The sequence below is a fragment of the Dysidea avara genome, chromosome 2, assembly GCF_963678975.1.
Source record: "Dysidea avara chromosome 2, odDysAvar1.4, whole genome shotgun sequence".
Taxonomy (NCBI): Eukaryota; Metazoa; Porifera; class Demospongiae; order Dictyoceratida; family Dysideidae; genus Dysidea; species Dysidea avara.
Window position 1 is genome coordinate 9789761 of NC_089273.1, and position 288358 is coordinate 10078118.

At 37.4% G+C, this 288358-nt stretch overlaps 6 protein-coding genes, 1 long non-coding RNA gene and 7 other non-coding genes across 18 annotated transcripts; 5 read left to right on the forward strand and 9 right to left on the reverse strand.

Annotated features, from left to right (window-relative positions):
* Window positions 1–13546: 13546 nt before the first annotated feature.
* LOC136247784 (mucin-22-like) lies at window positions 13547–33250 on the forward strand. Its single transcript, XM_066039609.1, has 18 exons — window positions 13547–13609; window positions 15755–15904; window positions 15955–16158; window positions 24785–24934; window positions 24987–25190; window positions 25242–25376; window positions 28036–28236; window positions 28290–28427; window positions 28484–28687; window positions 28736–28873; window positions 28923–29129; window positions 30949–31098; window positions 31149–31352; window positions 31436–31585; window positions 31638–31841; window positions 31905–32039; window positions 32111–32118; window positions 32918–33250. The coding sequence occupies exons 2-18, from the start codon at window positions 15811–15813 to the stop codon at window positions 33248–33250; spliced, it is 2859 nt and encodes a 952-aa protein (XP_065895681.1). The 5' UTR covers window positions 13547–13609; window positions 15755–15810.
* Window positions 33251–39251: 6001 nt separating this feature from the next.
* Window positions 39252–40658, forward strand: LOC136247785 (sodium/calcium exchanger 1-like). Its single transcript, XM_066039610.1, has 5 exons — window positions 39252–39291; window positions 39751–39951; window positions 40012–40149; window positions 40206–40409; window positions 40459–40658. The coding sequence occupies exons 1-5, from the start codon at window positions 39252–39254 to the stop codon at window positions 40656–40658; spliced, it is 783 nt and encodes a 260-aa protein (XP_065895682.1).
* Window positions 40659–40767: 109 nt separating this feature from the next.
* Window positions 40768–43095, forward strand: LOC136246576 (uncharacterized). The gene is made up of 3 exons (XR_010696653.1): window positions 40768–40852; window positions 42783–42932; window positions 42983–43095. It is a non-coding gene; the product is annotated as an uncharacterized lncRNA (long non-coding RNA).
* Window positions 43096–43126: 31 nt separating this feature from the next.
* LOC136247786 (mucin-22-like) lies at window positions 43127–87204 on the forward strand. Its single transcript, XM_066039611.1, has 47 exons — window positions 43127–43199; window positions 43277–43426; window positions 43479–43682; window positions 43747–43881; window positions 43956–43960; window positions 44909–45168; window positions 45763–45857; window positions 46871–47071; window positions 47131–47268; window positions 47325–47528; window positions 47578–47715; window positions 47765–47971; window positions 49889–50038; window positions 50089–50292; window positions 50385–50534; window positions 50587–50790; window positions 50855–50989; window positions 52987–53187; window positions 53247–53384; window positions 53441–53644; window positions 53694–53831; window positions 53881–54087; window positions 55098–55247; window positions 55298–55501; window positions 55556–55705; window positions 55758–55961; window positions 56025–56159; window positions 63996–64196; window positions 64253–64390; window positions 64447–64650; window positions 64700–64837; window positions 64887–65093; window positions 68267–68416; window positions 68467–68670; window positions 68970–69119; window positions 69172–69375; window positions 69439–69573; window positions 72087–72287; window positions 72347–72484; window positions 72541–72744; window positions 72794–72931; window positions 72981–73187; window positions 77795–77986; window positions 78048–78434; window positions 83368–83503; window positions 86770–86891; window positions 86946–87204. The coding sequence occupies exons 1-47, from the start codon at window positions 43127–43129 to the stop codon at window positions 86993–86995; spliced, it is 7890 nt and encodes a 2629-aa protein (XP_065895683.1). The 3' UTR covers window positions 86996–87204.
* A 9443-nt stretch (window positions 87205–96647) lies between these two features.
* On the reverse strand, window positions 96648–164175 carry LOC136246577 (uncharacterized). 2 transcript variants are annotated; one of them, XM_066038064.1, is made up of 15 exons: window positions 163998–164175; window positions 154264–154359; window positions 151151–151198; window positions 150831–151100; window positions 149662–149700; window positions 148753–148938; window positions 142609–142827; window positions 117285–117350; window positions 116946–117218; window positions 111518–111604; window positions 111405–111467; window positions 108085–108366; window positions 105316–105507; window positions 103946–104011; window positions 96648–98778 (listed from the first exon to the last, which is right to left on the reverse strand). In XM_066038064.1, the coding sequence occupies exons 2-15, from the start codon at window positions 154340–154342 to the stop codon at window positions 96896–96898; spliced, it is 3753 nt and encodes a 1250-aa protein (XP_065894136.1). In that variant the 5' UTR covers window positions 154343–154359; window positions 163998–164175; the 3' UTR covers window positions 96648–96895. The 2 variants fall into 2 exon arrangements, with proteins under 2 accessions (XP_065894136.1, XP_065894137.1); XM_066038065.1 differs by lacking the exons at window positions 142609–142827; window positions 148753–148938; window positions 149662–149700; ... (2 more) ...; window positions 154264–154359; window positions 163998–164175 and adding an exon at window positions 128277–128829.
* LOC136248252 (5S ribosomal RNA) lies at window positions 143152–143270 on the reverse strand. Its single transcript, XR_010697735.1, has one exon. It is a non-coding gene; the product is annotated as a 5S ribosomal RNA (ribosomal RNA).
* On the reverse strand, window positions 143391–143509 carry LOC136248257 (5S ribosomal RNA). Its single transcript, XR_010697740.1, has one exon. It is a non-coding gene; the product is annotated as a 5S ribosomal RNA (ribosomal RNA).
* LOC136248254 (5S ribosomal RNA) lies at window positions 143631–143749 on the reverse strand. Its single transcript, XR_010697737.1, has one exon. It is a non-coding gene; the product is annotated as a 5S ribosomal RNA (ribosomal RNA).
* LOC136248255 (5S ribosomal RNA) lies at window positions 143873–143991 on the reverse strand. The gene has a single exon (XR_010697738.1). It is a non-coding gene; the product is annotated as a 5S ribosomal RNA (ribosomal RNA).
* LOC136248259 (5S ribosomal RNA) lies at window positions 144112–144230 on the reverse strand. The gene has a single exon (XR_010697741.1). It is a non-coding gene; the product is annotated as a 5S ribosomal RNA (ribosomal RNA).
* On the reverse strand, window positions 144352–144470 carry LOC136248253 (5S ribosomal RNA). Its single transcript, XR_010697736.1, has one exon. It is a non-coding gene; the product is annotated as a 5S ribosomal RNA (ribosomal RNA).
* Window positions 144592–144710, reverse strand: LOC136248256 (5S ribosomal RNA). The gene has a single exon (XR_010697739.1). It is a non-coding gene; the product is annotated as a 5S ribosomal RNA (ribosomal RNA).
* On the forward strand, window positions 155840–156918 carry LOC136247787 (uncharacterized). The gene is made up of 2 exons (XM_066039612.1): window positions 155840–156335; window positions 156521–156918. The coding sequence occupies exons 1-2, from the start codon at window positions 155840–155842 to the stop codon at window positions 156916–156918; spliced, it is 894 nt and encodes a 297-aa protein (XP_065895684.1).
* A 25599-nt stretch (window positions 164176–189774) lies between the features above and the next one.
* On the reverse strand, window positions 189775–259873 carry LOC136246578 (uncharacterized). 4 transcript variants are annotated; one of them, XM_066038067.1, is made up of 15 exons: window positions 259717–259873; window positions 258582–258888; window positions 250845–250940; window positions 249335–249397; window positions 249002–249271; window positions 248849–248926; window positions 247663–247857; window positions 225793–225858; window positions 225460–225732; window positions 212898–212993; window positions 212782–212844; window positions 206584–206865; window positions 203075–203266; window positions 192698–192763; window positions 189775–191879 (listed from the first exon to the last, which is right to left on the reverse strand). In XM_066038067.1, the coding sequence occupies exons 3-15, from the start codon at window positions 250921–250923 to the stop codon at window positions 190024–190026; spliced, it is 3579 nt and encodes a 1192-aa protein (XP_065894139.1). In that variant the 5' UTR covers window positions 250924–250940; window positions 258582–258888; window positions 259717–259873; the 3' UTR covers window positions 189775–190023. The 4 variants fall into 4 exon arrangements, with proteins under 4 accessions (XP_065894139.1, XP_065894138.1, XP_065894140.1 ...); XM_066038066.1 differs by having other exon boundaries at window positions 258582–259082; XM_066038068.1 differs by lacking the exon at window positions 247663–247857 and having other exon boundaries at window positions 258582–259082.
* Window positions 259874–288358: the final 28485 nt, after the last annotated feature.

Below are 288358 nucleotides of genomic sequence, written 5' to 3' on the forward strand. Positions count from 1 at the left end.
TAATAATCTAGCACTGATACCTGATTCTTTTAGCAATTCAATGTCCAGCAAGATCATCATACCAACAATGTGGTCAACTGCGTCCCCAAACATGTGACAGCACAAATGATACTTCATTTGGAGGATGTGCTGAAGGTTGTTTCTGTCCTGATGGTCAAGTGGTTAATGATCTTCAAGAGTGTGTTACCACTACATATTGTCTTGGTATGTAAAGTGTGATAAGGCTTTATTGTTCTATGTTAAAACTTTTGATTTCTTGTTAAAAAAAGTTTATTTGTATTACTAATCAACAGAGCATCATAATATAATTCATGTTTTGGTGTTAGCCCCCGAAACCATGAAATAAGTGGAAAATGTTCCTCCTTGAAATACGTTTTGTAGCCATATTTGGAATAATGTGTCTTGTAGCCTTTCTGAATATCCACTAATCATAACTCCTGCTGTTTTTAACATATCACCATAAAATGTGACATACCTAGCAATACAATAGTTCTATGTAGTACATAACTTTACAATGATACCATATTCACAACTGAAGTTATAGGATGCCAAGTACATGCAATTGGAAAGACTATATGAACAGATCCAGTCATTTTTAACTTTTCAGTGTGTGTTGTATGTATGTTGTACTACGTACTTTTTCATTTATACAGTAAGTTATCTCAGCTGTTTACAGACACTAAATCATCGTAGGTTTATCTGTAAGATTTACTCAGAGTACTTACAATGGATCTGAAGCAGATGGATATGTATCAGTATCAGTTGAACTAGTAGGAGGCATAGCTGATGTTCCTTTTGATGTCATGATCACTTCATCAGAACAATCACCAGTGTCTGCTGAAGGTATACAATACATGTGACCAAATCTTGGAGATCACCCATATGGGTGCATTTGACACCTAATTGTTTAATGATTAAATGATAAGCTTTATGGTGAAAATCCATTTGTTAATATTTTTTAACAATTCCTTGAATTACAAAAAAGGTTTTGAAATGTTCTTGTAAAACTGGACCCTGCACTCATCCTAAACAATAATATTCTAATTACTTTACGTGCGACTATGTGGGTTATTTTTCAAAGTTCGGTCACACATGTAGCACAGTGAAAACTACTCTACTATGAATTGTTTTCTGGAATTCATTTCAATCAATATTCCTAGCTCTTCCATTACAGAGTAGTTTTAAATCCCTTATTAATTAAGGTGGTTAATTGGGTACATGAAATTGTGACATGTGATTTTTCTGCACAGATTGTAGAAGTTTAGATAGTAAAAATACCCGTAGATACACAAAGGTTAAAGTTCCACTGTGTATACATTGTGACATGTTTATTTCACATCCACAACAGGTGGAATTGATTTTAGCATTTCTCTACTGACTGCAACATTCAACATCAACGTCACCATGATCACTATTAATGTTCCTGTAATTGTTGACACAACTTTTGAACAAGATGAGGAGTTCTTATTAACATTAAGTGTACCAGCATCTATAGGTATATCAGTAGATGGTACTGGAACAGCTACAGCAAATATCATTAATACTATTGGTTAGTAAATTGTGTTTGTCTGTTTACATATTTGTCAGTACACAATAGCTATGATCTTATATAATAATGTTTAGTGTGTTTTATAATGTTTATTAATGTTTGCATAATTCAGACTAATCCTCAACAATGCTAGCGGCTATTACTAGTTCCTCTCTACATAATAAAATTCTTGTAATTTAACCTCCACAGTCAGGTGAATTAGTGATACTTAATACCACCACCTTATAGTAAATAATTAAGTAGTAGTATTTGTAAAGCAGTTCTAAAGCCGTGGTACTGAAATGCTACTAGTATTAGTGCTAATGTAAGGAGAAATATTAGATCTATGTTTAATTGTAATCTCTTAGATTCTATTTTATAGTTATCTAAACTTTATCCAATGGTAGTTAGGAATTAACAGTACAAGTATGTACAAAACCGTCTTTATTTCTCTAATTCAGCTCCAAATGTCACCTTCAACCAGTCAACATACACTATCAATGAAGATGATGGATTAGTTACAATTGTACTAATTCTCAGTAACTCATCAACAACTGATATCACTGTACAAGTGTTAACTACTGATGAATCAGCTACTGGTGAGTATGGGATAGGTGAAGTTTATGATAAATTACAATACTATAACAGGAGGAGGTGTTGATTATGATACTGGACCATACAGTGTTACATTTCCAGCTGGAAATACTAATGTTTCATTTGATATTAACATTACTATTGATAACTTAGTGGAGGATGATGAAGAGTTTCATATCACCATTGATCCATCCTCTACTAGTGTTATCATTGGTTCACCTCATCAAGCTACCATCACCTTTGTGGATACTGACCGTAAGTTGCCACACTGTTAAAGCAATATGAATGAATTTTAATGTTGAACTAAAATAGTAGGTCAAAAGCATTGTATACTGACTGTTGGTACAAATTTATGAGGTAAAGCATAAAAGAAAATAATGTTCTAGTTACTGACTAACTGACAAAGTTTTGTATCATACATTATGCTGTATTCGGATCATGGCCTTTCCTGTAAAAAAATATTGCCCTACAACCAACCTCATCTTTACTTTGTGCCAGCTTGGAAGTACTGGTTAGGCATAAGTGAACCCAGTGATTCCTAGGAAGCAACCCCTAGCAATTCTAATAAGTTTCTATGAAATCAAAAATAAGTCATTCTGTTATTGATTAACTAACTAACTTACTGACCGACTGATACCATCTATGCTACACTGTTTTCTTAACATTTTGTCTATCAGCTGCAGTAGGGGTGATATAGAGTGGAGTACTAAAGGTTATTTTACAAAATGAAAGAAGTGTCAGTGAGTATAGTCATCCAAGGCCATAACTGACTGAAAGGAATATTACAGAACAGGACAACAGGTCTATATCCAACACCACAAAACTTTTCAGCCTTATACAGCCAACTCCTGATTGGTCCAAGTATGTATGCAGGAAGATCGGCCTAAACTGTATTATGGCCTCCAACTGCTTGTATGGCTCAGTGCTGGGCTTGAAAAAAGCAACCAGCAAAAACAGACTGTTTAACAGTGGTTAATTTAATTGTTTCATTTGTATCATACAGGTGTCAGTGTCAAGTTTACACAGGACAGGTTCTTTGGTTCTGAAACTGAAGGATCCATGTTAGTATCATTAGAACTAGTGGGAGGCACAGTCAGTATTCCATTTAATGTTACTATTACACCATCAGAACAATCACCAGTGTCTGCTGAAGGTATTAGTGTAATATCATGACATGTTGATTATGTAGTGTTAAACTAACAGGTGGTGTTGACTTTAACACTACCAGACTTGTTGCTACATTTGATGTTGGAGTGAATATGAGTAGTGTTAATGTATCACTGATCAATGATGATGTTGTTGAGGGAGATGAAGAGTTTTTGTTAACATTAAATGTGTCATTGTTTGATGGAAGAATAACACCTGGTGATCGTAATACTACCACAGGAATTATCACTGATACAACCAGTATGTGTTATCTGTAGAATAGTTTAGCATAGCCAACTCCTCCTTAAATTTGCATGTAACTTTTAGTAACAATGCATGAAAAATGCATATGCTGACATATTGTCTTTTGCGCATGATCTCAAATAAATCACTGTAACTGTCAGACCAATAACTCCATGATTATGCAATTTATGTTATTGTGTTTGTGATATGCTGCAAAATAAAACAGTACAGTACCTATGGATTTACCCTTAGAAAAGAAAGTTTGGGCTAAAACTTGCCGCGCAACAACGTGTATGCAATTAAAACAATCATGACTTACCTTCATAAACTGATTCATAACTCGCTACCCAGTTCATTGTATTAAGCTGAAATAAACGCCAGTAGCTCCACCATTCATTGGAGAATCATGGCATATAAAACTCAAGCTAGTCAGACATTTATAAAAATAGCTGCCAGGCCATGAGCTTATGAGGTAGGGAAAACCAGACGTTGATCTTCAGCGCATCATAGCAAGTGAGTAAATGTTGTTACAATGATGAGCCTAAGTAGACCAATGAATATAATTTCCAGTAATAGGTGGCTTTGGACTGATGTAGTTAGACAAGCTTCATACACTGCCTGTTTAGAATGTCATTGCTAATCATCCATTAGTAATAATAATTGTGTGTATTTCTAGCTTTATAAAAATGTCTATAATTTAATTATATCAGCGTATGCTTTAAGGGATAATGATAACTTTGAAATCACTTATTGCAAATATATCATTGTTTTATAGTGTTGGTGATGAGTTTGACATCAGAACAATTCAGTGGAACTGAATCATCAGGATTAGTAGAAGTGATGGTGATGATGGAGGGAGGAACATCTACCAGTCCTATTAGTGTAATAGTTACTCCTTCTGAGCAATCACTAGTATCAGCAACTGGTACGGCATTAAGACTGAAGGCTCAAAAATTTACCCTTCCAGAATTTCCCAAAAATTTCTTTCATTAGTCTGTTTTATTCTTTCATTAGTCCTCATAAATTATACTTTCAGTAGCTAGTTACTGAGTTTTCAGGATGCTAATATAAGTACATAGCTTTGCCATAATTTATTATTAATAACCATAAATGAAGCATTCCATCTTACACATCATTTTTTCTAGCCATAAGTAGTTACAACAGATTTAGAATAGCTATCTGCAGTTAAAATTCAAGAGCTTTCAAATATTAGTGTATTAAAACTGTAGCTATAGCTACATGTTAAGCTTGTTTGATAGTGATATCAAATTATGTTCAAAAAAATATGAAGAAGTTACACTGGTATAATTATACAAGTATCAGAACTGCAGATAATTATGCAGTTAAATCTCTGGTGCTGGCTGCAGATTGTTAACACAAAATGATCTGACCGCTCAATATTATAGTATATGACCATTATCATAGTATATTGATCTTTACAAGGCTTTTCAGCCAGCAATCATATAGTATAAGTAATAGTTAGACTGCAAACCACAGGGGTCTAAGTAATTTAGTAACCAGATGGCACTGTGTCGTGGCGCCTGAGCAAAGCGAAGGCGCTACTACAGGGCCTGAGGGTTACTAAATTACTTAGACCCCTGTGGTCTGAAGTCTAAGTTAATTAGACCCTTTATGTAGTTATTGTACCTTAACATTGTTGACAGCTGCTTGTAACAGAGAAATATAACGTTCATTAGTAGAAACAAGCCATTACTCCACCCGTAACAACAGTTACGGGTTTAAAATTAATTTTCAGGTGGCGATGCGTTGCCAACGCTACCAGTCTGGGTGCACGTACTAAACATGAAAAGGGTCTAAGTAAACATGAAAGGGTCTAATAAGTAACTTAGACACCTCCAAAATCCACCAATTCCACCACAAAAAGGGTCTAATTTTATATAATATCATTCTTAGTAGCTTAACCCATTTTTCTAGCTATTCAAGAACAGACACGCCACTTAATTTCACCCCATGGATATTTTATTATACCTGCAACCATCCTATAATTCTGGAATTATTCTCACAAAATTGGTGACCTATTCTCGTTATTCCAGCATAATAAGTGCAGGCCATAAGAATACATTGGTAGATATGATGTTTAGTGACTATAATATACTATATTCCAATAGGATCAGGTGTTGACTTTGACTCTAATCCAATTACTATAATAATTGAAGCTGGTTCAACAGAGGGTAGAGGTAACATATCAGTGAGATGTGACAATGTGGTAGAAGGAGTGGAGACTTTTGATATGAATTTAACACTTGCTAGTGATAATCCTCTAGTGAGAGTAGGTAGGAACACTTCGGTTGGAAGAATCACTGATAGTACAGGTATGATAGTAGTATAATACATCTATGTTGATCAGTGTGCGATATATATTATTGTGTATAGTTGTGGTGAACATTGAACAATCCAGTTATGAGACAAGAGAAAACAGTAGTGAAGTGATATTAACACTAACACTCAGTCAAGTATCATCTGAACTATTTGAAGTTATATTGACTACAATAAACATCACTGCTACAGGTAAGGGAATGAATTATTATCAGCAATTATTAAGCACCCAACAACTTAGTAGTCTGTGGTTGGTTACTCACTAGATAATGATTTATCGAAATACCTGCATGCTCACTTGCTGTGTACACACATCGTTATATAGTGCATAAGATCAAATGAACACTATGGATTGTATGGTACATGCATTTCAATCAATGCAATTGAATTTGTCATTAGGCAAATGAATTAGACATTTTTGAAATTGAATTCATCGCTTTAGCAATTGAATTCATCACTTTGACACATGAATTCGTCATAATTAAATCGTCTTCAAAAAGGCAACTTTTCATCGTGAAGTGAATCATTTTCACCATGGAGAGTTATGCTTGAGACACTAGAAGGTGATTGAAGCTGATTGTGCATGAAGATGATAGCTGTCCGGCAAGTCATCTTGCATGGCCAGACCACTTTTTCTTAGCACGGTACTGATCAATTGCATTATAAGCGTCTGCTCGAAAAAGGGTCTGGGAACAACTGAATCAATAACTCATTCTTGTTACCTACATGTTTCTGTAGATAACGATTTGTGAACAACAGCTGTATGGTGCACCCACACCCAAAGTTCTAACTACTGTGTGGCTGACAGGTGACGTTGATGCCGATTTACATAAGCCCAGGTGGCACTGACAAATTAGGCCAAAATGAGTTGTCAATTTGGTTGTTCCCAGACCCTTTTTTGAGCAGGCATTATAATGCAATCAGTAAGTGTCATGTCGAGAAAAGTGGTCTGGCCACATGAGATTAGTCTGGAAAGTTAATTAGCTTGTTTGTGAGTGACCACGCCCATCGCTAATGGTGAAGTACAGTTGCGAATGTTGCTGAAGAAGCTATAGCGTAAGAATTATCACCTTATAAAGTGGCAATTGGAAACAGTGGAGATGGAAACCGGAAATAGAAAATGGAAATAAAAAATGGACATAGTCAAATTATCATATGAATATATCCTAGAGTAAAACTCTCATTTAGTATCCACCTCTTAAGACCACCTTCTTGCAAAGACCACTTTGTAATTAGGCTCCAAAAATAGTTAAAGTATACTTAATGACCTTATTAAAAAGACCCCTTTATGGTCACCTTTCATAAAGACCACCTCTGTACAAAGACCATGTGCACCTCTTCACATTGTAATAATAGCTACGTAAGTTCCAAACATCACTTTACTAAAATAGCTAAGTTAACTAAAAAGTCTCTTGAGGTCATCTCCGTATGAGACCTTTGATCAGTATGTTATAGTGTACTACACATTACTTGAATAGAGTATTTTTGTATGACACATTCTGGTTCAAACTGAGTGATAATGGTACAGATAGCTAGAGGACTTAAGTAAAGTTTGGATCAAAATAATTATTTTGTTGAGTCATGAAATACATGTTTGGTACATATCAAATATTTCACTGTACAGTGGTGGTCTTTATAAAGAAATGGTCTTTATAAAATAGTGACCATTAAGTGGTCTTATTAGTGAAGTCATTTAGTATGCCTTAGTTATCATTGAGACCTAATTACAACATGGTCTTTGTACAAAGGTGGTCTTTATAACAAGGTGATCTTTAAGGGGTGGCCACTAAATGAGAGTTTTACTGTAGGATACAAAATCACAACATGGTCTTTGTACAGAGGTGGTCTTTATAACAAGGTAGTCTTTAAGAGATGGCCACTAAATGAGAGATTTACTGTAGGATACATTTACGTATATGACAATTTGACCGTTTCCATTTTCCATTTCCATTTCTGTTTTTCACTTCCACTGTTTCCATTTCCCCTTTATAAAAGGTTGTTTGCTACAGTTGTACCTGAACAAAGTCTTGTAGCAGCTGCTACATCTTGTTGTCATGTTTTCTCCAGCTGCCAATCTTGTTACAGACAAATTCTAATGCCAAAGTGATGAATTCAATTGCCAAGGGGATGGATTTATTTGCCAATGTGATGGATTTAATTGCCAAAGCAACAAATTCAATTGCCAAAACCTGTAAGATACATATATGCACAGATATAATATACTTCAGCGAAAGGAGGTTATTGATATACTGTACATAGCTCTGTGCAAAAAAGTACAAGTTTTTTGGATTGTAGAAATAAAAAGTAGTAAAGCAAAGGAGGTTACCTACAGTATACCTGAAGATACATTAGATGTAATTTATTGCAACGCAATAAATTGAAGTTAACAAGCCTTGGTGTGGGTGTAGAATGGATACAATACAAATCTACATACCATACCATAGTAAATGAAGCCAGCATCCTTTAGTGATAAACTAGCATTTCGAGTAAAGTAATTAAATTCACCAACACAGAATCCTTGAGTTGACTGTAAGGTCCATTAGAGAGGCATTGTATATTAACAGTGCTAGCACCACAAACTGAAATCAACACTTGTTTCAGGTAAAAGTTGAACCAATCTTGTAGGATACACAAGACGTAATGATGTCACAATGATTCATTGTAATAAACTGGTTTGACAGGTTTGAGAATTGAGATCATGAGATCATGCCATAGTGCATGGCATGTTCGTGGACAGAAAAACTTTTCCCTCCCTCCTACCCAAAACCATGCATCAAGTATATGTGCCAGTATGTATGTTGTATGCGCTTTTTACGGTTGTATGTATCGCCTAGTTACATTATTTGCTTGGTTATTGTGCATCCAATTACTGATATTGAGCTTAGATACCCATATATAGTTAAATGGCAACTGAGGACCAAGGGCAGGTGGATGAAGTGCTAATTATCTGTGCATGGCCAAACCAAACCAATTACACTAAAATTTAACTTATATGATTATTCATTGGTTGCTGCTATCATGTTGTGTTGCTATGCATATATGGGGTGTTGCTGCAATCTTGTACTATTTGGAAAATATATTTGCTTCGTGGTCAACTGTAAATCCAGTTATGCCATATCCACAATGCTTGTCTGCGTGGCATGCGCAAAAGTTATTACACCCTGCTCCAACAATTTTCTCAGTTGCCCTTTCCCCAAAGTACTTGTGTATAGATATCTGTATGAATGTTATTTGTGTTTTGTGCTGTTATGTATATTTATGGCAATGGTACAATGTTATTTGGTAGATATTTGCATGAGTGTTTGTTTGTTTTGTGTTGTTGCATACACTTCATGGCTTTGTGGAAAAATGTTATTGTGGTTAGAACTAGGAAAAGTAGGCAATAGAGCTAGGTGCGGTGGAAGGGTGGTGTGTATAGCTAGGAAAACATTATAGTCGTGTCTATTTTGTATGCACACATACTAAATACATGGTAAGTGGTGATTGCACCCTGGGGGTGTGCACTGCTTGGATATGCCGAGTGCACACTGCCCTGGGGTGTTTCCACACCAATCAGCACGTTAATGGACATTTAATCCTTACTGTAGTGTATACCAGGATTTAAATATCCACTGGTCAAGACACATGATAGTGTGTCATATGGCCAAGTACAGCCTATGCAGGTGTGACAAGCAAGTATATTTATAGCTATTTTACAGGAACCAAGGAAGTACTGTATTCACGCATTTGTAGCTTGATAGTGCTTGACCCGAAGTTAACCATGTTTGCTGTGGACCTCGTGGTTGGGAACCTCCTGGATCAAATTTGAGCTGAATCAGTCTTTTCATCACTGAGATAATTACGTGTTTTCAAAATTTATCTTAGTTTCTTCATATAACTATTTCCTCATCTTCTTTTTGCTCCGCTGATAGTTACTCCATGTACAGACCAATTTTCAAATTACAGTGTCACTCCACGGCAAAAATCACTTTTGCATTTTTTAAAAATTGCTCATAATTCTCTTGTTCTTCATAAGATGTGTATGAAGCTTTGGCTGTAATATATTGCATTATTCTCTAACTGAATGTAATTTTGAAGTAAATCAACCACAGCATATCGATTTTTCTATGTTCATCCTGTTAGAGATAGTGTTATGAATAGGAAACACTCTGAGAAGCACCTCTGATATCTATCCAGAAATTACAGAAGTTACAGACTATACTAAGGGAGCCATTATGCACTACTGTGAATTGACACCTTGCTCTGTCAGCTATAGAGAAATGGGACACAAAGAAGGAAGCCACAATGTATGCATTGTATGTACTGTTTATTCCAAAAGGCACCTTTCAGGCTGAAACAGTGTCTAATAGTTAAAATGAAGCCATGCATGTTAACTGTTATTGAGTTTTGCTTGTATGAAGGGATCACTTAGTCAATCAATAGAAAATTTCAATATTGTAGCAACGTGCAGTGCACACATCATTGTAACGTTTCAGTTAATAATGATTAATAAATACTACATTACTTTAGGCTTAGTTATACCAAGAGTTAATAATAGTGGAGAGGAGAGCATCCAACACAGTGTAGGGTTTCCAAAAATTAGCCTAAGTAATTCGAAGTGATTGTCTCTGCAAAGCTCTGCAATTTGTAGTATTCTCTATAGGTGAAGACTGTTTCAATCATCACATTTCTTTGTTCTCTCAGTGTCACACACTCATTGCATTTCCTTGTCATCCCAGTGTGCACATTTCCATGTTTGATATAATCCCTTTGAATTACTCAGACTCATTTTTAAAGAACTTATACAGTTGGTGCTAAAAGCTGGAATAGAATTGAATGGAGTGGAACCAATTAGGGTGCGAGCCAAGTGGAAAAATCTTTTTTTTTTTAAACAGATCATGCACCATTTCTGACTGTCACATAGTAATTAGATTGTGCTAGAGTCTACGTATAGGCATGCTACAATTGCTCTCTCAAAGTTTCTATATAATGCCCGTCACATGGCATATTGAGTTCTTAACAATCCATTGAATTCTGTTTAATCATGTAGAATTACTTCCTTATCACTCTAAACAGTAAACTACCATAGTATATTTTCATGTTATAATTGTGTCCAAGCTATTAGTAACAGTGAGGATGGTTTTCTGAAGGGACTATAATTCTGCCAGCATTCACAATGATTTACGAGAGCCGACCACGGTGTATGTTAGTAGCTATGAATTGTATGTTTACAATGCTTAAAAATAATCATTTAGCAGTTTAAATGATTGTTTTTCAGAGTGGGTAGCTGTAAAACGCATTCGTGAAGTTGGCATTAATAGAAACTTCTAATGAGTGATTTCTAGCATGCCTGTAGGTCCAGTACTACTCAAAAGCAATGTCATCTGGCAAGAGTGCAAAGAAAACTCACTAACCAAAAGGTGAGGCACCGGTTTTGCTCAAGATTATTCATCCTATTTCATTTGAGATGAATACTAGCAAGCACAAGAGGTGCCACACCCTTTAAAATTGGCTTTTTAATCAGTTGCACTCGCAAGACAATGTTGCATTTGAGTGGTACTGTAGAAGTAAACTATAATTCTAGTTACTATCTGACAATTGTAAATGGTGCGCAATCTGCAAAAAATAATTTTCAACTTGGCATGCACCACAATTGCCAGTTCCATTCCATTACGGTTTTTAGCACTACCCACCTTATTCTGTGTTGGGCACTCTTTAGGCTTGTGCCAAATATGCTGGCATTATTTCGAGCATAATAGGCTAGCTAAAGCATCAAGCATTATGCCAGCATAATAGGACAATTTTCAAGAATTTTAATTAAAACATGCAATGTGTGTGTAAAAAATTCTGCACAACATGAACACACTGCACATTATTACTGCATTTCATATCAAAAAACCTTGCAGTGTTGTTATTTTTACTATTTCTTGACTGATTATTAACACTTTATGGAAATAAGATCAAGATGCTGTAATAGAGCAGTCACTTACTCTAATACAGCAGTCAGGAAATGCAGATATACTCTAATACAGCAGTCAGGAAATGCAGATATACTCTAATCAGCTCTCGAGCATAATCTTGATTTTGAGAGCATAATTTTGAGCAAAATAGGCTGAATTTTGAGCACTGCTCAAAAGCATAATAGGCAATTTTCAAAGCATAATTGACTCAAGCCCAGCACTCTTCTTCACTACCATTAACTCTTACTGTAGCTACATGTACACCTAAACAATACTGTCAATGTGCCATGAAAGTATTGTAAAAGTGCTTTCTAGTCAATATTATTTTGTGAGAAACCTACATATACAATACTATTCTACTGTATGACATTTATGGGAAACTACACAGTATATCTAGCCTATTTGATCATGTGCGTGACATTTCAATTGAAGCTAACCAAACTATATAATCCTGCTTGTTCTATAATTGTATAGAAACTGATTGTATGAAAACATACAGGTGTAGCACTGGTTTGATAGGTTGATGAATGTTCAAGCCAAAGCTATGAAAAGAAAATACATATGTATGCATTGTTTACTTCATGGTATGATACTCTTCTTGGGACTAATAGATACAACCAATACTGTTTTAGTCGCACAATTGTATTTACATTCCTCCTGAAATTATTAAAGACAATATATTATGAAAAAATCAGTTTACATACTTATTTTATTGGTACGTAGGTATGCAGGACTACGATGGAACAATGATCACAGTTGATGTTCCTGCTGGAGTATTAGTACAATCATTTACAATAAACATTATTGATAATGATGTTGTAGAGTGTGATGAAGTGTTCAGTGTCACTATAGAGTCTGTTACCACATGTGGAGTTACTACTGGAGATGTTATCAGTAGTAATGTGACTATAATGGATGATGATGGTGAGTGGAGTGATTGCCAAGTCATAATCTTTCTATGCAAAATTATTCCACCTACAGAAGCAGTATTATCACTGAACCAAACAGAATATTCAGTATCAGAAGTTGATGGTCTATTACTAGTGGGTGTTACACTTAGTAGAGTAACATCACAAGATGTAACTGTACTAGTCACTATCACTGATGGGACAACTACTGGTAATATTGTTAACCCAATGACTACATGATACTATTAATGTACATATCTTTCACAGGTGGAGAAGATTATAATGTAATACAACAATCACTACTTGTCATACCAGCTGGGTTGACATCGTCATTATATAGTGTAGTTATTATTAATGATATGATACATGAAGATGATGAGACATTTGATATTACTATAACATTGATGACAACTTGTTTATCAATAAGTGTTGATCGTAATATTGCTACTGTGACCATCCTTGATGATGAAGGTATGTGAATTGTACAGTGTGAATATGAGACTGTTACCATTTTATGTAGTTCCTATCATCACTTTTAATCAGTCAACATATACTATCAATGAAGATGATGGATTAGTTACAATTGTACTAATTCTCAGTAACCCATCAACAACTGATATCACTGTACAAGTGTTAACTACTGATGGATCAGCTACTGGTGAGTATGGGATAGGTGAAGTTTATGATAAATTACAATACTATAACAGGAGGAGGTGTTGATTATGATACTGGACCATACAGTGTTACATTTCCAGCTGGAAATACTAATGTTTCATTTAATATTAACATTACTATTGATAACTTAGTGGAGGATGATGAAGAGTTTCATCTCACCATTGATCCATCCTCACTACCCACTGGTATTAACATCAGTTCACCTCATCAAACTACTGTGAATATTGTTGACAATGACAGTAAGTTGATATGTTTGTTGGATAAAGCAAGTAAAGTGCAGCAGTGGAAATTCTGCCTTTCTTTTTAGTGGCTTAAATTCTACGAATATGTACTAAGAATATTTCATGCATTACATTTTATTCTGCATATTGTTAGAGCCTGTGAAGTTGAATGATAAGTAGAATTCTGCAACTTTATGAATGTTTCACATGCAACTTTATCTTAGCTGAAATAAAAGTTTAAATCTGTGAACAATATTGCTGTTTTACTATCAGTTTAGACCACAGCAAGGTGAAATACACAAATTTCATTGGCTACTTACAGGTATCTAAATCCTTTAAATCCTTTGTTTATGTCTCAATAGATCCCTGTCTCTGGAGTAATACAAAACACCTCAAATTACGCACCTGTAACAATGGTAATGCATGGACATTTAATTGGATAACATTTTCTGTTACAAGTTTCAGGGAAGTATATTGGCTTTTTTCTACAAATGAAAGCTACATTTCTCGTGTTACAAGCAGCTGTGAAAGTAAAACGAGCAGCAACAACGAGCTTTGGTTTAAATTAGTTAGACATCGAAACACAGTTTCCATGGAAATTAGATACACTCAGGGCTGTAGTAACGGCCTCACTTAGCTTGTATACGGGGCCTTTTGGGTTACTAAATTCCTTGAAACCCTGTGTTTCAATGTCTAACGATTACTTAAGATTGCTTTTACAAGTTGGTAAGTGTTTAAGAACGAGTCTATTTTGCTTTTCTCTGCCTATTTTTTCTTTCATGCAGTTCTTTAAGTTTCACCTATTAAATCCATAATATTCTTACTCAAGAATTATATATTTCGCTCAGCATCATAAATCTTTATTAATTTACCATTCTAAGTGCAAAGCTAAATGTGACCGGATTTGCGAAAAGGTACCTTTTCCACACATTTGACATATCAGCAAACAAAGTCATGTAACAATTGACTCCTTATACTGATTAACTTGCTCTTAGTATCAAAATGTAGCCAGATACTGTAGCTACATTCATTGAAAGTTTCAAGCAATTATATACCATGATCAAAAGGTTATGAAGCCTTAAAGTTCAAAAATGGGTCAAATTTTGTGTGTGAAAAAGGTACCTTTTCGCAAATCCGGTCACAAATTGTGACTGGATCTTGGAAAAGCTACCTTTTGGGCACAAGCAAACTTTTTGGGAAAACTCAAATAAAAATTTCAACACTTTAAAAATTCAATTATTTTTGCACATATGGATAAAGCAACTATTAAACCTTCTTGTTGGGAAGTTTCACACCCATAACTTCTTTTTCCTAGGAGATATGGATGGTTATATCAGACCATGTAGTAATTTTACATGCGTGGGATAACAATTAATTTACAAATTGGGTGATTTGTTCAGCTGCTGGAATGGCTAAAACTTAGTCTTAGATAATGGTACATGACAGAAAAGTACCAAGAATACTTCATTAATCTATCAGAAATGTCTTTTACAGTATTTTAGATGGTAAGAATGGAGTTATTGGTGATTTTTCACCATTTGTCACCCTTAATCACTCACAGAACTCAATACATTACCATAAAAGTTAGTTTGTAATGTATAGGACAGAAAATTGGCCATATCTCAGGAATGCTTAAAGATGTATTAAGCTGAAATTTTAACACAAGGTAGATGAGAACCCAGTACCTCATTTAAGCTATAAAACAGAAAATTGACAAGTGTGCCAAAAATGTAGGTTTTCCAAGATCAGGTCACAATTTTCACCTTAAAAATTTTATGACTATTCAATTAGAGTATCTTGATCTTACCATATATAGCAAGAAGCTAGCTAATTTTTCTTATCTTATGTGACTGTTCTATTAGAGTATTTCGATTGTGACTTGCACTTCCCATAATAATTAACTATGTACTGTTGATATTTTATCACTTGTGACTGTTCTATTAGAGTATCTGATCCAAAGTCCACTTCACAAAAATTTCACCTAATATTCCAGCATTTTTCCCACTGCTTTTACCTACCCATTAAGCTAAAAATTTTCCAACAAAATGTCCCAATAGGTTGTCTATTTATGAAATGATCTTGTGGGACGTATGTAACTTTCAATAATATTCAAAAAAAATACTTATTGGTTTACCTATGTATTTTTGTATGATTTTGATACAGGTGTTAATGTCAGATTTACACAAGATAGCTTCTTTGGGTCTGAAACTGAAGGATCCATGTTACTATCATTAGAACTAGTAGGAGGCACAGTCAGTATTCCATTTAATGTTACTATTACACCATCAGAACAATCACCAGTGTCTGCTGAAGGTAATAGTGTAATATCATTACATGTTGATTATGTAGTGTTTGACTAACAGATGGTGTTGACTTTAACACTACCAGACTAGTTGCTACATTTGATGTTGGAATGACTATGAGTAGTGTTAATGTATCACTGATCAATGATGATGTTGTTGAGGGAGATGAAGAGTTTGTGTTAACTTTAAATGTGTCATTGTTTGATGGAAGAATATCACCTGGTGATCGTAATGCTACCACAGGAATTATCACTGATACAACTAGTAAGTGTTATCTGTACAATAGTTTAGCATAACTGAAAGGTTAACCCTTAATTAAATCTGTATATGTGACCAGAGTTGCGAAAAGGGGTCTTCCACACACATCCAATTTCCTAACTTTGACAATTCATAACTTCAGAGTGGAAACGACTATTGACTTAACATTTGGTCAGCAGTACGTACCAACATAGCTTAGTATATGGAGAAAATTTCAGGGCTTTGTGCATTTTGATCACAGAGTTATGATCTTCCAAGTTCATAGAATTGGATGTGTGTCGAAGAACCCTTTTTGCAAATCCGGTCACATATAAGTTTTAGTAGGCCTGCGCTTAATGTGCCGGCATAATTTTGAGAATAATAGGTCACCAATTTCGTGAGAATAATTCTGGAATAATAGGATGGTTACAGGAATAATTTTGGTACTATTGGACGTCCACGGGAATAATTAATGGAATTAAGGGGCGTGTCTCTTCTTGAGTAGCTAGAAGGAAAGTTAAGTTACTAAGAATGATGTATAGCGGACATTATTATAGAAGTTCTGCAAAGTGTTGGCTAAAAAGAGGCTGAAAAGCTTCTAAAAAAATCGATATACTCTAATAGAATGCTCAAACACTCTAATAGAGCATTCAGATCAATTTAAGTTAACAATTTGCAGTCAGTATCAGGGATTTAACTGCATGATTATCTACAATTCTGAAGCTTGTAAATAGTGTATCTTTTCAAGTCTTTGTGTATATTGATTGATGTCATTATCTTAGTATGTAGCTATAGCTACAGTTTAAATACAATAGCTGCCAATAAGTGACAGCACTTGAATTATTACTACAAGTAATGAACTCTTGTTACTGCACATAGCTTTTCTAAGTTTGCTGTAACTACTTATATGGTTACAAAAATGGTGTGTGAGATGGAATGCTTCATATAATGGCTATTAATTCTTGGTAAAACTTCTTATGAGCATCTTGAAAACTAAGCAACAGATTGAGGAATGTTGTAGGAATCAAGTTTTAGTAACAATGTAATTAAAATGCATAATTATGCCGATATATCATCTTTCATGCACGGCTTCAAACCATATGTACTGTTTTATTGCTTAGTACCATAGAGTTATTGGTCCAACAGTTACAGTGTTTGCCCTTCGAAAAAAGCTTGGGGCCAAAACTTGTCGAGAAACAATGTGAATGCAATTAAAACATGCATGCCAATACATACCTTCATAAACTGATTCATACCTCACTCCCAGTTCATTGTATCAAGCTGAAATAAACACTAGTATTTTCGCCATTGATTGGAGAAACACAGCATATAAAACTCATGTGAGTCAAATATTTATAAAAATGGCTGCTAGGCCTGTGCTTATGAGGTAGGGGAAACGAGATGTTGATCTTCAGCGCATCATAACAAGTGATACAATTATGATTCATTGTTATCTAAGTAGTCCAATGAATATACTTTCCAGTGATAGGTGGTTGTTGAACTAATCATACAGTATGATAGTACTGTATAGTAGGGACCAAAAAGGACCAGACGTGGCCCACGAAATAATATCAACCAAAACAACAGCCTCAATTTCCCCTGACGATGATGAGGCAGCATTGGTTAGGTAAAACCATAGATAATAGAGTACATAAAGGAGTAGGAAATGCAAGCAATTTCCGGTTTGACTCCGTTACGTGTTACTTGAAATGACAAGACAGTTTTGTGTTCGAGCATGGGAATTAGTGTTTTAAGTAGTGTAAATAGTAATCCAACAGACTACAGCAAGTATTTAGGCAGGCCTTTGTGAGAGATTTTGGTGAGATAATTCAGACCGTATGTTTTGTAACAAAGCATATCGCATAAACCATGATTGTTACACGCCATCATACTTTCGATCATATTACCTTAATGCCTCATCCATACTGCTTCTTGTATAGCCGGTTCCACTTTTGAATCTTGTGGTAAGCTAGGCATGTCACCAACACAGTCTTTTACCGTTATGTTGTGCTGCTAGCTGTTTTAAATTTTTGGTTAAAAATGGAAGATACTTATGGTTCTTCAAACAACTGTTCCTGTTTTGTTCTGATATTCCCTCTGCTTCTCTCTGTTAAATGATAAGGAATAGGTTTATCACAGTTAAAAGGATAGAAAATATTTACAAAGAAAGTTAAGTGGTTTAAAGTAAATTTTGGTCCACTTTTTCACTTTCAATCTCCTTTAATTTTGCGTACAACTTCCTTGAGGGTTGGTACCATCCTAGTTCCCTCAATTACTTACTTGAGTTCACTGTAGCAAAGTTTCACAGTCATTGGTTACAAAATTCTGTCATTACAACAATTTGTTTCTGTTTGATACAAGCGCAGCAAGCATAACGAGTATGTTCGTGACGTACTACACGGAATTCCAATAGAAATGTATGTATTTTGTGATGTCACGTTATTGCGTTTCCTATCCCTTTTATGTACTCTATTATCTATGGTAAAACTAGGCCTAAACAAGCTTTCAGATCGACCCGAAACGCTTTAAACAAGTTGCTATGGAATTTAGAAAATTATTTATTTAGCGGAATTTTCTACTGATTGACTGAGTAAGTAAACAACTAACTGATGCCTTCAGACAAGCGTAATTCAATAATGGCTAAGGCTACAGGCTTGTTTTTTTCACTGTTCGACATTGCTTCGGCCCAGCAGGTGCCTTTTGGCATACTGCAATATGTACAATGCATTCTTCATGGACTTACCAGCGTCCTCCTTTGTCTCCCATTAATCTCTGCTGACAGAAAAAAGTGTCGATTTGGCAATAGCACGTGATGGCTTCCCTTCGTAATAGAAATTGTCTGCATTTTTCATAGTGGCTATCTTGATAGCAGAGTTGATTTTCAAACAGTTCTTGATTCATACTGCTGTGTAACATAGCCGACAACGAAGAGTAATAGAAGCTTCACTTTTCAGACGATAATTGATATAACTGGGACGCACGGCACCATTTCTTTTGGTATGCGTGGATTGCAGAGATGCTTTTCGAACAGTTCTTGATTCAAAATGCTGTGTAACAGGTTGAACATAGCTGACAATGAAGCATAATTGATACTTCACTTTTCAGATGATAATTGGGGTGCGCGGTGCCATTTCAGATGCGGTATGCATGGGTTTACAAGTCATAATCAAGACTCACGGTAGTGAGTCGCGCGGCCAAGAAACTACAAAGCGCACGCCCAATTAAAAGACGCGCGGCCACTACTGTGAGTTATTTACGTGTAGGGCCTATTTCACAATATTAGTCCTAGATTATGCAACATCTCTCAATAGATTTGTATTGCGTTACATGCTAAAAAAATCTTTAGGAGTCGTCATCATCATCATAGTTTTGTTGCGACCTCGCTAAAATAAAAAAGTAACCATCGCAAAATAAAAAATAGGCTTATTTCACTTTATTTCTCTACCTTATGTTACAACTACTGTCACGTTATACCAGTCAACATAGTCGTGTTTGTATAGTCCATCTAGCACTGACATTATCCAATCCTGGTTTGCCTATACGCGTATTTTCTTCAATCAAACCTCTAATCCCTACAATAACTTTTAAAGGCACGACGTGGACACAAACTCTAATGCCTGATAAACAAGTTGTGACAACGTGCTGAACGGTAAGTTCCCTAGGGATGGCATTTTAAGCAGAAATCTTTTAAATTCCATTTAGTGCCACACCCCAATGCGAGCGTTTATAACTCGCCAGTTGTCTTATGGTGTGAAGAGCAAAATCACTAGCGAAGGTGCTTTAAGCATACTCTTCAATTCTCTATTTACATGTAATTTTTAATAGATTAACCACAAAGGCCGATAAGGTGCATGAATACAAAAGGTAACAAGCCTTTAGGGGTTACCACCTCTATGTAGTGTTTACCATGTACCTTGTGTTGTGGCTTTCATTAAGTATTATGCACACACAAATGGTGCAACAAAATTTTGTAATGGATTGCTTGAATGTGGTTCGTGGTGTTGTGGCTCGAATGTGGTTCGTGGTTTGCCAGTGACCATGTATGAGTTGGGGTTGTTCCACACAACTTACACAATATTCAAATTTCATGATGGCCATGAAAATTTCTTGCCATATGGTAAACATACAACAATGTGTAACAACGTTAATCAACATCACATCAAGACTTGACTAAAAATAGTTCCAACAATAGTGATGATTTCTTGTATGTCAGCATGACGATACTGAGACCTGTAAAAGAATAAGCAGGCACTGAAGTTAACCTTAAATTAAACACTCATGCAACTGACCTGGAACATTGGTTGCAACACCAAAAACACTTGTTTCGATATCTGATGACACAATCCAGCAGGCACTGAATTAAAAGAGAATGTACAAAAAATCAATATGCCGGGCTGTATCAATAATAGCATGGATAATCAAAATGAACAAAAATTATATCCCAGGCTAAGTGAATGAATAACATAACTGTTGGGTAAGCATGTCAAACCTGAACATTAGGACATTAGTCAAACAAAAGTACGCTATCACAACTTGGTCATAATACAATGTTTGTACCACTGGACTTCACACTGGTTGCCCAAAAATTGTGCCATTCCAGGACAACAGTATAATTATGAAACAAATAGTTACTACAACACAGAAGGCTTACTGTTGTACTGTCTACACTGATATACCATAATTTAAAAACATAACAGGTAGGCATTAAATACAATACACTTAACATCTGGGTACTAGGAAAAAATCACTAACATCACAACATGTAAACTGACCTAGAAATTAACACCTTTGATGCCACTACAGTCTACACTGGGTATTTGTTTGAACCCATCAACACTATACCTGATACATCTGAGTAGACTGACCTGCAAATTCACATCACTAGTATACAGTGATAATTGATAACTACAAAAACAACAATTGCAATAATACAATTCTTCTGTACGTCAACTGACCTGAAATTCATGATACTCGATACCGAGACCTGTAAAAGAATAAGCAGGCACTGAAGTCAACCTTAAATTAAACACACATGCAAACTGACCTGGAACATCGGTCGCAACACCAAGACACCAGTTTCGATATCTGATGAAACAATCCAGCAGGCACTGAATTAAAAAGAGAATGTGCAAAAAATCAATATGCCAGGCTGTACCAATAAAGGATGGATAATCAAAATGAATTAAAAATATGTATATATCCCATATGCAGTTTAAGTGAGTAACATAACTGTTGGGTAAGCATGTAAACCAGAACATTAGGTCATTGGTCAAACAAAAGTACGCTATCACAAACTGGTCACTGATAATTGATAACTACAAAAACAACAATTGCAATAATACAATTCCTCTGAACATTAACTGACCTGAAATTCATGACACCTGTATCTTTGTTCTTGCGTGGTCTCAACTTACATATGTACCATGATCACATTCAACTGCTAGTGGATAAACCAGTATGACCAGATGGCCTGCAAAAACCAACAAGCAGGTGTTAAATACAATACACCTAAAGCCTGGAATATAAAAAATATTATATAAGCATTATTCCACACTGATATAGTAATAGATTATAGGACGTTGTGGAACTTGCCTAAACGTGTAAACTTGAACATGAGGACAACTGCATAATCTGGACACTTGGAATTGTCCAATACTTGATGAACAAGTTAGTACTAATGACATTCACTTCAACATTTTATCCCAGCTGGGTGAATCTCTTGTAACTGAGTAAAAAGGTGTTTATTTTCCACCTGCAACCAAAGTTCTACATTTCGATCTGTGGTTGAGTGTACATAAACTGACCAGGAAAATCAGTATGCCATAGCCGGGGTATGGAAATGGTTCCTTTCCTTCTGTTGTGACATTACTTACAGCTGACTGGTAAATGATCATCGATGTCCCCGTGGACCCCAACAATGAGTATATCAATAACTTCACAAGTTGGAATGAATTTCCTTTCAACATGTGGTGGAATGAATTTCCTTCAGCATCTGGTGGACAGGTCCATAAACCCTATCGCACAAACACGGTTAATCAGTGTGTGGCGATGTGACACGTTACACAAACTTCACTCCTCGTTTCGTTAGCATTCAAGACCGGCATATATCATAGAGTACCTCGATCAGTATTCTTGACTCTTACTTCTTCAAGCGTTGCTCAAGCGATGTAGTTTCTCACGAGGGGCTCGAGTTTCTCATTAAAGTCGAGCGGATTAAAGTACGCCTCACCATCTAGTTACATTCTTAAACGATTCAATTTAAAACCACGTATCACGAGTGTCTGCTTAAGGTAATTTGGGACTTTCCAAGAGATTTCCCCTAAATAGATCACGTGTTAGTTGTCAATCCGGTGGATTCTGGTGGTATACATGGTTCAACAATGCGGTAAGTGTACATATGCTGTCAATAATTGTTTGTGCACTGCTAAACTAAGTTATTTTTGTGTGATAAGCATGCTTGAGGAAGGGTCTGGGGGACGACACTAATGTTTTGACAGCAGTTGATGATGGCCAGGCAAAGAACTGCGAGAAGAACTACTGTGATAGTGTGATAGTAGGGAAAAATTCCCACCCCTATAGCTCTGGGGCATGCTCCCTCAGGAAAGTATAAGTACTACAACTTTTTTGTTTTGATTGCTTCATCAAGTATAAAAATTTCAGTCAAAAGGTGATGATCGAGGCTCTGGTCTTATGCACTGGTTGGAGTGGTTGTATCGATACTGCACTGTGGCAACCTTGAGGGGTTAGTGCTGGCATTATCCTTGGCAATACTATTCCATCTCCCCGAGTCTTGATGATTGAGTCCACCATTCCTTTCTCTGCTGCTCCAATCCTGAAGTTGTGACCACAGTCAAAAGGTGACGATTGAGGCTCTGGTCTTGCATCTATACTGTACTGCAACACCCTTGAGGGGTTAGTACCGGCATTGTCCATCGCAATACTGTTCCATCTCCCATATACAAGTCTTGATGGTTGAGTCTTCTATTCCTTTCTCTGCTGTTCTAATCCTGAAGTTGTGACCAAAATAATAAAAAATGGTTATAACATGATAAATGATTATGGTGATAACAATTACAAATGTATTTATAGCTGTGTAGCAACTGTGAACTAGTTAGTCACTTGCAAGTTTAATTAGGTGTCTGAAGCATTTAACATGCACAGATATGAGATATATTCGTCACATGCAGGCAGTAAAGATAGATTTACTCTAATAGAACAGTCATACTACACCGTAAATTCATACTTCCGAATTTACGGAACAATCATTATTATGTATGGATTTTACTGACTCTCCAAGATAATATTCTGCATTAATGTTAATTGCTCATTTCCAAAAAAATTACCTTTTAAACCAAAATTAATGTAGAGTCTATCACTGACAAAAATGAGTGATATCCACCCCAAAAACACCTTCGCTGTAAAAAAGGCGCGCCCAAGAAACTACAAGTACCTGGAATCCAATGTAAAATAACAAAAAGAAAACAGCTCAGATGAAGTGAAAAGTAACTGGTAACTTAAAGAGCTGATATCTGAAGCGGCCAAGAATACAATTACTAAAGTTTAATCCATGCAAGAACACCTTGGCTATAAAACAGGTGTGTACATGAAAGTAACTGGCAACTGAAATGGCTGATATCTGAAGCGGCCAAGAATGAATGGTCATATACAACTAATTCAAAAATTTAACACTGAACCTTTATAATTCAGCTGTGTTCTATATTCACTCTTGCTGCATCGTAAAGTAATTTCTTTTAACTCTAATTGGTTGGTAATTTGGCCGCCTTTTTTGCTCTATTATACTGACTATTTAAAAAGGCGGCCAAATTACCGGCCAATTAGAGTTAAAAGAAATTACTTTACGATGCAGCAAGAGTGAATATAGAACACAGCTGAATTATAAAGGTTCAGTGTTAAATTTTTGAATTAGTTGTATATGACCATTCATTCTTGGCCGCTTCAGATATCAGCCATTTCAGTTGCCAGTTACTTTCATGTACACACCTGTTTTATAGCCAAGGTGTTCTTGCATGGATTAAACTTTAGTAATTGTATTCTTGGCCGCTTCAGATATCAGCTCTTTAAGTTACCAGTTACTTTTCACTTCAGCTGAGCTGTTTTCTTTTTGTTATTTTACATTGGATTCCAGGTACTTGTAGTTTCTTGGGCGCGCCTTTTTTACAGCGAAGGTGTTTTTAGGGTGGATAATTATTTACAGAAAAAGCTAACAAACAAGTACACAGAAAAATGTGGAATTTTCAAGGGACCATAACACATAGATAAACAGTATTGAAACAAGCTGGATTAAATCACAGTAAAACATTAAGAGGTGTTCTATCCCTACTGTGCTCAAGATAGCATAATGGAAATGCACAGTTGGGATATAGCACTTCTTATTGTTTTACTGTGATTTAATATCATGCAGCTTGTTTCAATAGTTTTTATCGATGTGTTATGGTCCCTACTCTAGTTGAAAGTTCCAATTTTTTCTGTGTACTTGTGTAGTTATACAAGCTTCATACACAGCCTGTTTAGAAGCATCACTAGTCATCATTAGTAATAAGCGTTGTGCGTATTTCAGACTTTATAAATGCCTATATTTCTTAACAATAACTTAGAAAGCACTTATTGCAAATATTCATTGTTTTATATATAGTGTTGGTGATAAGTTTGACATCAGAACAATTCATTGGAACTGAATCATCAGGATTAGTAGAAGTGATGGTGATAATGGAGGGAGGAATATCTACCAGTCCTATTAATGTTATATTTACTCCTTCTGAAAAATCACTGGTATCAGCAACTGGTAAGGAATACATTGATAGATATGATGTTTAGTGACTACTATACTCGATTAGGATCAGGTGTTGACTTTGACTCTAATCCAATTACAATAACAATTGAAGCTGGATCAACAGAGGGTAGAGGTAACATATCAGTGAGCTGTGACAATGTGGTAGAAGGAGTGGAGACTTTTGATTTGAATTTAACACTTGCTAGCAATAATCCTCTAGTGAGAGTAGGTAGGGACACTTCAGTTGGAAGAATCACTGATAGTACAGGTATGATAGTAGTATAATATATCAGTGTGTGACATATAATATCCTGTATAGTTGTGGTGAACATTGAACAGTTCAGTTATGAGATAAGAGAGAACAGTAGTGTAGTGACATTAACACTTACACTCAGTCAAGTATCATCTGAACTATTTGAAGTTGTACTGACTACAATGAACATCACTGCTACAGGTAAGGAAAAATATTAACTGTATCTAGATCAATTGTGCATAAGGACAGAACTGCCTATCACTAGTAGGGAGTTGACAGTTTTCAGTGCATATATGTGTAGTCACCTATACTACCAAAGGTGATGTTTATAGCTTACATTATGTGCAGTAATTGACTAATTGTGTTCACACACATCTTTATTATTAGGAATATTGCATAACATGAATTGGCTGTTAGTTTAAGTCTTTTCTGGTGAACAAGTTTTGTATTATAGCAACAAACAGCAAGAAGAGCATAACAATCTGTTATGCATAGATGTGTTACTTTGTCCAGTGGTGTAACCAGACACTGGTTACTATAACCGGGAAAACTGTTGTATAACCGGACATTCTGATTAAAAACGTTGGCTCATTTGTCTGGTAATGTAACCACACACAAGTTATCTACCAGTACATCAACATCTGTACCTTTACTGTAGCTATATGTAGTACAATGTTGAAGCATATGGTGGCCAAGACAGATCCGCTATTGTGTGCCAACTGGTCTAATCCTTTTTTTGCTACTGTATTGCTATACCACCTTTTGCTTGCTACTCAATAATGCTGTTGTTAAATACCACTGTTACCTACTATTGCTGGGCTGTAGAGACTTGTTTCTGATATTTATCAACATGACTGGCACTGTTGCTGTTAATTACCGCTTCCTATTACAAAGAGTTCATAACAATAGAGAGGGAGGGTTCCCTCTTTATATTCTGAACTCTTGCTATTACCACATGTTGTTGTTGTAGATTGTTGTTGCTCCTTTTAATATTGCTGTTTGCTACTGCTTATCTGGTTGTATTTTTTTGTGTTACTGCCACTGTTGCTATTTAGATTGCAGCTGTCTACTGCTACTGTAAGCAGTTGGTTTCCATTACTACTTGTAATGTACTACTGCGGTCACTGTAGATACCTTACAGCCTTTATTTACTACTGCTTATGGCTCAGCTTGCAGAAATTGTTTGCTGGTTGCCCTATGCTGCATTGCTGCTTTTTTGTTGCAATTAGCTTCTATTTGAATCTTGCTGTATAAAGCTGCTTGTAGCTTGCTGTTTCTTGCAGCTGGCTACTGCTTAATGCTGACAACACCACCATCACCATCACAACCACCACTGCTATCATCACCACCATTGCCACCCAAAGTTGTACCAGCAAGTTACAAGAAACACAGCAGCAGCCAGCTTGCACGCAGTAGTGAAAACAAGCTACAAAAATCACTAACATTTACAGCTACAACAGCCATGGCAGCAGTTGCTTACAGGCACTAGCAGAAACGGCCAGGAGCAATCACAAGCAAAAGAGCAAGCTACAATAGTTATAGCAGCTGCTGCAATAAAATTCTAGTAGCAAGCTGTAGCAGCAAGCTATACACAGAAGCAACAACTAGCAAGCTTCAAGATGTAGAAGCATACGGAGCACTAACATGCATAAACAGCCACAGTATACTGTACGTCAGATGTTAGTTGCAAACATCAGCGAAGTAGCAAGCTGCAAGCACCAGCAAAATTTACAAGCACCAGCAAATCACAAACAGCTGTAGCTTGCTGCAAGAAACAGCAACCTCAAGCTGCTTCTGCAGCAGTTTTCATGCAGCTGATACCTTTAAAAGAGCTACAAGCATTTCTTGAGGGTGGTGGTGGAAAAGAGCAAAACTCGTGCAGTGGATATGCATGCAGAATAGCTTAAGTTTTATGTAGCTACTCATGACACATGGCCATCCCTAGCATCACTAGATCTATAGCTACTTTATTCACTTTAGCTTATTTCAATAACAGTATTCCTATTCAATGCACCCACTATTTTTTTAAGGTATCAAAATTCTGTTTTAGAGCTTAAGCTACTTGCAACAATTGCATCATGTGAGCAGGATAGCCAACAAAGCCAATTAAATTATTATACTAAAGCTAAACATGACATTCATTCTACCAAACATGTGTTGTCGTCACATCAAATCTAGCTTGATATGCATGTGGTTGTGCAACCTTGGAAAGGTTCCATATCTGTATGTAAAGATAACTGTACTTTTCCCAGTTACATAACCAGTTGGCTACTATAGTTATCTGGACGTCATGTTGTTCAACCGGGCAAAATTTGCATTTCCGTGAGTAACAAATCAATTTGCACAGTAGCTATACAAAAAAATACAGCTGCTCATTTAATCAGTTGTAAGCCACGGGTGCAACAGGCTAAAAAGTTAGGAGTTGTGTCATTGCATTCACAGTGGACTGATACATTCATCAAAGTACAATTTTGGACCTATATCTACTCATGCTTTCAAGCAAGAAGGCTGTTCAAGCTTAGAAACACCAATGATGAAGTTACAATTCACTGCAACATAAACAAACAGACATAACTCACATTTGGTACAGAAATGAAATAAGGATTTTTTACTGTTGGAAAAATCCTGTGGCTTTTGAATATTCCAATTTTAAATCCTTCTACTATGTAATGAAGACATGCATAATAGTATAATTGTATTAGCCAATGTATTTCGGTGGCCTTTATCTACTCAGCAACTTGCATATATAACTCGTTCTGTATTAATCCCTTGGTAAAAACCATCTATATTATGTGCTTTATTTCCTTGTGAAAAACGTTTTTGCGAGTAATTAAAATCAGTTTACATAATTTGTTTCTAGGTATGGAGGACTACAATGGAACAAGGATCACAGTTGATGTTCCTGCTGGAGTATTAACACAATCATTTACAATAAACATTATTGATAATGATGTTGTAGAATGTGATGAAGTGTTCAGTGTCACTATAGAGTCCGTTACCACATGTGGAGTTACTACTGGAGATGTTATCAGTAGTAATGTGACTATAATGGATGATGATGGTGAGTGGAGCATTACAATGTAGTTTAAAACTCATGTCTTTCTTCACCCACAGAAGCAGTATTATCACTAAACCAATCAGAATATTCAGTATCAGAAACTGATGGTCAATTACTAGTGGGTGTTACACTTAGTAGGGTAACATCACAAGATGTAACTGTACTAGTCACTATCACTGATGGGACAACTACTGGTAATATTGTTAACCCAATGACTACATGATACTATTAATGTACATATCTTTCACAGGTGGAGAAGATTATAATGTAACACAACAATCACTACTCATCATACCAGCTGGGTTGACATCATCATTATATAGTGTAGATATTATTAATGATATGATACATGAAGATGATGAGACGTTAGATATTACTATAACATTGATGACAACTTGTTTATCAATAAGTGTTGATAGTAATGTTGCTACTGTGACCATCCTTGATGATGAAGGTATGTGAATTGTACAGTGTAATATGAGATTGTTACCATTTTATGTAGTTCCTATCATCACTTTCAACCAGTCAACATACACTATCAATGAAGATGATGGATTAGTTACAATTGTACTAATTCTCAGTAACCCATCAACAACTGATATCACTGTACAAGTGTTATCTACTGATGGATCAACTACTGGTGAGTATGGGATAGGTGAAGTTTATGATAAATTACAATACTATAACAGGAGGAGGTGTTGATTATGATACTGGACCATACAGTGTTACATTTCCAGCTGGAAATACTAATGTTTCATTTGATGTTAACATTACTATTGATAACTTAGTGGAGGATGATGAAGAGTTTCATCTCACCATTGATCCATCCTCACTACCCACTGGTGTTAACATCAGTTCACCTCATCAAACTACTCTGAATATTGTTGACAATGACAGTAAGTTGATATGATTGTTGGATAAAGCAAGTTTAGTGCAGCAGTGGAAATTCAACCTTTATTTTTAGTGCCTTAAATTCCAAGAATATGTACTAAGAATATTTCATGATTTACATTTTGTGCTGCCTATTGTTTAGAGTCTGTAAAGTTGAATGATAAGTGGAATTCTGCAACTTTAAAAATTCATGAATGTTTCACATGCAATTTTATCTTAGCCGAAACAAAAGGTTAAAACTGTGAACAATATTGCCGTTTTACTATCAGTTTAGACCACAGCAAGGTAAAATACACAAATTTCATTAGCTACTTACAGGTATCTAAACCCTTGTTTATGCCTCAATGGATCCCTGTCTCTGGGGCAATGAAAAACATCTCAATTTGCGCACCTGTAACAATAGTAATGCATGGACATTTAATTGGATAACAAGTTCTGTTACAAGTTTCAGGGAAGTGTATTCGCTTTTTTCTACAAATGAAAGCTACATTTCTCGTGTTACAAGCAGCTGTGAAAGTACAACGAGCAGCAACAACGAGCTTTGGTCTAAATTAGTTAGACATAGAAACACAGGTTTCATGGAAATTAGAAACACTCAGGCCTGTAGTAGCGGCCTCACTTAGCTTGTATATGGGGCCTTTTGGGTTACTAATTTCCGTAAAACCCTGTGTTTCAATGTCTAATGATTACTTAAGATTGCTTTTACAAGTTAGTAAGTGTTTTAGGAAGGAATGAGTATACTTTGCTTTTCTCCACCTGTTTTTCTTTCACACAGTTCTTTAAGTTTCACCTATTAAATCCATATTATTTTTACTCAAGAATAATATATTTTGCTCAGCATCATAAATCTTTATTAATTTACCATTCTAAGTGTAAAGCTAAATTGTGACCAGATCTTGGAAAACCTACCTTTTGGGCACAAGCAAACTCTTTGGGAAAACTCAAATGAAAAGTTCAACACTTTTTTAAAAAAAATCATTTTTTTGCACATATGGATAAAGCAACTATTAAACCTTCTTGTTGTGAAGTTTCACACCCATAGCTTCGTTTTCCTAGGAGATATGGATGATTATATCAGACCATGTAGTAATTTCACATGCGTGGGATAACAATTAACTTACAAATTGGGTGATTTGTTCAGCTGCTGGAATGGCTAAAACTTAGTCTTAGACAATGATACATGACAGAAAAGTACCAAGAAAACTTCATTAATCATAGAACTCAATACATTACCATAAAAGTTAGTTTGTAATGTACAGGACAGAAAATTGGCCATATCTCAGGAATGCTTAAAGATATATTAAGCTGAAATTTTAACACAAGGTAGGTGAGAACCTAGTACCTCATTTAAGCTATAAAACAGAAAATTGACCAATGTGCCAAAAATGTAGGTTTTCCAAGATCAGGTCACAATTTTCACCTTAAAATGACTATTCAATTAGAGTATCTCGATCTGTACTTGCTATTACCGTATATAGCAAGAAGCTAGCTAATTTTTCTTATCTTATGTGACTATTCTATTAGAGTATTTCGATTGTGACTTGCACTTCCCATAATAATTAACTATGTACTGTTGATATTTTATCACTTGTGACTGTTCTATTAGAGTATATGATCCAAAGTCCACTTCACAAAAATTTCACCTAATATTCCAGCATTTTCCCCACTGCTTTTACCTACCCATTAAGCTAAAAATTTTCCAACAAAATGTCCCAGTAGGTTGTCTATTTATGAAATGATCTTGTGGGATGTATGTAACTTTCAATAATATTCAACAAAATACTTATTGGTTTACCTATGTATTTTTGTATGATATTGATACAGGTGTTAATGTCAGGTTTACACAAGATAGCTTCTTTGGATCTGAAACTGAAGGATCCATGTTACTATCATTAGAACTAGTAGGAGGCACAGTCAGTATTCCATTTGATGTTACTATTACACCATCAGAACAATCACCAATGTCTGCTGAAGGTAATAGTGTAATATCATTACATGTTGATTATGTAGTGTTTGACTAACAGGTGGTGTTGACTTTAACACTACCAGACTAGTTGCTACATTTGATGTTGGAATGACTATGAGCAGTGTTAATGTATCACTGATCAATGATGATGTTGTTGAGGGAGATGAAGAGTTTTTGTTAACTTTAAATGTGTCTTTGTTTGATGGAAGAATAACACCTGGTGATCGTAATACTACCACAGGAATTATCACTGATACAACCAGTAAGTGTTGATTGTACAATAGTTTAGTACTGCTGATGATTATAGTTTGAAAATGTTTATCGCAAATGTTCATTGTCTTATAGTGTTGGTGATAAGTTTGACATCTGAACAATTCACTGGAATTGAATCATCAGGATTAGTAGAAGTGATGGTGATGATGGAGAGAGGAACATCTACCAGTCCTATTAGTGTAATAGTTACTCCTTCTGAACAATCACCAGTATCAGCAACTGGTAAGGAATACATTGGTAGATATGATGTTTAGTGACTGCTATACTCAAATAGGATCAGGTGTTGACTTTGACTCTAATCCAATTACTATAACAATTGAAGCTGGATCAACAGAGGGTAGAGGTAACATATCAGTGAGCTGTGACAATGTGGTAGAAGGAGTGGAGACTTTTGATATGAATTTAACACTTGCTAGTGATAATCCTCTAGTGAGAGTAGGTAGGGACACTTCAGTTGGAAGAATCACTGATAGTACAGGTATGATAGTAGTATAATATATCTATGTTGATCAGTGTGTGACATATATAATATCCTGTATAGTTGTGGTGAACATTGAACAATCCAAATATGAAGCAAGAGAGAACAGTAGTGAAGTGACATTAAAACTAGCACTCAGTCAAGTGTCATCTGAAGCATTTGAAGTTGTACTGACTACAATGGACATCACTGCTACAGGTAATTGAATGCATTAATACATACCTGTATCTAGATCATTTATGTATAACAATAGAACTGCCTATCATTAGTATGTACAGTACGTACCACTCAAATACAATGTCAGCTCGAGAAAGTGCGAGTGATTAAAAAATTCGATAATTAAAGGATGTGGCACCTGTTTCACTTGCAAGTATTCATCCCAAATAAAACAGGAAGAATATTTAGAGCGAAATGGGTTCCATACCCTTAGATTAGCAAGTCTTTTACTCACTTGCACTCTCTTTAGATGACGTTGCATTTGAGCAGTTCCACAGTTGATAGTTTTCAGTGCAAATATGTGTAGTCACCAATACTACTGAAGATGATGTTTATAGCTTCCAGCATGTGTAGTAATGGTTTGCGCACACATCTTTTCAAATGAATATTGCATAGCATGAATGGGCTACTAAAGTTTAAGCATTTTCTGGTGAATAATTTTGGTATTACAGCGATAGAATCTCTTATACAGAGATACAGTACTTTGCCCAGTTGCATAACTGGACCCAACTTCACCTATACTGGGGCTGTATGCAGTGCATACAGTAGCTATAATTTTAAGGCACATGGTGGCCAAGGTGGATGACACCTTTGCATGCCATCTAGTCTAATACTTCTCATTGCTATTGCTATATCATTACCTGCTTGCTACTCAGTATTGTTTAATATCACTGCTACCTACTATTGCTGTGTTGTTCTGATGCTTATCAAAGTGGCTTACACTGTTGATTACTTCAGCTAACTGCGTCCTATTACTGCTGTTGTTGTATTTTACTGTCGCTCCTTTTAATACTTCTTCTTGCTCTGGTTGTATTCTTTTCTTTTATGCTACTGCTACAATTGCTTGCCTACTTGTATAGTTTGCTGCTACTACTCGTGCTGCTGTTGTTGCTGCTGCCACTGCTGCTGCCACTGCCACTGCTATTTCTGGCACCACTGCTGCTACCACCACCATTTCTGCTGCTGCTGCCTCCACTGCCACTGCTGCTGCCTCCACTGCCACTGCTGCTGCCTCCACTGCCACTGCTGCTGCCTCCACTGCCACTGCTGCTGCCTCCACTGCCACTGCTGCTGCCTCCACTGCCACTGCTGCTGCCTCCACTGCCACTACTGCTGCTGCTACTGCCACTGCTGCTGTTGCCACAGACGCTGCTGCCACCGCTGCTACTGCTGCTTCTGATTGTCAACAGTAGCAGCTTGTTGCTCACTACCATCACCACTACTAGCCAATGTCACCACCAAAATAGCACTAATAATAACAACTAGAACTGTAGCAATGAGAAGCTGCAAGAAGCACTAACATTTACAACTAAGCAGCCAAGGCAGCAGTTGGTTACAGGAACAAGCAAAAGCAGCAAGCCAAAAGGAGGAGCAATCACAAGTGGTAGTAGCCTGTTGCGAGAAACAGCGAGTTGCTGCTGCTATAGTATGTTCACGTTGAGCGGAATCCTGAAAAACAGTTAAAATTAGAAGTGGTATTTTTCTCAACAGAGTTAACATTTCAGCCAACTGGATTATTATTGGCAACAGAAAAGGTGTCAACAAGAGACATGTACGGTTTGGCTCCATTAAAAGTTCGGGAAAGGGCTGTAATGGACACTGTACTTATATGGCTTTCCTATAGGAAATGTATTGTGAAAATTTGATTGGCCGTAAATAGTATTTCAAACATTTGAACAAAAAGATTTTGAAATATGTTTAGGGGGTCAAACAGTACTACAAATGAGCCAAATTTCAAGATCGTGTATAATTGTTTCCATGAGTTATTTAATGTTTTTGAGGATTCAACTCAACGTGAACATACCAGGGGTGGATCCAGGAGCTGGCAAGGGGAAGGGCACAATCAGATTAAGTTGTTGGGGAGCCAAATTCTCTTGTTAGCTGCTGTATTTTTGAAGCAGCAAATAATCACCTCTTTTAGCAGTGTCTCACTGTTTATTTGCCATTTTGGTCTTTGCAGATGGCTGAGAAGTCTTGAAAGCTGTTTAAAAGGCTCTGAATGTCTTCAACATCAGCAGCAGCAGCAGCAGCAGCAGCAGCAGCAGCAGCAGCAGCAGCAGCAGCAGCAGCAGCAGCAGCAGCAGCAGCAGCAGCAGCAGCAGCAGCAGCAGCAGCACAATAATTATTTTTAGAGGCGTTTAGTACAAAGAAGGTGCTGGATGACAATTTCACAGTTAGTTTGAATTTGGTTTGCTTTGGATTCAAGTGAATTTATAATAAATGGTGCAAATTTTTATGAGTTCTATGAATTGATGTTGCCCAGACAAAGTTTAGTATTTTACTCAGCTGGTTCCATCCACATGGTTGGGGGGGGGGGGGGGGGGGATTTGCCCCCCAAATGTCCCATCCTGGATCCGCCATTGCATACTATACAAGGTTCAAGTAGCAGATAGCTTCAGTAAGTTGCAAACTGTAGTATATAGAAGCTACAAGAAGAAGCAGCAGTGAGCAAACTTCAAGAAGTAGAAGCATACAAAACAATCAAGACTCACGGTAGTGAGTCGCGCGGCAAGTAAAGCAGAAACGCGCGCCGCAGACAATAAATGACGCGACCACTACGTGAGGATTTTACAAGAACGAACGTTGTCAAATTCGGCCTTCCTGTAATCCACCCGTCACTTACACTATCCCTCTGAAACTCTGGAGTTGAACTCATCGTGTCACTAGTAACTACCACACAAGCAGTGAAGCAAATCCATGCCGATAGTTTCGTGATCGAGGTTGCCGACATCAAAGGGGAAGTTTCATTTCTTATTTTTTTATTTATTTTTTATCGCATGCGGTTAGACGCAACCGCAGGTGTATGCCTTGCGTTCCCTTATGCATTCCGAACATTGATCGCCTTGTTATCGCTTCAGTATTCACTCAATCACCTCAAGATTCACATCATCGATTTCACCATACATGATTACCCTACAGTCGTGATTTCAGCACCAAACGAAGTTTCAGTCGTCCTCAGTCGACCTAGAGGCCAAATACAAATCCCAGATTGTTGTTTTCCGCAATACTCGCTTGGCATGTAGGGCAATGTGTCTTTAAGCTGTTCTGAAAGTTTCATTCAGATTGAAACATTTGTTTTCGAGAATGGCTAGTTTGAAATTTGAATTTAGTAGCCCCCACGTCATTTGCTCTCTAAGAATTTTACTCGGAATTTAAAGAATGACGCAGAGCACAACTGCGGTCACTGGGTATTGATGAACTGGCGCTCTATGTAGTTAATCAGTACATATAGCCACCAAGAAGTGTGCTGCCATAGATTATAGTCCATAGATATAATTGATGGTGCTGCATACCATCCTTCGTTTTGAAATTAGTCTCCCCCACATAATTTGTCCTCTAAGGGCGCGGCTTAAAGAATGACACAAGAGTACAACTGCGGTTACCAGTTGTTGACACAAGCTGTGAGTAATTAGCACATGTAGCTAGCTTAAAAGGAAGTGTGCAAAATCGCCTAATACAATTGTCACCATGCATTATTGCATTTTATAGCACCCCCACACAAAATTACACATGTAATTACAACATACAGAGGAGACACATGAATACCAAACACTTTTCACAACAATAAATGAAGTTTAAAATATTTAAAACGAGTTAATGTTGGAATCTAACAGATATAGTATACTCACCGTGTCATTGGTTGTTTGGAGAAGAGCATTAATAAGAGTTAGTGCTATATTTAGAACATCAGCGTATGCGCATGCAGTAACACGTGCAACCGTGAAGAATGGGTAGACAAACTGCTTCTAACGAGTAAGTATGATGACAACAAGTTGGTATGACTCCATTTGTAGAATCCAGACGAGTGGGTGTGGCTTCAGTATGTCTAAACAGTTAACAAACATTCCTGTTATAAATACGTGCTAGAGTTGCAATATAATAGTATAGTATTTAAATGCAATAATACATAGTCTCCATTGCATCATTATCAAACGACACTAAGTGGAGGATATTGCTGCATCTCTAGTATGTACACTCTATCAGTACAACCTATCTTAATGGCCACTAGTATAGAAAGACAACCACTCTTGAAAAGCCAATTCCAATTGAGAATTTATACACTGTTACCTGCTGAATGAGTGAAGGTGGCAATAAACAAGTTCCCACGGTAATTTATACACGTGATCTGATCCTGTATATTCTGTCAGTGGATGAGATCCACTTGGCCAGGACAAAATGTGACTCAAGTACCCTGGATGATCCATACTCAACCAACTTATGACCCAGTGGCACAATGGAACTGACTATTTATAGAGAATACATACAATTATATTTATTTCTAAGATTTGTGGATGTGTGGACACATTACAACACATTACATGTACATACAAGACATGCTACGTACTGTTTTAGCATTTCAAGTCACCACATTATACACGTACCAGTCAACAATGCTTCATAGTGCCCATCAGTAAACCTGAAGAAAAGTTATGAAAAATAAAAATTCACATAAGTACAATGAAACCTCATTAATATGGCAGGCTGTGGGACCAAAAAATTTGGCCTGAATAACAAGGTGGCCTTATTAATGAGGTCATAAGTAATGCTTAGCTATATTTGGGACCTACTAGAGGTGGCCAATATAATGAGGTGGTCTTATTAAAGAGGTGACCACTAAGTGAGGTTTCACTGTACATATAGTTCACAATATTGTGAACAATATTAATGGTTAACAATATACACTGAAACCTGCAGGTCACTTCTTGTGGAAGATTGCTCTCTACACAAAATGACACATTCAGAGATTGTATTTAGATGGATGATACAGTAACGCATTGTGACTTCAATACTCGTGATGTGTCACTGTTAGGCAGCAACCATATACACGGCACTGCCACATCACACTTGCTCGCACACACAATTTTGCTAAAGATTTTACAAATTGATAATTGTGTGTGGCAACTAGCTGTTTCGCTTGCAAGACTGTGTGGCAGCTGTTTCCCTTCTGTACAAGTGGCCACCAAGACAGGTCCACTGTGGATGAAAGCCAAGCATTAGATATTTGGTATTTCATGTGTTGAAGACATTCCAGGGCTTCTGGTAGTCTCAAATCTCACCACAGTTTAACTCAGGCAGTGTTGTGGTCACCACTAAACTACTGGAATGCTGTGTTATGATCATCTTATGCTTGGCTACTATATTGTAGAACTGAAATGGATAATCTGAAAAATATATCCTATGGATAATGACTTCATCACTTTCTTCATCAGGAGCTTATAAGGACCAATAGTGAAACTTTTTACACTTTGGGCTGACAGTCAACTGCCTATGTCTGAAGCAGTGCTTTTGGTGCTCTAACAGATTGGCTGCCCCCTTGCTGCCAGCACTCACTGTCTCATACACTGTCATACACTAAATCCATCTCTATAGCCAGTTAGAACAGCATGCTTCTTACCTTTTTTTAAGGCCGCATAATGCAGCCACCTCTTTAAAAGGCAAGGTTAGAAAATTTTGTCCCTACGGCCTGAATAATGACCAGTTTTCACTGTACTATTAGTGATTAGTGATCATGGGGGATTATTTATTAAGATACTAAGATATACAAACGCTACAACCTCTAAATATAGCAGTAAATTTTTTACCCTGGTCCAATGTCTCGTAATAATCGTGACTTCGTGAGAGACTCTACTGTGACAAATATATACATGTTTATCATGATATGTGCTAATCGCCTTTTTACAATTAAGTTTTACAACACAAATACATGTATAGTTAAACTCACCAATTGCGACTAAATCCCTTCAACACGAAAAGACAAGTAATGAGACAACCTTGGAGACAACAGCCACACAAGCCTATTCTGGTGCGTTTATTTAGTGGTAATATAAATTTTAAAGGCGTTTATTTACAACAGGACATAATTATGCGCCCCTCTATTGTCTCTGTACATACTTGCCTTTTCTTTACTATTCTCATTTCATTTCACAAGATCTCTTGGCAGGGGTGTAGCTTCTTCACTTGAATTAGTCAATGCTTGAAGTAGATCGAGATACTCTAATAGAACAGTCACATTTCTACAAGTGCCATATTTTTATATTGTAAAGTCTGTAAGTAGCTAGTAATTTAAACTATACAATCCGATGCTAAGCAGAAGTTGTAACTATGCTAAATATTGATTGCTGTGTTACAGCTGTTTTGTGACTGCTCTAATAGAGTATCTTGATCGTTTCAATGCAGTACAAGATGAAAGGCAAAGTGTTGTTAAGGGTTTACTAGTTAAAATGGGTGTTAGTTGACTGCAGTTGCATGCCACTAACAGGGCCATCCAGAGAAATTAGAGGACCCAGGGAAAAGAGTTAAAGAGGGGCCTAGGGGCAAGGAAGGGTCTAGATCCTGACTGCTCTATTAAAGTATACCGATCTTTCTTTAAACAGGTATTCAAGTGGCCCCTTTCGGGCTGTGGCAGGGGGCAAAATACCCCAGTTACCCCCAATGTGGGCGGCCCTGGCCACTAAAATTACAGTTATATTTTAACATTCTGTCACTGTAATCTGGAGTTTCTGTCAAAACCATGGAAACTCACCTACTGTTATCAACAGTGCATCGCTTATTCTAACAAAAAGTATTGAAATCCCATCCAAAAACAGCTTATAGCTGTAAAAAAAGTACGTGTCCAAGTAAAGCAGAGTTAACTGTGACGAAAAGTAATGATATCATAATGCGGCCATGTGCGAGGTGTGCAAGTTGTAAAATTAATATTAGCTAATCAGATAATACAATGTTATTGTTAAAGTGTTAATGAGAACTATGTGATGCTGCTAGTTTTTAAGTGTGTGAGCATCTTCATAAATGCCACATAAATTTAATTCTCAATAAAGCAATGTGTATAGATTCTCTGATAGTAATAAATAGTTTGAGTTTGGCCACCTTTCCTGTATACAGCAATGCTACGAACAAAGGAAAGGTGGCCAAACTCAAACTATTTATTACCATCAGAGAATCTATACACATTGCTTTATTGAGAATTAAATTTATGTGGCATTTATGAAGATGCTCACACACTTAAAAACTAGCAGCATCACATAGTTCTCATTAACACTTTAACAATAACATTGTATTATCTGATTAGCTAATATTAATTTTACAACTTGCACACCTCGCACATGGCCGCATTATGATATCATTACTTTTTGTCACAGTTAACTCTGCTTTACTTGGACGCACACTTTTTTTACAGCTATAAGCTGTTTTTGGATGGGATATCATTTACAGCTGCAGCACATCCAATGCAGAAGTTAGTTGCAAATACCAGCAAAGCAGAAAACTACAATCTCCAACAAAATTTACAAGCACCAGCAAGTCACAAACAGATGTAGCTTGCTGCTGCTGCAACAAAAAAATGACATCGATCAACTTCTGCAGCAAATTTAATGCATCTAGTACTTTTGGAACAGCTATAAACAGTGTTGATGGAAACAGAAACACAAATGTTATGTAGAATATGTAGCTGTATGGGCAGCTACGTATAGATTTATAAGTAATTAAACATGCATTGTAATATGCATTTTGTACCCAATGTATTTCAATAGCATTTATCTCAAAATATAAATTTGGTTAGGTTTTCAATCAGCTGCTTACATATACAACTCATTTTGTAATAGCCTCTTGGCTCTGCTGTATTTTTTTATGGTTAAATTCCTTGTGAATAATGTTTTATGAGCATGTAAAAACAGTTTACATAATGTCTTTGTAGGTACAGAAGATTACAATGGAACAAGGATCACAGTTGATGTTCCTGCTGGAGTATTAACACGATCATTTGCAATAAACATTATTGATAATGATGTTGTAGAATGTGATGAAGTGTTCAGTGTCACTATAGAGTCTGTTATCACATGTGGAGTTACTACTGGAGATGTTATCAGTAGTAATGTGACTATAATGGATAATGATGGTGAGTGGAGTGACTACAGTGTTATAATTATGTTGTTATGTAAAATTATTCCACCCACAGAAGCAGCATTATCACTAAATCAAACAGAATATTCAGTATCAGAAGTTGATGGTCAATTACCAGTGGGTGTTACACTTAGTAGAGTAACATCACAAGATGTAACTGTACTAATCACTATCACTGATGGGACAACTACTGGTAATATTGTTAACCCAATGACTACATGATACTATTAATGTACATATCTTTCACAGGTGGAGAAGATTATAATGTAACACAACAATCACTACTCATCATACCAGCTGGGTTGACATCATCATTATATAGTGTAGATATTATTAATGATATGATACATGAAGATGATGAGACATTTGATATTACTATAACATTAATGACAACTTGTTTATCAATAAGTGGTGATCATAATGTTGCTACTGTGACCATCCTTGATGATGAAGGTATGTGAATTGTACAGTGTGAATATGAAACTGTTACCATTTTATGTAGCTCCAACTATTACTTTCAACCAGTCAACATACACTATCAATGAAGATGATGGATTAGTTACAATTGTACTAATTCTCAGTAACCCATCAACAACTGATATCACTGTACAAGTGTTAACTACTGATGGATCAGCTACTGGTGAGTATGGGATAGGTGAAGTTTATGATAAATTACAATACTATAACAGGAGGAGGTGTTGATTATGTTTCTGGACCATACAGTGTTACATTTCCAGCTGGAAATACTAATGTTTCATTTGATATTAACATTACTATTGATAACTTAGTGGAGGATGATGAAGAGTTTCATCTCACCATTGATCCATCCTCACTACCCACTGGTGTTAACATCAGTTCACCTCATCAATCTACTGTGAATATTGTTGACAATGACAGTGAGTTGATATGTTTGTTGGATAAAGCAAGTTTAGTGCAACAGTGGTAATTCAGCTTTTCTTTTTAGTGGCTTAAATTTTAGGAATATGTACTAAGAATATTTCATGCTTTACATTTTATTCTGCCTATTGTTAGAGCCTGTGAAATTGAATGATAAGTAGAATTCTGCAACTTTAAAAATTCATAAATGTTTCACATGCAACTTTATCTTAGCAAAAACAAAAGTTTAAAACTGTGAACAATTTTGCTGTTTTACTATCAGTTTAGACCACAGCAAGGTGAAATACACAAATTTCATTAGCTACTTACAGGTATCTAAATCCTTTAAATCTCTTGTTTATGTCTCAATAGATCCCTGTCTCTGGAGTAATACAAAGCACCTCAAATTACACACCTGTAACAATGTATGGATATTTAATTGGATAACAATTTCTGTTACAAGTTTCAGGGAAGTGTATTGGCTTTTTTCTACAAATGAAAGCTACATTTCTCGTGTTACAAGCAGCTGTGAAAGTACAAAGAGCAGCAACAACAAGCTGTGGTCTAAATTATTTATACATCGAAACACAGGTTCCTTGGAAATTAGATACACTCAAGGCTGTAGTAACGGCCTCACTTAGCTTATATACAGGGCCTTTTGGGTTACTAAATTCCTTGAAACTCTGTGTTTCAATGTCTAACCATTACTTAAGATTGCTATAACAAGTTGGTAAGTGTTTAGGAACGAGTCTGTTTTGCTTTTCTCAACCTATTTTACTTTCATGCAATTCTTTAAGTTTCACCTATTAAATCCATAATATTCTTACTCAAGAATTATATATTTTGCTCAGCATCATAAATCTTTATTAATTTACCATTCTAAGTGCAAAGCTAAATTGTGACTGGATGTTGGAAAACCTACCTTTTTGGGCACAAGCAAACTTTTTGGGAAAACTCAAATAAAAATTTCAACACTTTTAATAAATTCAATTGTTTTTGCACATATGGATAAAGCAACTATTAAACCTTCTTGTTGTGAAGTTTCACACCTGTAGCTCCTTTTTCCTATTAGATATGGATGATCACATCAGATCATTAGTAATTTCACATGTGTGGGATAACAATTAACTTACAAATTGGGTGATTTGTTCAACTGCTGGAATGGCTAAAACTTAGTCTTAGACAAAGATACATGACAGAAAAGTACCAAGAATACTTCATTAATCTATCAGAAATGTCTTTTACAGTATTTTAGATGGTATTAATGGAATTATTGGCAAACAAAGTGATTTGTCACCATTTGTCACCCTTAATCTCTCACAGAACTCAATACATTACCATAAAAGTTAGTTTGTAATGTACAGGACAGAAAATTAGCCATATCTCAGGAATGCTTAAAGATATATTAAGCTGAAATTTTAACACAAGATAGATGAGAACCTAGTACCTCATTTAAGCAATAAAACAGAAAATTGACCATGTGCCAAAAAGGTAGGTTTTCCAAGATCAGATCACAATTTTCACTTAAAATGACTATTCAATTAGAGTATCTCGATCTGTACTTGCTATTACCGTATATAGCAAGAAGCTAGCTAATTTTTCTTATCTTATGTGACTGTTCTATTAGAGTATTTCGATTGTGACTTGCACTTCCCATAATAATTAACTATGTGCTGTTGATATTTTATCACTTGTGACTGTTCTATTAGAGTATCTGATCCAAAGTCCACTTCACAAAAATTTCACCTACTGTAATATTCCAGCAGTTTTCCCACTGCTTTTACCTACTCATTAAGCTAAAACTTTTCCAACAAAATGTCCCAATATATATATACTTTTACTAAGGTTGTCTATTTATGAATTGATTTTGTGGAACGTATGTAACTTTCAATAATATTCAACAAAATACTTATTGGTTTACCTATGTATTTTTGTATGATATTGATACAGGTGTTGACGTCAGGTTTACACAAGATAGCTTCTTTGGATCTGAAACTGAAGGATCCATGTTACTATCATTAGAACTAGTAGGAGGCACAGTCAGTATTCCATTTGATGTTACTATTACACCATCAGAACAATCACCAGTGTCTGCTGAAGGTAATAGTGTAATATCATTACATGTTGATTATGTAGTGTTTGACTAACAGGTGGTGTTGACTTTAACACTACCAGACTAGTTGCTACATTTGATGTTGGAATGACTATGAGTAGTGTTAATGTATCACTGATCAATGATGATGTTGTTGAGGGAGATGAAGAGTTTTTGTTAACTTTAAATGTGTCTTTGTTTGATGGAAGAATATCACCTGGTGATCATAATACTACCACAGGAATTATCACTGATACAACCAGTAAGTGTTGATTGTACAATAGTTTAGTACTGCTGATGATTATACACTGTAGCTTGAAAATGTTTATCGCAAATTTTCATTGTTGTGTAGTGTTGGTGATAAATTTCACATCTGAACAATTCACTGTAACTGAATCATCAGGATTGGTAGAAGTGATGGTGATGATGGAGGGAGGAACATCTACCAGTCCTATTAGTGTAATAGTTACTCCTTCTGAACAATCACCAGTATCAGCAACTGGTAAGGAATGCATTGGTAGATATGATGTTTAGTGACTGCTATACTCCAATAGGATCAGGTGTTGACTTTGACTCTAATCCAATTACTATAACAATTGAAGCTGGATCAACAGAGGGTAGAGGTAACATATCAGTGAGCTGTGACAATGTGGTAGAAGGAGTGGAGACTTTTGATATGAATTTAACACTTGCTAGTGATAATCCTCTAGTGAGAGTAGGTAGGGACACTTCAGTTGGAAGAATCACTGATAGTACAGGTATGATAGTAGTATAATATATCTATGTTGATCAGTGTGTGACATATAATAATATCCTGTATAGTTGTGGTGAACATTGAACAATCCAAATATGAAGCAAGAGAGAACAGTAGTGAAGTGACATTAACACTAGCACTCAGTCAAGTGTCAACTGAAGCATTTGAAGTTGTACTGACTACAATGGACATCACTGATAGGGGTAATTGAATGTATTAATGCATACCTGTATCTAGATCATTTATGTATAACAATAGAACTGCCTATCATTAATAGGTACGGTACGTACCACTCAAATACAACGTCAGCTAGATAAAGTGCGAGTGATTAAAAAATTTGATAATTAAAGGATGTGGCACCTGTTTCGCTTGCAAGTATTCATCCCAAATAAAACAGGAAGAATATTTAGAGCGAAATGGATTCCATACCCTTTGATTAGCAAGTCTTTTACTCACTTGCACTCTCTTTAGATGACGTTGCATTTGAGCAGTTGTACAGTTGATAGTTTTCAGTGCAAATATGTGTAGTCACCAATACTACTGAAGATGATGTTTATAGCTTCCAGCATGTGTAGTAATGGTTTGCACACACATCTCTTCAAATGAATATTGCATAGCATGAATGGGCTACTAAAGTTTAAGCATTTTCTGGTGAATAATTTTGGTATTACAGCGATAGAAAGCAAGGATATCAAAACAATCTTTTATACTGAGATACAGTGCTTTGCCCAGTTGCATAACTGGACTCCTGTTACTAGCCATACATCTTGTTGCATATCCAATCATTCTGATGTGAAACCCCAGCTCATTTTGTCCTGTAATGTAACCGTACACAAGTTCGCTGTCAGTACAGTACACTGTACATCAAACTTGTACGCAACTTCACCTATACTGGGGCTGTATGCAGTGCATACTGTAGCTATAATTTTTAGGCATATGGTGGCCAAGGTGGATGACACCTTTGCATGCCGTCTAGTCTAATACTTCTCATTGCCATTGCTATATCATTACCTGCTTGCTACTCAGTACTGTTTAATATCACTGCTACCTACTATTGCTGTGTTGTTCTGATGCTTATCAAAGTGGCTTACACTGTTGATTACTTCAGATAACTGCTTCCTATTACTGCTGTTGTTGTAGGTTACTGTCGCTCCTTTTAATATTTCTTCTTGCTATGGTTGTATTATTTTCTTTTATGCTACTGCTACAATTGCTTGCCTACTTGTATAGTTCGCTGCTACTACTTGTGCTGCTGTTGCTGCTGCCACTGCCACTGCTATTGCTGGCACCACTGCTGCTACCACCGCCATTTCTGCTGCTGCTGCCTCCACTGCCACTGCTGCTGCCACCACTACTGCTGCCACCGCCGCTGCTGCTGCTACTGCCACTGTTGCTGCTACTGCCACTGCTGCTGCTACTGCCACTGCTGCTGCTGCCGCTGACGCTGCTGCCGCAGACGCTGCTGCCACCGCTGCTACTGATTGTCAACAGTAGTAGCTTGTTGCTCGCTACCATCACCACCACTAGCCAATGCCACAACCAAAATAGCACTAATAATAGCAACTAGAAGTGTAGCTACGAGAAGCTGCAAGAAGCACTAATATTTACAACTAAGCATCCAAGGCAGCAGTTGGTTACAGGAACAAGCAAAATCAGCAAGCCAAAAGTAGGTGCAATCGCAAGTAGTAGTAGCCTGCTGTGAGAAACAGAGAGTTGCTGCTGCTGTAGTATGTTCACGTTGAGTCAAATTCTGAAAAACAGTTAAAAATTAGAAGTGGTATTTTTCTCAACCGAGTTAACATTTCAGCCAACTGGATTATTATTGGTAACAGAAAAGGTGTCAACAAGAGACACGTACGGTTTGGCTCCATTACAAGTTCGGGGAAAGGGCTGTAATGGACACTGTACTTAAATGGCTTTCCTATAGGAAATGTATTGTGAAAATTTGATTGGCCGTAAATAGTATTTCAAAAATTTGCACAAAAAGATTTTGAAATATTTTTAGGGGGTCAAACAGTACTACAAATGAGCCAAATTTCAAGATTGTGTATAATTGTTTCCATGAGTTATTTAATGTTTTTGAGGATTCAACTCAACGTGAACATACCAGGGGTGGATCCAGGAGCTGGCAAGGGGAAGGGCACAAACAGATTAAGTTGTTGGGGAGCCAAATTCTCTTGTTAGCTGCTGTATTTTTGAAGCAGCAAATAATCACCTCTTTTAGCAGTGTCTCACTGTTTATTTGCCATTTTGGTCTTTGCAGATGGCTGAGAAGTCTTGAAAGCTGTTTAAAAGGCTCTGAATGTCTTCAACAACAGCAGCACAATAATTATTTTAGAGGCATTTAGTACAAAGAAGGTGCTGGATGACAATTTCACAGTTAGTTTGAATTTGGTTTGCTTTGAATTCAAGTGAAGTTATAATAAATGGTGCAAATTTTTATGAGTTCTATAAACTGATGTTGCCCAGACAAATTTTAGTATTTTACTCAGCTCGCTCCATCCACATGGTTGGGGGGGGGGGGGGGGGGGGGTGCGGGGGGGAGGTGGATTTGCCCCAAATGTCCCATCCTGGATTCGCCATTGCATACTATACAAGGTTCAAGTAGCAGATAGCTTCAGTAAGTTGCAAGCTGTAGTAGAAAGCTACAAGAAGAAGCAGCAGTGAGCAAGCTTCAAGAAGTAGAAGCATACAAAGCATTATCATTTACAGCTGCAGCACATCCAATGCAGAAGTTAGTTGCAAATACCAGCAAAACAGAAAGCTACAATCTCCAACAAAAATTACAAGCACCAGCAAGTCACAAACAGATGTAGCTTGCTGCTGCTGCAACAAAAAAAATGACATTGATCAACTTCTGCAGCAAATTTAATGCACCTAGTACTTTTGGAACAGCTATAAACAGTGTTGATGGAAACAGAAACACAAATGTTATGTAGAATATGTAGCTGTATGGGCAGCTATGTATAGTTTTATAAGTAATTAAATATGCATTGTATTAAGCATTTTTTACCCAATGTATTTCAAGGGCATTTATCTCAAAAACAAATTTGGTCAGATTTTCAATCAGCTGCTTACATATACAACTCATTTTGTAATAGCCTCTTCGCTCTGCTGTATTTTATATGGTTAAATTCCTTGTGAATAATGTTTTATGAGCATGTAAAAACGGTTTACATAATGTCTTTGTAGGTACAGAAGATTACAATGGAACAAGGATCACAGTTGATGTTCCTGCTGGAGTATTAACACGATCATTTGCAATAAACATTATTGATAATGATGTTGTAGAATGTGATGAAGTGTTCGGTGTCACTATAGAGTCTGTTACCACATGTGGAGTTACTACTGGAGATTTTATTAGTAGTAATGTGACTATAATGGATAATGATGGTGAGTGGAGTGACTACAGTGTTATATTATGTTGCTATGTAAAATTATTCCACCCACAGAAGCAGCATTATCACTAAATCAAACAGAATATTCAGTATCAGAAGTTGATGGTCAATTACTAGTGGGTGTTACACTTAGTAGAGTAACATCACAAGATGTAACTGTACTAGTCACTATCACTGATGGGACAACTACTGGTAATATTGTTAACCCAATGACTACATGATACTATTAATGTACATATCTTTCACAGGTGGAGAAGATTATAATGTAACTCAACAATCACTACTCATCATACCAGCTGGGTCGACATCATCACTATATAGTGTAGATATTATTAATGATATGATACATGAAGATGATGAGACATTTGATATTACTATAACATTGATGGCAACTTGTTTATCAATAAGTGTTGATCGTAATGTTGCTACTGTGACCATCCTTGATGATGAAGGTATGTGAATTGTACAGTGTGAATATGAGACTTTTACCATTTTATGTAGCTCCAACCATTACTTTCAACCAGTCAACATACACTATCAATGAAGATGATGGATTAGTTACAATTGTACTAATTCTCAGTAACCCATCAACAACTGATATCACTGTACAAGTGTTAACTACTGATGGATCAGCTACTGGTGAGTATGGGATAGGTGAAGTTTATGATAAATTACAATACTATAACAGGAGGAGGTGTTGATTATGATACTGGATCATACAGTGTTACATTTCCAGCTGGAAATACTAATGTTTCATTTGATATTAACATTACTATTGATAACTTAGTGGAGGATGATGAAGAGTTTCATATCACCATTGATCCATCCTCACTACCCACTGGTGTTAACATCAGTTCACCTCATCAATCTACTGTGAACATTGTTGACAATGACAGTGAGTTGATATGTTTGTTTGATAAAGCAAGTAAAGTACAGCAGTGGAAATTCTGCCTTTCTTTAAAGTACCTTAAATTCTAGGAATATGTACTAAGAATATTTCATGCTCTACGTTTTGTGCTGCCTATTGTTTTGAGTCTGTGTAGTTGAATAAGTAGAATTCAACAACTTTAAATTCATGAATGTTACATATGCAACTTTATCTTAGCCAAAACAAAAGATTAAAACTGTGAACAATATTGCTGTTTTACTATCAGTTTAGACCACAGCAAGGTGAAATACACAAATTTCATTGGCTACTTACAGGTATCTAAATCCCTTGTTTATGTCTCAATAGATCCCTGTCTCTGGGGCAATACAATGCACTACAATTACGCACCTGTAACAATAGGAATGCATGGGCATTTAACTAGATAGCAAGTTCTGTTACAAGTTACAGGGAGGTGTATTGGCCTTTTTTTCTACAAATGAACACTACATTTCTCATGTTACAAGCAGCTGTGAAGGTACAACAAACAACAACAACAAGCTGTGGTCTAAATTAGTTAGACATCGAAACACAGGTTTCACGGAATTTAGAAACCCTCAGACCTGTAGTAGCACCCTCACTTCACTTGTGCACAGGGCCTTTCGGATTACTAAATTCCGTAGAACTTGCGTTTCGATGTTTAACTATTATTTAAATACTGATTTCTTTTACAAGTTGGTATGTGTTTAGTAATGAGTCTATTTTGCTTTTTTCCACCTATTTTTTCTTTCAAACAATTCTTTAATTTTCACCTATTATCCATATTTTGCTCAAGAATTATATATTTTGCTCAGCATCATTAATCTTTGTTAATTTACCATTCTAAGTGCAAAGCTAAATTTTCACCTTAAATTGACTGTTCAATTAGAGTATCTCCATCTGCACTTGCTATTACTGTTTATAGCAAGAAGCTAGCTTATCATATGTGACTGTTCTATTAGCATATCTCAATTGTGACTTGCACTTCCCACAATAATTGTGACCTAAGTTTAGAAAATTGTCGATATAAGCACAATAGTACTTTTGTAATAAAACACATTTACAAATAATGGGTAAAAAAACCCAATCTCCAGAAAAATTATGCAAGTTTTTATCGCTTTGGTGGGTGATGAATTGACACTCCAGTGGATAAATCTTGGGTATCACCATGTTCCCCTATTCATAGGGAGTTCAAAATTCCTTGTTTCAGCTTCATACACAGGTGGGTTTCTGAGTTACAGACGTTTGCTTACGTTGTGGTGACTAAAGAATTTACCACGATCTTCCTCCAATGAATTCGCCTTCCTTCCGGATCACAGAAGAATACCTTTGACAAAAACTATACCTTGCAAAGATTCAACTCTGTATGCCATTGTATCAATAAGTTATGATGGTTTATGTAAGCACCTGTGGATTATTTTCTTGATGTCTTCTGTACATATCAATTTATTCGCTCGTACAGCTGTCTACTGCTGTATTTCCCACACTGCTTAACTATGAAGCTGAAACTTAGCCAGTTCATTCCTCTGTCCCTGTAGACAACAAAGAACCTATAAAAAATGTTTTTAATAAATATGCATATATCGACAGTTTTTTTTTTAAATTAGGCCACAATTAGCTACACTGTATGCATTGTGGATATTTTATCACATATGACTGTTCTATTGGAGTATCTTGATCCAATTTTATGTCCACTTCACAAAAGTTTCACCTATTATTCCAGCATTTTGCTCATTGCTTTTACCTACCCATTAAGCTAAGAAATTCCAACAAAACATCCCATATATATATATTTTACAAAGGTATATCTATTTATGAATTGATTTTGTGGGACGTATGTAACTTTCAATAATATTCAACAAAATACTTGTTGGTTTATCTATCTATTTTTGTATGATATTGATACAGGTGTTAACGTCAGATTTACACAAGATAGCTTCTTTGGGTCTGAAACGGAAGGATCCATGTTACTATCATTAGAACTAGTAGGAGGCACAGTCAGTATTCCATTTAATGTTACTATTACACCATCAGAACAATCACCAGTGTCTGCTGAAGGTAATAGTGTAATATCATTACATGTTGATTATGTAGTGTTTGACTAACAGGTGGTGTTGACTTTAACACTACCAGACTAGTTGCTACATTTGATGTTGGAATGACTATGAGTAGTGTTAATGTATCACTGATCAATGATGATGTTGTTGAGGGAGATGAAGAGTTTTTGTTAACTTTAAATGTGTCATTGTTTGATGGAAGAATATCACCTGGTGATCGTAATACTACCACAGGAATTATCACTGATACAACCAGTATGTGTTATCTGTACAACACTTTAGTATTGCTGAATGATCTAATGATTATAGTTTGAAAATGTTTTTTGTAAATGTTCATTGTTTTATAGTGTTGGTGATAAGTTTGACATCAGAACAATTCACTGGAATTGAATCATCAGGATTAGTAGAAGTGATGGTGATGAAGGAGAGAGGAACATCTACCAGTCCTATTAGTGTAATAGTTACTCCTTCTGAACAATCACCAGTATCAGCAACTGGTAAGGAATACATTGGTAGATATGATGTTTAGTGACTACTATACTCAAATAGGATCAGGTGTTGACTTTGACTCTAATCCAATTACTATAACAATTGAAGCTGGATCAACAGAGGGTAGAGGTAACATATCAGTGAGCTGTGACAATGTGGTAGAAGGAGTGGAGACTTTTGATATGAATTTAACACTTGCTAGTGATAATCCTCTAGTGAGAGTAGGTAGGGACACTTCAGTTGGAAGAATCACTGATAGTACAGGTATGATAGTAGTATAATATATCTATGTTGATCAGTGTGTGACATATAATAATATCCTGTATAGTTGTGGTGAACATTGAACAATCCAAATATGAAGCAAGAGAGAACAGTAGTGAAGTGACATTAACACTAGCACTCAGTCAAGTGTCATCTGAAGCAATTGAAGTTGTACTGACTACAATGGACATCACTGATAGGGGTAATTGAATGCATTAATGCATGCCTGTATCTAGATCATTTATGTATAACAATAGAACTGCCTATCATTAATAGGTACAATACATACCACTCAAATACCACGTCAGCTAGATAAAGTGCAAGCGATTAAAAGTTTGATAATTAAAGAGTGTGGCACCTGTTTCGCTTGCAAGTATTCATCCCAAACAAAATAGAATGAACATTCATGACCTAATTGGTTCCACACCTAGTGAGTTTTTTACTCGCTTCCACTCTCTATAGATGACGTTGTATTTGAGCAGTTCCAGAGTTTATAGTTTTCAGTGCAAATATGTGTAGTCACCAATACTACTGAAGGTGATGTTTATAGCTTCCAGCATGTGCAGTAATTGTTTGCACACACATTCTTTCAAATGAATACTGCATAGCATGAATGGGCTACTAAAGTTTAAACATTTTCCGGAGAATAATTTTGGTATTACATACAGCAATAGAAAGCAAGGAGATCAAAACAATCTAATATACAAAGATACATTACTGTGACCAGTTGCATAACTGGACTCCTGTTACTAGCCATACATATTGTTGCATATCCTCCAAACATTCTGATGTGAAACCCCAGCTCATTTTGTCCTGTAATGTATCCGTACAAAAGGTCACTGTCAGTACACTATACATCAAACTTGTACACAACTTCACCTATACTGGAACTGTATGCAGTGCATAGCTATAATTTTTTGTCATATGGTGGCCAAGATGGATCACACCTTTGCATGCTGCCTAGTATAATACTTCTCATTGCCATTGCTATACCATTACCTGCTTGCTACTCAGTGCTGTTAAATACCACTGCTACCTACTATTGTTGTGTTGTTCTGATGCTTATCAAAGTGGCCTACGCTGTTGCTGTTGAATACTTCAGCTAACTGCGTCCTATTACTGCTGTTGCTGTAGGTTACTGTTGATCCTTTTAATACTTCTTCTTACTCTGGTTGCATTCTTTTCTTTTATGCTACTGCTACAATTGCTTGCCTACTTGTATAGTTCGTTACTACTATTTGTGCTGCTGCTGCCATTTCTGCTGTGGCTGCTGCTGCCACTGCCGCTACTGCTGCCACTGCCGCTGCTGCTGCTGCTGCTTCTGATTGTTGACAGTGGCAACTTTTTGCTCACCTTCACCACCATCACCACTACTACCCCCGCCACCGCCAATGTCACCACCAAAATAGCACTAATAATAGCAACTAAAAGTATAGCAATGAGAAGCTGCAAGTAGCACTAACATTTACAACTAAGCAGCCAAGGCTGCAGTTGGTTACAGGAACAAGCAAAAGCAGCAAGCCGAAAGTATGAGCAACACAAATGGCAGTAACCTGCTGCAAGAAACAGCAAACTACAAGCAGCTACTGCTACAAAGTTTAAGTAGCAGGTAGCTGCAGTAAGTTGCAAGCTGGAGCAGAAAGCTACAAGAAGTAGCAGCAGTGAGCAAGCTTCAAGAGATATAAGCATACAAAGAACTATCATTTACAGCTGCAGCACATCCAATGCAGATGATATTTGCAAACACCAGCAATTTGAAAGCAGAAAGCTACAATCGCCAACAAAAATTACAAGCACCAGCAAGTCACAATCGGTTGTACGTAGCTTGCTGCAAAAAAAAAAACAATAACACCAATCAGCTACTGCAGCAGGTCTCATACGTTTAGAAGAGCTATCTATGAGTATCGCTTGAGGGTGCTGGTGAAAACAGTAACACGAATTTCATGTAGAATATGTAGCTATACGGTTAGCTATAGTTATATAAGTAATTAAACATGCATTGTGTTAAGCATTTTTTACCCAATCTATTTCAAGGGCATTTATCTCAAAAACAAATTTAGTCAGGTTTTCAATCAGCTGCTTACATATACAACTCATTTTGTAATAGCCTCTTCGCTCTGCTGTATTTTTTTATAGTTAAATTCCTTGCGAATAATGTTTTGTGAGCATGTAAAAACGGTTTACACAATGTCTTTGTAGGTATAGAAAATTACAATGGAACAAGGATCACAGTTGATGTTCCTCATGGAGTATTAACACAATCATTTACAATAAACATTATTGATAATGATGTTGTAGAATGTGATGAAGTGTTCGGTGTCACTATAGAGTCTGTTACCACATGTGGAGTTACTACTGGAGACGTTATCAGTAGTAATGTGACTATAATGGATAATGATGGTGAGTGGAGTGACTACAGTGATATATTATGTTGCTATGTAAAATTATTCCACCTACAGAAGCAGCATTATCACTAAATCAAACAGAATATTCAGTATCAGAAGTTGATGGTCAATTACTAGTGGGTGTTACACTTAGTAGAGTAACATCACAAGATGTAACTGTACTAGTCACTATCACTGATGGGACAACTACTGGTAATATTGTTAACCCAATGACTACATGATACTATTAATGTACATATCTTTCACAGGTGGAGAAGATTATAATGTAACACAACAATCACTACTCCTCATACCAGCTGGGTTGACATCATCATTATATAGTGTAGATATTATTAATGATATGATACATGAAGATGATGAGACATTTCATATTACTATAACATTGATGACAACTTGTTTATCAATAAGTGTTGATCGTAATGTTGCTACTGTGACCATCCATGATGATGAAGGTATGTGAATTGTACAGTGTGTATATGTGACTGTTACCATTTTATGTAGTTCCTATCATCACTTTTAACCAGTCAACATACACTATCAATGAAGATGATGGATTAGTTACAATTTTACTCATTCTCAGTAACCCATCAACAACTGATATCACTGTACAAGTGTTAACTACTGATGGATCAGCTACTGGTGAGTATGGGATAGGTGAAGTTTATGATAAATTACAATACTATAACAGGAGGAGGTGTTGATTATGATTCTGGACCATACAGTGTTTCATTTCCAGCTGGAAATACTAACGTTTCATTTGATATTAACATTACTATTGATAACTTAGTGGAGGATGATGAAGAGTTTCATCTCACCATTGATCCATCCTCACCACCCACTGGTGTTAACATCAGTTCACCTCATCAAACTAATGTGAATATTGTTGACAATGATAGTAAGTTGATATAGCATATAAACATATTAGATGCAGTAGAAGTAATACAGCCTTTACTGTATCTTTGTGAGTGTCGTAAATTCAAGGAATATGAACTGCATAAAAAATATATACAGTTGCAAATTATAATTGTGACAATTCTTTGAGAAGGCTTTTTGTGACCTTTCACTAAGAATTTGTGAAGCATAATGATTAGTGAACGTCTACAACATTTAAAAATGGTTTAAATGTTTGCAATTATAATGTTACATAAATTTAGTTCAGTATCAGTTCTAAATTTGAATACAACTGTAGGCTTTTTCACACTACACTTGAATGTGCATTGAATCCAGATCAAGCCATATCACACGTGAGCCGGATCGATCGCAGTATGCATTCAATCCAGCTTCATTTCAATCCACCTCGAACAGTGAATTGGCAGGACTCAATGTGCATTAGCTCAATTAAAAACGGGATGCCATATAATCACTAGATATCTTGTGCAAATCATGGCTATTGCACCATGTGTAAAGGGACAGCATACCTAGTTAAACTTGGCTTGTGGAAGCAATACAGTGACCGTGAGTGAGTGTCGAAGGAATGGTGTACACACCTTTCTGAAATCATTGTGCCTGGTACAGGTTTCCTCATAAGAACTAACCAGCTTTGTGACACCAACGTTTTATAAGCATGTTAACATATTACAGTAATTGCTGTGAATAATTTTCTGACTCCAAAGACGGTAGTACAATGACTGTTGCCATCTACATTTTTGTTATGTAATCACTTAATTACTATGTGTGCTATAAAAGCAAGTTGATTTCAGTTGCTACACACATATTGTGAAATGGATTTATGTGCATTCAATCCATTCTGAGTCTGACCACAGCTGGATTCACATTCAATATGTATTAAATGTGGAAAGCCGTAAAACTTGATATTTGATAATTATTTATCTATCTTTTGGTCTTGTGTAGATTTCAACATAATCAATAGTTTTAACAAAGATTTACTGTACTAATATTACACAGGTGTCAGAATCAAGTTTACACAGGATAGATTCTTTGGTTCTGAAACTGAAGGATCCATGTTAGTATCACTAGAACTAGTAGGAGGCACAGTCAGTATTCCAATTGATGTTACTATTACACCATCAGAACAATCACCAGTGTCTGCTGAAGGTAATAGTGTAATATCATTACAAGTTGATTATGTAGTATTTGACTAACAGGTGGTGTTGACTTTAATACTACCAGACTAGTTGCTACATTTGATGTTGGAATGACTATGAGTAGTGTTAATGTATCACTGATCAATGGTGATGTTGTTGAGGGAGATGAAGAGTTTTTGTTAACTTTAAATGTGTCATTGTTTGATGGAAGAATAACACCTGGTGATCGTAATACTACCACAGGAATTATCACTGATACAACTAGTAAGTGTTGACTGTGGAATTATATTTTGGTGAACTTATTTTGTTGTTTTCAAGTGTTGGTGATAAGTTTGACATCAGAACAATTCGCTGGAACTGAATCATCAGGATTAGTAGAAGTGATGGTGATGATGGAGGGAGGAACATCTATCAGTCCCATTAGCATAATAGTTACTCCTTCTGAACAATCACCAGTATCAGCAACTGGTAAGGAATACATTGGTAGATATAATGTTTAGTGATTACTATACTCCAATAGGATCAGGTATTGACTTTGACTCTAATCCAATTACTATAACAATTGAAGCTGGATCAACAGAGGGTAGAGGTAACATATCAGTGAGCTGTGACAATGTGGTAGAAGGAGTGGAGACTTTTGATATGAATTTAACACTTGCTAGTGATAATCCTCTAGTGAGAGTAGGTAGGGACACTTCAGTTGGAAGAATCACTGATAGTACAGGTATGATAGTAGTATAATATATCTATGTTGATCAGTGTGTGACATATATAATATCCTGTATAGTTGTGGTGAACATTGAACAGTCCAGTTATGAGACAAGAGAGAACAGTAGTGTAGTGACATTGACACTAACACTCAGTCACGTATCATCTGAACAATTTGAAGTTATTGTGACTACAATGGACATCACGGCTCTAGGTAATTGAATGCATTAATATGTAAACCTGTGTCTAGATCATTATCTATAAGTAGTTACATACTGTACAGTTTTCAGTGCAAATATGTGTAATCACCTATACTACTGAAAGTGATGTTTATAGCTTTCAGTATGTGCAGTAATTGTGACCTAGTCTGAGAATACCGGTCTTATCGCCCATGTCAGCAGATTCAATTTTTCACCCAGTACACAAAGCTACATGAATAAACTATCTAATTTCACAATCAAAATCAGCTAGACTTGAGTGGTCTGGTATTGCTGGCTGCTTTTCCCAAGCCCAATGGCGATCCGTACGTGTGGTCTGCGGCCTTAATGGAGCTCTGCGGCCTTAATGGAGCTCTGGTCAGCCTGGAGATGACTGTATGTGGCTGTACAGCTCTGTGGTGTTGAATGAGTACCTCTGCTGTGAATTTCCTTTCATATTAGCCAGTTTTGAGACCTCAATGGCCCAAAACTTGGCCTAATTCATCCCTTGGCCTTCCTTTTCAATTTTTAAACACCATCTTGCCTGCCTTCCAGGACCCCGCCTCCCACCCAATTTGCAGCTTGCCTGATACAGTTTTAAAACTATCTAAAATGGCATGAAACTTAGTTGTTGGCTACTTGCACAGTGAATGCTCTGGAAGGTAAGGAATTGGTGTAAAACGTGTGAAAATTTGGTACACATAGCTTCAACCATTGGCGAGCTACAACACACTAAATACTTAAAACCAGCAATTCTCGATACTTTTAAATAGGCGATAAGCCTGGTTTTCCCAGACTGGGTCACAATTGTGTTCACACACATCTTTAAATGAATCAAGACACACGGTAGTGTGTCGTGCGGCCCAAGAAGCCGGCGCGTAACACCCGTGAGTATATTGACAGGAAGAGAGAAAACGCAATTTTCGCACCTCCGTAGCTCTGTGCTTCCTTGATGAAACAAGACGATTTTTGCTGTGGACATGCCCTCCAACTGCAGCACTCTACATTCAAAATTTGAGCGAAATCGTTTCGCGCGTTCCCGAGATATGCGACTTCAAAAATTGGCTCAGTTTCTTCGTTTTTTTTCTTCTTATTTTTCTTTTTCTTGTCGCACACTTACAAAATCTGCTATAAAACGCGAACGCCATATCCGATTGCCTTGAAATTTGGCACACAGAAGGGGGATATAAAGGCGCATCTCGGTACCACATTTGGCTGGAATACGATAAACAGGCAAAGAGTTATGTTATGAGCGATTATTCACGAAAAATAACACCAATATGTTGTCACGCCTACAGGGTAAACCGCGTATGGGAAGAAGCTGAAACTCGGTGGGTGAATAGGTTAACTATTAAACCTCAAACCTTTTGTGGTTTGAAAGAAATCGATCTAAAAACCAGGAAGATACAACGAAAAAACCAACAGTGTGTAACAATTACGCAATCAAGATCAGCTAATAAAAAAAACGACTGCTTGCCACGACTACCAGATAAACCGCTTGGGGCAATGCTTTGAAAATCGTTGTACAGATGGAGCAATCATCTTAGAAAGGCTCATCAATGGTGTAGAAGAATCAGACTTAAAGCCACCGAGTTATAACACGAAATCCAACTTGATGCAGCAAGTGCGAGATCGAGATACTCTAATAGAGCAGTCATCCTAATAGAGCAGTTACCCTGAAGAGAATTCAAGAGATCAGCTAGAAATAAGAAACCTGTATAGAGATCAGTTACACACAAGCCACCCTGTAGAGAGATCAGCTAGAAGAAGTTACCTTGTAGGGAGTTCATGCAACTATGGAAAGAGATAGTTCAGCTAGAAAAAATCACCTTGTAGAGTTCAGCTACAAAGAAACCACCATGTAGAGAGTTCAGCTACAAACAAATCGCCCTGTGGAGAGATCAATAGAAGAAGTTACCTTGCAGAGAGTTCAGCTACAAAGAAACCATCATGTAGAGAGTTCAGCTACAAACAAATCTACCTGTAGAGAGATCAGCTAGAAGAAGTTACCTTGTAGAGAGTTCAGCTTCAAACAAATCACCCTGTAGAATGATCAGCTAGAAGAGGTCACCTTGTAGAGAGTTCAGTTACAAAAAAACCACCATGTAGAGAGCTCAGCTACAAACTAGTGACCTTGTAGAGACATCAGCTAGAAGAAGTTACCTTGTAGAGAGTTCAGCTACAAAGAAACCATTCTTTAAAGAGCTCAGCTGCAAACAAACCACCTGTACAGAATTCAGCTACACATAAATCACCCTGTAGAAAGATGAGCTAGAAAAAGTTACCTTGTAGAGAGTTCAGTTACAAAGAAACCACCATGTAGAGAATTCAGCTACAAACTAGTGACCCTGTAAAGACATCAGCTAGAAGAAGTTACCTTGAGAGAGTTCAACTACAAATAAACCATCATGTAGAGAGTTCAGCTACAAACAAATCTACCTGTAGAGAGATCAGCTAGAAGAAGTTACCTTGTAGAGAGTTCAGCTTCAAACAAATCACCCTGTAGAAAGATCAGCTAGAAGAGGTCACCTTGTAGAGAGTTCAGTTACAAAAAAACCACCATGTAGAGAGCTCAGCTACAAACTAGTGACCTTGTAGAGACATCAGCTAGAAGAAGTTACCTTGTAGAGAGTTCAGCTACAAAGAAACCATTCTTTAAAGAGCTCAGCTGCAAACAAACCACCTGTACAGAATTCAGCTACACATAAATCACCCTGTAGAAAGATGAGCTAGAAAAAGTTACCTTGTAGAGAGTTCAGTTACAAAGAAACCACCATGTAGAGAATTCAGCTACAAACTAGTGACCCTGTAAAGACATCAGCTAGAAGAAGTTACCTTGAGAGAGTTCAACTACAAATAAACCATCATGTAGAGAGTTCAGCTACAAACAAATCTACCTGTAGAGAGATCAGCTAGAAGAAGTTACCTTGTAGAGAGTTCAGCTTCAAACAAATCACCCTGTAGAAAGATCAGCTAGAAGAGGTCACCTTGTAGAGAGTTCAGTTACAAAAAAACCACCATGTAGAGAGCTCAGCTACAAACTAGTGACATTGTAGAGGCATCAGCTAGAAGAAGTTACCTTGTAGAGAGTTCAGCTACAAAGAAACCATTCTTTAAAGAGCTCAGTTGCAAACAAACCACCTGTACAGAATTCAGCTACAAATAAATCACCCTGTAGAAAGATGAGCTAGAAAAAGTTACCTTGTAGAGAGTTCAGTTACAAAGAAACCACCATGTAGAGAATTTAGCTACAAACTAGTGACCCTGTAAAGACATCAGCTAGAAGAAGTTACCTTGAGAGAGTTCAGCTACAAAGAAACCATTATCTAAAGAGCTCAGCTGCAAACAAATCACCTATACAGAATTCAGCTACAAACAAATCACCATGTAGAGAGATCAGCTAGAAGAAGTTAACTTGTAGAGAGTTCAGCTACAAAGAAACCATCATTTGTGACCGGATTTGCGAAAAGGTACCTTTTTCACACACAAAATTTGACCCATGTTTTGAACTTTGATGCTTCATAATGTCTTTATCATTGCATATAATTGCCTGAACTTTTCCATGAGTGTAGCTAAAGTATTTGGCTACATTCTGAAAGTTAAAGCAAGTTGGTCAGCGTAAGGAGTCAAGCGTTACATCATTTTGTTTGCTTACATGTAAAATGTGTGAAAATGGTACCTTTTTGCAAATCCGGTCACATTTAGAGAGTTCAGCTTCAAACAAATCACCTGTAGAGAGTTCAGCTACAAACAAATCTCCCTGTAGAGAGATCAGCTAGAAGAAGTTACCTTGTAGATCGTTCAGCTACAAACAAATCACCCTGTAGAGAGATCAGCTAGAAGAAGTTACCTTGTAGAGAGTTCAGCAACAAAGAAACCACCATGTAGAGAGTTCAGCTGCAAAGAAATCACCCTGTATAAAATTCTGCCACGAACAAATTGCCCTGTAGAAAGATCAGTTACCTTGTAGAGAGTTCAGCTACAAAGAAACCATTTTGTAAAGAGCTCAGCTGCAAACAAATCACCTGTACAGAATTCAGCTACGAACAAATCACCCTGTAGAGAGATCAGCTAGAAGAAATTACCTTGTAGATAGTTCAGCTACAAACAAATATCCCTGTAGAGAGATCAGCTAGAAGAAATTACCTTGTAGAGAGTTCAGCTACAAACAAATCACCCTGTAGAGAGATCAGTTAGAAAAAATTACCTTGTAGAGAGTTCAGCTACAAAGAAACCATCATGTAGAGAGTTCAGCTGCAAAGAAATCACCCTGTAGAAAATTCTGCCAGAAACAAATTGCCCTGTAGAAAGATCAGTTAGAAGAAGTTACCTTTTAGAGAGTTCAGCTACAAAGAAACCACCTGTACAGAATTCAGCTACAAACAAATCACCTGTACAGAATTCAGCTACAAACAAATCACCTGTAGAGAGTTCAGCTACAAACAAATCTCCTTGTAGAGAGATCAGCTAGAAGAAGTTACTTTGTAGATGGTTCAGCTACAATCAAATCACCCTGTAGAAAGATCAGTTAGAAGAAGTTACTTTGTAGAGAGTTCAGCTACAAAGAAACCATTCTTTAAAGAGCTCAGTTGCAAACAAACCACCTGTACAGAATTCAGCTACAAATAAATCACCCTGTAGAAAGATGAGCTAGAAAAAGTTACCTTGTAGAGAGTTCAGTTACAAAGAAACCACCATGTAGAGAATTTAGCTACAAACTAGTGACCCTGTAAAGACATCAGCTAGAAGAAGTTACCTTGAGAGAGTTCAGCTACAAAGAAACCATTATCTAAAGAGCTCAGCTGCAAACAAATCACCTATACAGAATTCAGCTACAAACAAATCACCATGTAGAGAGATCAGCTAGAAGAAGTTAACTTGTAGAGAGTTCAGCTACAAAGAAACCATCATTTGTGACCGGATTTGCGAAAAGGTACCTTTTTCACACACAAAATTTGACCCATGTTTTGAACTTTGATGCTTCATAATGTCTTTATCATTGCATATAATTGCCTGAACTTTTCCATGAGTGTAGCTAAAGTATTTGGCTACATTCTGAAAGTTAAAGCAAGTTGGTCAGCGTAAGGAGTCAAGCGTTACATCATTTTGTTTGCTTACATGTAAAATGTGTGAAAATGGTACCTTTTCGCAAATCCGGTCACATTTAGAGAGTTCAGCTTCAAACAAATCACCTGTAGAGAGTTCAGCTACAAACAAATCTCCCTGTAGAGAGATCAGCTAGAAGAAGTTACCTTGTAGATCGTTCAGCTACAAACAAATCACCCTGTAGAGAGATCAGTTAGAAAAAATTACCTTGTAGAGAGTTCAGCTACAAAGAAACCATCATGTAGAGAGTTCAGCTGCAAAGAAATCACCCTGTAGAAAATTCTGCCAGAAACAAATTGCCCTGTAGAAAGATCAGTTAGAAGAAGTTACCTTTTAGAGAGTTCAGCTACAAAGAAACCACCTGTACAGAATTCAGCTACAAACAAATCACCTGTACAGAATTCAGCTACAAACAAATCACCTGTAGAGAGTTCAGCTACAAACAAATCTCCTTGTAGAGAGATCAGCTAGAAGAAGTTACTTTGTAGATGGTTCAGCTACAAACAAATCACCCTGTAGAAAGATCAGTTAGAAGAAGTTACTTTGTAGAGAGTTCAGCTACAAAGAAACCATTCTGTAAAGAGCTCAGCTGCAAACAAATCACCCGTAAAGAATTCAGCTACAAACAAATCACCCTGTAGAGAGATCAGCTAGAAGAAGTTAACTTGTAGATAGTTCAGCTACAAAAAATCTCCCTGTAGAGAGATCAGCTAGAAGAAATTACCTTGTAGAGAGTTCAGCTACAAAGAAACTATCATGTAGAGAGTTCAGCTGCAAAGAAATCACCACTGCCCAAATTTCAAGGCAATAGCTCTTTCCAATCTGAAGTTATCAATTGTCAAAGTTGGCAAATTGGATGTGTGTGGAAGACCCCTTTTCGCAAATCCGATCACATATGTATTATATATATAATTTGTACATTTACTGATAAAATATTTAAAGTACATCTACTTCATCTTTTCGTCTTCCTGTAGTAAAGAAAAAAAACATAGGTTAAAAAAGTCCCAAAGCTGGCCATAGGCCGGCTTTGGGGTATACAAATACAAAAAGAAATGAAATCTAATCCAAAACAGCCAAGCTGTAAAAAAAGTGTGCGGCCCTCAGAAAGGCTATGGTGAAAAAAGATGTGAAATCCAAGGTGGCAGCCAAGAAATGGCTGTGATGGTAGGTTAATGGTAAAAATTTTAATAACGACAATTCAGGTGAATTTTTGTGCCGCTTCACAAAATTTACCTGAATTGTCATTATTAAAATTTTTACCATTAACCTACCATCACAGCCATTTCTTGGCCGCCACCTTGGATTTCACATCTTTTTTCACCATAGCCTTTCTGAGGGCCGCACACTTTTTTTACAGCTTGGCTGTTTTGGATTAGATATTATATAACATGAATATGTTGCTAAAGCTTGAGCATTTTCTGGTGAATAATAGCAATACACAGCAGGAAGACCAAAACAATCTTTTACCTACAAATGTGTTACTTTGTCCAGTTGTATAACCAGACTTCTGTTGCTAACCATACATCTTGTTGCATAACTGGACATTCTGTTGTGACGGCCCAGCTCATTTCATCAGTACTGTAACAGTTGTGTCATGTGAGCAGGATAGCCAACAATGCCAATACTACAGCTAAACATGATATCCATTCTACCATACATGCGCATCAAATCTAGCCTGATACCTATCTGGTTGTATATACAACTAGGCATAAAGATAACAGTGTTTTTCCCAGTTACATAACCAGTTGACCACTATAGAATCTGAATATTGAGTTGTACAACCGAGCAAAGGCGTGTGTAGTAAACTGATTTGTACAGTGCCTATACTACAGTAGATATATGTGCAAAAAAATAAATCATAAGTGCTCATTTAATTAATCATAAGTACTGGGTACAACAGTCTACGTAGTAGATGCTTATTTCATTATATTCACTATGAAATGGGGCAATCATCAAAGTTGGCCTCTATTATACCCATACAGTACTATCAAGTAGAAAGCTTAGAAACAGCAATTATCAATTTACAAATCACTGCAATGTAAACATGCAGAAATAATTCACATTGTTACACAAATGAATATAATTATTATATTGGACTATCCATGAAAACAGAAATCCAGTGGTGTTTTGGATATTCCAATTCAATAATTTTCCACTGTTTAATGAAGTAATTAAATGTGCATAATAATATCATTGTATTATGCAATTATTACCCAATTTATTTCAATGGCATTTATCTCAAAAAATGAAGTTGGTCAGGTTTTCAATCAGCAGCTTACATATGCGTACAACTTGCTCTATAATAGCCTCTTAGCCCTGTGTGCTTTATTTGCTATTGTTAATTTCCACTGTGAAAAAGATGGGATATAAGATGGTATTTCCAGTGGCTTATTGAATACAAATAAGCCTTAATATAAATCCTGTATTATACTCATCTTATACTTTAGTATAATGCATACTATACTATTGCATGTATGGTTTCAGTTTAATTACCACAATACTTGAAGTAGCTTATATCTGATATAATGCCCACACTATACCATCACATATATGGTTTCAGTATGTTTAACACATTAACTAAAGCCTTATGTGGGATTGTTAGTATAATACAGGTTATACCAAGCTTTTTTGTATTCAATAAGCCACTGGAAATACCATCTTATATCCCTCTTTTTTCACAGTGTTCCTTGTGAAAAACTGTTTTATTTTGTGAGCGTGTAAAACAATTTACATATTTTTGTTAGTAGGTATGGAAGATTACAATGGAACAAGGATCACAGTTGATGTTCCTGCTGGAGGATTAACACAATCATTTATAATAAACATTATTGATAACGATGTTGTAGAATGTGATGAAGTATTCAGTGTCGCTATAGAGTCTGTTACCACATGTGGAGTTACTACTGGAGATGTTATCAGTAGTAATGTGACTATAATGGATGATGATGGTGAGTGGAGTGACTACAGTGTTGTATCTTGCTATGTAAAATTATTCCACCTACAGAAGCAGTATTATCACTAAATCAAACAGAATATTCAGTATCAGAAGTTGATGGTCAATTACTAGTGGGTGTTACACTTAGTAGAGTAACATCACAAGATGTAACTGTACTAGTTACTATCACTGATGGGACAACTACTGGTAATATTGTTAACCCAATGATTACATGATACTATTAATGTACATATCTTTCACAGGTGGAGAAGATTATAATGTAATACAACAATCACTACTTGTCATACCAGCTGGGTTGACATCATCATTATATAGTGTAGTTATTATTAATGATATGATACATGAAGATAATGAGACATTTGATATTACTATAACATTGATGACAACTTGTTTATCAATAAGTGTTGATCGTAATATTGCTACTGTGACCATCCTTGATGATGAAGGTATGTGAATTGTACAGTGTGAATATGAGACTGTTACCATTTTATGTAGTTCCTATCATCACTTTTAATCAGTCAACATATACTATCAATGAAGATGATGGATTAGTTACAATTGTACTAATTCTCAGTAACTCATCAACAACTGATATCACTGTACAAGTGTTAACTACTGATGGATCAGCTACTGGTGAGTATGGGATAGGTGAAGTTTATGATAAATTACAATACTATAACAGGAGGATGTGTTGATTATGATTCTGGACCATACAGTGTTACATTTCCAGCTGGAAATACTAATGTTTCATTTGATATTAACATTACTATTGATAACTTAGTGGAGGATGATGAAGAGTTTCATATCAACATTGATCCATCCTCACTACCCACTCGTGTTAACATCAGTTCACCTCATCAAACTACTGTGAATATTGTTGACAATGACAGTAAGTTGATATAATGTATATTATAGAACTTTGCTCGGGCAAGATCAAAGGGAAAAGTGTACTTTAAATTTTATAAAGTACACTCTCAGCTGGACAACAGTGCTTCATCGACCACCAAGAGTGCTTTATTGCATTGCAAAGAGTGCTTTATTGAACAGATAAAGCACTCTTTGTGGGCAATAAAGAACAGTTGCCCACATGCATTAGTGCAGGTTAATAGCCTGCGGGGTTCGCCCCAATACAACTAATCACCCAAGCCAGTGAAGGCTGATAGCTTCGCCGCGCTGAGTGATCAATCATCCCAGCTAATACGAACAATACTACTGGATTGCTTTTATAGATATACCTAAATGCTTCAATGATGGGTGGGAGAAGGTGACGTTGCTGTTACGCTTGTTAATGTAAATGGACAAGTCCTGGAGATACAGTATCACGGAAATACTGCACCATGTGACTCACAATAGAATCGATTGTGGGTTGCGAGCAAAACCTGCCAAAATACACGATGAGCGTCTACCATGCCAACTATGGTAACTACACGTGAGTTACTTTGTTAAACTAGTTTGTGTGTGTTCAGGCTGCTAATAATTCATGCAACACATGTTAATTACGAGTCCTAGAGTATGGTGAAGCTACACAACTAGAAAGTTCCATAAATCATTTAAAGCATAGCCTTGCTCATGCTATTGAAAAATAAAGCATTTAGCACTTGGTCTCGATGCTAATAAAGCACTTGGCTTAGCCTCGTGCTTTATTAGCATCTCGGCCGTGTGCTTCATGCTTTATTTTTCATATAGTACTCGCGGCTATGCTTTAACATATATGACCAGATTTTACAAAACTGATCCAAATTGCACATCAAGCAAAATCAAACTAACACCACCAGTGGATAGCTACACTATCGTACTAGTAGTTTTGACACTCAAACTGGTTTCAACAGACGTTTTTTCTGGTGGGTGTGTAGAGCTCGAATGGTGGTTTCAGGCCTTGTTAAGGACCTGGCTTGGCAAGAATCAGTGGTTTACTGGTGGACAGCCTGACAATGTTGGCCAGTGTTTTTCTGTGGATTTTGCTACATATCAACCACTAAGGAGCCAGCACAGCCTTGTAATCTCATCTCTGGACTCCAATCATGGCCTGCCTCCATTTGAGGTCTAATACTTGCCCATCCCACCACCCCCCACCCCTTTGTGAGCGCTCGTGATACTACTTTGCTCTTCCAACAACTCAGATTTTCTATCTTGTTTGGTGGGAAACTCTACAGGCAGCTACAAGTACTGGAAGTGATCTGAAAGGTAACAGATTGATGCATCTTTAGTTTAAATTTCATATGCATGCTTGCTATCCTTGGAGAGTTATGCTGGCTTGAATTCTTTAGAACTGTTTATCTCGAAACTTCTATTGTGCGATTTGGATCGTTTTTCCAAAATCCAGTCACATATACATATGTTACCGGATTTTTGAAAAGGGGTCTTCCGCACACATCCAATTCTGTGAACTTGGAAGACCATAATCTACTGTTCAAGTAACATAATTTATTACCCCACAATTTTCACCATCTATTCAGCTATGTCGGTGCTCACTTCTGACCAAATTTCAAGTCAATAGTGTTTTCCAATCTGAAGTTATAAATTGTCAAAAATGGCAAATTGGATGTGTGTGGAAGACCCTTTTTCACAAATCCAGTCACATAATTATATTGTTGACTGATGGTAATTTAATATACAGTATATGTGAATTACTTAACTTGTAAAAAAGCGATAAGACTGATTCACCCAGACTAGGTCACACAATTTTATTATTAAAGCAAACAAGCTGCATAGAGGAAATAATTATATCCTTTCCACTACCAATTATTTCCGTAATTATTCTGGCATAATAGACGTGTCTAGATGCATCCCATCCCACTGCATCCATTTAAGTGTCCCAAATGCATACAGAAAAAGTACAGTAACAGCAATTTGTGCTTCTGATAGCTGTTGGTTTTGTGAAGGCTTTACTTTTGTGTGGTCTTTTCCCTAGAATTGGTGAAGTAGGATGACACATTAAAGTGCACAGCAGTAAATGTGACGGGGCCTGAGAAAATAGGGCATGTGGGCACTTGGTGTTTAGCCTATTTTTCAAACTTCCTTGATTCATAACTTTTCATACCAATAAGTTATGGCAATGAAATAAATGAGCATTTCATCAATTCTATGATTCAAATTACAGAATGCAAATGTGACTGGATCTATGAAAACCGTTCTTATCGCCCAAGACAGGAAGTTTGATTTTTTCACACAAACACAAAGCTTAATGAATGCACTATCAAGTTTCACTGCCACAGTCGACCAGAGTAAAGTGGTCTGCTTTTGCTGGCTGCTTTTCTAGAGCACAGTGGCGAGCCGTACAAGTGGTCTGGGGTCTTGATGGAGCCCTGGACAACCAGGAGATGGCTGTGTGTGGCTGTACAGCTCTGTGGTGTTGGACAATGACCTGTGCTGTAAATTTCCTTTCATTTTAGCCAGTTCTGAGCCCTGAATGGCCTATAACTTGGCCTAATTCATCCCAGGACGTCTCTTTTCAATTTTTGAACACCATCTTTCCCGCCTTCCAGGGCCCCTGCCTCCCACCCTTCTGGAGCTCGCCTGATACAGACAACCTCGGTTTAAAAACTATCTAAAATGGCGGGAAACTTAGCTGTTGACTACTTCTTCAGTGGATGATCAGGAAGGTAAGAAATTTTTGTGAAACGTGTGAAAATTTGGTATGCGTAGCTACCACCATTGGCCAGCTACAACACACAGAATATTTAAAACCGACGTTTCTCGATACTTTCAAATGGGCGATAAGACCGGTTTTCCCAGAGACAGTCACAAATGTTCTGTTCCAGTACTGAGATATGACCTTTAGTGTGACGATGTGTAGTTTGTGCCAACATGCCCTGTTTTCACAGGCCAAGTCATAAATTTGATATTTGTTGTTGACAATACAATTGTTATGGCTGTCAAAATATAATGTTTAAACTGTGATAAAAATGGTTGCTTAATATTTGTTTAAAATCTGAACGCATTTTAACTTGACCCTTGATAAATAATTGAATCTATTTACAAGACGTGGCTTTATGTCCTGTGTAGTTTGTAACAAATACTGTATTCAACAGCTTAAAGAAATGCTTATTTTATATCATACAGGTGGCAGTGTCAGGTTTACACAGGACAGGTTCTTTGGGTCTGAAACTGAAGGATCCATGTTACCATCATTAGAACTAGTAGGAGGCACAGTCAGTATTCCATTTGATGTTACTATTACACCATCAGAACAATCACCAGTGTCTGCTGAAGGTAATAGTGTAATATCATTACATGTTGATTATGTAGTGTTTGACTAACAGGTGGTGTTGACTTTAACACTACCAGACTAGTTGCTACATTTGATGTTGGAATGACTATGAGTAGTGTTAATGTATCACTGATCAATGATGATGTTGTTGAGGGAGATGAAGAGTTTTTTTTAACTTTAAATGTGTCATTGTTTAATGGAAAAATAACACCTGGTGATCGTAATACTACCACAGGAGTTATCACTGATACAACTAGTAAGTGTTGACTCTGGAATTTTTTTTGGTGAACTTATTTGTTGTTTTATCACAGCACAATCTATGCACAAATATTGACTGTATTTATTCCATCTGTGTTTTGGTGTTGGGACAAATAATCCAAATTTTTATCTTTACTCAAACAAAAACAGACCACAAGCTCCAATAGTGAACAACATTGGAGTCATTGAAGTTTGTTTTGTTTTATTATGGGTATTTTTTTAAAATGGTCATTTCAATACTGACCAAAGACAGGATTAGTATAGATAGTATTGGAACACTATTTTTGCTCTGTATAGTGTTGGTGATAAGTTTGACATCAGAACAATTCACTGGAACTGAATCATCAGGATTAGTAGAAGTGATGGCAATGATGGAGGGAGGAACTTCTACCAGTCCTATTAGTGTAATAGTTACTCCTTCTGAACGATCACCAATATCAGCAACTGGTAAGGAATACATTGGTAGATATGATGTTTAGTGACTGCTATACTCCAATAGGATCAGGTGTTGACTTTGACTCTAATCCAATTACTATAATAGTTGAAGCTGGATCAACAGAGGGTAGAGGTAACATATCAGTGAGCTGTGACAATGTGGTAGAAGGAGTGGAGACTTTTGATATGAATTTAACACTTGCTAGCGATAATCCTCTAGTGAGAGTAGTTAGGGACACTTCAGTTGGAAGAATCACTGATAGTACAGGTATGATAGTAGTATAATATATCTATGTTGATCAGTGTGTGACATATATAATATCCTGTATAGTTGTGGTGAACATTGAACAGTCCAGTTATGAGACAAGAGAGAACAGCAGTGTAGTGACATTAACACTAACACTCAATGAAGTATCATCTGAATCATTTGAAGTTGTACTGACTGCAATGAACATCACTGCTATAGGTAATTGAATGCATTAATATGCAAACCTATGTATAGGCCATTATATTATGTACTGTATAAGGACAGAACTGCGTAGACCTGTGCCTATTATGCCAGCATAATTTTGGGAATAGTAGTTCAACAATTTCATGAGAATAATTCTGGAATAATAGGATGGTTACAGGCACAAGTTTAGAATTATCAGATGTCAACAGTGGAATTAAGGGGCATGTCTATTCTGGGATTAGTTAGAAAAAAGAGTTAAGCTATTAAGAGTGATTTATAGCTGACATTATTATATGGGTGCTGGCTGAAAGGACTGAAAGCCTCTAAAACATTGATAAAATGTAATAGAACGTTCAATACTCTAATAAAGCAGTCAGATCATTTCATGTTAATAATCTGTAGTCAGGATCAAGGATTAAACTGCATGATTATCTGCAATTCAGAAACTTGTACATCTACTACCAGTGTATCTTCTTTAAGTCTTTGATCATTACCTATCAAACTTAGTATGTAGCTATAACCATCACTTTGATACACCAATAATTTAAGATCACTTGAATTAATACTGCAGTCTGCAGATAGCTATTCTAAGTCTGTTGTAATTATTTATGGCTAGAAAAACTAATGATGTGTAAGTTGGAGCACTTCATTTATGGCCGTTAATTAATTCTGGCAAAACTACTTAGATCAGCATCTTCAAACTAAGTGACTAGCTACAGAAACTAAATGAGGATTAGTTTGGAACAAATAGGCTAGACACAAGAATAAAAAAGAATGTGTGAAAAATTTGGGATATTCTAGAAGGAATAATAGGTAAAATTTTAAGCATAATAGGCTCAGGCCTAGACAGAACTGCCTATCATTAGTAGTTACGTAGTGTACAGTTTTCAGTGCAAATAATATGTGTAATCACCTATACTACTGAAAGTGATGTTTATAGCTTTCAGTATGTGCAGTAATTGTGTTTACAGACAACTTTAAATGAATGTTATATAACATGAATATGTTGCTAAAGTTTAAGCATTTTCTGGTGAATAATTAACATTATAGCAATAGACAGCAGGGAGAGTAAAACAATCTTTTTATCTACAAATACATTATTTTGTCCAGTTGTATAACCAGACTTCAGTTACTAACTATACATCTTGTTACATAACTGGACATTCTGATGGGAGGGCCCAGCTCATTTTATCAGTACTGTAACTGTTGTGTCATGTGAGCAGGATAGCCAACAAAGCCAATACTACAGCTAAACATGACATCCATTCTACCATACATGTGTTGTTATATAGCCTGATACCTATCTGGTTGTATATACAACTAGGCATAAAGATAACAGTGTTTTGCCCAGTTACATAACCAGTTGACCACTATAGATATCTGAATGTTGAGTTGCACAACCAAGTGAAGGCATGTGTAGCAAACTAACTTGTACAGTGCATATACTACAGTAGATATACGTACAAAAATAAAAATATTAAAGGTGTTCATTTAATCAATCGTAAGTCACATGTAGAACAGGCTACAAATAGATACTTGTGTCATTATATTCACTATGAAATAGGGCAATCATCAAAGTAGGCCTGTATATACCCATACTATCAAGCAAGAAGCCTATAAATAGTGATTATAACTTTACTAATCACATAGTGGTTTAATTTGCCATACGTTAGTCCCAATAGTAGGAGTGCAATTAATCCCAAATCACACGGCCTTGTTTCTGTAATTGCACTGTAAAGTAGCCAATAAAATAGCAGAATAACAGAATCCTTTTAAGTGCAACAAGAAAGTGATATAATGAATAGCCAATCAAATAAGCTGACAATAGAAGCCTTTTAAGTGCAACATATGTAGACATTTGAGTAGCCAATCAGAATTGCTGACACGTGAAGCCTTTTAAGTGCAACAACAAATGATGTAATACAAAGAAGGATGATGCAATCACCTGGTAGAAGTTAATGGCCACATAGAACTGGATAGATGTGTACTACAAACCACGAAGGGTGGTCACTATGTGATTAGTAGGCAATCACACGCATTTTCGTGCAATTATGGAATAATTGTACTCGTAACAGCCAAAATTGCACTCGGCTTCGCCTCGTGCAATTTTGACTGTTACTCGTACAATTATTCCCTCAAATGTGTGTGATTACCTATACTAATCATTGCAACATAAACAGACATAATTCACATTGTTACACAAATGAATATAATTATATTGTACTATCCATGAAAGACAAATCCAGTGGCGTTTGGGATATTCCAATTCAATAATTCTTCCAGTGTTTAATGAAGTAATTAAATGTCCATAATATTATCATTGTATTATGCACGTTTTACCCAATGTATTTTGATGGCGTTATCTCAAAAATGAAGTTGATCAGGTTTTCAATCAGCAGCTTACATATACGTACAACTCATTCTATAGTAGCCTCCTATCCCTGTGTGCTTATTTAGTATTTTCAAATTCCTTGTGAATACTGTTTGTTTGTGATCATGTAAAACAGTTTGCATATTTTTGTTAGTAGGTATGGAAGATTACAATGGAACAAGGATTACAATTGATGTTCCTGCTGGAGTATTAACACAGTCATTTGCAATAGACATTATTGATAATGATGTTGTAGAATGTGATGAACTGTTTAGTGTCACTATAGAATCTGTTACCACATGTGGAGTTACTACTGGAGATGTTATCAGTAGTAATGTGACTATAATGGATAACGATGGTGAGTCGAGCAGTATAATAATTATGTAGCTTAAAACTCATTTCTTTCTTATCCCACAGAAGCAGTAATATCACTGAACCAAACAGAATATTCAGTGTCAGAAGTTGATGGTCAATTACTAGTGGGTGTTACACTTAGTAGAGTAACATCACAAGATGTAACTGTACTAGTCACTATCACTGATGGGACAACTACTGGTAATATTGTTAACCCAATGACTACATGATACTATTAATGTACATATCTTTCACAGGTGGAGAAGATTATAATGTAACTCAACAATCACTACTCCTCATACCAGCTGGGTTGACATCATCATTATATAATGTAGATATTATTAATGATATGATACATGAAGATGATGAGACATTTAATATTACTATAACATTGATTACAACTTGTTTATCAATAAGTGTTGATCGTAATGTTGCTACTGTGACCATCCTTGATGATGAAGGTATGTGAATTGTGCAGTGTGAATATGAAATTGCTACCATTTTATGTAGTTCCTATCATCACCTTCAACCAGTCAGCATACACTATCAATGAAGATGATGGATTAGTTACAATTGTACTAACTCTCAGTAATCCATCAACAGCTGATATCACTGTACAAGTGTTAACTACTGATGGATCAGCTACTGGTGAGTATGGGATAGGTGAAGTTTATGATAAATTACAATACTATAACAGGAGGAGGTGTTGATTATGATTCTGGACCATACAGTGTTTCATTTTCAGCTGGAAATACTAATGTTTCATTTGATATTAACATTACTATTGATAACTTAGTGGAGGATGATGAAGAGTTTCATCTCACCATTGATCCATCCTCACTACCCACTGGTGTTAACCTTAGTTCACCTCATCTAACTACTGTAAATATTATAGATACAAAACGTAAGTTCTTCATATTAATATACCTCTTCTTGATTCATCATACTGCAGAGTCTGGTTGTTATGGGTATCTGCTTAGTGTTTTTCTAGTATACTAGAACTAGAACTAAAAGTAGTTTTAGTATAGCCTTTTCTTTTTAGTTCTAGGAACTAGAACTAAACTACAATTCCATTATAATCTATTTTAAAAACTGGAACTATACTAGAAAAGTGTTGTTTTTAAGTTTTTGAACAAGAACTAAACTAAAATTAATAGATTTGTAGTAGAAATACTAGAACTTTTAGTACTGCAACTACTATACTGCAACTGTTGTTTGAGACTTAGCAGGAATCTGATTAATGAGCAGACTACCTGGCACATTAAAGCCTCACTTTGTAGTACATATTGATGACAATTACAACCTTTGTAACAACAAAGGCAACTTTTTCAAGTGGCTTGCAACATTTAGCAACCACTGCTCCATTGAAAAGAATATTTTCTTCTGGTGGAGAGGTGACAATGGGGAAACAAAGCCACACAACAGACAAAACTTAGAGAAGTCTTACATAGAAACAAGAAGTATGCTGTTTAGGTACATGTAGGATGTTTTTTTTTTTTTGTTTTTAAAAAAAATCTATTATTAGGGTCTATTTCTCAAAATGGTATAGGATGATAATTCTAATACACATATTATAGTTAGTGATCAAGTTTTGTAGAAGCAACGAATAAGTATGACAAAGTACGCCTACAGGCTTGTCCTTTTGTACAACCCGGTCTTTTGACAAAATTGATAATAACATAACATCAGTACTCTACTATAACTAATACTTACTAAATTGTAGGTACTATAGTACTAACTAAAATTGTTTCAGCCGTGGATACTAAAACTAATACAAACTATTATTGTTTCTAACAAGGAATACTAGAACTAATACTAACTAAAGTTGTTTTTAAACAATGAATACTAGAACTAATACTAACTTAAAAATTTTCTGACAACTGAACTAGAACTAGAACTGTACTAGAATAATATACCTGTTCACTATATCTGCTTAACAAATCTTCCCAAGTAATATCAAGACACATGGTATGTAATGCGTCCAAGAAAGGTAGCTCACTACATCATGAATATATTAACAGGATGAAAGAAAACAGCTTTTTCTCGCATGCATAGCTCCATGGCCCCTTCTCCAAAGAACACCATTTTTGTATTATACTGTCACTATCCACCAGGTAGGGCACGCCACATAGCAAATTTGAGTAAATTTGCAACTGCCATTTGTGAGATATGAGCATTCAAAGTTTCACTTTATTTTCTTTGTTTTTTCTTTTTGTGACATATGGGGGCTACAGGGGGTTCGATTTCTTTTCACACACTGTGCAAAATTTGCTGTAAAATGCTAATGTGTAAATCGATTGCCTCGATCTTTTGAACAAATGAAGAGCGTGCAACGGTGTATCCACATGCCAAGTTTGCTGTGAATCTGAGGAATATCCAAGGAGCTATGAGTGCTTATTCATATAAAAAAGATCAAACTTCTGTCACAGCTACAAGGTAAACCGAGTATAAGAATAACTTGAAAAATTGGTGTGTATATAGGCTGATCATCGTAGCAGCGCCTTTTGATAGTTTGAATAGCAGTAGAGTTACAGCAACAAAGTTATAAAGTAAAAACCAAACAAATGTAAAATCTTAGGATCAAAATATTCTAATAGAGCATTCACCATGGGGTAAAAAGCTGTACAAAATCCTTACCAGAGTTTCAACCAGGGATCTCCATACCTAACACCTGCATCCTTAACCACTGAACCACTGCTACCTCAAGTGGCTGATTGCCTCACTTACAGTAATTTCTGTTTTATATAAATGACATTTCTAGTTGAAATCTGCTTATAAGCAAACGTTTGTAATTTCAAAAATCTACCAATAGTAGTACTAGATTGTTCTAGAACATTCTATGTATGTTCTATTAGAAATCCTCAAAAATGTACACTCTATTTGAGTATTACAAAAATATTATCAATTATTGAATTAAATCATGCAATGAATACATTTATAAGTCTGTCTTCAATAATCACTATTGTATCTGCATAGTAAAGAAGAAATGTGAGTAAAAAAGAAACTTCAAAGTCAGATATAGGCTGGTTTTAGGGCCTCATAAGGTACAAGAAAGTGAAATCCACATAATAACAGCTATGCTGTGAAAAAATGGTGTGGCCTTAAAAACCTGGGTGAAAAAAGTAGTGAAATCAAATATGATGGCCAAAGAATTGCTGCAACGATGTTAATGTAATAAAATTATAATGGCTATGTGCATTGTTAAAATTTATTAGTATTAGCATCATTGCAGCCATTTGTTGGCTGCCAACTTTGGTTTCACAACTTTTTCACCCAGGCGTTTTTAAGGCCACACCATTTTGTCATAGCTTGGCTGTTTTTTGTGTGGTTAATATTATGGAGATGTATTTGTACAGTGTGTGCGCCTAATGAAAAACCATGTCATGGTTATTCATGCATTAACTCTCTACAGGAGGTGTGATTTCCAGTCACCATGTAAGTGTACCAATATTGATCTTGTGAAAATCTTTCATATTCAGCATGAATTCCATCCTACAGAAAACTCTTCCATTTAGTAATTCCATATTATTATTTTGGCCATGTACCACATGAAATTATGAAGCTCACACAGTGGACAAACTTCTAGTATTTATTTTCCTGCATAGTGTTGGAGCTTCGTGTTTGTCCGCATACACTCATCAAGTGTATGATCATTAGTACAAGAAAAAAGTACATATTTATTTCACCCACCTTTATACATACAAACCATCCACTCTTCTTGATTCATCACTACACCGTGTCTGATTCTCCACCACCGTCGACTGATTGTGGTTAGAGTTGTTAGGTGTGCAAGGACTCCTGGAAGTAGCCAAATTTGCAACTTTCTGTAGATCATTAACCATACCAACATGAAACTTGATAGTCACACTGTTTATGCAGGATTGCTGAAATGGTATGAGAGTAACTGTACAAAGATGCTTGGGTGCTATACCACCACAAAAAAAGCATCTCAAGGCTGTAGTTACACCCGGGCCTGCATGGACACAGGCCCGGGCAATAATTGCTGGTGCCTGGGTAGCAAGCCTGGTAATAGCGATACCTGCCCAGACACTCTTGTAATTAATGTAGACTAAATATGCACTTATTATCTTTTCAAGGCATCTTGTAATACTTTCCAACAATTGGTATCATCAAAAATCATGTATACTTGAGTTTGCCAAGATTCCTCTGTCAATTTAGTACACTTCTATGTAATTCCCAGCATCATGTGATAACATTTAACATTTCAGCGTGGGTTGTGAGTCAAACATGTGCTGCAATTTGGTGAAACCATTCAGTGGACAACAGTACTGGGTACAGTATAAAGTAATAGATTGATAAAAGATGGAAAAAGGCCAATTCCCAGTCAATTCTGGTGCCCGTCTTACTGGAAGCAGGATCAGCATTGTTTATTCAAACTTCGATTGTGAAATACATGTATGCTAAAGCGCTCAGTACGTGCAAGTGGTAAAGATAAAAGATATAGAACCTACAACCGAGGAAAACACTAAACAATGATGAACTAACTTAGCCTCCAGCCTCAATGTCAGATTTCTTTTTCACTAACAGCGCTTTAGGCATAATATCTCATAACAATTCCAGCCCCAGCATTGACTCCTTTTTCACTCTAATAAGCTGCACAAACAGCAGTGTATAGTAGCTAGTTAGGTACCATATGCACTTTTAAACTGTTTTTCAAAAGCAAATGTGTAATAAAGAGTCCACAGAGGTGGGCTTGCATTTCTTGCTAAATAGTTTGCATGGGGACAGCCGAACCTTAATCTTGTGCCTGCGCAATCCAGAAAGCTAGCTATGCCCCTGAGGCATCTTTTTACTCAAGATTGCTTCCACCCAAACAACACTGTATTTCTTTTTATGTGCAGAAACTTTAGCAACAAGCTTTGGGATAAAGCAGCGGATATTGTCGTTCCTGCTACAGTAGGTCACTGTTAGTGAGGCGTTTCGTATTTGCAAGTTAATGATGTTCATTTCCAGCCCTATCTGAGCATGATTTTCGAGTTGTTGGAGGTAGTTTACCATCAAGTAGATGCTTCATCAGGGGTAAAATGTCTGAGTAGCAGATAGAATGCACTTCTTTGTCACAACCTAGAAGAAATCAATGGACAGGAACCAGCTTAAGGTTTGAGTAGTATGAGTATCATGTTGAGGTGACAGATAATGATCACATACCTACTTTGCATATGTGTCTATCCTATAGTCATAGCTGTTTGTGTTTACCACAATTACATCATCTATTTCGTAAATTAACCTCATTATAAATAATAATTATACACTTACAGTGTGCTTAACAACCAGACTCTATTTATGGTATGTGACTTTATAAACTGAAGTATATTAATTTTGGAATGTTGTGCAGATTACCACAATTAATAATTACAATGACTATAGTTTATTGCAATGGCAGCCATATACCAACATTAGATTAAATTTCTTAATTGTAGCTTTCTTACATACCACAGAATTTTGGTATTATGTATTGATTGTCATAAATGCACTGTCATTTCTTTAAAGGTCCAGGATTTGTACTGTTCATTATCACAATCACATCTAATACTGAAGTAACAGTGACCTGGGGTCCACCTTCACAATTCATTGGTGTTATCATAGGATACCAAGTGATCTATTCCATTTATGAGAATGACACTAATACAATGAGTGATATGTTGAGTGGAGTTGTTAGGAGCTACTTGATTAGAAGTCTAGGTAAGCATATTATGTAAACACACAAATACACATTTTATTTTAATCATGTTATCTACCATAGTACCAGGCATTCCTTATCAAGTCATTGTAGTAGCATTCAGCAGAGCTGGTAGGGGAGCAGCTAGTGATTTTAAGCCATTTTTTAGCCAAGAGCTCACTGCAACCAAGTCACCACAGAATTTGAAATTCACACGTTTGTCTATTACATCGATCAACATCACTTGGACTCCGCTGACACTTTTTGAAGCTAGAGGTTTTCCTGGCTATAGAGTAACCTTAACACTGTCATCTACTAGTGTTCGTAATAAGAGACAGTCTATACCTTCAGTGAACACTACAAATAGTTTTGCTGTATTTGATGACTTGGATAGTGATGGAGTGTATGTGGTTGTGGTTGGTGTGAGGACTGGAGCATCAAATGACTATATGAATACTGATCCTATTACAGGTAATAGCAATTCACATGAATGTATATATAATAAGAATAAAATTGTATAATAATTATTATAATGTAGCTTCAATAATAGCTTGCACTTCTTGATGTGCCATGCATAATCCATAGCAGAAATGCTGCGTATTAACAATGTATGCAAAAGTTACCTAACGATGTTTAATCAGTAACAATTGTGACTGGTTCTACGACAACCATTCTTATCACCCAAGACAGAAAGTTTGATTTTTTTCTCACAAACTCAAAACTTGATGAATTCACTATCAAGTTTCACTGCCAAAGTAAAGTAAAGTGGTCTGCTTTTGCTGGCTGCTTTTTAAAAGCACAGTAGTGAGCTGTACAAGTGGCCTGTAGTCTTGATGGAACCCTGGCCAACCAGGAGATGGCTGTGTGTAGTTGTACAGCTCCGTGATGCTGGACAATGACCTATGCTGTAAATTTCCTTTCATTTTAGCCAGTTCTGAGGTCTGAATAGCCCATACCTTGGCCTAATTCATCCCAACACGTTTCTTTTCAATTTTTGAACACCATCTTGCCCGCCTCCCAGAGCCCCCACCTCCCACCCTTCTGGAGCTCGCCTGATACAGACAACCTCGGTTTAAAAACTATCTAAAATGGCAGGAAACTTAGCCGTTGGCCGGCTACTTCTTCAGCGGATGATCAGGAAGGTAAGAAATTGCTGTGAAATGTGTGAAAAATTGATATGCGTAGCTACCACCATTGGCCAGCTGCAACACTTTGAATATTTAAAACCGACGTTTCTCGATCCTTTTAAATGGGCGATAAGACCGGTTTTCCCAGAGACAGTCACGTACAACTATAGATTTATAGCTAGGTACACCAGAACAGCCAGCTTACCATTTTCAGCAATGAAACACACCAAGAAGCACTGATAGCTACTTAAAACAGCCAGAGGAGAGAGTTCACAGCGTTGTATTATTGGTGTGATCACATGATCTCACGTGACAAAGTTGTATGTGACTGCATCTATGAAAACCGTTCTTATCACCCAAGACAGGAAGTTAGATTTTTTCTCACAAACGCTAAGCTTAATGAATGCACTATCAAGTTTCACTGCCGCAGTCAACCAGATTAAAGTGGTCTGCTTTTGCTGGCTGCTTTTTAAAATCATAGTGGCGAGCTGTACGAGTGGTCTGTGGTCTTGATGGAACCCTGGCCAACCAGGAGATGGCTGTGTATGGTTGTACAGCTCCGTGGTGCTGGACAGTGACCTGTGATGTAAATTTCCTTTCATTTTAGCCAGTTCTGAGGTCTGAATGGCCCATAACTTGGCCTAATTCATCCCAACACGTATCTTTTCAATTTTTGAACATCGTCTTGCCCGCCTTCCAGGACCCCTGCCTCCCACCCTTCTGGAGCCCGCCTGATACAGACAACCTCGGTTTATAAACTATCTAAAATGGCGGGAAACTTAGCTGTTGGCTACTTCTTCAGTGGATGATCAGGAAGGTAAGAAATTGCTGTTAAACGTGTGAATATTTGGTATGCGTAGCTACCACCATTGGCCAGCTACAACACTCTAAATATTTAAAACTGACGTTTTTCGATACTTTTAAATGGGTGATAAGACCGGTTTTCCCAGGGACAGTCACAATTATGTATATGCAACTTGCATACCTGAAGCATAAATCACTTGTAGCTGAAACACATAAAGAAATATTGTCACTATTAGTGCCCAGAACTGAATTTTTATGTTGTGTGCCCCTTGGTGGCTATGTACATATTATCATGCATTTAAAAGGTGTATGTTAAATTACTAACTGTAACAGAGTGTGCCGCAATTTACTATTTGTAGCTATATACAGTACATGTATGTATGAGCTGAAGAAATTCAACATAGATTAGATTTTTTTTATAGATAAGCCTATCTAATCCAAAACAGCCAAGCTGTAAAAAAGTGTGTGGCCCTCAAAAAGGCTAAGATGAAAAAAGATGTGAAATCCAAGGTGGCGGCCAAGAAATGGCTGTGATATAGGTTAATGATAAAAATTTTAATAACAACAGTTCAGGTGAATTTTGGTGCGGCTTGGTCAATTGGCACAAACTTCACCTAAATTGTCGTTATTAAAATTTTTACCATTAACCTACCATCACAGCCATTTCTTGGCCGCCACCTTGGATTTCACATCTTTTTTCATCTTAGCCTTTTTGAGGGCCGCACACTTTTTTTACAGCTTGGCTGTTTTGGATTAGATTTCACTTCTTTTTGTATTTGTATACCCCAAAGCCGGCCTATGGCCTGCTTTGGGACTTTTTTAACCTATCTTTTTTTCTTAACCACAGGAAGAAGAAAAGATGAAGCAGATGTACCTTAAATATTTCTGATTTAATCAGTAAATGTACAAATTATATATGTAATACATATATATATTACAGAATTGTCCATGGTGGTTTCTGTGTAACTGAACGCTCTTCAAGGCAACTTCTTCTAGCTGATTTTTCTACAGGGTGATTTGTTTGTAGCTGAACTCTCTTCATGATGGTTTCTTTGCAGCTGAACTCTCTACAAGGTAACTTCTTCTAACTGAACTCTCTACAGGGAGATTTGTTTGCAGCTGAACTCTCTTCATGATGGTTTCTTTGTAGCTGAACTCTCTACAAGGTAACTTCTTCTAGCTGAACTCCCTACATGGTGGTTTCTTTGTAGCTGAACTCTCTACAAGGTGACTTCTTCTAGCTGATCTTTCTACAGAGTGATTTGTTTGTAGCTGAATTCTATACAGGTGATTTGTTTGCAGCTGAACTCTCTTCATGATGGTTTCTTTGTAGCTGAACTCTCTACAAGGTAACTTCTTCTAACTGAACTCTCTACAGGGAGATTTGTTTGCAGCTGAACTCTCTTCATGATGGTTTCTTTGTAGCTGAACTCTCTACAAGGTAACTTCTTCTAGCTGAACTCCCTACATGGTGGTTTCTTGTAGCTGAACTCTCTACAGGTGATTTGTTTGCAGCTGAACTCTCCGCATGATGGTTTCTTTAAATTTGTAGCTGAACTCTCTACAAGGCAACTTCTTCTAGCTGATCTCTCTACAGGGTGATTTGTTTGTAGCTGAATTCTGTACAGGTGATTTGTTTGCAGCTGAGCTCTTTACAGAATGGTTTCTTTGTAGCTGAGCTCTCTACAAGGTAGCTTCTTCTAGCTGATGTCTCCACAAGGTCACTAGTTTGTAGCTGAACTTTCTACATGGTAGTTTCTTTGTAACTGAACTCTCTACTAGGTAACTTCTTCTAGCTGATCTCTCTACAGGGAGATTGGTTTGTAGCTGAACTCTCTACAGGTGATTTGTTTGCAGCTGAACTCTCCACATGATGGGTTCTTTGTAGCTGAACTCTCTACAAGGTAACTTCTTCTAGCTGATCTCTCTACAGGGTGATTTGTTTGTAGCTGAACTATCAACAAGGTAACTTCTTCTTGCTGATTTCTCTACAGGGTGATTTGTTTGTAGCTGAATTCTGTACAGGTAATTTGTGTGCAGCTGAGCTCTTTACAGAATGGTTTCTATGTAGCTGAACTCTTTACAAGGTAACTTCTTCTAGCTGATGTCTCTACAGAGTCACTAGTTTGTAAATGAATTCTCTACATGGTGGTTTCTTTGTAACTGAACTCTCTACGAGGTAACTTCTTCTAGCTGATCTTTCTATAGGGTGATTTGTTTGTAGTGGAATTCTGTAAAGGTGATTTTTTTGCAGCTGAGCTCTCTACAGAATGGTTTCTTTGTAGCTGAACTCTCTACAAGGTAACTTCTTCTAGCTGATGTCTCTACAAGGTCACTAGTTCGTAAACGAATTCTCTACACGGTGGTTTCTTTGTAACTGAACTCTCTACAAGGAAACTTCTCCGAGCTGATCTCTCTACAGGGAGATTTGTTTGTAGATGAACTCTCTACAGGTGATTTGTTTGCAGCTGAACTCTCCACATGATGGTTTCTTTGTAGCTGAACTCTCTACAAGGTAACTTCTTCTAGCTGATCTCTCTACAGGGTGATTTGTTTGTAGCTGAACTATCAACAAGGTAACTTCTTCTAGCTGATCTCTCTACAGGGTGATTTGTTTGTAGCTGAATTCTGTACAGGTGATTTGTTTGCAGCTGAGCTCTTTACAGAATGGTTTCTATGTAGCTGAACTCTTTACAAGGTAACTTCTTCTAGCTGATATCTCTACAGGGTCACTAGTTTGTAAATGAATTCTCTACATGGTGGTTTCTTTGTAACTGAACTCTCTACAAGGAAACTTCTCCTAGATGATTTCTCTACAGGGAAATTTGTTTGCAGCTGAACTCTCTACAGGTGATTTGTTTGCAGCTGAACTCTTTGCCTGTTTATCGTATTCCAGCCAATGTTGGTACAGAGATGCGCCTTTATACCCCCCCCCCCCCCCCCCTCTGTGTGCCAAATTTCAAGGCGATCGGATATGGCATTCGCGTTTTATAGCAGTTTTTGTAAGTGTGCGAAAAGAGGAAGAAAAATAAGAAAAAAAAACAACGAAAAAACTAAGCCAATTTTTGAAGTCGCATATCTCGGGAACGCTTGAAGCGATTTCGCTCAAATTTGGAATGTGGAGTACTGAAGGTGGAGGGAGTGTCCACAGCAAAAATCGTCTTGTTTCATCAAGGCAGCACAGAGCTACGACGGTGCGAAAATTGCGTTTTCTTTCTTCCTGTCAATATACTCACGGGTGTTACGCGCCGGCTTCTTGGGCCGCACGACACACTACCGTGTGTCTAGATCCACTTTATTTATTAAAAATTTTGGATACTGTAATAATTTCCAATCATTTTCTGTTTGTATGAAGTTCACGTAAACTTCACAAGTCAATTTGGATGTACGTTGCTGCAGTACATAATGGTACCTGTTTGTTATTCATTCATAATTATACACAATGACCATTACTGATAATTGTTTAATGATAGTTCAAGTCAGTGATGACGAAGATGGTAACAATGATAGTAGTGATGGTATAACAGTTATCATTGGAGTTGGTGCAGGAATATTGACAATTGTTGTGATAGTTTTGTTGACTGTCATTATTGCTATATTGTGTGTAAGGTAAGTAAGTTGTAGTACTAGAAGTAAACAAACGTATTTAATAATAAATGGATCCACAGTGGTTCCTCCATTATCTGAACTCATTAGGCTCTAGATGTGTTTGGATGATGAAAAAGTTTGGGTAAGTGAAGCCCATACATTTTCAGAGTTAAAATACTCTAATAGAACAGTCACTTCCACAGTTCGGATAATATAAAGTTTGGATAATAGATGGCCGGATAATGGAGGGACCACTGTACAGTAGCTAGTTAAATAAAAGGGCACTTCAGATTCAAAAAATTAATAATAAATTTCATGTAAAAGGATCTCAACTAAAACAAAATAGCTGGAAATATTGAACACACCAAATAAAGTTTTAGTTATATGTTTGACTTGTCAAGTGACTAGACTTAGAATAATCAAACCACAATGCATATTAGGAATTTTGAAAAAGACCGGTTTAAGAGATTTCAAATATTGGTAGTGAGCGTGCATAATAATTTGAATTTCCACCTACAGTTTATATTCTTTGCATAATATTACTAGCTGGTTGTTAAGTTTTGTGTTATATAAAATAAATGACCAAATTTTGGAAAATCACCCACATGGCTGCAGATGAAGCAATTAAAACTTCATATTCAACATGCTGCTGATAATTGCATCTCAAAATGTTTAAGGTATTTAGCTATGTGGTTTATTCTACCCACAAATTGGTAGAAAACCAAAATTAGATGCTCTAATTAGGAAGTAAAAATATTTAATGTGCCAAATGTGTCCATGTGGTCAAAAATTATTTGGTCCTATATCAGGATTATACAGTAGTATCGAAAGTGTTTGCATTGTGGTGGAGGGTGGCAGTGTGGACACCATTTAGGCCAATGATTAACTTCTTTATTGCTTAAATGTTACCGGATTTTGGAAAAATGTTCCTAGCCGCACATTGAAAGTTTCAAGATAAGCGATTTTAAATAATCCAAGTCAGCATAAGTTGCCAATGATTGCAAGGACACATATGAAATTTACACAAAAGATGCATCAATCTATCAACTTTCAGACCACTTCCAGTACTTTCAGCTGCTTGTAGAGTTTCCCACCAAATAAGATAGAAAGTTTAAGCAGTGGAATGAGTGAAGTAGTATCACAAGTGCTCACAAAGGTGGGGGTGGTGGGGTGGGAAAGAGATAGACTTCAAAATGGAGGCAGACCATGATTGAAGTCCAGGCAGGCAGGATGTGCTGGCTTTTTAGAAGCTGAAATGCAGCAAAATCAACAGAAAAAAAAGTTGGCCAATAATATCAGGTGATCCGCCACGCCAGGCCCTCCAAAAAGCCAAAAACCATCATGCGAGCTCACCAAAACACCCAGAAAAGATTTCTGTTAAAACCAGTCTCAAGTAGTAGAAGTAATGCTGAGGGTCAAAACTTTTAGTATGATAGTGTAGTCGTGCACTGGTGGTGTTAGTTTGATTTTGCCTGATATGAGATTTAATTTGGGTTTGTAAAATGTGGTCACTATTGGATATAAAATTAAAAGAAAAATACTGGCCAGCAATTCATCTAGGCACTGGTCACATTCTTATCAAGTCAAATATCACAAATCAGTGACTGAAAGGAGCTCAAACTAAATCCTTGCATGGTTTGAGTAATCCTGAAGCTTAAAAACAATATTATAGTCTGGTTTTATAGCTACTCAATCATTGTGTTATTTGTGTTTTCCCATCGTGTAACTTTTATTGTAAAATTTGGCTTGATTTAAATTGGTCACACATGATAGTGCATTTATTTATTGTCTGTAAAGCTTGAAAGCTGTGGCCTTTTGCTGAAGCATAACGGGCATGTCTTCTATCACCATTGGAATCACTTTACATTAGAATATCTATTTGTTGCTGTATTATCAATTACAGTAGTTAGTTTGTGTGGCAATTTTTTTAATCAGAATAATTACTACTCTATACCATTTGACAATGTGCTCAGCTACTATCATACACTATGATAGTAGTGTATAGTAGGGACCACAAAGGAGTAGGCGTGGCCCACGGGATAAGATCACCCAAAAACCAGCCTAAATTTTCCCTGACGACGATGAGGCAGTATCAGTTAGGTAAAACTAAGCCCAAACAAGTTTTCAGATTGACCAAAAAAGCTTTCAACAAGTTGCTACGGAATTTTAGAAATAATATATTTAACAGAATTTTCTACTGACTGACTGAGTAACTGAGTAACTGACTGATTCCTTCAGACAAGCATAACTCAATAACGGATAAGGCTACGGGCTTGATTTTTTCACTGTTCGACGTCTCTTTGGCCTGACATGTGCCTTTTGGCATACCACAGTATGTACAATGCATTCTTCATGGACTTACTACTGTCCTCCTTTGTGTCCCATTCATCTGTGCTGACAGCAAAAAGTGTTCATTTGGCGTTAGGACATGATGGCTTCCCTTCATAACAGAAACAAGAACGTAAATTGTCTGTATTTGTCATAGTAGCTATATTGATAGCATAGGTGCATTTCAAACAGTTCTTGATTTGTACTGCTGTGTAACAGGTTGAACATAGCCGATAATGAAGTGTAATTGATACTTCACTTTTCAGACGATAATTGATATAACCGGGGCACGCGTGACACCACTTTTTTCGGTATGCGTGGATTGCAGAGGTGCTTTTCGAACAGTTCTTGATTCAAAATGCTGCGTAATGGGTTGAACAAATCTGACAACGAATTAAGTGTAATAGATATATACTTCACTTTTCAAACGATAATTGGGCGCACGGTGCCATTTCATATGCAGAACGCGTGGGTTCACCAGTCATAATAAAAAAGTTAACAAACAAGTACACATAAAATTTGGAATTTTCAAATAGAGTAGGGACCATAGCACATCAATAAAAAGTACTGAAACAAGCTGGAGTAGTGCACGATATTAAATCACAGTAAAACAATGAGAAATGTTATATCCCTACTGTGCATTTCCATTATGGTATCTTGAGCACAGTAGGGATATAACACTTCTTATTGTTTTACTGTGATTTAATATCGTGCACTACTCCAGCTTGTTTCAGTACTTTTTATTGATGTGCTATGGTCCCTACTCTATTTAATTTTTCTGTGTACTTGTTATAATATAGTAGACTATGTGAATTATGCATATGAAATTCATTGCACTTTGCCCATCTATACTGGACGTTTTCTGCTTACTGTTCTCCACCCTATATTATGTGTTCTTCTCAACACATGCAACTCTAAGTTTAATATTCTATAGTCATAACATGTTGTTACGTACCTAGGTCACAGAAAAAGAAAGCATCATATGTCCCTGAGGTCTTTGTTAACAAGCCATTTGCTCCACAAGTTGAAGTAGATAATTCATTTATTTTTCAAAATACTGCAACATTGCAGAATGGCGAAGGTGAGTACATACATCGATTTATGTACATAAATCAATTAGTTACTTTATCAATAGTGGAGCAAGAACTGAACTCAGTAGATGTGAAAGGTTCACAGAGCTCATAAAAGCAATGCTACAGTACTGCTACAACTTTTCTATATTTATTATATTGGATACACTTGGATTGCTCCAAATCCATTTGCATCTTGCTGTGTGTGCACATGCCTTTATTTATCTTGCAATGTGTGTGAATCATTTTATTTATTTCATTCATTAATTCTGTTTATTTATGTTGTAATTTTGTGTGTGAATAATTTGTTATTTAACATTGACAACCTGCCATGCTATTGGTAATAAGTATTATTGAGTTAATAGTTTATGTACATTTAGTTTGGTGTATATAGGATAAAATTTTCAAACTATGGAGTGAAATTAGATTGATACAGTACTTCTTAATAGAGCATTTAGTGGAAACTGCAAATCACAATAATGCACTGAACTCTTTAATAGAACAGTCACTTTGTAGTGAAATACCCTAATAGAGCATTCACTGATAAGATATAATTGTAAGCAATGTTGCTAGCCTAGGAAGCATAATAGGAACACTGCATGAAGAGCATAATAGGTTAAAATTTTTGGGAAATTCCTGAAAGCAATTTTGGCTAAATTCTGAGCATATTTGACTCGGGCCTAGGGCCGCCGATTATGCTCATACTTTTACCTATTGTGCTATGCTGCACTGCTCAGATATTTATCTATTATGCTCAAATTATGCCCAATTATTTATGCCTCAGTTCTCATGCTCTGCTAATAACTTCCAGTTTATGGATAAATAGCAAGTGGTTGAAGCACAAACTTACTTGTCAAAATGCATATCACAGAAAAGATCGATATACTCTAATAGAACAGTCAGCTATGTGATTGTTCTATTAGAGTTACTGACTGTTCTATTAGAGTATATCGATCTTTCTGTGATGGCTATTTAGATAAGAAAGAATTCATACTATTACACAAATATTCTACTTATTATGCTAGCATTATTCTCAATGTTTTCAGGTACCTATTATGCTCATAATTATGCCAGCATAATTGGCGGGTCCCTACTCAGAACTCAGGCCTACTCATACACCTTGACATTAGCTTGGACATTAGGACTAGTTATTCTTATGTAGACTTGCAAGGCATACCTACAGTTTTCAACATTAAGCACTTTTGCAGATGAGTCATCCAAATGGAACATACAGCTGAACCTCAGTTATCCAGGCCCCACTTATCCAGATCTCAGTTAACTGAACTACAGTAATGACTGCTCTATTTGAGTAGTGACTGTTCTATTATAGTAGTGTAGTTGATAACACAGAATTGACTGAAATTTTAAAAACATTTTAAAGTTATTTATAACCACTTTCAGAGATATGGACTTTTCAGACTTATGGGATTTACCTGATATTATGATTATAATTATGTGACTGAATTTGACAAAACTGGGCTTCCACACACACATCCAGTTTTATGACTTTGAGAGATCATAACTCAAAGTAGGCAGCTTCAAATTTTGACCTGTGATTTTGAAATGTTATAAAAACGTAACATTGTGTGAGAACGTCAAGTCAATAGCATGCTGGTAGGTTACATTGCAAATAAGGGTTATGTGTAGAAGCCTGGTTTACGTAATTCTATTATGCGCTCATACTAGTACTCCTTGTGCTTGTGCATGTATTATGTATAATATCCACTGGCATATTGCTTGTGCCCATGTTACAACTATCATTATACTATAGATGCTTATAGAACTTTTATAATTAGCACTATGCTTGGGTCACAAACAGTAATATGTCCCATGCAAATATATAAAACATCATCACCCTTACTGATCATGCCATCATCATGGTATGGATATTTCCGATGAAATACAAGCGATACATTATCGCAGTGTAAAAGTTTATGATCTGTTTTCTTGATAAGAAGATACACATAGACCTTACTACTATAGCAGTGCAAATACTAGCTACCTCAGACACATATAAAAAAATCTGAAAATAATGGGAAACATCAATGGCGCAATGGTTATAATTATTATTTTGCTTACACAGCTAGGAAACAGTCAATATCCTATTGGTCCAATACAGTGTAGCTGGACCTACCAGTACAAAATTAAGCCTGCAACTGCAACATGACTAAAACAAAATTATTTTCTAAGCCTGGGAGTAAACATAATGACTGAAATTTTGTATAATAATAATTAGGATTTTAATAAAATTTAATGCAATCTCTAACCGGATGGCTGCAGGTTCGAGGCTACCTAGGTTCAGTCATGGATTTTTTCTCCTTCCTCCAACTTTTCAAACACACCTTATGTAGCTAAAGTCTTTGAGCAGGCTGTAGGACCAGGTGTCCTACAGACCTTCAGCACTTGTGCTGTAAAGCATTAATAAATAAATTCTGGAGCATCATTAAGGACCATCCTGATGTGTATCACTTCCTTATTGATGGTGCATAACAAAAGTTATTCTGAGGTTTTAATTGGTTATGGGTACATGAACATAAACTGTGACTGGATTTGACAAAACCAGGCTTCCATACACATCCAAATTTGTGATTAAAGGGCCATAACTCAATGAAGAAGTATGTTATCACTTTCAAATTTTGACCTGTTATTGCATAATGCAATGAGAGAAATATGTGAAAAGGTTAGGTCAATAGCATACTGACTGGTCAAGTTACAAGCAGTTAAATTCAAAGAATTGATGTGTGTGGAAGCCTGGTTTTGTCAAATCCAGTCACAAATGATAAATCCCTGTATATATAAATCAAGCAATTATCCTTGCAATGTTGATAAAATTAACAGCATTGCAGAGAAAACTTATTGTTCAGTGCACAGACACTAGTATAACAGTAATTTTATCAGGAGTGGATCCACGGAGGTTTCTGAGGTTTCCAGAAACTGGTGAAGTATATTCAGGCAAGTAAAATTGATTTTGCATTCAGGCAACTGAGCAGTCACAATTTGTATTTTTAAAAGTTACCTAGTTTACCTGTACCAACTAGGGCATGAACGAATGTTAAATTCTAACATTCGAACATTCTTTAATTTTTCTTAACGAATGTTTGAATGTTGTTACACCCACTCAATTAGTACAATAATAATAATTTTGCATTAGGAACATGTACCAAAGATAGGTTTGTATACATTTCTGAAACCTTTTACCTCAAATTAATGTTAGAAAACAACCATATACGTATATGTGACCGGGCCTGCGAAAACAGGGCATGTGGGCACAAACTACACCCCATCACTCTACAGGTAATATCTCAGTATTGGAATAGTGTTTTTGTATTCTGTAACTTACATTAAGATGCCAATTAAATGCTTACTAAGAGCTGAAAATTTCAATACCATAGCAAAATGGTACAAAACGTTATGAGTGATGAAAGTGTGCAAAAGTAGACAAAAATCATGTGCCCACATGCCCTATTATCGCAGCCCAGGTAACATATAAAAGTAAAAACCTACTCTTACAATGATAATAATTGAGTGTGGGCAAGATAACGAATGTTGAAATTACATTCGAATGTTAAGCTTATCAATGACATTTGTTCATGCCCTAGTACCAACACAGTAAAATAGTCTAAAATTATATTTACTAACTGAGATTTTTTCTGTGGAATGGCACCCATTCTGTTGTAAGCTTCATACTTTACATAGTTCCACCTCTTATCTCATTTGCCTGCTTCTGATGCCAGCAGAAGCAAGCTTAAGCAACCTATATCAGTACACATTTTTAAATTGTCAGCTTTAGAGATATTTTGGTGAAATTTGTTACCAGATTCAATCTTGAGCTCAGAACATAAAAGTTTCAAAAACTTCCTTATGGAAGCATGCCACCAGACCACCTGGACTTGAGTGCACAGGCAACAGAAAATTTTCAAAACCTACAGCTGTCACTGATATTTCTGAAGCCGCACTTGTTTTATGCCCACCTGTAACCAATTAAAATTTAACCATACAAGATATTAAGTAACACAATATACCCATTTGGCCCTCTTGTGAAAGATGACAGATCACTAACTGAAGGCTCTAAGGAATGTGCTGAAGATCTTGGTAACCTTTCTTAGTATTATAATTAACCTTTTGGTTTCCAAAAGGTTACGGTTATGCTATGGTAAACCTTTAACTATTTTATATCAACAGTCAATATCTAGCGGAAAGCTACCAACGGACTGGAAGGAAGTACTGTAAATATCACTCCTATTTTTAAATTGGAAACCAGTAACTACAGGGCTATTAGTCTCACTTAACATGCTTGTATATAAGCTCCTTGAGTTCATCTTGCGAGATAAAATAATAAAACATCTAACTGAAAATAATGCTATAACATGGATTTGTAAATGGAAAATCATGTTTAACCAATTTTGCAACTTGTTACAATCATTTGAAGACGGACGTCTTCACTTGACCAAGGGTGTGGGACAGATATCATTTTTAGACTTTCAAAAGGCTTTTGAAATTGTTCTGCACTGTCGCCTTATACACAAATTATCAGCCTGTGGCATTAATACACAGCTGCTAAGATGGCTAAGCGATTTCTTGTACAGTTGAACTCAGAGAGTAGTAGTGAATGGAGAAGCTCCAAACTGGTATAAAGTTAGTAATGGAGTCCCACAAGAGTCCGTTTTAAGACCATTGCTGTTTATGTAAATGATATTCCAGACTTAATGAGCTGCACTACTCAAGTGTTTGCTGATGACACAAAGATTTATTCTACTATACCAACTTTAAACGACTCATTTTTATTACTTCAAAATAATGCTGACATTTCGGCATTATGGTCAAAAGATTGGTTGCTTATATTCAATGTAGCTAAATGTAAAGTTTTGAGTATTGGCAGAATTTTATCAACCTCTTATCATGTAGGCAAAAGTGATGATTTGTCATTTATTCCAACAGAAAAAAAGATTTAGGTGTGTGGATCAATCAGAACCTTGATGTATCATTACAGTGTACAAAAGCAGCAAATAAGGCTATGTTTTCCTTCCTAGTCTATTGGGTCGAACTGTCCCTGGTGATGTTGAGAGAAAGCTATTTGCCTTGCCTGTGCGGCTAGGAGGCCTTGGTGTGTTTGATCCTTCGATTGTTGTGTCACAGCAGCGTTCCTGCTCTGTAGAAGTAAATGCTGGTCTCGTTGGCTTGATTATCTCTCAGGTACATCAACTAGGTGACTGTCTTGATGCACAGGTTCAGTTGCGATCCAAGTTTCACTCTAGGAGCCATCAAGAGCAACTTCAATCTGCCAATCATTTGTTCGATGAACTTCCTCCTAGCATGCGTTCCTCAGTCATGTTGGCTCAGGAGAAGGGTGCATCGAATTGGCTCTCTTGTCTTCCATTGAAGTCGCATAATTTTGTGCTTCATAAAACTGCTTTTCGTGATGCAATTGCGCTTCGCTATCATTGGCTACCATCTGCCTGCCCTACTTCCTGTGCCTGTGGTCACTCTTTTACCATAGAACATGCTCTGTCTTGCCCAAAGGGTGGGTTTCCTTCTCTGAGACATAATGAAGTGCGTGATCTAACTGCCAATTTACTTTCCGAGGTCTGTAACAATGTTGTCACTGAACCCCACCTTCAGCCTCTTTCTGGTGAGACCCTTCAATACAAAACAGCTAATCGTGATGATAACGCAAGGCTTGACATTGCAGCTAATGGTTTTTGGGGAGGACGGTTTGAGAGGTCATACTTTGATGTCAGAATTTTTAACCCTAGTGCACCCTCAAATCAACCCCTACACTCTGCATACCGACGTCATGACAAGGAAAAGAGACATGAATACCAACAACGGGTTCATGAAGTAGAGAATGCCTCATTTACTCCCTTAATTTTTACCACTACTGGTGGAATGGGTGATGCTGCTACTCAGTTTTATAAGAGATTGGCCAACCTTTTGAGTGCAAAGCACAGTCTTTCCTACGGAATAGTGATGGGATGGCTGAGATGCAAATTGAGCTTCTCTTTGTTGAGGTCTGCAATTATGTGCATTCGCGGTGCCAGGTCCAGTTTGCGCTGTCCCATTGCTGAGGCACCGATTGCAGTGCAGGTCGCTGAGGCCCATATGTAAGATAATTTGTTTTTGTTTATTATGTACTGTTTTATTTTATGTCATTATTAGTGATTAAAAAAAATAAATAAGGCTATGCAGGTAATTGGTCTGATAAAATGAACCTTTAAGTATATTAATGCAACATCATTTCTAAAGGTATATAAAAGTTACGTAACACCTCACTTGGAGTACTGTACTCAAGTATGGAGCCCTATAACAGACATTAATAGTTTAGAGAAAGTGAAGTGCTGTGCCACTAAATTAGTTCCAGAACTTGCAAATCTTCTATATGAATCTAGACTACAGCAGCTTGGCTCTGTACTGTAGAAGATTGTGAGGAGATTTAATTGCCACATGCAAATTACTGAATAATGTGAGTCAGGGGCGGTGGAGCAGGCCAAAGAGGGCCCAAGCCAGCTGTAAGTTGAAGACCAAAAAAAAAGTCACAGCCTGCTGACAATTAGGCCTGCGCCTATTATGCCGGCATAATCTTGAGAATAATAGGTCACCAATTTCGTGAGAATAATTCCGGAATTATAGGATGGTTACAGGCATAATTTTAGAATAATCGGACGACCACGGGAATAATCGGTGGATTTGGAGGGCGTGTCTCTTCTTGATTACCTAGAAGAAAGAGTTAAGCTACTACAAATGATATAAAGCTGACAGGAGTGCTGGCTGAAAGGAGCTGAAAGGCCTCTAAAAGATCGATATACTCTAATAGAATGCTCAAATACTCTAATAGAGCAGTCAGATCGTTTCATGTTAACAATCTGCAGCCAGCATCAGGGATTTAACTGCATGATTATCTGCAATTCTGAAACTTGTACATCTTATACCAGTGTATCTTCTTCAAGTCTTTGAGCATTATTATCTACCTAACTTAGCTATACAGTAGTTACAGCATATTATTATAATACACTAATAATAAAGTACACTTGAATTATTACTGTAGATACGTAGCTATTCTAAGTCTGCTGTAACTATTATGGATAGAAACATTATGTGAAAGGTGGAATGCTTCATATATAGCTATTAATAATTCGGACAAAACTACTTATAGCAGCATCTTGAAAACTAAGCGACTAGCCACAGACATATACTGAATGAGAATAATTATGGAATAATAGGTTGGATACAAGAATAACAAAAAGAATAATAGGAGAGTTTTTTTGGGAAATTCTTGAAAGAATAATAGGTAAAATTTTGAGCATAATAGGCTCAGGCCTACTGACAATAGCTGCTCTCCACCAATTGTATCTCCTTATTTACAACTGCATGCACATACATAGCTAAGTAACTTGCTACACTGCTTCTCTGAATACGATGATCGAATGGAATGCAGAGCCCTCAACTCTCACTCATTCTGCGTGAGTCTCACGCATTGAAGCAAAATCTCACTCTCTCACTCACACCTCTAAACTCACGCATTAATCTCTCTGACTCACAGCATGAATCTTGAACCAAAACAGCCGTTTCTTAGCATCACGTGATCACTCGTAAGGATCTTGCATGCTTGTATGCATGAGAGTGATTATATTCACATATGTTAGGGTTGTTCAGCCACTAACCATCAACAGAAGCCATGTAAACAGAAAGTTTCCCATTGCTCATTGGACACACCATAATATAGCTAGCTAGCTATATAATTAACTGACTTCACATTATTTTTAACATGCACTTATTAGCTATACTTAGTCATTTTCATGCTGTATAGCTATTGTAGGTATTTTGGTCATTATCTGTTATAATCCAAACAGAGCCTTGTTATAAATCAGAATGTAACAGGGCACACAGCAGCAAACAATAAATTATATAATAGCTACGTATACATTATGCAATATAATCCCTCTCTGTATGTGATTAAAGTCTGTATGATTTTTGTCCAAAATCATGAATTTTGATCAAAATTGCATCTGAGAATGTCTTGAGTTGCAAACTTTTCTCATACTCCAGACCCCCTAGAGGCAAAATCCTTTGTATTTAGGAGTATGATTGACACACTGCAGGTGAGTCTCCTATCCTCTACATAATCTCACTCATTTTCATACCAATCTCACTCATTTTCACTTATGTTCTCACTCAAAGTGATTTCCACCAGTTGAGAGCTCTGGGAATGGTTGAATATCATCGCCAATAAACTCCCGCCATCAGCATACTATTTAAAAATCTTCTCACGTGATTTGATTTAAACCCACAATCATATTAATTGTGTCTCACGTGATGCCAATTCAGATCCTGATTGTGTAAGTGAAAGCATTAGCGATTTCTGGCTGGAAATTATTTTTATGCGCGTGAGCGGGTGAAAAGCCTTAAATGAGGGTGTCACCCGCGCAATGCGGGTGAGGTGGAAGGTCTGTCACTTGTATTATAGTTTTTAAATTGTAATCCATGTGTAGTAAGGAAGGGTAAGTAAAAACAGTGGACCCGGGGACTAGGTACCTTTGCAAGTAGTCTTCCCCGAGTGGCGTCTCGCACGACATTTACACCAATTAGAAATTATAAGCGCCTCTGAAAAATAAAATAAAAACTAAAAGTGTCTGAAGCTGCCTGCGTTAATTACAGGTCACTCACTATTTTCCGTATTTGTTTGCACAATGTTAACTTTAGTAGCTAGGTGACATATTAGACTAGCACACCACACATGATGCTCATTGTGCACCAGGCGAACGATTACCAGCTAGGTCAAGCTAAGCAAGTTCCAGTAGCTCTTCATACGTCATGGTGCATTTGCACAATGTTCCTAAACTACTCTAGTAGCTAGACGGCGTAATAGACTAGTATGCTTACTGTGCAGCAGACAGTGGCCTATAAATTCAGTCAGCTTCAGTCACTTTTTCAGAGGCGCTTATGATTTCTAATTGGTGTAAGCATCGTGCGAGACGCCACGAGGGAAGAAAAAGTGGATTGGCCATGCAAGACTACTTGCAAAGGTACCTAGTAGTATAGAATACTGTGAGGTGTATAAAATTCCAAGCAGAGTTGGATTTCCGTGGGTCCCCGGGTCCACTGTTTTTACCTACCCAGTAAGGAAGTCTTACAGTTGGTAACAAGGAATTCAAAGTGTTCAGGATTTGCCTGATATGTACACCATTGGCACCAGGTGTACATATAGGCATTGGGCAAACTCATCACTGCTGTTTTACAGCTATAGCATTATAATACAGGCTTTGGAAACAAACTCCTGGGTAGTACAGTATAATAATTACTATATGTCAACTTAGGCTTAGCTTATACTTGAAGGAAATTAAACGGGTGGTATAATGGATTATAATGTTAAATAGTCCAGTTTGAAAAGTGCATCCAAGACACAGTAAAGAAATTATGTAGTTCCTATAATCCAGAGCATCTTTGGCATGAATAGGGAGTCAGTCGTAGTACATAAATCAGTCAAACTTTAATGAGTAAATTATCTGCTTACTTTCAGCCTTCTTGGTGGAAGTTAAAGACAGTGTCAAAGAGCTTCCCAAATTTTGCTTTTGTTGTTATTTTATTCATAACAATTATCCAGGATCTGCATATCAGTTTAATAATAACAATTATTTTAAGTATGTACGTATACTATTATTATTAAATTTAGACATAACATAACATCACATAACAATTAATATTTTGGTTTCGCACTAGTTTATTTATTTATTTATTTATTTATTTATTTATTTATTATTAATACTGTGCAGACCTCCATTAGGGAGTATAAAGCACAGATACATGCAAGAAAACAAAATGTACAACATTTTAGACTATATAGCTGGGTTAAAATAGTTTACAATCCTTTTCTGAAAGTCATCTACATTGGTTGCTTCAATTGCAGTAGCTGGGAGGCTGTTCCATATTTTGATAGTGGCAGGGAAAAAAGAGTGCAAATAAATGTTTAAGTGGGCTGATACCTGTCTGAATCTGTAAGAGTGCCCTCTTGTACATGTGGTTAGGTCTTGCTGGATTGTATTATGTGCAAATTTGTAATTTCAGAATGAATCTTTTTCAGTTCGTTGAGGTAATTTTTATCCACTGAATCTATTTCTTTAATATGTTGTCTTGATTTAAAGTAATGTTGAGTGGATTCCATATCAAGTGACCCTGGCTGTATTGAGGCATAAAGACGTTGGAGATGTTCAGTACGCAACTCAAGATATGGTAATGTCATTAGAGTAATATAATGATAATCAGGTGTCATTGTTTGCAAATATTTATACCCCCACATGATATTTTCTAGTAGTTCTCCATCACAGTATGGGATGATCTTGTTTACCATAAAAACTGCTTGCTGTGCTAACATGGGTATAGGATATTGTTTGACATACATTTTTATTGTTTGGATTAAATTGTGATAGTTCCTTTGGGTAAGGCATCGTTGAACATTTTGATTTAATGGTCTACTCATTTTGTGAGCATCATGTAATATTTTATGACTTTCACTGATCAGTGATTCGATTTCATCAGTTAATGAAGGGAAAAACGCAGTAATGTTTGGTGAGTTCATTAAGGCATATTGTAATTTCTGTAATATTACTATAACATTATGTGGTTCAACTATTGTAAACATGTTGATCCTCTTGAGGGAATAAGGTAAAAAATGATTTTCAATCTCACTTACTTTATATTTCAAGTAATCTCTACCACATAATAGTGACACATCATATATACCAGAACTAATCTGAAACAGTTCAAGTGATTTTAAACGAACTGATTCATGAGTACCCAGTCTACCATATGGTGAAAGCATCCTCACTTCATTACTGTACATACACTCAATGATGTATTGACTGATGACAACATGAATTTCCACACAATGTTGTGTGTTATTATGTGGAGGTATTATGCTATTAGTAAACTGGACTAACCCATAGGCCCATAGTACATCAACATCATTTCTTGCTTCATATTCAGCAATCTTCCACAGACTGTGTAATACTGCTGTTTGCACGGAAGTACCAATACCAGTCCATAATAGTAATGATTTCAGTCTATTTGATAATGATTCAGTTAGTAATTGCAATGTCACTTCAATACAAAGTTTTGCAGCATATTTACGGCTTCTACCAATGTTGTTCTTGTCAAAAGCTGTTAAACCTTTGTCACGTAAATTAGCTTGTACAAGTTGAATAACTTCATGATAACATAATTTATGGTGTTTCAGATTATGAGACAATTGTCCTCTTATAAGGGAGAGAAGCAATGGCCACAGGTTGACATCTTGAGCTAGTTCATCAAGTAATCTCACATCCTCTTGTGAAAGTTGACTGATATCAATCACTCCACAGGTCAATAGAGAGATAGCTTCACTTTGCTCCATTGGACCTACACTAACTACCTGTTTGGTAGGTATGTATTGTTCAATGTCATTCATCCTAGTAGTGAGGACTATTTTACAGTTACTAAATGCCTTCACTATTGGCTCAGCATCTTCAAAATGCCACACATCATCTATGATGACTAGAAGGTTGCGACAATAAAGACTTGTAAGTTGATTGATTTCTTGTTCAGCATGATTGACGTCACCTTGTTGTAAATATTGATCAGTGAGCAAATGATATATTTGGCTCAGTTTCATACTGGGATCAGTAGCTTGTGGTCCAAGTTCTATAAACACAATACCATCTCTAAATTGTTCCTTTATCACAGGGTGATGGCATAAAGCAGTAATGATGGAAGTCTTGCCAAATCCTCCAGCTCCAGTAACTGTTAAACTTGTTCCACAATTGTTCGGGTCAATGGTGGATTGACATAATTTACTGACCATTTCTTCTAACAGATGTTGACGAGGTACATAGTTGGGTGGTAGTGTTGGGGGTGGTGGACATTTTATACCTGTAGTGGATCATGATGGAATGAATGATCGATAGTTATTAGAACAGAAAAGTTTAATTAATTATTTAATTAATCAACCCTTTCGTGGCTGAATTTTCTAGCACACTTTACAAGAAATGTCAAATCATGTCGTATAAGCCTCGGTGATCACTAAACCACTTAGTTTACTATAATTCTAAGTGAATGCTATGGGCTAACAATTTTGACTATGTTTCAACCACAAAGCAACACTAAATTATGGTAAACAAACCATTACAGTATCATATGCACTAGTGTAACCGAATCAGGTACAACGTGCTTTATGGCGCCAAAAAGACTGATCTTAATAATTTCACACACATACATAAATACAATTATATAGTAATTACAATCAATCATAAAATTATAATAAATAATAAATAAATAAGTTCAGTTCGATTACATTCGCCCTTCCTAGACTAAGCTCGCCCTCGAGCTAAGGTGGTCTAAACCAGTCTGGTGGTCTACGATCACAAGTCGGGTAACAAGATCCTGCTGGTGGTTCTTCTGTGTCCATAATTATGTGTTCGACAGATGGGGGTGACCATTGGCTAACTTTTTCTGGCCTTAGCTCGGTGGCAGCTCTTAGAGCAGGTTGAATGTGAGGTCGCAGTCTATTGACATGAACAGTTTTTGTCCGTTTCCCGTCAGAGATAGTGTATGTTGTTGATATGATGATGGAATAAGAGGAACTGTAATAAGTTCACAGACTGGCCCAGGTTTATACTGTCGGCACACTAACTCATCCTTCAGGAGTAGCTGGGCCATAACTGGCGATATTGACGTAGGGGAGGGTGACTCCAGGACTGCCCTCTAGGGGGAACTTGAGACTTTAACAATGCATCACGCAGTTGGCAAAGGACAGGGTCCTGGAGTTGCTGATGTTTAAGTTCACCGACATTCTGGACTACATGACCAATAGCAGCATTATGGTCAGAATGTTGTCGAGATAAAGCGTCAGCATTACCATGTTCAACACCCTTGGGATATTTAATTGTGAAATCAAATTCTTGGGTGGCTAAAGCCCACCAAGCTAGTAAGCCTTCCATTTTCTGGCTGGAAAGCCACTGTAGGGGGGCATGGTCAGTCACTAGTTGAAGCTTACATCCAAGCAGGTAGTGTCTAAACTGTTTTAGAGCGTACACAATAGCCAAGCATTCTCTTTGAATCACACTATAATTTCTTTCTGAATTTGACAGCGTTCTACTGGCGTATGCTACAACGTGTTCGCCTTGCTCCAAAACAGCCCCAATACCAGTGGCACTGGCATCTGTCAGAAGTATAAATTGGTCAGCTGATGGGCCAAAGTGTGGATAAGTGAGGACAGGGGATTCTGTTAATCTTTGCTTTAACTGATTAAAAGCTGATTGACATGCCTCGTCCCAGGTAAACACCACACCCTTGTTAGTAAGTTGGTACAGTGGTCCTGCTATATCAGCAAATTGATGAATATATCGCCGGTAATATGAAGCAAGACCTAAAAAGCTGCGTAACTCAGTGGGATTTGTGGGGATAGGCCACTCACAAACAGCTATTATTTTGGTGGAGTCTGGTTCCATACCCTTTCCAGAAAATACAAGTCCCAGATATCTTACTTGACATACACCAATGTTACACTTACCACCGCGGAGTGTTAACCCTGCAGATTGAAGTCTATCAAAAACTGTTGTAAGATGGCGGTGATGTTCTTCAGTGCTAGAGGAGTATATAAGTACATCATCCAAATAAGTGGTAACAAATGAAGGGTCACGTAGAATAGTATCCATTAGACGCTGAAATGAAGCAGTGGCTCCAGACAATCCAAAGGGCATTTTGCAAAACTGATATAACCCTAGTCCTGGACCTGGGCAGAATGCAGTTTTGGCTCGGTCATTTACATGCACTGGCAATTGCCAATATCCACTCTGCAGATCCAGGGTTGAAAAAATAACAGATCCTGTAAGGTTATCTTGTACTTCATCAGGGAGTGGTAGTGGGTATGCATCCTTAACTGTCCTTTTGTTAAGCTCCCGATAGTCGACGCATATTCTGATGTCATCTGTTTTCTTGCGGACAAACACTGCGGGTGCTAGCCATGGGCTGGAACTTTCTTCGATTATTCCATCCTTCAGCATGGTCTGAATCTGCCTTTCTTCATCCTGACAGTAGTTGGCAGGTATCCTACGGGGTGGCACTTTTACTGGAGTACCAGTTGTAGGAATAAAATGTTCAGCTAGAGTAGTACCGCCAGGCGACTTCTGAAATAAACACTTATACTGTTCAAGTAGTGATGATAATATTGGAACAGAACATGGAGGCACGTCATATTCATTACAAAGTGACTCTACACATAAAGGAACAGCACACTCATCAATAGATTCTTCAGTTGGTTCCTTCAGGGCTTCTACTGCACATATCTTGGCATTGTTCTTCTTAGTAACGTCAAATAGTGGTATCAAGTCCTGCAGATTTTCATCGCTTGCTTGTGGAAAAGTTAGATTAACAGGATTTGATGAAAAGTCAATAGTCAATTTGTGTTTGCAGAGAAAATCCAACGCGAGTATAACTGGAGAGATTAATGAGTGCACTATCACCAGGGAGTGATTGGTGTTTAGAGGTACCAAATGTACTGATAAGGTAATGGACCCTAATGTGGGGATGTTGTCGCCTGCTGCTGACGCCAATCTAATTGATGATTCAGTCACATTTGCTTCTGTGGAGAAGCCTGCTGCAACACTTTGTTCAATCAATGAAATTGAAGAACACGAGTCCACCATCATGTCCACCTCTTTGTTACCTAACACTCCCTGTATGACAGCTGTAGTGGGTTGGACAGCTGCCACCACAGCACCAGCTAACTTAGTGGGGCATAAGGCCTGGGATATCCCCGCCCCCTCTGAGACATCCCTCGGTCGTTTCCTGAATAGCAGTCTCTAGCAACATGTCCAATCTGCCCACACAAATAGCACCGTTTGGCAAGAGGACAGTTCTTTTGGATGTGTTCTGATTGCTGACATCCATAGCACACAACACTTGCAGGTTGTTTTGTGCGCCTAACAGACAATGCTGCCACTTGTTCGGTTAGGCTTGAAATCTGGTCCCTTAGCTCTTGCATTTCATTTGATTGTACAGTGGCTGTTGTCTGGGGCTCTTCAATTGTCATCAGTAACTTTGCCCGCTCCAGGACCTTGTCTAAGTCGCTCACTTCCCCTGTGGCACGCAATTGTTTCCCAATTCAGCTTGGCAGTCCGCTTACAAATTGGTGAAGAACCAGTTCATTACGGGTCGTCGTGTTCACATCTGGCATAGCTTTCTTGGACAGCACTTTCAGCTCGTGTAGGAACACTGGTAGAGACTCCCTCAGATTTAATTTCCTAGCTCGAAAATCATCAAGAGACACGAATCGTACAGGTGCCATTCAAGCAATTATCTTGGCCTTACTGGTTGTGTAACTGCTCCTCTCTTCTGTACTCAGCTCTAACCAAATCGCGAGCGCTTCACCTTCCAGTAGCGTGGGGAGCTTCTTAGCCTTTGTGACGTTATCCCAATCGTTGGCATCGCAACATATTTTGTATTTCTGGAACCACTCCGTCGGCTCACCCTCCGAAAATTGTCTTGGCAGGCTGATATGCTTACTAGTAGTAGACATTTCTTCACAAACTGTCCTCTGCTACCAGTGTAACCGAACTAGGTACAACGTGCTTCATGGCGCCAAAAAAGACTGATCTTAATAATTTCACACACATTGATAAATACTATTATATAGTAATTACAATCAATCATAAAATTATAATAAATAAATAAGTTCAGTTCGATTACACTAGCAATGATTTTCGATGGCTGTTGTGACTGGAGTCCAGCAAAGCACATGACTTACATGACAAAAACTTTTGTCACGGATATTTAACCAGTTTAGATACCTACATACAGATATCTATTGGATTTTAAATACCTCATTAATGACTAAACTTCAAAAGCATATACTATGCATGCCATAGTCTAATAGTTGCTATCATGTGTAAAATTACTTATAATTCACCTAAGCATGCCACAGTAGTTTCTCTCCGTACCACAATCAAAAGTGTATGCTCATTGCCATAGTTAGTGTTTTAATAAACTGGCACATTGTGATGCAAATGACTGTTTACTGAGTACAGTAATCAAAAAGTATATATAGAAGATTGTGCAGTAAGTCCTGAACTTTTAACAGATGATGATGATCCTGTCTGCTACAAATGTGTTGCTATAACATGGGGTATTTGGTATTTTGCCCGATATGTACTCCTTCAGGCCCGTTATTATTATTATTTTTTACTAAAGCTTTATAGTGACCAGCATGAAAGTGTTAGGCATACAGATCAGGCAAAACTCTCATGCCCTTGTTACAACTATTGCTAGTACACCATGCACCAGGTGATTCAGTAGTTTAGAAAAAAATGACCAGATTTTACAGAACCAATCCAAATAGCACATCAAGCAAAATCAAACTATCACCACCAGTGGATAGCTACACTATCATAATAGTAGTTTTGACACTCAGTATTACTCAAACTACTTGAGGCTGGTTTCAACAGACATCTTTTCTTGGGTGTGTTCAGAGCTCAAATTGCGGTTTTAGACCTTGTGAAGGACCTGGCTTGGCAAGAATCAGTGGTTTACTGGTGGACAGCCTGATAATGTTGGCCAGACATTTGTTCTGTAGATTTTGCTACATATCAACCACTAAGGAGCCAGCACAGCCCTGTAATCTCGTATCTGGATTCCAATCGTGGTTTGCATCCATTTTGAGGTCTAACCCTTGCCCACCTCACCACCCCCTACCCTTTACCCCGTTGTGAGCACTCGTGATACTACTTCGGTCATCGAACAGCTCAGATTTTCTATCTTATTTGGTGGGAAATTCTATGAGCAGCTACAAGTACTGGAAGTGGTCTGAAAGGTAACAGATTGATGCATCTTTAGTGTAAATTTCATCCGCGTGCTTGCTATATGTGGAGAATTATGCTGGCTTGAATTTTTTAAAACTGTTTATCTCAAAACTTCTAATGTGCGATTTGGATCATTTTTCCAAAATCCAGTCACAAATAATGATTTGCTTGCTTTTGAATTTTATTATTTTTCTTTATACACCGACTTATACGTTTCAAGTGCAATACATCAATAAACCAACCTCTTTCTAAACGTTGATGCTGATAGTTTAGTTGTTCCTGAAGTGCAGCTCTTGATGAATCAAAACCTGTAGAAATATATATATTAGTTCTTACAACATTTTATCAATCCTTGCAACAATTATATTTGATCAAAATTTAAGTATTGTGATTTGTTTGTAATATGAAACTGTTATTAGCACTTTACAGTGACCAGCACTGAAGGTCTGACAGCAACATGTGCTGCAGCCTTAGGATTACCTAACCTAATTTCAAGGACTTAGACTGTGCCATAAATACTGTGTGATACCCCACCTTTAGTTTGAATATATAGTCAGGGTATTATGTTACATTAGTCTAAAGATACCACTTGGAATTTGACTCCCATATTTCCTGGGTATATCATGGGAATGCAGTTTGCTCATGCCTTCAATGCCCAACCATGTAATATGACTTGACTCATTATATTGAGTGACATAGAGCATTATTTAGGGGTTTGGCTTATAGGTTATACCATAGGCTTAATGTAGTTGCCAAGTTTTGACTAGTTGAGAGTTACTAATCTACATATTAATCTGTAAAATAATTGTTCTGGACAATGCATGCATGGATGCATATTTCTACTCATGACAGGGTAGCCATTGAGCATACAACAGAACAACAAAAAGAGGACATCTAAATGTAAATAGGTGAGTAAATTATAGTCCTAATTACTTAACTGGTATAATGTACATATTTTACGTGTTGATACTTCACATAATAATGTGCATGTAAAATTTGGTTATTTAGTCTTTCAATAATATTATAACTTTATAGACGACTAATTTAATTTAAACAAATCAAAAATGAGACCCAAAATCATCAGCTATCTGATACTGTATACCATAATTTTCTTTATTTTCGTGCTTGAATATTTGTGACCAGATTTGCAAAAAGGAGTCTTCCACACACATCAAATTTACCAACTTTAATGATCCATAATGTCAGACTGGAGGAAGCCAATGACTTGAAATTAGCCAATAGTGTGCATTAACATAGCTGAATGGATGGAGAAAATTTCATAGTTGTATGCTTCTTAAACATCACGTTATGGCCATTCAAGTGCATAGAATTGGATTTGTATGGAAGACCTCTTTTCACAACTCCAGTCACATTATAATTTTCATGATAAAAATTCTCATGTAAAAATATTTTGAATGATTTAGCTACATGAAAGTGTGCTCTAGCTACTACAGTATTTCGATTTTCAGCAAATTTTTGTGTGAGAAATTTATGTATAACAACAACAAAAAAGATTTATGGTATTATGTATTTTACATAAAAGTAGAATATTTTACCCAAAAGTTGTAAATGTGTTTTGCACCAACTATGATTACTGACACAGCAGGCATACTTTGGTTGGGTTGTGATGGTGTTGAAGTACTGACTACTGGGGTTGGTTCAACCCTCAGTGAAGAATTATTTGATGTCTGGTGTAGTGTAATAGGATGATGTGATCCAGAAGATGAGTTGACACCATTATTAGGTAGTAATGTATTAGTAGTAGTTGTAGTGGGTGGTGGCGAACAGAGAGCTTCCAAAAATTCTGTAACAGGAGAAAACAATAAGTAGAAGTAGTAGTAGTATTTGTACACTTCAAAAACAATTTTCTTTTTAATAATTAATTCATCTTACCGTCTAACTTACACATTCCAGTGATACATACTGTAGGCCAAAATAGGGGTTTTCACATGTTTCAACACTGAGGTAGTATTATAGTGTTCAGCACAAAACTGGTGTTTGGTTGTAAATACAACACTGTGTTTACCAAATAATGGAGAGCAAGTATTCAGTACTATACTGGTCTAAAGTATTTATCATAAGATAGAATGCATACTAGGCAAGATAGAATGCATACTAGGCAAGTTTATTCCTTGTTTTCAAGACATGTTTGCATGCGAATAGTCAATTTGTGTAATTTAAAAAATATTTTTTCTACTTTTTACTAATGACAGAGTACAGCAATGGAGGTTTGCTGGAGTTTGGAAACTGAATTTATTTAATTGCATTATACTGCACACAAATTTTGTTTTCATTGGTTATTACACATAAACTATGATCTGTGAAATGACTTTGGAAAGAACATTTTAAAAATGCTGGAGAGAGGATTTGAATGAAATAAAAGACATAAAACTCAAGCTTCCACTAATCCAAGGATGGAACGGAATGAAATGAACTATTAAACAAAACGGAACAATTCTTCAATAATCAATATTGTATGACATACAGCTTGTTTAGTCCTGGATTCTTTGTGAGTGTTAAACAATATTGTTGGGAGGTGTAGCAATCCTAGTTGTGTAGAGTTGTAGACTGAGTATCACTGGACAGGAATGCCACTGCAGCTTTAGATTCAATAATACGTGTTTTCAGCCAAGGCTTGCATGTCTGCTCCATTTGAGGCCTTTTACAATACTCGTGTGTCTACTCTGCTTGAGGCTACAGTATGCTTTAGCTCTAAGGGATGCAATGTGTAGATAAATAGCTAGTTTACTATTTAGCACTTAAACTTAGTTTTCAATGGACACTCCATGTGCTCTCAGAACATTCCAATTTATTACTTTGAGCATGTGTGGCCATACTTCAGTCCCTTAAAAGCTTTTAGCTAGATAGCTTCAGTCTAGTCCAACCAGGCATTCCAACCATAGGCGGATCTGAGGGGGGGCCAAGGGGTGCTGTGCCCCCCCTGGCCCTTCTCTTGCCCCCCTTGGACTTATAGCACCATATTGATACCAGAAACTGGAATCATGCATTCACACTGTATTCAGAAGCATAGAAAGCCAATGTAATAGACAAATAAAAGGAAACAGTTATAAAAGTACTTTGCAGTTATACTGTACACTGTAACGAAAGTGAGGCAGAATTTTTGTGCTATACAAGATCGAGATACTCTAATAGAGCAGTCATTACCCTAATAGAACAGTCGCAATTCTAGTGTCATCAATTTATAATTTTTACAAATTATAACAATACTAGCTACACCTTATTTTGATTTAGCACACTTTACCATCAAACAGGTTTATCTCAGCTGGGCTAACTATAGCTAAATGCTCCCAAATTCAAACCTAGGAGGTCTAATTTTTAAAATTTTTCTTCAACTACAGTCTTTACAACTGTATGTCCATCATTCATCCATCTATACCAAACAAAGTTATGCTAATAAATATATAACTTGTGTACTAGAGTCCTTTTAGTGGAATAAACGCTGTTGTACACTAAAGCTTCTTGCCCCCCCTTGGCCCCCCTTGATAGTGTCTCCTAGATCCGCCTATGATTCCAACAATGCTGTGTAGCACTAGCAAATAATCGTGGATTAAAGATTAAACAAGTTGCATGTCATATAATATTGATGATTAAAAGTATGCTATTGAAAAATCCTTCCATTTTGTGTTTAGTGGTTCACTCCATTCCGTTCCATTCCACTCCATCCCATGGATTAGTGGAGGCTTAAAAGTCATACTCCAAAGCAATGTGGTTAGCAAATTTCTACAACCACATTGGCGCTTCAGTTACCACAAAAGTATTCCTATATACAGTGTATAATGAGCAGTTCTTTATTATGTAGACACAGAAATTATTATAAAGAATAGACAAATGTTAAAAAAAAAACAATATTCTGGTAGTCTAATACTTTACATATAACAAAGGTATTTTGCATAAAACTGCCGTGTTAATTTATAAATCATAAGCAAAGTTAGGGACACACAGATTATATGATTTTCAATTTTACCTATCTTTGTTTTGAGCAATGATCTAAAATTTTGCCTCTTATATGCTCAGCATTAATTTATGTCTCAATTTCCATGTTTTGCTAATAAATTTACACTTTGTGGGTAAATAATAAGTGGCTAAAGTAAAGTCTACAAATCTGTACTTGTAAAAATGCATTTCAGAGATATATTCTAATAAAACAGTCAGCTGCCTGATTATTCTATTAGATTATATCAACCTTATTTTCTGTGATTTGTATTTTGACAAGCAAGAGTTTATAGTATGGCACAAGTATTCTGCCAATCATGCTAGTATTATACTCAATGCTTTCAGGCTCAATATTATTCCAGCATAACTGGTGGGTGCCTAGGTACAGCATATAAGTTTAGCTCTCTTATATAACTTGTCAATTTACCATTTCTTAAAGCTCCAATAAGATTTCTTGAAGTAACTTCATCACACAAGTTTTCTATAACATCACAAAATTCGAACACCCCATAATCTGCTCTTATTGCACACATAACATTGCCTATGATGGCTTCATTAATAAGGTCAGTAGATGGTAGTGTTCTCAACCAAGCTAGATAATCAGCAGACACTTCAGGTATCAGTTGTTTTAGTTTATGAACAGTTTTCACATAGTCTTGTGGTAGACAATGACACAATCTCGCATAATTCTTCTTGAGCACTGGCAGTACTAGTGTATGTAAAATGGACATAAATATAAATTCTAATGTATATAAACCATGGTTACAAGGTGTATTGCACTTTATTCGACTGAGGAAAAGAGGTGTTTACAAGTGCAATACACCGAACCATGGTTCATAGAATATATCTGACCTAATTTTAGAAAAAAACTGTCGACGTATACACATTTATCGAAATTCGTTTTATTGGTTCCTTGTTGTCTACAGGTACAGAGGAATGGATTGGCTAAGTTTCAGCTTCATAAGATAAGTAGTGTGGGAATACAGCAGTAGACACCCTGAGGAGCGACTAAATCAATTTGTACAGAAGACATTGAGAAAATAATCTACAGGTGCTTACATAAACCATCATAACTTATTGATACAATGGTGTACGGAGTTGAATCTTCGCTCATTGTATTAGCCATGAATTTGTGAACCCACCAAGGTATAGTTTTTACCGAAGGTATTCTTCTGTGATCCGGAAGGTAGGCAAATTCATTGAAGAAAAATCATAAATTCTTTCATCACTGCAACATAAACAAACGTCCGTAACTCAGAAACCCATCTGTGTTTGAAGATGAAACAAGGATTTTTAAACTCCCTATGAATAGGGAACACGATGATGCTTAGGATTTATCCACTGGAGTGTCACTTTACTGACCAGCAAGGAGATATAAACTTGCACAAATTATTTTCTGAAGCTTGCATTTTTTACCTATTGTTTTTGAATGCATTTTTTTACAAAAGTACTACTGTGTGTAGATCAACGGTTTTCTAAACTTAGGTCACATATTATGATAACATCGTTAAATAGAATGCATTATTGGCCTGAAAAATTCTTGATCATATAATCTACAAAACTAAATATAGTAGCTTGAAATGCTACAGTGTAGCAAGGTTTTGAAATCCTATAGAGATCTTGAAATCTTGTAGGATCTACCTGTATCGCTGACTCCTCACCTACAAATCTCTCAACCTGGAAGCAGACCTGGTTGTGAGAAAGCCAGTCAGAAGCCTATCTCCTTTGTGTTGCAGGATTAATGCACTTACATTTGTTTTAACAAAGTGTTGTTAAATGTTAGTAATAAAATCACTGGCAGAAATTTACTTTACCACCTCACAATTCTTCACCTTTAGGCCACTTCAACTAAATCTTATGTTTCTCAGGTGAATTCAGCCAAATAAAGGTTGGTAGGTCGGTAAAATAAAAATTAAAATATTCAATATTGTTAGCTGAAGAGTGATTTTGTGAATCAAATGGTGGCTAAGCTACATTACGGTTGCTGTGTCACTTGTGAGTAGGCAGCTATATGGTGAGATATTAAGTGTTACTTACTTTTTGAGAGCTTAAAGGTAAACTTGCAACTTCTTCATGGCATTATTGCTCTTTGCAAGGTGATCATGTGATTAACATAATTATTTTATGCTGCAAAATATAGGGTTGGTCGGGCCCAAGAAACAAAAGATCTAGTTGAAGTGGTCTTAATATGAGCTGAATTTACCAAAAGAGTTGATCATCAAATAATGCTCAGTTCAAAATGTTCAACAACGTACTCACTTGAGAAACAGTCAAAAATATATGGAAAAAAATTCCAGTTAAAAATACAAAGGCAGTTCAATGATCTAAGTAAATGACCATATGATGGTACAAGACATTTGGGGTTTAAAGTAGGATGATTTAGTGTGTCTTAGAAATTTTATTAAAAATCATGAGAAATTGTGATATCAGCAAGAGGTCATAATATAAAGGCTGAAATACAGTAATGCTCATGAACAAATCGTAAGAGTTAAGACTGTAGTGATTTACATTGCATAATTGTTTTTGCATTCTTCTTTATGTTTTTATCCAATCTATTATACAAAATTGAAATGTAAATTTTCTGCATAATACTTCCACTGTCCTCACAATTTGAAGCAATCAACTAAAACACACATGAGTTATGTAATGGTTGTAACATGGGCGTGAGGGCTTTGCCTGATATGTATGCCCAACTGCCCAAAGGCAGATAGCACACATATCAGGCAAAGCCCGAATGCCCTGTGTTACAGCTAATATGTAACACTACTTAAGCTGATAGCCTGTACAGGGCAATCAATCACCCAATTTAATACAAGTACAGCCACTGGTTGTATTATATATGCATACTTAAAATTTTCGATTATGGATGAACAGCTAGTATGTTCGGGTTAGGTTTGGTTACGATGAGCGGACATATCCTAGAGATATCACGGAGAATTCGGTTACACCAGTTTAATGTTTTAATCAGTGCCTATTGAATTGTTTATGGACAAAGTATGGAGTTCACTAAAGGCCTAGATAGGTACGATTGCTTGTAGAGTGGTTACTCTGAGCAGAGTGGTAGCTTTGTGATGGGGGCATGTGCACATCCGAAAACATGCGAAAATGATCGTTGAATAAGCTATAGCACTAGTTCTCACCTCAGCCCAACATTTTTCAACTTGTAGGATGACGAGAATAATAATACGTTCTCTGTCTACGTGGTTTTCATGGCACAATCTGAGTTGTGCATTATAATCATGTGAGTATTAATCGATCCCCACAATTGATTTTGGTCTCAATGTCTATATAATCACTGTCCAGTTGTAGCCCGGCTACATTTTGTATGTAACTCGGCTAGCTGGGCTACATACATATGAAATGTAGCCCGGGAAGTTCCTTTGATCTGAGGTGTGAAAGTGCTACATATAAATTTATAAAAAGAAGAAATCCTGTATAATTGAAGCAATTGTAGAAAAATATGGATAAATTGGATAAATTCAAAAGTGCACATCTCAGTAATTGGCTGGGTGGATTCAGTACAAATTTGGAATAGAAATTGCTAAAGTTTCCACAACAAAATTAGATAAGGAACTACAGATATTATATGGATGTGTGTGAAATCACTTTATCTTGGTTCCTGTAAAACACACAGTCTGTCATGTATCCAAACCGGCTGTATACTTACACAGTATTGTGTGTCTTGATACGTACCTTGATGTAAGAATTATAAATGTGCTTGTTATTTACAAAAAACTTAGTTCTTACTTTTTGAAGAGGAGTCCAATTTCATATCAGAAAATGTCATTTGATACAAGGGACTGTTCAAACCTAAATGAGTCCATATAAACAGTGCAATGTATGGTTTGTGATTCACTTACCAGGTGATGTTGAGTAATGTTGTTGATTACTTGATAATGACTGAATATTAGTAGTGAATGTCGGAAACTGACTACTTTTTTGAGCATCTGTAACACAAATTATTTTATAATATTGATGTTAAATTACACTATTACGACAGAATATGTGACCGGACCGGTAAAATATAGGGGCATGTGGGTACAAACTACTAGAGGTGTACCGATATACCGTTACCTATTGTATTGGTGGCCGATATAGACATTTCTATTATATCGGTGGGAGTCGATATCAGGGGCGGATACAGGGGGGGTCAAAGGGGGCTCTTGACCCCCCTCCAAAATTTTTTAGTATACCAAGATCGAGATACTCTAATAGAGCAGTCACTCTAATAAAGCAATCACAGTATTAGAACAGCGTGTAGTGAGCTATTTAATGATTTTTATGTACTTTATCAGCTATAAATGCGTGGTTGGTGAGGTGGGCAGCTATTGTCAGCTGGCTGTGACCTTTTTTTTTTTTTTTTGGTCTCACTTTATCAAACCAGAGACAATGTAGTGCCTCAGTTCATTTTTGACCCCCCCTTTCCATAAGTCTGGATCCGCCCCTGGCCAATATTGCTGTTAAAAACCGATACGATATACCGATATACAACTGAACTATCTTGAGAACACTGTCCAATGATCAAGCCACATTATAAACCCTATTATTTAGCTAACAAGGGCGGGAAACAGCAGTTATCTTCTTTGCCTAAAAACAGTACTCTATGCGAAGCCATCTAAGTGCGTGGATAATTACTTTTTGTTGCCACAAAGCATACCAATCATACACTCATTGTGGTGGGCCTGGGGAAACAGCAAAAAGATGAACCAAGAGACAAGAGTACAGCATAAAACAACCGGCCATCTCTACAATCCATTAAAATGCGGAGTAATCCAGACTAATCTTGGCAGGGGCATGTATTAAAATAAATTATTTGTGAGTGCCTTATAGTCTGAGCTGTCAATAGAAGCCACACCACCGTGGGTAACCATGCATAGTCAATAATCTTAAGACTGTTTTCAGTATATATAGTTTCTTCAGTAGCTAAAATTAAGTTAAATATGGCATATGTGGTTCCTCAAATATAAATAGTTACACTTAGTTATATCGGTATATCGTATCGGTATCATATCGGTTTCAAAATGATTAATCCACATCGTATCGGTATCGGATCGGTTTAGTTTTCTTATATCGGTACACCTCTATAAACTACACTCCACCACATAACAGGTGATATTGCAGTACAGGAATGGAATTACGGCATTTTGTAACTTGTATTTTAAAGGACATTAAATGATTAGTAAGTGATGAAAATTGCATGGCCATAGCATAATCTCTTATTGGTTTAGCTGTATAATAACAAACATATGGAAAAAATAAGAAATTTAAATAACGATTAGAGATCATAGAAAAGGTAGGAAAACAAGGGAGGTTGCCTACACCTGCAAAATACCAGTGGACACTACTTCAATCTATACCCATGACGAATTTAGAGATTAAATATCCACTAGTATATCTGGAGATGTATAGGTGACCTCCCTTGTTTCAGATACTTTTTCTATGATCCCTAACCAAACTAAAACAAGTTGATGTTGTACTACTTCTAAAAACCAGGCGTCATGCAGCTAGCTAACTCATCTGAAATTAAGTTATTAACCAACTATATGTATTACATACTGTCGTTTTTTTGTTGTGCAATAATACACAATTAATTATTGTAATTCTCGTATTTTGTAATTCACATTTTTTTTTGTAATTCTTCAATTATGTTGCTATGCACTGCTAAGGAAGTGCTTGTTAAACAAACTGCTTTTATCAACACATTATGTACAGAGGTATCTTCTAAACTGTTTTATAGTTTGACTATCATGTTATTTTCCACAAATTCTGTTGACAAAGCCTCAAATCTGTTCTTCATTTTCATTTCACGTACGTAGGGGATACGCCCCCTTTCAAACTCGAAGGGATAGGCTATTCCTGGTAGTCTACGAGGCCTGCACAGTTGTTTTTCAGTTGTTACACACCTGTAAAACCCGAAGGGAAGGTAATTCACAAAGTCAGAGGAGAGTCGCCACACCTGTATTTCAGACCACCAAAAAGAAACCACCTTAGAGCAAAGTTTACCTGTGCAGAAGTTTAATACAGACTTCATTCAACTTTTACTTCTTATGTAAAAGCTGCTTTTCCATTTAACAATTTTGCTCAAGTGAGTGCGTATGGACAAACATAGGTAGATAGGTAGGTACACACACACTTTTATGAAAACAATTTCGGTAAACCAGGCATGCGCTCACAGCCAGCAAAGACCCACTGTGGGCATGCGCCAGGTTTAAAAAGCCTAAATTTTCCTTATACTTATTTATCAACATTATTTTGACTGGTGAACACATTTGCAAGATATAAGTGTTCAAAGTTTTGTTTTAATTTCTTCTTATGCCATACAGGGGATATGGAGGCTTCGGTTTCTTTTTGCACGCTTTGCAAAAATTTCTATAAATGCAAATGTGTAACTTGATTGCTTCAATCTTTGGCACAAATGAAGATCGTATAATGGTGGATTCACGTACCATGTTTGCTGTGAATCTGAGGAATATCCAAGGAGTTATGAGCACTTATTCAAATAAAAAAGATCAAACTTCTGTCACAACTACAGGGTAAACCAAGTATAGGATAACTTGAAAATTAGTGTGTAGATAGGCTGATCATCGTAGCAGTGCCTTTTGATAGTTAGAATAGCAATAGAGTTACAGTGACAAAGTTATAAAGCAAAAACCAAACAAATGTAGAATCACGGCATCAAGCACAGCACAATTAATTCATATTCAAATACTGCCTCTATTTATTCCGTCTACAGTATGTTTTGGTGTTGGAACTGATTTTACCTATGTTCAGAAAAAATCAGACCACAAGCCCCTATACCGAATAGCATTGGAGTGATTTACAGATTTTTGTCAGTTATATCTCGTTATAGGGACTTTTTTGAATTAGTTGTTCCAATACTGACTAAAGATGGAGTTCATATAGGTAGTATTGGAACACTATTTTTGCAGTGAAGATACTCTAATAGAGCAGTCACTACGGGGTAAAAAAGGTGTGCAAAAAATGTTGAAAGAACCTTACCACAGGGACTTCTATACCTAACAACTGCATCCTTAACCACTGAACCATTGTTATCTTGGCTGATCACCTCACTTAATTTCTGCTTTATAAATAAAATTTCTAGTTGAAATCTGCTTATAATCAAACATTTGTAATTTCATATATCTAGCAATAGAAGTATTAGATTGTTCTAGAATATTCTATGTGTGTTCTATTAGAAGTCTTCAAAAAATGTGAAATATTGAATATTTACCTGTATTAAAATTTTATGATGATATTATATTGAAGCATTCCGGCTAATTTACTGTCTAATACTGTACATAACAAACTAACTTAGTTTATACTACTGTATAGTGATCAGATGTGACAAATTGATTACAAATTACTTTGTAGACAAAGATATCCATTCTTACAATCTAAAATGAATATAAGAGATCCTTGAGAGTTTACTCATGTATTCTTTGTGCTTTTCCTCAATTAAACCACATGTATTATTGTCTAAAGACAGGAGAATATTTGATTTTAGAAATGAACAAATCACCTAAATTGTAAGTAAATCGGTGTTCCTCGCATTGTGAAACTGTTACATGGTCTGATATAATTCAGTATATTTCCTAGAAAAAAAGAAGCTATGGTTGTGAAATTTCACAACAAGAAGGCTTAAACTGCTTTATCAAAATGTACAAAAAAATCTTAATGAAATCTCTGAAATTTTCAATTGAGTATTCCCACATATTTAATGTATGGTTTTCCAAAACATGGTCACAAATGTGACTGAATTTTGGAAAAACGTTCCAAATCGCACATTAGAAGTTTTGAAAATAATGGTTTTAAAGAATTCAAGTCTTGCCAAGGATAACTGGCACACGTATGAAGTTTACAAAAGAGGTACATCAATCTATTACCTTTCAGACCACTTCCAGTACTTGTAGCTGCTTGTAGAGTTTCCCACTAAATTACATAGAAAATCTGAGCAGTCGGACGAGCAAAGTAGTATCACGAGTGCTCACAAAGGGGATGGGGTGGAGGGTGGTAGGGTGGACAAGAGATAGACTTCAAAATGGAGGCAGACCACGATTGAAGTCCACGCACGAGATTACAAGGCTGTGCTGGCTTCTTAGTGTGGCTGATATACAGTAAAATCAACTGAAAAATTATTTGGCCAACATTATCAGGCCATCCACCAGTAAACCACTGATTGTTGCCAAGTCAGGCCCTTCACAAAGTCTGAGACTGCCATTCAAGCTCTCCATACCACCCAGAAAAGATGTCTGTTAAAACCAGCTTCTAATAGTTTGAGTAGTACTGAGGGTCAAAACTAGTAGTACAATAGTGTAGCTACATTGTATCCACTAGTTTCATTTGCTTGATTTGAGATGTGGTATAGTTTTGTAAAATCTGGTCACAAATTGTTATGACTGGTGAACCCCACACATACTGCATCAAAAGTAGGAAATGACACCGCAAGCCCCAACTATCAATTGTAATCTGAAAAGTGAATAATCCATTATGCTTCATTGTCAGCCATGTTCAACCTGTTACACAGCATTATGAATCAAGAAATGTTTGAAAACTATCATGCAACCAAAGTAGCCACTATGAAAAATACAGACTATTTCCATTAGGAAGGGAAGCCGTCATGTGCTACTACCAAATCAAACCTATCGCTGTCAGCAATGATGAATGGGACATAAGGAGGACACTGATAAGTCCATGAAGAATGCACTGTACGTACTGCGGTATTCCAAAAGTCACCTCTCCAGCCTAAGCAATGTCGAACAGTGAAAAATCAAGCCCATAGTGTTAGCCATTATTGAGTTACGCTTGTCTGAAGGCATCAGTTACCCAGTTATTTAGTCAGTGAGTCACTGGAAAATTCAGTTTAATATTATCTTAAAATTTCATAGCAACTTGTTAAAAGCATTTCGGCTTGATCTGATGGCTTTTTAGGCTTAACCAATACTACATCATTGTCAGGAAAAAGTGAGGCTGGTTTTTAAGTGATGTTTTTCATGGGTCATGTCCATGCCATTGTGGTCCCTACTATACTGTACAATCGTATTGTATGATCCGAAAAAACTTAAAAGATTAAATGAAGTAGGGATCCAAGTGATAAAAAGCAGTGAAACAAGAGATAAAGATGGTATTACATCCTTACTTTGGCATTTAGAAAAATAACTGCTACAACATGCAAATTTTCTTGCAGAGCTACGCTGCAATACCATCATTCATCTCTTGTCTCACTGCTTTTTATCACTTGAATCCCTGCTTCATTTTAAATGCAAATCCAACCTCCGCAGCATCACTTACCTGATCTTATTTCATTGATCATCATCTTCAACTGCTGTGATGCAGTAATAGTCTCCAGTTGATCACACAGATCAAGTAATTCTTCTCTACAGCTCATCCTCTCAATCAAACAATCCAATATTATCTTGTTAGCAGTAGTGGAGTTACTACTACTCAATATCATACAAATCTGATCATCACTGATATAATTCAGTAACATCCCAACACTCTGTTCATAGTTATCAGGCATCAATTGTAGTATAGAATGATAACGTGTCTTGAGTTGGGTGAAATCTACAAACATACAGTAGTTCATTTTTAAGGTTTGTGATTTTGATGTATGTTTATTTTGATGCGTACCTTTATTCAGAACAATATTTCTTGGTGGTTCTATCTCTTCAACTGCAGATTCATGATGTGAAAAGGCTGTTTGTAAACAAAAATACAGGAAAGTTATAAGAACTTAGAATTGCATTTAGCTTCACTTGATAAACAAAGTGATGAAATGGTTGTACAGTGGAACCTGTGTTACGGTCACCTGGATTAAGCGGTCACCTCTGCATAACGGCCATGGACACGAGGTCCCAAATATTTTCCCATGCAAATGTATGCATTGTTGTCTGCATTAAGCGGTCACCTGTCTAACGCGTATAACGGCCAACCAAGAATTCACCTATGAATCACTGTATACATAACTTTCTCCTTTATATAGCGGTCGCTACCTTTTATGGTGGCTTGTTAAGCCAACTGTCTGGCACTACGGCACCGTTTCAATTAATGCACAATTATCACACTTCCTGCCTTTCAATGAATACTATATAATCTATCAGGCTTCATTGCTTAAACGTATTCAATAGCTATAACCAACATTCATAACAAGCTCACCTTGTCCTTTCTGTACTAAAGTATTACTGCATTGCGGTTGGCGCGAGCCTCTTAATAATAATCACTCATTTATAACGGCCATAGCCACTAAAATGCTGCTGACCACCTTATACAGGTTTTCTCTATAACAGCCACCTGTATATAAAGGCCAGATATATCTGGTCCCAAGGTGACCATTATAGACAGGTTCCACTGTATATAAATGTGTAATACATACATATGTACATTAAACACTATGTGGAACAGCTACAACAAGTTTGATACCGAAATTTACATGGACTCTAAATCCTGTAGTGCCACGTTCATGTCCTATAGAGACCATGCTCTGACACGATACAAAACATAGCAATCATGCACTTGTAACATTAGTAATGCATGGTGTTTAAATTGATAGTAACACCCATACTGAATAAGAGGGAGGTACAATAGGCTTGTTTGTACTAATCAACACTACATTTCTTGTTTACAAGCAGCTATCAGGCACAAAAATGAGTTGTAGTTATACTTTAAAACATAACATGGCAAGCACGCACCTGTAACATTGGCAATTGATAGATAGGCATTTAAAAGGATAGCAACAGGCATGCATGCTGAACTGGAAGGAGACACTTGTTTTTACAAATTGACAATATGTGACCGGGCCTGCGAAAACCGGGCATGTGGGCACAAATTACACCCCTTCACACTACAGGTCATATCTCAGTACTGGAACAGAATATTTACATACTGTAAATGGAATCATAAAGCCAATTAAATGGTGATAAAGAGCTGAAAATTGTATTGCTATAGCGTAGTTTTATAAAAAGTTATGAGTGATGAAAGTGCGAAAAAGTAGGCAAAAATCATGTGCCCACATGCCCTGTTTTCGCAGGCCTTGTCACATATATTTCTCGTTTACAAGCAGCTGTCAATTAAGTTACAATAATGAGTTGTAGTCTAGATAAGTTGGACACGTCAAGAACCAATGGGTTCTACATGATTTAGAAAAGCCTCAGGTTCTTAGTACCGACCTCACTGTGCTCAGGCGCTACAGCCAAGGGTCATTGGTTTTCTAATTCCAGTAGAACCTTGGTTCTTGACTTTTACGTAACTATTATAGAGACCAGTATCAATTGATTATTTCTGGAAATCTTTACTAATCCTCAATAATTACAATTCTTCAAATTCTTCTGAAATTAAATTTGATAGCACTTTTGATGGGATTTTAGTACAAATGCACCTGAATGCTTTACAATATGGTGGTACTGGATCATGGAGATTTAGGCTTTCATGCCAAACAATATCACCCAATAACTAACTTCACTTTTACTTCATAACAACTTGGCAGGATAGACTGGGCATAACCAAACCCCACCTTAAAAACCTTCCAACAAATCTTTTTGAAATTTTATTATATATTATTTACAGTAATTGAGTTTCTCCAAACTGATGGACTACTGCTTGACTAAACTTCCTGATTGATGCCTCCCAGCCAAGCATAATTCGACTATGGATAAAGGTAGAGGCTTGCTTTCATCACTAATAGACATCACTTTGGTTGAGGTATATTTTATTGCTGAACCGCAGCAGCTACAATACACATACCATTCACCTTCCTGTGCCCTCACATTAATCTTATGTCCAATCTTCACTACCACATAGGTTTTGTTTGACAATAACCTGCAGCATGGCTTCAGCATCGTATATGGAATGACTAGATTTACTGCAGAGGTTTTTACTATACTGTTCTTTATTTATAGTAGGGCTTGTGTTCAATCTGACCAGCGATGCTTCTTGTGTTATTTTTCATTTTTAATACTGTATAAAGGGTGGAACATAACTGAAAAGAAGCAGAATGGCGACTGCATTTCAGTCATCTATACTTGGAGCAAGCATTCAGTAGAACAAATAATAATTGTCTGGTGCTATTCTTTTCTTTGATGCAGTATACGATGGCAATAAATAATAAGGTAAAGGTTCCCATTATGAGTCAGGGGGTATTATGGGTCACTTTTGCAAAATCTAATAAAATGCTAGCTGCGGAAGAGAAAGACTACGAACTATCTACCTACGCATTAAGGCAAGTAAGCAAAGCACTGTTATGCACTTCATCACTATTACGCTTGTGGAAATATTGTTTAATGGTGCACTTTAATTTGCTTTAATAAATCAAACAAGTAAACACGTGGTGGAGAGTGTCCTTAACGGAAAGAGGTCTTAAAGGAAAAGGTGTGAGGATGTAACTTATAAGTAAATGTAGGCATAAACAACTTATGATAATTGTTACCCACACTTGTCAGCTTTGCTCTCACTTATGTGACTATAGACTGATCCTCAACAGGTCACAATTAACTGGTTTAGTGATACAGGCCATTGTGAAAGGCTTATAATTCACATTTAAATGAAGTTTAAAGCATTTAAAACGAGTTAATGTTGGAAACTAACAGATGTAATACTCACCGTGATGCAGGTAAAAAAAATACTAGTATCCAATGGCTATCAGAGTAGGGCATCAATAAGAGTATCAGTGCTATAATTAGAATACTGCCACATGCGCAGTAACACGTGCAACTAATCGAACGAGTCGGCAATTGCTCTTCGTAATTCCATGCCGAGGAAGAAAGTTACAGCTTCTCGCCAATCCCCTTCGAGCACCCGAACTTCTGGAGAGAGCCAGGACACACTGGAGCTGCCTCTGAAGCAAAGCCGACGTTCCACGACTACGCCTCACCCCTTAACAACGAATGACATTCCCGCAATCATAGCAGCGATTCGGGCATCACCCTCTGGATTGACATCGGAAGGATTAACCACTATTACCACCGTGGCGTCTACGTCGGGTGGATCACCACCGCCGCGTCCCCCTACCATTGCTGCCACCACCCCAACAACGACCACAGCTGTCACTGCCATAACCTCTTGTAAGACTCAAGGCCAGATGGGGAGTGCTATTCACGAAAGTCGCGGAGACGCTGTAAAATTAGAGGTACAAGAGACATGGACTCGCTGACACAGCCTCCAGAGCAAGAGAGTGACTCAATTGCGACCTGGCAACTAGGTGCCTCAGTGAAATTAGTACCGACACGCTGATGGCGATAGTGATTCATGAAGAATCAACAGGCCGCGTGCTTTACTGAAATCGATAGCAGCGACTTCAGGATGACATTGCTACCAGAACACTGGAGACGCGTCGACAGGTGGCTGACAGTTAAGGCCTCCACCAGAAGGATAGTAGAGCAAGAGTGACTAAATGGAACGGCAATGAATTGATTTGTTAACAATGAACAACATCCCACCAGACAGACAAATATACTCAGAGTGACAGCCAAAGGAAGAGTTGACTTCCATTCATTAATGAAAGATAACAACGAGCGTCTCCATACATACGTAAGTTAGTGTTAAAGTAATACCTACTTTCACCATGATGCAATGTGTTTATTTTCGTAAAAGGGTATTAATTGTTATGGCTACCCTAGCATATTTTCTAGCAAATTCCTAATGTAGATAGCTTGAGTCACTTGCTAGAATGGTAACCCCAGGATACAGGCAAATAAGTACACACACTTACCTGTGTAAACTTAGAATTGCCATCCCTAGAGATACAGCATTGCCACATGGTGGCATAAAATAATCGATTGTGGGTTTAAATAATCAGTCATGCTTATTGTACTAATTGTGGGTTTTAGTAATTGTCTATTGGAGCTACATGATCACAGAAACCTAATTGAATGATTAGATGTAAACCCCCAGGTATACTGTTAATGTGCTTAGTCCCAGTATTCACCGTCTGCAGATCACATGCTAACTTTATGCAAAAAAAAAATGATTGTCATTCTGTGTAGACAATTAGAACCAATTTAAACTATAAGTAGTGCTGGGTGGAAGTCAATGCAGCTTGCTTACCAAACATTTTATTACAAGATCTAAACTGATTACACATCTTGATAGTAAACTATTGATATCACTCGGCCTCTAACCAGCCTAAACTAAAGTTTCTCGTGATAATTATCTTGGATCTTGCTTGCCAAACATTATCGGCTGCAGAGTTGCTAACCTAGAATTCATGTAGTCATTCTTTACTACTGTAGTAGTTACTTCAGTAGTGTATTCCCTGAATAACAATGCAATGATGCACAGCTGAAGTTTTTCCGCCTATTTCCCATTTCAAGGTCATGCTATTATCATCCTTTGCCACACAGTAGTGACTGTAAGTAATAGCAAAGACATATGTGACCGAATTTTCCCTTACGGGTGCATTCGGCACATTAAAATTAAGCTATGAACACAGCATTATAGGTAAAAATTCCCACCCATTAAGGGGTGCGATAAACCTTGAATTACAAGGAAATTTTTAGAAATATTTGTAAACTGTTTTCTGCGATTAACAGTACCATGCTAGTTTCAAAATTCTAATTGTGTAAATAAAATTAATTCAAAAATAAAATAAAAGAATTCTGATAATAGCGTTACACCAGCTATACCATTCAGCATTAAATTACACATGCTCACAAAGTCTACACAGTAACAGCATAGCCACGGTACGGTATTATGTTGTGTTACAGTCTATTTGTATTATTACACAGATAACCAAAAATGATGCAGATACACATACATACTGTGGTAAACATATTAACATTTCACCATTGTAATATTTACTTGCTAAATACTTAGTTAGCTGAGAATAGTTCAAACCCTCATGGTTGTCAAGCATATATATATATATATATATATATATATATATATATATATATATATCAAGACACACGATAGTGTGTCGTGCGACCCAAGAAGCCGGCGCACCACACTGTGAGTATATTAACAGGAAGAAAGAAAACGTAATTTTCACACCTATGTAGCTCTGTGATCTCTTATCCGATTGGAACCAAATTTGCTTGAGACGTGCCGCCCAGTTAGGGTAGTCTACATACCAAATTTGAAGAAAATCGCTCCAGCCATTTCCGAGATACGAGCGAACAAAATTTCGTTTTAATTTCTTCGTTTTTTTCTTCTTCATTTCGTACACTTCGCAAAATTCGCCATAAAACACGAATGCGTGCTCGGATTGGGCTGAAATTTGGCACACTTAAAGGTCTCATTAAGGCGGATCTCCGTACCAACTTTGGTAGGAATCCGATGAACATTCACGGAGTTATGACCGATTATTTTCGTAAAATAAGGTCGAAGGTCTGTCACGCCTACAGGGTAAACGCCTTGGAGGAATCAGTTGAAAATTGATATGTAGATGGAGCAACCATCGTAGGAGTGCCTTTTTGTAGTTTGAAAGGAATCGCGATAAAGACCATGGAGATATGACACGAAACCCAACCTGTGTCAAAATTACGCGATCGATTTTTATGAATAAAAAAACTATTAGTTTTCGTATCTACCAGGCAAACCGCTTAGAGCAACGAGCTGAAAATGAGTATGTAGCTGGAATAATCATCATAGAAAGTCCTTGCAGTAGTACAGAAGAATCGCAGTACAAATCACTGCGTTATGATTCGAAAGGCAACTAGGTGCAGCAAATGCGAGATCGAGATACTCTAATAGAACAGTCACCCTAATAAAGCATTCAGCTGCATTTATAATTTACTCAGTTATATTACATTGTAAGTTATTCTGTAGGGAATTCAGCTACAAACAAGTCACCCTGTAGTCAGATCAGCTAGAAGAAGGTACCTAATAGAGAGTTCAGCTACAAATAAGCCATCATGTAGAGACTTCAGCTCAAATAAATCACCCTGTAGAGAATTCAGCTACAAACAAATTGCCCTGTAGAGAGATCAGCTAGAAGAAGTTACCTTGTAGAGAGTTCAGTTACAAAGAAACAATCATGCAAAGAGTTTAGCTACAAACAAATCACCCAGTAAAAAGTTCCGCTATGAACAGATCACACTGTAGAGAGTTCAGTTAGAAACAAGTCATCCTGTAGAGAGATCAGCTAGAAGAAGTCACCTTGTAGAGAGTTCAGTTACAAAGAAACAATCATGCAAAGAGTTTAGCTGCAAACAAATCACCCAGTAGAAAGTTCCGCTATTAACAGATCACACTGTAGAGAGTTCAGTTAGAAACAAGTCATCCTGTAGATAGATCAGCTAGAAGAAGTCACTTTGTAGAGAGTTCAGCTACAAAGAAACCACCATGTAAAAGAGTTCAGCTGCAAACAAATCACCTGTAGAGAATTCAACTACAAACAAATCACCCTATAGAAAGATCAGCTAGAAGAAGTTACCTTGTAGAGAGTTCAGCTACAAACAAGTCACCCTGTAGAGAGATCAGCTAGAAACAAGTCATCCTGTAGAGAGCTCAGCTAGAAGAAGTTACGTTGTACAGAATTCAGCTACAAAGAAACTACCATGTAGAGAGTTCAGCTGCAAACAAATCGCCTATAGAGAATTCAGCTACAAACAAATCACCCTTTAGAAAGATCAGCTAGAAGAAGTTACCTTGTAGAGAGTTCAGCTACAAACAAATCACCCTGTAGAGAGTTCAGCTACAAAGAAACTACCATATAGAGAGTTCAGCTGCAAACAAATCACCCTGTAGAAAAGTAGATCAGCTAGAAGAAGTTACCTTGTAGAGAGTTCAGCTACAAACAAATCACCCTGTAGAGAGTTCAGCTACAAACAAGTCACCATGTAGAGAGTTCAGCTAGAAGAAGTTACATTGTAGAGAGTTCAGCTACAAAGAAACTACCATGTAAAGAGTTCAGCTGCAAACAAATTGCCTGTAGAGAATTCAGCTACAAACAAATCACCCTGTAGAAAGATCAGATAGAAGAAGTTACCTTGTAGAGAGTTCAGCTACAAACAAATCACCCTGTAGAGAGTTCAGCTACAAACAAGTCACCCTGTAGAGAGATCAGCTAGAAACAAGCCATCCTGTAGAGAGTTCAGCTAGAAGAAGTTACATTGTAGAGAGTTCAGCTACAAAGAAACTACCATGTAGAGAGTTCAGCTGCAAGCAAATCGCCCTGTAGAGAATTCAGCTACAAACAAATCACCCTGTAGAAAGATCAGCTAGAAGAAGTTACCTTGTAGAGAGTTCAGCTACAAACAAGTCACCCTGTAGAGAGATCAGCTAGAAACAAGTCATCCTGTAGAGAGTTCAGCTAGAAGAAGTTACATTGTAGAGAGTTCAGCTACAAAGAAGCTACCATGTAGAGAGTTCAGCTGCAAACAAATCGCCCTGTAGAGAATTCAGCTACAAACAAATCACCCTGTAGAAAGATCAGCTAGAAGACGTTATCTTGTAGAGAGTTCAGCTACAAACAAATCACCCTGTAGAGAGTTCAGCTACAAAGAAACTATCATATAGAGAGTTCAGCTGCAAACAAATCGCCCTGTAGAGAATTCAGCTACAAACAAATCACCCTGTAGAGAGTTCAGCTACAAACAAGTCACCCTGTAGAGAGATCAGCTAGAAACAAGCCACCCGTCGAGAGTTCAGCTAGAAGATATTACATTGTAGAGAGTTCAGCTACAAAGAAGCTACCATGTAAAGAGTTCAGCTGCAAACAAATTGCCCTGTAGAGAATTCAGCTACAAACAAATCACCCTGTAGAAAGGTCAGCTAGAAGAAGTTACCTTGTAGAGAGTTCAGCTACAAACAAATCACCCTGTAGAGAGTTCAGCTACAAACAAGTCACCCTGTAGAGAGATCAGCTAGAAACAAGTCATCCTGTAGAGAGTTCAGCTAGAAGAAGTTACCTTGTAGATAGTTCAGCTACAAACAAATCAACCTGTAGAGAGTTCAGCTACAAACAAGTCACCCTGTAGAGAGATCAGCTAGAAACAAGTCATCCTGTAGAGAGTTCAGCTAGAAGAAGTTACATTGTAGAGAGTTCAGCTACAAAGAAACTACCATGTAGAGAATTCAGCTACAAACAAATCACCCTGTAGAAAGGTCAGCTAGAAGAAGTTACCTTGTAGAGAGTTCAGCTGCAAACAAATCACCCTGTAGAGAGTTCAGCTAGAAACAAGTCACCCTGTAGAGAGATCAGCTAGAAACAAGCCACGCGTAGAGAGTTCAGCTAGAAGAAGTTACATTGTAGAAAGTTCAGCTACAAACAAGTCACCATGTAGAGAGTTCAGCTAGAAGAAGTTACCTTGTAGAGAGTTCAGCTACAAACAAATCACCCTGTAGACAGTTCAGCTACAAACAAGTCACCCTGTAGAGAGATCAGCTAGAAACAAGTCATCCTGTAGAGAGTTCAGCTAGAAGAAGTGACATTGTAGAGAGTTCAGCTACAAAGAAGCTACCATGTAGAGAGTTCAGCTGCAAACAAATCGCCCTGTAGAGAATTCAGCTACAAACAAATCACCCTGTAGAAAGGTCAGCTAGAAGAAGTTACCTTGTAGAGAGTTCAGCTACAAACAAATCACCCTGTAGAGAGTTCAGCTACAAACAAGTCACCATGTAGAGAGTTCAGCTAGAAGAAGTTACATTGTAGAGAGTTCAGCTACAAAGAAACTACCATATAGAGAGTTTAGCTGCAAACAAATTGCCCTGTAGAGAATTCAGCTACAAACAAATCACCCTGTAGAAAAATCAGCTAGAAGAAGTTACCTTGTAGAGAGTTCAGCTACAAACAAATCACCTTGTAGAGAGTTCAGCTACAAAATAGTCACCCTGTAGAGAGATCAGCTAGAAACAAGCCACCCGTAGAGAGTTTAGCTAGAAGAAGTTACATTGTAGAGAGTTAAGCAGTTTAGCTGCAAAAAAATCGCCCTGTAGAGAATTCAGCTACAAACAAATCACCCTGTAGAAAGATCAGCTAGAAGAAGTTACCTTGTAGAGAGTTCAGCTACAAACAAATCACCATGTAGAGAGTTCAGCTATAAACAAGTCAACCGGCAGTGGGATCAGCTAGAAGGATCACCTTGCAGAGAGGTCAGCTACAAAGAAATCACCCTGCTTCATCTTTTCTTCTTCCTGTAGTAAAGAAAAAAATGACAGGTTAAAAAGCCCTAAAGCCGGCCATAGGCCGGCTTTGGGGTATACAAATGCAAAAAGAAGTAAAATCTAATCCAAAACAGCCAAGCGGTAAAAAAAAGAGTGCGGCCCTGAGAAAAGCTATGGTGAAAAAAAAAGTGAAATCCAAGGTGGCGGCCAAGAAATGGCTGTGATGGTACGTTAATGGTAAAAATTTTAATAACAACAATTCAGTGAATTTAGTGCCGCTTGGTCTTGGCACAAAATTCACTTGAATTGTCGTTATTAAAATTTTTACCATTAACCTACCATCACAGCCATTTCTTGGCCGCCACCTTGGATTTCACATCTTTTTTCACCATAGCTTTTCTCAGGGCCGCACTCTTTTTTTACAGCTTGGCTGTTTTGGATTAGATATATATATGTTGTTAGCACCTCACATCTGTCATCATCACCAATCAACAGTTACTATTTACCAGTGGAGCTCCAAATCAGCAGCTCTCCCCATTACATTAATAAAGGCATAGGCATAACAACATATGAGGGCTAGAGATCATGAGGTAGTTTTCTGCAGTTCGGTTGCAAGTGCACATTAACTACAGCAGAGTTTGCCATTAACACTTGCTTTAAAAATAATAAATAAGGTAAAGTAGTCGTCTCACCGGATCAGACTTACCACTGAGTTCAAATCTGACTTACGCTGTTCATTACATCCCGAAATGGCATCAGTTTTCTGTACCACTCTCAGGAAACTTTGTTGGATTACCAGATATGGACAGATGCCTCTGGCACATGGGGCTGTGGTGCACAATTTGGAGATCAATGCTTCCAGTTCCCCCTGGCCCCCCTGAGTGAAGCCAATTACCATAATGGCCAAGGAACTTGTTGCTTTCGTCTTCAGCTGTTCAATATGGGGCAGATTCCTGAGTAGAAAGAGGGTACAGCTCTTTTGTGACCACCTTGGCCTTGTAGAGCCCATTCGGAAAGGTGCATCTAAAGACAACATAATGATGCACTTTCTCAGATGTCTCAGGTTTTGTTTTTTTCATAGCCCACTATGACATTCACATCACAGTTTCACACCTTCCGGGAGTCCAAAACACAGCAGCAGACCTGCTGTCAAGAAACAAGCTTCAACAATTCCTCGTCTCACAGCCAACAGCCACTTGCTTACCAACTGCCAATTCCACTTTGCCTTGCTCGAATTGTGTCACTAAGACAGCTCAACTAGATGTCGTCTCAGTTCCTCCGACACTCCCAAGTCATCCAGATGCCCCAGTAACCTCTGCTACTAGTCACAACTGCATTACACCGCACTGAATACACTACATTTTTTTCAAACAGGACCTATGTCGCCAGTGCACTTGATATCCATGTACTATTTTATTTCTATATATAGCTGTATATGTAATCATGATGTATGTACAAATAACGTGTGTGTGGGCACGCATGAGCCTATTCATAATATTTATGGGATATATGTCATGCACATTGCATATGTGACAGGGCCCTATATAATTCACTGGCCTAGTTGCTTATATGTATATTTCTCACCAGTAACATGCATGCCTGGCATGTTGACCAAGAATCTCATACTGGCGTAGTTGCTCCAAGCTGTATATATTGCAACTGCCCACCTTTCCACAAGCACTGTAATCATGTTGTAATCCTTATCGTTTACCACCATCATCTCCTTCTGTAGATGTGTACCACTACCCTGGATGTCGTACATTTAGCCGATCTCTGCAGCAAGTCTGATCACTTCCTTGCAAAAAAAAACTAACCCCATCATCTATAACTACGTACTCTGCAGGAAAGAAAAAGTACATTCATTTCTGCAAACGTCTAGGACCTCCCGAATGCCATCATCAGAATCAACAGTAATTCTATTTGTCACAAATCCTAGCTGAGGTCAACATCTCTCGCACCACTATCAAAGTGTATCTTTCAGTGAGCAGCTCACACCTCGACTTCTGCTAGTTGTACGTGGCATCAAATAATTCTCAAGCATTGGACTCCCCACAGAGAGTCAGACTGCCAATCACTCTCCAAATAATGCCAAGTATCAAGCAGACACTATCGAATCAACCCTACTCATATAGAAATATCCTCGAGTCCTAACAAAAAAAAAAAATCTTTAAAAATCACAATCAAACAATCAAATACTAACCTGTTCGACAGGGTGTACAAATTTACTTGGGAGCAACCGACACCCCTGTATGCCATATACTAGGGATGCTTCCATATCTGGCCCAAAGAGGAACACAAACTGGCCTTCTATTCCTCACAGAGCATGGCCAAGGACTCACCTGGTGATAATACACAAGTACGTAACACCTTCCTCCACTTCAGTGACATCATCTACACAGCACCCAGCTTATAGAAAGTAACTCAAATTTGCCCTGTTCAATTGTAAACATTGTATTATGCATTCATGTATAACAATAAGCATCATCGAGTTCAAGCGCCAGAATCCTTGGGGTGAAAGATTCCCATGTGCACATGGTCTCCTTTCTATGGATTCTGCAACAAGAATTTGGACAGTCAATTTTGCTGGCCCTGCTCCAACATTCTTGCCTGCCCAAGTATTTGTCGCCTAATTTGTAATGTTACTCTTGGCCTTTAATCAAAAGTAAAAAGTCTTGACCCAAAGCAGTCGAGGCCTTGCACACCTACCAACTCACCACAATCAACTACAGATCGTGGTTGAGCTAGATGATTTCGGAAGACAAGTGAGGCTACGGATTGTGGCAGAGAATCGCAGAATACAGTTGTCCCAGGCAAGGTTAGTGACAACATTAAGAAGTGATTTATGTTATAATAGATTCATCAGCCACTTCCTCAGGTGGGTGACCATCAATAAAAATGATAATCCAGGATAAGGCAGGTTAAGTCTTACTAATGGCCTAAATATTTGCCCTTTTTATTAGAATGAAGAGCACGATTAAGCATAACTATGCATGAGTTGAGCATACTTGTGTGCATAGTACACAGTAACTTTAATGTAAATTGAACGGGTTTCATATCATACAGTATTATAGTACTGTATAGTAGGGACCACAAAGGAGTAGGTATGGCCCACAAATAACATTACTCATAAACCAACCTCAATTTTCCCTGAAAATGATGAGGCAGCATTGGTTGGGTAAAACCAAGTCCAAACAAGCCTTCAGATTGACTCAAAATGCTTTCAACAAGTTGCTACGGAATTCAAAAATATAATATTTTCTACATTCAAAAAAACTATTTAATGAAATTTTCTACAGACTGACCGAGTTACTGACTGACTGATGCCTTCAGATAAGCGTAACTCGATAATGGCTAAGGCTACAGGCTTGATTTTTTCACTGTTTGATGTTACTTTGGCCCGAGAGGTGCCTTTTGGCATACCACAGTACATACAATGCATTCTTCATGGACTTACCTACATCCTAATTTGTGTCCCATTCATCTTTGCTGACAGCAAAAAGTGTCGATTTGGTGGTAGCATGTTTTTTTTTCCCACTGTGAAACAACTAACTGACTTTATACTACAAAATTTACACGTACAGTTTCAAAACAAAGGAAGTCAGTCCATCTTCTGCCTGAACCAACCCAACTGAGTTCGTCAAGACGGTGGACAAAAGCTTTCAGCAGAAGAGCGGGAGCCTCTTACCTATCTAACAGCAGAACGTAACAATGAGAATGACAGGAAGAAACGAAGCCACCCCATTACAGTGGCATATGTGTCAGACCACTTCTCACACACTGTAGCAAGGATGCCAAGCATTTGTAGAATGCACAAGATTCATCAAACATCCCTCCTGTGGCAGAAAAAAAAATCTAAAGGTATGGATGTGGCATGTTTTATCTCTCATATCCTTGCTTCATAGGTTCATTTCTTCATGTTTTCATGTCATCTGTAAATCCCCTTAGCAGTTACAGAACGAATATACTGGGGGCATAGGGGTTGAAAACTTTGACATCAAGAAATGTTCCCTCACAACTTCCTCCTCAAAAGCCATTAACAGAGAAGTCTAAATGTGCACCATCTTCCACATTGGATGAAGCCAGAAGAAATTACTCTCTAGTGATAGGCTGGAGGTGAGGTTCTACTTGTACCTCATGGCCCACCTCAGTCAGAAGATTAGCAGTGAGGTCATGGATCTCATTGTGTCTTATTTAAGTGGCACTTTCTAAGCCTCCACAGCATACACTTTGGGGCAATGAAAGTATGATCGCTGCCCTAACTGTTTAAATGCACCATTACTTTTAAATGTACCAGGGAATTGCACCTTCTATCACATTAAAGGTAACTCACGTGTACTAAAGTTTCTTTGTCTGACACATTATGATGTAATATAATTGACAAACCACTATACACTAAAATGTGTTTTATCTACTAAACAAAACAAAATCTGACTAAATCACATGCTCCAAACAATCCCACTAGTAGCAAGGATTGATAATAGCCAAAGTGCATTTTACCATTTCAGCGGACCTTCAAGCCAAAAAATCGATGCACTTGTATGGTTTCTTGAACTGCTAGAAGTTGGCTTATAACTGAATTTTAAAACATGCCTTAGGCAATGGGTTTAACGTGGCATTGTATCTCAAATGATTTAGTATATGTACCTTACTCAACTTCCATAGAAAATTTGGTGATTTTATCACAAAGTGAATGATTTCATAATTTGGTGCTTAGCTGCTCTACTATTTTATGATATATCTATGACAGACAATTTGAAGCTTGGTGTTGTACCAGGAACTGCTTTCCATTGCAGTGATAGTGGCTGGGTGAATAGTGAATTGTTTTGCAAGTGGCTGGATTTCTTCATCAAACTAATTCCACCATCTCGACATGTTCTCATTCTACTTGATGGACTTGCTTACCACATATCCATTGAGGCAATTGAAGTGGCTATGAGTAATGAAGTTCACATGCTGTGTATATCGGTTCACACTACCCACATACTACAACCTTTAGATGCAGGGGTCTTCAAGTCCTGTAAGAGAAACTATTATAAAATATGCAGGAAATATATTTTGGATCATTCGGGAAGAGTAATCACTACAGATGTGATTGCTTTACTTGTTGCTGTTGCATGGTAAAACTCAGTGACCCCTATAAATACGTATTATTATAATATCTGGATTCAAGAAGTGTGGAGCACATCCACTGAATCCTGGGGAAATCACTGATAGACAAATTGCTCAATTGAACACTATATTTGGTTCAAAGAAAGACAGACTTTTACAGATGGACAATGAATTTGAGCTTGATGTATCATCACAGCAACAGCCCAATAATGAAAAGGAATCTCTTTACAGAAAAAGGTATGATGAAGGCTATGTGTATTTTGATGGCGAATATGTGGATTGGCTTAAGCACAACCATCCAGAGCCTATTCCCAAATCCTTAGCCACCAGTAGTACCACTGTATGTTGTCTGTCTAGTGATACCCATTTACCAGAGTGCAGTGCCAGCATCACAAGTATAGTCTCTACTCACTGTGGTAGTAGCAGCAGCAGAAGCATGACCATCAGTATGACTTTAAGTGACACCCTCTCACTTTCAAGACCAAAAACACCACAAACTAAGAGGGAGAGGGGTCTTAATAAAAAGCACTTTGTATAGCATAAAACACCAATTATCGAACAGGTTTTATACCTGTAATCATAAGTCTTGCAACAAACGTCACAGCAATACCAAATTTTCACCATGCGATAGCGCCATATTTGTCTCTGAAAATTTGTGCAACAGATTCTGGTCCGCATCTGTGTGATGAATAAAAGCCCAAAAGCAGTAAATGATCGATTATCAAATACCAGTATGTATTATCAACCATGCATACATTTTCCATATACTAATAATCAAACAGCACCACTACTTTCAGTCAGGGTCTCCTTTAGCAGCCTGAAATAATGCTCCATTGTCTCCAAGTTTACAGCATTCATCCTACTGTGGGCAGTATTATTGTCTCCTTTCCTCAGTGTCAGGTCATCCTGTCCTTCCAAAAATTTTCTCCACCAACCCAATGGCAGATCCAGGATGGGGCATTTGGGGCAAATGCCCCCCCTCCCTCCTCTCCACCTTGTGGAGGAGCCAGCCATGCTTCTGATTAAAATAGCTCCTAAACTGTATGTCAGGCCAAGATTAGTTTATCAACTCATTAAAATATGCACATTTTACTAGCATTTATTACAAATTTACTTGAAACCAAAGCGAACCAAAGTCAAACTACCCTGTAGCTGTAAAATAGTCACCCAGCACCTTCGTGCATACTAAGCGCCTCTAACATTAATTGTCATGTTGCTGTTGTTTAAGACATTCAGAGCCTTTTAAACAGCTTTTACGACTTCACAACTAACTGAAAAGGCCAAAAGGCAAAAATCAACAGTGAGACACTATTAAGAGGTCATTATTTGCTGCTTCAAAAATGCAGAGAATCTGGCTCTCCCCAATCAACTACAACTTACCCTTTTTGTGCCCCTCCCCTTGCCAGCTCCTGGATCTGCCCCTGCAACCTGTGCTAATCTTATCTTTCCTTAACACTTCCTTATCGTGAGCAACTTCCTCAGCAATGGCCAATACCTGCTTCATCCTCATCTTCCTATAGCCCACTGAAGCGCACTCCTTAAAAATATTCCAAGAGTCTTCTCTTCAACTGTATTCATGTATGGTACTGGCCCTGGCTTCATGCCATGAGTAACACGGCCACTAACTCTGTTATGAAGTGTGGTAACAGGGACTCTATGTATCCATGCTGTGTCACAGATGGTGCTCTGCCAAGATGCCATACTCTCCAGTACCTTCTCCATCTGCTCAGGCGTATATTGCTTCCTCTTCTTCCTTGGTGAGCGGTGAATCACCACAGGAGATACATTACTTTTACATTTTGCTTAGGCTTTCCTTTGATGGTGAGCTAACCTTTAAAAAACAAAACTAATGTAATAACACATCCTCAGCAACAATTTCGAGTTTGTGTATATGCACTAGTTAAAGCACCACTGCAAGTGTAATATGGAAAAAAATAGTACGAGGGCATGGTAGAGAGACTAATATAGTACGATGTGAAGTCGAGTGCCATGTTAGGCTCGAGACCATGCCAGAATGCTATTGTTTCATAGTGCACAAGTGTACAGTATGTAGTGCTTTACCTGATTTATTGTACTGGATAAACTGGATGGATTGGTGTAGCTATTCACTTGTTTACAGTGTTAACGAAAGGAAATGGCAACAAACTGTAGTGATCTACCTGTTGTTAGCCCTTCTCTTGTCAAAAGGAAGCCCATGTTTATTGAACAGTTTGATCTAGGAATTGGCAAAGAGTGGCTTCCGTGTTTGGGGTCAGTAAATGAGGGAACTAATAACGAACTGAGTGATATGACTAGTGATGTGAAGAGTGGTTATCAAGTTTACCAGACATGCGATTTGTTGTGAATTTCAATGACTATGCAGTGTTGGGAGTAACATGTAATATTATTACTTTTGTGGTAACTAAGTAATATAACGAAATACGCTACAAAAACGGGTAATATAACTCAAGTTACTTTACTTACAAATGTAACATGTTACCTAAGTAATAGATTTACTGTAACGAGTCTAGTATTACGTAATATTATTACTACAAGTAAAGAAGTTACTAATCTCATTAGTTATCCTCTGAGTAATGCCTAGCCACAACAAAGTAACGTAGCCCACTGAATGAAGCTTATTCACCAGCTTCTTACTTATAACCAAGATTTGCACATTGTCTAACAACGCAATCATGTCACGTGATAAAGTGGTAGTTTCACACGTGACAGCTTAATGCTGTGGACACAAAGTAATATAATATGTAATATTATTATAGTTACTTTATTTTATGGGTAATATGTAACTGTAACTAAATAGTTCAGTTGCAAGTAATATGTAACTAGTTACTTTTACAAAGTAACTTTCCCAACACTGGTGTTAGGACACATGCTAAACATTATTTACATGGTCTAAACGCCACAGCCTAATTTATGCAAGTGAAATTTAAAGGGTGTGGTAATTTGTGCCTCGATCAAATCGACCAATGGTCCACTATTGCTCACTAAGAGATACTCTAGAGTATCTATAGACCTAAGACCAGTAAGTCTTCTTCGCTGTTTTTCGAATTTTTGATACATCGCCCTTGGTCCGTTGACTTTTAACAAGTAACTTGCTAACACTGTGAGTATGGTAGCACCTCTCAAGCTATGTTGAGTGGTGAGAGTAATGCCAAGCACAGTAATGATAGTTCAGTAACCAAGAAAGTAGAGTTATCACTTCAAACAAAGAAGAAGGCTAAGTGGAAAGAAAGCAGCTACAGCACCTGTGAAAGACTGTACTAATAACCTTAATTGTAGTCACTTCATTACTCTAGTGAGTTCTCCTGAACATGAAAAGGCTGCTAAAAGAGTAATTCCTGTAAATACTCGGGCGAATTTAAGCTGGGCTATTAAAAATTTTAAGGATTAGGTGTCAAATTGATCAGCGACTATACCTGATGATCCTGTACCACCAGAATTACTAGAAAGTCAAGATCCTGAACTACTGTGCAAGTGGTTATGCCAATGTGTGATAGAGACATGGAGTACTGACAGATCACACTATCCTCCTTCAACTTTGAGGTTATTGTTGAGTGGAGTGAGTGAATCATGTACTCCAGGGGAATAAAGCTTTATTGTCAATTCTAGGTAAAGGTGGTCATACAGTAGTTAAGGATTTGTTACATACATTGGATACAATGTGCAGCAACCTGCACAGGCAAGGAATTGGAGCAATTAAGAATAGTGCAAAGGTAATTGAACTTGATCACGAGGATATATAGGCAAAAGGTTCTCCTTGGGTTTTCTTCACCTAGAATATTACAGTACACTGTGTTTTTCTATGTGGGGCTCAATTTTGTATTAAGAGGAGTGCAGTTGCAGCATGACTGATTTCATCACAGTTTATCTGTGTGCCTCATGAGAAGACTGTGTACAATAGTCAGCACCGGTTTAAAGATATTAATGTACAGAACAAGTTTACTCATGCATATGCTTTACCAGGAAATCAGAAGTGTGTTGTCAATATATTAGATGAGCACTTGTCATTCCTTCCATGTAATGCTCCATATTTTTACATGAGTAGTTTTGCAAAAGTGAAGGAGATACTGCATTCACTAGACAGAGAGTTGATATCAATACATTAAAATACATTTTATACCATGTTTATAAAAAGAGTCAGGCATTGAAGTGAGGTACCCTAACTACTCATTGTGTGCTACAGCTATTACCTGCATGCTCACTAGTGAAGTAGAAGAAAAGATCATTGCAGAAACCTTTCGGAATAAAAGTACTAAAACTCTGGAGTATACGAACGTACAGCTGTACATCAGAACAGCAAAGGAAGCATGTGACAAGTGCCATCAACCAGATTAAAATGTCTGTTGTACAGCCTGAGTGTAACCTTGGTACTTCTGATGTAATGTCTACAGTTCAATCAAATTCTACTAATACTAAGATCTCTTTAGTACAGTCTTATTGCTCTTGTGGTCAGAATCCTGTTTAAGAGAAGCCTGCTGTTATGATGTTTACAGCTCATTCTAGCTCTTGGCTACTCAGTCTAGCAGTGTTACTACTCAGCCAATCATCTCCAGAACATTTAGCAATTGTACTATCAATTTTTGTTTTAAATAGACAGCTAGTGATTGTACCTTCATGATTTTTACAGGTATTGTACTGTACACTGTTGTTTTGTATATTGTCTTTTTGTAATCTTGGTTTAGAAAAAGGAATGGTATTATAGCTTAATACATATTGTGGGTACATTGTTTACTGCTTGGGGCTGTGGTGTAGACTGTGCTATATTAGATCAAAGGGAAAATACAGCACTCTTAGAAAATAAAGCACTGTTAGAAAATACAGCACACCTGTGGCCTTTGAAAGGTGTACAATAATATGAAAATAAAAGTACAGTTTTCACTTTCATATTTTCACCCAAAGTACAATAAAATACCTTACAAGGTGATAATAGTGACAAAACTTTAACCCACCATTAGCACCGCCATTTTCATTAGTGGATGACTTCGTATAGTTTTGTTTTCGTTACAGATTTCTTTTATACACTGATGTTCGATGATTGGTACTAATTGGCCATTTACACCAACAGATACCCAATTTTAAAGGAATTAAAGGAAAGGAAGAAGCAAAGAAAGCATGTCAGCTTAAGAAAGAACACAGGAAACATCAAAAAGAGGAATAAAGAAAGTACGTAAAAAGCCTGTACCATAAAAAAAAACTAGTTAACCACAAACAAAACCCACCAAAGATAAAACAGACAACCTTAATGACAAACCACCACTTCTTTCTATTGATGATACTGGAAGTGAAGAGAGTGAAGCCGAGTGTCCTGCATGTAGGCTTTTGTATGGATTTCCTGATGATAATGAAGTATGGATTTGTTGTGATAGCTATGGATAGTGGTGGAACATTGGATGCACAGAAATTAGTGATGAAGAAAATATTCCAGATACATTTGTATGTTCTGACTATGACTAATGCAGTAGTGAGTGTTTGTAGTAACCATTAACAGTCTAACTTGTTTAGTCATCCAGTTAATAAAAATTGGCCACACAGTTTGTAACTTGGCAAGCAAATGTTATTTTGTATGTTTGTATGATTTTGCATATTGCGCATTCTATCGATATTGATTAAAACCAGTTATCTTATAATAAGAAGTTTACGCATAAAATTGTATACTGCAGATTTCTCATGAACTATGTTATGGTTTGAGAATCTTTTAGTAGTAACCTACAGTACCATCACTGACTCATAATGTGACTGAATTTTTGAAAACCGCTCCAAATTGCACTTTAGAAGTTTTGAAGAATTCAAGTCAGCATAACTCGTCAAGGATAGCAAGCATGCATATGAGATTTACACAAGATGTGCATCAATCTATTACATTTCAGATCATTTCCAGTACTTGTAGCTGCTTGTAGAGTTTTGCACCAAATAAGATTAGAAAGGTAATTTCTTTTTCCGTGATCCCCATACTGAAATACAAAATTTCTAATTTTTCCTGTGTATGTGATTGAATGGACTGATCTTTAAAGAGGGCCTAAACCCTTACTATAATAAACTGGATGGGCCATAGCCCCCACCCCCTTCCCTATCCCCATTGCTGTGCCTATGGCTACAGTACAGAAATATGATTGCATATGCCTGTAGAGTCATACACAATAAATACCAATGACTGTTAGACAGACAATCTGTTCTTTGGGGTTTCAAGACCCTCCTTCAGGTAGAACCTTGAACAGGAAATCTAAGAGGGAAACTGCAATGAGGAAAGCAATACTGCAAAAGATTTATACACAAGCTATGCTAATAAAGGAAACATACTATAATTATAGCATGACATGACGATAGTACACATGATATGGATTATTAAAGTTCAGCAAATGTCCACAGATATGCGCTTACTGTGAGTGAAAGAGCTGGAACTGCAAGCTATGAAGCAATGGCATTTATATATAAGCTGCTATTGTTGCAAATGTACGTATGATTTGCATAATCTATACTGCCGGTACTTTTCTCTTGTGGTAATACACCTCGCCCCACTCTACATTTGGTCTATATGGTCATGCATTATCACTCAGCTGTTCTTGAGACCTCCCAGAAGCTCACTCATAAGAAACACATTGAATAGAACTCCACAAAGAATGAATTACATAGTGATATAGGAGTTACTTCTGCAGTTCTTCAACTCAGTCAGGAATGAGTGTGATGAATAAGAGCTCCATCATTCATAGTAGTGTATACCATGCATATGTGATTGATTTGATTTATTTTTACCCCCATAGTAGTTGGCAGAGCCATAGCTATGTACATACAATTGAGTGCAAAAACAAAAACACAAGCAGCCATACAAAGACATAAACAATACAAAAACAAGCGCAGAAAGTGAAATACAATCGAGACTACAAAGGAATAATAATCATACAGTACGATAGTAACTGTATAGTAGGGACCACAAAGGAGTAGGCATGGCCCACAAAATAATATCACCCAAAAATCAGCCTCAATTTCCCTTACGACGATGAGGCAGTATTGGTGAGGTAAAACTAAGCCCAAACAAGCTTTCAGATCGACCTGAAACGCTTTCAACAAGTTGCTACGGAATTTTAAAATTTTTTTAAACAACGGAATTTTCTACTGACTGACTGAGTAAGTAACTGACTGACTGACTGATGCCTTCAGACAAGCGTAACTCGATAACGGCTAAGGTTACGGGCTTGATTTTTTCACTGTTCAACGTCGCTTCAGCCCGACAGGTGCCTTTTGGCACACCGCAGTACGTACAATGCATTCTTCATGGACTTACCAGTGTCCTCCTTTGTGTCCCATTCATCTTTGCTGACAGGGAAAGGTGTTGATTTGGCACAAGCACATGATGGCTTCCCTTCAAAAAGGAAATCGTCCGTATTTTTCATCGTGGCTATTCTGTGATATGCAGAGGTGCTTTTCAAACAGTTCTTGATTCGTACTGCTGTGTAACGGGTTGAACATAGCCGACAGCGAAGCGTAATGGATCCTTCACATTTCAGATGATAATTAATATGATTGGGGGGCGCGGCACGATTTCTTTCTTTTGGTATGCGTGGATTGTGGAGGTGCTTTTCGAACAGTTCTTGATTCGAAATGCTGTGTAACGGGTTGAACATAGCTGACAACGAAGCGTAATGGATACTTCACTTTTCACACGATAATTGATATAGCTGGGGCGCGCGGTGCCTTTTCAGATGCGGTATGCGTGGGTTCACCAGTCATAATAATAAAATTATTTACAAAAAAGTTAACAAACAAGTACACGAAAAAATTTGGAATTTTCAACTAAAGTAGGGACCATAGCACATCGATAAAAAGTACTGAAACAAGTTGGAGTAGTCCATGATATTAAATCACTGTAAAACAATAAGAAGTGTTATATCCCTACTGTGCATTTCTGTATCTTAAGCACAGTAGGGATATAACACTTCTTATTGTTTTACAGTGATTTAATATCATGGACTACTCCAACTTGTTTCAGTACTTTCTATCGATGTGCTATGGTCCTTACTCTAGTTGAAAATTCCAAATTTTTTCGTGTACTTGTTATAATTGATTGGAAGAGATATTTTATCAGTGAATTCCACCATGTTGTACCAGAGGAATGGAAGCATATATGTGACCAAATCTACGAAAACCCAACACAATAGTGCAAGCCTAAATTTACAGTATGGACGATATCCGCAATGACGTTTTCTGACATCACAAAACAAAACGGTTTGCTAGTGTGGGGACTTTGTACAGGGAAGTATTGGGTGAGGTAGTGTTTCCCTATGATAGCATTTATAAATTCGAAAAAGGGCGAAGGTGAGACATGTAGTATATAATGCAATACAGACAAGCCTAGTTGTGTCCAAATTTAAAATTTTCGGCCTGCTTTCCTTGTTGGGACGCGTTTTGCATCGTCACAGTACATGTACTACTTCTTACCTTTATTATCTCGTGGTTCCAAGTGTAGAAAACTACAGACAACATTCATTTCGAATACTGCGTGCTAAAATCTCTGAAGTCCCCACACTAACACGACCATTTTGTCAATTATGACATCAAATTTCGTCATTGTGGATATCGTTAATAAAGCATTGAATACTGTACATTGAGTGAAATACTTGCGTATTATTGGAAAAATTCCATAAATTATTTGAACGTCTCTTTCTTAGTGTAAGAAGGGGCTAACAATAAAACCCTGGATATCATCGTATTTGCCTGCTCAAGAGGAGTTGGAAAATCTTGGTTTCGTTGCTGTAGACTCAAGGATATGGATGTTATGAGTGTTTGTTTATTCATGTCGAAGCAATTGTACACAATAGATTTTTCTTCACGAACTTCGCCTTTGTATGCAGTAAAGAAATGTGAGTAAAGGAACAACTTACGCAATAATTGATTCCCCTATTCGTGGTGAACACGATGGTGAACATTGTTGCTCCATACCGCAATATGTTGGTAAGTTACAACTGTTTCTGTAGGTGCCTGTAATTTATTTTCCCAATACTTGCTGTACAAATCAATTTTTCTGTTGTTGCTACTTTATAGGGTTGTAACTCCGAAAGTTATTGGCATGTGAGGCTGAAACTTTGCCAGAGGGTACATTTGGATAAGTAGAATATAACTTTTTAATAAACATGAATTTGAAAAATGCACCATTGTGTTGGGTTTTTGGCGTAGATCTGGTCACATGTAAAAAGGAATTTCGTTAAAAGGACCATCACTGTTCACTTATAAAGGACAGTACCTGAGGTCCCTGTAGAATTTTACCAGTGTAAGTTTACCTCTAAGGAAAGACAACCTCTTTATACACTGACAGTAAGATTTTATCAAAATCAGTTGGTCCCAAAGTGTCTGAAAAATATAGGATTTACACTGTAGTAAGCGATTGTAGATCTACAATAAGCTGCACATCAAATAGCAATTAAGATACACACTTTAACTTTACCCAAGAGCACATTATATGCATGAATGCTACAGTTGTAAATACTTATCAAGTAGCATATGTGAAGTTTAGGGGGATTTCCTACACTCACATGCACCTCAGAGTCCCCTCTTGAATATCCTGGATCCATCCCCGAACACTGTGTAATAGCTTAGTTTGCCACTGTTTTTATTTATTTATTTATTTTTTAAGATCATATTAATGGGAAGTATAAGCATAAGGAGCACTGCAGGAGTATAGGTACGTATATTATTTTAGCATGGAATAAATGGGTCTTCCACACACATCCAATTTACCCACGTTGATGAATAATAACTTCAGATAGGAAAAAGCTATTGACTTGAAATTTGGTCAGTAGTGAGCACCAACATAGCTCAATGGATGAAGAAAATTTCAGGTTTATATTTTATCTGAACACTAAGTCATGGTCTACCAAGTTCATAGAATTGGATGTGTGTGGAACACAAATCCGGTCACAACTATAGGCAAACGTAATAGATCATCAGTTTAAATTGATCCACTGAGCAAAAACTGGTTGTTTTTGCAAAATATTCGTTTTGCTAGAAAATGTATTGAAATACACTGGATAAAAGTATGTGTGTTGTGTATTTTTGTGTTACTTTATGTTTTCACTCCTGCAAGGAAGAACAGCTCTAGCCAATTGCATGGAGTTAAAGCAATAAATCAAATCAAATCAAATCAATGCTATAATAATATTGTTTACCGTCATCATTTCTTTTTTGGAATGACCTCCTTCTTTGTCAACATGGAGTAGTACAGAGAAAGCACTATACGTTGACAGATTTGCTGGTTCATGGTGCACAGACTGAGTCAAGTTTCATCTCTGTAACTTTCTTTAGTCGTAAGTTACGATTGATAATTTAAGAGCCTGTAATTGATTTTCCATATTGTTGCTGTACATATTGAGTTTATTACTGGTACAACTGTCAAGCGCTATAACTCCAAGACCATTCATCATAAAAGGCTAAAACTTTGGCTGTCCACTCCTTCGTTACTATAGAAAACAGAGATGCAATAAAATGGATTTCAAGAAATGTGTGAAAATGGCTGTTTTTTGCTCAGCTGTTCTCTGACTCCCTGCATTCACAGGTTGTAGCCTCTTCACAGGGCCATAGTGGGATAGCATTGTTCATCGTAGGCCCATTTTGAGCAAGATTAAGCTAAATATATGCACACACCATGGAATACCATACTGTGTTTCTATATACAACTTATGAAAATTCTGGGTATCCATTTGATTGTTGGTTATCATGTTCATTGTACTGTACTTGGTGAAAAAGTGCTAAGCTAACAGTGTCACATAAAACATAGCACTAATATACGTACACTTGTAGGACAATTATGACACTTATGTACCTGTAGTAGTTATAGATTGAGAATACATCTGTAGTTGAGTAGTTGTACTAGTAACCACATAACTGTTAGTATTAGACTGAGTAACAACCAAACTGGAGCTGGTTGATATAACTTGCAATGTACTGGTTAGACTAAGTGACTTCACAACTAAACCAACTGATGATCCACTGACTGATGATGCTGAAGGTGGTTCTTCTAAAGACACGCATTGAGCAATAGCTAGAAATGAATAACATATTTTTGTAGACAGATGCACAATTGTAACTTAATGTTAACAAAGTAATGTTATACGTAGTCTCTATACAGCGTCAAACAGTATGGCAATACTGTTTAGTAGAGATAACCAAATAATGAATGGCTAAAATTCTGCCTCTCCCTGGAAATATCTTTAGCAACCTTAACAGAATAAATAGTCTTAGTATACTCATATAAAATAAAGCATTAAGTTTAACACATGCACCAGTTTTGAATTTAAGAAGGTTACAAAGCAATAAATTTTGGTCTGTGCATAAAAAGACATTGGTAAAAAAAGAAGAAAAAAAAAGTCTACAACACAGGGTATTCCCAGGCGGTCACCCATCCAAGTACTAACCCTGCCCGACGCTGCTTAACTTCAGTGATCGGATGAGAACTGGTGCTTTCAGCATAGTATGGTCGTAGACATTTGTTAAGACATTCTACTGCCTATTTATACACACAACATTCTAGCAAACTACTCTCTTAATCTCTGCTATTAAAAATCTATTTGCAAAAAAGCCATTGGTAAAAAAAGAAGAAAAAAAAGTCTACAACACAGGGTATTCCCAGGCGGTCACCCATCCAAGTACTAACCCTGCCCGATGCTGCTTAACTTCAGTGATCGGACGAGAACTGGTGCTTTCAGTGTAGTATGGTCGTAGACATTTGTTAAGACATTCTACTACCTATTTATACACACAACATTCTAGCAAACTACTCTCTTATTCTCTGCTATTAAAAATCTATTTGCAAAAAAGCCATTGGTAAAAAAAGAAGAAAAAAAAAGTCTACAACACAGGGTATTCCCAGGCGGTCATCCATCCAAGTACTAACCCTTCCCGACGCTGCTTAACTTCAGTGATCGGACGAGAACTGGTGTTTTCAGTGTAGTATGGTCGTAGACATTTGTTAAGACATTCTACTACCTATTTATACACACAACATTCTAGCAAACTACCCTCTTAATCTCTGCTATTAAAAATCTATTTGCAAAAAAGCCATTGGTAAAAAAAAGAAGAAAAAAAAAAGTCTACAACACAGGGTATTCCCAGGCGGTCACCCATCCAAGTACTAACCCTGCCCGACGCTGCTTAACTTCAGTGATCGGACGAGAACTGGTGCTTTCAGTGTAGTATGGTCGTAGACATTTGTTAAGACATTCTACTACCTATTTATACACACAACATTCTAGCAAACTACTCTCTTAATCTCTGCTATTAAAAATCTATTTGCAAAAAAGCCATTGGTAAAAAAAGAAGAAAAAAAAGTCTACAACACAGGGTATTCCCAGGCGGTCACCCATCCAAGTACTAACCCTGCCCGACGCTGCGTAACTTCAGTGATCGGACGAGAACTGGTGCTTTCAGTGTAGTATGGTCGTAGACATTTGTTAAGACATTCTACTGCCTATTTATACACACAACATTCTAGCAAACTACTCTCTTAATCTCTGCTATTAAAAATCTATTTGCAAAAAAGCCATTGGTAAAAAAAAGAAGGAAAAAAAGTCTACAACACAGGGTATTTCCAGGCGGTCACCCATCCAAGTACTAACCCTGCCCGACGCTGCTTAACTTCAGTGATTGGACGAGAACTGGTGTTTTCAGTGTAGTATGGTCGTAGACATTTGTTAAGACATTCTACTACCTATTTATACACACAACATTCTAGCAAACTACTCTCTTAATCTCTGCTATTAAAAATCTATTTGCAAAAAAGCCATTGGTAAAAAAAGAAGAAAAAAAAAGTCTACAACACAGGGTATTCCCAGGCGGTCACCCATCCAAGTACTAACCCTGCCCGACGCTGCTTAACTTCAGTGATCGAATGAGAACTGGTGCTTTCAGCATAGTATGGTCGTAGATATTTGTTAAGACATTCTACTACCTATTTATACACACAACATTCCAGCAAACTACACTCTTAATCTCTGCTATCCCAAACCACAGTCACATGACTAGAACCCACCATAATTAGTTTACCACAATACTATCTCACTTAAGTGTGTGCATGGCATGTACCATTTGAGGCTCCAATGAGCATAGATATATTAAACATCTCAGTTCAAATAATTTACAGTACAGTCCATTTATAACTTCACACATCTGTGGCAGTTTTGGCGTGGCGCCACGCAGCACCACAACACTTGCCACGAAACATTGTTGCATGGCCCACGCCAGGTTTGTTGCATGGCCCATGTTAGGCTTGTTGCGTGGCCCACGCCAAGTTTGCTGCATGGTGTACCACGCATAGCCCTCACTGGCTGCCACGCATGTGTCAACTACGAGTGTGTGTAAACCACAAACTCTACAGTAGTCACATGTACAGTGCTGTACTATAGGGCTGGGACAAAGCTTTCAATGTTTCGAGAGTCTGAAGGTTAAGTAAACTTTGAATTATAAAAGTATCCATGTTTATTTCTTCATGATCGATCTTCATGTGCCACGCCCACTTTTGAATCATTGCAGTTTAGCTTGCTACCATAGTTGTAGCCTTAGAACACTTTATAAAGTAATAGATAATGCATGAAAAATGTTCTTTTAGCCATTAGTTGATGTTTTCCTATGCATGAATGCAGTATTAGCGGACATGCCCATTTGCAATCAATCGATCGCATCATTCAGTAGTGCTGCTATGCACTTTCCAATTGCTTACAAGCTTATTAAATAGTAATAGAATGATAAAACTTAAGAAGGACATTAGCTAATATTAGCCACACGTCGCAGTGGTTCCACGCGTTGCAATGTCATGGCGTGGCAATCTCTTTTTCCATGCGTGGTAATGCCTTGTGCCACGGCGTGGCAATGACCAGTCCCACACGTAATTTTTGCTTTTGCCATGGGAAAAGTTGCTGCGTGGCGCCACGCCAAAAATGCCACGCATGTGTGAAGTTATAAATGGACTGTACTGCAATATCAAATTCCCAACATGGTTTCTTGCCTAAGAGATGATGTACAACCTAACTTCTCACTGCCATGGAACACTGGACTAATGAAATTCAGCAATACTACCCGATTTATGTCCATTTCAAGAATGCTTTTGATGAGGTGCCACATAAAAGACTTCTCGTTAAACTGACGGCATATGGAATTACTGGTAGGGACGCGTCTATTATGCCGTAATAATTTTGGGAATAATAGGTAGTGGAAAAAATTGGGGAATATTCCTGAATAATCGGATGAGTTCTAGGAATAATCAGTACAAGATTGTAAGTCATGTTTGTAGCATGATGCAAAAATCTTTTCGATACAACACTGAAACAGTACAAGCATAAAAACGATTGAAAAGATCGAAATACTCTAATAGAGCAGTCACTTATAGATCAGTCACCTTTGGGTCTATAATTCTAATATAGCAGTCATTTATGTAAAACATTAACTAATATGCTTGTTTTTGCGCAAATTCCAGGAATAAACATGGGAAAAATAGGTAAATTTAAAAAGAATTTCCAGAAAGAATAATTGAAGATTAAAAAGCATAATAGACTCCTACCTAATTACAACTGGTAAGCTCTTAGACTGGATAAGATCATTTCTCCAAGGCAGGAAACAAAGAGTAACACTAATTCTTCACAGGTTAATGTCCTTTCAGGTGTGTTATATACAAGGTTCTGTCCTTTGCCCTATTTTCTTTGTAGTATCAAATAGACTAAGTATGGTAGTACTGTTTAACCATGGATCTCCCCAAAAATGATGCGTGCTGCCTAAAATTCTGCCTTTAAAAGTCATCCTAAAAACCCTTCACAGAATAATTTTAGTCTATCTAACATCAAATACAACAAGAAAACACTTACAGGTGACAGGACGTAGAATTTTAAAACATTGTCTAAACCCGACTTTGGGTGTCACTGCTTCATTGCCTGACCACCGTCACAAGGCTAGAGGCCAAATGAAGCCACCATTTTATGCTATAATAACAAACTTACCAGTAGGATGTTCCTTTTTGGGGTTCCAATGAGTTTGTGTCCTCTGCGCCTTGTCTTTCCTCTTACCTTCAATCAGGCTTAATGTCTTCTTTTTGTTGCAATGAAACCATATCAAAGCATTAATTTTCCCTATCAACACTTTCCTTGAGCAGCATATTTAGATGCTGCAGATTTATTTAAGCACCAATGCTTAGTAGATACTTGTAACTTCACTACAGTTTAATGCCACACTTATTAATTTACGTAATCTTGATTGATTAATAATGATCGAGCACCAAGACCACATCTCTTAACATTCTATCATGATGACACACCCTATTATTATTTTAGGCCTAGCTGTATTCACAATGCTAGCGCAACAAAAGTATGAAATAGTGGCACATTCTCTGGCTGAGATACTCTAATACAGCAGTCACCCTAATAGAACAGTCATTCTTGTATAGCTGTATGCTATAACAAAAAGCTAAACAAATTAGTATATAAATGAACTAGTCCATTAAATTTACAGGCTTTCAATGCTGCTACCTGGTTGGATAATTATTAACAATACATTGTAGACTGTGTTTCAATCATTTTAGAATGAACCAACACAATGATAATGTTCTGTAAATCCTTACCTGTATATTGATATGTTGACATCAGGCACTTGTTACTGCTCTCCCTCCCACCGCGTATCATAGAAGAGTCTACTTACTGATGTGAAGGACACTCAAAATGATGTCAAAGCTAGGCAACCAGTGTGGGGGATGTTGAGGCATGTCTTAGGAAAATTTCGTACCATGAATACTAATTTTGGGCTTAATGCCACATAAGAATATTTTACCATTAGAGTGCAGTAAATCAAAAAGTGGTAAAGTTCTAAATTGCCTCACTTATCACACTCACTCTAATTCCCTAGCTTACCCTATTAATGCAATCTTGATTGATTAATAATGAATGAGCACCAAGACCACAACTCTTAATAATCTATTAATTTTACTTGACTACGATGACACACCCTGTTATTGGTATAGCTGTAAACACTGTAAAACCGCTACACCCCCTAGTACAAGGCTGACTCAAAATACTCCAATACAGCAATCAGCTACAAAATATCCAAGTATTAAGTATATTAAAATAATTACTTATTTAAAACTGAAATAGGGATCCAAGCAATAAAAATAAGTGAACAAGAGATGAATGATGGTATAAAGTATAGCTCAGTGGGAAAGTCCTAAATTGGCATTGAAAAAATTATAACATGCAAATAATTATAGGGATTTTCCCACCGAGCTATGCTGTAATACCATCATTCATGTCTTGTTTCACTACTATTTATCTCATGGATCCCTACTTTATTTTTAAATTAATAAGAAATTTAGGCTGTGTCATACATAGTATGCTTTGAAGTTTGGTTGTTTATGATGTAAAGTTCAATAGATACCCGCGGGTAGGTATCTAAACTGGTTAAATACCCATGACAAAACTTTTTGTCACATGTGTGTCCTGTATTTTATTGGATTCCAGTCACAACAGCCATCCGAAATCACCACTTTACGTAGTGTAAAGGTGTTAAGCATCACTAGATCATAAAGATGATTGCATTCATCTACATTGGAAGTCTATCAGTGAGTAATTTTAGCATTAATTCAATCAGGAAGCTTCCATTACTGGTAGAGCTCAAGCCATAGTCTAAATTAGTTATTACACAAATCCATATTTCTACACCATACCTCAGGTCTCTAAAATAGTGCAGATTCCTGGATTTGTGCAATATACTATACCTATACTGTAACCTGCTCAATATTTTGTAAAACTGTGTCTCTTTGTTAAAACCTAATGACGGCTTGTTTTAACCTTTGATAGCACAACAGAAATAAAATTAATTTTGATCCAACAACATCGAGTATTATGGTTTTCTCTCACAACTTTTGTATCTGGCAATTAATTGCATTTCTCTTAAAATCTGCCAACCAATATGTCTAGATAGGTAAATCACTTACTTGTAGTAGTTATAGTTCTACACCTTCTTCTACCGACAACCTGATGGGGACTACTAATGGAGCAGCTACCTGCTCTGTTATCTGATGGTCCATCATCATCACATTGGATAATGGTATTATCTACTGCATAATTGTCTAACTGGTTAATACTCTTTGTTGTTGATGGGTGAGCTTTATAAGTGGTAGCTATAAGTGAATGAAATATCATACATTGTATCACACAGTATTTCTAGAAATATAAGCAGAGAGAAATTTTAAGAGTAAAATTTTCATGTTAAGAACTTTATTAATTTTGTCAACCTTGATCTTCGGTGTTGATTTCTTTTTGACAATGAATTTTATTTATTTGCTACAGTAAATAATATACTATTAATGATCCTATGAAGGGAAAGCAGTTCTAGAGTAATAAGTAGCAAATTCATAAGGAATTTCACCACAATTCATTATATGGAATGACTGGAATGTTTAAATAATTCTATTCCAAGTATTCCTAGCATGGAGACACCTGATGCTTTTGAACTCTTCATTCTTGCATGGTGGCTAGCTATTGCTCTGCAACATTCGATAATTGCATAAAGAGGACAAGGTGTTCTACTATAGAGTCTTGTAGCTTTAAATGCTTGCAAAAATTAAAGCATACGATGCTGCATTCAAGAGACAACTTATGTGATGTGGCTGCTAACTGTACCCGAATTAATTATCATAATTTTTTTTGTTTGTATAGTTACTTTTCGTTGGATGCTAGCCTGATGATTATATTTATAAGGTTTTACATAGAATGAGTGGTTGCATCTGTGTGAAAGAACGTATTACTAATGTCCCATCCATACACTATGTACATAACAAGCCTTTAAACAAAAAGGTAAAGTTTTAATATAAAACTGCAAACATACCCACCACATGACTCACATTGCACATCAGATCTATTATCATGAGACTCTGCAAATGCTATAGAATGATAACAATACAAACTGTTAATGATACTCTTCCAGTACTCATTTAGGCTGTGTTGGGTGGGTAAATAATCTCCACCTTCTTTTATACTCCATGCCTTCAGGTATAATGCAATATATGCTCAAAATCTAGGTTCATTCAATGTGTATGCATTCCTAACATGCAATGATGTGCTAAATTTATTCACATGAGCATGCATGATTGCCATGGCACTATAGTATTCTCATGAAAGATCCAGCCACTTTTACCAATGCTTAACCCTTAAACCCGCATAATCCAGAAAACTGGAGTTGATAAAATGAATTGAAAACACACAATACTTTTGTCAATCTACATAGGTGGTTACAAACAAACATATCTCATGAAGCGTTTATCTGATCGCTTCGAAAAACAGATTTTAGTAATTGGCAAAGAGTAAGCTATCTGCCAGTATATAAACTTTCAACATACAAGTAAGGAACTCACCCACCATGATGTGCTGAATCATTTTCGTGCTGAATCATTTTCAGTCCTTCCACATTTGTATCGCCACTGTGCTTGTCTGACAGTAATGTTATCACATGATATCTATATATCAACTGAATCGCCATCACGTGAGGAGTAACATGACACCAAGCAAAAGTCCATACGATGATCTACAGCCGAGTTATGGCCCTTTGTACATTGTTATGTGAAGAAGGAAGATGGAGGGATAGTTCTCGTACTCTTTCACAGTGAAGCGAATATCTCTGGGTTGGATGAACATGACGAAGTATGGGACCATTTAAACCAAAATTTAACGGTGAGTATGATGGTATTTGTCGTTTTTAGATAGCTTTAACTTTTTTGTGTTATAGAGTTTAGTTTTACATGGCATGCATGTGATCCAGTTTACTGGATTATGCGTTTTCAGTGCTTGTGTTTTATAAAATAGCTACGGGTTTAAGGGTTAAATAATAATAATAGCAGAAACAGCCATGATTATTTGAGTGCAATATATAAAGCAGTTATACAAGCACAATGTGGAGTCTATGAAATTTACAGACTATCATGCCTTTAGTAGCGCCCTCGTGCACTACAGACTCAGGTTTATAAATTACACAGACTCTGCATTGTGATCTTGTAACTATTATTTATCACCATACCTGTCCTCAGTTTATCAGGAAGATCAGTCATTACTGATATCATGTTAAACAAGTAACAGAAATGTTTGTAATCACTTGTAGTGTCTAACTGAACTAGTAGAAGATTGATAATCCTCTGACATCTGATTCTTGAGCTTTCTCCATTGACAACAAAACTCTCCACATCACTAGGAATTTCTATATGCTGTTTTAGAGTTTTGATGGTCAGTTTACAGTTAGGTATTAAACTCTGATACAACAAGTTGTAGTATCTGATCAGAAATGAGAACTCTGTTAAAGATAATAATACTATAATAGATCATTTATAATTATTATTTTACCAGGTTTTCTCATAATCACATCAATCACTTGTGGTCCATGTAAACAGTCTAAAGTTAGTGAAGACAAATATGATTAATTAACAAATAGATTAATTAACAATTACATGGCGAGGAAATACATGTAGTTTGCAAACTGTAAATTACAAAATTACACACATGGAATGGTTTGGATAAAGTATAGTACAAAAATCAACAATGTGAAAGTCAAGGATGCATCAATTGATAAAAACCTATTTTGTATGTAGGATGCAAAATAATTGATAGTTCTACATTGACACCACAGATCAAAGCAAGTCACAGGGTTATACAGTTATTTTATATATATTTCCTGACAGTAGGATGATAATATCATGGTATCATCAGGAGCTTATGAGCTGCCTAAGGCGACGAAGGAGCATGAAACTCAGTCGCATCACAATCCAAATTACGTCATGTTTTTGAATAAATTTCTACAAGTGTCGCGCACAATTAGTATACAGTGTCGACTAATGAGATTTTACTTACCTTATGTATGGAAACTATCGCTAATGAATTTGGATTTCGATGGCACCCGGCAGGCAATGTAAGTTTCATGCTCCTTCGCCGCCTTTGGCGACTCATAAGCTCCTGGTATCACCTTGTAGATATGGTGATATCCTGATATATAGCCATGATCTAGGGATGAGCCTATTTTGCTTTTTTTCTACCTATTTTTCTTTCCAGTAATTCTTTTATTTTTTACCTATTTTGCTCAATATTTTGCTCGAAATTTTTCTATTTTGCTAAAAATTAATTGTAGTATATCTAGCTTACAAGCATGTGTGACTGCTCTATTAGAATATTTCGTACCTAGTGACTGCTCTATTAGAGTATCTCGATCTTTAGTCACCATTTCCTATGAGCATAATTATGTTGTCCTAATACTATGCGTGACTGTTCTATTAGAGTATATCGATCTTTATCATACAAAATTTGCCAAGTTGCCATTCCTTCGTGCCCATTTTTCCAATTTTCCACCTATTTTTCCAGCATTTTGCTCTTTGCTTTTACCAACGTATTTTTCCAAAAATTTTGCCAGCAAAATCAGCGCATCCCTACCATGATCACAAAATATGTTGTTGATGCTGAGAAAGTACATAGTCTTTGATTGTATTGTTTTGAGCTGCTTAAAGTTCTACATCAGGAGTTTGAGTGTAGCATAGACTGTACTGTATTGGTGTAGTTAGGCGAAGTGTTTTATTAAAGGAAATTTTATCACATCATGTACTTTACTAATTAGGCATCACTAAAATAATCATTTTGCAATGTAGGTATTATTTTTCCAAACAGCACATTTAACCATGTGACAAGATGTCTCAGACTTTCTCAAGGGCACTAGGCATTGACTTTGGTATCTTACCTGACTTTAAGTATAGATTAGAGACCTATAGTCTGTTCGTATTCACCTGAGCCCTCGTTTCTTGTTAATAATTCTTGTTACAAGGGCCAGCTTCTCAAACATTTAGTAGTGCTGTGAAGTCCTTCAAATGCCAGAACTGTTTATCAAAAAAGCACTTTGATATGGGCAAGAACAAGTGAGTTATGAGGCTTTAAAATATCCCATGCATTTAGTATGGACGATTCAGGCGCACAAACATGTTTACAACATGAAAACATGTCTGTTCCGGTACAAAACCATTGGGAGTGAACACATGTTCACTTCTTTGATATTACTATATTTGGCGGGGGCTCAGGTTAATGCGTACTGACTATAGCATGAGGGCCTTCGTGGATTTATAAACCAAGGCGAAGCTGAGGATTTTAAAACACTGGGATCCAAGGGTTTGGTCTCTAATCGACCTAAAAAATGAAAGCATTTTATATTGGCACATAGGAGGAGTTATTGTGGGATTGGATTAGATGTTGTTTTAAAACCGTCTCACAATCTACAATCTGAACATGAGTGCAGAAGATACAGTAGAACATATATTTTTGTTGAAGTGCTAAAGAAAAATTGAAGCTAGCACTTCATCGCTGCTTCTGGAAGACTGAAGATAATCATCTCTACAATGAAACCGACTAGCTGCTGCCATTGCACATGCCATGCATGGTGTCACACAGCAGTGTGAAGAACAGGTGAATTAACATAACAGTTGGCTTGAGTGATTGCGATGCCAATGAGTTGTCACAAGTTGTGGTATTTATGCACCAACAGTAGTATACAGACCATGCTCGGTTTTGCATATGGACCACACCCACATCACAAATAATGCAAAATAACCATTCTACAAAGAAGCTTACCCATCTAGGTCTCTGTTAAAGTGTACCTACAGTTAAATTAAGATGAAACGTACTTAAAAAACTCTAGAAAACAGATGGGCGCTAAACAAAATTTTCTGTGATACAGTGTATTACTGGATTTCTTCATTCATCCTGACAAACACAGCTTTGATATAATTGAAGTGCTTTAGGTGTGCTTAGAAAAGGAATGAAGCAGACAACCTTGTATTGGCTTGGTTGATTTGCCCATTGCAGGCTATTAGCCTGTAATATGCTTGGGAGGGCATAGCAAATCAATGATCAAAAGTGAGATTAGCAGTGCTTGAGGTCTTTTCTGCGAGCAGGATTTTACCATTTTAAGAACCTGCTAGCAGGTTTATTAGTGGATTTTAATAAATTAAAGACCGAATTATCTTCCAAAGATCAAAGCATTCTATCTGTACCATTTTCTAAGCATGATTATTAATGGCTAGAATTGTTACTAATAAAACCAGAGAAATCCAAAGTGTTTCTTAGATAAGTAATTTACAAACAGGCTGTATAGCTAATCAATAACATTTGACGGTATCACCATAGCCCAAGCTGTTAATTCTTGATTGATGTTGTATAAATTAATGGGGTGAATTTATTCTGTTGTTTTTTTTTTTCATCTATTGGGTGAGCACGTGACCTTACTGGTATATATTACTTATACCATGGCCACTTATGATATATATGCTTAATTGTGCCCTTGGGCCAGCAGCCTCTGGGCTTCGTCAGGTAAATCCCTCATTGCCAAGTTATAACTATACTATAATGTAACATATTAAGCAATGGTAAACTTGGTAAAAGAAGCTGTGCCACACAATTCCACACACTACAGTAACAGTTCTTACTAGTGAGAAGATTTGATGGATGACTTGTAGCAGTGTAAGGATGGTAATCCATCATAATGATGTCTTCTTCATCATCCATGTCGATAATAGTTTATCCTGTGGTTGTACAATAAAACATCTAATGAATTATTGAATAACACATACATAGTTTAAATGTGTGGGTATCATACAGCTCAGCTGGCCTTAACACAGGTTGATTTGTATCTTTACAGAATTTCAAAGTTAACCAAAAATACTGTTTTAATTACAACTCCTATCCATACAGCTAATATAATGCACCAATATTGAACGTATTACATAACACTGCTGAACATATTATATGGGTAAGTGAAGATGAGCCACAAATTTATGACCAGTTTGGTTGATATAATTATGCTATAAACCTCCAGAATGACTCCAACTGATCTTAGGAGAAAGATGGAGAAAAATTTAATTAACAGACAAAACTAGAGTTTCACCAATCTTTGCATTGATACTAAATTGGTCCTCATAATTTGTAAAGAAAGTTAGATTGATTGATGTAACCATATGATGTAATGACTTGTGTTATGAATGTACTGTAATGTATCACGTGTGGTTAGATTGCTTTAATGAAAATAATATTATTAGTACACGTAGTTGGAGCGTTGAATAAAGAGGGTGACTTAAACCCTGACATGACAGATACATCATCCACAGTCAGTTTGGACTGGCTTAAAGCAGTCTGGGGAGGCCACCGGGGAGTGCTCACCAGATTAACCAATGAATTAAATGGACTGTTGTCTCTTGCTCCTGATGAAGCTAAGGACAAGGTGGGTAGATTGAAAATATCGAATCAACAGTTGCAAAACAAATTAACAATTAAAAAAAAAATGATGATAATATATTGGCGCTTTGTAATATCAATGAAATAGAACGCAAGATCAAAGAGTCTGACACTATTAACCTCAAGGTACTAGATTACAAGACATGAATTAATGAATTTTTAACCTTGACCACTAATCCAGTTAGTCCATCTACACCAGCTGTCATGCCACCAACAGTTCCAACTCCCTCACCTGCCAAAGCAAGGCTTCCCAAATTAGAACTTCACAAATTTAAGGGCAGTGTGATGTGTTGGACTCCCTTTTGGGACACTTTCAAATCAGTAGTACATGAAAATTCAAGTTTATCAAAACTTGACAAGTTTAATTATTTACACTCGCTGTTGGAGGGAGCTGCGAGTCAAGTGATTCAGGGTCTGACAATGACAGACAGTAATTATGATACTGCAGTTTCACTGCTTCAAGAAAGGTTTGATGATCCCCAGAGTATTATATCAGTACACATGGATGAGCTATTGAAGCTACCCTGTTGACTGTCAACAACCGTTGAGAATGCTTTTCGACAAATGAACTGTACATATACGCAGTCTAACATCATTGGGAATCAATACACAGGAATACGGCAGTTTTGTTGATTCCTATTATCATGCTGAAACTCCCAAATGAAGTATGATTACGAATAGCTTGAGACTCAAAGGGGGAGGTTTGGAAATTAGAAAACATTTTTGAAACTATAAAGGTTGAAGACAGTAGAGGCTAGAGAAGCCAGTAACATGAATACAGCCACCATGATGAAACAACACGTCCCTCCTAAGTCTCCATCAACCTTCTCTGCATTTTTTACTGGTAATCAGATAATGCTAAATAATTATGTTTATTGTGAAGGTGAGCATTACTCCTCCTCCTGTCAAGTGGTAAAATATCTCAAGGAGAGACGTGCTATTTTAATGCGGGGAGGGAGATGTTTTGTATACCTTAAACCACAGCACCATGCTAAGGACTGTGAGAACTGTAGGAGATGTCATAAACAACATCATCAATCTTTATGTGACACCTTGGTCAACAAGCCATTAACAGTGGATACAAAGGAACCACCTGTTGATAAAACAACTGCAGCAAACACCACTAACTCCATTAAGGACAAGAAAGCCATACTTCTGCAGACAGCTAGGGCTGTGGCTTCTGACTCAGATGGAACTAAGGAGGTCAACATTTGCATTCTTTTTGGCAATGGTAGCCAAAGAAGTTACATCACTGAAGCCATCAGAAGTAAGCTGGGTTTAAGGTCAATTAAAAGAGAAAAACCACATTTGAACTCCTTCCGTGACAACAAATATCAAACAAAGACGTGTGATACAACTTAAGTTCTAATTAAGAAGGTTGTGGCAACGAGGTAGTCAAAGTTGAGGTTCTCTGTTTTCCCACAATCTGCACACCTTTACCTCCCATTCTAGAAGTAAATCAATACCCACGTTTATGTGAGTTAGAATTAGCAGACAATTTTGTGGAAACCAGCGAAGCCATTGATTTGCTGGTTGGATCAGATTATTATTGGGCCTTTGTTACTGGGGAAGTGATACGCATCAATGGAGGACCCACTGCTGTGAGCAGCAAACTAGGTTGGTTACTATCTGGTCCAACTGATGGCACTCATACTATGGCTACTCATGCTAACCTGTCCATATGTGAGGGAATACAACATCCAATAGGTTTCAAACAAAATGATGCTCTTTTGTCTTTCCTCAAGGGTTTTTGGGAGTTGGAATCAATAGGAATACAATATACCAAGCAACCTAAGCTAGATCCTCATGAAGAGATGTTTTTGACAAAGCTACGATTCTCAGGCACATGATATGAAGTTGGCCTACCTTGGACTAGAGATCCATTTGACATACCTGATCATTATCAGATGTGTTTCAACAGACTGATGTCACTGCAACAAAGACTCCTGAAGGAACCTCAAATTATGTCAGAATATGACCACCATTCGTGAGCAAATGAACAAGGGCATTGTGGAAAGAGTACCTAAAATCACAATGTCAAACCAGCAGCTTCACAATCCACTACATGCCTCACCTTCCTGTAATCTGAAAGGAAAGAAGTACAATTAAAGTTAAAGTTGTTTATGATGGGTCTGCTAGGTCAGCTGGAAATAATTTATTGCTGAATGACTGCTTACAAAAGCGGCCCAACCCGGTACCCAAGTTGTTAAATGTTTTAATACGATTCCACAATTACCCTGTGGCATTAATTGCTGACATTTGAGAAGGCTTTTTTGATGATATGGATAGATGAGGATGACTGTGATGTTTTACGTTTCCTGTGGTATCAAGACCCTTTCAACCAAAACAGTGAAGTGGTACATTTAAGATTTACACGGTTGGTATTTGGTCTCTGTCCCTCACCTGCTATATTAGGGGCAGTGATTGCTCAACACTGTGAAAAGTATAAGAACCACCACTCAAACGTGACAGATAAGCTATCTCATTCCTTGTATGTTGATGATTTAATTACAGGTGAAGAAACCGTAGAAGATGCTTCAGAACTGTACCAGCAAGCCAAACTAGTGATGTCTGAAGGGGGTTTCAACTTAAGAAAATGAAACACCAATTCAACACAACTGATGATGAGAATTAATGCAAGTGAAACCACCCAGATTGATAAGGCACCTGAGAGACAAGACATTCCAAATGACAACATAACATCAGAGTCAGATGATCAAGCTACTATATCCAAACTGCTGGGCATCACATGGAACAGTCAAACTGATGAGTTTCTGTTCAAGCTAAACAATTTGAAGTTGGGTATTGATGAATCAGATGTCAGTAAACAGTCACTTTTAAGAATCACTGCAAGTATTTTTGACCCTCTGGGTTTCTTGAACCCTTTTATCATCACACTCAAGATATTATTTCAAGTGCTCTGCACCAACAAGATTGACTGGGATGAACCGTTAACTGGAGATGATTTAGCTTCTTGAGCTTCTATGATGGCAGAGCTTCAGTTACTATCCAAACGGTGCTACTACAATATTTGTTCAAAGGTGAATGAGGTGGAACTTCATGATTTCTGTGATGCCTCTGAACAAGCCTATGCAGCTGTTTTGTACCTGCAGTCAGTCTACTCTGATGGTCATGCAAGCACTCACTCGATAGTTTGTAACCACTAAGAAACAAATCATACCAAGATTGGAGTTGCTGGGAACCCCAATTCTTTCACGCTTAGTTAACACTGTGTTACCCTTGATTCCTCAGATCAAGAACATTTACTGTTGGACAGACTCCATGACTGTACTACAGTGGATCAAAAACAACCGATGTTACAGGCAATATGTACAGCACAGGGTAGATGAAATACATCAATTAACACCTAATGCTATCCGGAGACACTGCCCTGGCATTAACAACCCAGCAGATCTGTCATGTAGAGGTGTCAAAGCTGAACATTTGATTAATTCACATCTGTGGTGGAGTGGACCCTTCTTTCTTCAAGAACCTGACAGTAAATGGCCTGTAAACTCATTGGGTGAGGTTACTGAATCAGTGAAGGCTGAGATGGTACGCAATCCACCTGTTGTTATACATTCTTTGGTAAGTAATGTGGACACAATCAATGAACACATGTACACTGGCATTGCTGAAGTGATGCAAGCGAACAACTACAGCTCCTTCACCCGTCTACTGATAGTGACTGCTTATGTTCTGAGATTCATCCACCATCTCAAGGTGCTAGTTGCTGGCAATTCTGTTCTTACAACCTGCAAGCTGAAGACTTAACTCAAGCTGAACAAGTATGGATTCTATCTATTCAAAATCAAACATTTTACAATAAAATAAGATTCCTGAAACACAGGACTTATCCACAGCCAGTCACGATTAACCAATTTGGGTTATTCTTAGATGAAAAACATCTTATTCAATGCAAAGGACGAATTAATAACTCTTCTTTGATTAACAATAGCAACAATCCTTTACTGCTTCCTAATAAAGATCCTTTCATCAGGCTACTGATTGAACATGCACACAAGAAAATCCTTCATAGTGGAGTTAGAGACACTTTGATCACTTTGAGAGAACAGTACTGGATACTGAAAGGCAGGCAAGAAGTGCGCCGTGTGGTGCATTCCTGTGTGATATGTAAGAAAGTGGAAGGAGTTCCTTAATTAGTAACTTGTTCCCCTGATTTATCCAAGTTTAGAGTATCGGAAGATCCTCCATTCACCCATACTGGTTTGGATTTTGCTGGACTACTGTTTATTTATGATGAGAATTTGACAGAATCAAATGAGTTGCAAAAGGTGTATGTCTGTTTGTTTACATGTGCCTCAACCCGAGGAATACACCTTGAATTAACCAACAGCTTAGATGTTACATCATTCCTACTTGCTCTATGCAGATTCTCTGCCTGATGTGGTATGCCTGCTACCCTAATTTCTGACAACGCCAAGAGTTTTAAGGCAGCCTCCAAAGAAGTTGTCAAAATAACCAGGCCCACCGAAGTTTCTCATTACCTCACAAACAACAGGATTACATGGAACTTTATAGCAGAGAAGGCTCCTTGGTGGGGTGGTTTTTGGGAAAGAATGGTGTGTGGGGTAAAAAGATGCTTGAAGAAGTCTATAGGATGAACCAACATAAGCTTCGAAGAATTACGAACACTGATTGTTGCAGTGATTAATGCTAGACCTCTAACTTATGTTCATGATGAGACAGTGAAGGGATTGATTATGCTTTAACTCCATCTCACTAAGGAAGATTACCTGTTTACCAAACAGCAATCATTTTGAAGTGATGAGTACCTGTGAAACACTGACTGGAAGAGTGAACAGTCATAAAACCCTGCTTTGGAATTTGGTCAAAACCAGGAAAAAACATTATCTATTGAATTTAAGAGAGTGTTATTCAGTCAAGCAGAGAGGTACCAGAGACTGTAACATTGCTGTAGGAGACATTGCAATTTTGAAAGATGACTTGACCAAGAGATTGTTCAGGAGGTTAGCGATTGTAAAGGAATTATTGAGTGGAAAGGATGGACACGTCAGAGCTGCAATGGTACACGTTTCTGCTACAGACAAGCGACCTACTCTACTAAGGTGTAGTGTAAAACATTTAATCCCACTAGAAGTTAGAAAAGAACTGAATTAGGACTTAGCTATCTTTCTGACTTTATTTAGCATTTCATTTTATATTTAGGAATTTTGAGCTATTGTACTTTACTGTTTGACCACTAATAAATCAAACAGGGAGAGTGTAAAGAAAGTTAGATTGATTGATGTAACTATATGATGTAATGACTTGTGTGATATAATTTACTGTACTGTAATGTATCCCTTGTGGTTAGATTGCTTTAATGAAAATTAGTAGTTGGAGCATTGAATAGAGAGGACGACTTAGAGCTATGTGACAAATTGTTGAGCAGTTAACACCCGAGTGGATCAAATCAAGGTAATTGTTACAACATAATTCCCTTATAGATTATGAACTCATTATCATCTTCACAATGATTGTTATAAGTGAAAAATAAGTAGGTGGAAAATAGCATCTAACATAAAAGGTATAGGATTTGTTTTTGATAAACATTGAGTAACCACTAATCACATCAATCACATTTTGAACTCTATATTATAAGAGGTTTTCCTCAGCAAGACTTTAAAATTTACATAATATTATGTATGTATGCACAGCCAGATGTTTACATGGGATGTTACTTTTGTGAAAATCTTGGTAGTGCCATGAACTCGATATTTTCATAGATGTATTTTTTTGTGATTGTCATGTCATTGTGTGTATGATTGGTTGCAGGTTAGTAGCAACACCTCCAGTGAAATACTACAGACTGAAGGCTGAAGATCATTCATGATGCAATAGTAAAGAATAAAAATGCGATCAGATTTACAAAACCGATCCAAATTGCAAGAATGAAAATGTGACCAGATTCTATAAAACCAATCCAAATCGCACATCAGGCAAAATCAAACTAACACCACCAGTGGATAGCTACACTATCGTACTAGTAGTTTTGACACTCAGTACCACTCAAACTACTCGAGGCTGGTTTCTACAGACGTATTTCTGGGGTGTGTGCAGAGCTCAAATGGTGGATTTAGGCCTTGTGAAGGACCTGGCTTGGCAAGACTCAGTAGTTTACTGGTGGACAGCCTGATAATGTTGGCCAGACATTTTTTTCCGTAGATTTTGCTACATATCAACCACTAAGGAGCCAGCACAACCCTGTAATCTCATCTGTGGACTTCAGTTGTGGTCTGCCTCCATTTTGAGGTCTAACCCTTTTTGAGGTCTGCCTCCATTTTGAGGTCTAACCCTTGACTTCGGTTGTGGTCACCCTCCACCCCTTTGTGAGCACTCGTGATACTACTTCGCTCATCCAACTGCTCAGATTTTCTATCTTATTTGGCAGGAAACTCTATGAGCAGCTACAGGCACTAGAAGTGGTCTGAAAGGTAACAGTTGATGCATCTTTGAGGAAATTTCATATGTTTGCTTGTTATCCTTGGAGAGTTATGCTGGCTTGAATTCTTTAAAACCATTTATCTCGAAACCTCTAATGTGTGATTTGGATCATTTTTCCAAAATCCAGTCACAAATATTGTAGGCTGTGTATCTAAGAAACTTTCAAATATGCTCGTTGCTTTTGCACAAAGGTGGTTAGATAGGCTATCTTGTAAATGGTAGCAGATGCTACTTGAAGGTACTACTACAAGAAACATCCTACAAAAATACATTAGCAGTTTCCAGAGCTGATGGGCTTGCAGCCAATCTTATTGCTGAAGCAACAGCATTACAGCAACCCAGGTTGAGAATGACATGCCATACATTGAAATTACAGTGAAACCTCAGTTATCCGGACTCCACTTATCTGGATTTTCGGTTAACCGAACTACGGAAATGACTGCTCTATTAGAGTAGCGACTGTTCTATTAGGGTAGTTGATAATACTAAAATTATAGAAAAATGTTCTCTATGCTATTTTAAGGTTATTTATACACAGTCTCAGAGATACGAACTTTTCAGACTTATGGACCACCCCTGGTCCCAAGGGGTTTGGATAACTGAGGTTCCACTGTATATATGATAGAGAGGAACACTGGATAGTGGGTTGTAACATTTTTACAAAAAAGTGACCAGTTTAAAATAATGTTATATAACCCAGTCTATTCAGCTAACAAAGAAGAAAATTAAAGTAGCAATTTCTAATCTACCATAGACCCACAATCTCAATTCGTTTAGTCAATATCAACAAGCATAAGGTGCAGCTCGTTTGCAACTTCAAATGTCACAATCTTTGACTAACACTTGATCCTCCTGAGATCACTGTAATCTACAAGGGAATCTAGTGAATTGCTTATAACAGAAAATGAAAAGTTCTCCGTGTTTCCCCAAAATACAGACTGTGTGTACATAGTATAGACTAAAATTTAGTGTAGTTTACTAGTGAAGACTGAAGTTATAGTGTGCAAAACTGGTGTCATTATCAAGTTAGCTACAATCAATATTTACACCATAGTATATTCATAGTACTTAAAATATGGGAGACTGTTCACTATTAAATTACAATCAATATCCACAATTCATTATTCATAGATCACTAAACCAATCTGATATATTCATGACCACCAAATAATTCCCTAAGACTATCCCATGACTAAAACAGTATTATGATATGACACATCTGTTTTCCTAATAGGGAATGTACATTCCTTAGAAGTCTTCACTTTTATAATGGTGGTTTGCTATGATGTTGAATTCAAACATCAGAGATACAGGTGAGGCAAATACATTGAGTGTTTCCAGTGCAATTGTTAAAAAATACATATTGGTGATTGTGTGGGGGACATTATCATTCAGTCAATGAACTCATCATATATAGTGGTTTGCGTGACTTGGAATCATTAGATAATAATGGTAAGTGGTAGTGCATATTGTGGCAGTGTGGAATGGGAGTCCAGGCTAAAGCAGACCTATGTACATGATAATTATGCTCATTAGTTATATTACTGATACCAGTTAATTGACCCTACTAAGAATTGCACATCAGCAATACCAAAGGCCATCAATGGGACCAAAATAGTTAACCTCAATAATAATATTACTGATGAAGTGAAAATGTGCTTGAATCCAACCACTATAAAGAGGTGGTCATTAAGTGAGGTTTTACTGTACAACAAAATTAAATGCCCTAAAAATCTGTACACAGCACTGGTATATCTATATATCAAAAGGTAGGCAACACATTTAATGGATTGACAGCTAGAATGATACCCCAAAACTGTCGACAAGGAAATTTAAAATACTTCATGGCCATTGCAGCATAAAATTTCCATAACCTTACAGATTACTACAAAATAAGTGAGTTGAATTCAATTGGCACAGAAAACTCATGAAATCTCCAGCCTTGATATAAGACTATCAAGCCAATCAAACAAAAAGGAATACATGTAGAAGACATCTGGACAACTGTCCATATTATCTGCCATACTGGCCAGTGACATTCTAAAGAAGCAAAGTATTCAAAGAAGCTGACACACATACACCTTATGCAGTCTTAAGTCCTTGCAATTAGGTTAGGTAATCCTAAGGCTGCAGCACATGTTGCTGTCAGACCTTCAGTGCTGGTCACTGTAAAGCGCTAATAACAATAACAAGATTATTGTCATGACTCTGGTATAAAAGTATTACTATTACAGTGAAAATCAACTTCTTAATAATACATGATTTCACTGGAACAACTATTACAAACTTTATCAAATATTTCCTGGAAGACCAGTGATGTAAATGTTCTGTAGCTCTGATTAGGTATTTAAATTTTGCTACATTTCAACACAATCACACAATCATGTATTTATCATCATTACGTGAAACAATATAATTTTACATACAGCACATATAACACAATACATCTAGATCGTCTTACCAGGAAATTCTTCAGATATGACACTTCAATAACTGCTACTAAAATGTTAACAGTGTTGTTAGGTGATTACCCAACTGGTGTAGTGTAGCCCAACAACTACCTTATCTAAAACATCTGTGAAACAAATCAGTTGTTCAATGAGATGATCTTCTTCAGTCAACTAAAACTATTTCAAATAACAAACTGGACAACTTGTTATAATAAGATCACTTGTCCTTGATGTCCTTTAACTGCAATGATCAGTACTGAGCAATAGACTGAGCCTTATATCAGAAAAAAATAGATTAGTTTTAACAAATCACTCTATAGGCTCCTGAAGTTTTGTTTAAACTGACTGAATAGTTACCAACTTCTTGTATTGTCAATATACTTGACCTGTAACACTGTCCACCCTGAGTTGCTAAAACTTTGTAACAAACTATAAATAATTATTGACCTCTACCTGAGTATATAAGTAGCTATTTATGTAACAAGCAATGAACAAACAAAAATATCACTAGTTATTTTATGATCTGTAACAAGGCTAGCTAATTGTGCACACCGTTAACTCAGTATAGTGTATCTTTACTAGAACTTGTAGTATTTCAACAGATACAGTCTAGAGTAAACCAGTGTGACAGTAGTAGCTACCTAACCGTGTAGCTACAGTAGATGTTGAAGTTCTACACACGCAAACCGATCTCAGCTGCTTGATAGTGATTTAGTAGAAAAAAAACAAGCAATGAAAGAATGAAATACTGTATTACTGTGGATTTTCACTGAATTGTCTAGCTACTTGTTATGTTCACCGCAAATTCTTGTAGTCTTTCAACAGCTGCAGGGTAGCTAAACTTAACGAACAAGGAACTGAGTGTTGCTAGATGTCATGCACTAGTCAATTGTGAAGTTCTATACACACAAACCGAACCTCAGCTGCTTGACAGCGAGTTATTACACAGTAAGAACTACTGAAATTGTTTGTAGCTTCTGAGACTTGCCTGTTCGCGCTTTGACTGTGGATTACTCAAGTCAGTTTCAAGCTCTAGCACGCCTGGCAATATCGGCTTTGGTCTCGACTTTATTGAGCTTCACTGTTCAACCAATTGGTTCAGTAGCTAACTTGTAGCTAAAATCCTGTTGTATAATGAAAGTTATTTTAGTCAGTTCAGCCGATCAAGGGTAAGTTTAATTGATCAGATCAGATCAGCTGACCCTCCGCAACGGGTAACAAACAATACTGTGTAGACTCGTCAGTAGAGTAGCTACACACAAGTCACAGAAAAGTATGATCAATACTGAACTAGCCGCAGCAAATAACTCTCTGTTTCTGTTCACTCCAAGGTTCACACTTCTACGTAGATCCAATGATCCCGAATTCCGTGATACCATCCGGGATATTAGGAGAGGCGGGCGACCCCAGCAGACTAGGCGGTGAGATCAGCATACTACGGTGGCCGATTCCGGTCATTTCCAGGAAATTCTAATTTCTCGGTTATTTCTCTCTTACTAGCTACCCGGCTATTTCCCATTTCTCACTTATTTCTCTTTGATTTCTCTTACTTCCCGGATATTTCTCGTTTCTTGATCATTTCTCTCTTATTTCCCGGATATTTCTCACTTCTCGGTAATTTCTCGACGATTTCCCGCCTCCTTCTCGACTATTTCCCTTCTACTCCTCGGATGAGCTCCCAAGTCAAGTGTGAGTTGGTAATTACTCAGTGATTCTAGGGAGTCCTCTAGCTAGTAGCTAGTTGACAAGTGAGTTTAAACATGTGTTCACTCAGTTCACTGTGGTACATACAACATGATGATCAAACTTTGGTGGCCATCCTGTAAGCTGGGTACCAAACTGTGTTTTGCATTATATCATTAAATTTTAATCCTTTGAGAACAGCTGCAGCTACACTCACGTCAGCTGTATAGAACTTGTAAAAGTAGCTATCAAAAGATAAGACTTTCTTATTAGTGGTGCAGAAAACTCCACTGAACCCCAGTGGAATGGTTGGAAGGCCATCATTACTTTATTCCTTGTTTCCTGTCACCACCAGCATCATTTTTTATGTAGCCGCACCACATTTTAATTATAGATCATGTGAATTAGGGTTGGAGGTATTTAGATATTCGGGGTTTTCTAAAAATACCGAATTTGAAGTAGCAATTAATTTTTGGTGGTTTAGTGGTGACCATACATACATGAAGTTAAGCCTCATACAACCATGTTTACGCTAGTGGACAAGCACAGAGCTATGTGTGTTGAATTATTCACAGCGGTTTTTTTTACATTTGGGATACAGTGTACTTCAAAACTTACTTTGTGGCACAATGATATTGTTGTTTCATTTGATCCTTTAGAAAGACTAATAGTGCAATGTGGGTATAAGTGCAAATCATATCTTACCCATTTTTTTAATAAGAGTGTAAAACATACAAGCTATTTAGTGATACCTATTTTTCCTAATACCATACCATTCTTCAAGAATGTAATACCGCCCATCCCTAATGTGAATACCTCAATTCATAACAGAGGAAGGCACAGAATGACTTAGCTGTGCATATAAACATAGAAGAAAGGTAACTAAAGGATCGGAGTCTGTACACTAGCTCTTGTTCAACAGCTAGGGTGCACTTCATCAAGATTGCTATAATATATACTCTAATAGAGGAGTCATAACATGCAAACTAGAACTTTAAACTACTCAAGCCTTTTTTTGTCAACTACTTTGGTGATAATTGGTAGAACGATCTAACACAGTAGAGTGGCATAATGCAAAAAAGTTGGGCCATTTTGTACACTTTGTGTTAAAGTGTAACTGTCTCTGGGAAAGCGGTTCTATTCACCCATTTACAAATATCGAGAAGCACCAGTTTTAAATATTCAGTGTTGTAGCTTTCCAATGGTGGCAGCTACGCATACCAATTTTTCACACTATTTACTACCTTCCAGTGAAGAAGTAGTAAACAGCTGAGTTTCCCGCCATTTTAGCACTTGTGATACTACTTTGCTCATCCAACTGCTCAGATTTTTTATCTTATTTGGCGGAAACTCTACTTGTAGCCACAAGTACTGGAAGTGGCCTTAAAGGTAATAAATTGATGCATCTTTTGTATATATTTCATAGCGTGCTTACTTTTCTTGGTAAGTTATAATGGCTTAAAATCTTTAAAATAGTTTATCTGGCACAAAATTTTTGAAAATTTCTTAGGATGCGTGTTCCCGGACTGCCTAGCTTTCGCATGCATAGCATGCTCACATACCTACACTAGGGATGAGCCTATTTTGCTTTTTTTTCCACCTATTTTTTTTTCCAGCAATTCTTTTATTTTTCACCTATTTTGCTCAATATTTTGCTCGGGTTTTTTCTATTTTGCTGAGCATCAGTAAAAATTAATTGCAGTATCTCAAGCTTGCAAGCATGTGTGACTGCTCTATTAGAAGATTTTGTACATTGTGACTGCTCTATTAGAGTATCTCGATCTTTTGTCACCATTTCCTATGAGCTCATGTTATCCTAATTATGCTAATACCATGCGTGACTGTTCTATTAGAGTATCTCGATCTTTTTCATACAAAATGTGCTAAGCTGCTATTCCTTGGTGCCCATTTTTCCAATTTTCCACCTATTTTTCAAGCATTTTGCTCTTTGCTTTTACCAACGTATTTTTCCAAAAAATTTGCAGCGCATCCCTAACCTACACCACCAAAATGGTCCACTTTTTCTTTAAAAAGGATGTTTTTCTAAAATCCAGTCACATTTTTGTCTTCGTCTCCCTGAGGCATTATTTTACACTGGTTTCAAATTAAAGGTGTTGATCTAAGAAACAACTTGACTTATTTTGAAGTGAATAGCTCATTCCACTCTGATACTTTTTATTAGTCATAAAATTCATTGAATGTATGTGCCCTTTAGGTGTAAATTACCAATGAGCAGTAAACTTTACAGAAATCAATTTCATGACACTGAAGCTATTTTCAACTTACCCTAATAGAACATTCAGCAAGCAAAGTCAACTACTATACAAGAACAATTTAGCTGGTGGTATAACTAGTTTGTGTCATCAAACATTATAGACGTCCTTGAAGAGGACTTGGCCAGCAAATGCATGACAAGGTAATGTTTATTGATAGAGCTGAAAAGATTACATGACAACCTATTGGAACCTGCCAACATGTCAGTACTAGGCATGAGGCTATTATGCTCCAAAAATTGAGCATTATGCTTTTGAGCAGTGCTCAAAAAATTACTTATTATGCTTCGGGGAATTGCCCATTAGGCCAATGAAACTTGACTAGCAGTTTCGCGTCATCGCCCGCATGCTTTTGGTATACCCGCATGGAATTTCATTATTGGTATTTCAGATCGAAATACTCTAATAGAGCAGTCACTTTTACTCTAATAGAGCAATCAGCTATACTCTAATGGAAAAATCACTTGTTTAGGAGTAACAGAAATAGCTAAATATTCTTATATGGATTAGTAACGTACTTTAAGAGTAATCAGTGTAGATCTCACTGTTTTTTTTTGGCAGAAATTTTCATGTTTGGGATGTGTTGTGCTTTTGGAAAATAATGAATAATGACTAATAACCGCCCGCCCGCATCAAATTTTCAAAAATCTGAGCGAGAAACTGGTAATCAAGTTTCATTGGCCTTATTCCCAAAATTATGCCACCATAATTGGCTAATAATGCCAGTGTAGTGCTGTATCAGATCATTTTCATTGATGTTTAATAGTCTTGAATTCTTTAGCTGGTTGCTGTATTAGAGTATTTCATGTCAACGTGACTGCTTTATTAGAGTAAATAATATTCAGTGACTGTTCTATCAGAGTTTCTGACTGCTCTATTAGAGTATCTCGATCTTTTTTAACGGAATTGTGCAATCTGCAGATTTTCCTACTGTTAAAGCTTTATAATCACCTCAAAATACTAGCATAATTCCTGATTCCCACACATACCCATTATACTCGAAATTATGCTGGCATAATCGCCGCATCCCTAGTCAGTACACTCTGTGTTGGTGAAATTATACACTTACGCAGGTGCTGTTGTGGAGATTTTGATGACATACAGTAGAGAGAACCTCAATTATCTGAACACCAAAGCAACTGGGTATTTTGTCAAAGTGTATGCTTTAGTGTAAACAAAACAAGACTCTGTATCTTGCTTTACATTATTTGAACATTTCCACTCAGATAATAGTAACTCTAAGAATGGTGATATTAGTTCATTTGTTAGGGACGTGCTGAGGGGGATTTCCTAAAATTGTCAATAGCAAGCAAAGCCCAGGCCAGTGTGTTGCTGCTGAATTGTTAGCAAACACAAATCACCATGAGTACGTCAATCTACATTATTAAAGTGACAGATCTGTGGGCGAACATCCCCTCCCCAAACACTATTTAGTTATACAAAATCGAGATACTCTAATAGAGCAGTCTGTGAAATACTCTATAGAACAGTTATCACCTGTAATGCTGTTTAAAAGTCCTCCACAGTTGCTTAATATGAAGACTTGTATTTTCAGCACTATCCCATGGGTACACTTGCTAAGAGTTTTTTCAAGTGAGAAGTAGATGGTCCTTTGTATATGACAAATTTCTTTAGGCTTATAACTGAACTACATGAGTACTCATGGCTGTCACTATCACAGCTCTTGATCAATTTGCATACTGGGTAAAGTATTGTAATGTTCACTGGTATTCCGTAGGTAATCTGTTAGCTGGCTAGTTAGAACTGGGTATGTTATACATACATGAATGATACTGCATGATACTGATGAAGGAAACACAATTATAATTTGCTTTATTCTTTTAATGATGCAAGGTATGTGTGAGTGTGAGATCATCAGGCATCTAATTATATACATCAATTCAGTAGCTAGAAGTTGATCGTATCCTTATGTTATGTAGCATTCAGACTATACTGGCATTTGACAATCTGCAAAATAGGATCTGGGGGTGCATCTCTGCATTTTGGATTTATCAGGGCCGGAGCCCGGAGGAAGCAATTCTAAAGTGGTCAGGCCAAGGGGTAGGCACTATGAAATGCTGAGTACTTTGTTGTGTAAATGCTAGGAGGTCTGGGGGCATACGCTGCCTGGAAATTTTCAGAATTGCATGCTTTGAGATTAAATCTGAGACTTATTTTCAGCTGTAAATTCCCCAGCAAATCATTGACTGCATGTGTGTTAAACTCACTGCATGTCGCTATGTCATGTGTTCACATTAATTTCTTACATTATAAAGTTGTAACACATGTAAATACAGTTTTGTTATAGTCATTATATGCATGCAGCATGAGTCTAACATTTGAAACTGATCTACCACCTATATAACAAATTTTCATGTGATGAAGCAGATAATAGCTAGCTACCATGCAAAGCTATATAATTATATTTCATATTTGCTAGCTTCATAAGGGTGGTCCTGTTGACCAATACATTGGTAAATACCTGAGTGCTCTATTAGGGTGACTGTTCTATTAGAATGTTTCAATCTCTTCCATGACTGATTGTCACGGGGAAGGATTTAACAGCTGTGCAAACAAAATTTGCACCAATTGTTCATCTGTTCACTAGGTATCACTGAGTGGGTGTATACATTTCTGATACCCAAAATTTGCCCTGTTTTGAGCAGCTTTTTTCGAGCGGGTAATAATATCACAGATGGTAGTAATAGGGTGGGAGGGTGGGGGTAGTAATAGGGTGGGAGGGTGGGGGTGGACGGTGGTCTTAATATACGGGTATAAATGGAGTAAGAAGATGATTGGAATCCAGAGGCCAAGTTTGGGCTCTCCATGGCCCTCCATGGCCCTCAAATTACTCCAAATTGACTGAGAACACTATTGGCGAGTTCTCTGTGAAGTCCCAGCTCACTACACACCATTATCACAAAGCCATGGCCATTAAATGGTGCCAATCTCACACTCGTGGCTTTGACAGGGTCGGAAGAAAGCTGCTACAGAAACCAGACTTGCCAGTGCTGAAGGAAGTACAGTGTGAAATTTGATAGTGTGTTAGACCAGCAATCCATTTCTGGTAAAATCGTAAGTTTGATTTTGTGTGTGTGGAAGCCTTGTTATATGAAATCCGGTCACAAATATTCAACTAAACGACAAACTATTTAAGGAGAATGATTATAACTTTTAAAAATTCCTCAATTATTACACAGTAATTGCCAATTTTGATTATCACTAAGTAATAAAAATTAGATGATGTCAAGTATTGCCAACAAAATAATCACGATTATCTCAATAACCGGATAATTTCCCATCCCTAATTGTCAGTTCCACTGCCTTCAATGTGACACCATTAATGTATCGATGGGTATTACTTCTACTTGACTTTTTTAAGGCCTTTGATAAGGTTCCACATTCCCAACTCTACCTCAAGCTCCAACATTATGGGATTGATGGATCTATCCTATTGTGGATCAAGTCCTTTTTTTAACTTTCAGATCCCAGTATGTAGTGCTAGAAGGGAAAAACAGCTACTCTAAGCAAGTTCTCTCTGGTGTACCCCAAGGTACTGTACTTGCACCACTTCTGTTTTTATGGTATATAAATGATCTCCCTGCTTGTGTCAATAATAAAGTTAAATTGTATACAGATGATGTCCTACTGTACTCCTACATACATTCCGAATCCGATTGTATAGCCCTACAACAGGACCTTGACAAAATTACTGAATGGGCTCATACTTGGCTGATGGAATTTAACATTAAGAAATGTGAACACTTGAGAATTCCCAATAAAAGAAATCCTATCATTTATAGCTATCATCTGGAGAATTCTATCATCTCTGAGGTTCCTCACACAAAAATAATATCTTGGGTCACCATTGACCAGAAACTATCATGGAATGAACACATTCAAAGAGTCACTAGCAAAGCAAACCAGGTTAATGGATTTTTGCGTCGTAATCTTCACCAATTCCCTGTTTCTGTTAAGAATAATTGTTACAAGATGATGGTCCGCCCCATTGTTGAATATGCATCCTCTGTCTGGGCCCCCCCACACCCACACCAATATAAACCAACTTGAATCCATCCAAAGGAGAGCAGCCAGATTTTGCTACAATAATTTTTCTAGATTTAGTAGTGTAACAAGAATGATCTCATCATTAAATTTACCTACCCTCGAAGAAAGAAGAAACAAGTCTAAGATAACTACATGTATAAGATAATTAATGGCAATCTAAGTATACCTACAAATGATCTAATACCTAATCATCGTCCATCAAGGGAAGGGTATTATAAACAGCTTGTCACTATGATTGACTCCTATAAATTTTCCTTTTCCCCTTCTACAATCAGACTCTGGAACACACTCCCCCCTTTGTAATTCACTCCCCTACCTTAGATGAGCTTTGTACCAACCTGAACATACATTATGATCACACCTGTGCACAACAATCTTTTTGATTTCTGCACAGTAACAAAATTAATATAATAATAATATTAATAATAATAATACTAGGCTTGCATCAATTATGCTGGCATAATTTCAAACATAATAAGCTAGCAAAGCATCAAGCATTATGCCAGCATAATAGGTCGATTCTCAAGAATTTTAATTAAAATGTGCAATGCGTGCGCCAAAATTACTGCACAACATGAGCACACTGCACATTATTCATATCAAACTCTTTGCAGTTTTGCTATTTCTTGACTGATTATTCACACTTCGCAGAAATAAGATCGAGATACTCTAATAGAGCAATCACTTAATCTAATACAGCCGAGACTGTGCATACATAGTAGTACTAGTGGAATATTATATCCTTAGCATAGATCACATTTAAGCTGTCTAATCTTTGGCCTAAATCTAGTGTTTGGACATCAGTGCACAAACGTACAGAGAAACATCTACAATATTAGTGTATGATTAATAGACTGTAAGTGGGAGGCATTACAGATACCATATTATTTTAAGATTACTAAATTTGACAAATAGAAATTTGTCTTGAAAATGTTCATTTCTCTTACAATATTATTTGGAGGACTATATCCCTCGGAACTGAATTTGGTAGCTCAGTTTGAAAATGTTTCCAATTCAGAAAGTTTAAGTAGCTATGTAGTTACATACTGTTCAATGAGAAAACTGATCAGGAAGGGCTCTATCTGGGATGCATGCATGCTTAATTATATGGATTCCTGATCAATATCAAGACACACGGTGGTGTGTCGTGCGGCCCAAGAAGCCGACGCGCAACACCAGTGAGTATATTATTATTATTATTATTATTAATTAGCAAAGCCCACTAGGGGCAACACGCTAATGAGCATTACAATCACATATTATTAGACACACGATAGTGTGTCGTGCGGCCCAAGAAGCCGGCGCGCCACACCGTGAGTATATTAACAGGAAGAAAGAATACGCAATTTTCACACCTATGTAGCTCTGTGATCCCTTATCCGATTGGAACCAAATTTGCTGGAGACGTGCCGCCCAGTTAGGGTAGTCGACATACCAAATTTGAAGAAAATCGCTCCAGCCATTTCCGAGATACGAGCGAACAAAATTTCGTTTTTAATTTCTTCGTTTTCTTCTTCTTCTTCTTCATCTTCATTTCGCACACTTCACAAAATTCGCCATAAAACACGAATGCGTGCTCGGATTTGGCTGAAATTTGGCACCCTTAAAGGGCTCATTAAGGTGGATCTCCGTACCAACTTTGGTAGGAATCCGATGAACATTCACGGAGTTATGACCGATTATTTGCGTAAAATACGGTCGAAGATCTGTCACGCCTACAGGGTAAACGCCTTGGAGGAATCAGTTGAAAATTGATATGTAGATGGAGCAACCATCGTAGGAGTGCCTTTTTGTGGTTTGAAAGGAATAGGGATAAAGACCACGGAGATATGACACGAAACCCAGCCTGTGTCAAAATTACGCGATCGATTTTTATGAATAAAAAAAACTATTAGTTTTCGTATGTACCAGGCAAACCGCTTAGAGCAACGAGCTGAAAATCAGTATGTAGCTGGAATAATCATCATAGAAAGTCCTTGCAGTAGTACAGAAGAATCGGATTACAAATCACTGAGTTATGATTCGAAAGGCAACTAGGTGCAGCAAATGCGAGATCGAGATACTCTAATAGAACAGTCACCCTAATAAAGCATTCAGCTGCATTTATAATTTACTCAGTTATATTACATTGTAAGTTATTCTGTAGGGAATTCAGCTACAAACAAGTCACCCTGTAGTCAGATCAACTAGAAGAAGGTACCTAATAGAGAGTTCAGCTACAAATAAGCCGTCATGTAGAGAGTTCAGCTCAAATAAATCAACCTGTAGAGAATTCAGCTACAAACAAATTGCCCTGTAGAGAGATCAGTTAGAAGAAGTTACCTTGTAGAGAGTTCAGCTACAAAGAAACAATCATGCAAAGAGTTTAGCTACAAACAAATCACCCAGTAAAAAGTTCCGCTATGAACAGATCACACTGTAGAGAGTTCAGTTAGAAACAAGTCATCCTGTAGAGAGATCAGCTAGAAGAAGTCACCTTGTAGAGAGTTCAGTTACAAAGAAACAATCATGCAAGGAGTTTAACTACAAACAAATCACCCAGTAGAAAGTTCCGCTATTAACAGATCACACTGTAGAGAGTTCAGTTAGAAACAAGTCACCATGTAGAGAGTTCAGCTAGAAGAAGTTACATTGTAGAGAGTTCAGCTACAAAGAAACTACCATGTAGAGAGTTCAGCTGCAAACAAATCGCCCTGTAGAGAATTCAGCTACAAACAAATTACCCTGTAAAAAGATCAGCTAGAAGAAGTTACCTTGTAGAGAGTTCAGCTACAAACAAATCACCCTGTAGAGAGTTCAGCTAGAACCAAGTCACCCTGTAGAGAGATCAACTAGAAACAAGCCACCCGTAGAGAGTTCAGCTAGAATAAGTTACACTGTAGAGAGTTCGGCTACAAAGAAACTACCATGTAGAGAGTTCAGCTGCAAACAAATCACCCTGTAGAGAATTCAGCTACAAACAAATCACCCTTTAGAAAGATCAGCTAGAAGAAGTTACCTTGTAGAGAGTTCAGCTACAAACAAATCATCTTGTAGAGAGTTCAGCTAGAAGAAGTTACATTGTAGAGAGTTCAGCAGTTTAGCTGCAAACAAATCGCCCTGTAGAGAATTCAGCTACAAACAAATCACCCTGTAGAAAGATCAGCTAGAAGAAGTTACCTTGTAGAGAGTTCAGCTACAAACAAATCACCTTGTAGAGAGTTCAGCTACAAACAAGTCACCCTGTAGAGAGATCAACTAGAAACAAGCCACCCATAGAGAGTTTAGCTAGAAGAAGTTACATTGTAGAGAGTTCAGCAGTTAGCTGCAAACAAATCGCCCTGTAGAGAATTCAGCTACAAACAAATCACCCTGTAGAAAGATCAGCTAGAAGAAGTTACCTTGTAGAGAGTTCAGCTACAAACAAATCACCCTGTAGAGAGTTCAGCTACAAACAAGTCATCCAGTAGAGGGATCAGCTAGAAGGATCACCTTGCAGAGAGGTCAGCTACAAAGAAATCACCCTGCTTCATCTTTTCTTCTTCCTGTAGTAAAGAAAAAAATGACAGGTTGAAAAGCCCTAAAGCCGGCCATAGGCTGGCTTTGGGGTATACAAATACAAAAAGAAGTGAAATCTAATCCAAAACAGCCAAGCTGTAAAAAAAGAGTGCGGCCCTGAGAAAGGCAATGGTGAAAAAAGATGTGAAATCCAAGGTGGCGGCCAAGAAATGGCTGTGATGGTAGGTTAATGGTAAAAATTTGAATAACAACAATTCAGTGAATTTGGTGCCGCTTGGTCTTGGCACAAAATTCACTTGAATTGTCGTTTTTAAAATTTTTACCATTAACCTACCATCACAGCCATTTCTTGGCCGCCACCTTGGATTTCACATCTTTTTTCACCATAGCCTTTCTCAGGGCCGCACTCTTTTTTTACAGCTTGGCTGTTTTGGATTAGATTATTATTACTTACAGCGTTCTTAAATGTTTCAAGATCTATTGTGCCGATGTTAGGAATTTGAAGGGAGTTCCATTGAATAATTGTTCGAGGGAGGAAGGAGTATTTGTACACATCAACTCCTGTTTGCAATTGAGTTAGCTTGAGAGGATGTTAAGCACGGGTGGAGGACACTGGAGTTGGTGACGGTAAGCAATGATCAGGTATTGCTAGTAAGTTCCTGACAATCTTGAATAGGAAGGTGAGTAGGGACCCGCCGATTATGCTGGCATAATTTTGAGCATAATAGGTACCTAAAAGCATTGAGCATAATGCCAGCATAATAGGTTAAATATTTGAACGATAGTATAAATTCTTGCTGGAAAAATGACAATTGCAAAATAAGATCGATATACTCTAATAGAGCAGTCAGTAACTCTAATAGAACAATCATCAAACTGACTGTTTTATTAGAGTATATCGATCTTTTTTCTTACATGCAGCAAGAATTTATTATTTATGCTCCAGCCACTCATTTTTTTTTCTATACAGTGTTAAACTAGTAGCAAAGCATATGAACTAAGGCATGAACATTGAGCATAATCGAGCATAATAGGTAAATATTGAGCATTAATTTAAGCATAATAGGTGAATTTTTGAGCAGTGCAGCATAGCATAATAGGTAAAATTATGAGCATAATCGGCGGGTCCCTAAAGGTAAGTCTAGCAATTGTTCTTCTGTTTTGAAGTGTAGGCCATTCAAGAAGAAAGAAAACGCAATTTTCGCAACTCCATAGCTCTGTACTGCCTTGATCAAACAAGACGATTTTTTCTGTGGAGAATTCCTCCAACTTCAGTACTCCACATTCCAAATTTGAGCGAAATCGCTTCAAGCGTTCCCGAGATATGCGACTTCAAAAATTGGCTTAGTTTCTTGGTTTTTTTTTTCTTCCTCTTGTCGCACACTTACAAAAACTGTTATAAAACGCGAACGCCATATCCGATTGCCTTGAAATTTGGCACACTGAAGGGGGGTATTAAGGCGCATCTCGGTACCAACCTTGGGTGGAATACGATAAACACGCAAAGAGTTATGAGCCGTTATTCACGAAAGATAACACCAATATGTTGTCACGCCTACAGGATAAACCGCGTATGGGAAGAAGCTGAAAATCGGTGGGTGAATAGGTTAACTATTGAAACTCAAACCTTTTGTGGTTTGAAAGAAATCGAGCTTAAAACCAGGAAGATACAACGACAAAACCAACAGTGTGTAACAATTACGCAATCGAGATTATCTAATTAAAAAAAAACACTGCTTGCCACGCCTACCAGATAACCCGCTTGGGGTAATGCTTTGAAAATCGTTGTACAGATGGAGTAATCATCTTAGAAAGGCTCATCAATGGTGTAGAAGAATCAGGCTTAAAGCCACAGAGTTATAACACTAAATCCAACTTGGTGCAGCAAGTGCGAGATCGAGATACTCTAATAGAGCAGTCATCCTAATAGAGCAGTCACTCTGAAGAGAATTCAAGAGATCAGCTAGAAACAAGTAACCTGTATCAACGTTGAAACCGGGTCACTACTGCTGACCCGGATGACCCACTGACCCGGATGTGAACGTGATTAATTAAAGCCGAGACGTGTTTCAGCTGATCTCGAGCGAGCGAACGAGTCTACATTTTGAACCTACAGCTATGCTGAAGTTGCAATGTTGAGTAAATATTGCAACTTCAGCCTAGCTGTAGGTTGAAGACCAAAAAAAAAAAAGGTGTTCACCTACTGACAATAGCTACCATCACGTATGTTGGTAATGCGATAAGCGGGCGTAGCTCACGAAAGAGCTACGCGATCACTTTTATAAGTTTCCACGTTGTCAAACGAACAATTTCGTTTCTCACGTGATCCAATCCGGGTCAGACCCGGATAAATTGTAAACCGGGTCAGACCCGGATGACCCGGAGAAAATGTGACCCGGATGACCCAACCCGGTTTCAACGCTGACCTGTATAGAGATCAGCTACAAACAAGTCACCCTGTAGAGAGATCAGCTACAAACAATTCACCCTGTAGAGAGATCAGCTAGAAGAAGTTACCTTGTAGGGAGTTCATGCAACTATGGAAAGAGATAGTTCAGCTAGAAGAAATCACCTTGTAGAGTTCAGCTACAAAGAAACCACCTTGTAGAGAGTGCAGCTACAAACAAACCACCTTGTAGAGAGTTCAGCTACAAACAAATCTCCCTGTACAGAGATCAACTAGAAGAAGTTACCTTGTAGAGAGTTCAGCTGCAAAACAAATCACCTGTAGAGAGTTCAGCTACAAACAAATCTCCCTGTAGAGAGATCAGCTAGAAGAAGTTTCCTTGTAGAGAGTTCGGCTTCAAACAAATCACCCGTAGAGAGTTCAGCTAGAAACAAATCTCCCTGTAGAGAGATCAGCTAGAAGACATTTCCTTGTAGAGAATTCAGCTTCAAACAAATCACCCTGTAGAAAGATCAGCCAGAAGAAGTCACCTTGTAGAGAGTTCAGTTACAAAGAAACCACCATGTAGAGATCTCAGCTACAAACTAGTGACCTTGTAGAGACATCAGCTAGAAGAAGTTACCTTGCAGAGAGTTCAGCTACAAAGAAACCATTCTGTAAAGAGCTCAGCTGCAAACAAATCAACTATACAGAATTCAGCTACAAACAAATCACCCTGTAGAAAGATCAGTTAGAAGAAGTTACCTTGTAGATAGTACAGTTACAAAGAAACCACCATGTAGAGAATTCAGCTACATACTAGTGACACTGTAGAGACATCAGCTAGAAGAAGTTACCTTGCAGAGAGTTCAGCTACAAAGAAACCATTCTGTAAAGAGCTCAGCTGCAAGCAAATCAACTATACAGAATTCAGCTACAAACAAATCACACTGTAGAGAGATCAGCTAGAAGAAGTTACCTTGTAGAGAGTTCAGCTACAAAGAAACCACTATTTAGAGAGTTCAGTTTCAAAACAAATCACCTGTAGATAGTTCAGCTACAAAGAAACCACTATTTAGAGAGTTCAGTTTCAAAACAAATCACCTGTAGATAGTTCAGCTACAAACAAATCTACCTGTAGAGAGATCAGCTAGAAGACGTTACCTTGTAGAGAGTTCAGCTACAAACAAATCACCCTGTAGAAAGATCAGCTAGAAGAAGTCACCTTGTAGAAAGTTCAGTTACAAAGAAACCACCATGTAGAGAGTTCAGCTACACCTTGTAGAGACATCAGCTAGAAAAGTTACCTTGCAGAGAGTTCAGCTACAAACATATCACCCTGTAGAGAGATCGGCTAGAAGAAATTACGTTGTAGATAGTTCAGCTACAAACAAATCACCCTGTAGAAAGATCAGTTAGAAGAAGTTACCTTGTAGAGAGTTTAGCTACCAAGAAACCATTTTGTAAAGAGCTCAGCTGCAAACAAATCACCTGTACAGAATTCAGCTACAAACAAATCACCCTGTAGACAGATCAGCTAGAAGATATTACGCTGTAGATAGTTCAGCTACAAACAAATCACCATGTAGAAAGATCAGTTAGAAGAAGTTACCTTGTAGATAGTTCAGCTACAAACAAATCACCCTGTAGAAAGATCAGTTAGAAGAAGTTACCTTGTAGAGAGTTCAGCTACAAAGATACCATTTTGTAAAGAGCTCAGCTGCAAACAAATCACCTGTACAGAATTCAGCTACAAATAAATCACCCTGTAGAGAGATCAGCTAGAAGAAATTACGTTGTAGATAGTTCAGCTACAAACAAATCACCATGTAGAAAGATCAGGTATAAGGATTACCTTGTAGATCGTTCAACTACAAACAATTCACCCTATAGAGAGAGCATCTAGAAGAAGTCACCTTGTAGAGTGTTCAGTTAAAAAGAAACCACCATGGAGATTTCTGTAATAAATATATGTATTATATATATAATTTGTACATTTACTGATAAAATATTTAAAGTACATCTACTTCATCTTTTCTTCTTCCTGTGGTAAAGAAAAAAAGGTAGGTTTAAAAAGTCCCAAAGCCAGCCATAGGCCGGCTTTGGGGTATATAAATACAAAAAGAAATGAAATCTAATCCAAAACAGCGAAGCTCTAAAAAACAGTGTGCAACCCTCAAAAAAGGCTATGGTGAAAAAAGATGTGAAATCCAAGGTGGCGGCCAAGAAATGGCTGTGATGGTAGGTTAATGGTAAAAATTTTAATAACGACAATTCAGGTGAATTTTTGTGCCGCTTGGTCTTGGCACAAAATTCACCTGAATTGTCATTATTAAAATTTTTACCATTAACCTACTATCACAGCCATTTCTTGGCCGCCACCTTGGATTTCACATCTTTTTTCACCATAGCCTTTTTGAGGGCCGCACACTTTTTTTACAGCTTGGCTGTTTTGGATTAGATTCTCTTTTACATCAACATTGCGGCAATGTACGTACGTTTAGTTCATTATGGTACTTAAATGTAACTCCACCAATTAATACACATAATAGTTATACAGGAATGTTGTGGAGTCTATGGAATTTATCAACCAGAAGGCCCAAGGCTGGAAATACTGAGCATATGTTATATTGTGCCTAAAGGCATGGAGCATACATGTATTAGAAAACAAGGTGGAGTATATAATATTATTTTACATATTACCCACACAAAACAGCCTAGTAGCTAAACAGAGTCTAGTACATTCTATAATGGGATAACAAATTTGGCATTCTTTTATTGTATCAGTTATGTATACCTGATGTGAACCAAAACTTGGAAATTGATTGGGATAGCAAATTTGGAACTCCATCTCTACTAATCAGTAGAAATACAGCATAGCTACAGTATAAGGGGAAAAAAATTTGTGATTCCTGTTAGCTACCTAGCTGCATGTGTGTTATTAAGAATGCTACTTTACAGTATCTACACTGTAGTCAAAGCAAGGTAGAAGTTGTGTGGGTGTTATGGGGTATGCCAGGGTTGCTGCAACAATTAGAAAAAGAGCTAGCATGCATTGAAGACAATGAAGGTTATGAAGAAGAAGCTGATGAGAGTCATGATGACAATTCAGAATAGAGTGTTACAGCTGTATAACACTTGCATTTAGTGGTCTTTAGTGCATTTATATATACATATAATACTATAAATTATTAGCTGCGTTATTAGAGATTGTAAACTTTATAGGTAATGGTGAGAATATTATGTTGCTGTACAAATAAAGAATGTAATTAACCTATAAATTTGACTAATTACCAAATAACTCAGTGATTCATACACCGAAACAGCAAATCAGAATTGGGGAATATAAATCATAATCAGTTGCAGACTCTCTTTATGGAACACTAGACTATCATCTTTTATAGACCATCTGGGATTCATCAACATTGGGTGACTATGACTACAAACTGACAAACTACACAAGTTTGACAGTGATTTTGCAGTCTGCTTGAAGGATGCTGTTTCTAAATACTCCCATAATCAAACAAAGCCAGACAATAGGGGAATCCTTTGTGGGATAATGTGTGGAAGAAACATGTATAGTTAAACAGAGGCAGATACATGTATAACTAAGTAGTAGTGATGTTGAACTTCACAATTATTAGCATGCATGCTCCTTTGCCTAATGACACTTTGTTACCCTTAACTTAAGTCCTTAACACCAATAAAGTGTGCCAAAGAGCAGAATGCAGTGAAGGGTACTAGTAGCTATTAGCTAGTCTACTGGAAATCCTTTGCAAAGTGCAACTACATCAAGACACACGGTAGTGTGTCGTGCGGCCCAAGAACCGGCGCGTCACACCGTGAGTATATTGACAGGAAGAACGAAAACGTCATTTTCACACCTTTGTATCTCGGTGATCACTTATCTGATTGGAACCAAATTTGCTACACAGTTTCCCGCCAGCCAAGGGAGTCTACATTCCAAATTTGAAGGAAATCGCTCTAGCCATTTCCGAGATACGAGCTGCCAAAGTTTGGTGTTTTTTTCTTCGTTTTTTTTCTTCTTCTTCGTCTTTTCGCACACTTGCAAAAATTGCTATAACAAGCAAACGCGTACTCCGATCGCCTTGAACTTTGGCACACAGAAAGGGAGTCCAAAGGCGAATCCTAGCATAAAATGTGGTACAAATCCGATGAATGGTTCAGGAGTTATGACCGATTATTCGCGTAAAACAAGATCGATTTGTTGTCACGCCTACAGGGTAAACCGCTTCATGGAATGAGTTGGAAATTGCTATGTAGATGGAGTAGCCATCGTAGGAGTTCCTTTTGGTGGTTTGAAAGGAATCGAGATAAAGACCAGGGAGAATTGACACAAAACCCAACCTCTGTCACAATTACGCGATCGAATTTTATGAATAAAAAGTATTAGTTTTCACGCCTACTAGGAAACCGCTTAGAGCAATGAGCTGAAAATCGGTGTATAGCTGGAATAGTCTTCATAGAAAGTCCTTGCAGTAGTACAGAAGAATCGGATTACAAACCACTGAGTTATGATTCGAAAGCCAACTCCGTGTAGTAAATGCGAGATCGAGATACTCTAATAGAACAGTCACCCTAATAGAGCATTCGGCTAATTTATTTACTCCATTATAGAATTTTATTACATCGCAAGTTATTCTGTAGGGAGTTCAGCTGCAAACAGTTAATCTTATAGACAGTTCAGCAAGAAGACAGCTACAGTCACCATGTGGAGATTTAAGCAAATATATCACTATAGAGATTCAGAACATTACAAGTCACACTGAAGAAAGTTCAGCTATAAACAAGTCATGCAATGTGTAGAGAATTCAGCTACAATTAAGTCACTCTCTAGAGAGTTCAGTTACACAGAATTCAGCTACACACAAGTCACTGTGGAGAGAGTTCAGCTACAAACAAATTACCCTTTAGAGTGATCAGCTACAAACAAAACACTTTGCAGGGTGTTCAGCTGCAAAAAATCAACCTTTAGAGCAATCAGCAATGAACAAATCAACACAAATCTACCTGTAGAGAGATAAGCTAGAAACAAATCACCCTGTAGAGAGTTCAGCTACAAAAAATCACCCTGTAGAGACATCAGCTAGAAACTAGACACAATGTAAGGAGTTCAGCTACAAGCAATCACCCTGTAGAGAGTTCAGCTAAAACAAATCAACCTGCAGAGAGATCAGCTACAAACAAATCACCTTATAGAGAGTTCAGCTACAAACAGATTACCTGTAGAGAGATTGGCTACAAACAAATCAACCTGCAGAGAGATCAGCTACACACAAATCAACTTGTAGAGAGATCAGCTACAAACAAATCACCCTATAGGGGGATCAGCTAGAAACTACACACAATGTAAGGAGTTCAGCTACAAACAAATCACCCTGTAGAGAGTTCAGCTAAAACAGATCAACCTGCAGAGAGATCAACTACAAACAAATCACCTTATAGAGAGTTCAGCTACAAACAAATTACCCTATAGAGAGATCGGCTACAAACAAATCAACCTGCAGAGAGATCAGCTACACACAAATCAACTTGTAGAGAGATCAGCTACAAACAAATCACCCTGTACACTGTGAAAAAGGTGGGATATAAGATGGTATTTCCAGTGGCTTATTGAATACAAATAAGCCTTAATATAAACCCTGTATTATACTCATGTTATACTTTAGTATAATGCATACTATACTATTACATGTATGGTTTCAGTTTAATTACCACAATACTTGGAATAGCTTATATCTGATATAATGCCCACACTATACTATCACATATAAGGTTTCAGTATGTTTAACACATTTACTAAAGCCTTATAGGGATTGTTAGTATAATACAGGTTATACCAAGCTTTTTTGTATTCAATAAGCCACTGGAAATACCATCTTATATCCCTCTTTTTTCACAGTGGTAGAGAGATCAGCTAGAAACTACACACAATGTAAGGAGTTCAGCTACAAATAAATCACCCTGTAGAGAGTTCAGCTAAAACAAATCAACCTGCAGAGAGATCAGCTACAAACAAATCACCTTTTAGACAGTTCAGCTACAAACAAATTACCTTGTAGAGAGATCGGCTACAAACAAATCAACCTGCAGAGAGATCAGCTACACACAATTCAACTTGTAGAGAGATCAGCTACAAACAAAAGTCACCCTGTAGAGAGATCAGCTAGAAACTAGACACAATGTAAGGAGTTCAGTTACAAGCAAATCACTGTGTAGAGAGTTCAGCTACAAACAACCCAACCTGTAGAGCAATCAGCTAGAAACAAATCACCCTGAAGAGAGGTCAGCTACAAAAAATTACCCTGTAGAGATATCAGCTAGAAACAAATCACCTGAAGAGAGGTCAGCTACAAAAATCACCTTGTAGAGAGATCAACTACAAACAAAACATTTTGCAGATAGTTCAGCTACAAACAAATCAACCTTTAGAGCGATCAGCAACAAACAAAACAACCTGTAGAGAGATCATCTAGAAACAAATCAACCTGCAGAGTGATCAGCTACAAACAAATCAGCTTGTAGAGAGATCAGTTACACACAAATCAACCTGTACAGAGATAAGCTAAAAACAAATAAGAGTTCAGCTAAAACAAATCAATCTGCAGAGAGATTAGCTACATACAAATCACCTTATAGATAGTTCAGCTACAAACAAATTACCTTGTAGAGAGATCGGCTACAAACAAATCACCCTGCAGAGAGATCAGCTACACACAAATCAACTTGTATAGAGATCAGCTACAAACAAATCACCCTGTAGAGAGATCAGCTAGAAACTACACACAATGTAAGGAGTTCAGCTACAAACAAATCACCCTGTAGAGAGATCAGCTACAAACTAGACACAAAGTAAGGAGTTCAGCTACAAGCAAGTTACCCTGTAGAGAGTTCATCTACAAGCAAATCAACCTGTAGAGCAATCAGCTAGAAACAAATCACCCTGAAGAGAGGTCAGCTGCAAAAAATTACCCTGTAGAGAGATCAGATAGAAACAAATCACCCTGAAGAGAGATCAGCTACAAAAAAATCACCCTGTAGAGAGATCAGCTAGAAACAAATCACCCTGAAGAGAGGTCAGCTACAAACAAAACACTTTGCAGAGAATTCAGCTACAAACAAATCAGCTTGCAGAGAGATCAGTTACACACAAATCAACCTGTAGAGAGATAAACTAGAAACAAATCACCCTGGAAAAACACCCTGTAGAGAGTTCAGCAACAAAGAACCACCATGTAGAGAGTTCAGCTGCAAACAAATCACCTTATAGAGAGTTCAGCTACAAACAAATCACCCTGTAGAGAGATCAGCTAGAAACTAGACACAATGTAAGGAGTTCAGCTACCAGCAAATCACCCTTTAGTGAGTTCAGTTACAAACAAATCAACCTCCAGTGAGATCACCTACAAAGAAGCACCTTGTACAGAGTTCAGCTACAAACAAATTACCCTGTAGAGAGATCGGCTACAAACAAATCAACCTGTAGAAAGATCAGCTACACACAAATCACCCTGTAGAGAGATCAGCTAGAAACTAGACACAATGTAAGGAGTTCAGCTACAAGCAAATCACCCTTTAGTGAGTTCAGCTACAAACAAATCAACCTACAGTGAGATCACCTACAAAGAAGCACCTTGTACAGAGTTCAGCTTCAAACAAATTACCCTGTAGAGAGATCGGCTACAAACAAATCAACTTGTAGAAAGATCAGCTACAAACAAATCACCCTGTAGAGAGATCAGCTAGAAACTAGACACAATGTAAGGAGTTCAGCTACAAGTAAATCATCATGTAGAGAGTTCAGCTAAAACAAATCAACCTGCAGAGAGATCAGCTACAAATAAATCACTTTATAGACAGTTCAGCTACAAACAAATTACCTTGTAGAGAGATCAGCTGCAAATTAATCAACCTGCAGAGAGATCAGCTACACACAAATCAACTTGTAGAGAGATCAGCTACAAACAAATCACCCTGTAGAGAGATCAGCTAGAAACTAGATACAATGCAAGGAGTTCAGCTACAAGCAAAATCACCCTTTAGTGAGTTCAGCTACAAACAAATCAACCTGCAGTGAGATCACCCACAAAAACGCACTTATACAGAGTTCAGTTACAAACAAATTACCCTGTAGAGAGATCAGGTAGAAGAATTCACCTTGTAGAGAGTTCAGCAACAAAGAAACCACCATGTAGAGAGTTCAGCTGCAAACAAATCACCCAGTAGAAAGATCGGCTAGAAGAAGTTACCTTGTAGAGAGTTCAGTTACAAAGAAACCATCATATAGAGAGTTCAGCTGCAAACAAATCACTCTGTAGAGAGTTCAGCTACAAAGCAACCATCATGTAGAGAGTTCAGCTGCAAACAAATCACTCTGTAGAGAGTTCAGCTACAAAGAAACCGCCATGTAGAGAGTTCAGCCTCATACAAACTACCTTGTAGAGAATTCAACTACAACAAATCACCCTGTAGAGAAGAAGTTACCTTGTAGAGAGTTCAGCTACAAAGAAACCACCATGTAGAGAGTTTAGATGCAAACAAATCACCTGTAGAGAGTTCAGCTAGAAACAAATCACATCGTAGAGAGATCAGCTGGACGAAGTCACCTTGTAGACAGTTCAGCTACAAAGAAACCATCATGTAGACAGTTCAGCTGCAAACAAATCACCCTGCAGAGAGTTCAGCTACAAAAAAATCACCCTGTAGAGAGTTCAGCTAGACGAAGTCACCTTATAGAGAGTTCAGCTACAAAGAAACCATAATGTAGAGAGTTCGGCTACAAAGACACCACCATGTAGAGAGTTTAGCTGCAAACAAATCACCTGTAGAGAGTTCAGCTAGAAACAAAATACCCTGTAGAGAGACCAGCTAGAAGAGGTTACCTTGTAGAGAGTTCAGCTACAAAGAAACCATCCTGTATATAGTTCAGCTACATTTCAAGTCACCCAGTAGAGAGATGATCAGCTGCAAAAAAATATCCTGTGGGGCATAATGGGCATGTAATAAATATATGTATATAATTTGTATAATTACTAATAAAATCAAAAATAATTGAAGTACTAAAATTCTTCTTTAAGTTCTTTTCTTCTTCCTGTAGTAAAGAAAAAAACACACTGCTTGAAGGTTCTTAGTTTACTAATTTGTTAAGCTGCTTTACTGTAGTTGTGCCCAGTTATACTGATAGTAAAATGTCAGTAACTTTAAGTATACGGAACATAATTGTTTTACTAAGTTTTAAACTCTCAGTAAACATTAGTGAATGCAGGTTTACTGAAAAGCTACTAAAATTCCAAACAATTAACTGTTCCATATACTGGGGATATACCACTCTAGTAAACTAAGAAACTTCAAGCAGTGACACATGGGTTAAAAAAGCCCCAAAGCCAGCCATAGGCCGGCTTTGCAGTATACAAATACAAAAAGAAGTGATATCTAATCAAAAACAGCCAAGCTGTAAAAAAGGTGCGGCCCCCAAAAATGCCATGGTGAAAAAAGATGTGAAATCCAAGGTGGCGGCCAAGAAATGGCTGTGATGGTAGGTTAATGGTTACATTTTAATAACAACAATTCAGGTGAATTTGGTGCCGCTTGGTCTTGATGTGAAATCCAAGGTGGCGGCCAAGAAATGGCTGTGATGGTAGGTTAATGGTTACATTTTAATAACGACAATTCAGGTGAATTTTGTGCCGCTTGGTCTTGGCACCAAAGTCAAGCGGCACCAAATTCACCTGAATTGTTGTTATTAAAATGTAACCATTAACCTACCATCACAGCCATTTCTTGGCCGCCACCTTGGATTTCACATCTTTTTTCACCATGGCCTTTTTGGGGGCCGTAACTTTTTTACAGCTTGGCTGTTTTTGATTAGATAATATTATTTGCATTAATTTTATGGGGTTTCTGAATCTGCTGCTGTGATAGTCAACTTATTTCTAGATCTGCTGGGTTATGAGGGTTGATCTATAGCTAGCTATATACAAATACTAGCACCATGACCCACAGCATGGGGTCATATCAGAAGGTGACTGATACTGATTTTAAAAGTGCTATACGTGTAGCTGCCTAATAAACTTGTAAAATACCAACATGGCTGAGTTGTAACCACATATTATACTGAAGCTGATAACTAAACCACCTAACTCTTTTTGAATCATATAATATATTCATAAAACCACACTAATCACCTCTTATAGCCATAGTAGAAAACACTGCTAATTATCTAAAAAAACCACAATTAAAACTTTTGTAATTAACGATGCAACCCACAAGCATAGATACTACACCCCCCACCAAGCAAAACCTTTTCTTGAAGAACTCTTGAAGAAAAGGAAGCTATCTTCTCCTGGAACAGAGTTGAACAATAGATATGGTTACATAGACATTATTTGTGTTGGTAGCTATAGTGATGCATATTTCCTGAAATAAGTCTTCTTTTGATACACAAAATTACACATAGAATGTTTAGGGTTTATTGACCAAGTACTACTAAAGAAAGGAAGGGGGGCTGTAGGCCCCTAAATCTGCCCCTGCATGCATTAGTCAGTCAGTCACTTACTCAGTCAGTCAGTAGAAAATTCTGTCAAATAAAAAAAGATTAAATTCCATACAGTGATGTATCTAGACTTTCCCTATTGGTAAAGTACAGCTAGGGCACTGTATATGCTGCTGAAGGCAGGGCCATTCCCCCAGGATAAAATGAAATTCCAGTTACAAAATGACACCTGGGGCCATTTAAGCTACAAAAAACATTGTTTAAAATTTTTCATGAAGTAGCTAGTTTAGCTATAGCTATTTAACCTGTTCAGATTGTACATAGCTACAGTAGCACTAAAAATATTAGAGCAAGACAACACTACATGTACACCTATACCTGATGAAATCTTACAAGTATAAATGCACTAAAGCCTTGAAGGAACCTGTTAGACTAAAGAAAAATGTGACCGGATTTGCGAAAAGGTACCTTCTTCAGTTTCACACACAAAATTTGACCCATTTTTGAACTTTAAAGCTTCATAATGTTCTGATCATGGAATATAATTGCTTGAAATTTTCAAGGAATGTAGCTAAAGTATCTGGCTGCAGTTTGATACTCAGAGCAAGTTGATCAGTATAAGGAGTCAAGTGTTACATCATTTTGTTTGCTGGTATGTCAAATGTGTGGAAAAGGTACCTTTTCGCAAATCCGGTCACAAATCTATGCTAGATGTAACAACAGTACAAGCCTGTAACGAATCTTAGCCATTATTGAGTTATGCTTGTCTAAGGGGCAAATGCATTTAATCAGCCAGTCAAAAAATTCCACTTGTTAATTTTGTATGTACTTGAAACATTTAAGTTTAATATTTTTTGGTCATAGCGAAAGCACTTTTAAGTTTAGTTATTATTATGTACAATGTACATATACCTAACCAATACAGCCTAAAGGCATTGTGAAGCTGGTTTCTACTCATTGCTTGACAATTTTGCACTGTAGCTTTCTAGCATTAAACCATAATAAGTATGCAGCTCCATCTGGGAAAATTGATCATATCACCCCTGACAAATGATTTCATTTTTAACCACGTACACAAGGCTATGTGATAAAACTATCAAAATGCATAATCAAATCAGCTAGATTAGAGTGATCTGCATCATTTCTCTGGCTGCTTTTCCTAAGCACAGTGGAGATCTGTTAAAGCATCCAACAGAGCTCTGGCCAGCCTGGAGATGGCTGTACTGCTCCAGTCCATGGTGCTGAATACAGGTCTGTACTGTAACGCAGATAAAGACCTGTGTTGACGCTTTGTTTTGAATTATGTTGTGCTACTAGAGCTATAAGTTAATCTTGTGTAGTGTTAAAGTAGTTTAGTATTGTATAAGAACAAGTTTTATTTGTATTTAATTGTTAGTGGCAAGTACAGTATTATCAGTTTTAGTTTCTGCTATTTGTTAACATTAATAATATACGTTTAGTATAATTATTATAAAATAAGGCACTTTTAGTTTTTGTCTAATACAAAAAAAAACTTAAGTAGCTAGTTTCAAAATTATATTATCACTGCAAGTACAGAAATAGCCCAACAACTTTAAATCACTTTTAGTTTTAGTCAAACATCAACATTACCACTACTATTCTAAGTGAGGAGCAACTTCTTTCAATTTGATGTAGTAATTAGTCTCCACTAACTGGTATTCTTGACGATCTTGTCCTGACAAGAAGTACTGTTTAGTGGCTTCTACATCAGGTGATCCTGTCTGTAATGAGGTGTAAATTAGTTGAAGATCTTTAGTAGACAACTTTACATAAGGCAATATCATTAGAGTGATCCGATGATAGTCAGGTATCATTGTGTACAACCACTCATATCTCATCATGACATAATTTAACAGTTCCCCATCACAGTATGGTATGGTCTTCTTCACCATGGAAAGTGCTTGTTGTGCTATTAGTGCTAAAGGATACGTATTGTTATATGTTTCTATTGTTTGGATTAAGTTTTGATAGTTCCTTTGAGTAAGACATCGTTGAACATTTTGATTTAATTTTCTGCTCATTCTGTGAGCATCTTTTATTATTTTGTGACAGTCACTGATCAGTGATTTTATTTCATCAATTATTGTAGGGAAAAATGTAGTAATGCTTATTGAGGTAATTAAGGCACTTTGTATATGCTGTAATATTTCAATAGTATAATGAGGATCGGCTATTGTCATCATGTTGATCATTTTAATCTTGATAGATAAAGAATAATTAATTGCACTTATTTCGTATTTCAAGTAATCACTACTACATACAGGTAACGATGATGTGTCATTTATTCCAGAACTTTTTTGAAATTGTTCAATCAATCCTTTACTAACTAATTTCCCAGTGTTTGATCCCACAAATGGTGACAGTGCGATCACTTCTTTACTTTCCATACACTCAATGATGTATTGACTGATGACAGCATGAACTTGCACACTATTTTGTGTGTTATTCTGTGGAGGTATTATAATATCAGTTAATTGGACTAGTCCATAGGCCCACAGTACATCAACAAAATTTCTTGCTTCATATTTGGTAATATTCCATAAATTGTGTAGTACTGCTGTTTGTAATGATGTTCCAATTCCAGTCCATAATATTAATGTCTTAATTTTATTAGTTAATGATTTAGTTAGTAACTCCAAGGTCACTTCAATACAAACTTTTACAGCATATTTGCGACTTCTCCCAATGTTATTCTTGTCAAAAGCTGTTAATCCTTTATTATGTAAATTAGTTTGTACAAATTGAATGGCTTCGTGATAACGTGATTTATGTTGTTTGAGATTATGAAACAATTGTCCTCTTATAAGGGAGAGTAGCAGTGGCCATAGGTGGACATCGTGAGCTAGCTCTTCAAGTAGGCTGACATCCTCTCGTGATAGTTGACTAATATCAATTACTCCACAGGTCAGTAGAGAGATAGCTTCACTTTGCTCCATAGGACCTACACTAACTACCTGTTTAGTAGGTACGTATTGTTCAATATCATTCATCCTGGTAGTTAGGACTATTTTACAGTTATTAAATGCCTTCACTATTGGTTCAGCATCTTCAACATGCCACACATCATCAATAATGACAAGAAGATTTCGACAATAAAGACTTGTAAGTTGACTGATTTCCTGTTCAGCATGATTGATGTCACCTTGTTTTAAGTATTGTCCAGTAAGCAAATGATATAATTGGCTCAGTTTCATACTGGGATCAGTAGCTTGTGGTCCAAGTTCTATAAACACAACACCATCTGTAAATTTTTCCTTTATCACAGGATGATAACATAAAGCAGTAGCTAGTGAAGTCTTGCCATATCCACCAGCTCCAGTAACTGTTAAACTTGTTCCATAACTATTAGGGTCAATGGTGGATTGGCATAATTTACTGACCATTTCTTCTAATAGATGTTGACGAGGTACATAATTGGGTGGTAGTGGTGGGGGTGGTGGACACTTTATATCTGTAGTGGAATATGGTGGAATAGTGATAAGTCATGTATTAAATTTCAATAACCAAAAGCTTGTGCAGAACCTCAGTAAAACCCCCTCACCTTTTATATCAGTTGATAATTACTTACCATGTGATTCAGCACTTGCAGGTATGTAAGATATATAGCTAATGATTCACATTAATACTTGAAATTGGTGTAATGTATTTCGTGGACTGGATTTATAGAGCTGGACTCATGGATTGGACTCACAGATTGAGCTGGAAACAGATTTTAAACAATAGTCCAGGCAATATCCATACCTTGCAACACTGGTGACATCACTATCAAGCTACAACTACTGGTACTGCTATTCCATACAAATCATGGCACTAGTTATATATTTATGATACACATGCTCTAGCAGTGATAAAGTGTGATAGAGGCTATTGTTGTAGCATGGATATTTTCCTTCATTATTTTAACACTAACATTAGGGCTGTATAGAGATGAGCCAATATATTCTTAGGTAGCTAGATATAGGTGGCACCATGGGAAAAAGTGATATACAAATATACCGGCTCAATAGTGGTGTCTCAAGAGATACTGGATCATTTTTAAACTATGTTTCCAGTTCAGTTCCTGAGTCCACTTGTCCAGTCTGTGAGTCCTGTCCGCAAAATACATTACACCCTTGAAATCAATATACTCTTTCTGAAATAGGAGTGTTGTTGAATGGTGAAACATTTAAAATTTGAAATACTTCATGAAAATAAGTCAGTTGTTACTCTTTGGAAACATGTTACTTTTCTTTACAACACTTTTAAAATACAGACAATTAATAAGCCAACCTTTTCCTATGCGTTGATGCTCATAGTTAAGTTGTTCCTGAAGTGCAACTCTTGATGGCTCATTACCTGTGTAAATAAACTTTAATAAAACCAGTTCATTAAGATTTGCAACTACATATTATGTAAACTAAAATCACACTTCTTTGTATTAAAGCTTGTGAGATAATGGTACAGTATGTTACTACATGTAACACTGCTGTATATAACATTAACAATTATAAGTAGTTATGTAATGTATAGTGCTGTAATGTATCGTGAACGGACTTGTTACACTTCAGTGTCATGTGTGCTGTATGGTTTGTGAGGAGATATGTGTGTTAATAATCTGAATTTGCTGTGACTCGAGGCGCTCCTGACACATTCATGCATTACATTGGAGGTACCACCGGTGGATTCAGACAAGGATTCGACAAAGACCACTGGCTGACAATCACGTGGCCACCTCTGACTATTCAAGAATTGTGACTCAGCAAACCCAAGAGTGAAGTTTCACCGCTACAGAGGTTTGGTATCAAGTATTTTTTCGATAATTCTGTGCACATGTAATATTATAATATTTAAATGTCCGAGCACGAGGTAGGTCGTTAACACCTTGCGAGGTAATCATGGTCGTGCCACCCAAGTGCACAAGTGTGTACCACTCAATTCTAAGCGCCTGACAGCGTATAACTTGAAATGCACTGCAAAATCCCCGGGCGTACGTACCATTCTTATCGTCCTCAGAAGAAGTCAGGACTTTAGTGGATGAGAAACTTGCAGAGTTGGGCAATGAACCACAAGTATGGCTGCATGAAAGTGGCATGATTGAGTTGGTGAATGCAAACCGTGTGTTTCTGCAAATTGAGAAGGAGCTCAAGGCTGACTTCCCCCCACTCCTAGAAAGTTCTGATTCAGACACTGATTCACTCGAGGGTTCAAATGAGGTGCAACTGCAGAAGCAGGCATAACCAGATGCTGAAAGCAGTAGTGATACACTTCAAGAAGAAGTTAGAACATCAACAGCAGAAGATGAAAAACTCTCCAAGCACTGCATGGAACTTTTCAACCTAAGTTAACTGAATTTGATGCAATCCTGGCAGCAAAAGATGAAGAGATAGCTATCTTACGTATGCCAGCAGCCTAGGAACTCCACCCCTGTTGTAGCCAATGCATACCAGACCATTCATCCTGGGAGCCAATCCTCAAACTGTAATAATGGGTCATCTTCTGAGAAAGGATTGACTGGTGGGACTTTCCCCTTACGATGGTGTGCTGTTCTTGGTGCCCAGGTCTACAGCGTACAGCCGATTGGTATGTATGAATTGAGTCTCTTACAGCTAACAGGGCACCTGTGTAGTTGAGCTCTACATACAAGAATGGAACCTGCTGGACAAAAATGATAAATCTATGTTTGATACTGAAGTAAAAGCTTTACAGGCTCCACTGGACCCTGGGAATAAGTTGGTGGCTGCCCAAGATTTTTGCCACTTACGTATCACAATCTGAAGGTGAACCTGTGGCAAAAATTATTTCACGATTGGAAACTATTTTTAAAATGGCTTATGGTAAAGATGCAGTAGCCACAGAAACACATGAAGTCCTACTGTATGGGAAGATGCAAGAAGACTTAAGGTATGAGATACTTAAATCACCAGTAGTATCCTTATAAGGAGCTATGTATGTATTGCTGCCCAAAATGAGGAAAAGCAGATTGCTGCACTAAAGAAAGTGGCAGAATTACATAAAAGACCATGTACAGGAGTCTAGGTGGCCACATCCACCTCGCTACAATATGTATTCACGAACTGATAAATGCCAAACTAATCCAACCCACACTACAGACACTACAGATAGACATTGTTATGTGTGTGGTGAAGTGGGCCACCTAGCCGTAAAATGCAAGAAGCCAAAAAAGAAAGTTCATGCCTAAATACCACTCAGATTGTGCCCAAAGCAGGAACTCAAGGTCTCAAAGCTGTGACATCCATTAAAAAGCCACTTGACTTTTTGGACTCAGATTTAGGATTGGGCGATATTGAAAATTTCCTCCCATAGTTATTGTGGAGCTTATTATCACAATTATTGCAAATATCACAGTATTGAAATGAACTATAGCAAGTAGCTACACTCAAAACCATTTACACAGTATAATGCATGGGTGAACTTTGTTATAGAGCATGGAGTGCATATAAATTTTGAAGGAGAGATGGCTAGTTTCTATCTATGTATATAGCTAGCAGATAATTTACTAATGTTAAACCAGAATTTTTATCCCACAATCAAATAAGTGCTGTATCTGGTACATGTGCCTCGCTTTGCGTGTATTCTAAAAATTACTGCGTTGTTTAGTGTAGTAGTGTATGGGTTAGGCTTGTTTGCTAGTACAAGGAGGCTGTAATACTGATTGACAAGTACAATGTGGCGTTGTTAACATGTGTAAGTGTGTAGTTGCAGCTGTATTCCCGCTGTGATATTGCAATAACCGTTTAAACCAGTATGGCGGTTTTTCAAAAACAAGGAGGTATTGGTTATTGCCAGCTGTAATATTGCCTTGTTACCGTCACACCGGTATATCGCCCAACCCTACTCAGATTCAGACAGTAAACACTCTGACAGCAGTGCATATTGAAGACAGTAAACACTCTGACAGTAAACACTCTGACACTGTGCATATTGAAGACATGGGCAGCAGGCCTCGTAAAGTGACTGTAACTAGTACTGTGCAAGGTATACCAGCAAGAGGGGTTATTGACAGTGATGCAGATATTACCATCATCAATGCAGACCTGTTCAAGAACATAGAAGCTACTGCAAAGCTCAGAAAGAAAGCTATTAAGCAACCAGACAAAGTACCATTACCATATACTTACGACCAAAAGCCGTTCCAACTAGATGGTCATATTGACCTAGATATTAGTTCTGATGGGTGTACTATGTGTACCCCAGTTTATGCAAAGATGGATGCAAAGGACCAATTGCTATTGTCTGAAGGTGTTTGCAGTCAGCTCCACATTCTCACTTATTACCCAGCTGTCAGCGATGCTCAGCCTGACTTCCATGTGTAAGAGTAAAACTACTACAAACCATTTGAGTACCCTTCAGAGCACAACCACTTGTGTCAAACTTGAGAGTAACTTGTAACCCACATACTTGTTTTTGATTAAACCCAATGACTGTGGTGCTAATAATGGGCCACATCCAATGACCAAGTTCAAAGTAGTCGTTTCTAACACCACACCACTAACTCAGAAACTATCAAAGGGTTGCTGGATAGGTCAAACAAGAGGAGTAAGTGTCATTGCACCATGTAATGACTCTTGAGGTGTACAGCAGGTGTGGGAAATACACCAACTGATGTTATGTCTGTATCAACCCTAGATTCTACTTCTAGGAAGAAGTTAGCCACATTGCTTATAGCAGAGGGTCCCACCTTACAGCCACAGGACAAGGACCGATTGGTGCAGTTACTACTGGATTTTCACCATGCATTGTGCTCGAGGATGGGGAAGGAGGTGAGACTGGTTTGGATAGGATGGACATTGATACAGGTGATGCTGCACCTAAACACCAGTATCCTCAAAGAACCCTCTTTGCAGCAGAAAGGAAATCTCAAGACAAATACTGCAGATTCAGGAGCAGGGTGTAGCGCTTGAGCAAGCCCAATAGTTCTTGTAAAGAAAAAGGAGGATACCTTATATTTTAGTGTTGACTATATAGGGACATCAATTCAGTCACAAAACATGACCAGTTTCCCCTTCTGCGAATTGACGACCTGGATCAGCTAAGCCGTTCCAAATATTTCTCTACATTAGATCTTGCTGCTGGCTACTGGCAGGTACAGTTATATCAACAATCATGAGAGAAGACAGCCTTTACTGCCCACTAGAGATTCTATGGGTTTAATGTCATGCCATTTGGCCTGTGCAATGTACCTGCTGTCTTTCAACAAATGGTGCAGCTGATCCTAATATCTATCCATCCACAAACTGGTCCAACTTTTGCATCAGCTTATCTAGATGGTATTCTTATATTTTCAGAGAATTTTGATGACTATCTACATCACTTCCACCAGGTAATTCAATGCTTTGCAGATACAGGGATTAAACCACATCATACGCCAAAACATTGAATACTTAGGCCAAGTCATCACACCTGATGGAATCACACCAAATCCAGCACGTGTCTCAGCAGTTAAAGATTTTCCAGTACCAACCTCAGTTAAAGAATTCTGGCAGTTTGTGGGTTTGACATTCTGCTATCGGCGATTTATCAAAGGATTTGCACAGATCACACAGCCACTGCATAATGTAACACAGAAAGGAGTCAGTTTTACATGGTCACCTCAGTGCCAAGCTGCTTTTCAACAGTTGAAGGAACATCTCATCAGCTCTCCAGTGTTGTGCTACCCAAGCTATAACAAACATTTTGTTACAGAGACAGATGCCAGCTGGCATGGTCTTGGTGCTATCCTATTGCAAGAACAGCCTGATAACAAACTCCACCTGGTAGCATATGCCATATGTCAGTTGGGAATTGTCTCCCACAGAGAAATGACATGTTATTACTGACCTGGAGATACTTGGAGTAGTCTGGGAAGTAGTTCATTTCCATGTCTACCTATGATTATGGGCATGATGTACTCATGTATACTGACCACTCAGCAGTCAGGGCTGTACTGGAAACACCCATTGCCAGTGGTAAACATGCTAGGTGGTGGAGTAAGGTTTATAGTAGTGGCTTGCAAGATAATAAGATTGTGTACTGCCCAGTGAAAAGAAAATTCCAGTGCTGATGCCTTGTCCCGGTGCCCTGTAACTACTGCTCCCCCATACTCTGTAGTTGATAATTCTATACAGATGGCACAGCCAGCCAGTTCAGTCATTGTCAATAACTATTACTGATCTTCTAGATGCTGAACCCATCACAGTGAGAATGCCACACAATATAGATCTAGCCACAGAGCAAAGAAAAGACCCCTTTATAATTTCTGACTGATGGCACCTTGCCTAGTGATGCTCATCATTCCAGAAAAGCAGCAGCACTGTCACTTTCATTTACAATGATAAATGATATTCTTTATTTCCTAGACTCCACCAAGCAAGATCGGAAGTATTGTATAGTTTACTCACACTTACGTCAGCAACTGATGGAAGAGTACTACAGTGGCCCACTGTTAGGCCATTTCTTAGGAGAGAAACTGTATAAGACATTTGATAATCACTGGTGGTGGAAAGGTATGTACAGCGACGTCCTTAACTACTGCTCTTCCTGCCCACAGTGTTGAACCCTTCAAGTACAGTCAATAAACCACCTCTCCAACCAATCCCAGTGTCTTGGCCATTTCAAATCCTTGGCGTAGATATCATGGATTTTTACGTTTCACTGAAGCAGGAAATCAACATGTTGTATTTCAAGATTTTCTTATTAAGTTTCCAATAGTAGTTCCCATTCAAGATCAGAAGGCCATTCGAATAGCTCGATTGCTTGTTGAAGAAGTTGTTTCACTGTTTGGGGTGCCTGAAGCACTGCTTTCTGACAGAGATACTGACCTTTTGTCACACCTTATGCAAGGCTTGTGTAAAATATTGGGCATAAAAAGATTGAACACCACTGCATACCATCCACAGTGTGATGGAATGGTCGAGAAATTCTTAAAAACAAAACAATTTTGCGTAAGCATGCCACCACATGTGGAAATCAGTGGGACCGCTACCTGTTTGGTGCATTGTTTGCTTACGTAACACACCACATGAATCAACTGGAGAGAAGCCGTCTTATCTTTAGTTTGGCATGGATCGTCGAACACTGCATTTCTTCCACCATCACAGCTGCAAATAGCTGATGTGATTGATTATAGAGAATAGTTAATGCTGGCATTCTCACCTGCAAAATGTACTGCAGTATCCTCAATTCAAAAGGACCAATGCCGTTACAAGAAACAATATGATCGGTATGCCAAACTCTTGCAAGCCCATATTGGTGACTGGGTTTTAGTTCGCTTTCAGCAGATGAATCTGGGAAAAACCACAAATGTTCCCACCCTTGGCATGGGCTCTTTTGTGTAACTGGACTTAAAGGTCCAGGTGTGGAGGTTGTGTACTTCCCTTAAGATCCACGTATCATGATTCGCCAGTCACGGGTAAAGGAATGCCCATGTAACTTCCCTGGAGGATTTTACAGTATGGGGGACACGGGCATGGACTAGGAAAGCCACCACAGTGGGTGGAAGATGTGTTAACAGATCAGCAGTCATCCGACAAGGATCAGACAACTGCTACAGATCAGACGTCTACATTGGATGGAGGAAGAGAAATGGTTGAAACAGGTGATCATGACTTGGAAGATGGGGACAAGGAGACAAGTGAATCGGACCAATCAGATGTAGAAACCACCAATGAATTGACCACCACTGATTATGCTGATTGTCAACAAACACAACAGTCTTACCCTGTGATGACCCATGGAAGGAACACCATCTCCTAAAGAAACCCTCAACCTTCATACAAGGTGTTAGATTCACAAGCTAGGGACTAGCTTTGCTGGAGAGGGAGAGTGATGTAACACTGCTGTATATAACATTAACAATTATAAGTAGCTATGTAATGTACATATAGTGATGTAATGTATAGTGGATGGACACCGTTACACTTTAATGTCATGTGTGCTGTATAGTTTGTGAGTAAATTTGCTGTGACTCGAAGCGCTCCTGGTGCATTCAAGGCTTGTGTGTGACACTCCGGGTTACATACATCATCTACAGGTAATACTTTTAATTTTATGTAATTTTGTTTGTTACACATTCATAAGGATCTTTGCAGATATAGGAAACTTTTCATGTTTCAATGTCCCTTTTCACTTTCCCTTGTTTCATTACTCTTCAATCTCTAAACTACACATGTCACATTTTCCTTTTACTTGTTTGTTTACTTTATTATAACATAGCTACAACTAACTAACCTTTGCATACTGCATCAAAACAATGATGCCAGGCATGCCATAATATAATTATTCCATCTGAACCCTCTCCCCAAAAGATTTTGTATATGTGACCTGCTGAGAAAAACCGGACTAGTTTGCATTCTTGTTCTTTTTTTATCCAGACGTATGGTATTTTGCCCTACATGCACCCATGCATTTAAGTAAAAAGGCTGTTTAAACTTAGAAATGGCATCGTTTATGCAATACTTTACTGCAACATAAATAAGTGCCCATAACTCATGTTTGCTTCATGGCACTGAAATGAAACAAAGATATGTATTCTTATAGTTAACAGGTGAATCCATTGATCACTTAGTTATCTTGATGCAAGCCTTGTTGTGCTGTTTATTGGAGATTAAACTGTGTATAAAATTATTTTTGTAGTATGCATCTTTTAACTAATGTAGTTTTTCTCAAAAACAAAGTTATACAAACTAATTGGGTTTTCGCTCAGTGGGTCACATAAGTATGTGACCAGATTTCACAAAATAACATATATAAATTGTACACCAGGAAAATCAAATTAACACCAACTGAAGTCTAGACACAAGATTACAGGGCTGTAATCGCTTCTAGTGGCTGATATTGTGGCAAAAAATACATCTAGCAAACATTATCAGGCCATCCACCCGTAACCACTTATTCTTTCCAAGCCAGATCCTTCACAATGCCAGAAGAAATCACCATTCATGCTCTCAGAAAAGATGTATGATAAAACCAGCTTTGAGCAGTTTGAGTGGTACTGAGAATCAAACTAGTAGTACGATAGTGCAACTATCCACTGGTGGTGTAGCTATCCACTGGCAATTTGAAGTCTGTCTCTTTCCATCACACCATCCCCCACTCCCCTTCCCTCATGGCACTAACTCGCTCACCCAACTGCTCAAATTTTCTAATTATTTGCTACCTTTGTAAGCATTAAATAGCATGAATCATCCTAGAATAATCTACCTTCACTCAATTTACAGTCCTTAGCTACACTCCTAATTCAAAAGTGAAGAGTTTTGAAATCCATTTAAGGCAAAAGCAACTACAACTGCTGGACTTTACTACAGTAACTCCATGATTGACTAATAAATTGAGTCAGATGCACTTGAAGGCTAACTACAGGCTGTAGTTTGTCCTGACAATATAGCTAGGTCTTGGTTAATTTTTGTAGCAGTATTAATCAAGGAGTATGGATAAACAAGTTTAGCAAAGGTAGATTGTTATAGAAAGAATATTTGTGTGCTCATCCTATTAATGCTTTCCCAGCTTCTGTTTATCCATTTCTGTGGCATGCCATGCAGAGCTGTTACAAGGTAAATAAAGTGTAATTACTACTAGCATTTTAAATAATTGTTAATTCAAAAATGAAGTAGGGATGTATGCCATAAAAGTAGTGAAACAAGAGATGAATGATGGTGTTACAGCATAGCTCAGTGGGAAAGTCCATACTTTGGTGTTTATGCATTGCCGTGGTGTGCATTGCAAAGCTGCTACAAAGTAAGCCAGCAAGTAACTATTGTATTTGTTTAGAGAGTTACAGTACATAATAGTACACATCTACAGACACTATAGCTAACACTATAAGATATTATTATATGTGACCAGATATGCAAAAAACCAATACAATAATGCATTTTTGAGTTCCTGTAATCTACTTAGCCAAGTGTACCTTCTGGCAAACAGCCCCATATGCTAATAACGTTTGGAGTTACAGCTCTACAAAGTAACAACAGAAAAATTGATTTGTAGAGCAAGTATATAAAAATAAGAAAACAGCTAAAGCTTTTAAATTACAGACACTTACTGTGACTAGATTTTATAAAACTGATCCAAATTACACATCAGGTACTAGTTGTTACAATCAGTAATAGTCAAACTACTCAAGGATGTTTTTAACAGGCATCTTTCTGGGTGTTGTGGAGTGCTCAAATGGTGTTTTCTACCCTTGTGAAGGACCTGGCTTGGCAAGAATCGGTGGTTCACTGCTGGGCAGCCTGATATTGTTGGTCAGACCGTTTTTGTGTTGATTTTGCTATGTATCAGCCACTAAGGAGCCAGCACAGCCCTTTAATCTCATCTCTGGACTCCAATTGTGGTGTGCCTCCATTTTTGAACTCTAACCCTTGCCCATCCCACCACCCCACACCCTCCACCCCTTTGTAAGCACTCGTGATAGTATGTATCTTTTGTTTGAGTTTCATATGCCTGCTGGCTATCCTTGGCAAGTTATGCTGGCTTCAATTCTTTAAAACCGTTTATCTCGCAACTTTCAATGTGCAATTTGGATCGTTTTACAAAATCCAGTCACAAATGGTTGTAACGTACGAATGGATTTACATACTGGGCTGAACGTTTCACCATCAAGATTGCCATGGATAGGAGAATCATTTACGTGGTAAGTGTGGTATTCTATCACCTTTCTTCACTGCATACAAAGGCAAAATTCATGAAGGAAAAATGTTAATGTATGATAGCTTTGACGTGACGTAAACAAATGCTCATAACTTACATTTACTTGGGTCTACTGCAATAAAACAAAGATTTTTCATGATTAGGCAGAAGATATCCAGGCTTTTGTTGTTATAGTCCTTAAGAAAGAGGTGTTAAAAAATTTACTGAATATTTTTGATGATATGGAAATATTATACACATTGTTTTCAATGCTTTATATTGGAAATTTAGGCTTGTGCTGTTGTGTCGGGTTTTTTGTAGATCTGGTCACATATTTATAATATAGTATAGGCAATGCCTGTATTGCCCTTACATAAACATGTTTTAGTATCAAAGGGTAGTCCTGCAACCACTTCAAGTGCTTGACATTAGTCACAGCACTAGCTGGTTATAGTGCCCAGTTGTGCTGTGCCCCAATAATGGCTATGATGGTAGGCTAATGTCAAAATACTTAATAACGACAATTCAGGTGAATTTGGTGCTGAATCCTACTGAAACTTGGAGGAGGCAACACAAATTCACTTGAATTTTCATTATAATTTTTTTTTGCCATTTACCTTTGTATCATCATAGTCATTTCTTGGCCGCCACCTTTGATTTCGCATCTTTTTTCACCCTGTTTTTTTTAGAGGCCACACCTTTTTTACTGCTTGGCTGTTTTTGATTAGATATATATTATACTGTACATGTAGTGCTTGCTATTGAATTTGCTATTTAATATAGCCAACAGTAATGTTTCAATAAACAATACGAAACAATATTGGAATCAAGGCTCAAGTGTAAAACACTATAAATTTGATGCACTCATTATTCTTATTTCTATTGGTTTGTATAATAAGGCTGTGTACTAATGAAAATTAATGTTCTTCATGGATCATTTGACAAGCACTGTTTTATCTATAAAAATGCACATTACTTTAATTCTAAAACTTGTAAATGTTCTTGCACAAAATTATATGATCAATGATAGAATATACATACTTTGGGTGTGTTGTGGTGATACTACTGGTTCAGGAGTACTGATTACTGGATTTGACCCAACGCTCACTGATGAATCATTTAATGTCTGGTGAAGTGCTGTTGGATGATGTGATCCAGATGATGAGCTGAAAGGTAGTGATGTATTAGTAGTAGTTGTAGTGGATGGTGGTGAACAGAGAGCTTCCAATAATTCTGTAATATATATAAGAAAGAAAATCATTATAATTGTTTGTACATGTAATTGCTTAGATGTTTAGTGGTGCATACACTAGGCTAAATCGTTATTGTAGTAGCAAAGTATAGATTATACTTATAAACATACTGTGAGAATGTTCTAGAGACCAATAAAATAATTGGAGAGGTATTATTATTATTGATAGTGCTATAGCAACATGCATACGAGACACATAAAAGCCTCAAAGTAATGCTGCAGTTATCCAACCAAGACTTAGACGTGCAATCATACACAATCAGCATGACAACTGGAATGATAAAAAGTAATTTCAAACTAGTATTGATAATTAGAAAGTATAGTATACAAAGAATGATGTATGACTGAGAAGTTGGAGCCTCATTCCCAATCATAGCAGCCAACTAATTCTTACTGTGCAGAACCTCTCCCTGCTTCAGACACAACAGAAAATACTGAGATTTATTTTGGTGTAAGAAAAACAACTTTTGTAGATACAGCAGTTTCAAAATAGTCGATTTGCATTCACCAGAAACCTTATTTTATTTACCTAATTTAATAACTCATGCAGAAATTATTTTCAGTTTTATCAGTAAGAAATGTTGAAATAATTAGTACTACAAATACGTGACCTAATTTGGTAAAACTGTTGATATACATAGATTACAGCAATATTGATATCGATACTGAAATATAGATATAGATCCACTGATATTGTAGACTACAGTAATGCTTCCATCTTCGGGTGTATATTGCAGCAAGCTACGTATTCAAATGCACCTGGCGTTGCACCAAACCATTTGAATACATGTGGCTCAGTGGCTTTTGAAGTTGGCAGTTGATCTTGTAAAAGTGTTTCAACAGTGATTCCGCTCAGTGAGAAACTGATATCATTCAGTGAGAGTGACTTGTTAAATATCACAGCGAACTAGACAATACAGTACATAGTGTTGTGATTAACTCTAATAATATTATGACTGATTTCTATAGTCATGAGCTTGCAAAATTGACACAAACAAGTATAAGAAAAATTAGGAATTTTAAATGAGAGGAAGGAAAAAATGTACAGTACTACAATAAAAAGCATTCAAACAAGATGGATCAGAGTAGTATGTAATGCCCAAATAAAACAGTAAGAATTGAATATCCCTTTTGTGCATTTTGAGCATAGCACAGTAGAGATATTCACACGTCTTATTGTTTTATAAGTTCTACTCCAATCCAGCTCATTTCGGTGCTTTTTATTCACTCTAATTTAAAACTCCCAATTTTTGACTGGAAATGTGAAAAGGGGTGTTATAACCTTTCCAAATTTTCAACTTTGACAAGTCATAACTCATCATGTGTGTTTAACCTAGAATCAAATCTAGAAATAGTGCTATGTAAGGAGTGTAAAGTAACTTAATTTAGGGCTGGTACATACCATACTCACAAAGTCAAGTTGTGGGCAATTGGAAACAGTGGAAATGGAAACTGGAAACAGAAAGTGTAAATGGTCAAATTGTCATATAAATGTACCCTAGAGTAAGCCCTTGTTTAGTGACCGCTTCTTAAAGACCACCTTCTTATAAAGACCACCTCCATACAAAGACCACTTGTAATTAGATCTCTCAGAGATGGCTAAGGCATACTGATCTTATAAGACACTTTCATGGTCACCTTTATAAGACCACCCTCTTTACAAAGACCACCTCTCACATTGTAATAATAACTATCAGAGGAGGTATGACATGAATTAAGCGCTATTGAAAAGAATTCACAGTAATTGCATTCTTTAATGGTTAAATCCCGGAAAATCAATCCGTAGACAAGATTTGATGAACTGCAAAGCTACTTAGACACCTGTGCAGTTGATTTTCACTGGTTTTCTCCTCCAAATTTGCTGCTTGTTTTATTTCATTCGGTTAGTTATTCATCACATGACGGTTCCTCCAATAGGCTGTGGATATCGAAACTGAACCACTGGGGTTGAATGGGGTAGACTGCACCATTGAATTAAGCATAAGAAAAGAGTTCGATCGGCACGTATTTTTCGTTGATAACCCCACGAAATAGCTTCCCTGTACAAAACATACGCACTCACGTGTGCGTGTCGTACCTCCTCTGAATAACTATGTTTCAAACATCATGACTTATCAAAACAGCTAGGTCAGCTAAAAATACTACACTCTTAAGATCATTATCTCTTTATGAGACTTCATTTTTGTTGACACAGTAGGTTGTAGTGTACTAGACGTATTTCATTTGCATGGACTATGGACTTAACACATTCTAAGCAATAATGGTAAATGACTTGAGTGAAGTGTGGACCAAAATATGGGAAATGACATTGACCCCTTTCTATGAGTCATGAAATACATGTTTGAAGCTTATCAAATATTACATGTAAAGAGGAGGTCTTTATAAAAGGTGACCATGAAGTGACCTTACCTAACTTAGAACCTAATTACAATGCAGTATTTGTATAGAAGTGGTCTTTGTACAGAGGTGGTCTTTAAAGGTGACACTAAGTGAGGTTTTACCCTGGGACCATAAGAGCCTAGCTGTTTTGATAAAGTCATGGAATGATGGAATCTTAGCTATTATTTATTTATTTACATATTATTATTATTATTTATTATTATTATTATTATTGTTTACTGAGCAGTCAGCCCTGCTGGTGTGACATATTTATTCATTACTGTGTAGAAACTCTACAGAGCATGACACAGATACAAAGCGATTACATAATACTAAATCTACATCTAAAATAAATAACTATACAATAATTATTTTAAAATCATTCAAAGATGGCTGAGTGACTATGTTTTCTGGGAGATTGTTCCATAATTCAAGAAGGAGAAAGGTAAGTGTTAATCCTGACCTATGGTGCTCTAAAATGTTGAGAGTGACCCCTGGTATTACAATATGAGAGGTGGTCTTTCAGCAGACCATGAAGTGGTCTTATAAGGTCAGCTATATTGAACTAATTACAATGTGGTCTTTGTATGGAGGTGGTCTTTATACGAAGGTGGTATTTAAGAGGTAGCCATTAAACAAGGGTTTCACTCTAGGGGTACGTTTATATGACGATTTGACCATTTCTGTTTTCCATTTCCACTTTCCGTTTCTGGTTTCCATTTCCACTGTTTCCAATTGCCCTCAAGTTATAGATTGCCAAGTACATGCAATCAGAAAGGCTGACCCCTTTTCATAGATCTGGTCACATTTTTTGTATAATTGTGCGTTTATAAATTATTGTACTAAGGGAGCATGTTACTCTATAAAAATAATTTCGTTACCCCAGATTCGCTATTATTACTTGTCAATTGTATCTTACCATTTCTAAAGGCTTCAATAAAGTTCTTTGAGGTACTTTCATCACACAAATTTTCCACTGTGTCACAAAATACGAATACATCATCATCTGCTACTATTATACACAGAACAATGCCCATGATTGTTTGATTAATTAGCTCAATAGATGGAAGTGTCCTCAACTGATTCAGATCATCAGCAGGTAATCCAGGTATTAATTGTTTTAGTTTATCGACAGTTTTCACATAGTCTTGTGGTAGACAATGACACAATCTTGTATAATTCTTCTTGAGTACTGGCAAAACTGTTACAGTAGTAAAATGGATTGATAAATTAAAAAGATATCTTTATCGTACAGCAGCTACATGTATGCATTAATGGACATCAACTGAAATTTCTATATGGGTTATTGACAGTAAAATTATGTAAATTATGTCACCTGCTAAGCAAAAACCCAACTTGTGTGAAAAATTAAAACATAAATTCTATTGAAATACATATCAATATAATCCTTGATATTTCAATTTAAGTTTTCTTTCACTCTGTACTGAAGCAATTAGTAAAACTTGCATTTATGTAGCACCAATTTTATCTAATAACATAACAAAGATACCACCAAAAGAAGATTCAAATAGAAATATGTAAGAATATTTTGTCTCGTTTCTGTACCATAAAGCAAATGTAGTTACGTACATGTGTTTGTTTACATTGAAGTAAATCATAACTTGATGTCATTCTTAAGCTTGAATAGTCCTCTTTCTTGATATGTGGCTGTCTCTGGGAAAACCGGTCTTATCGCCCATTTAAAAGTATCGAGAAACATCAGTTTTAAAGATTCAGTGTGTTGTAGCTGGCCAATGGTGCCAGCTACGCCTACCAAATTTTCATACATTTCACAACAATTTCTTACCTTCCTGATCATCCACTGAAGAAGTATTCAACAGCTAAGTTTCCCACCATTTTAGATAGTTTTTAAACCGAGGTTGTCTGTATCAGGCGAGCTCCAGAAGGGTGGGAGGCGGGGGCCCTGGAAGGTGGGCAAGATGGTGTTAAAAAATTGAAAAGTGCTGGGATGAATTAGGCCAAGTTATAGGCCATTCAGGGCTAAGAACTGGCTAAAGTGAAAGGAAATTTACAGCACAGGTCATTGTCCAACACCACGGAGCTGTACAGCCACACACAGCCATCACCTGGTTGGCCAGGGCACCATCAAGACCCCAGACCACTCGTACGCTCGCCACTGTGCTCTAAAAAAGCAGCCAGCAAAAGCAGACCACTTTACTCTGGTCGACTGTGGCAGTGAAGCTTGGTAGTGTATTCATTAAGCTTTGTGTTTGTGTGAAAAAATCAAACTTCCTGTCATGGGCGATAAGAACGGTTTTCGTAGATCCAGTCACACATTTCGCACACTTCGCAAAATTCGCCATAAAACACGAATGTGTGCTCGGATTGGACTGAAATTTGGCACAGTTAAAGGGCGCATTAAGGCGGATCTCCGTACCAACTTTGGTAGGAATCCGATGAACATTCAAGGAGTTATGACCGATTATTTGCGTAAAATAAGGTCGAAGGTCTGTCACGCCTACAGGGTAAACCCCTTGGAGGAATCAGTTGAAAATTGATATGTAGATGGAGCAACCATCATAGGAGTGCCGTTTGGTGGTATGAAAGGAATCGGGATAAAGACTATGGAGATATGACACAAAACCCAACCTGTGTCAAAATCACCCGATCGATTTTTATGAATAAAAAAACTATTAGTTTTTGTGTCTACCAGGCAAACCGCTTAGAGCAACGAGCTGAAAATCAGTATGTAGCCGGAATAATCAACATAGAAAGTCCTTGCAGTAGTACAGAAGAATCGGATTACAAGTCACTGAGGTATGATTCGAAAGGCAACTACGTGCAGCAAATGCGAGATCGAGATACTCTAATATAGAGTCCGCAATCCGAAAAATCAACTTTCACAAATCAATCCCCCTACCATTGTGGGATGTTCATTGTAGTATCCCATTACTAGATCCACCATGAAACCGGAGGCACGATTGTTGTCTTCACAGAACTATCGATTTTAGTATTTCGTGAGATACAAAAATTATTTTTAAAATTTTGTACTCCACACAAACAACAGGATAGAACCTGCTGCTTAGCTAGGTATTATCTAGAGTTAATGTAGTTAAAAAGTACGCACAGTAATACGCAAATGATTCACTGGGTTACCGGCACAGGGTTGCTTTCTCTCAAAAAGCAGAAAACAAAATACGAATTTTCAAATTCAAACTGCCCTACCAGCCAAGATAAGAAAAGCCAACTCTTCCTCATAGTGATGTGATAAGGTTGGATGCATAGTCTGTCTATGCTGTTAGTCTGGAAAGGATCTGAGACTTCTAACCATCTGGGTGAAGAACGTCAAAATTTTCGTGCATCATTTCAAGGGATTCTCTCAATGGTACCAAAGTGCTTTCCAGTACTTCTGATGCCACACTGGTCACTTAATTTTGATTAGAATGATGATAAAAGATGGTTCAAAACGTTTGGTAGTAGTAGTAGTTGGTGTTTCTGTGATTTCATATGATGCAGTATACCAGGAGCTCCACCCAGCTCGAATCAAAAATGAAAGATTTAGTGCATTTTTCGGTTTGTTTTGGGATGTTTTGCAGCATAATGGTGACGTAGGGTGATCTAGTGAAGATTTGAAGCTGCTGTGGAGCGTGAGAGGTGAAGTCAATTTTGGACGATTTTGCTGCCTCCCTTGATGCATAGCTTAGAGCGAGACGTGGAAGCTGTGGATGAAGCAATAATTGACAACCGCTATTATCAGACGTTCAGTGACATCTTTTGCCATAGTTTTAGTCTATAAGTGATGATTGTTGAGGCTGCAGAAGCGCTGGAAATGGCTAGAAAGTGCGACACAATTCTTTGATGCTGCAGAAAATTTTGACGCTCGTCACCCAGATGGTGAAAAGTCTCAGATCTTTTCCAAACTAACAGCATAGACGGACTATGCACCCAACCGTATCGAAACACTATGAGGAATAGTTGGCTTCTCTTGCCCAGGGTGGTAGGGCAGTTTGAATTCGAAACTTCGTATTTCTTTGTCTGTTTTTTCAAAGAAAGCAACCCTGTGCCGGGCACCCAGCAAATCATTTACTTATTTCTGTGCGTAGTTTTCAACTACAACAACTCTGGATACAATGTGGCTAAGTAGCAAGTTTCATCCGGTCCTTTGTGTGGAGCACGAAATTTTAAAAATAAATCTTGCATCTTGTGAGATACTGAAAATGATATTTCTGTGAAGACAACAATCGTGCCTCCGGTTTCATGGTGGATCAAGCAATGGGATACTACAATGAACATCCCACAATGGTAGGGGGATTGATTTGTAGAAGTTGATTTTTCGGATTGCGGACCCTATCTAATAGAACAGTCACCCTAATAAAGCATTCAGCTGCATTTATAATTTACTCAGTTATATTACATTGCAAGTTATTCTATAGGGAATTCAGCTACAAACAAGTCACCCTGTAGTCAGATCAGCTAGAAGAAGGTAACTAATAGAGACTTCAGCTACAAAGAAGCCATCATGTAGAGAGTTCAGCTCAAATAAATCACCCTGTAGAGAATTCAGCTACAAACAAATTACCCTGTAGAGAGATCAGCTAGAAGAAGTTACCTTGTAAAGAGTTCAGTTACAAAGAAACAATCATGCAAAGAGTTTAGCTGCAAACAAATCACCCAGCAGAAAGTTCCACTATGAACAGATCACACTGTAGAGTGTTCAGTTAGAAACAAGTCATCCTGTAGATAGATCAGCTAGAAGAAGTCACTTTGTAGAGAATTCAGCTACAAAGAAACCACCGTGTAAGAGAGTTCAGCTGCAAACAGATCACTTGTAGAGAGTTCAGCTAGGAACAAGTCACCCTGTACAGAGATCAGCTAGAAACAAGTCATCCTGTAGAGAGTTCAGCTAGAAGAAGTTACACTGTAGAGAGTTCAGCTACAAAGAAACTACCATGTAGAGAGTTCAGCTGCAAACAAATCGCCCTGTAGAGAATTCAGCTACAAACAAATTACCCTGTAGAAAGATCAGCTAGAAGAAGTTACCTTGTAGAGAGTTCAGCTACAAACAAATCACCCTGTAGAGAGTTCAGCTAGAAACAAGTCACCCTGTAGAGAGATCAGCTAAAAACAAGCCACTAGCAGAGAGTTCAGCTAGAAGAAATTACATTGTAGAGAGTTCAGCTACAAAGAAACTACCATGTAGAGAGTTCAGCTGCAAACAAATCACCCTGTAGAGAGAATTCAGCTACAAACATATCACCCTGTAGAAAGATCAGATAGAAGAAAAGTTACCTTGTAGAGAGTTCAGCTACAAAGAAACTACCATGTAGAGAGTTCAGCTGCAAACAAATTGCCCTGTAGAGAATTCAGCTACAAACAAATCACCCTGTAGCTAGAAGAAGTTATCTTGTAGAGAGTTCAGCTACAAACAAATCACCCTGTAGAGAGTTCAGCTAGAAACAAGTCACCCTGTAGAGAGACCAGCTAGAAACAAGCCACCAGTAGAGAGTTCAGCTAGAAGAAGTTACATTGTAGAGAGTACAGCTGCAAACAAATCGCCCTGTAGAGAATTCAGCTACAAACAAATTACCCTGTAGAAAGATCAGCTAGAAGAAGTTACCTTGTAGAGAGTTCAGTTACAAACAAATCACCCTGTAGAGAGTTCAGCTAGAAACAAGTCACCCTGTAGAGAGATCAGCTAGAAATAAGCCACCCGTAGAGAGTTCAGCTAGAAGAAGCTACATTGTAGAGAGTTCAGCTACAAAGAAACTACCATGTAGAGAGTTCAGCTGCAAAAAAATCGCCCTGTAGAGAATTCAGCTACAAACAAATCACCCTGTAGAAAGATCAGCTAGAAGAAAAGTTACCTTGTAGAGAGTTCAGCTACAAAGAAACTACCATGTAGAGAGTTCAGCTGCAAACAAATTGCCCTGTAGAGAATTCAGCTACAAACAAATCACCCTTTAGAAAGATCAGCTAGAAGAAGTTACCTTGTAGAGAGTTCAGCTACAAACAAATCATCCTGTAGAGAGTACAGCTAGAAACAAGTCACCCTGTAGAGAGATCAGCTAGAAGAAGTTACATTGCAGAGAGTTCAGCAGTTTAGCTGCAAACAAATCGCCCTGTAGAGAATTCAGCTACAAACAAATCACCCTTTAGAAAGATCAGCTAGAAGAAGTTACCTTGTAGAGAGTTCAGCTACAAACAAATCATCCTGTAGAGAGTACAGCTAGAAACAAGTCACCCTGTAGAGAGATCAGCTAGAAGAAGTTACATTGCAGAGTTCAGCAGTTTAGCTGCAAACAAATCGCCCTGTAGAGAATTCATCTACAAACAAATCACCCTGTAGAAAGATCAGCTAGAAGAAGTTACCTTGTAGAGAGTTCAGCCACAAATAAATCACCCTAAAGAGAGTTCAGCTACAAACAAGTCATCCGGTAGAGAGATCAGCTAGAAGGATCACCTTGCAGAGAGGTCAGCTACAAAGAAATCACCCTGCTTCATCTTTTCTTCTTCCTGTAGTAAAGAAAATAATGATAGGTTAAAAAGCCCTAATGCCGGCCATAGGCCGGCTTTGGGGTATACAAATACAAAAAGAAGTGAAATCTAATCCAAAACAGCCAAGCTGTAAAAAAAGAGTGCGGCCCTGAGAAAGGCTAAGGTGAAAAAAGATATGAAATCCAAGGTGGCGGCCAAGAAATGGCTGTGATGATAGGTTAATGGTAAAAATTTTAATAACGACAATTCAGGTGAATTTTGTGCCAAGACCAAATTCACCTGAATTGTTGTTATTAAAATTTTTACCATTAACCTACCATCACAGCCATTTCTTGGCCGCCACCTTGGATTTCACACCTTTTTTTACCATAGCCTTTCTCAGGGCCGCACTCTTTTTTACAGCTTGGCTGTTTTGGATTAGATTGTCTATCACTATAACTCCAAAAACACTAACTAGTAGTAAGATTATGCTGAAACTTTAATAACCCATTTGCCTTTCCCTGTAGACAACAAAATTAATGAATTCACAAACAAGTAGGTTTTTTTGCTTAATGGGTCACATATACATAAGACCTTGTTTTACTGTGCACATGCTGCTGTTATACTGTTGTAAGTACTGTAGTTTTCCAAATGCCATTGATTAAATCCAGTTATTACATACCTCTTGAAGAGGGACTCAATTTCATCTTAGAAAAGGAAATTTGATATAATTGACCATTCACACCTAAAATAATTCAATACACAAATAGTGTAATGAGTGACATGTGATTCACTTACTAGGTGATGTTGAGTGATGTTGTTGATCACTTGATAATGACTGAATATTAGTAGCGGATGGTATACTGGTTGGAAACCGAATACTTTGTTGAACATCTGTAACAGATAATTTCAACAACTTGGAATATGCAACAATTTTGAAAAAGAAGGCAATTTTTAGGTGCCCAAATGCCCTATTTTCACAGGTACTGTCAAATACGTATTATGTACAATATTATGCTAAAGCATTCGTACTGCTGTTTTACATTTACGTAGATAATTGATCATGAGGAATGAAAGTGAGATGCTAATAGAGGTGTAAAGCAGAGTGTTTAAATAGCACAAAGTCTAAGTAGTGAGTGCTTTATAACAAGAGCAAGGGCAAACTTTGAATTATTTATGAAGCTCAGTACACATTAAAATGCACTAACATTGTACTGTAGGTTGTGTGCCGGTATGCTGGCTGCACACTTATACATGTTACAGCACTAGTTTAGGAGCATATAATCATTGGTGTCCTGTTTCTTTGCAGTGTACAAAAGCAGTTATCATACACTTTATATAAATTTCTGTAAGCTGCTGATTACTGAGTTTTGGTATTATGGTTGTAGTGTCCAGCTGTCTGGGGGGGGGGGGGGGGGGGGGTTGCTGACGATAAACTGCTGATACCTATAATTAACGGCTGTCATACCTGTACTGTGGTACTGTGTAAAGCTGTAAAGTACAGCTGGGGATGAAATTCATACATCAACTGTAATTATAAAGTTCAGTTTTGCATTAATTTGAGTACATTTCTTAAAGATTAAAAAATGACCATACCCAGAAAAATGGTACCAAGATAAATTTGGTATCATAGTATACAGAATTTTCTGGAGAACAACATATCCAAAATCCTCCAAAATCCTTGGAGAAAAAAATTATGGAAGTTTGAAGGTTTATGCTAATATCTGAACCCCCAGCAAATATAGTAATATCAAAGAGATGAACATGTGTTCACTCCCAATGGTTTTCTACAGGAACAGGCATGGTATCATTTTGTAAACATGCTTGCATGCCTGAGCCGTCCATACTAAATGTATGGGATATAAATATTTAAAACCTCATGACTCACTTGTTCTTACCCATATTGGTTAACAGTTCCAGTGTTCAAAGGGTTTCACAGCACTATGTACCAAATGTTTGGGCAGCTGGATCATGTAACAAGAGTTATTAACAAGAAATAAGGGCTTAGGTGAACATAAACAGACTATATAGCACAGAGTGGATTATAACGGTCGGCCATTGGACATTTACCGACCAATTGGCTCGAAGACCACCCAATTACTTACTGAACCGGTCAAGGATGGCCAACAGATTTCTGCTAAAAAAGATCAATATACTCTAATAGAACAGTCAGCGACTCTAATAGAGCAGTCAAACAGCTTTTAAAAAGGTGTACTTAAAAGGTTCAAAAAAACGGGAAAAAAAGTTGTCTCATTTCAGGAATCAAACCTGCACCTTTCAATGAAATGCAACCTGCACCATTCTACCACACTCTTTTACTGGTTTCTAAAGGGGTTTTAAATGTCTTGCAGTTACAGTAAAACCATAACTGATATAGATACATGTCTCAAAACATCACATTGGATAATTTCATATCAAATCATCATAATGTTATTATTACAGATTTATTATGTATGTGGTTTAACAATGTAACAGTGCATGGCTGCTAAGGAGTTTGGGTGTCAAAATACTCACATCCAAGCTTTGAAAATCCAATTTTTGTTTTCAGGGAGTATGCCCCAACTTGGCATGCTTATGCATGCTGCTAAGCATTACCAAACAATGTCAGATCATGTCAGATCAACTTTGATTTTGATCTGACATAATGTCAGATCAACGAAGACTAGTTCAGTGCCAGAAATAAGAATTCGTCATTGACTGGTCAAATGTCCTAGCAAGATTAAATTTGGTAGACCATTTCCAGATTTGATAGGCCATCTTGTGTCATGGTAACAGTAAGTGGTATGTAGCTGATGTGCTTCTGAGGACAGCATCACAGGATTATACTATTGGACACCACGAGGCAATCCTTCACAGGTCACCAGCATATGGAACACCTAGAAACACTTCCAACTCATTAAATTTGTTAATTTAAAAAAATGTGTGCATTAACTAACTTATGTCTAGCTACCTTACAGCATAATCACTAAGTTAACTGGTTATCGGTCTCCATAACAGTTGTAAGTATGATGGATATATGGGAAGTTTGGTGTTATTGCCATCGGGTTGGAGACCTGTTTAATCACATGACTTTGCTGATTGGCTTTCAATATAGACTGCATTGATGTCCTACCTCTTGACAGGTCACGTGATACCACCGAAACCACAAACAGGGATACCAGTGCAAATGCTGCAATGGAAAAAAACAACAAATTAAGAGGCAATGACTTCCCATGTCACCTTAGCTGGCCTAAGGGAGTGACATGTCCCTAGAGCTAAGGGAGTCTTTAGAGGGAGGTGGGGTATGGGAGAGACACGAACTCCTGAAACTTCTTGCACTTGCCGAGTAACACAATGGAGTGAGAGATGCTGGCGAGTCCCTTTATACCCTGTCTAGGAATGTGTTTACCTTAGCAACCTGACACCTCCTCTGGGGTCCAAACCCTACCCATAACTTGTTTACCTTCTCAACCAAGCTGTCCTCTCTGGGACAAATGCTTTAAGGAATGTGCAATGTTGAATGCTGCCATAACGACCAGATGGACACCTCATAAGGGAATGTGCTGTGCTGGAAGCATCTTAGCAGGGATGGATGTGTAGTGCTGTTGACCTGCCAGTTAACCCTGTTTAACCTGCTGTTAAACTTGTATTAACTGGTTATCGGTCTCCATAACAGTTGTAAGTATGATGGATATATGGGAAGTTTGGTGTTATTGCCATCGGGTTGGAGACCTGTTTAATCACATGACTTTGCTGATTGGCTTTCAATATAAACTGCATTGATGTCCTACCTCTTGACAGGTCACGTGATACCACCGAAACCACAAACAGGGATACCAGTGCCACATAAGCTGGTGAATGCCAGCATTGTATCCCTGGGTTTCCAGACTTCCCTTTCAGGTATTCCATATAAACAACATGTTGTACTTTTGTTCACTGCTGGGACTCTACCTGTGAAATTGCTATACTCAAGCATGATGACTTACACTGATTGATGATTAGTACAAAAATTTTGTGACACATGTGGTTTCAATGATACCACTACAGATACAAATGTATGACCTACTATATGGATTGTAAATTATCAGCTATAACACAGTTCAAAGTCTGGCCAGTAGTGAGTCAGATCCTGCATGATGATAGCCTTGCTGAGACAGCAGCCAGGTGTTGTGGAGCAGTCCTGATATATAGCTGATAAGATGAACTCTTCCACCTGCCCAGAGTTTGTATAGCCGAATCTTGAATCCCCACCGTAGCTGCGGTAGTGGCAGCTCCTATTCGAAAACTGTGACCTGCATAGTCCTGAGCTGGGAGGCCAGCCTTAGTCAGTGCAGATCGAACTTCCTCCACAAATCTTGACTTCAGTAAAGGTGAGCCATCGTCACAGATGAACAGGGCACCTGGTTGGGGGCCTCGCCATGTCAGATATGCTAACAATGCGGTCACTGGACAGATGTCATCCCCCGTTCTCCCTATGACAACTTTGACACCTATTCTGCCCTGGTCAGTTTTTGAGTGTTTTAGTTTCAATGATATCACTGATGGATTGAAATTGTTGTCTGTCGAGAGGTCACTCAGGGACAAGTGTGTTCTGGGGTCGTATGTTGGACTGACTGTAATCTCTCCTGAACGGCAGAAAGAGAAAAATGTCACTGATGAAGCTGCCCTTAACATTGTGGTATTAAAAGAGGGTTCTGATTGAAACCACACTCCCTTCAGTTTTCGAAGGATAGCTGGAGTTATTGGCAGCCGAGCACGGGGTGCTTTTCCCTTTTTTCCAGCTTCAATTTTGACACCTTTTAGTACCTGCCTTAGACATGGCATTTGGCCCACTTGAGGATCGCCTAGTCCATGAGAGATCTGTAGTTGCCGAACACCAGAAAGGTAGGTGCTTATGGAGTTGTGGGCCAAGCCCTGTTGACCGAGGCATGCTACAAAGTAACAGAGTGTACTCTCTTTGGCTGGTAGAGGATTGAGGTTGAAACTATTACAAAAAGTGAGATAGCGACGTTCAGCTGCAGCGTAGGTCTTGTGAGTAGAGGGAGCTAAAGCAGCTGCAAAGTATCCTCGAACAGCTTCATCCAGCTGATGGATGTCCAAGTGAGGTTCTGTGTCACCAGGGTGATTAGTGGGGGAGGAATTATTGAGGGATGAGACAGTGCTTGGGGAGCCTGTGAAATGAAAGAAGATGTTATTTCTAGATAAAGCATCAGCAAGTTTATTGTCTTTACCAGCTAGGTGAATTGCATGGAACCAGAAATTGTGATGGGCTGCAAAGAAGACCAATAAACGAATCAGGTGCATGAGGTGAAGGTCTTTGCAGAAGGTAGAGTTGATTGCTTCTACCACTGCCAAGTTATCTACTCTGAACAGTACTATCTTGCCTGACCAGAACTTTCCCCATATGGCAGCAGCAAAAATAACTGGGATCAATTCCTTGATAGCTATAGAGAGTGGCTGAAGTCTCTGACACCACTTTAAGGAAAACCAGTGTGGGGATCCGTAGGCTCCACAACCCCATGATCCTGATGCGTCTGAAAACACTGTCATGTCTGCGGTCTGTCTTTGCACATCCCACAGGATGGATATGCCATTCCATCTCTCGATGAAGAGGAACCACCACAAAAGATCTGCTTTTGCTGGAGCATTTAAGCGAATATTGTGAGATGGGTTGCTTCCAATCTCTTGTATGGAGTACAATCTGCAGAGGAAAGGTCTGCCTGGGCGGACCACTTTTGTAGCAAACTGGAGCATTCCCACCAAGCTCTGAAGGTCTTTCTTGCGAATGGACTTCTTCAGAATGCAACACCTTTCAACACAGTCCCATAACAGCTCTTTAAGTATGATTAACTTTTCCTCTGGTAGTCTGAGCTGCAGTGCCACTGTGTCTACCTCTATGCCAAGGAAGGTCAAACACTGGGATGGACCTTCCAGTTTGGATAGTTCTAGTGGAGCTCCTAATTCCTCAAATAAGGATACCAGTTTTTTCTTCTGGAGGGTAGCCTCGTCTTCTTGTCTGGCTACAAGAATGAAGTCATCCAGGTAATGGAAACTATTACTGATTCCCTTGCTCTGGAAGATCCACTGCACTGCGTCAGCCACAGCAGAAAAAATTTTGGGAGCTGACCTCAAGCCAAAAGGCAGTGCACAGTCAATATACACTTAGTCCTTCCAACATACTCCAAGGAGAGGTTGGTTTTCAGGATGGATGGGAAGCATTCTGTAAGCTTCCTTGATATCTGCTTTAACTAGAAAGCAACCCTGGTGTTCATGCAGTATTATGGAGGATAGATGGTCAATAGACGCATACGATAAACTGGACAATTGGAGAGAGATGCCATCATTTATACTATGATCCGTAGGAGAGGATAGGTCCACAATTAATCTCCACTTGCCTGGTTTGTTCTTTTTTGGAATGGCACCCAGTGGGCTGATGTGAACATCTTGGGGATAAACTCCTCTAGGAAGCTTGATCATTCTGTTGAGAGATACCTCTCTGGCCAGGTATTCTGAGATAACTGACGGCACTTTGGATGGCATATTTTCAGATGCTTTCTGCAGATTATGTGTCCTATCAAAGCCAATCCGGAAGCCTTCTGCAATTCCGCTCAATATGTAATTAACATACATTCTGTCTGGGTGGTGTATTAGCAGCTTCCTCCAGCTCTCCAACACTAAAGGAGAGTGACTACTAGCATACAAGGGTGAACCACCTGCTGCCCCTTGGTGACTACTCAGAGCTAGTAGGTCTTCCCTGTAATGGTAGCTGCCATCATTCACCATACCACTCTTGAAGAGAGATAGATTCAGCTGCAAGCCTGTAATGTGAAAGGACCAAGCAGGGATCACACCCCAAGGTGGAAATACTGGCCCTTTATAAGTGAATGCTGATGGGACTGAAAGGTGTGAAATATTACTAAGGCTGGGCTGCTATATAGACCTATGTCACTTTGAGACAGAGGATCACCCAAGAGCAAACACTTCAAAGGCTTGCAACTATCTATTTATAAGTGATATTTAATTTCCTTTATGTATTATCATGTTATTGAAAAAACAACCAAAAAAGAAACGTGACTATTTAATCATGAGTAGCATAAAGTTAATCAGTCCAGTGCCCTTTAGTGAGGGTAATACTTTCCTGCTGTAGATTTGCAGTCTTTTCCCTGGTGCGGTCTTCCACAATGGTAGCACTTGTGGGCAAACTGGCATGGTTGTCGATCACAGTATCCTTTGAAATTCCACTTTAAACACACAGCAGGAATTGAATATGGTGTAGCCCTCTTTCTTGCCATTGCCTCCTTGTGTGGTGCTTTGGCTGTAACAGGAAGAAGCCACGTCTGTTTTTATTGGGCTGCTAGACATTGTCCGTATATGGGGAAGTTCAGCTCCCCCCACTTCCTTAAGGACTTGGCTGCTGCCCATTCTCGAAAATCCTTATCATATTTTAGCCATTGTGTTCCCAAATCATTGGACAGCTGTAGAACTAGGTGTAGGTGGGCTGCCAACCCTGTTGCTTCCTCTTTGGTAGTATTGTTATCAGAACATAATACTGCCATAAACCTGGAAAAAGCCTGGATCCATGACAGTATATCTGTGATATGACTCCTTTTCTTTCTCTGTCCTGAATCATAGAGTATCCACTGTCCAGCAGCATTGACTGTTAGTTCAGCTGGTTGGGTAGCATTCTCTTCGAGTAGTGAAGACAGGCCCACAAATTCCCATCGCCTGATTTTTTCAACCAGCTTAATTGGAAGAGGGGGCATTCCTTCTGCCACAACCATCGAGGGTGCTGGGGTACTGGGTAGTACATCAGATGTGCTGGCACTGCTGAGTGGAGATGGCAGTGAGGGAATGGATGGTACCAGCAGTGGATCAATAGGCAATGACGGCCAGGATGCCAGGGGTACTCCTGCAAAAGGAATACACACACATGAGTTGCTGCCTTGGTACAGTGGACCTGTGGGTCCTTGCAAGTATAATGAGCCATTTAGTGGCGGATGACTACTGACTGGTAATGATAGTTGCTCTCAAATTTTGTTTGTTAGTTTTGCTAGGTAAGCTGCTTGATAATTAAGCTTAACATTTGACTGGTTCTGTTGCCTTTGTCTGAGGCTGATGAATGCCAGCCTATACTGCTGGAAGCTAAATGTCAATTAGCTTCTGCTGCTTGGAACTGGTAGTTGATGTCTACCAGCTTCTGGGTCATATATAACGCTTAACCACAAATGCATCCCCCTCTGGTGTGACCTCTTGCTGTGGGTGCTGACCAATCAAAATGTTAGGTTTGCTGCTTTAGAAAAAGGAAGGTAATCCTCTTGGGTAATACGGTAGCCAAGAATTAAGACTTCTTGTCTGCTTCAATGTATAAGTTCTAACATAGAAAATGCTGGAGGGACAAATTGTCCAAACTGATGGAAAAAACCCACATAAGAATGCAAACTACTCCTAGCTGTCAGGACTTGCAAATTAGAGCTCTATCGGTTGGTAACTAGATTACATTATAGGGCTTACCTCCACTGGCTGAGCTCGTGTTGGATGGTCTTGATGATGGCCTTGGGTCTCCTACCGTGGTAGAAGAACTGCACTGCAAAGGGCTTGTAGCTGATGGGGAAGATTCAAGAATTAGTGCCACAGCTCCCGCAATCTGCTGAATTGTTTCTGCTGAGAAGCTACTTGAGACTGGATTAACAGCATAGCTGCTGATTGAAGCTGAACTTGTAGCTGTGACTGGTGGAGCAGGTGCAGCTGATGAAAATGGAGGAACTTCTTCTTCTGACATTCTCAAGTCTGGTGGTCTTGAAGCAAATTCAGAGACACGAACTCCTGAAACTTCTTGCACTTGCCGAGTAACACAATGGAGTGAGAGATGCTGGCGAGTCCCTTTATACCCTGTCTAGGAATGTGTTTACCTTAGCAACCTGACACCTCCTCTGGGGTCCAAACCCTACCCATAACTTGTTTACCTTCTCAACCAAGCTGTCCTCTCTGGGACAAATGCTTTAAGGAATGTGCAATGTTGAATGCTGCCATAACGACCAGATGGACACCTCATAAGGGAATGTGCTGTGCTGGAAGCATCTTAGCAGGGATGGATGTGTAGTGCTGTTGACCTGCCAGTTAACCCTGTTTAACCTGCTGTTAAACTTGTAATAAAGTACGTGAGCTACAAATATCTATCAGGTTAAATGCCACAGCTTTGGCAATAGCCACACCTCATCTTCAGAAGAAACGTGCTCCAGTACATAGATTAAACGTACTAACCACCACATAACAATGATTCGGCTACAGCTACAACCACTACCATCCTTTACGTTATCCATGTCGAGCCGGCTTACCCTTGGCCATGAGATATGATTATGGTGTGATTTATCGTGATATTGCTGGTTTCCACTGTTTTATTTCAAGATTAATTGTTCAGTATATCCTTGATGTCAGTAACACGGAAGGGTGCGTCACTCCTGGCCCGAACTGATGCGGCTCAACTGGATCCCGCCAAAAACTAGACACAAGTCGCTTTAAATTCCTTCACTCAGTAGACTTGAATATCCAAATGTTCATAGTCTAAATGCTTCCAATCTTCCGAAATCTTCACAAATCAACTTAAGTTTAAATCCACCAATCTACGCACCAAAATATTAGAACAAGTCTCCTGTCGTCTGTGATCACGTGGTAACATCCTATGGGTCCCCATCATTGCTGGGACGTTGAGCAGCTTCGTGAGCAGCTGTGAGGTACGCTATCAGTTTGCTAGCTGTGACATCTGTTATAGTTTGCATGGTTTTTAATTTGTGAGCTTTTACCAACTGTCTTTCTGCTTGTCAGACATTTGACCTAACAAGCCTCCAAATAGTCGATCAAAACGTGATTTTGCTCGGAAAATGGCCGATGACCGACTGTTATTTCTGGCACTGCTAGTTATAATCCTCTGATATAGCGCAACAAGGCAATAACTTCCAAAAATTTCATGCTTCTGATTATAATTTGAGATGTACACCACATATCTTAATTCTGTTTTTTTGTATATGGTTATCCTCATGTATCTTCACTTATTTGTACACAGGTTACCATGACAAAAACTACTATCATTTCACAATTTGTATATTAATTTATGGGTTTTAGTTTTTTCACATCTAGTCTTACATACAATAACTACTTTTGAGTTTGGTAATAATTTCGTGGTAGAAAAAAACTCACATTAGCCCAACAATTCATAGTCAATAGCCCACTTTTAACATTATTCTTAAAGTACTTTTACTAGCTATTTAATTGCTTTAACCAATAGGGGTTTTGGCTGTGCAATAATATTATTAGCTCATTCTCGTATTTCATAATTCATTCAATTACGTTGCTATAATATGCGCTGCTAAGGAAGCACTTGTTAAATAAACTGCTTTTACCAACACAGAAGTATCTTCTAAACTGTTGTATATTTTGACTTTTTCCCCACAGATCCTTTCAACAAAGCTTCAAAGTTGTCCTTCATTTTCGTTCACGTATGTAGGGCATATGCCTCATTTCAACTTGAAGCAATAAGCTAATTCTTGGTAGATTACAAGATCTGCACCGTTGTTTTTCAGTTGTTAAACACCTGTAAAACCTGAAGTTAAAGTAATTCACAAAGTCTGCGGAAAGTTGCCACACCCATATTTCAAAAGAAACCACCTCAGAGCAAAGTTTACCAGTGCATAAGTTAATGGCTTTATTTCACTTTTACTGTTTACATAAAGCTGCTTTCACCATTATTTTAACAATTTTCCTTACGTAGTTTCGTGCGGACAAACATAGACAGGTAGAAAGGCAGATTGGTACACACGCACGCACGCACGCACGCACGCACGCACGCACGCACGCACGCACACACACACACACACTTTTATGAAAATAAACCAAGCACGTGCTCACAGCCGGCTGCGGGTGCACACCTGGTTTAAAAATAGCTTTTAAATCACTCTAATTTTTAAGGAGCTCGTGACTATAGTGAACAAGGTAGCTGGTATATGAGCACAGTATTCTAAAAACTGAACTGCACATGCTTAATCTTTAGATATTCAGACAAACAATGGTTAGCTAATGAGGGGAGATGTGTGGCAAAGAAAAAAAAGTGGATCCTGATGATGAGAAAGAAAATCGTTAGTTTGACTATTTGCATGCAAAACATTCACTAAAATGCCACAGTAAATTAGAGCACAGTTCTAGTTGCAAAGGATGTGGAAATATTTAAAAGAGATAATAATAGTTGAAGCTAGACCTAAACTTTATACCTGGTAGATTTATAGTCTAGTCTTGGTCATTATATCTAAGAGTGAATCATTCCTTATCCATTATACCCTAATGGCAAAACATTTGCCTCTGTACCCACACTATATATGCACTACTTTGTTCATTACATTCCAATGTGGTGGACTACCATTTGTATTGCATAATTTACAGCTTCCTATTTCCCCAAGATGATCATTGAATGGAATTCCTTACCCTACTGTGGGAACTGCAGCTGCTATTGTTGCTGCTCTGCATGTCCACACTACAGCTGCTATCACGGCTAAGAGCTTGGCATATTTGGTTATCAACAAATGGTATCCAGTCAGGTACTATGTTTAATAATTATGATCACAGGTAATTCACCATTGCACTAATATAAATGGTTGGGTAATATAGGACTTATGTTGTGCTGATTGGTAAGTACGTGTACATATGTACTGACATTCAACCTTTGGTATGTATCAAAGTGACAAGGGGGTCTGAATAGCTATAAATTTGGGGTGTAATGTATTGCTTACTAATGTATAATTGAATTAAGTTTGGTACCTATGTACTGTACCTGGAAGCTACGTTACCATAGCCTAGATGGCTTAACTAAGAATGCAATATTGCATGAGTCTAACGTTGTTGGCACGTGGACTCTGCCATAAATTTTGCTGCATCTCTGCTTAGTTGTGTACATTTCCATCACTGTTACCACTGCCATTATTGCTTTGCATGACTGCAATACCTATTGCGCATAATTATGTTGCTGTACATTTTGAGGGTTCCTATTGCTGCTGCTACTGCTATTATCATTGCTTGCATTACTGCTTTACCTACCCCACACCACTGTTGTACACCTGAGGGTTCCTACCATTGCTGCTCGTATCGATTGCTCTGCATGGCTACTTTACCTACCCCACAAAGCTGCTGCTGCTGCTGCCGCCGCTGCTTGCTGTTATTGCTTCTTTCCCTATCCCACATGGGTGTTGTACACATGCGGGTCCCCATTGCTGCTGCTGTTATTACCTATCCCACATATACTGTTGTATACATGTGAGTTCCCGCTGATGCTGCTGATGGCTAAACAATAAAATTTTGCTAACATGTGTCGTCAACTGCACAGCCAAATAAATTGCAATTCTGCCTAATGATTCCTCAATTTCCCTTTGTCACTCCTAAGTTACGTAGCATGGTAAGCCAGCAAACACCAGACAGCACCACCCAAGTATGAGTAAACATGTGGATACTTAAGCCATGAAAATACACAAATAAATGTATGGTTACGTATAGAAAATAAATGTACATCTGTTTTGGCCAGAGATCCCCTTCCCTCCTTTAAAATCAGATGCAGGAGCCTGGCACGCCTGCATTAATTAAGAGCTCGGGGGCAGTTGGGTGGCAATAGAGCAAGCAGACCGGGCTCGCACTTGACACCCTTATGAGGGGTGGGCAGGGGATTTTGCATGTTAATTACTTTTAAAACAATTTTTAATGGGCTACTGACTATGAATATTTGGGCTTAATCAGAGTTTTCATCTACCACAAAATTATTACTAAACTCAAAAGTAGCTAAAACTAGATATGAAACCCATAAATTAACATACTAATACCATACCTGTTTCACTGGCCATACAAAAGTCTCAATATAGCAGTGAAATTTATCCCATATTTCACTGACAGCAGTGAAAAAATTGTAATTTCATTGGCTAGAATTTATGTTAACAATGTATCACCAATTAGTGTCGACGCATGTTTAGTTCATAGTGACAAATTGCATACATAGCAATGCTAATGCACAGCATGCGTATATGCAGCGAGTATGGTATTAACTGGGAATAGCATGGGTAGCAGTGAAATTTGGGATAAATACCACTCTTGTTGTATTGGAAATGGTAAATTTCACTGGGCTTCGCCTCGTGAAATTTATCCCCATTTCCAATACAACACTCGTGGCATTTATCCCAAATTTCACTGCTACCCATGCTATTACTAGTACAAATCATGAGATATTCTGTCTAACTCAAAGTTTTTTGATAAAATATTTAAGAATGGTATGTAAATTTGTGTACTGTATGAATACAAAGGCCTAAAGTAATGGCTTATACAGAGCAAAGTACATCATTGTGAAGTTCCCTACCAGATCTTATTTCACTGATCACAATCATCAACTGATGTGATGTAGTAATAGTCTCCAGTTGATCACACAAATCAAGTAATTCTTCTCTACAGCTCATCCTCTCAATCAAACAATCCAATATTATCTTATTAGCAGTAGTGGAGTTACTACTACTCAATATCATACAAATCTGATAATCACTGATATAATTCTGTAACTTCCCAACACTTTGTTCGTATTTATCAGGCATCAGTTGCAGTATAGTGTGATAATGTGTCTTGAGCAGAGTGAAATCTGAGAACATATAGTAGTTCATATTTAAGGTTTGTAATTCTATATTGATACTGTATGTACCTTTATTCAGAACAATCCTAATTGGTGGGTCTATCCTTTCAACTGCAGGTTCATAAGGTAAAGAAGCTGTTTATAAACAAAAGTATGACTAAATCAAGCGGTTTAGATATTAATGTAACTTTAGCAAGGAGACAATTGTGCATTAAATATGCGGTAGTACATATGTATATGTGACCTACTGAGACACCAATTTTCACAATATTCTATTTTGCTCCCAAAACTTGAATTAAAACTGGGTAGAAGTATGGGTATTACATAAAAAAATTATGCATCCTTTAACCCTTTATTATCGAATGGCTAATATATTGCCATAACGAGTGCCCTTTATAAACGGAGCCATAACTCCTTTTTCCTAGGGGCTACGAAGCTGAAATTGCTAGCAAACTGCTCAGAAGGACCGGGCGCTTCTAATGAAGTTTACCGTTCGGCGATAGGAAGAAGCATGGGCAAGTTATGGCACTTGGCAATATAAAATAGCGTATACAAAACAACAATACCTGTTTAAAACTCCATGTTCGCCTTCTCCCTGCTACTAGGAGGCTTTACTTAGAATTACTCCATTCCCCACGTGATAAGGATTCTAAAAATAAATAGTGTGATGTCATCGCATTGATTAGTAAGATGGCGGTCCCATCTTTCAATGCCATGGCGATACAGAGAAGATACGCTTTCTTCGCTTCACAGCGCGTGAGTTGTGTGTGTGATCTGTAAGTATTCTAGCTGTGTTGGTAGAAGAGAGAGATGGCTATCAAACGATATATAGCTTGATGGGTTAATTAATGGGTGGGGTCCACTCGTATCGCACACAGTTCACATAAGCCATAAAAGTTTTCACACTTGCGGTTTTGTAAAAAAAACTTCGGTAATAAAGGGTTAATAAGTTTGTTATACTGAAACAAAGCTCATCTTACAGTATTGTACTGTATAGTAGGGACCACAAAGGAATAGATGTAGTTCATGAAAGAACATCACCCAAAAACCAGCTTCAATGTTCCTTGACGACGATGAGGCAGTATTGGTTAGATATAACTAAGCCCAAATAAGCTTTCAGAATGACCCAAAATGCTTTAAACAAGTTGTTACGGAATTTTAATTCAAATTTTAACTGGGTAACTGACTGATGCCTTCAGACAAGTGTAATGGCTAACGGCTAAGGCTGTGGGCTAAATTTTTCACTGTTTGACGTTGCTTTGGCCTGAGAGGTGCCTTTTGACATACCACAATATGTACAGTGCATTCTTCATGGATTTACCAATGTCCTTCTTTATGTCCAATTCATCTTTGCAGACAGCGAAAAGTGTTGGTAGCTCAAAATGGCTTCATTTTGTAATGGAAATCGTCCGTAATTTTCATAGTGGTTACTTTGATTGCAGAGGTGCTTTACAAACAGTTCTTGATTTGTACTGATGTGTAACGGGTTGAACATAGCACAAAGTGTAATGATACTTCACTTTCCAGATGATAACTGATATAACTGGGGTGCGCAGCGCCGTTTCTTTCTTTCATTATGTGGGAATTGCAGAATTGATATAACTGGGGTGTGCAGTGTTATTTCTTTCTTTCGGTATACAGGGATTGCAGAGGTGCTTTTTGAACAGTCAAAGCACTGTGAAAAAAGTTAAACATAGCTGACAACCAAATGTAATGGTTCGTAAGATAATTGATATATAAAGCTAGTGCGTGAAGCACTATTTCAGATGTGGTATGCATTGATTCACTAGTAATCATAAGCCCAAGAAGCCGGCGCGCAACCCCGTGAGTATAATGACAGGAAGAAAGAAAACGCAATTTTCGCACCTCTGTAGCTCTGTGCTGCCTTGATGAAACACGACAAATTTTGCTGTGTACATTCCCTCCACCTTCAGCACTCCACATTCCAAATTTGAGCGAAATCGCTTCAGGAATTCCTGAGATATGCGACTTCAAAAATTGGCTTAGTTTCTTCGTTTTTTTTTTCTTCTTATTTTTCTTCCTCTTTTCGCACACTTACAAAAACTGCTATAAAACGCGAACGCGTTATCCGATTGCCTTGAAATTTGGCACACAGAAGGGGGGTATAAAGGCGCATCTCTGTACCAACTTTGGCTGGAATACCATAAACAGGCTAAGAGTTATGAGCGATTATGCACGAAAAATAACACCAATATGTTGTCACGCCTACAGGGTAAACCGCGTATGGGAAGAAGCTGAAAATCGGTGGGTGAATAGGTTAACTATTGAACCTCAAACCTTTTGTGGTTTGAAAGAAATCGAGCTAAAAACCAGGAAGATACAGCGAAAAAATCAACAGTGTGTAACAATTATGCAATCGAGATTAGCTAATGTTTTATTATTATTATTATTATTATTATGCTTGCCACGCCTACCAGATAAACCAATTGGGTTAATGCTTTGAAAATCACTGTACAGATGGAGTTATCATCTTAGAAAGGCTCTTCAATGGTGTAGAAGAATCAGACTTAAAGCCACGGAGTTATAACACGAAATCCAACTTGGTGTAGCGAGTGCGAGATCGAGATACTCTAATAGAGCAGTCATCCTAATAGAGCAGTCACCCTGAACAGAATTCAAGAGATCAGTTAGAAATAAGTAACCTGTATAGAGATCAGCTACAAACAAATCACCCTGTAGAGAGTTCAGCTACAAACAATTCACCCTGTTCAGACATCAGTTAGAAGAAGTTTCCTTGTAGAGAGTTCAGTTACAAACAAATCACCCTGTTGAAAGATCAGCTAGAAGATGTCACCTTATAGATAGTTCAGTTACAAAGAAACCACCATGTAGAGAATTCAGCTACAAACTAGTGACACTGTAGATACATCAGCTAGAAGAAGTTACCTTGTAGAGAGTTCAGCTACAAAGAAACCATTGTGTAAAGAGCTCAGCTGCAAACAAATCACCTATACAGAATTCAGCTACAAACAAATCACCCTGTAGAGAGATCAGGTAGAAGAAGTTACCTTGTAGATAGTTCAGCTACAAACAAATCATCCTGTAGAGAGATCAGCTAGAAGAAGTTACCTTGTATATAGTTCAGCTACAAACAATTCACCCTGTACAGAGCTCAGTTAAAAGAGGTTTCCTTGTAGAGAGTTCAGCTACAGACAAATCACCCTGTAGAGAGATCAGTTAGAAGAAGTTACCTTGTAGATCGTTCAGCTACAAACAATTCACCCTGTAAAGAGATCAGCTAGAAGAAGTTACCTTGTAGAGAGTTCAGCTACAAAGAAACCATCATGTAGAGAATTCAGCCGCAAACAAATCATGTATAGAGAGTTCAGCTACAAACAAATCTCCCTGCAGAGAGATCAGCTAGAAGAAGTTTCCTTGTAGAGAGTTCTGTTCAAACAAATCACCCTGTAGAGAGTTAAGCTACAAACAAATCTCCCTGTAGAGAGATCAGCTAGAAGAAGTCACCTTGCAGGGAGTTCAGTTACAAAGAAATAAACCATGTAGAGAGTTCAGCTGCAAACAAATCACCTGTAGAGAGTTCAACTAGAAACAAGTCACCCTGTAGAGAGATCAGCTAGAAACAAGTCACCTTGTAGAGAGTTCAGCTAGAAGAAGTCACATTGTAGAGCTACAAAGAAACTACCATGTAGAGTTCAGCTGCAAACAAATCACCCTGTAGAGAACTCAGCTACAAACAAATCGCTCAGTAGAAAGATTAGCTAGAAGAAGTTACCTTATAGGGAGTTCAGCTATGAACAGATCACCCTGTAGAGAGTTCAGCTACAAACAAATCACCCTGTAGAGAGTTCAGCTACAAACAAATCACCCTGTAGAGAGTTCAGCTACAAAGAAACCATCATGTAGAGAATTCAGCCGCAAACAAATCATGTATAGAGAGTTCAGCTACAAACAAATCTCCCTGTAGAGAGATCAGCTAGAAGAAGTTTCCTTGTAGAGAGTTCTGCTACAAACAAATCACCCTGTAGAAAGATCAGCTAGAAGAAATCATCTTGTAGAGAGGTCAGCTTCAAAGAAACAATCATGTGAGAGTTCAGGTACAAACAAATTGTCCTGTAGAGAGATCAGCTAGAAAAAGTTGCCTTGTAGAGAGTTCAGCTACAAAGAAACCATCATGTAGATAGTTCAGGTACAAACAAATCACCCTGTAGAAAGATCAGCTATAGAAGAAATCACCTTGTAGAGAGTTCAGCAACAAAGAAACTATCATGTAGAGAGTTCAAATACAAACAAATCACCCTGTAGAGAGATCAGCTATAGAAGAAATCACCTTGTAGAGAGTTCAGCTACAAAGAAACCATCATGTAGAGAGTTCAGCTACAAACAAATCGGCCTGTAGAGAGATCAGCTAGAAGAAATTACCTTGTAGAGAGTTCAGCTACAAAGAAACAATCATGTGAGAGTTCAGGTACAAACAAATTGTCCTGTAGAGAGATCAGCTAGAAGAAGTTACCTTGTAGAGAGTTCAGCTACAAAGAAACCATCATGTAGATAGTTCAGGTACAAACAAATCACCCTGTAGAAAGATCAGCTATAGAAGAAATTTTCTGTTACACCTTTCCAGCTACTGTATAAGTCATTAAGTCTAAGTCCATGAAACTAGGTTAGGTAATCCTAAGGCTGCAGCACATGTTGTTGTAGACCTTCAGTGCTGGTCACTGTAAAGTGTTAATAATAATAAATCACCTTGTAGAGAGTTCAGCTACAAAGAAACTATCATGTAGAGAGTTCAACTACAAACAAATCACCCTGTAGAGAGATCAGCTATAGAAGAAATCACCTTGTAGAGAGTTCAGCTACAAAGAAACCATCATGTAGAGAGTTCAGCTACAAACAAATCGGCCTGTAGAGAGATCAGCTAGAAGAAATCACCTTGTAGAGAGTTCAGCTACAAAGAAACCATCATGTAGAGAGTTCAGCTACAAACAAATCTCCCTGTAGAGAGATCAGCTAGAAGAAGTCACCTTGCAGGGAGTTCAGTTACAAAGAAATAAACCATGTAAAGGGTTCAGCTGCAAACAAATCACCTGTAGAGAGTTCAGCTAGAAACAAGTCACCCTGTAGAGAGATCAGCTAGAAACAAGTCACCTTGTAGAGAGTTCAGCTAGAAGAAGTCACATTGTAGAGCTACAAAGAAACTACCATGTAGAGTTCAGCTGCAAACAAATCACCCTGTAGAGAACTCAGCTACAAACAAATTGCCCTGTAGAAAGATTAGCTAGAAGAAGTAACCTTATAGGGAGTTCAGCTATGAACAGATCACCCTGTAGAGAGTTCAGCTACAAGCAAATCGCCCTGTAGAAAGATTAGCTAGAAGAAGTTACCTTATAGGGAGTTCAGCTATGAACAGATCACCCTGTAGAGAGTTCAGCTACAAACAAATCACCCTGTAGAGAATTCAGCTACAATCAAATCACCCTGTAGAGAGTTCAGTTACAAAGAAACCACCATGTAGAGAGTTCAGCTGCAAAAAAAATCAATCACTCTGTTGAGAGTTCAGCTAGAAGAAGTCACCTTGTAGAGAGTTAAGCTGCAAATAAATCACCCTGTAGAGAATTCAGCTACAAACAAATCACCCTGTAGAAAGATCAGATAGAAGAAGTTACCTTGTAGAGAGTTCAGCTACAAAGAAACCACCATGTAGAGAGTTCAGCTGCAAACAAATCACCTGTAGAGAGTTCAGCTAGAAACAAGTCACCCTGTAGAGAGATCAGCTAAAAACAAGTCACCCTGTAGAGAGTTCAGCTAGAAGAAGTCACATTGTAGAGAGTTCAGCTACAAAGAAACTACCACGTAGAGAGTTCAGCTGCGAACAAATCATCCTGTAGAGAGTTCAGCTAGAAGAAGTCACCTTTTAGAGAGTTCAGCTACAAAACAACCACCATGTAAAGAGTTCAGCTGCAAAAAACTCAATCACCTTGTAGAAAGATCGGCTAGAAGAAGTTACCTTGTAGAGAGTTCAGCTATAAAGAAACCACCATGTAGAGAGTTCAGCTGCAAACAAATCACCTATAAAGAGTTCAGCTAGAAACAAGTCACCCTGTAGAGAGTTCAACTAGAAGAAGTCACATTGTAGAGAGTTCAGATACAATGAAACTCCCATGTAGAGAGTTCAGCTGCAAACAAATCACCCTGTAGAGAACTCAGCTACAAACAAATATGCAGTGTAAAAAGATCAGCTAGAAGAAGTTACCATGTAGAGAGTTCAGCTACAACGAAACCACCATGTAGAGAGTTCAGCTACAAACAAATCACCTGTAGAGAGTTCAGGTCACCCTGTAGAGAGATCAGCTAGAAACAAGTCACCTTGTAGAGAGTTCAGCTAGAAGAAGTCACGTTGTAGAGAGTTCAGCTACAAAGAAACCACCATTTAGAGAGTTCAATTGCAAACAAATCACCCAGTAGAAAGTTCAGCTATGAACAGATCACCCTGTTGAGAGTTCAGTTAGAAACAAGGAATCCTGTAGAGAGATCACCTAGAAGTATCGCCTTGTAGAGAGTTCAGCTACAAACAAATCACCTGTAGAGAGTTCAGCTACAAACAAATCACCCTGTGGAGAGATCAGCTAGAAGAAGTCACCTTGTAGAGAGTTCAGCTATAAAGAAACCACCATGTAGAGAATTCAGCTGCAAACAAACACCCTGTAGAGATTTCAGCTACAAACAAATCGCCCTGTAGAAAGATCAGCTAGAAGAAGTTACCTTGTAGGGATTTCAGCTACAAACAAATCACCCTGTAGAGAGTTCAGCTACAAAGAAACCATTCTGTAAAGAGCTCAGCTGCAAACAAATCACTTGTACAGAATTCAGCTACAAACAAATCACCCTGTAGCGAGATCAGCAAGAAGAAATTACCTTGTAGATAGTTCAGCTACAATCAAATCACCCTGTAGAAAGATCAGTTAGAAGAAGTTACCTTGGAGAAAGTTCAGCTACAAAGAAACCATTTTGTAAAGAGCTCAGCTGCAAACAAATCACCTGTACAGAATTCAACTACGAACAAATCACCCTGTAGAGAGATCAGCTATAAGAAGTTACCTTGTAAATAATTCAGCTACAAACAAATCTCCCTGTAGAGAGATCAGCTAAAAGAAATTACCTTGTAGAGAGTTCAGCTACAAAGAAACCACCATGTAGAGAGTTCAGCTGCAAAGAAATCACCCTGTAGAAAATTCTGCCAGAAACAAATTGCCCTGTAGAAAGATCAGTTAGAAGAAGTTACCTTTTAGAGAGTTCAGCTACAAAGAAACCATTCTGTAAAGAGCTCAGCTGCAAACAAATCACCTATACAGAATTCAGCTACAAATACATCACCGTGTAGAGAGATCAGCTAGAAGAAGTTACCTTGTAGATCGTTCAGCTACAAACAATTCACCCTGTAGAGAGAGCAATTAGAAGAAGTCACCTTGTAGAGTGTTCAGTTACAAAGAAACCACCATGGAGATTTCTGTAATCAATATATGTGACCTTATTTGCGAAAAGGGGTCTTCCACACACATCCAATTCCGTAAACGTTGGAGACCATAACTCAGTGTTCAAGTAACATATTAACCTGAAAATTTCACCATCTATGCAGCTATAGTGGTGCTCACCACTACCCAAAATTCAAAGCAATAGCTCTTTCCAATCTGAAGTTATCAATTGTCAAAGTTGGCAAATTGGATGTGAGTGGAAGGCCCCTTTTCGCAAATCCGGTCACATATGTATTATACAGTATATATAATTTGTACATTTACTGGTAAAATATTTAAAGTACATCTACTTCATCTTTTCTTCTTCCTGTAGTAAAGAAAAAATCATAGGTTAAAAAAGTCCCAAAGCTGGCCATAGGCCGGCTTTGGGGTATACAAATACAAAAAGAAATGAAATCTAATCCAAAACAGCCAAGCTGTAAAAAAGTGTGCGGCCCTCAGAAAGGCTATGGTGAAAAAAGATGTGAAATCCAAGGTGGCAGCCAAGAAATGGCCGTGATGGTAGGTTAATGGTAAAAATTTTAATAATGACAATTTAGGTAAATTTTGTGAAGCGGCACAAAAATTCAACTGAATTGTCGTTATTAAAATTTTTACCATTAACCTACCATCACAGCCATTTCTTGGCCGCCACCTTGGATTTCACATCTTTTTTCACCATAGCCTTTCTGAGGGCCGCACACTTTTTTACAGCTTGGCTGTTTTGGATTAGATCATAATTTCTTAAAAAAACAAGTACACGAAAAAATTGGAATTTCTTAACAATATAGAATAGGGACTACGGCAGACTAATAAAAAATACTGAAACAAGTTTGAGTAGTCCATGATATTAAATTACAGTAAAACAATATGAAGTGTTATGTGCCTATGGTCCTTACTATAGTGGTACCTGATTATCTAATTATCTAGATATCAGAAGACTTGGGATAATAGGTTTATTTATTCAGATAATAAAATTTTGTGCTGCCATGATATAGAAAATCTCTATATCATCAAGACACACGGTAGTGTGTCGTGCGGCCCAAGAAGCCGGCGCGCAACCCCGTGAGTATATTGACAGGAAGAAAGAAAACGCAATTTTCGCACCTCCGTAGCTCTGTGCTGCCTTGATGAAACACGACAAATTTTGCTGTGTACATTCCCTCCACCTTCAGCACTCCACGTTCCACATTTGAGCGAAATCGCTTCAGGCATTCCTGAGATATGCGACTTCAAAAATTGGCTTAGTTTCTTGGTTTTTTTTTTCTTCTTATTTTTCTTCCTCTTTTTGCACACTTACAAAAACTGCTATAAAACACGAATGCGTTATCCGATTGCCTTGAAATTTGGCACACAGAAGGGGAGTATAAAGGCGCATCTCGGTACCAACTTTGGCTGGAATACCATACACAGGCAAAGAGTTATGAGCGATTATGCGCGAAAAATAACACCAATATGTTGTCACGCCTACAGGGTAAACCGCGTATGGGAAGAAGCTGAAAATCGGTGGGTGAATAGGTTAACTATTGAACCTCAAACCTTTTGTGGTTTGAAAGAAATCGAGCTAAAAACCAGGAAGATACAACGAAAAAATCAACAGTGTGTAACAAATACGCAATCGAGATTAGCTAATTTTTAATTTTTATTATTATTATTATTATTACTAGGACCGGGTCACACATAACCAAGTAAATTTGTTAACATATAAAACAACTTGTATTTGCTTTGTCTAACTGTAATGTATACTAAGTATTGTAGTACCTCCATTATCCAAACATCTGTTTCAGTTCAACGTTTAAAGCATCCAGTTGAGTGAATTTGTTCAAATAAATGAAACCCATTTGTTTATATAGAGTTATGTTCAACTACTCTAATAAAACATACACTTACTCTAATAGAATGTTCACGTAATGACGAAATACTCTAATAGGTCACACATGCCCCAGTGCAGTGGTCCCTTTAATGTTCGGCCATCGATACCCAAATGTTTTGTTATTCAAACAGAAGTGACTGTTCTATTTGAGTATTTTGTTTAAGTGTGTATGTGCTATTAGAGTATTTGAATGGAATTCTATTATATAAATGAATCGGTTTAACTTTCCATTATTTACTGAATTTAAATTATAGAAGGACTACTGTACAGAACAAGGGGCAAGCCATGTGCACAGTGTACATACACAAAATACATGGTCATATATTATTATAAAGTTGACGTCACCAGTACCAATACAAAGACACTGAAAGCTCAGTACAACTTTGCAACAATGTTAAAGTATGCTATCAAAATTATAGGGAAACAGATGGACCAGCCAACACAGAGCAGAACTATCATAGAAAGATTGGGAGTTATCTATCACTTAATTTCATCGTATGTGCACACAACAGTCACACATTGTAAGCTAATAACACAATAAAATAGATATTATAGCAATTTATTAAACAGTGGATCCTCAATAATCTGAACGGCACTGTTCTCAAGTTGATATATTATTGACTGTATACAGAACCCTATTCAAATACTTTAATAGAACAAACACTTGTTTTCAAAATACCCTAATAGAACAGTCCTTTCTACTGTTGGGATTAGCAAGTGTTCAGATTACAGGAGTTTGGATTAGTGAGGATCTATACTGTCCACATACATTATAAGCTATATGCCAATAGTTTATATGATAGAATCTTAGTATGCACACTACTAACATGGCTACCCACTCCCAAAATGACAGTTCATTACTATACATGAAACACAAACAAGTTATATTTATAAGAACAACTGCTCATATCAGTGATTTTATGCACAAACTAGCAAATTCGCTCTAATTATAAGACTCTACTTGTATTCATTTATCAATTAGAGTATTGCAGTCTGCATGAATCTTATGTTTGATGCTGTCTGTAAGCTTACATGGAACCAAGCCCATGGCCACTAGCAAGAGTTCATAATATATAAAGAGAGGAGAGTATCCTACTAGATTGTAGCAGGACTAGGTTAAAACACTTCAACGTGAACTAATTGATCCATTGCACACATGATCCAATCCAGGGATTACTCAGATATTTGATTACGCGTCGAACAATGTAACCCTGTGAAAGGGATCAGTGGACAGCTCACTGTGACTGAGCACTAAATCTACAAGGCAGACATTTCAGCACAAGAAACATTCAGGATACAAATTCATCCTTCTGTCAGCCTACAACATGTGCAACAGTGTAGTGCCAATTTATCAGTAAATTTAATAAAAATTAAATAGTGTGTATTTCGCCAAATTAACAACTGCAAATTGCCTAAATATTATTTTGTTGTTACACAGCATTTACACATGCTTTGAGGTTATGTTATGACGTTATCACTTGTCAGCAGAAGTCTACCAAGTGAGTGGGCAAAAGACAATACCAGTTAATAACCACTATACAGATAACAAGCGTCAACTCTGTGCTCAGTGTACATACATAACAATATTATATGGTCAACTTATATAAAGCTAACGTCCCCAATACCATGTACAGTATGACACTGAACAGGAACATTATCAACCCCATCTACTTTATTCTCAGTACAGATGGATCAACCAACACAACACAGAACAACAATATTAAAGAAAGACTGAGAGTTATCCATTACTTAATTTCACTGAATGTACGTACAATAGTCACATATGTGACCATCTCAGCGAAAACCTGTCTAGTTCGCACAACCTCCGAATATATACATTTTTAAATTTCTCAACATTATCTGCATAGTCCAAGGAATGGTTCACCAAAGTTTCAGACTTCTGTGGTGAGTAGGTTTGGAATTATAGTACTAGAAAGTAGGAAGTACAAGAAAATCAATTTGTACAGTGACTATACTAAAAATAAACTACAAGCGCTTGCATTCGCAGCCATAACTTCCATTTGGATTAGTCTACAAAGTTGGAATTTGGCTTACAATGTTCACCATGGATTGGCAGACCAACTAAGGTATAGTTTTAGCCTTGCATTCACCTGTGCATAGGCGTATGAAAGCTGTTTTGTAAAAAAACAGCAATAATTTTGTTTACGTTTACTGCTCCATAAACAAACTCATGTAACACGCAAACCATTGGGGCTACAGAAATGAAACAAAGATTTTCGAACTGTCCATGAGTAAGATGGTGTACAGTTTAATTGATTTGAATCTTCCTTCTTCGAGTACTCACCCGATAAAAACTTGCATATTTTTTCTTGTAGCATGTGTAATTTTACGAATTATTTACAATTTTGATTTTCTCAATACTCATGTTTGTGCAAACTAGACGGGTTTTCGCTGAGACGGTCACATATTGTAAGTTATCATACACACATACTGTACACAGTCATACATTACAAGCTATATGTAACAACAGACGTTTAACCAGAACATAACTATATTAGTATCCTATAGCATACTGTATGCATGCGATATATAGACTAGTGTTATGTGAGTAGTTAGCAACAAGTTTATAGTTGGTTGCGAGTGAATCTTTGGGTTTGTTTTGAAACGTGCACTGTTACAATACAGAATCTTAGTACATACTCCACTGACACTGCTACCATCCACAAATTAAATAGCTCATTACATCTACATTTGCACTGCTATTGTAGTCATCATTACTCAGTGTTAACAACATTACAGTGCTTGGTTTTACTGCTATAGTAGCTATAAGCCATGTTATCTACAATAGATTTGTCTTGACTAGCAGTTGCACATCCAGTGCTGCAAAGGTATGGTAAAAGCAAATGTTCAAAGCATATTGTTTATCTTATGACACATGTGACTGCATCATTAGTGTACAACATGCACAGTACTGATATGTCTACAGAAGCCACATACACATGAAACACAAACAAGTCTTATAAGAACGACTGCTCTATGACAAACTATTTCTTGGTGCCCCTTACTCGATCCTGAGCACAGTAAACGGAGCCTTTTATCATAGAAATTTTGTTTTGCTACCTTTTAGCTAAACAATGTTTGTTATAGTAGCTAAAAATAGTTAGTCGCCACTTATGAACTAGCCACTAAATAACAGACCACACAGCGTAGTATCAGCGATTTGAGAGTAGTACAAACTTGTAAATTTGGTCCAATAATAAGACTTTTGCCCTACTGACTATACGCTAAAACCTCGTAAGTGTATTCTAATGCTTTTGCACATTTTAATACTCAAATGGAATACCCTAAAAAAACTACCTAAGTATAGTTGGAGTACATTACATAGAACTAACCTCCAAGTAAGAAGACATTGTTGTTTCCACCAATAATAGTGCTTTCCCGCATAGGAGGCAAGGAGTCAAGCGCCTGGCTTAACGCGCAGGCGGCGCAGCGCATTTGAATTGGTTGCTATGAGCTACAAACCGGCCTTACTAGTTACTGGGCACGCAAACAGGTTTTACGAATGGTAACTAACGAGTTACTGGTTGTCAGGAACTGAAAAGGGATGGCGTTATATGGAAAACTCTATTCAATAACGAAGGCACAGAAGAAAAAATCCCTTTTTATTTTTCCTATTTTAGTATCGTCTAACACAATCCCGGTGAGCATTTGTGTGTGTGCTAAGTAGTTTCGCTGTACATTAATTAATTAATTAATTATTTAATTTATTATTTATTTATTTATGACGTCACTTATTATTATTATTATTACTTGGTTATGTAATTATGCTTGCCACGCCTACCAGATAAACCACTTGGGGTAATACTTTGAAAATCGCTGTACAGATGGAGTTATCATCTTAGAAAGGCTCTTCAATGGTGTAGAAGAATCAGACTTAAAGTCACGGAGTTATAACACGAAATCCAACTTGGTGTAGCAAGTGCGAGATCGAGATACTCTAATAGAGCAGTCATCCTAATAGAGCAGTCACCCTGAACAGAATTCAAGAGATCAGTTAGAACCTGTATAGAGATCAGCTACAAACAAATCACCCTGTAGAGAGTTCAGCTACAAACAATTCACCCTGTTCAGACATCAGTTAGAAGAAGTTTTCTTGTAGAGAGTTCAGTTACAAACAAATCACCCTGTTGAAAGATCAGCTAGAAGATGTCACCTTGTAGATAGTTCAGTTACAAAGAAACCACCATGTAGAGAATTCAGCTACAAACTAGTGACCCAGTAGATACATCAGCTAGAAGAAGTTACCTTGTAGAGAGTTCAGCTACAAACAAATCATCCTGTAGAGAGATCAGCTAGAAGAAGTTACCTTGTAGATAGTTCAGCTACAAACAATTCACCCTGTACAGAGCTCAGTTAAAATAGGTTTCCTTGTAGAAAGTTCAGCTACAAACAAATCACCCTGTAGAGAGATAAGTAAGAAGAAGTTACCTTGTAGATCGTTCAGCTACAAACAATTCACCCTGTAAAGAGATCAGCAAGAAGAAGTTACCTTGTAGAGAGTTCAGCTACAAAGAAACCATCATGTAGAGAATTCAGCTGCAAACAAATCATGTATAGAGAGTTCAGCTACAAACAAATCTCCCTGTAGAGAGATCAGCTAGAAGACGTTTCCTTGTAGAGAGTTCAGCTACAAACAAATCACCCTGTAGAAAGATCAGCTAGAAGAAATCACCTTGTAGAGAGTTCAGTTTCAAAGAAACAATCATGTGAGAGTTCAGGTACAAACAAATTGTCCTGTAGAGAGATCAGCTAGAAGAAGTTACCTTGTAGAGAGTTCAGCTACAAAGAAACCATCATGTAGATAGTTCAGGTACAAACAAATCACCCTGTAGAAAGATCAGCTATAGAAGAAATCACCTTGTAGAGAATTCAGCTACAAAGAATCTATCATGTAGAGAGTTCAACTACAAACAAATCACCCTGTAGAAAGATCAGCTATAGAAGAAATCACCTTGTAGAGAGTTCAGCTACAAAGAAACCATCATGTAGAGAGTTCAGCTACAAACAAATTGGCCTGTAGAGAGATCAGCTAGAAGAAATTACCTTGTAGAGAGTTCAGCTACAACGAAACCATCATGTAGAGAGTTCAGCTGCAAACAAATCACCTGTAGAGAGTTAAGCTACAAACAAATCTCCCTGTAGAGAGATCAGCTAGAAGAAGTCACCTTGCAGGGAGTTCAGTTACAAAGAAATAAACCATGTAGAGAGTTCAGCTGCAAACAAATCACCTGTAGAGAGTTCAGCTAGAAACAAGTCACCCTGTAGAGAGATCAGCTAGAAACAAGTCACCTTGTAGAGAGTTCAGCTAGAAGAAGTCACATTGTAGAGCTACAAAGAAACTACCATGTAGAGTTCAGCTGCAAACAAATCACCCTGTAGAGAACTCAGCTATAAACAAATCGCCCTGTAGAAAGATTAGCTAGAAGAAGTTACCTTATAGGGAGTTCAGCTATGAACAGATCACCCTGTAGAGAGTTCAGCTACAAACAAATCACCCTGTAGAGAGTTAAGTTACAAAGAAACCACCATGTAGAGAGTTCAGCTGCAAAAAAAATCAATCACTCTGTAGAGAGTTCAGCTAGAAGAAGTCACCTTGTAGAGAGTTAAGCTGCAAATAAATCACCCTGTAGAGAATTCAGCTACAAACAAATCACCCTGTAGAAAGATCAGCTAGAAGAAGTTACCTTGTAGAGAGTTCAGCTACAAAGAAACTACCATGTAGAGAGTTCAGCTGCAAACAAATCACCTATAGAAAGTTCAGCTAGAAACAAGTCACCCTGTAGAGAGATCAGCTAAAAACAAGTCACCCTGTAGAGAGTTCAGCTAGAAGAAGTCACATTGTAGAGAGTTCAGCTACAAAGAAACTACCACGTAGAGAGTTCAGCTGCAAACAAATCATCCTGTAGAGAGTTCGGCTGGAAGAAGTCACCTTTTAGAGAGTTCAGCTACAAAGCAACCACCATGTAAAGAGTTCAGCTGCAAAAAGCTCAATCACCTTGTAGAAAGATCGGCTAGAAGAAGTTACCTTGTAGAGAGTTCAGCTACAAAGAAACCACCATGTAGAGAGTTCAGCTGCAAACAAATCACCTGTAGAGAGTTCAGCTAGAAACAAGTCACCCTGTAGAGAGTTCAGCTAGAAGAAGTCACATTGTAGAGAGTTCAGTTACAATGAAACTCCCATGTAGAGAGTTCAGCTGCAAACAAATCACCCTGTAGAGAACTCAGCTACAAACAAATATGCAGTGTAAAAAGATCAGCTAGAAGAAGTTACCTTGTAGAGAGTTCAGCTACAACGAAACCACCATGTAGAGAGTTCAGCTACAAACAAATCACCTGTAGAGAGTTCAGTTAGAAACAAGTCACCCTGTAGAGAGATCAGCTAGAAACAAGTCACCTTGTAGAGAGTTCAGCTAGAAGAAGTCACATTGTAGAGTGTTCAGCTACAAAGAAACCACCATCTAGAGAGTTCAGCTGCAAACAAATCACCCAGTAGAAAGTTCAGCTATGAACAGATTACCCTGTTGAGAGTTCAGTTAGAAACAAGGAATCCTGTAGAGAGATCACCTAGAAGTATCGCCTTGTAGAGAGTTCAGCTACAAACAAATCACCTGTAGAGAGTTCAGCTACAAACAAATCACCCTGTAGAGAGATCAGCTAGAAGAAGTTACCTTGTAGGGATTTCAGCTACAAACAAATCACCCTGTAGAGAGTTCAGCTACAAAGAAACCATTCTGTAAAGAGCTCAGCTGCAAACAAATCACTTGTACAGAATTCAGCTACAAACAAATCACCCTGTAGAGAGATCAGCAAGAAGAAATTACCTTGTAGATAGTTCAGTTACAAACAAATCACCCTGTAGAAAGATCAGTTAGAAGAAGTTACCTTGGAGAAAGTTCAGCTACAAAGAAACCATTTTGTAAAGAGCTCAGCTGCAAACAAATCACCTGTACAGAATTCAACTACGAACAAATCTCCCTGTAGAGAGATCAGCTAGAAGAAATTACCTTGTAGAGAGTTCAGCTACAAAGAAACCACCATGTAGAGAGTTCAGCTCCAAAGAAATCACCCTGTAGAAAATTCTGCCAGAAACAAATTGCCCTGTAGATTGAAAGATCAGTTAGAAGAAGTTACCTTTTAGAGAGTTCAGCTACAAAGAAACCATTCTGTAAAGAGCTCAGCTGCAAACAAATCACCTATACAAAATTCAGCTACAAACACATCACCCTGTAGAGAGATCAGCTAGAAGAAGTTACCTTGTAGATCGTTCAGCTACAAACAATTCACCCTGTAGAGAGAGCAATTAGAAGAAGTCACCTTGTAGAGTGTTCAGTTACAAAGAAACCACCATGGAGATTTCTGTAATCAATATATGTGACCTTATTTGCGAAAAGGGGTCTTCCACACAAATCCAATTCCGTAAACGTTGGAGACCATAACTCAGTGTTCAAGTAACATGTTAACCTGAAAATTTCACCATGTATTCAGCTATAGTGGTGCTCACCACTGCCCAAATATCAAGGCAATAGCTCCTTCCAATCTGAAGTTATCAATTGTCAAAGTTGGCAAATTGGATGTGTGTGGAAGACCCCTTTTCGCAAATGCGGTCAAATATGTATTATACAGTATATATAATTTGTACATTTACTGATAAAATATTTAAAGTACATCTACTTCATCTTTTCTTCTTCCTGTAGTAAAGAAAAAAACGTAGGTTAAAAAAGTCCCAAAGCTGGTATACAAATACAAAAAGAAATGAAATCTAATCCAAAACAGCCAAGCTGTAAAAAAAGTGTGCGGCCCTCAGAAAGGCTATGGTGAAAAAAGATGTGAAATCCAAGGTGGCGGCCAAGAAATGGCTGTGATGGTAGGTTAATGGTAAAAATTTTAATAATGACAATTCAGGTAAATTTTGTGAAGCGGCACAAAAATTCACCTGAATTGTCTTTATTAAAATTTTTACCATTAACCTACCATCACAGCCATTTCTTGGCCGCCACCTTGGATTTCACATCTTTTTTCACCATAGCCTTTCTGAGGGCCGCACACTTTTTTTACAGCTTGGCTGTTTTGGATTAGATATATATATCACCAAGGTTTATATCACAATATGAACATATATCATGATATAGAACTAACTATAACATTTGCAAGACAAACATATTCATTGAAAGATTAAATGTATACCACAAGCAAAAATTACTCTTGTTTATCAGGTTTTAAATGCATTTTGCTACTGCTTTACAGTTGAGACAAGTGGCTGGCACTACATAGAAACCTTAAAACCTCCCAGTTTACTTTGGGGTTGGCTTGTTTACCACACTACACCATCAACACACAACTTTATTAAATGCCAAATACCATATGTCTGGCCTCCCCCACATCATACACCACGTGGCGCCACTATTGTGAAACCATCGATATAACTGATTGGCATATCATATCATATCACCACCTTGTTATATCGATACTATCGATGTATCAATATATCGTGGCAACACTAATAAAATTTCTATAAAATTACTTGTATATCAAGGAATATCTGAGGATGTAGCCATCTCAAGTTTCCCACCATTTGAGCACTGTATTAAAACCAGCATATTCACTTCTTTGTAATTTGCTCACTTTACTGGTTACATAATTAGCAGTTGATGCATTTGTTTCAATTATCTAGATATGTTAGATAATCAGGATATGTCCAAAAGGAAATATCGAGATATGTCTAAATTTGTTATCACATACCTCTACCCTATACACTCTCTAGCTGAGTATTCCAAAAATTTGGTGTACTTGTATCAATAAAACATATACATAACCAGATCCTCCTATTCATTGGCAGTAAAAAACTCTTTGTTTTGTGTTTGCACGGAGCACGTACGTGAGTTATGGGTGCTTATTTACAATCTGGTAAGAATAAAGTTTTAATTACCATAGTTATTTATTTGTTAAAATGGTTTTCTTGTTTGGCCACATGGAGACATACAGAGAAACCACTATACCTTGATTGCTGTGCCAGTTCATGGTGAATAGACTGAACCAAGCACCATCTCCTATGTTATTAAAAAAGTGTTCCGTTAAACACGACAGCCAATATATTGGCTTTTGTTACACGCATGTGTTCAAACGCACATACAGTATCTTGTAAACTAAATATCCTATGAATATACCATGCTACTCTGTGGTTAATGGGTAATACTGTAAGCTTTATCCAAACATTGTAGCACGATCGAGCGTGAAGTAAGGATAATATGCATTTGAAAGAATTTTTGGCCGTTTATAAGACAATAATTGCGATGATACTACCTGTCATAAAGGAGAGACGGAATAAAGAAGGTTATTAAAAGTTATATGATGTTGTAGATCTATTCTTCGTGAGTAGTTTAACACAAGCCACAAAGGAATAGGTTGTTCCTACATGGAGTAACAGGAGCCCAAATTTATATGTCAAAATGCATATTTTCGTAAAATAACTTTCGTTTTTAAGAACCAAAGCCAAAATATTGGCTTTAGGAGCCAAAATATTAATTACTGGCTTCAGTTATGAGTTATGTAAGCACCTTTAAGTTATTTGCTGTGCTGTTGCTGCACAAATCAAGTTTACTCCTATTCCAAATGTGTATCACTATAACTCCAAGACTACTCATCACGAAAGGTTTAAAATCCAGTTGCCCACTCATATTTTACTATAGATAACAGAAAAGCAATTTGAATAATGTTTAAAAATGGTCGGTTTTTGCTTGACAGGTCACATACTGTATACGTAAAAGACTATCTATATAGACCGTGGAGAACATAATTATTTGTAAAAGAACTCAATACAGTATATCAATTGTGATCGGATTTGCGAAAAGGTATCTTTTCCCACATACCATCAAGCAAAATAATGTAACACTTGACTTCTAATACTGATCAACTTGTTCTTAGTATCAAAATGTAGCCAAGTACTGTAGCTACATTCACTGAAAATTTCATGCCATAATCAAAAAGTTCAAAATTGGGTCAAATTTTGTAGGTGAAAAGTACCTTTCTGCAAATCCGGTCACAATTGCCTACTGATCTTCACTACTCAGAAATCTTCATGGTACAATAATAATTGAGAGTAAAAAGCACATACACTTGGACAAGTTCAATAAACTTCACTAAATGAACTTCACTCTGTAATAAGCAGACTTTAAAAGAATGATTTATCAAAATTAATCATAATACACTTGCATTGAAAACAAATGGACCTTAGGGTCCTCCCAAACCAAATTACAAAAGCACTGCTCTATGTATGTCAAGTATAAACATTATAGTTTGGCGATTTCTAAATTCTGTAGAACCCTATGTTTCAATCTCTAACTTATTTAGACAAAAGCTGGTCGTTATACCTTTACAACTGCTTAATCTAGTATTTGTGACCATCTCAGCGAAAACCCACCTAGTTCACACAACCATGCGTATTGAGAAAATTTAAGTTAAAAATATATCATAAAATTATGCATGCTACAAGAAAAATTATGCAAGTTTTAGTCGGACCAGTACTCAAAGAAGGAAGGCTCACATCGATTAAACCTATACACAATCTTATTCGTCTATTCATGGGGAGTTCGAAAATCTTTGTTTTATTTCTGTAGCCCTAATTATATTCATGTCACATGTGTTTGTTTACGATGTGGTAGACATAAACAAAATCATCGTCATTTCTTCAACAAAACCACCTTCGTATGCCTAGGCGCAAGTAAATGCAGGGCTAAAACTGTACCTAGGTTGGTCAGCCAATCCATGGTGAACAGTTTAAGCTAAATTTCAACTTTGTACTCTAATCTAAGGGAGGTTATGGTTGTGAATGCAAGCGCCTGTAGTTTATTTTTAGTATAGTCACTATATAAATCGATTTCCTTGTTCTTCCTATTTTCTAGCACTGTAATTCCAACACTACTCACCATAGAAGGCTGAAAATTTGGAGAACCATTCCTTGGACAAAGCAGATAAAGCTGAGTAATTATTAAAAAAAGTTAATTGTGTGAACTAGGCGGGTTTTCGCTGAGATGGTCACATTTATTAGTTAAAACAAGACAAATACACTGTACTGTAACTTGTAATGGCATTTGATATCCAGCTAAATGCCAATGTATTGCAAATGTTACAGACTTGTAATTACCATTAGATATGAGCAAATTTTGCTTTTATACTAGCTTATTGTGCTTTTAAGCAGCACCAAAAAAGTTAATTATGTGCAAAATTTTGCATTTAAAATTGCTATACAGTGCATATGTGGTTAGTAGTATTTACTCAGTCAGTTCACTGTACAGTATAATAACCTTTAACATGATTGAACAACAACCTCAGTACCTAAGTGGTATAGGTATAGCTAATGTATTATAATATTATGGATTTTAAAAATTGAATCAAGATGCATGGCAGTGCATTGTTTAGTCAAGATACCGGCATACCTCATATTGAGTATATAATTATAGCAAGAAAGAAAATTTAATTTTCATGCACACATAGGTCTGTGTTCTCTTCTTGAATTGGGATGATTTTTGTATTGCAAATGTACTCCACCTTCAGCATCTCACATACCAAATTTGAGGAAGACTTCTTAATGCTTTTCTGAAATACAAATTCTCTTAATTTCTCCATTTTTTCTTAACCCTTAAACCCGCAGCTGTTTTATAAAACACAAGCACTGAAAACGCATAATCCAGTAAACTGGATCGCATGCATGTCTTGTAAAACTAAACTCTATAACATAAAAACTGTTAAAGCTATCTACAAATGACAAACACCATCTTACTCACCATTAAATTTTGGTTTAAATGGTCCCATACTTTGTCATGGTCATCCAACCAAGAAAATACTCGCTTCACTTTGAAAGAGTACAAGAACTATCCCTCCGTCTTCCTTCTTCACATAACGATGTACCAAGGGCCATAACGTGGCCGTACTTTGTCACATCGACTTATGCTTGGTGTCAGTTTACTCCTCACGTGATGGCGATTTGGTTGATATATAGGTATCACGTAATAACATCACTGTAGGACGAACACAGTGGCGATACGAATGTGGAAGGACTGAAAATGATTCAGCGCATCGTAGTGGGTGAGTTCCTTGTTTGTATGTTGAACGTTTATATACTGGCAGATAGCTTACTCTTTGCCAAGTAATAAAATCTGTTTTTCGAAGCGATCAGATAAATGCTTCATGAGATATGCTTGTTTGTAACCGCCTATGTAGATTGGCAAAAGTATTGTGCGTTTTCAATTTGTTTTTTATCAAATCCAGTTTTCTGGATTATGCGGATTTAAGGGTTAATATTGCTAGATTATTATTTTCCAAAAGCCATTGTAAAATGCAAAAGCGTAGCCCAAACTTTCGTGCAATTTCTGAACGTTTTGCACCAAAATCATATACCAAGTGTGGTGCAAAACTTACAAACAGTTATAAATTTATCACACCTACAGAGTAAACTGCATAACTTAACAACCAACTACGTGTATAGGAAAACTCAAACCTTTTGCGGCTTAAAAGAAACTGCATTGATAGATTAAAAGTGGACTTTATCATATAACTTACCTATACATGTAGTAGTTACTGCTCTATGACTTCCTCTACCATTAACCTGATGGTGACTACTAATGGAGCATGCTCTATCATCTGATGGTCCATCATCAACACATCTGATAATGATATTGTCTACTGCATAATTGTCTAACTGGTTAACACTACTTGTTGTGATCAGTCTTGATGGATGAGCTTTATGGGAAGTAGCTAAAGGTGAAAGAAAAAAAATCACGCACATACATACAGTATGTGACCCGCTAAGCAAAATCAGCTGTTTATGCACTTTCTCAAATTCTATATCTGTAATCTATAGTAACAAAATAGTAGACAGCAACAGTTTCAGCCTTTTGTGATAATCGGTCTTAGAGTTATACTGCTTGGTAATTGGAACAGTGATAAATTCAATTTGTACAGCAACAATACGGGAAATACATTATAGGCACTAAAATAATCGCTCATAACTTATGAATGAAACAAGCTAAAAAGACGGGACTTGGCTTAATCTGTGCACCATGAACTGGCTTTAATAGTGCTTTCCCGTACTCCGTCATGTTGACAAAGAAGAAGGCCATTCCATCTAAGAATGACAATGTTGAATGCTGTTTTTGTGCATCGTGAGTTAGCACCCATAACTCACATAGCCTTTGCTGTGCAAATACTAAACAAAAGTGTTCCTACTTTCCATGAACAGGCAAATCCATTGGTGTATAATATTATGTTTTAATAATGTGAACTTACTTTTAGTGCATACAAACACGATTAAAGCGATGGTAAAACTTTCATGTAGCATACTTTTACCCAGCGTATTTCAATACGGTTTTGTGGCAAAATAGAATTGTGTGAAAATGGCCAGTTTTCGCTCAGCAGGTCGCAAATGGACATAGTACATATGGTACCGCTTAAATGCACCATCATCTCATGAGAGTGTAAGTGATTAAATATCTCTAAGTAAAGGGCATGGCACCTGTTTCACTTACAAGTATTCATCCAGTTTTACTTACGAGTATTCATCCTATTTAGAGATGAGTTTACGGGTGCCAGGCACTTTAATTAGCAAGTTTTTAATTGCCTGCACTCTCACAAGACAATATTGCATTTGAGTCATACTGTAGCATGGTTGAACCATGATTTCCAACCAATCTACTGAACATGGTAAAAGCGTATTTAATACTGCAAACATATCCACCATACAACTTACAGTTCACATCAGATCCATTGTTATTAGTATGATGATATTGTGTGATATCATCGTCCCAGTATGGAGTGTGGTGAAATTCTGTGAATGATACAGAATGAGAAACATTACATATAAGTAAATGATCCTGTTACAACAGTAATATTATCATCATACCTGTCCTCAGTTTATCAGGAAGATCAGTCATTACTGATATCATATTAAACAAGTAACAGAAATATTTGTAATCTCTTGTAGTGTCTAACTGAACTAGTAGAAGATTGATAATCCTCTGACATCTGATTCTTGAGCTTTCTCCATTGACAATAAAACTCTCCACATCACTAGGAATTTCTATATGCTGTTTTAGAGTTTTGATAGTCAGTTTACAGTTAGGTATTAAACTCTGATACAACAAGTCGTAGTATCTGATCAGAAACGAAAACTCTGTTAAAGATACATAATAATACTATAATAGATTAATAATTATTATAAAAATTGTTATTTTACCAGGTCTTCTCGTGATCACATTGATAACTTGTGGTCCATACAAACAGTCTGGTTTATTTGTGGCTACGATATAATAAGATAAGTATTATATCATTTATGCATATGTACCTAATTAAAAGTAATATAATTACATAACACGTTACATTTGTAATGCATAACCCCCAACTCCGTACACAGGAGGACACAAGTACAGTAAGTGATGCTCCATGAAGGTATTGTGAGACTGGTTTTAGGGTGATATTTTGGACCACAGCATTGTGATCTCTAATACAGTATTATCATACAAATGATGAACTTAGTGAATAACTTGTGATGGGACTAGTGCAAGTTAAATACTATAGTTGACTATATTCACATTGCAAATCTTTCTTATTTAAGCTATACTACGAATCTCTCCATCTATTTATATGGCTTGCATACAAAGGTAAAATTATAATGGAGACAGTTTAGCTATTAGTACTAGTGCATAAATGAATGCTAGAATTGAGCATTCGAATGTTTGAATGAAAAACTGTGAATTATTCGAGTATTTAAAATCCACAATCAAATTTTAAACAAAACAACAGAGATCATCATTACAATTGAAGGAGTAAGATATCCTCTACTCATGGTTACAAGTTCAGAGAACTGGAATCTTTGCTTGTCAAGTTGCACCACGGGTTAGATGCATGTGCTTTTAAAATCCACACTGCCCATACAAAAGTCTCAATAGTAGCAGTGAAATTTATCCCGTATTTCACTGGTAGCAGTGAAAAAGTTGTAATTGCAATTTCATTGGCTAGAATTTATGTTAACAATGTAGCACCAATTAGTGTTGACACGTGTTTACTACATAGTGACGAATTGCGTACATAGCAACGCTAATTCACAGCATGCCTATATGCAATGAGTATGGTATTAACTGGGAATAGCATGGGTATAGCAGTGAAATTTGGGATAAATACCACTCTTGTTGTATTGGAAATGGAACAAGAGTGGTAAATTTCACTTGGCTTCGCCTCGTGAAATTTTACCCATTTTCAATGCAACACTCGTGGTATTTATCCCAAATTTCACTGCTACCCATGCTATTACTAGTACGAATTCAATCTAAGGAGTAACACCTATTTGTTGTGAGGATTTTATGCACTTACTTGTTAAAATACTGTTTGATATAGACAGTAAAGTAAGTTTAAACAGCAACAAAGCTATAGTTTATCACTGTAATCAACCTCACAGCTGGTATGCTTGCTGTGTGTGTGTCTCATGTAGCGTAGCCTAGCGATTTTGGCTTCACATGCATCTGACTGTAGACAACAAAATGTAAACAACACTGAAGCACATGTTAACAACTTGACGCCTGGAGCTTGTCGTGTCTGTACCATTTTCAGCTCTGCTTGACTTATGCAATTATTGTATGCATTGGGCACCCGCTAGCAGGATTCAAATACTCCCAAACGTACGAACATTCGAATTCCAGAACATTCGTTTATGCACTAATTAGACCTATAAAAAAGAGTGTATTTCTTACTTGTCACATGATTTGATGGATGACCTGTACCAGTGTGAGGATGGTAATTCATCATAATGGTGTCTTCTTCATCATCCATGTGGATACCAGTTTATCCTGTGGTTGTACAACAATGAAAACTCTATTAGATAACATGTGACCAGCTAAGCAAAAACCCAGTGAAATGAGTTCACTTTTGTTACATTGTTTCTCTGCAATCTATGCAAAAAAGTGGATTAGTAAAGATTTAGTATTTTTATAGATATAATTATACATTCTTAGTACTATGAATTTGAAAGTGTGAACTTTAACTTGCACACAGCAACAAAACAAAAATGCAGGAAATCAAGTACAACTGCTTAATTGATCAATCATAGTTCATATTCATTCCATGACTTAACAATTACAAACATGTCACAAATCTTTCATGGTAAAGAATTTTCTATATTCTGCCATGTGAACAAATTAGAAATACAGTTTATTGAATAAATGATATATATATAGAACTACAAGGAAAAATTAGGAATTTTAAGCTGAATTATGTACAAAGAACAAAAAATCAGGGGAACAATGGAATAGCTAAAAAGATGAAGAACAAGGGAGGTTGCTTATACCTGCAGATATACTAGTGGACACGTAAACCCAAATTCAGTCTATAACCATGACTAAATTAGGGATTACATGTCCACTAGCATAACTGCAGGTATAGGCAATCTCCCTTCTTCCTCATCTTTTTAGCTATTCCCTTGTTCCCCTGATTGTTGTTATTTATCCCTAATCCAGCTTAAAATTCCTAATTTTTCCTTCTACTTGTTTGTTTACTTTTTCAATAACACAATATTGTGACACCTGAATCCACATTTTTAGCCCTGCATGCTTTAACATTTAAATGGCCTTGTAAAAGAATACAATCTTTGCTGATTAGCTAAATGTGTAACACACCACATGATTATATTGTCACTAAAGTTTGATTCACCAAGAAGTTCATCAAGTTATTTCACTAACTTTGTTTATGTGGTAATAGTAGCACCAGTCTGGATAATGATAAGAGAACAAGAGAAGCAGCTAGTGCAGGGGTGGATCTGTGGGGCTCAAAGGGTTGGAATCCCCATTTGGGAGATGCCAGCTGAATCAGTCTAACTGCAGAGAAATTTTTTCAATACAGTTTATCAGTCAAATAAACACTTTATGCAAGACAAAACACTTTTAGCTTTGCTTACAGCAATAATACTTCAAATCTCTCGAAACTGCTATCTTTCTATGATAAGCACCTCTGAAAAAAAAATTTTTTTCTAGAACTGTGAAAGCTTCCGTTGTAGTTATTTTTAAAGGCCTAAACAGTAAGATTCAACAGTGAAACATTGCTGGGAGTATATGGCTACCATTATGAGCGAAGCCTCTCCTTTTACAAGTCTGGATCCCAGTGCACCTGCATGTAGAGAACAGCGGGGAACAGTGTCTTGGTACGGTAAGAGTAAGCATGGTTCAGAAATGCAAGTAGTTTGGTTAACTTTGCTTAAAACAAAACACTTCTCTCTGATGATATTGGACAGCTCACTCAGCATTGCAACGTCTACAACACGTGTCTCCCACACGTACCCACTGTACACATTATGTAATACTATATTGCATAATTACAATGCTGCCACACCCGTGGATGGAAGCCCTACTATCGAAGAAGAACCTTCACTGGGAAAGAGGATAAAAGGCAACACATGTACAATAGCATTGCATTGAATGCGTATCAATATGCCAAAGGTTTGTTCTTAAGTAAATTTAAAGCATTTTTGTGAAAGAACTAGCACTCTAGCTCTACCCAGTTGTCTGCTATGCTTGACTGAATGCATCAGGCAGGCAGTAGAAAATTCTGTCAAATAGAAAATTTTTACAATTTTGTAGCAGCTTAACGAAAATGTTTCGGGTCAATTTGAAGGCATTTTGGGCTTGATTTTAATCAACCAATATGGTCATGTCATTGTGGGGAAAAATGGAGGCAGAGTTTTGGGTAATATTTTATCGCTGGCCACACTCACAACTTCATTAGAAAATGGTATACATAATATGCTTTGATATTTGGAGGATAATGAGGTCTTTAAAATCCACTAAGAGACCTGCTAGCAGGTTCTTAAAATGGTTAGAAACCTGCTAGCAGAAAAGACCTCAAGCATCACAAATCTCACTTTCGATCATTGATTTGCAATGCTCTCTCCAAGCATAATCAGGCTGATAGGTTGCAATGGGTGACTAGTCACCCAGGCCAACATGTGGCTAACCACTCTGTTCATTTTATATAGTTCTCCTTACCATAAACTTCCAAAATGGTGTCACGATTTTTAAAATTCAAAACTCAGTGATACATTGTGCAATTGCAATGAAATTTTCTGGGGGTACTACTCAACCCATGCACTAATATTAACAAAAAAATCAGATATATGCAATGATTTTAATGAGACTATGGTAGATACACTTCATTTCACTGCCGTTTCTCTTCAAAATGCAAGTACATATTGATAGTGGCTGATGCCCTACCTTTTACACCTTTTATGTGATTATCATGTGTAGTGAAAACTTTCTACAGAGCATTTTGTTCATTACTGTTGTAGTTCAATTTCTATAAACAATTATATGATTAATACAAAAAACGTATGTACCCACACATATATATAGCTATCAGTATAATTTTTACTGTGCAGTACATACAACTACCAAGGAATAAAATTACAGAAGGGTTTTGGGATAGGTTGTTTCCTTTGGGATATATTGTATACATGGAAAAATGGACTTCGTCAGCTGTTTACACCTATCTTTCGGTGTGATTTATATACTTTCTTGTATGCTTTAACTGTCTTTTCCAAGTCTGGACCTGCTGTGAAGCCTTCTAGGTATGCAAACATGTACTGCCTGACCTTGCGGAAATAGTTTTTGATATTCTCGAGTGTCACAGAATCAAGTCCATTGGGAATATTGATACGCAGTCGTGGCAAAGTGTAATTAGTAAAGCTTCTTGTATATCGCTTTGCTTGACCCCAGCATCTTTCAATGGGGTTAAGCTCGCAATGAAATTTTGGTAACATGATGCAAATGTGTCCACGGTCACGTAGAAAATGTTCTAGTTTGGTCATCTCATTCATGAAGTCTGGATGAGTGGAGATCTCTTTCCTCATGTCTTCAAGTTTCATTGATTTATGGTACTTGCCTCTTTCAGTTAGTACCTGGATAAGGCCCTTCGGAATACCAATATTAAAAACCATTCGCTGGGGTCTCCCATTCCATACTGTGTCACGTAAGTGTGGCTGCTTGCCCCCAGGCTTGGCATTCATGTTGTTTGCATTTAATGCATCTTCAGCATAAGCATTGTGACAACTGCTGTTGTCAAACACCCATACTACACGATATCCTTGATCTTTAGGATATTTAATATCTGCTATTTTTACTGCATGGTCCATTTGGGTAAGGAATTTGTCTGATGTCCAATAACCTTCTCGATTCTCTCCATATTCCAAAAATTGACGAGCTTCTTTTGTAATGTTGTCTCCATATGTTTGTTTAGCCAGAGAATATTCTGAGTCACTTAGACAAAGGTAACCATTAAACTCATCAATAAAGTCTGATACCATAATACCAGAACCTTTGCTTTTAGGTTTAATTGCAAAATTATCCTTTTCACCCCATTGTGTCCCTTGGTCTTCATTAGCTGAAAATATGGATTCATCATGGAATAGCACAATCGTTTTCTGTAATTGCTCTTCAGATGGACATCTTAGATCTTCTGGTAGACACTGGGAAGCTTCAGCAGTGGGGGCATTATCTTCGTTTATAAATCCAATTGATACCATTTTTCTAATAAACTTCTTACGATAAGCAACTACGTCTTCTCTCTCGTGTCCATCAATATAAACACTTTTTTTTCTGTCTAACACTTGAAAATCAAGGTGGTGCAACCATCTTCTAGCAGTGTCAACACTTATTTTGCGAGGAAAGCCAGGCTCAAGCACACTATTGGGTAAAAGTTCATTGTTTACCCACTGGCAAAATGAAGCAGTGGTCATGTTAGGTCTACCTTTTACATTAGCATTTTCCCTGACATACTTTCTCGCATGCTTGTTCAACTCTTCATTTTGTTCCAAGACGCCTGTACGCTGGTACTTCCCTTGCAGTGAACCTGGAAATGATCCATCATTGCATAGAAAGGTTCCCCTCCATTCACGGACAGTTCGGTCACTTTTTCCAATTAAATCGCCAATCACTTTAGCTGCAAATGTTAGTTGAAGGCCTAAAATGTTTACTATTAGATGGTGTAGCACCAGAGACAGTGACATGACATCGTCTCTGTCAAGAGAGCTTATCCAGTCTTTTGCATGACCATGGATTAATTCATCTTCTGTTGCAGTTTCACCTGGTGAAGTATACTCTTCATCATCTTGGGAATCATAATCACTGAATGTGGGTATAATCTCTTCAGTTGTCGCACCATGATTCCCAGTTACGGGCACTACACCTTCAGTTGAAACAGGTATCACTTCTGTGGTCTCATTTTCTGACATGTCATCTGGGTTTGCAATGCTAGAAAGTTCAAGAGTAGTGTCTATTATATGTTCCTCTGTTACATCTTCAGAAATACTTTCATTCATAGTGGAGGAACATTCTTGTGTTTTAGCCCTCTTATGGCGATGTCTTCTGGCTACTTTCAGCTGTAAACTTCTCTTTGACTTAGGTGGCATCAATAATAATCACAAAATAAAACAACAATCACCTGTAAAGCACGTTTCTGTGACTCAACAATAGTAGCGCGAGGTGTGCATTAAATAGAATCATGCGTAATTTTTTAAATTTACCATTCGATAGCCCGTTAAAAATTACGAAAAAAATGTATGGGTTGCTAAGGGAGTGTTATGGGAAAATTAACAGTTAATTTGCCAGAAAGTTTTGGAAGTTTATGGTAAGGAGAACTGTAGGTATATCTAAAAGAATTCAATTATGGGAGATACAATCTAGCGTTGTACGTACGTTTGTCTCGATGAACGGAGAAATCCAAAAATATCACGGAAAATTCTGTAAAGCGCCCATCTGTTTCTAGAGTGTTTTATGGCTGTTTTCGTTGTTTATTGAACTATGAATGGACTTTACCAAGACCTAAATAGGTACACTTCCTTGTAGAAAGTTATTTTTCGCTACGTGTAATGTGGGTGAGGTCCATATTAGAAACCGTGCCCGTTCTTCGTGCTACTGTGGTGCCACTGAAGGCACAATTTGTGACAACTCGTTCCCATCATATAAATCCACACAAACTGCTTCTTTGACACACGTTCTTTACACTGCTGTGACGCCATAGGCACTGACTACCACTAACCCGGCTCGACATATCGATCACTGCTGTTTCCCAGCTGTGCCAGATCCAATTAGTCTAACTTGCAAAAGGAAGTGGTGCGAGCTTTGATTTTTTTCAACACTTCAACAAAAATATGTTCAGTCTTCTGTGATTCTTTAACATTGCACAACAATTTCAGTACGACATATAACCCAATCTCACAATGACTCCACCTATATGCACACATATATAATGCATACATTTTCTAAGTCAGTTAGAAACCACGCCCTCGGGTCTTCGCATATTTTAAAAACCTCGCTTCATTCGGTTTTTAAAATCCACGAAGATCCTCGTGCTAGGTCTCTAACCTACACTTGTCCCTAATATATACAGTACGAGTACGATATAGTGGCAAACTTAATTACCATAATGATTATTACATAGCAAAACAGAAATTGCACTTATATGACTGATTTATTGGTTTTTGCTCAGCTGGTTACTATGTGTATTTAAATGTGTGGGTGTTTAGGCAGTCAATCTTAACACAGACCTAGGTCAACTTATCTCTTAACACAATTTCAAAGTTAACCAAATAATACACTTCATACAGAACATATTACACATCACTACTGACAAGGATATTATGATAAACAGTTGCGTTGTGGCTATACTACTATATCTTGATTATCACTAGTGATTTCTTTATCCTCCTCCTATGATAACATTTACCTATATTAACACAACGATCACATGTTTACCTCAGTTGACCAAATAATTACCTGATACAAATATATTGTACTTTGTGTGGGAGAATCAAAGCGATGCTGCATAGCGTATATTGTCCATACAGTAGCAATTTGCTGCATAACTTTATGCAGTTAATTGGGCAAATACAGCACAGTTATGAGGGGAATTTATTTGAGGAATATTATGTAACAACCTCGTAAATAACACTAGTAAATTGCTAAAACCAGCCAAACTAACCCTATGAATTTGTTCTATGTTTAGAGGTAGATTGTATAAAAATTTATTGATCGTCTGATCACATAACTTTTTAACACAACTCCACTATGACAGCAGGGGATTGATCACGTGTAAACTGCTAAATCTAGTCAAACTAACTCTAATGGTCCGTTCTACAACTAGAAATAGCTTATTTAAACACTTGCTGATATCCTGATCAATGAAACTTGCAGCGGATTGAGTATAAGAGAAAATCGCTCTGAGACAGACGACCAGGAAGTACAATATAATACTTAAAGTACCGTCTTGCTTGTGTGTATGAAAATACAGCACTCGGGGGTCTCAAACCAAATGCAGTACTTGGCTTCTCCTGGTGCTGTATTAGCCTCCCAACACACCCTTTTGAGCTGTATTTTTCATACATACGTGAGATGGTGCTTTAACTATAACATAGAATATTGTGAAGTGTATAAAATTCCAAGGAGAGTTGGATCTCCCGAGTCAACTGGTCCCTAGTCCTTAGTCCCATGGTCCAGTACAGGGTTATCATAAGTAAACCATTAGAAACAAATATGATCAGACATAGGGCCAAGTACCTGCATGAGTACTTATACTTCAGTGTACTTACTGTAAGTACACATTGATGAGTACTTGTACTTTCAATTTTATTTGGCCCCATGACTGAATATAATATATTTATAACAACTGTATATAACACCTGTACACACTACACATTCCTCCTCTGTTCTATGTGGTATGTGGGAGATGATAGTTTAGGTTTGTTCCATTAAACAACTAATCTCCTAGTAATGATCCTCCACCCCTGCTCTAGTTTCTATGATGTAAATTAATACTGACCACCACGAAATATGTGAATACTTGCCAATAATATTCCCTTTACTTAAATCATAACCTCTAAGTAACAGTACCTCAACAACCAGACTTCACACATTGTGGTACATTAGCAAAATGTTCGTAAACGTTAGTAGTTAGACAACATAGTAGACTGGTATAACACTCACAGTGCAACAGGCAAGTAGTGTATAAATTTCAAAAAATTCAGTTAGCTTCAAACACTTTTGGTACTTATGTAGAGGTAAATAATACCCACAGGTCCCCTGGTCCCAGGTCCTTGGGTTAACTATTTTTCTGGACTGGGCCTGATTTTGAAAGATGCGCAAGAGGTTTTACAAAAAAATGTCTGCTTTTGCACCATGACTATACATTAAAGTTACAATGTTTAAGTTGATAGCGTTGTGTTTTAGCAAGAAGATATAATTTACACCTTGACATCTGCACTATTGGTTTATTTCTGGATCATGCAGTGCTTGTACAACTATCTTTTGCATTGTTATGATAGTCAACATAATGAACGAATTTCCATTGTATTATCATTATCTATATCAATAATGTTGCTAACAACACATATACATACAGTACACATAACACAATCACATAATACTTGTAGACTATGTATATCATCTTACCAGGAAATTCCTCACAAGTGACACTTCAATAACTGCTACTAAAATGTTATCAGTTCTGTTAGGTAACTAACCAACTAGTGTAGTGTAGCCCTACAACTACCTTATCAAAAACAGTCTGTTGAAACAAATCAGTTGTTCAACGAGATGGTCTTCCTCAGTCAAATAGAACTACGTACTTCAAAACAACACACTGGACAACTTGTTATAATAATGATCACTTGTTCTCTCAATCCTGGTACTACACCACACTGATTTATTAGAATCTCTTTGATGTGTAATGAAAGTCTTGATACTACAATGTATGGTGCTACAAATTGTAATTAAGTTGTAACTAGTATTGTAGTCTTGATGCAATATATGATAGCCAATGACAACAATAAATACTTGGATTCTTTATCGGATGTAAACAACACTTCAATTGTCAATATTCACTATGGTAATTCACTACTAATTTTATGGGTCACACTTGTTGAGATATGTGATGTTATAAAAGAGATCGGTCTACAATAAAATAAAGAATGATAATCTATGGACATTTCACTGTAGATTTACTGATGTACATACTAAGAATAGTTTGAAATTTTAATTACGGTACATCATAAATTGGGGTTGTCACGTGATAACTGAGCTCCCAGTGCTTTAAATATTATATGATTAAGGCTTTGGCAGTAGTGCAGAAGGACAATCCATCCAGAAGAGCAAATGTTGCCATACTTTCAAGTGAACATGTACTTAGTTCAAGAAATAAAGACTCCTTAATAATGGTCTATAGCAACTTAAGCTTAGTGATGCACATAATTATTTCAATTCTGCATTGATGTTCATAATTATAAAGATGGGCATGTGTATGTGTGTTCCATGACTGAAGGTAGTCTTTCCACCAGCATACCTGGGGCGAACTGCTGTATTTGCCTATAATAATGTGCAGTTACAGCAGTGACTTGCGAACACCAAGTCTAATTCTCAAGGCTTATCAACTTCCTAGATTGGCAGGCCTGAACATGTTTAGCTGCTAGACGTAAGGTCAGAAGACAGTAACCAGCATACACACATGCGACGACGAGAAAAGGTAGCTTGACGACCACGCAAAACCATGAAATGTGTACAGTATGGGCGTACACCATTAGGGACTTACTGTACTTTGAGCAACGCCTTTCACTGATATGGTTTCTCGTTTGAAGCTAAATCGCGTCTTGCACTCTTGATTTTCCTACTACAAAGAACGGTAGGAGCACACCAAATAATCTTCAATGGTTCACTCCCGGTGAGATTTGTTCTGAGCGAAAGAAAACAACCACTCTGAACCGCAAAAATTTTAATTTTTTCTGGCGCATTAACAAAAAGTTACGAGATCTTTTACTAGAGATTCCCCAATTCCGTAAATTCTGCGTAACATTTTTCTCCGTGAACTGATCCTTTACTGGAGAGTTGGCACAAGTGTGCGAGTGATTGATCAAACAATTGAATCATGTCTACGGTTTCTGGGGCGAGTAATACGATGGTACAGTTAATTTCTGCTGCAAATATGTCTGTGTGGTGTTTTATGTCAATTATAAGATTATTTTGCAATATAGCTAGCCACCACAATAATAATAGTATTTCTGTTCTATACCATATGCGCATTTTGTACCGTACGCGTATGGTGTGTACCATACGCGTATGGTACATACCATACGCGTACGGTACGATTTTCCGTACCATACGCGTACGGTATAGACATACGCGTATGGTACGTACCGTATTCGTATTATGCCTTTTCTCAGTGTCTTCTAGCCTTGCCATCACCTAGCTACAATGGGCTATCTTTACAAGCATTTCTAGCTGAGTAAACTTAGAACACAACATAATAATCTGCCTACCACTGAGCTGTAACTATAGATTTATTCATCAGTACACACATGCATTTTATCCTTGCCATGCATGCTCATGCATTTCCCACTATATATAGTCCTATACTGATGTACCCAATTCCTATGTACATTATCTCACTTTGTCTGCAGAACTTCAAATGAATGGTACTGTGCATGTATGCTACTTTATAGCTATCAGAAGCATGCAGATGCATGGTCTCATACGCAATTATAAGTGTGGATATCTGACAATTTACAACACAATTGGGTAAATAAGCAAGGAGAGCAATTACAACATGCATGGTAGCTAGTAAGTTCTAACTGAATTATACATATACTGCTTGTGCAAAGCTAATAATTTGAAAACTGAATGAACTTCGTAAGTGTCATCAGTTGTGTAACATGGCTTTGATATACTGTACTATGTACACTCTTCTTTTGAGGATCCAATTTCTTGTTTACGTACTTTTCTTGTTTATAGATACTATAAATAGTACCACCACTCACATTCATCACACTGGACCTAAAGCATAAATTAATGTGGATGTTGTTAACTTTAAAGAGTACATTCAGATAAGAGTAGCTAAACATGCATTGCTTTCCCATCCACAAGCATGACAGTAAGTAGTGAGTATAGCTATACAACACACTTAACAAATAAACAATGCTGGATAATATTCATTCATTACTGAATTATTCATTAGAACTCATAAACTCGCTATAAAATCTTTGCCATGTTATGTTTCCTACTTCATCTCAGTAGGCAATGCACATGCCTCATTCAATAGCAAAGATTCAGCAAACTACAGTTTTAAAAAAATTATTGCACAATTAATTAATATGCACATCAGTCTTATAGAGTATACACTGTTAAAAATGAAGTGCTATGATAGCACCTAAAAATGCTATGGTATCACCTAAAAGTGCTAAATTTTGACCGCTCCAGTCAAAAAATAGCACCTAAAGGTGCTACCATAGCACTTCATTTCTAACAGTGTAGCATGTCTAATATTGCTATAAGCTATACAGCCATGTAGGTTTACATTAATTTGCAAACTGACTCTACAGTTTATATTTCTTTCCTACCTCCCTCAATGTTATTGTATCAGCATGCATTCTCCAGCATGCACTGTTAAAAATAAAGAGTAACCAACACTCTGAAGAGTTCCCATTGTAGGGAGGATTAACACCCCATGGAGAGTAGCCAACACTCTGAAGAGAATAACCATTACTCTGAAGAGTAAGTGACACCACCTTCAGAGCATGTGTTACTCCCCAGTTACTCCTTTAGAGTAATGGTTACTCTCCAGGAGTGTTAAATCCTCCCTACTCTGGGAACTCCTTGAGAGTTGTGGTTACTCTTCATTTTAACAGTGAGGTCATCCTCTGTTTGAGCAATCATTACATTGTACTTCTTGAGCTCATCTGATTGAAATTGTCTGCTCAACATCCTTTAGCACCACCAGGCATAAATATACATTTTTAAGTGGAAGTGTACTAACAAATTAAAGGTAAACAAGATTATATGTAGCAACAGTGAAATAAAATATTTTATGAAATAATATACATATATATGCCTGAAAAATTTGCCAATGGATGCAAATTATTTAATATGGTTGCTATGTTTTAACCAATCAGAATGCAGTATTTTAATGCGTATTTATATGGATAATTATATCAAAATCTTTTGTTTATATTTAGCTACAATGCTATACCTCTACTGGCTTAGTGTTTATATCACTATGCATTCCTGTTATATTCATTGAAAATTCGTGAATATCAATATGCTGGCACAATTCTACAGCCTCACAGAAATCAATGTCTTTTGTCCTAAATAATGCATTAGAAGATCAAACTTCAAATTTCAGTTTCTGAGTACAGCAAGGAGTATACTGCTCTTGTTTTATGTTGAAAGGATAATTGGGCACCTTTAAACCCTAACACATTTTTACAAAGTTCATATATACAAGTATAGAGAAGCCCCTAGTAGAGTTTTTGGGTAATATCGCTCTATAGCTTTTAATTATTGTACTAATCCTTGACTATCTTCAGGAGTATTTGTAAACACATGTGTGTGGGTATTGTTCTAATTGTAGGGAAGTGTAGGCTCTTGGGCAGACCGTTTATAGGCAAAACAGGCCACTGTATAAATAATTATAATATTATTAATCAATAACTGAAAGAACACAATAATAACTACAATAATATTACAGGTATAGCTATATGCATAATTACATTACATCATTAACTCTATTACAGATATGAAGGAGGCATAGCATTATGTAATAATGGCCTATAGTTTTTGAATTTTCATTGTATCAATTAAACAATGGACCACAAATCTAATGGGAAGCAATATATGTTTAGCAATTGCAGCCACAATGTACTGTGTGGAAGAAGAAACAAAAATTACAATTTACCATATGTTGTCAGTGTGTGCAGTTGCTATGCAACAGCTAGATAATTTGTGACCATATTTGCAAAAATGTACCTTTTTCACACACAAAATTTTACCCATGCATATTTTGAACTTCGGGGTTTCATAAGTTTTTGAACATATACCTTATAATTGCCTGCAATTATCCATGAGTGTACAGTAGCTACTAGTATCTAGCAGCATTTTGATACTAAAAGCAAGTTTATCAGTGTAAGGAGTCAAGTGTTACACCATTTTGTTTGCTGGTATGTAATATGTGTAGAAAAGGTACCTTTTCACAAATCTGGTCATTTTAACTCAACTATACTAGCTTGTGTATTTTCAAACACAGTAAAAACAAACTAGTGAACGTCACTACTAAATGTAGTGAACGTCACTACTGATGTCTGCCACAATACTCACTATTTTTGTGTAGTAACGTTCACTACTAATGTTGTAGTAAACGTCACTACATTGACCACCAAGTAGTGACGTTCACTACAAAAAGTAGTGACGTTCACTACAAAAAGTAGTGTCGTTCACTACAAAAAGTAGTGTCGTTCACTACAAAAAGTAGTGAACGTCACTACTTAAAAGTAGTGAGTATTGTGGCAGAGCAATTCACTACTAAATTTTTACAGTGAATCAATAGCATTTACACATACTGTATGTAGCTAGGTGTTATCATGTTTTTCGTAAAGCTTCCAACCCAGACGATTGACCTTTATTAATTTTGACTATGTAGAATTCCATCAGATCTTACCAGATCAGCAGGACTTAACACAATTCAAGACTGGATCTGCCAACAGTGTGATGAATTCATGATTGTTTTTATCATATATTGTCCTAAATCAAGATGTCAGTTTCATCACTTATATATATATATATAGTCATGCAATATATCATGCCATCAATATTCTTTTATTTTAAGGAATGCTTTATTTTAAGTAGGTTTATTATTATTATTGGTAATACTGTGCAGACCTCTACTATAGTATAGTGCACAGGTCACAAAATACATACATGCAAGTATACAAATTAAATAATAGCTAGTTTTTGTTTGAACTGATCAATATCATTGGAATCAATCACATTTTGGGCTAGATCATTCCAGATTTTGATTGCCGAAGGGAAAAAGGAGTACATATAAGAATCAATCCGTGTCATTGGTTGCATAAATCTCATATTATGACCTCTGGTACTATGAGTGGATATGGGTGTCAGAAATGGATTTGCTGGGATATCAACAAGGTGGTTAATTTGCATCATGCAGTAAAGCAAATTATATCTTAATCGCAGTAAAGCTAAATACATCTCAGCTCTAGAGAATAGAATAGCTAAATATGATTGCTTTATTAGAGTATCTCGATCTTCACTGAACAGAAACCGCTAAGCGAGACTAGCGTCTCCCCCCTCCCTCTTCCCATAAAATAAATGAAAGCAGAGTGCCATCCGGGGTAGTCAATAGGTATGGCAGTGCAAAAACCTCCTGCTTGATATTATACGCATACCAGGTTAGCTACTGTATACTCAGATGGTATGATTTTCCGTACCATACGCGTATGGTTGTACCGTACGCGTATACGCATATGGTATGTACAATACGCGTATGGTACAAAATACGCATATGGTATAGAACATTTCTAGAGCTCCGGCAGCCGGAGGTGGTTTGCCAATGCTACAGCTCCGTCGCTCCATCACGTGATGCGATACTTCAACACGCGGTAATTCAGTTGACTAAACTTTTATTATTATTATCATTTGTTTACTGTACAGAAACCTCCATATGGAGTATATAGTACAACAGATTAAATTAAGAATAAATTGTGTAGTGATTTTACTTAGCTATAATTAATACATTGTTTAAATATGCTTAAGGTAGGTGATTCCACAGTACTGCTAGATAGGTTATTCCATAATTTAATTGTAGAGGGGTAATAGGAGTAAAGGTAAGAGTCAATTCTGGAGTGTGGCTGCAAAAATCGTTGATCGTGACTTCATGTTTGGCTTGCTGTTGAGATTAAATAGTTTCTATTATCGATTTGAACTTGTCTATGTACCATTTTATACATCATAACTAGCTTCAAATTGTTCCGTCGCTGTTCAAGAGTTGGTAGATTCAGGTGATCTAGTATCTCAGTTACACTAGCCCAGGGTGAATAATTGTTTGTAATGAACCTTGCAGCTCTTCGTTGGACCATTTCTAATTTGTAGATGTTACTGTTAGTGTATAGAGACCAGGCAGTTGATGCATACTCTAAGATAGGACGTACCATTGCTAGATAACAAAGCTTCTTAGTTTGTTGAGTGCAAGAGCTAATGTTACGTCGCAAAAAGGCATTGGCTGAGTTTGCTTTACAGGTAACATGTTGGATATGGTTTGTCCATTTCAGGTGTTCATCTATTGTTACTGCCAGGTAAGTGACATTGTTAGATCTACAATTTGATGTTGTTTCATAAAATATGTTGTGTTAGTTGTTAATATCCTGTTAGTGATCTTGAGGTGTACACATTTGCTAAGGTTGAAAAAACATTTGCCAGTCTTCACTCCACCTCACTATGGCATCAATGTAGTCTCTCTGCAATGCTAAAGTGTCTTCATTTGAATAAATTGGTCTAAAAATAAGTATATCATCAGCGTAGAGTCGTATCTGAGAGTTCACTAGAGCTGGTAGGTCATTGATAAAACAAGTAAATAGTAAAGGGCCAAGTACGTACTGTATCTTGCGGTACGCCAGAGACAATTTCACTTCACACTGCTCACTAAACTGGCCCGCCTGTCGCCTGTACCTGTATCGTGCTGTATGATTTAAATGGAAGAAAGTGACTCTGAGAGGGAGAGAGTGTTAGGAACTGTTGAAGGAGGGTGTGACAGCCAAAGGGCCACTCACGCTATGAAATTTCGTACAACCACACAGAAATTAATTTCGAAATTTGAAATTCGGAGTGAAATCAGATTTTTTTTTGCACGGACATTTTCATTAGCGTGCACCCCGTTATCGTAACACCATCTGTATTCCCCATATCTATACAAGCTATTACATAATCAGTCTCCCGTGGCCCGACCGCTTTTTCTCGGCACTGCGCTTATCGATTGCATTATAAGCGCCTGCTCGAAAAAGGAGGCGCTTATAATGCAATCGATAAGCGCCATGTCAAGAAAAAGCGGTCTGGCCACACGAGACTAATTGCATAATAGAAATCATTTAAGTGTTGTACATATATTAGAAACTACAATTGTCTGAAATGTACAGCTCAGATTTCAGTCTTTATGGGCATAGCAGATTTCAGTGGACCTCACAAGAAGCAACTGATTTGTTCGCAGCTTCAGTAGCTAACATTCATTCAAGACGTATGCAAGCTATATAAATTTAGCCATACTGGATTTTGTATCTGTGTATGGTAGCTTTCATCCAGGGAAGTGCATGGGATGTTAGCTTAAATTGGCTATTTATAAGTGTGATATTGAAAAAAAACTGAAGCTAGAATTCTTTTTATTTTACACCCAGCACTGAGCATGCGCTTGTGACAGTCGTACCACTCTGTGCTGACATACGCAGCATGTCTTTATAATTATATAATGACAATAGGCTAAATTTTGTGGTTGCTACTATGATTTACGATTTAATCCCTGTCACTTCCAACACCAGAGGACATGACCAAAGATTTCATCACATCTATGTAAGGACCAATCAGTACAGTAATTCATTCTTCCCTAGATCAATAAGACTGTGGAATTCACTCCCACCTGACCTAATCCAACAACAATCATTACAAATCTTTAAGCACCAGCTGCAACTGAAATTATTATTACTTTCCCCTACCAATCAGTAATCCCATAATCAATCATATTGTAAAACATTTTGTATGCATGTTTCATATGTGCGTTAATCCTCAAACTGAGGATGCACATTTCTTGGAAAATAAATTAAAAATTTGCTGTACGATAATTATAAGGCAGTATATAACCTCATTTATGGCTTTATATAATTCTACTTGTGTACGTATACTGCATGTGCCAACTAAGGTACCTATACTGTAGCTAGGGTATATATTGGTGTTTACATTAACTTAATGGTACCGTGATACCTTTGTGTATGCATGCAAGTAGTGTATAAATATTAATTTTAGTCCTGCAGTAGTTAATTAACTCTGTGTGGCTAAATGTAGAAGGGGATGACCAGGGTGTACAGCATATCAATATCATGCCTAGAAAATGGAATTTAGACTGAGTTTCCAGTGGTTAGAAAACGAAGATTGATGAGTAATATGAGAACACAGGTGAAGTTATTTATATGTCCGGTCTGTTTACAACCAGACGATGGAGGAACAATGGTGTTTTGTGAGCAATGCATGTCAAGAATGGTTCCACCAAGACAACTGCATATCTCCAAATGATGAAGTTAAAGAAGATGCTAACTGGTTCTGTGAGCAATGTAGACAATAATGTATTGTGCTATATATAGCTAATGCTGTTTGTCACTTACCTGCATGCACTGTTATCTTTTACTGCCTGGATTTACATAATTTCAACACAAAAAGGTAGTATTAAGTTTATTTGAAATTTCAGCAATTAATTTTGAAATTTCGGAAATTAATTTCAAATTTTGAAATTTCAAACTCAAACCTTGAAATATTTATGAAAATATGAGAGATTTCAAATTTCGTACGCGATTTTGAGTGCGAGTGGCCCTTGGTGACAGCGTAAATTTTGTTCTTAGTGAGAAGTTTTCGTCTTACGAGTAGCTGAAGGAGAAGAGTACTGCGTACCAACAAGGGAATAATGTGCAGTTAGCCTACACTGACTCACGGAAACTGGATGCTGCTCGGAAAAGAGCACCCGCGAAGAGAATACACTGAGAAAGCAAATGAAAAATTACATTATTATTATTCTTTGCACCTTACGTGCAGTCTTGGTGGAAAGCCGTTCTACAGCTAAGGATCTGGCCAGAGACCTTATCACAGCTAGGTATAGCAACTAAGTGGTCGAAACTTGTTTAGCTGATGGTGTTACATATAATATTATGTGCAGCACAATTAAGCAGAATTGCAAAGCTTTTATAAAGGTCAACTCTAGTGAAGATGGCCAGTACCTGGAGGTCACAGACATCTGCAATACTCACAATCATGAAGTCAGCAAGGTACAGTATGCTATAAATTAATTACATCATGCATTGGGCTATTTCTATTACGTGTGTACATGTAATTTTTTTCTAACAGGCTATTTATGATCATTTACCCCGACAACGAAAGTTGACACCATCTGAACACAATGAAGCTGCTGAATTGTTAAAATTAATGGTGTACAATAGACTACTTCAGCAGCACCTATCACAATCAACTGGGAAGATTGTTACCCTAACAGATATCAGCCATGTAAAGCACTCAATACGGAAAATGGATGGAAATGATTTGGAAAAATTGTCTTTTTATCTGAAGGCAATAGAAGGTAAAACAGTTTGTGCAACTGAGTAATGTACATCACCAATTATGTAATTTATTGTGCATGTGACCGGAATTGCAAGTATTCCACATTTTTGCACAAACCTAATTTTACAGTATTAAATCGATACAATGGGTGAAATATTTGTGAACAATAGAAACTGTGTAAATTTTTTAAACACTTGTTTTCATGATGAAGAAAGGTGCTAAGTGCAAAAACAATATTCCCAAAATTAAAAAAAAATTGTTTACTATCATCAATGTTCCCAAGGATATGGAAGATATGAGCATTAGTATGCTCCATGTTCAATAAGCCATGAATAAGCCATTCACTCTCACTTTTTTCAAATTTTTCCCCTTGTAGTGCTGAAAGGCATAAATTACTTATCAATTTTATGAGAAAGTAATAGTGAAAGTCATGTTGATCATACTCGTAAGTTGTGACTGTTGAACTAAGCACATGTAATTTATTTTCAAGTTCCATTTTGTCACTGCACAAATCAATCTTTCTGTTTTTACCAGTTTGCTTTGAACAATCTTAGTTTATAGGCTGAAACTTCATTTCTATGTAGATAAATATGTAATTAAAATGAGGTTAAAATGCAGATCCGGTCTTATATAGTAGCAGTACTTCTTTGAGCACATACCATAGTTATCTCATATGTACTCGCATATGTGAACGCATACTTGAATGCAGAAGTAATAGAGGGGTGTGTAAGCACCCTTCTATATCTCCTCTAACACACTGGAAACTGACTTACTAATGGACTAGAAACTTGCTTTAAATATCTATGCATTGCTTATCTACATGTTTAGTTGTCTTAAAACAATATCATTGCAGTTATGACTTATGCAAACTTCTGAACACAATCTTGGAGAGTGCTTGAACTGATATAGGATGCAGATTCAAGGCTGCCAGGCTGCCCAGGTACAGTCATATGTTTTTCTCCTTTCTGCAACTTTTCAAATACACTTAATATAACATCTTTAAATAGACTATAGGACCAGGTGTCCTACAAACCTTTAGCACTTGTGCTGTAAAGCCTTAAAAGAAATAAATAACCATTGCACTTGAAACAAGTTTGAAATCCAGTGGTTGGAAGTAGTATACTCATCATGTTATGGCTGTAAACCTGTTTGACAGCTGCTTTGACTTGTTTTAGGTGAGTATAGGAGTATTATATGCATATTTTTATAAGTTGTATAATTGATTATGGCCTGGCAAGGTTTATTTCAATCAAAAAGACGTATGGCTCCTCCACAGAGCCGCGGGAGGGGGTAGGTATTATAGCTTCAAATGTCCCATCCTGGATTTTCATTGGAAATGCATGGAGTGCACATATAAATTTTGCTCTGACAACTTTGTACCATATCAGAATGCTTGAAGCAGTTTTATATTAAATTGTTATGTAATGGGCTATAGATGACACTGGTTTCTATCATGACATTGGAGAGCTATGGATAGATTTGTGTATTTCTCTAGAATTTTACGATTGACTGGCTGTTTACTGAAAGTAATAACATGGAATGTTTTATTAAAAGTATGTAGCACAACTGTTGTGCTTCTATAAAATTAAAATATGTACAAAATTTCGTGTTGCACCTTAAGCTTGATAAAATATGCGTCATCAAAATATGTGCAAAATGCATTATTTACATCAACACACAGAACCCAAAGCTGGCTAAAGTCACCATACTCTTATACTCCCAGATTGGCATGTATACCATTGGTTCTTCAAGAAACCACTGTGTTTGTTAAAATGTCACTGCATGTACGTACTTGCAACCTCTGCAGTGCCTGTACAGCAGAGGTTGCAAGTATGTAGGGGTGGAGTAATGCCTGAATCTTTGGTTCTCAATACTCACTGTGAGAACTTTAAATAAATTAGCAAAGATTGCTAAACCAAGTGTTGAAAATATGCATGCCAAGCAGTGCTTTTATAGCCATTTTGTAGTAGAGTTTTCAAATGTTTTGGCTGCCTTTCATATACACAGAGTAGCTACAAATGCAAGTGTCATTACCCACCTTAGTGTCAGGACACCATGCACTCACAACTTCTGTAATACAAACAAGTCAACTTACTATTCGATACTGTGAGCCAGGTGGGTGGCACGAGACTATGAGGCTTTCAAGAATACAGTACCTACTGGCCCATCATAGAGCCTATACTATTATTTTCACATTTGGGCACAGCAGCAGTGGATCTAGATGGGTCTGGGGTTTCAATAGAAATCCCCTTTTAAATTTAGCTCAGTGGCAGTCTAAATACATAAACATTGTTGTACTGACAATTTGTCATAGCAAACAACTACATACCACTGTGTTTCATGCAGCTGCACTTAACTAACACCATTTATGGCTATTAAATCCTCAGCAACACTTCACTTTTCATCTCCAACTGCACTAAAACCAATCAAGATACTCTAATAGAGCAGTCAAGCATCTTTGCCCTATAGTTACTGTAGCTATAGTATTTACAGCTTAAAGCATTGGATTTATTGTAATTGCTAACTAAAGATAGCCTAAAATCCAATCTCAGAGCTACTAAAATCTCAAAATTTTCTGGAGAAATATCATCAGGTGCCTTAACTATTCAGCTATACCAACTTTCAGAAAACCCCTTTTAAAAATCCTGGATTTCCAACATCAATCATCCTCCAATCAAAAAACACATGGCAAAATCGAAATCAGCATATTAATAAGGTTTGCCCAGAACTACTTTTTTCGTCCTCATCAGCAGCAGAAGCACTCGGAAACTTCGGCTATCACCGGTGCCACATTCTTCCAATTATAATTACATACGTGCGCAATTATTTGTATGGGTTCCCTATGGGGATTTTTGTTTCTCAAACTTTGATTTGCTGCATTTCAATAAATACCGCATGCATGGATTTTAAATCCAGTAAAGTGCATTACGAAGTGCGAAGATTCGGTTACCATTTAATGGGGCGGCAGCTCGTGAAACATTTATTGAAGGATTCGGAAGGAGTATAATTTAATATGTGTGAAAAAATTGGTAGGTTGGAGATCGCTACTAGTATACTAGCGAGAGTAGAGTGTGGTGTAACATCTCAGCATAGAGTAGAGTGTGGTGGATGGGAGTGCCAACTAGAGCCAGTTCTTCTTTCTTAAAAAAAAAAAAAAAAAAAGTATACTAGCGAGTTAGACCTCTGTATTTGTGTTAGGTTGTGTAATATACGTAAGCGTAGTGACCAGTAGTGTAAAGAAATGGCTTCTATTACTGTAGTGAATAATATTTGTGATGTTTTCACAACTTTGCGATGCCACAAAAATTATAATGGTTAATAACTTTTGTTTCTGAAAGCTATCTAGTCTTCTCTGTTACTGGGCACTAGCTAGTAGCCTATACTAACGTACAGTGTGGTTATCACAGATCTGTAAGTGCTCCCTTCTTTGAAATTTGATGCCAAGTGGTTATTTCGAAGGCGCATTCTACCCGTGGCGTAAGTCGAATAGTAAAGATCCTACTTCTCTGAACTTGTAGCCAGTAGTAGAGGGTACATTACTTCATCAATTGCAATTTGACTTGTGTGTGTAACCTGTAAGGTCTGTGTGCTAGAACTGAGGGGTCCACCACGCTTTAAATCTAACTTATCCGAGATTCAAATCTCTTGGAATCCCCATGCAATCTACAATAATCTTCTCAAATCTCTGTGAAATCTGCAAAATCCATTAAAATCCATGGAATCATTAAAATCTTCCTAATCTTCGTGACAATCTTTTACAATCTTTAAAATCTCGCTGAAATCTTTGAATCTGAGACTACCACAATCAAATCTTAATCTTCTTGTTAGTAAATTTCAGTAAACGTTTGGATATTTTACTCAAGCTCTTGCTTGTTAACACGTATTCTTGCGGCTGTCTTGCACCTAGGCCTGTTCGTCCACGTGTACTGTGCGATTATTGGGTTCTTGCAGTCTACGTATATTGCCAGAGATATAGCCAGTTGTTCCCGAGATTGTTTCTTCTTCGCAACGCCTTTAGCTACTTGACGAACTCGTTGGGACAAGCTAGCTAGTGACCCTGACTCGGATCTTTGTTAGGTGAGTCTACATACTGAATTCACACCTGTAAAAAGAGTGAGCATGGTACATGTACGGATTCATATTGCTCCTGACATAATAGCCAAGATAAAACTCCAATAGCTAACAGCTATACATCTCTTTAGTGAGCTCTTTAACTAAATCAGGAGTAGCTAGCACGTCTCGTCAATATTCACATTCTTGAAAATCATCATGCAGTAATTATAATCAACACATCTCAATCTCTATATTCTAGATATAGTATAGACCTCGATATAGACTAGCCAACATTCATGAAGCAAATGAAAAGTTTAGCTACACATGTGGGACCCCTACTTTTAGTGATACGAGTAGTGATATTTGCTATGTAGTTTAATTTGTTATCCCACTCATACGGGACCTCAGCTGTGAAGGCTATGGAAAGCCTCTGTCTGCAGTGTAGGGAATCAGAGACATGCTGGCAAGAAGAATACACAGAAGACTAATAATCCCTGCTATGGCTCCATAACCATAGGCACATGTCTTGATTGTATGTGGCTGTGGATCAAGTCACAACACAGCTGGCTGAAGTCTCTGAAATCTTAAGGTTTTGGTTACAAAGAATTTGCATGCTTTTGAATATTCCTGCACTGGTATCTTGTGCCAGTATCCCACAACATTAAGCTCAGGTATGAAAGTTTAGTCCAATTATAATTAGCTATGTAGCAACATGCACTATGTAATGTGTAAGCTTAACTCTACCATGCCAGCAAGTAATGTGTCCAAATGATATCACACTCTTAGCTGAACAGATTCGAGCAGATTAAATTACTGTCTCGTCTATTTTCGTTTAGTGAAAGATAACAGGAGATGGAGAAGCAACCTCAGGAACTATCCACTACCAGTTTGGAAGTTGATATACTTGCGCTGAGCGCATGAACGCATCTGATACCATCTGATACCTGATACCTTGAAATGCATGAACGCATCTGATACCTTCGCTTAGCTGAGTTTATGTACGTATGTATATACATACAATTTACAATACACGCACAAACTTTAACAAGCATGCTAGCTAACAATTTATATTTCAAAGGGTCAATGTCCATATCACTTTGCTAACTCAGGTAGACAGTCTCAAAGACAGTTGCACTATAAGTTATATTATATATAAGTGTGGAATCTATGTGTAAAATCTAATTGTGTGGTATATTTGATATCATATTATTCCACATTAATTTTGCTGAAGTCAACTACACCATTGATATGCTGAAGTTCTTGTACACAATTATCGAGACAATTATGCAGTCCAACTGTCAGCAGTTGCAAGAGATGTCTAAATAATGATATAGCTAAAATGTACACAACTTACATGGACATGGCAAAACATGATGATTTTAGACATATTATTTGATGCATACAGTATTATAATACAGCTATACATGTGCGGCATGAAAAGCTAGGGCAAAGTAGTAGTTAATAATAGCATAAATAAGCTTTGCCAACTCTAGTGTGAGATTTACTGAGCTTATGTGCGCATGCAGGGCTATTTGATTTGATTGAATGCTTTAGCTACGGGGACCAGCACTGAAGTAGTTTGCTATGTCACTATCTTGGTTGCTCAGTACAAATGAAGTACGTACAACTCAAGATCTAGGCATTTTCTCATCACTACTGAGATCACTACAAGGAGAGCTAGCTCTTAGTCATGATTACTTACTATGTGAGGTAACTGTATACATGCATTGGGAACAGTTCCATTAGCTATAGGCTAACTTGCTACGTGTCAGCGGGCAAAGCCGCCAATTTAACTAGGCAAATTAGCCACATATACTAAGCTCTATTGCTGGTAGTATGCAGTATTGCAATAGCTAAAGAGTAGCCTCTTCAGTAGACTCGTACCTCGACTCATACCAGGCACAGAACACGGCTCCACAGCACTACAACATAGTATTTCAAATCTTAACTGAAATCTTAAAATCTTGTAAAATCTCAGTGAAAATCTTGAATCTTTCTTAAGATTTCTCAAATCTCAAATCTAAGTACTGCGTTATGGACCCCTCGGCTAGAACTAAATTTAGGAGAGTATGCACATTTTTGGAATTTCAATGGCTTCCAGTATACCACCACCTTCCTTTATAACTGACAGCTTGATTTGGAGTATTTTCTTTACTACTAATGAAAAATGACCTCCCACCTGCATGGAAATCTGAATTTTTGTGGATGAGAAACTAGTAATCAAGTTTGCCTGGCCTAATGTATTTTGTAATCCCTGTACAGGCTGATCATGAGTTAACACCAGTGGTTAAAACAAACTGTAACACACCTGTGCACATACTGCACATACCTCTCTGTCATATGTGATATGTAGGAGATGATAGTTTAGGTTTACTCCATTGAATAACTAAATGTGAACTATCATCTCCTACTAATGACATGCCCCACAGGAGGAAACATCACCTTAAAGGTTATAGCTATAATATTCTCAGTATGGTTTTCACTACTTAGCTAACTTAAAATTTTGAGACAGTCGCATTATTCCACAGCCTTAGGGTGAATTGCTGCAGACATAAAAGTAAAATTGGCTCATGTAGACGGTAGACCCCATATTTTCCTTCAAGAAGTCCTCTGCCTGGTGATAGTTAATACTGCCCATGATCATAGATAAATGCATGTATACTGCTACCATCTACTGTAAGGTTATAGCCAGCTAGTATTGGAATCTGCAGGGATTTTGATATAACAAAAGTGTTCATGATCAATAAGAATATTCAGCATTATTAAATAATGTATGTCTGAGTGGCTGCAAGGCCATGCATGGTGGGTGGCTAGCCACCCCATCCACCCTCTCTGGATCAGTCCCTGCACTGCCTTTTATATACAACCCAATCTTCTGACAAAATTAATCATAAATAAAATAAAATTTCACACTTCACTCTCAGTGCAAATTACTGTGCATGCTATCTATATACCATAGACTATGGTTGTTAGGCACATGCGCTTAAGAAAAGTTCACGAAAAAAATATTACATATAGTTGTTAAGTGCATACACCTAACAAATAATCCTCGTCGTGATTGTTTTCTTGGGGTGGTGCAAAGGTCGTGTGAATTGCAACTTTACAATATTTTGAGTCCAGCTTTTGTGCACCGAATCCATCGTATGGAGCATAGTACAGAAGACTGCTATGCTTGGTAAGTATAGTATAATCATAATCATAATCGTAGTGTAATGTAACTTACATGTTTTGGGTTTGTACTTTGTGCTAAACAATATTACCAAACCTCTAGCATTTCTTCTTTGTACAACTTCGTCTCATGTTGGAACTACACATTCGTCCATATGCGCCATGATTAAGTAGAAGAAATGGGTATGCGCTTAACAGGTAATATGCGCTTAATTTATACGTGTGCTTAGCAACCAGAGTCGACGGTACTCAATGCATTAACGATACAATAGTGAATGCAACCAAAACTTATTACTGTATATACAGTTCAAGTTGGTCCACCAGCACACCTTCATCACCAAAATGGCTATCAGTACACATCCTCACTTCCACATCATCCGTAGTAGCCATATCCAACTCCCTATAGAACCATGGTAAGTTTGGGTTATCACAACAAGTGTTATTAGTAGGACAATCTAAACCATCCCACAAAGGGTCTGACAAGTAATACAGGAAGAAGGAATCACTAGGAGGTCCATTATGACCACTTTCACAATAGTAATTGGATCCAATGAAGGAGTCTGGCCCATTACCAGGATTAGTAGCACAAGGACAAGAGGAGCGGAAATGGATTGTATTCACTGCAGAAATACCAATGGCATATGACCATATATGGTAACGAGGGTTGCCATGAGTTATTGACAATCCATCAACTCCAGCAACAGAATGAGGTGACCTGAATCCATCAGTACCGCCTTTCTGATAACCTCTAGCCATTCCACAAACTTTCTGGTAACTAATGTCTTTAGAGGAGAATAGTATAGGATAACATCCAGCATTGTCACTTGGTGATCTACAAAAACTGATGCCATCATGTGAACTTTTACTCCATCCAGTTGGACAATCATCTCCTCTGGTAATGTTAATGCTAGCAATTCTAGTCCATCCACCAATATTACCACATTCTGATCGTTGCTCCATATCACAATATTCATGGCGTAAAGGATCCATTAGCCAATAATATCCTGACCTGTTGTGAGTTTGTGGGTTCCAGTCATAGGTTTCCTTACAGGAATCACCTGAGTAGAACGGATGATCAAACTGATAAACATTACATTGTTCAGTAGCTGCCACTAATTTCACAGTACAGTATAATAGTACAACTATCAGTTTTATCATCTTGATCTGAAATGTTGCTTTGGTACATATGTTCTGCATTTTATATCACAGTGCATAGTTACATTCATAACATACTAGCAAGAGTCCCCCCCTCAAAATTATGAATTCTTGATACTAGTATATTGTTGTCCACCATAACCATAATTGATTTTTCATGACGTGACAAAATATACTTGTAACAGAATAGTGTTCATTTTTAGCACACAGAACATTGGAAACTGCAGCTATCATGGATACTTTAAATGTATACACAGTTTCCCTTAAGAATTAAAATATAGTATTAATGACTCAAAACTAAGACAACAATCAATTGGACATATTAAATTCAGTCCACATCATCACCATGGTTGCTATACTGTACGTCTCTTCAATTGAGAGCTAATGTGGCAATTGTAATAACTTCTCTACAAGCTGTAACTACACAAATTATATAATTATTATGCTCATTCTGCTTTCGGGCTAGAACAGATTCCTCAATAGTGGCAAGGCATAACACAAAATGGGCACAATACCACACATGTCTACTACTTTATCCAACTTTCTATAGTTTATCAGAAGTACTCTAGCATACATATTCACAGTGGAATAGCCAATTCAAAACATCTAACAGTCGGGACAAGCCATCTATATCACACACTGATACAACTATATATAGCTATGAAGTTTGTTTTTATATGTGACCAGGTCAGTGAAAAGGGGTCTTATAGCCTTTTCAACTAGTCAAGTTTGACTAATCATAACTCCTCATGTTTTTAAACTTTCACCTTCATTTTACACCAAACCATATAGCGCTATGGTGGGACCGAATGTCAGGGTGATACAGCATTCACAAATGAAGTTACAAATAGCCGAGTACATGTATCTGAAAGGCTATAAGACTGCTTTTTGCAGACCAGGTATTACTTACCTATGAGCTTGTTTTGCATACACACACGCACACGCATGCTCACACACACACACACACACACGCATCCACATACACCCACATATGCACATGCATGCATACACACACACAAACACACACACGCATCCACATACACCCACATATGCACATGCATGCTCACACACACACAAACACACACACACACGCATCCACATACACCCACATATGCACATGCATGCATGCTCACACACAAACACACACACGCATCCACATACACCCACATATGTACATGCATGCATGCTCACACACAGACACACAGACACACGCATCCACATACACCCACATATGCACATGCATGCTCTCACACACACAAACACACACACGCATCCACATACACCCACATATGCACATGCATGCATGCTCACACACAAACACACACACGCATCCACATACACCCACATATGCACATGCATGCATGCTCACACATAAACACACACACGCATCCACATACACCCACATATGCACATGCATGCTCACACACACACAAACACACACACGCATCCACATACACCCACATATGCACATGCATGCATGCTCACACACACGCATCACATACACCCATATATGCACATGCATGTATGCACATACACAAACACACACAGGCATCCACATACACCCACATATGCACATGCATGCATGCACACACACAAACACACACACGCATCACATACACCCACATATGCACATGCATGTATACACACACACAAACACACACACGCATCCACATACACCCACATATGCACGTGCATGCTCACACACACACAAACACACACACGCATCCACATACACCCACATATGCACATGCATGCTCACACACACACAAACACACACACGCATCCACATATGCACGTGCATGCATACACACACACAAACATACACACGCATCCACATACACCCACATATGCACATGCATGTATGCACATACACACGCATCACATACACCCACATATGCACATGCATGCTCACACACACACAAACACACACACGCATCCACATACACCCACATATACACATGCATGCATGCACACACACAAACACACACACGCATCACATACACCCACATATGCACATGCATATGCATGCATGCACACACACAAACGCACACACGCATCCACATACACCCACATATGCACATGCATGCATACACACACACAAACACACACACGCATCCACATACACCCACATATGCACATGCATGCTCACAAACACACACACGCATCCACATACACCCACATATGCACGTACATGCATACACACACACAAACATACACACGCATCCACATACACCCACATAAGCACATGCATGCATGCACACACACACGCATCCACATACACCCACATATGCACATGCATGCACACACACACACACTATGTCATAATTACATTGCTATTACATTTCTTGGAATAGTAATGATTAATACTGTTTATTATTGATCATTATAATTCCATGCAGTAACACATTCATAACTTGGAGTGACCAATCATGACTGAGTGATTGCACACGGAAGTTTTAAGCTAAGATAAGTTTAGTTGTCCATCTAAATAACTCAAGCAGTGATCAAAAGATACACCATAGTATATTTCAATTAAATTATTGTACATTTCGTTAGTTTAAACTTAGTCTCTAAGGGCAGGCTAGATTTCAGATGTCAGCTATTCTGGCTTTGTTGGTACATGTTTAGTTCTAGCTTAGACTGCCTGCAAGTTGCTGGAGATCAAGTCACTACTGGGTATGAGATTTTTTCTACAATCTTTATCCTTTAGTTGCATGTTAATAACTTCCTGTATCACAAGCTGTAGCCTTCTCACAGGTCCATAGTTGGATAGCGTGATGGCATTCAAGGCAGTACAATAATTTGTTCAGTATGTTTTTGCAAAATAACAACTGTTTTTGGGTGTGTGGTCCATAATACAGAAATTTTTTGACTGCTACCACAACCAGACTACCGAATCCTTATAATTTCTGAGTAACCAAACAAAACATATCTAAGTCCTATGGAAGTGATTCTTTAAGTTATAATTATAGTTTGTGAAGACATTTTATCTAAGTAGTTGTACTAATCTAAGAAATGCATATCTTTTAATTTCAACAGTCACATAATGGATTCCCTTACTAAGTATTTTCATTGGCAGACAGAAATACCTATAACCATAATGTGGATTGCACCTAGTTTCTGGTCCCACTATTGGTTGGGGTAAATATTTTAAAAAAATTGTGTCTGGTTGTTGAGAGACTTACTGTGTCCTTCAGTACAGTCATAAGTATTGATGAGTCGACTGTACCTTTCCAAAATTGCACTGTTTTCTCCTGAGTTTCCCCTTTTAAACTCACCTGAAACAGCTCTCTTTATTATGTTCTGGCTATTGAGTGGTCAGTTTATCCACTGATTGTAGGTATGCATTCAGCATTCCGTAATGTACCTCTGTCCTTCTCACAGTTCTTAACTTGCTATTTATCCATTGTTGATGCTTCAGTTGCAAACATTCACTCAACTACATTCAACAACCATGCATGTTATAATTTAAATTGTCCTCATGTTGATTATTGGAAATTTGAGCCATTAACTGTGATATGTTTTTGGATACTGTCACTCTGGAGTAAGCTTTTTCTTGTGGACGATGTTGATGAATGGCCTCCCTGATAAATAGCTGTCCTGCTTAGTACATGCTGGTTGTGATACTCTATCAACTCTACTAAACATGGCTAGGCGGAAAATCATTACTGGCCCTAGATGTGCTATTTGACAAGCTCCCTAACTAAAAACAAATTTACTGGATGTCCTGTTGCACTAAAGTATATCTCGAGACATGTCATGATTTGGTTTCTCATTAAAGAGCTCCAACAGCATTTACCTAACATTTAAAAATTTTATGCTAACCTTATATTATAGCTCTCTGCTAGTGTCAGCTCTCCTAGCACCAGTCTTTCCTTGCAGGCCTGACTTGGTGTTGGTTTCTGATAAATCCATCTGTTTAATTGAGCTAGCAAACTATTCAATCTTAGATTGCTTGATTATGCCAGACGCAATTGCCCAAGTAGCTAATGTTTGTCATTAGATGAAGAAACCTATAAGATCCCAGCTGGCTGCTTGCATCCCTGTCACTGCTCATAAAAGTAGCCTCGCCAGGAATTTACCAGGCACCTTTTTGACTTTAACCGTAAGCATAAAAACTAAAATTAATTTGGAGAAAATTGCAAGTTCAATCCCACTACTTATCAACTGCAAGCTCTTTCCACTATGCTACTGCTGCTACGTAGCTGCCAGCTCCCTGAATTGTTTAAATGCAAGCATAGTTTAACCTAAGATAAACCTGAACCCAAACCTAACCTGGGAAGCTTCGAGCCTGCAGCAATCTGTTTACTGCTCAAACGCTTACAAGAGTCTGTCAGGCAGTTAAGGTTAGAAGTGTGCAATTATCTAGATATATCCAATAATTATATAGATATCAGAATTCTTATCGAGATTAAGGTGATAGGTTTACTACATAATAGTAAACTTCCATAAATTACTTGACTGTATATCTGATAGTGTAGGCATCTCTCACTCTCTCACCACTTGAGCACTGTACTAAAACCAACATTTTCTCTCCTTTACGTACTCTTCAAAATTGTAATGTGCTCACTTTACTGGTTACATAATTGGCAGTTGACTATAGTAAAATTATACTGTAATTTGCATTTGTTATAGTTACATGCATCTAATCAAAAACAGCCAAGCTGTAAAAAAGGTGCGGCCCCTAAAAAGGCCATGGTGAAAAAAGATGTGAAATCCAAGGTGGCGGCCAAGAAATGGCTGTGATGGTAGGTTAATGGTAAAAATTTTAATAACGACAATTCAGGTGAATTTGGTGCCGCTTCCGCCACCTTGGATTTCACATCTTTTTTCACCATGGCCTTTTTAGGGGCCGCACCTTTTTTACAGCTTGGCTGTTTTTGATTAGATATCACTTCTTTTTGTATTTGTATACCCCAAAGCTGGCCATAGGCCGGCTTTGGGGCTTTTTTAACATGTCCTTTTTCTTTACCACAGGAAGAATAAAAAGACAGAACAGATTTTCAATACTTCAACTGTTTTTGATTTTACCAGTAATTATATAAATATATTTATTACATGTCTATTATTCCCTACTGGATAACTTGTTCGCAGCTGATCTTTCTACTAAGGGACTTGAAATGTAGCTAAACTCTCTACAAGTTGATTTGTTTGTAGCTGCACTCTCTACAGGGCGATTTGTTTGTAGAAGAACTCTCTACAGGATAGTTTCTTTGTGACTGAACTCTCTACAAGGTGGCTTGTTTCTAGCTGACTCTCTACAAGACAAGATGACTTCCTTTAGCTGATTTCTCTACAAGGTGACTTGTATCTAGCTGAACTATCTACAGGATGATCTGTTTGTAACTGAAATCTCCACAGGGTGACTTGTTTCTAGCTGATCTCTCTATAGGGTAACTTATTTCTAGCTGAACACTCTACAGAGTGGGTTCTTTGTAGCTGAACTCTCTACAAGATCACTTCTTCTAGCTGATCTCTCTATAGGATGACCTGATCTCTCTGTAGGGTGGCTTTTATCTAGCTGAACACTCTACAGGGTGATTTGTTTGTAGCTGAACTCTCTAAAGGGTAATTTATTTGTAGCTGAACTCTATGCAGGGTTATTTGTTTGTAGCTGAACTCTCTACAGGATGGTTTCTTTGTAGCTGAACTCTATACAGGGTGATTTGTTTGTATCTACAGGATGGTTTCTTTGTAGCTGGTCTCTAGCTGGTCTCTACAAGGTGACTTGTTTCTAGCTGATCTCTCTACAAGGTGACTTCTCCTACTACAGGGTGACTTGTATCTATAGCTGAGCTATCTACAGGATGCAGTGTTTATTCTAGGATTTCTCCTTTGTGGGGGGATTAGGAATTCAGGGGTGACCAGGTGAAAGTCTGTTATATAGTTGTCCAAGTTCACAACTATATAAAGCAGCTAAAATAGTTGCCAATCTGTTTAGGTATTTACGGTTCATGAGTGTTGATTTTAATGAAGCCAGTGGTAGAGCTTGATGCATGAGTGCACGGTAGTGATGACATAATGATGTACATGTAGATGTCTTCCAAGAAATAATTTAAAACTTAGGGTGTTTGAAATTAAATACTAGGGCATTTTCATGTTTATGGCAAAACAAGAAGTTTTCTTTAATATCAGGCTTTCTGATATTATATCTGGGGGGTAGTTGGGATGGCTGTGCATGCCATTTTGAAAGTAGAAATTTTACAAAATTATATTATACACTTTTTGAGATGGAATTTAAGAACAATTTTGAGAGTTAAGCATGCTTTTTTTCTACACTTGGGCTCTCAGATATCGAATAGCCATCATTATAATATATGCTAAGAGCACTTTAAGGTTTGCATTTGCAATTTTTAACCTGGGAAAATTTTACATATTACCCACTCACAGATTGAATCTCAGAGCATTTTGATAAGTTTAGTGTGTAATGGCTAAACCAAAGTATATAGTGTAGTAGTCACTCACAATTTTAGGGGGTGAGTCTGAGATTTTAGGGGGGGGGGGGGGGGGGGGGAAGTTCCCCCCCTAACAACCCTAGAATAAACACTGACAAGATGATGATCTGTTTGTAGCTGAAATCTCTACAGGGTGATTTTTTTGTAGCTGAATTCTCTACAGGATGACTTGTTTCTACATATAGCTGATCTCTGTATATAGGGTAACTAGTTTCTAGTTGAACTCTCTACAGAGTGGGTTCTTTGTTGCAGAACTCTCTACAAGGTGACTTCTTCTAGCTGACCTCTCTATAGGGTAACCTGATGTCTCTGCAGGGTGACTGTTATCTTGCTGTACACTCTACAGGGTGATTTGTTTGTATCAAAACTATCTATACGGTGATTTTTTATACCTGAACTTTCTACAGGGTGATTTGTTTGTAGCTGAACTCTCTACAGGGTGATCTGATCTCTCTGCAGGGGGTGATTTGTTTGTAACTGATATCTCTACGGGTAGATTTGTTTGTAAGTGAACTCTCTACAAGGTGATTAGTTTGTAGCTGATTTCTCTACAGGGTAATTTGTTTGTAGTTTAACTCTCTACAAGGTGATTTGTTTGTAGCTGAACTCTCTACAGGGTGATGTGTTTCTAGATGATCTCTTTACAGGGTGATTGGTATAAAATTATTGTGAGGTTTAATTGGTATAAAATTATTGTTCATTGTGGTAGCATGGTAGATACGTATGTTGTTTTAGTAGCAAAATATTTAATTTGATGCTACTACATTTTATAGAATTTCCTAACTTGCACTATAATATACTGTCTCTATAAAAACAAGTGAAATTAGTTCTTACATTTGTACTTATAGTATATTGCATAACTTGTCGATATGAAACTTCTGCTTATTGAGATGAAGGTATGGTAGTACTACTATATATAGCAGGATCACGAAGTTCTTTTTTCTTACCTCATTGCATGTGGTTGAATGATATATTGATTGCACAATTACAGGACAAACTGATATTTACATTTTGGTCTTTCAGAAAACTGGAAATTTTGGGCACATTTACTTCATCCAATATTCTGCTAATTTACAGTATCTGTGCTTATAAGAAATGGTAAGAATCGAAAATATTCGATGCTCAGTATTATTCACTAAGCTACCTGTCTTTTACTTTCGATTCTGAGTTAAATGGTATCACCTATTTGTGAGAAAATTGGTGTCATGAACAGGATATTAGATAGTCTAGAAACTGGTCAAAGCAGAATTCTAATTTTTTAATATATATATACTTCAAAAGGTACAATTAAATTATTGGCATGCCAGTGACTCAACGGTGTGGCATCACCAAAATGTAAGAAGATTCACTGACCAGCTAGGTGGTGATTTGATCATAGATTACATTCTAGGCAAGTGCCTGAGGAGCCACATAGCCTGTGATCTAAGAGTTCCTCTATTTATTATCATTGGACATGGTCTGCAGATATTGGTTGTAATACATAATGAAATTTGAGTCTTTTTATACTAATGAAATTATCATCATCGCACACAGATTCTATGCACACAGACAAAGCAAAGTAAAGCCTTTAGCTGCCACTAAGCAGCCACGCTGCCCAATGGCCAGCACTGGAGAACCTGTGCACCACTCAGGTGCTATGAGTCAGTTAAGGCATGCCCAGGACTAGTGACTTGCAGATGGCTGTACAATGCACCAAGGCATAAATAATTATTTTCAAAATTAAAAAAAAAAATTTTTTTTCAACTTTAAAACTGCAACTTCTTACCACTTCTCACACTTGGTGCTGCGTATATGAAATGTAGGCCAATTAACTTAGATTATCACATATTTATTTTAAATCAAGACACACGGTAGTGTGTCGTGCGGTCCAAGAAGCCGGCGCGTAACACCCGTGAGTATATTGACAGGAAGAAAGAAAACGCAATTTTAACACCTCCGTAGCTCTGTACTTCCTTGATGAAACAAGACGATTTTTTTCTGTGGACATGCCCTCCAACTGCAGCACTCCACATTCCAAATTTGAGCGAAATCGCTTCACGCGTTCCCGAGATATGCGACTTCAAAAATTAACTCAGTTTCTTCGTTTTTTTTTTTTCTTTCTTTTTCTTTTTCTTGTCGCACACTTACAAAAACTGCTATAAAACTCGAACGCCATATGCGATTGCCTTGTAATTTGGCACACAGAAGGGGGATATAAAGGCGCATCTCGGTACCAACTTTGGCTGGAATACGATAAACAGGCAAAGAGTTATGAGCGATTATTCACGAAAAATAACACCAATATGTTGTCACGCCTACAGGGTAAACCGCGTATGGGAAGAAGCTGAAAATCGGTGGGTGAATATGTTAACTATTGAACCTCAAACCTTTTGTGGTTTGAAAGAAATCGAGCTAAAAACCAGGAAGATACAACGAAAAATCCCAACAGTGTGTAACAATTACGCAATCGAGATCAGCTAATAAAAAAAACGACTGCTTGCCACGCCTACCAGATAAACCGCTTGGGGTAATGCTTTGAAAATCGTTGTACAGATGGAGTAATCATCTTAGAAAGGCTCATCAATGGTGTAGAAGAATCAGACTTAAAGCCACGGAGTTATAACACGAAATCCAACTTGGTGAAGCAAGTGCGAGATCGAGATACTCTAATAGAGCAGTCATCCTAATAGAGCAGTCATCCTAATAGAGCAGTCACCCTGAAGATAATTCAAGAGATCAGCTAGAAATAAGAAACTTGTATAGAGATCAGCTACACACAAGTCACCCTGTAGAGAGATCAGCTAGAAGAAGTTACCTTGTAGGGAGTTCATGCAACTATGAAAAAAATTGTTATTATTCAAGAACAATTAATGATTGGAGCTCCTTACCAGTAGATCTTGTTGAAGTTGCAGATGCTGACATTTTTAGAACTGGACTACAATCATTATTGTAATTGTGTTACATGTATTCGGGCAAATCTGAGCACACCAGCAGGGCAGACTGCTTAGTAATAATAATAATCATAATAATAATCATGGAAAGAGGTAGTTCAGCTAGAAAAATCTCCTTGTAGAGTTCAGCTACAAAGAAACCACCATGTAGAGAGTTCAGCTACAAACAAATCGCCCTGTGGAGAGATCAATAGAAGAAGTCACCTTGCAGAGAGTTCAGCTACAAAGAAACCACCATGTAGAGAGTTCAGCTACAAACAAATCTCCCTGTAGAGAGATCAGCTAGAAGAAGTTACCTTGTAGAGAGTTCAGCTTCAAACAAATCACCCTGTAGAAAGATCAGCTAGAAGAGGTCACCTTGTAGAGAGTTCAGTTACAAAAAAACCACCATGTAGAGAGCTCAGCTACAACTAGTGACCTTGTAGAGACATCAGCTAGAAGAAGTTACCTTGTAGATAGTTCAGCTATAAAGAAACCATTCTTTAAAGAGCTCAGCTGCAAACAAACCACCTGTACAGAATTCAGCTACAAATAAATCACCCTGTAGAAAGATGAGCTAGAAAAAGTTACCTTGTAGAGAGTTCAGTTACAAAGAAACCACCATGTAGAGAATTAAGCTACAAACTAGCAGTGTTGGGAGTAATTATGTAACGCGTTACGTAATATTATTACTTTTGTGGTAACGAAGTAATATAACGAAATACGCTATGAAAACATGTAATATAACGCAAGATACTTTACTTACAAACGTAACGCGTTACCTAAGTAATATAATTACTGTAACGAGTCTAATATGACGTAACATTATTACTAAAAGTAACGAAGTTACTGATCTCGTTAGTAATCCTCTGAGTAACGCCTAACCACAACGAAGTAACGAGGCCTACTGAATGAAGCTTATTCACTAGCTTCTTACTTATAACCAAGATTTGCACATTGTCCAACAACGCAATCATGTCACGTGATAAGGTGGTAGTTTCACACGTGACAGCTTACGGCTGTGGACACAAAGTAATATAATATGTAATATTATTACAGTTACTTTATTTTATGGGTAATATGTAACTGTAACTAAATAGTTCTGTTGCAAGTAATATGTAATATGTAACTAGTTACTTTTACAAAGTAACTTGCCCAACACTGCAAACTAGTGACCCTGTAAAGACATCAGCTAGAAGAAGTTACCTTGAGAGAGTTCAGCTACAAAGAAACCATCATGTAGAGAGTTCAGCTACAAACTAATCTCTCTGTAAAGAGCTCAGCTGCAAACAAAGCACCAGTACAGAATTCAGCTACAAACAAATCACCTGTAGAGAGTTCAGCTACAAACAAATCTCCCTGTAGAGAGATAAGCTAGAAGAAGTTACCTTGTAGATAGTTCAGCTACAAACAAATCTCCTTGTAGAGAGATCAGCTAGAAGAAATTACCTTGTAGAGAGTTCAGCTACAAAGAAACCATCATGTAGAGAGTTCAGCTGCAAAGAAATCACCACTGCCCAAATTTCAAGGCAATAGCTCTTTGCAATCTGAAGTTATCAATTGTCAAAGTTGGCAAATTGGATGTGTGTGGAAGACCCTTTTCGCAAATCCGATCACATGTATTATATATATAATTTGTACATTTACTGATAAAATATTTAAAGTACATCTACTTCATCTTTTCTTCTTCCTGTAGTAAAGAAAAAAAAACATAGGTTAAAAAAGTCCCAAAGCTGGCCATAGGCCGGCTTTGGGGTATACAAATACAAAAAGAAATGAAATCTAATCCAAAACAGCCAAGCTGTAAAAAAGTGTGCGGCCCTCAGAAAGGCTATGGTGAAAAAAGATGTGAAATCCAAAGTGGCGGCCAAGAAATGGCTGTGATGGTAGGTTAATGGTAAAAATTTTAATAATGACAATTCAGGTGAATTTTTGTGCCGCTTCACAAAATTTACCTGAATTGTCATTATTAAAATTTTTACCATTAACCTACCATCACAGCCATTTCTTGGCCGCCACCTTGGATTTCACATCTTTTTTCACCATAGCCTTTCTGAGGGCCGCACACTTTTTTTACAGCTTGGCTGTTTTGGATTAGATCACTTTTACAAAACTTAAATTTAAAATTTCTACACGCCTGCAAAGATTGGGCAATATTTACATAACCAAATAAGTTAGACTAAAATAACTCTGTAACTTTTGTAAATATACGTATAACTATTCTGTGAAAAGAATTTGGATCCTGCAAGTATGCTGTATAGTTTAGTTATTTCCTTGTATAACTCATTCTAAAGCAGCGATGAAGAAAATCATCTGTAACTTTTTCACAGTACCATAGGTG

Bases quoted from the DNA above. Each gene is read 5' to 3' on its own strand.
- LOC136247784 (XM_066039609.1), top strand. From the start codon at position 15,811: ATGTTACTATCATTAGAACTAGTAGGAGGCACAGTCAGTATTCCATTT. The intron at 28,688-28,735 runs GTATGTGAATTG...CATTTTATGTAG, and splicing joins GACCATCCTTGATGATGAAG to TTCCTATCATCACTTTCAAC. The intron at 28,874-28,922 runs GTGAGTATGGGA...ATACTATAACAG, and splicing joins TACTGATGGATCAACTACTG to GAGGAGGTGTTGATTATGAT.
- LOC136247785 (XM_066039610.1), top strand. From the start codon at position 39,252: ATGGGATATCATTTACAGCTGCAGCACATCCAATGCAGAA. The intron at 39,292-39,750 runs GTTAGTTGCAAA...ATGTCTTTGTAG, and splicing joins GCAGCACATCCAATGCAGAA to GTACAGAAGATTACAATGGA. The intron at 40,150-40,205 runs GTAATATTGTTA...TATCTTTCACAG, and splicing joins CACTGATGGGACAACTACTG to GTGGAGAAGATTATAATGTA.
- LOC136247786 (XM_066039611.1), top strand. From the start codon at position 43,127: ATGGAAGAATATCACCTGGTGATCATAATACTACCACAGGAATTATCA. The intron at 53,385-53,440 runs GTAATATTGTTA...TATCTTTCACAG, and splicing joins CACTGATGGGACAACTACTG to GTGGAGAAGATTATAATGTA. The intron at 77,987-78,047 runs GTAAGCATATTA...TATCTACCATAG, and splicing joins CTACTTGATTAGAAGTCTAG to TACCAGGCATTCCTTATCAA.
- LOC136246577 (XM_066038064.1), bottom strand. From the start codon at position 154,342: ATGGATGATGAAGAAGACATCATTATGATGGATTACCATCCTTACACT. The intron at 149,701-150,830 runs GTATGGTGATAA...ATCATTCTATAG, and splicing joins TCCTGATAAACTGAGGACAG to CATTTGCAGAGTCTCATGAT. The intron at 111,468-111,517 runs GTAAGTGAATCA...GGACTCATTTAG, and splicing joins ACATTACTCAACATCACCTG to GTTTGAACAGTCCCTTGTAT.
- LOC136247787 (XM_066039612.1), top strand. From the start codon at position 155,840: ATGAATACAGCCACCATGATGAAACAACACGTCCCTCCTAAGTCTCCA. The intron at 156,336-156,520 runs GTAAGCTGGGTT...CTCCCATTCTAG, and splicing joins CATCACTGAAGCCATCAGAA to AAGTAAATCAATACCCACGT.
- LOC136246578 (XM_066038067.1), bottom strand. From the start codon at position 250,923: ATGGATGATGAAGAAGACACCATTATGATGAATTACCATCCTCACACT. The intron at 212,994-225,459 runs GTAGGGAACTTC...TATCTGTTACAG, and splicing joins GATCAGTGAAATAAGATCTG to ATGTTCAACAAAGTATTCGG. The intron at 206,866-212,781 runs GTATGTAATAAC...CTACTGTAACAG, and splicing joins ATTGAGTCCCTCTTCAAGAG to TTTTGCCAGTACTCAAGAAG.